Source organism: Bos grunniens, chromosome 25, assembly GCF_055505025.1.
Source record: "Bos grunniens cultivar Pamir isolate PY7600 chromosome 25, Bosgru_T2T1.0, whole genome shotgun sequence".
Taxonomy (NCBI): Eukaryota; Metazoa; Chordata; class Mammalia; order Artiodactyla; family Bovidae; genus Bos; species Bos grunniens.
This window is the reverse complement of record NC_141189.1, coordinates 40955157-41196316: the sequence shown is the minus strand read 5'-3', so window position 1 is coordinate 41196316 and position 241160 is coordinate 40955157. Positions and strand designations below refer to the sequence as shown.

Sequence of the window (241160 nt, the reverse complement as noted above, 5' to 3'; positions counted from 1 at the left end):
CTTTATGGTTACCAATTTCTGGGCACCTGCTGCGTCAGGCACTGAGCTGGTCACTTCATAGGTGAACCTGGACTTACTGTACCCTTTTCACAGATAAAGATTTAAGTGAGGCTCAGAAAAGCCAAGTGACTCACCTGAGGTCCCAGAGTCTCCAGTTCATGAGTCTGAGATCTGAACCCACAGCCCCCTCTGCATTTGTCCTAGTTCTCCCTCTTACCAGATTTGCTTTTCCAGTCACTTTGTCCTTCTGTGTCTTGATCCCTGCTCCGTAAAATAGGGAGTGATACCTCCTTGTAGATTATTTGAGGATTAACTGTGGTGCTACCTATAAAGCACTTTGCTGTAGAACGTAATAACTGCTCAGCAAATCGCTTCTGTGGGTATTGTGATATTCCCCATCTAGGTAGCAATTGCATTTTATTCATCTTCAGAGCTTAACAGTGTGCCTAGCACACAGGAAACATTACCAAAAAAGTTAGTTAGCGCCCTTACCACTATTTTTATGTTTTGGCTGGCTGAGACAAACCATGAACTGTGGTGTCGGAGAAGGCTCTTGAGAGTTCCTTGGACAGCAAGGAGATCAAACCAGTCAATCCTAAAGGAAATCAAACCCAAATATTCACTGGAAGGACTGATGCTGAAGCTGAAGCTTCAACACATTGGCCACCTGATGCGAAGAGCCGACTCATTGGAAAAGATGCTGGGAAAGATTGAAGACAAAAGAGAGTGACAAAGGATGAGATGGTTAGATGGCACATCAACTCTATGAACGTGAGTTGAGTTTGAGCAAACTCCGGGAGATGGTGAAGCGTAGGGAAACCTGGTGTACTGCAGTTCATGGGGTTGCAGAGTCTGTTCAGACTGAGTGACTGAACAACAAGAAAGCAAATCACTCTGGCCTGAGCCTAAGATTTTCAGGGCTTGGGGCAGGAGTACGAACAGAGGCCCACACACCAAATGTCTAAGAATTTAAACATTATAAGTTGTGCTAATATTAAATAGAATATGTTCTATCATCCTACCTTGACAAATACACCTTCATCATACCTGAAAGGCCAAGTCCTAGTTTAGAATGATCACATAGCTCTGGAAAATGAACTGGCCCTGCCTCTAGCTGCCTCACCTCCATTCTCTGCCCACCTCCACTCTAGACAGCTAACAGGTAGCTGATAGACCTGGGGGTGGGCAACTTGCTATGTGGCGCATCATCCTTTCAGGACAGAGCTGGGAAGAGAGCTGACAGATTCTGCTTGATTCGTCCTGGTAGGTGAGGCTAATGCCCTAGGAGGAATCAGGCATTCTAGATCCGCTACCAACCAGCCCAGAGAACCTGGGACAAGCTCCCTATGCTCAGCTGGCCCATCTGTAAAATGGGCCAGCAGTTCCGCCCACAGTCCACGGCTGATGGACGGGTCCACCTGGAAACAGAGATGTGAACCTTCCTGGGGTCCCCCCATCCCAGGGATGGGGGCGACAGAAGGGGCCATCTGCTTTGGCCAGGGATATGAGGATGCAGAGGCGTGGGACCTGGGCAGCCCTCCAGGAAGTCGGGGCTGGGAGGACGATCCCAGGAGGAGGGGCCGCTGAACCAGCAGATTTGCTGAGGCTCAGCCTGGAGTAGAGCGGCTGCCTCACCGCAGCCTGGGCTGGCCCCCTGCCCAGCTGCACAGCAACCTCTCCCCTCCCCTGGCTGCAGCGAAAGCCCTGCTCCTGCCCACCAGCTGTGTGCCCTTCCAGGGGCTCCCTGGTGCCCCCCAGCCCCCCAGGGCCCTGGGGTCCAGCCCCTTATGTAAAAAATGGTGATGATGAACGTCCCCTCCCGGTGGACTGCTGGGAGCATGAAGTCTGAGAGCTGCCACGGTTTCTATCATTCTCAAAGATGCCGCCTCTGTACAGTGATCAGCTGATGCTTAGTATATGGAAGGGATCCGCAACCATGGGTCGAGTCTCCCTTTTCTGCCCAGCAGGGATGCTGGAGCTATTCAGGCTGGACAGGGAGCCTGGCCTGGTCTCTCAGTTACCCCCTAGGCATGGGACATATGCAGCCCTCCCCCCAGTGCCAAGTCACTTCAGTCGTGTCCAGCTCTGTGCGACCCCGTGGACTGCAGCCTGCCAGGCTCCTCTGCCCATGGGATTCTCCAGGCAAGAAGACTGGAGTGGGTTGCCATGTCCTCCTCCAGGGGATCTTCCTGACCCAGGGATTGAATCCGCGTCTGTTATGTCTCCTGCATTGGCAAGGGGCTTCTTTACCCCTAGAGTCACCCACCGAGAAGCCCCCCACCGAGTCCTCACAAAAATTCGGACTGCTCAGGCCCACGCCCCAGCCACAGGCCCACAGACACCTGGCTGTGTCCCCGAGCCCTCTCCTGGCCCCGTCTCTCTCCCATACTCAGGCTCTCAGGCTTTATGCTGCTCTGGACATTCTTCAGGTATTCTCAAGCCCGCATATCCATCTGCCACTCCCCGGAGCTGCCCTGGGGAGCACCTGTACTTCAAGAGGAAGATGAGCATGTTTGTGGGGCGGGGGTGCCCGCATGCAATCGCCCAGCCAGAAGGGACAAGGTCAGGGCGTAGCTGAGCCCAATTGGGTGGGTTCTGCCGCGTTCTAACCACGTGCCCTGGGGTGTGTGACTCTACATCTCTGAGCCTCGGGGGGTTCTTAATTTAATTTTATTTATTTTTGGGTGTGTTGGGTCTTCATCACTGTGCAGGCTTTCTCTAGTTGCAGCAAGTGGGGGCTACTCTCTAGTTACAGTGCCGGGCTTCTCATTGCGGTGGCTTCTTTTGTTGAAGAGCATGGGCTCTAGGGTATGTGGGCTCAGTAGTTTTGTTGCTCCGTGGCATGTAGGATTGGGATTGAACTCATGTCTCCTGCGTTGGCAGGCAGATTACCACTGAGCTACCAGGGAAGCCCCAAGCCTCAGTTTTCTCACCTACAAAATGGGGGTGGTTCCTCCTTGGCAGGGTTATTGTGAAGACCCAACGCAGAATGTGGGTAAAAGGCTCAGCACAGTTTGGCAGTTCCTCAAAAACTGAAACGTGGAATTACAAGATGCAGCAGCCCCACTGCTACTATATACTCAAGAAAAATCAAAATGGGTACTCAGAAGTACTTGTACAGAAAAGTTCATTGCAAGCATTATTTGTACTAGCTAAAACATGGAAACCATCTCATCAAGTGTCCATCAATGAATGGAAAAACGGATAAATGAAATATGGTCCATCCATACAATGAAATGTTGTTCAGCCATAAAAAGGAATGAAGTACTAATACAGGCTTCCCTTGTGACTCAGCTGGTAAAGAACCACCTACAATGCAAGAGATGTAGGTTCAATCCCTGGGTTGGGAAGATCCCCTGGAGAAGGGAAAGGCTACCCATTCCAGTATTCTGGCCTGGAGAATGCCATGGACTGTATAGTCCATGGGGTTGCAAAGAGTCGGTCACAACTGAGTGATTTTCACTTTTATTGACACAGGATACAACCTGGATGAACCTAGAAAATGTTATGCCCAGTGAAAGAAACCAAACACAAAAGGCCACATATCGTATGACTTCATTTCTATGAACTGTCCAGAAGAGGTAAATCCATGGAGTCAGGAATCAGATCACTGGCTGCTAGGGGCTAGGGGGAGGTGGGGGGGGGGATGGGGAGTGAGTGCCTAACGGGTGGTGGGGGAGGTGGGGTTCTTTTAGAATGATGGGAATGTTCTGGAACTAGACAGAAGTGGTGGTTGCACAACATTAAGCGCCACTGAATTGTTCACTTAAAAATGGCAACGTTCATGTAATGTGAATTTCACCTCAATTCAAACAAAACATTCGGTATAGGCCCTTCATACAGAATAAGCTCTCAAAGCTATGAAAGGTGCTAAAAAAATCAGAGTTCAGCAGGTAAAGAGGCAGAGATGACACATTCTAGGTGTGGGCAAGGGTTCAAAGAGAGGGTGCCGTGAATTCTGAGACTGCCGTTCACTCGTGGCTTGTGTAGTGGAGAGGAGAAAGCTGCAGGGATGGCAGGGGCTGGCCCCAGGAGTCTGAAGGGTGATGGGTGACACTTGCAGGATTCTTACAAGGTTCAGGCTTAGGACTTTTTTTTAATTAAAAAATATTTATTTATGTTTGGTTGCATCAGGCCTTAGTTGTGGCATGTAAGCTCACCAGCTGTAAGCTTAGTACCTGCAATGCGTGGGCTTAGTTGCCCTGCGGCATGTGGGATCTTGGCTCCCCGACCAGGGATTGAACCCACATCCCCTGCATTAGGGAGAAGGCAATGGCAACCCACTCCAGTACTCTTGCCTGGAAAATCCCATGGATGGAGGAGCCTGGTAGGCTGCAGTCCATGGGGTCGCTAGAGTCGGACACAACTGAGTGACTTCATTTTCACTTTTTGCTTTCATGCATTGGAGAAGGAAATGGCAACCCACTCCAGTGTTCTTGCCTGGAGAATCCCAGGGACGGTGGAGCCTGGTGGGCTGCCATCTATGGGGTCGCACAGAGTTGTACACGACTGAAGCGACTTAGCAGCAGCAGCAGCCCCTGCATTAGATGATAGATTCTTGACCACTGGATCACCAGGGAAGTTCTCAGGCTTAGGTATTCAGAAGACCACTCTGTAATGTGAAGGAGAGCCTAGACGAGGCAGGAGAAGAGTGATGGGGAGGCTGCTCCTGAGAGGGGGTGGTGGTCCACGGGATCCCGTCTGGCTGTCACATATGGGTGGGCACCACCCACAGAAGAGAAAGCCTTTGGGGGCAGGTCCATCATGAACTGTCTTGGCTGTGGGAAGCGGAGGGGTCTGTGCGGCCTTTGATGGACAATGTCAAACAGGGAGCTGGCTGTGAGCTGGAGACAGGGAAGGAAGGACCCAGAGCAAGGAAGGTACTGAAAGCCCTGGAGAGTAGGCAGGAGCTCTAGGGACACAGGATCTCTGGAGGCTGCCAGCCTTGAGGGGAAGGCAGAGAAAGAGACTGAACGTGGGGGGCAAGAAGCTAGCAACAGTCACAGGAGCTTTCTAGCAGTGCTGTCAGCCACTGTGTAGACAGACGTGGCAAGATGCATGAGGAAAGTATGCACTGCGTTTGGCAGTGTGAGATGGCCAGTGACCTTGTGAAACTCTCACTGGAGAGCTGGGAGTAAAACATGACAGCTGACAGCGAGTCAAGCTGCTAGTGAGAAGTGAGGCTGGATTTCTGAAAGGGTGCCGTCTGGAAGGATGGTGTGGAAACGCTGAGGGAGGGACTTCCCTGGCAGTCCAGGGGTTCAGGCTTGTGGTTCCACTGCAGGGGACACAGGTTCAATCCCTGGTCGGGGAACTAAGATTCCGCATTACACATGGTGCGCAGACAAAAAATTAAACAAAGGAAGAAAAGAAAAAGAAATGCTGACAGGAAGGAAAGAGGGAAGATTCAGGGAGGAAGGGTGCCAGGACCAGGGCCTGGGATAGGCAGGGGACTTGGCCTTGGTCAAGGGGCCAAAGGAAGGAAAAGGGGTGCAGCTGCAATTTGGAAGCCTGGTGGGAAGATGCCCTGGGAGAGGCTGTCTCAAGATCCTTTTTTTTCCCCTCTGAGGCCACGTGTGTAGAATGTGGGAAGGCTGGATGGAAGAGGAGGCACAAGGGACCCCAGTAATGGAGGGGTCACTAGGATTAGTGAAGCGACCTGAGGGTCCGAGGGGTCCGCACAGGCCTGACAGGGCCCAGACTAGGGGTTGCCTGATGTAGCAAAGAAAACTACAGGACACCTAACCACACTTGAATTTCACGCAAGCAACGTAGAACTTTTCAGTATAAGTATATCCCATTTAGGCTGTACTCAACAAAACACGTTGCTTATCTGAAATCAAATGCAACTGGATGTCCTGTAATTTACCTGGGAATCCTAGTGGGCACCAGACGGATGGGGTGGGGGGTGGATGCTACCACCCGGCCTAGGGAACCGCTCTCGGGAGGGTGGGGTCCCAGAGAGGGGAAAAGGCTGGGGTCGCTGCTTTCGTCCCGGGGCCTGTACCTCTTCTTCCCAGGAGATAGGGGCCTTCTACCCCAGAGCTTTAGTCTCGTCCCCGCCACCCCCGTCCCTCGTGCCCCTTGGTGTCGCCCTACTACCCCATCGATAACTCGATGCTCTGCCTTATCGACCTGCTCCGGCTCCGCTAGCCGTCCTGGGCCGCGGCGGAGCGCGGAGCCGCCTGAAAGGTACGGGGGCCGCGGGACGAGGGCTGGAAGGCGACGTCCAGGGGCCAGGAGAGCGCGCCCCGGGGGCGCTGGCTTCGCGGGACAGAGTCAGGACGGTCGGCGGAGCGCCGGGGAGCTCGAGGGTCCAGACAGGGAGCTCCCCCGCGCCGCTCCACAGGGCCCGCCGCCGGCCCACTACGCACGCGCGGCCGCTGCGCTCAGGCTTCGCTCGCGGGCCGGTGCTCAGCCCTGCGCATGCGCGGCCCGCCCCTGCGGCACCGCGGCGCCCGCGGCGCGACTGCCCCCTGCAGGCCGCCGGTGGGAGGGCGTTTCGGCGGCGGCTCTCGGGGCTGGGGACGGAGCCCGCGGCTCGGAGCGCCGAGCTGTCCCTTGCCGGTTGTCACGCGTCTCCCTGAACCTCTCCGCGCCTCGGTTTTCCCCGTGTCTAAAATGGGGATGATTTCATTATTCCCCAGCACCGAGTAATCTGCTGTAACGTACTTAGGACGTAGGGTATTCTCTAAACATTGCATTCCCTATCTCTGCTCTAGATGCTCTGATCTTTGGCCCCTGTGGGTCAGACCTAGTGCCCTGTATCGAACCGAGTCCTTCCGGCAGCCACACCATGAATACGTCTCCAGGCACAGTGGGCAGTGACCCCGTCATCTTGGCCACTGCAGGCTATGACCACACGGTGCGGTTCTGGCAGGCCCACAGCGGGATCTGTACGCGAACTGTGCAGCACCAGGACTCCGTATCCTCCGCTGGGGCGATGGGGCGGGTGGTGCCGGACAGGATGCGCGGTGGAAAGGACGCGGCACTGAACCCGCCGGGGTAGAGGCCTCGGAGGCCCCTGTTTGTCACCCTCCTTAACAGACCCAGCAGGTGAACGCGCTGGAGATCACACCCGACCGCACCATGATTGCAGCTGCAGGTACCCTGCCCTCCATCCCAACCCCTGATTTCTCCTAGGTCCGTCGGCACAGCCTCACTTGTTTGGCCTCTGCTCCTAGGTTACCAGCACATTCGCATGTATGACCTCAACTCCAATAACCCCAACCCCATCATCAGCTACGACGGGGTCAACAAGAACGTCGCGTCGGTGGGCTTCCACGAGGACGGGCGCTGGATGTACACGGGCGGGGAGGACTGCACCGCCCGGATCTGGGACCTCAGGTGTGGGCGCTGGGCGGGAGCAGCTTGCTGCCCGGGTGGGTAGGGCAAGGGCCAGCCCGGGAGACTGTCTATGCAGGTGACTTCTTGAAGGCAGGTGAGGAAAGCAGGTAGGGCAGGGAGGCAGGCCCACAAAGACCCCCCCAGCAGATCCTCAGCCTGATCCCACAGGGGGCTCTGGAATGAGCTGCACCAAAGAGCAAGTCCCGACTCGAGGCAAGGGCCCACGCTTTATGCCCTTTCTGAGTCAGTCATTGGCTTCAGGCTGCCCTGGGGAGGTCCGAGCCCCCCCCACCCCCGCCCAAGTCTTTCCTGTGAGACAGCTCCCATCACAGACAGAGGATAAGTGGCAAGGAAAGGGTATCTTGGGGAGGAGGGGGGCACCGATGGCCATGCAGCACAGACAGGGTGTGTCCCCTCGTCTCGAAGGTCCCGGAACCTGCAGTGTCAGCGAATCTTCCAGGTGAATGCACCCATTAACTGCGTGTGCCTGCACCCCAACCAGGTGAGGGGGCCGCCCGGGGCTGGGCACCCTGGGGCTCTGGAGGGCAGGGGTGCTGCCCGGCCTCACCTCCCCGGCGCCTCCTCAGGCGGAGCTCATCGTGGGTGACCAGAGCGGCGCCATCCACATCTGGGACTTGAAAACTGACCACAATGAGCAGCTGATCCCGGAGCCGGAAGTCTCCATCACATCCGCCCACATCGACCCAGATGCCAGCTACATGGCTGCCGTCAATAGTACTGTGAGTCCAGGGGAGGGAGTGCGGTTTGGTGCCCTGCTCTTTAGAACCCTATTCCCTGCAGGTGGGCTTTCTCCTCTCCCCCTGAGTCCTGCTTCCCCGTCCTGGGCTCCAGCTCTGACCCAGCCCCCAGAGCCAGAACCCTGGGGGTCATGCCCGATGCAGCCTCTCACCGCCGGCCATGGCCCACGCAGCAGTCCGGGCCTCTCCATCTCCAGTCTTTCCAGTTGTCCACTTCCCTCTCTCCTCCTGGTCCCAGTTTCCCTCCTCTCTCCTGACAGTGGCTGCAGCCTCTCTGACTTCCTTCCCCCTGTGACATCTTCCTGTCCCAATGCGGAGCATCCTTCAGCAGGAGCAGCCTGACTGCTCCTTACCAGGGCCTCCGGACCCTGCCATTTGACCCCTGGACTCCCATCCAGCCTCCTTTTCTTCCTTTAACGTCCATTTGATCTCAGCGAATCAGTTATCCCTCAACATCCCCAAGCTGTCTACTCCCAAGCCTTTGCCCTACAGTTCCCTGTGTCTGGGTGCCCTCGTCCCGTCTTATTCTGCACATTTCTGTTGGCCAGGCGCATCCTTCAGGAAGGCCAGGCATGGCCTCCTGCCCTCAGCCCATCAGGTGTGGCCCTTGCTCGGGGCCGGGTCTCCCAGGTGCTCCCTGTCGCATGTCCCTGGCCCCCAGGTTCTTGTGCATAGCCGCAGTGCTGAATGGCAGCCCCTGGATCTAAGTCTTGCTGCTGGGTATCCTCCCCCACCTGTCAGACCGGAGGCCCCGGCCTCCTGTGACTTCCCTCCTTCCTGGCAGGGGAACTGCTATGTCTGGAACCTGACTGGAGGCATTGGCGACGAGGTGACACAGCTCATCCCCAAGACCAAGATCCCGGCGCACACCCGCTATGCCCTGCAGTGCCGCTTCAGCCCCGACTCCACGTGTGTGCAGGGTCAGGGGGCAGGAGGCGGTGTGCCTGGGGCTGGGGGCCTGATGCGTTGGGTCTGCTTGGAGGACAGCACAGGAGTGCGGGATGGGAGCGGCTGTTGATGGCACCCCTGCCGTGCTCATCCCCGCCCCCAGGCTCCTCGCCACCTGCTCGGCCGACCAGACGTGCAAGATCTGGAGGACGTCCAACTTCTCCCTGATGACAGAGCTGAGCATCAAGAGCAGTAATCCTGGAGAGTCATCTCGGGGCTGGATGTGGGGCTGCGCCTTCTCAGGAGACTCGCAATACATCGTCACCGGTGGGCCCCGCCGCCCTGCCCCCCGCCCCACTGGCCCAGCCCGGGGCTGCTCCCTGAACCCCATCTGTGCTCTTCCTCCCTCCCTGCAGCTTCCTCTGACAACCTGGCCCGGCTCTGGTGTGTGGAGACAGGCGAGATCAAGAGAGAGTATGGCGGCCACCAGAAAGCTGTTGTGTGCTTGGCCTTCAACGACAGCGTGCTGGGCTAGCCTCGTTCCTGGGCACTGCAGGCAGCCGTCCAGGTGGCACCAGCCGGGTGTGTCTGTCCAGCTGCCCAGGTCAGCGTGACACCCATGGGCTGGCTGCTTCATCCGAGGCTCGTCGGACTGGACTGAGTGACCCTGGCCCCCTGGCCAGGCCAGTCCAATCTGGGACTTTCTCAGCCCTGGCTGCTTATGTGGACGCAGCAGGGCTTATTCCTTCAGAAACTCTGGACCCACAGGACCTAGAGCCACCAAGGGCGTCTGAGGCTGGCGCTTACCCCCAGCCAGGGCCTCCCGGGCTCCGCCCCGCCCTGTTTTGCATCCCCAAGGCCACAGAGAACACCATCAAGGCCGGGTGGAATGGTTTATTATCCCTGTCCGCCCTCCGTGGACTGGTGATAGGGTCGGCCAGGTGGCCGGCCTGTGGGACCAGGCTGGGGGCTCAGTCCGGGAGATAATAAAAACAGACGGACACACAGATGTTGCTTGGGAAGCAGATGTCGATACATAGGTAGATCAGCCGCTGCCTCTGGGGCCCTGGAGGAGGGGGCTCTGTGAACCCCAAAGGACCCTTCCCCCTCTGTCCCCAGACTGTCCTAAGGAAGCCCAGGCTCCTCTGCACAGTCTGCCCCGACTTACCCTCTGCACGTCGGGCCCAGTAAATGGGGGTCTTGGCACAGAGGTGCTGCACGGGAGCCCCGACCTGGGCAGGGTCCACCTCTTGGCTCCCAAGCACTGCCAGCAGCTCCTGGGTGTAGTGGGTGTCCTGGCTGGGGCTTTGCATCGCCTGGAGCTGCAGAGAAGGACCCTCGCGCTGCTTCCGGCTGGGTGGGGCCCATGCATCCCGGGACATGCTGGTGGTGTGCCAGTCCTGCCCCGGCTCGTCAGCACCCTCGTCCACAGGAAGACAGAGCTTCTGTTCCCCTGAAACTGGAGCCCCAGCCCGCCCTGGGCCCAGGCTGCACACAGGACCCTTTGTTTGGCCCATGGCTGGAGGCTCCTCACCTGAGAGGTGTTCACCAGCAGCTGCAGAGTCTCACGGTCTTGGGGTTCCATCAGGCGCAGGAAGCAGGCCCGGTGCTCCGAGGGCCGGTAACAGACGCAGCCCTGGGCAGGCAGGCAGGTGAGGCAGGGCCACCTGAACCACCCCCCCGCCCTGCCCCGCCCCGCCAGGCCACTCACGCTCTGCCCGTCGAATAGCACTGCCCAGCTGCGGTTGCTCTGGGCTGGAGTCACCCAGATGGTTGCCACGTTCTGGGCCACATCCACCTGCTCGGTTTGGTTGGACCGGGGCACGCCCGGGCTCGGGAGGCTCAGGCGGAGCGTCTGCAGAGGGGGCTGGGTGGGAGGCGGGAGATCGCTGGCCAGGCTGGGGCTGCCCCAACACGCCCCCATCCCAGCTGCAGGGCTCTGACCCACCACTCTTCTAGGTTTCTGATGTCTGCTCCCTGCCCTGGCCCCACAGGAGGGCTGGGCAGGGCTGGTCTCTCCTCCCCCTCCTGACTGTCTGAGCCTCTGCCTGGGTCCTGAGAAGGGGCTCACCTGGGGAGGGCTGTGGCTGAAACCAAGGAGCCCTCCAGCCACAGCAGCGGCGGTGGCCAGTGCCAGCATCAGCAGCAGCAGGCCAGGAGCTCTCCAGTGCCGGTGGCAGGGCTTGGTCTCCACCTGGAGGCACATCGGAGTCAGTGGGGCCCGGAGTGGAGGCCAGGCAACGGGCTGGTTCAGGGGAGGTAGAGGCTGAAGAAGTTCAGGAGACAGATGCTCCTCCTGCCCTGCCGGGCTGCCCTCGGCCTCTGTCTCCAAGAGGGCGTAGGTGGGGGGAGCGCTCACCCTCGCAGGCATGGGGCGCTTGGCCCAGCAGCTCCCCTGCCCCATGCTGCAGCCAGGGGACAATGCGAGATTGTCTGCTGCTCCTGAGTCGGCTGGGAAACCTCAGGACACCTCTGATCAACCAGTCCTTCTGGCCCCCTCCCCGCCTGACCCCCCTGCTTCCTCCCCAGCCCAGCCACCTGATATCCGGGTCAGAGACGGGACACCTGGAGGGGCTGCTCATTGCTGCCTGGCTCTTCTGATGCCTGGTCTGCGCAGACCAGAGCGCACGTGGGCCTGGGAGCGCAGGCGCCCTTGTGGAAGTGGAGACCCGGTGGCTGGCGCAGAGGGCAGCCCAGGTTGCCCAGGACTTTACAATACAAAGTCTGGTTGGGGGCTGATATCATTTTCCTGTAGACGTCTGTTCCCAGTCTCTCAGGGTACCTCTACACTCTGGGCACGGGGCCTGGCATACAGCAGGCCATCAGCAAATGGCTGTTTCATGGGACTCTGCCACTTCCTTTTCCTCTCATGCACCCCAGCTGCTTCCCAGTCCCCAATGCAGGGCAGCTCGCGGGTGCATGCCCAAGACGAGGGCAGCTTCTAGGAGGCTCCACTGCTGCAGGGGCAGCCTCCTAGGATTGCCTGCATACTGCAGGATGGTGAGGCCAGCCTTGTGCCCACAGACCCCTGCCCGGCCCAGCATGGCTGTCCCTGACTGACCGGTGCCATGCGTTTCCAGCCACTTGGGGCTATGGACCCCAACACGCAGTAGCTCCCAGCACTGGCAGTTTTCGGGAGTGCGTGTCCTTCACCAGCTTTACCCCACGATCTCTTCCTTCTCTGGTTATTTTTCGTATGCCTGGTTTTTCCTGATTCTTTAGAACCTGCATTTCTGCAGTGGGCCTCAAACGGGCCGGAGTTTCTGTGCTGAGTCCCAAATCGAATTGGAGTCCCAGAATGGCCTTGTCCTGAGGGTACCCCCTCCCGCTCCCTGGCCACCCAGCTGTGGCGAGACAGCTGCACCCTCCACACAGAGACTGCTGTCCAGGCGAGAGCAAGGAACACCAGAGTCAGCTGTGGTCGAGAGTTTAATACACCTTTGGGTTCACACAGTGCAACAGGGGTGAGGGACAGGATGCACAGGCTCCTGGGCTGCTGCCCAGGCAAAGAGGGAAGTATCGCCGGCTACCGCACCTGCTGCGTGCTCCTGGTGTGGGTGACAACGCCCTGACAGGCCTGCTCAACATCCAGACCCACCTTGAGCCGACCTCACAGAGCCAACGTCAGCACCACCAACCTCACAGGCGCTGCTGCCCTCGCGTTGCCCCCGGCAGAGTCTGAACCCCAGACGCTCAGCCCTGGAAGGAGCCAAGGCTCAGGACATGCTTTATTGCTCTGAGAACTCTTAGAGGGTGGGTGAAGGTGATCTTGAGGCTAGGAGAGAACTGTGGGCTCTGAGCAGAAGCTGCTGGGTGTGGGGCGAGGCACCAGGAAGTAGTCAGCCAAAAGGAACAGCTTCCCAGGCACTCCCCTACAAGTGCAGCCAGTGGCCCATTCTCAAAGGTCAGCAACTCAGGGCGCAGGCAGAAAAGGCCACGGCCCCCTGCCAAGAACCCTTGGCTGGCCAGTGGACCCAGCCAGTCCTCCAGCTGGCAAGTGACAAGGGACCTCAGGGTCAAAACCGATGGCCTCATGGACCACTGGGATATGACATCTATCCAACCAAGTGTCTGGGAAGACAGGAAAAGATTCAATTCCTGTTTTGGGGACACCTCTTTCCTCCCCTACCCAGAGGGAGCCTTGGGTGACAAGCATTCTTTGGCCAGCACGTGCCTTTGGCCCAACTGCTGGCTGTGGGGCACGCAGACGTCTTCAGTGGGATTTCCGCTATAAGACAGAGCACAGCTATTAGTCATACGCTTACGCTTCAAATCCACCACCTGACAAAATTGTTAGAAAGCGAAAAAACAAAAACTTTTGGTATCAATGCTGCTCTGAGCTCCCTAAACGGCAGCCCTGAGTTCAACGATGGCATTCATGCCCTCCTGGCTGCTCGCCAAGCAACAGGCTCAGTCCAGACCACCTGGGTTTACATGCACGTTTGGAAAGGACGAGGCTCAGCCGGGCTGAGTTTACAGAAATGCACAACTCCATGAGGGTAGCAGCCCTGGTCTCTAAAACGAACACTCAGTTGTGACATTGGAGTGGTTTTGAAGGAAGTGTGGGGTGGTGAGGGCAGCACCCCAGACCCTATGGACAGGGAGGCTCCGCCCGAGAGCAGCCCCTTCCTTCGCTCCCACCCTGCAGGTGAGGACCTGAGGCGGCAGCAGGTTCCTCTGAGGACCACACTGATGGGGCCCTGGCTTGGTTTGCACAAGTTGCTCACAACAGTGGAAATGAGTAGCGCCTCCTCCCCACTGATTCCTGAAACTTTCAATAAATACATGACACCCCTAGACCCACCTCAGTCCCACCAGTAGGCCCTGAGGTTACCTGAATCCTGGACATACACTGAACCCAACAGCAAGGCCCACTGGCACCTAAGGCCCAGGATCCCCACAATGCCCTCCAAGCTTAAAAGTGCATCTTAAAATATAAGTATCTGTAAACAAAGTCGCCCCCCAAACGTTTACTTACAAGGTTAACAACTAGCGCCTCTGCTTAACTCCAAGTAAGCAAACTTGAAGCCACCTAGCTGAGCGATGCTGAAGCCCCACCTATTAATTTGGGTGAGTGGTTTCAATTTTTTTTTTATTCTGGAGATTAAAGACACTAAATCTTTAACCTTGAAGGGCAGGCAAAAGGTCGGCTATGCTGTCAACATAGAAGTCAGGGACCATTTTCTTCTTAGCCATGCAGTCACTTTCCTGATTACTTTTCACGTCTCGCAGACTGGAGACACCCGTGAGGGTCAGGATGGTCTTCAGACCACAGGTCACGCCCAGGAGGATGTCTGTGTCCAGGCGGTCGCCCACCATGACGGTACGCTCTGGGTGGATGCCGTACTCCTGGGACACGCAATCGAAGATGAAGCGGCTGGGCTTCCCTATGATGTCGGCTTGGCGCTGGGCGGCCATCTCCACGGCTCGGACCAGACAGCCGGTACCTGCGGGGGCGGAGAGGGAGGGGAGGCGTGCCGGGGGTCAGAGACCGGGAGGGGCTCGCTGCCCGCCCTCCAGCCTCCCTCCACCCGGGGCGCACGGACCCGCGATGAAGCGGCCGTTCTCCAGGGGGAGTCGGTTGTCCATGTTGGTGCCCACAAGCAGGCAGTCGGGCTGTTGCAGGTAGCGCACGGCCTTGGTGAGCTTCATGTAGCTGAAGTGCGGATCGAAGCCCACCACGACGGCGCGCACATCGGGCTCCAGGGGCGCTTCCAGCCAGGCGCCGGGGCCATCGCCCAGCAGCGGCTCGGGCCCCACGCCCACGCAGGAGACGCCCACGGCCTCCAGCTCGGCGGCCAGGGCCACGCTGCCCAGCACGTAGGCCTTGGGGGCCGGCGGGCCAGTCAGGCGCTGGCGCAGGTAGAGCGCGGTGCAGTAGGCCGTGCCGAAGACCTCGCGACCGGCGTCGGGCCCCGCCGGGGCGCCGAAGCCCAGGCACCTCAGCTTTTCGGCGTAAGCCTCGCGGGTCTTGCTGCTGTTGTTGGTGATGAAGGCGAGGCGCTTGCCGCGGGCCCTCAGCGCCGTCAGGGTCTCGGGCGCGCCGGGCACCGCCGTCTCGCCGCGCCACAGCACGCCGTCGCAGTCGAACAGCAGCGTGTCCACGTCGGCCAGCAGCGCCTGGGCCCGCTCGGCGTTCAGCCGCACGCAGCGGCCGTCGTCGCCGCCAGCCTCCGCCTCCGCCATGGCCGCCCGCCGACGCCGCCGCCACCGGCCGCCGCCGCCGCCGCCGCCACCGGCCGGCCGCTCTTCCTCGCAGCCGCCTGCTGCCGGGCCCGCCCCGCCCCCGGCGCGCTCATAGGCCCCGCGCCTCGCGCGTGTGGCCCATTGGGCCCCGCCTGCGCCAATCCGCCCCCGCCTCCCGCGGGCTGCGGGAGCGCCGGGCCAACCGTCGCGGTCCGCCGCGGACAGGCGGGCGGCCATTGGCTGGAGCGCCCTAGGCGCCGCGGTGATTGGCTGGCTGGAAGCCAACCGGCATTCTGCGTGGAGCGCTCACTGCGGAAATTCGGCCGAGGAGCCGGAGCGCCGGCGCAGGACGTAAGACTGCTGTTCATTGGCTGCTGCAGGACAGCTCGCCCATTGGAGGCGCTTGGTCAGCCTAGGTGACGGAGGCCCTTAATCAAGTGACCCCCGCGCCGGGCCGGCTGTGATTGGCTGGCTTGTCTCCTATCTTGCAGGCTGGGCGCTCCGCGGGATCGCGGCGGGAGGGGTCTGCTGTCTCCTTGCGGCAGGAGTCACGTCCGCACCTTTGCCGGGTCGGCGCTGGGCGGTGTTCTGCGCCGTGGACGCAGTGTCTGCGCGTTGGCCGATTATGGCCTTTCCTGAGAGGCAGGCCCAGGCTCCTTCCTAACAAGACTTGCGTTCTGGAAGACGTTTCCAGGCCTTTGCAAAATCGCTTTTCCTGTGCTTGGTGGTCATGTGGACGAATAATTTACAGGGCAGTGGGATCAGGGTCTAAGAGAAGGACGTTAGTGCCTAGAACACAGCACTCAGTAACTGGTCGCTCTCATCATTAATACGTATTACTAACTTTTGTGGAGATCAATCCTGAATATTCATTGGAAGGACTGTTGCTGAAGCTGATGCTCCAAAACTGGCCACCTGATGAGAAGAGCTGATTCATTGGAAAAGACTCTGGTGCTGGGAAAGATTGAAGGCAGGACGAGAAGGGGACGAGAAAAGATGAGATGGTTAGATGGCATTACCGATTCAACGGATGTGAATTTGATCAAACTCCGGGACATAGTGAAGGACAGGGAAACCTGGCGTGCTGCAGTCCATGGGGTTGCAAAGAGTCGGACACACACAAAACATTAAGTGCATAAATCTTAAGTGTGCAGCCTGATAGGATTTTAAAGAGTTGGACACAACTGGGCAACTGAACAACAGGCCTGTGTAAACACAGCCGAGATCAAGGTACAGAATATTTCTATCACTCCAGAAACTTCCCTCAAGTCACTATGTGTCCCTAGAGGTTACCCCTCCAACTGCTTTTCTGACTTCTGTCACCAGAGTGAGTCACAGCCTCCTTTGCCTGTCCTGGACTATCTTGCAGGAGCTTGCCCTGTGTACTCCTGGTTATTCCTTCTTTTGGATCAACATAGTATCAATGAAATCCATTCTTCTCAGTGTTGTTGTTGTTTTTTTAATTACCACATGGGTCATTGTAAGAATTTACTCCCCTGTTCCTCACTTGATGGGCATTTGGGTGGCTTCCAGTTTGGGGCCATTGTAAGTAATGCCCCTATGAAGGTTCTTCCTACACGTTCATTTCCCTCATTCCTAGAGGGAAATAGACATAGACCCTCGTTCCTCTTGGGTGGATACTTAGAAGTGGAGTTGCCAGTTCACACAGTAGGTGTGGTTTTCTCAGTACTTTCACTAAGGCCAGGGGGAAGACTAGCAGGTCCCAGCTTCCCAAGCACTTACCCTGTGCCAGGCAATCCAGACCTCCAACTCCCAGTGTGGCAAATCTCTGCTCCTCTCTCGGGTCCCAAGTCTCCATAAAGTCTACTCTGGGGCCCGCCTCACCCTCAAACCCATGAAGTAAAACCAGTAACCTCAGTACCTTAAGGCCCTGCTTGTTCCCCTATGGCCTGTTGTTTGGTCTTGGCTGGTCTGGGAACCGCTGGAGGACAGGGACATGGTATACAGTGTTCCTGCCTGGCGTACCCACTAGCTAGGAGTATCTTGTACCCACTAGCTCCTTCTTTCTGTGTCTTCCCATTCAGTTTAATTGGTGGATCTGACCATGGGAAGAATTGATTTGACAGGAGGTCACAAATCCTGCTTTACCACTCAGAGGCAGTGTGTGTGGTTCACTGGCAGGAGTGGGCTAGAATGCTCTGTCTAGCCAGGGCTGGCTGGCGCAGTACTTGCCTGGCTGCCTTGGTTTACTGGCAGTAAGTGTCTAGGCACTGAGTGCTGCACTACCTTGTCAGAATCACAGGACAACTCCCAGAGGCGGGGATGATTAATGTCCCCATTTATAGATGGGGGACATGAGCCACAGACAGTCACCAACTGGGCAATGCAAAGTTGGGATTAAACTCAGTTGACCCCAAAGCTGAGCTCTGTTTTGTTTAACATCCCCTATAGGGTGTAGGGTCTGAGTTGGCATGGCAGGAGAGGTGGAATGGCCAGTATCAAGAGAGGGGATGGTTATGGACAAGGTCCTGAAGGAGGCTGGAAGGGATGGCACCCTTTACTGGGGAGGACTGTCCCTGGAAGAGGTGCGATGCGTCTGGATGGAAGAGGTGCACAGCATGACGGCTTTGTGTCCCTGACACACAGTAGGTGCTCAGTGTATACCTGCCAATGGACAGTGCCAGGGCCCTCCCAAGTGAGGAAGCTGGACCACAAGCGGAGTGGGGCATGGACTTAGATGGTTCAAGGACATACACTAATCTTCATGGCATTCCATGCATTTAAATTATATTAGAGAACTTCCCTGATGGCCCAGTAGTTAGGAATCCGCCTGCCAATGCAGGAAACACAGGTTTGATCCCTGGTCCAGGAAGATTCCACAAGCTGCGGGGCAACTAAGCCCACATGCCACAACTACTGAGCCCATGTTCCAGAGGCTGAGAGCCGCAACTATGGAAGCCTGTGCACCCTGGAGCCCGTGCTCTGCAACAAGAGAAGCCACCACAAAGAGACGCCTGCACACTGCTGCTAGAGAGTAATCCCTGCTCTTTGCAACTAGAGAAAGTCTGCATGCAGAAATGAAGACCCAGCACAGCCAAAAATAAATAAATGATCTAAATTATATTTGAAACTACCAATAGCCATTAAATCTGTGTTTTCACAGATGTTCTCCTTTCTAATGAGCTAAGCAAAAAAAAGGACTGAAGGGAATTCCCTGGCAGTCCAGCAGTTAGAACTACAAGACTTCGTTGCCAAGGGTGTGGGTTTAATCCCTTGTTGGGGAGTAAAGATCCCACAGTATGCATCTGCGGCCAAAACAAAACAAACAAAAATTCTTTAAAACAAAGAAAAAGGACTGAAGTGGCAAAAAAAAAAAAAAAGGGGGGGGGTGGATGGGGGGAAAGAATGCAACTTAAATACTTCTCAATGTGGGATTGGTTGAGTAAATATAAGTACATCCGAGGACTGGAGATTAGCCGCCATCACAGAGGGTGATGGGTTTCCCTGGTGGCTCTCGGCAAAAGATGTCTGCCAATATAGGAGATGCAGGATTGATCCCTAGGTCAGGAAGATCCCCTGGAGAAGGAAATGGCAACCCACTCAAGTATTCTTGCCTGGAGAATTCCATGGACAGAGGAGCCTGGTAGGCTACAGTACATGGGGTTGCAAAGAGTCAGACAGGACTTAGCAACGAACACTTTCACTTTGGAGGGTGATGGAGTTTTTGTCTGGCTCTGGCCATAGAGAGGCTGGTGTCAACTGTCAAACACACAGTGTGCAGCTGGAGCCCATGTGAGGGCAGGGTGGGAGAGGAGGACACCTGGGGGAAGGGAGACTTTGGGGAAGGGAGAAGCCCTTCCCTGGCCACTCTGCCTTCCAGGGACTTCAGGCCCATCAACTCCTGTGTCTGCTGTCTGCCTAGGCTTCAGCTGAAGCGGGGCTCAGAGCTTACCAGATCGGGATTCCCTTTTCTGACCTCCAGGGAGTAACTAGGTAGGAGCCCTGGCCTCTTGCTGAGAACTGTCACACAGGTTCTGGAGCACGGAGCAGGGCAGGCTGTCGGTCTCCTCTGGGCCAACTCCTCCTCATGTCCACCCACACGCAGGCTGTGCTCTGTCTTTGAAGTCTGCCCCCATTCCATTCCTCTGGGGGTCTCCCTCTACCTCTCTGCTGCTGGCTCTCCCATCACTCCCCAGAACATCCTCGAGAGGTGTCCTGGTCCTTTCTTCCCAGGTGCTTCCCAGATGCCTCCTGCAGCAGAAGCACCCACCTGCTCCTCCTCCTGTTTGTCCCTCTCAGAGACTGTCTTTCTTCCTTGCCCAGCAGTCAGAAGGATCCTTCTGAAACACTGTCACTCCCTCTGCTTAAACCCCTGCAATGGTGAGCAAGCCCCTTGCAGACAGCAGCCCCACTGTTACCCTGGCCTGACCTCTCGGGATCTAACCTGTGTCTCACACATCCCAGCTCCTGCCAGGTGCAGAAGGGTCCTGGGTTCCTGAGCTGGGCAGCCTCAGAATGGAGATGTCTCTGCTGGTGCCCTTCCTGGGACAGAGCTGCCCACTCTCTGCCCAGGCCCTTGTGTCCCTGCTTGGCTTTCCCCAGAGACTGGCATTCCTGGAGGGAGTGGGGCCTGACTCACCTGAGTCTCCAGCACTGAGCTGAGCCACGGAGAGTAACTAAACTGAGACAGCACACCCTCTGGGTTTCTAGCCCACAACTCTGGACAGACCTCTGGCCAGCAGTTAGACCTCTGGCCAGCACTTGGGCAAGTGTTCCGTCAGTTCTGTGCCTTAGTTTCTTCATCTTCAAAATGGGGATGATTGGTATCTTCAATGAGAAAATCCTGTCAAACACTTAGCTTCAAAAAACTACTTAAATACTACCTTAAAAAGTTTTAAAAACTTGTATGCTCATGTTCATAGCACCACCATTTACAATCATAGAAAAGGTGGAAACAACCCAAATAGGCAAAATGAAAATTGGTCTATTCATATAATGGAATATTATTCACCCATCAAAAGAAACGAAGTACTGCTGCATGCTACAACCTGAATGAACCTCAAAAACATCATGCTAAGTAAAGGACACAGGATGCAAAAGATTCTGTTCAGTTCAGTTCAGTCGCTCAGTCGTGTCCGACTCTTTGCGACCCCATGAATCGCAGCACGCCAGGCTTCCCTGTCCATCACCAACTCCCGGAGTTCACTCAAACTCACGTCCATCGAGTTGGTGATGCCATCCAGCCATCTCATCCTCTGTCATCCCCTTTTTCTCCTGCTCCCAATCCCTCCCAGCATCAGAGTCTTTTCCAATGAGTCAACCCTTCGCATGAGGTGGCCAAAGTACTGGAGTTTCAGCTTTAGCATCATTCCTTCCAAGGAACACCCAGGCCTGATCTCCTTTAGAATGGACTGGTTGGATCTCCTTGCAGACCAAGGGACTCTCAAGAGTCTTCTCCAACACCATAGTTCAAAAGCATCAATTCTTTGGCGCTCAGCTTTCTTCACAGTCCAACTCTCACATCCATACATGACCACTGGAAAAACCATAGCCTTGACTAGACTACCATATGTAAAATTCCGATTATACGAAATGTCCAGAAAATGCAAATCCACAGAGAAAGAGGTTTGCTAGGGGCTGAGGGAGGGGACAATGGGGGAGGGGGGTGACTGCCAGTGGGTACAGATTTTATTTTGAAATAAAGACAACGTTCTGGAACTACATGTTGGTGATAGTTGCATAGCGTTGTGAAGGCACTGTCACGCACGGTAAATTTTATGTGTATTTATCACAACTTGAAAACTATGCAAAAGAATGAAAGAGTTAGTGAAGCGATCCCCAATTCGGGTTTTGTTCTTGGACTGAGTCAACCAGTAAGGGAGGCTCTGACATCCGAGGGGGTCAGAGGCGGGCAGCGAGCACCACTCTACCGGTCCGATCTGGGGCAGTGTCCCGGCAGCGGCCCTCTAGAGCTCGAACCCCGGCAGCGGAACGCGCTCAGGGCCAAGCAGGAGGCGCCCCCAAGAGACCTGGCGGTCTCCTCAGGCTCGAGCGCCTAAACGCCGCTCGCGCACCGCAGCCCCAGCATGTCAATTCTCAGGCGTGGCCCCGCCCCTCCCGTCTTTTGGATCCGCCCCTCCGCCTGTCAGTCCTCTGCACCGTAATCACACCTCTCCCGGCAGTTCCGCCGGATGTTCTGTCTCAGCGCTTGGTCCCGCCTCTGAGCCTCCAGGCCACACCCTCGCACGGCGCCCCTCCGCCTGCCCGTCAAACCCGCCCTGGCCCCGCCCCGTCGTCCTCCTCTCGTCTTCTCGCTCTCTCGCCTTGGCGCGGCCCGTTGTTATGACGACACGGTCGTAAATCCGCCATCTTCCTGCGGCGCGTTGCGACATGGAGGGCGCGATGGCAGTGCGGGTGACGGCCGCGCATACGGCAGAAGCCCGGGCCGAAGCCGGGCGGGAAGCGGGCGAGGGCGGGGTCGCGGCGGCGGCGGCGGCCTTGGCCCCTGGTGGCTTTCTCGGCCTCCCGGCGCCCTTCAGCGAGGAAGGTAACTGGGCCGCACGGGGCCGGGCGCGGCCGGGGTGGGGGCGGCTCAGCCTGGCTGGTGGAGGCCCTGACGGCCTGAGCTGCGGGCGCGACACACCCTCCCGGGCCAGCTTCCTTGCAGACCTCGTGGGTCTCCGCGGGACGCCTCAGAGATTTCCACGAGCCCTCTGGTTTCCTCAGGCCCTGGAGGGGCCTCACCCTGCGGTGCGCCGATCACCACCGCCGTGGGCTCCGGCGCCCACCGTGGATACTCACTGGTGTCCGAGTCACACGGGCTGTCAGTGGAGACTTTAGCAATAGGCTCCACCGCCTGCCGGCCCCGCTGTCTCCGCGTCTAGACAGGGCCCGGCCCTCCTCTGCGTCCCCTCCCACCTCACCTGACAGGCCACCAGGGCCCTGGCCGGGGTGTGGCTGAGGCTCCGGGAGGGCGGGGCCTCCAGTCTCTCCCGCACCCACAGGGAGGTGGCAGAGCCCAGTGCTGCAAAGGTGCAGGCCGCCCAGCCCCAGACCTGCCACGTTCTAGCTGTTTGATCCTGCGCAGGTGACCACATACCTCTCTGAGCCTCCATTTCCGCTTACAGAATGGAGACACCGGTGTTGACGATAATGTATGGAGCACTCATCCTGCCTCAGCCTTTTTCATTCTCAAGCCAGCCCTAGAGGCCATTATTGTTATTCCCATTTCGTGGATGAGGAAAATTGAGGTTTAAAGATGTGAAAGTGACCAGGTCACCCAGTTATTTAATACCACGTATTATTTGGATGCCAGGATTGTGTGACCCCTCAACACACTCCCTTAACTTCTGGGGCTCTGTCTTCTGGTAGGATGGTCATGAGACTCAAAGGAGAGCATGCATGTGCATCTCTGAGAGCAGTTCTGGGGACCCATGAGGGCTACATTCACAGGGGCGCTGAGCCAGAATTCTGATCTCTGCCCTCTGAGCCTGTCCCAGGAGACTCTAGACTGGGCCAGGCAGGCAGGGGTTGGCTGGTGATACTGGGATGGTGGTCTTTGTTCCCACGGGGTTTGTATTCTCGGTACATCTTTCCTTGCTCCTTCTTATTCCAGCTTGCGTAGGGGCAGTACCAACCACCGTGGGGTCTCTTTGGAGGTTGCTGTGCCCTGCTGGGCTTGCCCAGGGCTTCCTCTCAGGGTTACAGGGCTGGGAGTGTTCCCCTCTGCGGTGGGGATTCCTTTAATGTCAACACGCTGGTGCCGAGTCAGACTCGGTGAGTGGGCTGGGAGGATTCGGAGGGTGGAGGCACCTGAGTGCTTGGCGGGTGACTGTGGGCCATCTGGGGGTTACCGCCCTTGCCAGGCGGCCTTCTGTGGGCGAGTCTCGGCTGTGGTTTGGCCCTTTGTTCATTAATCCAGCAGGCATCAGCTGGGCTCCTTAGGTGCTCCAGCCTGGGTTTGACCTTGAAGTGGGATTGCACATGAGGTGGTGGGAATGGACAGACTCTTACAAAAGCAGAAGGAACATCTCCCATCCCGGGTGCAAACAGCTGGGTATCTGGGGTAGACCATCAAGTTTAGGTTCTGGCCCTAACACTCACCAGCAGAGTAGCCTTGATCTCAGGTTGTTTTTCCGGAGTGGGCATAGTCATTTCCATTTCTTCAGGGTGCTGGTCGGATTGGGTGATATCCCCAGGGAGGTGCCTGGCACACTGTAGGGAACTCAGGAAGCCAGAAGTCCTCCTGCAGGGACTGGCTGGTCAGCCTCGATGGTGAGGGGCTCAGGGGCAATGGCCCCTGGCCCTGGAATGTGGAGCCCCTCTGGGAAGTACCCCCCAGGCGTCTTCACCAGGGTAGGGAGGTGTTGCCCTCTTGGAACCAGTGAAGCGTCAGGTCAGAGTGAGAAAAGAGCGGGCATGGGTCAGGGCGCCTCACCTCTCCAGTGTTTGCCGGGTGCTGGCCTCTCAGCTGGAGCTGCACACAAACCAAGTCGGCACATTTTACAGATGACGAAACAGACCCAGACACGGCTGCTGAGGTGCCCGAGGGCACATGTGAACCCCGGATCCTCCCCCGTTCCCAAACCAGCATGGCTGAATCCCCCTGCTTCCCAGCTGCCTCTCTGCCCTCCTCTCTGAAGTAGGGGCTTTGGATCCTGTGCCCAAGTGGATGGTCAGGGCTGCCTCCTCCCATATGTGGCTCTCTCTGGGGCAGGCCCCTGGTTCTAATGCCACCCCTGGGTGGGTGTGCCTAGGACCGGAGCCCCCCCCAGTCCCCCTGACTGTGGGCTCCTTGCAGATGAGGACGACGTGCACAGATGCGGCCGCTGCCAGGCAGAGTTCACTGCCCTGGAGGACTTCGTTCAGCACAAGCTCCAGAAGGCCTGCCAGCGGGCGCCTCAGGAGGCCCTGCCCGCCACCCCGGCGGCTGCGCTGCTGGGTCGGGAGGTGAGCACCACCCCCCCCGCCCCCCACCATCGCACACAGGTGTGCATACACATTCCCACCCCTCATCTGAGAGCAGGAGGAGGAGGTGGTGGCGTGGCAGGACACACCTATGCAGCTGGGTCCCTATGACAAGGGGAGGGCAGAGGGTGGCATCTGGTCCTGGGTGGGGGGTGCTCTGGGCTCCCCTGGTCGGGCCGGGATGCTGGCCTGCTCAGCAGCCTCTGTGTGGAGCCTGCACTTTGGGGCCTGGGGTCTCTCCTTCCTTGAGGCCCATCCTGACTCAGGGACGTCACGATGGCTTTTGTCCTTCTGTCTGCCCTCCTGGCCTATACATGTGGTTTCTGGGGATCCCACAAATGAAGCGTGGCTCTGTTGTAAAAACGGCCACCTTTGTTGCACGCCGTGTGTACCGGAGCTGTGCACACAGTCTTACGAGGCCCATGGCACCCTCGTGGGCTGGGCACTCTTGACATCCTAAGCCTACAGGAGTGGGCGAGGATGCTCCGAGAGAAGTCGGTGCCTCCAGTCACCCCAGGGGGGCCCGAGGATGGGGCCCAGAGTTGTTTTGCTCTGCCCTGTGGTCTTTCCTGCCCCTCCCAGGGGTGTCGTCTTCTTTGGGAGGGTCCCCAGCTCCTTTCCCCTGGGGGCCCTTTCTCCTGACCCCCTGGCTGGGCTGGTGGGTGGAGGTCCTCCCTTCCTCTCTGTAGAGGCTCTGCTGGAGCTTCTGGTCACTTCATCCTGGAGTGCTCCCCGGGCTGCTCAGGGCTTCGTGTGGGGCCCTCGTTGGCCAGAGGCATTGGAGTGATGGGGCTGACCTCTGAGCCCGGGGTGAGGGGTTCAGGCTGGGAGCAGACTGGGAGCAGTGCTCTGCAGGGGAGATGTGAGCCCCCGGGTGAACCCACACCTGATCCCTAGAGCCCTGAAGATGGGTCTCCTCCATCCCCCCGCCCCATAGCAGGTGGCACCAGGAGCAGCCGGCTCAGAGGAGCCCATCACTGTGGCCCACATCGTGGTGGAGGCGGCTGCGCTTGCAGGAGACATTAACCACTCGCCTGACATAGTTGGTAAGCCGGTCTGGCCCCACTGTGGCTGTCCATGCGCAGCTTTCTCAGCACTGACCCAATAGTCGTCCGTGGGCAGGGCTGGGACCTCTGCTGCCCATGCCCGTCTGCTGTCCCGGGAGCGGGGCCTGGCTGAGGAGGAGCTGGGGCCCTGTGCGCGCCTTCCCAGGGCAGGGCCTGCCGGAGGAGCGAGCATTGGGCACCAGGCCCCGCCCTGCCCGGAAAGGGGAGCCAGAGCCTGGCAGCCCTGGGGGACTGCTGGGCCTTGGGGCAGCTTCGCTTTGTGCACAGACCACGAGCTGGCTGCTCTCCCCTGCTGTGTCCCCAGACTCTCTGCCCTGGTCCTTCCAGAATCTTCCCCACTTTTCTGCCAGCCCCCACCCCGGCCCCAGTGCCTGCTCCCCACCCACCGTCAGCTCTGGAGGGTCAGGCTGGGGTGCGTGTGGGCGCCCCAGCTCAGCCCCAGCCTGCTGCCTGACCCTGGCTGTCACCTCCCTAGCGCTTCCTCCCTCCAGCAATTCCCACCCTGATTCCCACACGGCTTTGGCTTTTAAGAGCGTGCAATGCCAAGTAAGGCTCTTTGATGGCTTTTTTAAAGCCGAAGTATCTCATTGATGTGCAGGAGGGGAGGGGGCATTGGGAGGTCTGGATAGGGTCACATGCTCCTTTACAGGGGACAGGGAGCGTGCTGCTGGGCCATTCAAAGGGCAGCCTGAGGGGCCCGGTGGCTGGGTGTGAGCGTGGCAGCAGAGAGGCTGGGTTGGCCTGATGCCACTGGAGGTGGGGAAGGGAATGGGCAGGGGCTGTGGCAGTACGCGAGTCGATAGCTGGACAGGAAGGTTTGGGTGACAGGGAGAACTTGGCCTTGGGAAGCCCTGGGGACCAGCTGGGGCAGGAAGAGGGGTGGAGGTGGCCTGGGGGACGGGGACCTCGGAGCAGGCAGCCTCCCTCTCCCCGGGGAGGCCGTGGGACCTGTGCCTGTCTCCATGCTGCGTTTCCCCCAACATTCCTGTGGATGAGGACAGTTGCCTGCCACTCCTCCAGGACAGGAGTGTGGACATGTGGGGCAGGGCTGGGCTCTAGCCCTGATGTGGCATTTGGTTTCTGGGTGGGAGGGTATCATGTGGGGAAACGCGTGCCCTAGATTCAGGTAGCACCTCCAGGCTGGCACCCTGGAGGCCCTGCTTGCCACCCAGCCTCCAGCTGGCCCACCCTATGCTCCAGGGGCTCCTCTCTGGGCACCCCCTGCCTCTCTTGCCCCCAGGAGTTTCCCTTCTGCAGACGTCCTGGGTGGCCCAGATGTCCCCCTGGCTCAGTGATCTGGAGCCCAGGCCAGAGTCCTGAGCCACCAGCTGCTGGCATCATCCCAGGATGGTTCCCAGCCCTCGCGGGGCTGGCGGGTTCACGGGGACCACACAGCTTCCAGATACCCACTCCAGGCCCCCTGCCTCTTCCCTGGGACCAAACTTGCTTTTCATCTCTGGCTCCAGGGCAACCACGATCCCCTTTCTCCAGCCCTTCCGTCTGCTGTGTGACACTCAGACTCAGGTCTGAGCCCGGCTTCTGGGGTGGAGGGAGGCTGTCAGCCCCGCAGGAGTGCCAGATGCCCTAATTGTTTCTGAGTCACGGAGCTTCTGTTCTGTTTTGGAAGAATGGCTTGTCAAAACACGACGCCGGCCTGAGTGAGATGGTTTCTAAGAAGCGGCTTCATAGCCGTTTTCCACACGTCATCTTCCTGAGCAGAAATGGTGAAGTGTGTTTACAGCTTAGTTTTGCACATTGTCACATTTCTTCAACACCCACGGAGCTGCAAAAGCCCAGCTTCCTCGCCCTGACTGTCCCAGGCGTGTCCAGAGCGATCGCTCTCCAGGCGGGTCCCTGGCCTGCCTGCCTTGAAACCCATGCTGGTGGGCAGTCTCAGGGGTGTTTCCTCTTCATGTTAGCAGGAGCCAGGGAGGCAGGCTGGCCTGTCCACTGCCTCTGCGCTGGCGCTCGGCCACCCTTGGGGACAGCAGGGAACCTGTGCATGTCTTGTCCTGCGTGCCTCTTGGCTGGGGGCAGGGCATCTGTGTTCACATCCTGGTTAACTGTGTTCCAGAGGCCTGGAGTTCCTCTGGGCTACCCCGTGGATTCGGAGCATCCCTTCCCGCCATCCCTTCTGGCCGAGCAGGTGACGCGTGCTGGGCTGGGGTCAGTCGAGATGATCCCCCTGACCCCAGCAGGGTCCTCAGGCTCCATCTGAGGGCGGCAGGGCCGGTGGATCCCGGGGCTCAGGCCACTCTCCCTCTCCTCAGGAGGCGGACACATCAAAGAGGTCATCGTGGCCTCAGAGGCAGAGCCGGGGGACAGCGAGATGGCCGAGGGCCCAGGCAGCTCCAGTGAGCGGGGGCCCAGGCTCGCTGCGGAGGGCGAGCAGGCCCAGGTCAAACTGCTGGTGAACAAGGACGGCCGCTACGTGTGCATGCTCTGCCACAAGACCTTCAAGACGGTGAGGCCCCGGGGCCGTGGGTGCTGGTGGGGAGCCGGGCCTCCGGCTCGTCCCTCGCTGGGCGGTGCCTGAGCCTCGCCGCCCCTCCTGCACAGGGCAGCATCCTCAAGGCCCACATGGTCACGCACAGCAGCCGCAAGGACCACGAGTGCAAACTGTGTGGGGCCTCTTTCCGGACCAAAGGCTCACTCATCCGGCACCACCGGAGGCACACAGGTGAGCCGGCCTCAGCTCGCTGCCGCTGGCCCCGGGGGCTCGGCTCCTGGGCTTTGTCGCCCCTGACTCCTGGAGGTGTGAGGCCGGGGCTGACACCGCTCTCTCCGCAGACGAGCGCCCCTATAAGTGTGCCAAGTGTGGGAAGAGCTTCCGGGAGTCGGGGGCACTGACCCGGCACCTGAAGTCTCTCACCCCGTGTACAGAGAAAATCCGCTTCAGCATGAGCAAAGACGTGGTCGTCGGCAAAGAGGACGTGCCTGCAGGTCAGCCAGGGGGCTCCGCGGCTAGCCCTGGTTGCTCGGTACCACCCTGCTCCATGTGTCCTCACAGGCTCTCTTGGTTCTGCCTTAAAGGGTCCGGTGCCTCCACTGTGGGGCCTGTCACCCCGTCGTCGGCAGGTGAGCCCATGGAGACGTCGCCGGTGATTCACCTGGTGACAGATGCCAAGGGCACCGTCATCCATGAAGTCCACGTCCAGATGCAGGAGCTTCCCCTGGGCATGAAGGCCCTCGCCCCGGAGGTGGGGGCAGGTCAGGGGTGGCCCTTGTCTGCTCAGTCTGGGCCCTGTTCTAGGCACCGGCTCCGCTGGGAATGGGACTGACCTGGGCCTGCCTTCCTGGCACTCAGTCTGGTTGCAGGGGAAGGGAGATGAGAGACCAAGGTCGTGGCAGGGAGGGGTGAGGGGGAGTGGGCTGGGGGCCAGGGCAGGTGCGGGGAGCCTTCCCAAGTGAAGGCGCCAGGTGTGCACGGGGCTCTGGGGTGGCCCGCCGTGGAGCTGGCAGGCGGTGCCGAGTGCTGGACCGCCTGGCCAGCCCCCTCCTTCTGCCTCCCCTGCAGCCCACCAGCCCCCAGGAGCTTCCCTGCTCCAGCGAGGGTGGCCGTGAGAACCTTTTGCACCAAGCCATGCAGAACTCTGGCATTGTCCTCGAGCGGGCCCCCGGGGAGGAGGGGGCCCTGGGGCCAGCCACCCCCACCGTGTCCAGTCCCCAGTCGCCAGGAGACGCTGCCCCGGAACTGCCGCTGCTGGAGGTGGAGCAGGCGGAGACGGTAGGTCCCTGCCCCACCGTGGGCTCCTTCTAGCGGGGCTGGACCTGGGGTGCCAAGTCACACGCTAGCCCGGCTGCTGCTGGGTCCCTGGCCGTCCCTGGCAGTGGGAAGCTCCTCACCGTGTGCAGCGACTCGTCCCCTGAACTGCCTACCGCCTCCCAGGGTGGGGGTGCCTCAGTGTGGCCCCGGCCCTACTGATGGGGTGCAGCCATGGGTGCTGGAGGGGTGCTGTGGTCCCCCAGCAGGTGGCCGGTGAGGCCTCGTCTGTGCCCAGGACCCACCCGTGCCCTCAGTGCAGTGAGACCTTCCCAACGGCGGCCACCCTGGAGGCCCACAAAAGAGGCCATGCAGGTGGGTGGCGGGGTGACTGTCCTGGACAGCTGCGGGCGGCAGGCAGGCCGGGTGGCCAGTGGCTAGGGTGGGGCCCTCGGGTGGTGGTCCCAGCCTGACGTGGAGCATGGCCGCAGGGCCGAGGCCCTTCACGTGCCCGCAGTGTGGCAAGGCCTTCCCCAAGGCCTACCTGCTCAAGAAGCACCAGGAGGTGCACGTGCACGAGCGCCGCTTCCGCTGCGGCGACTGCGGGAAGCTCTACAAGACCATCGCCCACGTCCGCGGCCACCGGCGCGTCCACTCGGACGAGCGGCCCTACCCCTGTCCTGAGTGCGGCAAGTGCTACAAGACCAAGGTGGGCCCTGGACCCCTCCCGTGGCTGCCTGCTCCCTGAGCCCGCTCTGTCCCCGGTTCCCTGCCCCCTCGCCCTGGCCTGGGCCTGAGCCGAGGACAGGCCGGCCCTGATGGGGGCCGGTCTCTGCAGAACGCCCAGCAGGTGCACTTCCGGACGCACCTAGAGGAGAAGCCGCATGTGTGCCCGTTCTGCAGCCGCGGCTTCCGGGAGAAGGGCTCGCTGGTGCGGCACGTGCGGCACCACACGGGCGAGAAGCCCTTCAAGTGCTACAAGTGTGGCCGCGGCTTCGCCGAGCACGGCACACTCAACCGGCACCTGCGGACCAAAGGTAGGGTGGGGAGCTGGCAGGCAGGGTGCAGGGGGTGCCCACAACCAGCACTGACTGAGCTCCCCGCCACAGGGGGCTGCCTGTTGGAGGTGGAGGAGCTGCTGGTGTCTGAAGAGAGCCCCACTGCGGCTGCCGCCGTCCTGACCGAGGACCCACACACCGTGTTGGTTGAGTTCTCGTCCGTGGTAGCCGACACGCAGGAGTACATCATAGAGGTGGGCAGGGGCCTGCCGGGCTGGGATGAGGCCTGGGGTGGGCAGGGCTGACCTCTGACCCCCATCCAGGCCACTGCAGATGATGCAGAGACCAGCGAAGCCACGGAGATCATCGAGGGCACCCAGACGGAGGTGAGGGACTGGGGGACGGGCAGAGGGGCGGCCTGGCATGCTCATTGGACTCGGGCTGAGCTGTGGGCCGCCCACAGGTGGACAGTCACATCATGAAGGTGGTGCAGCAGATAGTGCACCAGGCCAGTGCTGGGCACCAGATCATCGTGCAGAACGTGACCATGGACCAGGAGGCGCGGCTGGGCCCAGAGGCGGCTGCAGCCGACACCATCACCATCGCCACCCCCGAGAGCCTGACGGAGCAGGTGGCCATGACGCTGGCCTCGGCCATCAGCGAGGGCACTGTGCTTACGGCCCGCTCGGGCACCAGTGGCGCTGAGCAGGCCACTGTGACCATGGTTTCGTCGGAGGACATTGAGATCCTGGAGCATGCTGGCGAGCTAGTTATCGCCTCCCCGGAGGGCCAGCTTGAGGTGCAGACGGTCATCGTCTAAGCACGGGCACCTGCAGGGGCTGGCAGGCCGGTCTGGGGCAGGAGCTGAGGACCTTGGGTTCCCTGCCTGTACTTGCCTGGCTGAGTACAGGCAAGAGGGGCTTAGAACTCAGACTTTGAGAGGCGATGCAGGAGTGTAAATAGAGTTTTTGGTTGCTTTACAATAAAATGTGAAAATCCACCGCTTGTGATGTTGTGGCATTAGCAGCCTCAGGGGCTGGTGTCTGGCAGTTCCCCCCTGGGGAAGTCCCCGCCTGCCCAGGCCACCCTTGAGGCTCTGGTGACTGGCCAGTCCACCCAGGGCTCCCATGGGGCTGGCAGCACCTTGGCGATGTGTAGGTGTCATTGGCATGTGGACAGGCAGCCTCTGCCTCTACCCTGCTCAGCTGGAGCTGTGACCCCGCTTCCTGTGGCCCGTCGAAGTGGGTGGGTGGGGATGCTGCTTGCCAGCTTCCGACCCTGGTGCTGGGGAATGAGGCCGGGAGAGCCAGGAGTCTCGGCTTTGTCCCTGAAGTGATGATGTGGAGAAGCAGCAGAAGATGCTGGGCTGTAAACAGGGCTGGTCTTTCCTGATTGGGTGCCCTTAGATTCCCTGCGGGGATGCAGCTTGAGGGAGATTCTGAGTGACCTAGTTTCTCGGGGGTGGGGACAAGAACAAGCCCTGGACTGTGGGCATGGCTGGCCCTCTTTTCCAGTCCTGATGCAGCTCTTGGGCTGGCAGAGCCATCTAAACCCCTGTTCTGATAGGTGTGGGGGCCCCAGATCAGTCTCAGGGTGGGCGTCCTGCCTCCCTGTCCCACCTCCCCCTGTGTGTGGGGGGCGGTCCTCTGTAGGAGAGGTGAGAACCGGGAGTACAGCCACCAGCTTCATGGAGGGGGCGGGATGCAGTGCAGTCTGGCCCCTCCCTGGGCCAGGGCTACAAATACCCCTGGAGCCAGGGCACCAGCGCTGCTGTTGTACCAGCCCTTGCAGTCTGTCTCATGCCACAGACACACCCCCAGCCTGGACCTCAGACCTCTACTGGGACACAGATCCTGAGCCTATCCACACCCCTCAGGTGAGTGCAATGTGGGAGTGCTGAGCGGGGGCTGGATGGGAATGGACTCTCAATATTTGGGCCTCAGTTTCCCCATGGAAGAGGAGAGTGGAGAAGGCTGTGAGCCCAGCAGCACCCTGGGGAGACCTGGGAAGCAGCAGGGGGCGGACGGTGGGCAGCAGAGCCTGCCTGGCCCGGCTCCCTAGGGCCAAGATGAAGAGTGGGCTGGTGTGTCCCACTCCAGGTCCGCGCTCACACCCGGCCGTGTCTGTCCCTCTAAGACAGCCCATGGGCGGGCCCCTGACCTTACTGGCCATGCTGTGGGCGCTGGGGGCTTCCAGAGCCCAGGCGCTGCGCATCGGAGCTTTCAACATCCAGAGCTTCGGAGACAGCAAAGTGTCGGACCCAGGCTGCGGCGGCGTCATTGCGCAAGTGAGGCTGGGGGCCCGGGGCGGGGTCGCGGCTGGGCTCCTCGGGCTGATCTGCGGCTCGCCTGACCCTGCACCTGCTGGCTCCTCCCCCAGATCCTGGCTGGTTATGATGTCATGCTCGTGCAGGAGGTGCGAGATCCCGACCTGAGCGCCGTGTCCGCGCTCATGGAGCAGATCAACAGGTGCGGCGGGCAGGGCCCAGCGTGGGAAGTCCCGGCCCGGACCCCAGGTCTCGGAGCGATGCCTTGACCCCAGGCCCGGCCCGTATCTCCGCAGCGTGTCCAGGCACGAGTACAACTTCGTGAGCAGTGAGCCCCTGGGTCGGGACCAGTATAAGGAAATGTACCTGTTCGTCTACAGGTGAGGGGAGGGGCCATGGGGCGCACGGAGCAGGGATCCTGCTCACGTCGCCCACCCGTCCTTTACCCCCTGCCCCCAGGAAGGACACGGTGTCGGTCGTGGACACGTATCAGTACCCGGACGCTGAGGACGCCTTCAGCCGGGAGCCGTTTGTGGTCAAGTTCTCGGCACCCGGCTCCGGTGAGGCCCCGCCCCCGCCGCCGGCACCGCCCCGCCCCGCCGCCGGCTCCTGACACCCAGTCTCTCCTGCAGCCGCCACGGAGTTGGTGTTGATTCCGCTGCACGCGGCGCCGCACCACGCTGTGGCCGAGATCGATGCGCTCTACGACGTGTACCTGGACGTGATCGACAAGTGGGGCACCGACGTAAGCGCCCCGCGTCCGCAAGGCCCCGCCCCGCCCCCACGACCCCACCCGGGAGGGAGTCGTGCTCCTGGGTTGGCCACAGAGCCTCAGACCTGCCCGCCGTGCCCCGCAGGACATCCTGTTTCTGGGCGACTTCAACGCCGACTGCAAATACGTGCGGGAGCAGGACTGGCCGGCCATCCGCCTGCGCAGCAGCGAGGTCTTCAAGTGGCTCATTCCGGACAGCGCTGACACAACGGTGGGCAACTCGGACTGCGCCTACGACCGCATCGTGGTCTGTGGCTCCCGCCTGCGCAAGAGCCTGAAGCATCAGTCAGCCACCGTGCACGACTTCCAGGAGGAATTCGGCCTGGACCAGACTCAGGCAAGTGCTGGACCGGGATCCCAACCTCAGGGCACCAGGCACTTGCCTTGCACTAGCGTTTCTAGAAAAGGCCCTTAGAGGTTCAGGTCTGGCCGAATGGAACAAACCTGCGGTGGCAGTGCAGGAAGCTCTTTCGTCCCTGGAGTGGGGTCCTGAGACTGTGCTCCCAGCCCACCCACAGGCCACAGCTGGCGTAGATGCCAACACCTCCCCCCAGATGCAGCGGTTTGTTTGGACACCCAGTGGGCCCCTTCCTGGGTGGGGGGCAGTTTTCCAGGGTGGTGCTTGTGGGACTGGCTGCTCAGTAGGGTCTCAGGCTTGGCCCCTTCTCCCTCCAGGCCCTGGCCATCAGTGACCATTTTCCTGTGGAGGTGACCCTCAAGTCCCACTGACAGCCCTGGGGCCTGGCTGGGGCAGACTGCCTGCAGACTCTGGCCACAAGGAGCAAGCCCCACAGACTCCTCCAGCGTGGCCAGCCAACCCCCAGCGAGGCTGCAGGGCAGGGGCAGCTGGACCTGGACAAGTGATGGGACCACTCGGAGCCCATTTCCCCATCTATGAAATGGGCTGCCACCACCTACCTCATAAGGTTATGAGAAACATCTTCCAGCATGCTGGGCACGCAGCTGAGCTCGATAAACAGCACACACTCAGCCAGGGCTCCACACACGTGTGCGCTCTGACTCCTCCAGGTCCCTTCTTAGGGCTCAGCCCTTCTGGGACACAGACCTTGGTCCTGCCACCCAGTGGATCCCTCCTCCCAGCCCACCTAGGGGACAAGGACAGCCTGGCCTGCCCACGCATTTTTCTGCTGGGAACCGACCACTTCCAGACGTGGCTGGCTCCGGAAGACAGTGCCTGTGCCCACTACCAGAAGCTTCTTGCTCTTTGTGTGAACTAAGTGCTTCCAAGCACCTGAACTGAGCGCACATGGGTAAGTGCTCTCACACACACGTCGTGTGGATGTGCACGGTCAGCCTCCCGATCCTCAGTGACCCTCCTCCAGCCTCGGTTCCCAGGTCTGCAGGCCTCTAGCAGCGCTCGTGGGTACGAGGGTCCTGGCCCACCCAGCACTGCAGCTGGCGGGGGGCTCAGGAAGGCTGTCCCCCTGCCCCCAGCCGGTTGGCGGCCCTGGGACTTGGGGAGACCCCCCTCACTGGTGAGCAGGCAGGCTGGGTTAGGGTCCCGCCCACAGAACCCCAACAACTCACTGTGGTACAGCCCCTTCAAAAGTGCCTTCCTGGTAGCTTCCTCCTCAGGAGCCTTGCACGGGGCAGAGGCTCGCCAGGGAAGCCTGCACTTGGGGTAAGCCCATCCCAAGGGTGGGGGACAAGCAGAACTGGGGTAAATTGACAGGGACCCGATGAGGTTGCTGGTTTTTGAAGCATCTCACCTTTGGCAAGATTTAATTGGCCTGAATTATACTGGAGAGTAAAACCTTTGTTTCCAAAGAGTTTGGACAACCTTTTCTTGCTAGATCTTTCTGAAATAACATTTAGGACACTTGCAATGTAAAGTGCCTCCCTTCTTTCTCTCCAAGTTACCCAGTTTCTCGGAAATTTGTGCAGGTTTTCCATCCAAACACGGTGGCCCAAGGTCTTTTCCCATTCCCTTCTCTTGTGGGGCTCATCAGAACCCACCAACTCCCTGGCCTTATGCCTCTAGCAATCGGGCGTCCCACCAGCCAGGAACGAGAAACTCGAGGGCTTTATTCTGCTCTGGGAAAAGACAGCACGCATGCTCAATGGTGACGTTGCCAAGGTCCAGGAGGGGCCCACCTTCCAGTTTCTTATCCCAAGTCTAGACACTGCTTGCCAGCTGTGCCCCTGCCCACCCACCAGGCACAAAGGGCACTTGGGAGTGGCAGCAGGTCTTGGGACTATGGCTGTGAGGATCAGGGCCTTCTAGGGAGATGGGCAAAACAAAGAGCTGGAAGTAATTTTAAATGGGCAAAGACCGGACTTGAGTCCTCTAGAGCCACGGTGCCCACAAGGATGGGTTTGGCCAAAACCCTGGCGGGCAGCGCTGCCCTCAGCCTTTCCTCTGTCGGAGCTTCTCCAAGTACGCCTGCAGCGACTTCTGGATGGAGTCTCTGCAGACGAAGCTGACAAAGTTCTGGGTGTCGGCGTCGCGCTGCCTCAGCAGGCGGTCGGCGGTGGCCTTTCGCATCATGTTCTTGGTCAGCTGGCGCGCGTGATCTGAAGAAGATGGGGCCCACCTGTGAGGACCCGGGCTCTGTGCCGGGGAGCGGTATTGCTGAGCTGCCCCAGACGGTTCCAGCCGAAACTCCGGCGGAAAACTCAAGTGAGCAAAGGGAAGAAAAGGAAAACCACCCGTCCCCTGCTGTCTGCCAACTGCTTTTAAAAACGCACAGGATGATACTGTGAAAACTGCCTTGTCAGCCCGTTATTTTCCCTCAGCTATATCATCAGGAATATCATCTATGTCGCTAACTATTCTTTACCACGTCTTTAATGGCTGGCTGTGCAGTATTTGGGCATCAGCAAACCTGGTCCCCCACAGCTTAAGAGCTAAGAATGGTGGTTGCATTTTTACATACGGTGGGAAAAACATTTTAAAGGCTAGTATTTTGTGACATGTAAAAATCACCTGAAATTCAGAATTCAGTGGCTTGTTGCTCCAGTAACACTAGATATACTTCCTAGTTCACACACCCGCAGCCCTCACTCCGGTGCTGTGGTTATGGCAGTGACCGTGTGACCAGCAAAGCCGGACATCTCCCTGGCCATTTACAGACAGTCTGCTGACCCCTGGTTTCTACTGTCGTTGACATAAGCACTCCTATTGCCAGATGTAGAACCTAAGAGCTGTTTCCAGTTGTCTGTGTAGTAGGTTGAATAGTGGACCCCGGAAAGGTATGTTTAAGTAGCCTGATTAGGAAAAAGATTTTTGCAGAGGTAACTAAGATGAGATCATCTTGGATTTAGGATGGGCCCTAAATCCAGGGAGGGCTTCCCTGGTGGCTCAGTTGGTAAAGAATCTGCCCACAATGCAGGACACCGCCTGCCATGTAGGAGATCCAGGTTTGATCCCTAGGAGACCTAGGAAGATCCCCTAGAGAAGGAAATGGCAACCCACTCCAGTATTCTTGACTGGGAAATCCCGTGGACAGAGGAGCTGGGTGGGCTATGGTCTGTGGAGTTGCAGAGAGTTGGGCACGACTTAGTGACTAAACCCCAATAACCATTGCCTAAATCCAGGGACGGGTGTCCTTAGAAGGAACGGGAGGTCTGAGATATAGAAACATGTAGAGAAGGTGTGTGAAGACACAGACAGGGGCTGGAGTGATGCAGCCTCAGCCCAGGAGTCTCTGGAGCCCCTGAAGATGAAAGAGGCAGGAAGGTGCCTCCCCAGGGCCTCTGCAGGGAGCAAGGCCCTGCTCACACCCTGATTTTAGACTCTGGCCTCCAGACTGTGCGAGAACGCATTTCCCTTGTTTTAAGCACCTAAGCACCCTCACCCCTCAATTCTCCGTCTTGTCACTTGTTACACCAGCCTCAGGACATGAAGTCAGTCTGCTACTGTGAGCGGCTCATCTGTGTATGGCTTGAGAACTCCTGGTCTTACGAGGAGCCTCAGGCTGAGAGGGGAGGGGGCTCTGCTGGCCCACTGGCATCCCCACCCACCCCTCACCTGGAACGGCCAGCCACCGGGCCATCTCCGAGAGCGCCGTGCTCTGCACCTGGTCCTCTGGCACCACCTGGTCCACCAGGCCCACCTGGAGGGCCTCTGCCGGGGGGAAGAGCGACCCCAGCTGCAGGGCCTGCTCCGAGGCGCGGTGCCCGATGGTGTTCACGTATGTGTCTTTGAGCCTGGAAACAGACACCAACTCGGAGTTGGGGCTTGGGGCTCATGGCCAGGGGGTGGGGGCGGTGGGCCTGGCCCCCAGCCTTACCAGAAGGGGGCGATGATGCCCAGCAGGGTCTCGTTCAACCCTATGCGGTACTTGGGGTTGTCAGCCAGGACCCGGCAGTCACAGGAGAGGGCGATGATACAGCCCCCCGCGGGGCAGGCTCCCTGCAGGGAAAGCCAGACCGCTGGGCTCCGGAGAGCTGGCCTCGCGCACGCACCCGGGTGCCTCCAGCCCCCTCCCCGTGCTGCACCAACCCCATCTGGGGGTGTGCGCAGTGGGACTTGCTCGCCCATCAGCCCGCACACCCCTCTTCCCTCAGGCTCATGTCGGGGCTGCGAGTGGCTTCTCCTCTCTGCTCTTGTCTGGTCCCTCAGACGCCAACGCGCAAGGAGCCTAGGCTGTCACCTCACTCCTGCTCCAGATGGCCCGGGGCCACCACTGTCCTCACCTCTCGCACCCATTGTCCACACGGAGGTGGCCGGCCGCCCAGCCCCACGAGTCTTCCCAAGCCTGGCCCTCCTCCTCTCCAGCCGGCTCAGGCCCCTGGCCTCTGCCCCACCCTTGCCTTAGGTTAGGCCAAAGCGATGCTCCCCAGAGGTGACCATGGGCCCTGGCTCCCGTCCCCACACTCACCCCCAGCATGTGGCCCCCTCTTCTCACCTAGTCTGTAACGGCAAGCTGACGACCTCTGCAGACCTCCCTGACTGCCCCCTTCCTCCCTGAGGGCTTTCTAATGGAGGGCCACGTTCACCTACCCCAAGGGCTGGCCCATAGTCAGCAACCCAGGTGGCCCCCAGGAGGAACACGCACGTTGATGGCGGCAACCAGCACCAGGCTGGACAGGTACATCCGCAGCCACAGCTCCTGCATGGCCTTCCAGTACTCAGCGCAGTGGGCCGGGTTTCTCCCACATATCTCCGTCAGGTCCAGGCCGGCGCAGAAGACCCTGGGGCAGTCCTGGGGGGGCGGGGGTGCCGTCAGAGTCCGCCCCGGGGGTGCACAGGCACTCGAGGGCCAGAGGAGCTGAAGTCACGCTCACCAGCAGGATGCCTCGCCCAAGCCCCCTGAGCTGGGGGCTCCTGGAACTCAGCTGGGACCCCCTGGCCTGTCCCCTCTGCATCCTGCCATATTCTTCCCCTTCCAGCTTCAAACGGGATGGGCAGGCAGCAGGGCCAGGCGCTCCCCAGGGACATAAAATGCGGGCCCTGTGTACCTGTGCACATGGCCCAGGCAAAGGAGTCAAGAGGCCGGGGAGGCTCCTGACATCAGAGAGGACACGTGTTCTTGGCTAACCCCAAAGGGCCAGCAAACCACAGACCCGCAGAGGAGGAGGGAGCGGCAAGCGGTCAAGAAGACACCCCTCCCCTCCGCCATAGGCCATCACTCATGAGACCGAAGGCTGGGGTGGGGGTGCAGACCAAGACAGAAGGGGACCAGTGCTCCCAGTGTGGACACCAGGTTCTGGGCACTCAGAGAAGAATGCAGGCCGGGGCAGGAGGGGACCCCCGGCTGTCACACGGGGAACCTGTGCCTGGGTTTCCCGCAAGCCCTCGCTGGAGCATGTCCGGCATCCGAGGCTGCTGTGAGGTTGCTGATCGCAGTCGCCACTGCAGATGACAGCCACCCCCGCCCCCCAGTGTCCGTGAGGAGGGGCGGCCACACTCAACATCCCCTACATCCTCATACAAAGTGACTGAAGCCAAACGCAGGGCACGCGTAAACGCGCCCTGAGCTTCTCATACACACGGTGCCCGTGTGTACACAGCACCTGCAGGCTGGCCTTGTGTGGAACGCGTACCACTCTTGCCTCTAAAAAGCACCCCTGGGGATGGGAAGCTGGGCCATCGGTATGGGTGTCCTACTGTCTCACCGGCCGGAATCTTGGGGGTGGTGAGCCGCCCTGCTCCAACGATGTGGCAGGACGGCCGTCCAGCTTTCCAGCCTTCCTTCTTAACCTCCTCCCACCGCAAGCCCCTGGCTCCTCCTCCCCACCATCCCCCAAATTCAACACACTTTCTCAGCACCGAAGTGGACGGGCCGACGGTGCGGCCCACAGTCCTGGCACTGGAGGAAAGCAAAGGCAAAGAATTTTATTCTGGATGCGAGCAAAGCAACTGCATCGATGCCAGCCGGGGCAACTTCTGCCAGACAGAAGGCATGGGGGCTGGCCTGTTTCTGCGACTTCTGAGCTCAGTGATTCTTTTGCAGGGGGTTGAGGTCAGGAGCGAGCGAGCAAGGGAAACTGCTGTCTGTTCTCGCTCCCTCCCCTGACCCCGCTGTAGCAGGGGCCCCAATAAAGCCTTGCCTGAATTTCTTGTCGGGCCTCTAGTCAATTTCTATTGGATGAGCAAGGCCAAGAACCCTGGTCGGTATCAGATTTATGGCCCCCAGTGTGTGGCTCATCCCCTTCTGCGGAGGGGCTCTGGGCACCTCTGGGACCCTGAACGCAGCTTCCCAGTGGGCAGCAAGTGGCCACCTGAAGCCTGCCTTCCTGACCCCGGGGGCTCAGGTCCCTCATCTAGGCAACACTGTCCCCGCCTCCTTGTCCTTTCCCCGCTCCTGCCATTTCTCTGCTTCTCCTCTCTGTCCTCTCCTTTCGAGAGTGCACACCAGGCAGCCACAGCCTCACTCCTCTTGGCTGGTGAGACCTCTCGCCGCCCATGGTGCACCTCGACCTGCGGCCAGCAGAGGCCAGAGAGGCCAGCCTCACCCATGCAGACCCTGGCCTCGTGGGCCATCCCTGCCAGGAGAGTCACAAGTGAGAGGTTCAGTCCGCATGTCGGGTAGCGCCTGGAAGGCCCACTGATTTTTCCTGTTCTTTCTCTTTTTCAGTCTTTTCTGCCCCTCCCGTTTTACCTCTCCCTTGATCCTCACACCTGCACTCCCATCCTTTTTTATCTGGAAAACTTGCCGTATCCACGAGCTTTTGTCATTGGTATCTTCGTCTTACGTCGTTCTGTCTGTCCAGCTGCCCTGCTTATGTGGGCGCGGTGGAGGACTTAGGCCTTGAAATACAAAGGCAGCCCTTGTACTGTATGTCTTGAACACTGCTTAAGACTCCAACCCTGGGTTACTTGGTGGGATTTTAAAGAACAGAAAAGAAAGGAGCTTTCGTTTCTCCCTTCTCTGCCTCTGCAATGGAACTGCGCTGACTGCGCGCTCAGGAACTACCTGATTCATCTGTAGTCCCTCAGAATGAAGGGAAAAAGCGTCGGGGGAGGGCATTTTAAATTCAAGCGGGAAAACTACGAGGCCTCTGGCTCTGTCTTTATGTAAAAATTAACTTGTAAATGGGCTGTCTTCAATTAGCTTAAAGGCAATTGAGCCCTTATATATTCTCAGAAGCATAGAAGAGGCTCATCAGAATACATTTTGGGCTCCTGTGATCTGGGAAAATAGTCAATATTTAATTAACTTCTGGTATTAGTGCTGGCTTAGGCCTGTGGGTTTAAGTAACACAGACCTGTACTTTAGAGTCACACACGTTAAGTACAATACTTTCACTGTACCTAGGGTTACTGAAAGGAAGTGCATACTGTTCCTGTTGTAAAATTTGTCACCAGGGAAGCAACCCAACATGATTAAATTTTTAAGTAAGCGTAAATGGGATTAGAGCTTTTTGGTAAAACTCTAGAGGAATAGTTTTGTGTTGAAAACATCCATCTCAAGCAGTCCCTCCCAATGTTGGTACCTTAAAAACTAAAACGAAGTAAAATGAAAGGAATTCACTGGGTTCAAGGACCATTTCAAATAAGATGAAACAATCAGAACACGGATGGCTAAACAGGTGTAAGCTGACCTTACTTCTGTCTTAGAAAAGAAGCTGTTTGGTGCTACTTTGAGATGGCCTCTGCCAACCTACAGAATGCCAGTGCAGAAGGCCCTTCATGGCAGCTTAAGGAAAGCTGGGTGTGTGTTTTCATAAGGGTGTATGAGGAGCATAAATACGTTTTGTTTGTTAAAGGAAAAAGAATGATTCTGTCCTAAAGCTGGTTATTTCTCAATGGAAAGGGCAAGGGACAAAGTATGGCTAATGAAAGTTGCAGAAGGTCTGCTGAAGAGAAACACGGAGAAGAGAGTTTTTATGTGGTCAGGACTTTCCAAGGTTGAAATCAATTTAACTGGGTAAGTGGGTTTTATTCAGAGCAGGCTGATGCAAGGCGTGATTTGATTTCTGTCTCTCATAAGAGAACAAATTTTCGTGGAATGCCGCTTTTGACATCAGGTTGTGTGAGCTTCTGTGCCTTTATGTGATCTGTAATGACCTTTGCAATCTTTTTGTTTTCCACCTTAGATCAAGAAATAATTGTTTCACAGTGACCTCGATTCTATCAACCTACGATTCTATCTATCTATTCTAAAACATTGTGAGATTTTGGGTGAACTTTCCAAATATCAAATTGAAATTATAGTTCTTTTGACGTCCAGCTAACTTCGAAACTGACGTCCCCAGAGAGATCCAAAGCTAACTGGGTTCATTGGCTGTGTTAAATTCCATGGGAAACACTGTCCAAACTCACTGTTGCCTATCTCAGATGGGACCATCAGGCTGTCCCCAGTTTTATCGCGATCACCAAACAGATGGGGAGGGGGCTTGGGGTGCTTCCGCTGTCCAGTCTCTCCCCTTACTCTACGTCCAAAAACCCCGTGGGAACACTCCCAGCTCGAGGCCCTCAGGTCCTGGCCCCGTGACATTTCCCACTGCGCCCAGTTCCAGTTCCTCCAGGATCTCCTTCCCTCCAGGCCCCAGCAGCCCAGACACTGTGACTACCTACTGGGCTGGGCACTTCCAAGCAGCCCACTTCCTAGGCTTTCAGTTCAGTTTAGTCGCTCAGTCGTGTCCGACTCTTGGCGACCCCATGAACTGCAGCACGCCAGGCCTCCCCGTCCATCACCAACTCCCGGAGTTCACTCAGACTCATGTCCATCGAGTCAGTGATGCCATCCAGCAATCTCATCCTCTGTCATCCCGTTCTCCTCCTGCCCCCAATCCCTCCCAGCATCTGAATCTTTTCCAGTGAGTCAACTCTTCACTTGAGGTGGCCAAAGAACTGGACTTTCAGCTTTAGCATCAGTCCTTCCAATGAACACCCAGGACTGATCTCCTTCAGAATGGATTGGTTGGATCTCCTTGCAGTCCAAGGGACTCTCAAGAGTCTTCTCCAACACCACAGTTCAAAAGCATCAATTCTTCGGCGTTCAGCTTTCTTCACAGTCCAACTCTCACATCCATGCATGACCACTGGAAAAACCATAGCCTTGACTAGATGGACCTTTGTTGGCAAAGTAATTTCTCTGCTTTTGAATATGCTATCTAGGTTGGTCATAACTTTCCTTCCAAGGAGTAAGCGTCTTTTAATTTCATGGCTGCAGTCACCATCTGCAGTGATTTTGGAGCCCCCAAAAATAAAGTCTGACACTTTCCACTGTTTCCCCATCTATTTCCCATGAAGTGATGGGATGAGATGCCATGATCTTCGTTTTCTGAATGTTGAGCTTTAAGCCAACTTTTTCACTCTCCACTTTCACTTTCATCAAGAGGCTTTTTAGTTCCTCTTCACTTTCTGCCATAAGGGTGGTGTCATCTGCATATCTGAGGTTATTGATATTTCTCCCGGCAATCTTGATTCCAGCTTGTGCTTCTTCCAGTCCAGCATTTCTCATGATGTACTCTGCGTATAAGTTAAATAAGCAGGGTGACAATATACAGCCTTGACGTACTCCTTTTCCTATTTGGAACTGGTCTGTTGTTCCATGTCCAGTTCTAACTGTTGCTTCCTGACCTGCATATAGGTTTCTCAAGAGGCAGGTCAGGTGGTCTGGTATACCCATCTCTTTCAGAATTTTCCACAGTTTATTGTGAGGCACACAGTCAAAGGCTTTGGCATAGTCAATAAAGCAGAAATAGATGTTTTTCTGGAACTCTCTTGCTTTTTCCATGATCCAGTGGATGTTGGCAATTTGATCTCTGGTTCTTCTTCCTTTTCAGATGCACAATCTCACATCACCCCCACATCAGGGACACTGTTACATACATCATAAGACGTGAGCATCAGAGACAGCAGATCCCCCTCCGGAGAGCCCTGGCGGCACACTGGCACTGGCTGGGAGGGCTCCTCCAGGGAACCCCTCGCGTGAGGGACCAGAGATGGCTGGCTAGGAATCGACGGGAGAGCAGAGGACTCTCACTCCAGAAGGTGAGAAGGGCATTTGGAGGACCCTTGAGCCCCTCCTGACAAAAGCCTCCTGGTGAAATGCCTCTGGGACCCGAGATTTCATTTCTAGGAGTGCTCTCGGCCGAAGGTTTCTCAACATGGGAGGATCCTCTTCTAAGCCAAAAGAAACACCTCGGGACCGTATCCTTAAAAACTGGAAATCTAAAAAAGCAGATGGGCTGAAAAGGGAAAAACTTAAACTGTACTCTAACACTCCTTGGCCTTTATATAAGTTGGGGGGATGGAAAAAAACTGTGAGGGAAGAATTATAAACATATGTACAAACTCAAAATATGCCTTCCTTGTTTTACATGCCCATGCAGCTATCTGGAGAGAAAGGAGACTTTTATCGTACTTTTTTAGAAAGAGGACTTGGGGCTGAGATTTTACATCTCATAGAAGCAAAACTCTAAATGAGGCTAGATTCCCTGGTCAAGATTATACCTGATAAGGACTAGATGGACTTTTGTTGTCAAAGTGATGTCTCTGCTTTTTAATATGCTGTCTAGGTTGGTCATAGCTTTTCTTCCAAGGAGCAAGTGTCTTTTAATTTCATGGCTGCAGTCACCATCTGCAGTGATTTTGGAGTCCCCCAAAATAAAGTTTCTCACTGTTACCATTTTTTCCCCATCTATTTGCCATGAGTGATGGGACCGGATGCCACGATCTTAGTTTTCTGAATGTTAAGCAGAAAAGGAGTGGTTTGTGCAATTGCCAATACTTTTTGTCACATAGGAAGTTAACACCTCCTTCCAGGTAGAAACCAACACCAAGACCCAGAGGAATGCTATGGGGAGGGAGGAGGGAGGAGAGTTCAGGATGGGGAACATATGTATACCTGTGGATTCATTTCGATATATGGCAAAACCAATACAATATTGTAAAGTTAAAAAACAGAATAAAATTAAAAAAAAAAAAAGAAACCAACACCAAGAAAATCTGTCAACAAGCCATTTGACTTCCACAGATAATTATCTACTAATCCTTGCCATTCACTGTGGGCAAGGAAATGAAAACTGGCTCTCCAGCTTGTTCTCTTCGATCCTACAAGGCATAAAGTCTTCTGCCAGGAGGTTTTCACTTTCTCATAGTCCTTGTCAGTCATATGATTTATGCTGCATTTTGTCTGGTGCGGTGTTGTCTGCCTACTGTTGTAAACCTGCAACTAAGACTTTTCGGTCCAAGGAGAATTCAGAAGGAAAAAGCCTGCCCTCTGAGACCTCAGCTCTAGGACCTGCCTGGAGAGGGATGGGGAGCATTGCTCTTGGAACAAGCACAGTCTCGGGGGCCAGCCTGGGCGCCAGGAAGCTGCTGAAAACCAAGTCCGCACAGGGTCCAGACTTCGTGAAGTCGCGTGGTTTCAAGGTCACCCCTGCCCAAAGGAACCCGCTCTCACCTACATCCAGGCCCGGGTATGGAGCACCGAGGCCTGCCCCAGGGCTTGGCCCCACATCTGCGTGGGCCTGGGAGGCGGCCGGGGACAGAGGCATCAGCCGCCTGCGGGCGAACCGGCTGCCCCCAGCCCAGGTCCCTCGAGTCACACCCAGGACTATGACCCCTGAAGGCCTGCAATCGCACCCGCACTTGGGCTGCCTGGGTTTTCTCCAGCCTGTGATGTGTGTGGAGGGCTTTCTGAGCTCGGGGCCTTGGGGGAAGCTAAGGAGCACTCACGGAAGTCAGGATGATGCCACGGAAGGTCTTGTCATTCTCCAGCTTCTCCAGGCTGATGACCAGCTCCGTCAGCAGCTCCAGGCTGAGGGCATTTACGGGGGGATTCCTCAACTTCATCACGGCTACCCCTAGTTTGAAAACAAAGAGGACAAAGCTTGTTGCCAGCACAAGATGGGTGCCCCCAGTCACCTATGCGAAGGCCATGGGAAGACACACAGCCGTTGGGTTTTTTAAATTGAGGTGAGATTCACGTATCTTATAATAAAGGGAACCCTGTACACATTGGCAGTTACCATTCCTCCCATCCCAGCCCCTGTGTGTGTACTAAGTCACTTCAGGCAAGTCGGACTCTTTGAGACCCTACGGACCAAAGTCCACCAGGCTCCTTTGTCCATAGAATTCTCCAGGCAAGAATACTGGAATGGGTTGCCATGCCCTCCTCCACGGATCTTCCTGACCCAGGGATCACTAATCCCTGATCTCCTTCTTGTTCCTATGGACTTGCCAACTGTGGACATTTTATGGAAGCGGAATCATAGAAAATATGTGACCTTTTGTGTCTGTCTGCTTTCACTGAATGTTTTCAAGGTTCATCCACAAAGTAGCAGGTGTCAGTGGTTCATTCCTTCTCAAGGTCAAATAACTTTCCATGACCTGTGTACAGCAGGTTCTGCTTATCCATTCACCGGCCAGTGGACACTTGAGTTAGTTCCACCTTTTGGCTATTGAGAGTCATGCTGCTGGGAGCACTCACATACACATTTTTGTTGATCTTTTTTGGGGGGGTTAAATGCATTTTACTTTTAGACAACCTACATGACACGTTTTTTTTCCCTCACAAACAAGGCCTCCACTCCAAATAAATCAATGTTCAAAACAAATGAAGAGCTCACGATGATATCAGTCCAATTTTCTCCCAGATACCAAGTCTGACATCCTCATGGGAGCAGACGGCCTTATTGTAAGTGAGCAACTCTAAGAACTAGATGTGTGAGGAGGAACTCCAGTGGGCGCTTCTGGTTCACACTTGTTTAAGGATCAAGGGTAAGAATATCAGGGGCCGGATGTTCTTAAAACTCTCCATTTAAACATACATTCTGCCAACAGCAGGAAAAGCGGGAGTGAAGGGCCTGCCCCTGTGGACAGCGCGGCTGCTGGCCCGGCTGAGGCCGTCTGTACCCAGCGCCTGGCCCAAGGGCAGACCCTAGGGGCTTCAGAAATGTCATCCTACGCAGAAGAATCAATCCGAATTTTCAGAAGTGAGCTCCCCAAACGTGGTTCGTAGGTAAGTTTCTGAAGCTGACTCTGGATCTTTGCTGTTTAGTGAGACAGTATCTAAGAGCTTGGGGGAAAGGTAGAGGCCAAAGGGGAACAGATGGACTTCGATATCACCAGTTAAATAATCACACCCCTGGCATGGGGTGGGTACAAAATAAATGTTTCTTGAATGTTGAACAGAATCCAAAATCAACTTTTTAAAAAAATATTATTTTTAATGGGGGGATAATTGCTTTACAATATTGTGTTGGTTTCTGCCATACATCAACATGATAGCACTTTGGCACTTAAATGAAAACATTTTATAAAGCACTTTTACTCCATTAATTCCTCCAAGTCTCAAGATGCCTGAAGGCCACCTGGGTGGCAATGAGAACCATGAGAATGAGAACCATGCCTGGCTTTCAGTCAAACTCAACCTCCTACCAGGATAAGCCGGCATTGTTTATTTAGGAGGCTCGGAGGTGGGAGGCCACTAGACAGCTTGTCTTAAAATCTATCTGTCTCTGCCCCCAGGCCCGCTCAGGACCTAGCTCTGAAGGGCTCTCTGGTGGAGAAAGCACAGCTTTTTCTTTCAAAAGTGCTCTTTCTACCTCTTTTTTTACCCACCTTGGAGACTTTTAAGAGGTGTTCTGATGGGGGTGGGTAGGAGTGATTTTACTTGTGGATCCTGGCTGTAATTAAAAAATATCTGCTGGGTTCTGTGCCACCTGGGAGTATTAACAAAAAGTTAAAAATGTTATTCCAAGATGCTTCCAATTATTTTCACTTCCCAAGTTAATAGCACATACCCCAAACTTTAACAACAGAAACATGTTTATCTTCATAATGAACTGGGGCGGGGGGCTCGTGGTGGCGGTAGCGGTCGTGGTGAAACAACTCGACTGGTGATGACCCTTAGCTTTGAACTCAACAGAAACATACTTCAAAATCAGGTTTTATCTCGGTCCGGATTCTAGGTCTGGGTCCGGAGCCGGGGGCCCCGCGGAGCCCGCTCTGCTGCCGGCTGCGCCCCGTTCCCCACCGCGGGGATGCCGGGCGCTCGGGGGCGCTTACCTGAGGCCGCGTCCGGCTCCACCAGCACCCGCTGGCTTCCGAAGCGCCGCGCGCCATCCCCGCCGCCGCCGGCCGCCGGCTCCGTGCGCCCAAGTGTCGTGCCCCGGAGCAGCGCCCCTGCGGAGGTAGGCGAGAGATTGTTTATCCCGCGCGCCCGGAGCCCCCACTACCCCGCGGCCCCGCGCCCCGCGCCGGTCACGCACACGGACGGAGCAGGGCGCGCGGGGCAAAGCGCACTCCCGACGCCAGCGCCATCTTGGCCGAGAATGGGCAGGTCGCGGCGCCGGGGTGTGATCTTGCAGTCCGCCCCGCCCCCGGGGCCCGGGCCGCTCCTCCAGGGCGGAGCCTCGGGCTCCGGGGAACAGGACGTCTGGGCAGATTGGACTGCACGTAAGTCACGGAGCCAGGGGTTTGCGCTCTGCGGGGTGCACCCCGCAGAGCGTGGGCACTGGAGCGCCACTTCCTGCTGGCGACCGGACTTGCAGCTGCTAGCTTAGCCTGGGGCAGAACAGCCCGGTGACAGAGAACTCAACTTTCACCTTCTCAAGATGCAGCTCATTTCACCGGGGCTCCTCCTGGGGGAGGGGGAGGCGACCGCTTCCCTTTGCCCTCAATCCTGCTGAACACACACTGTGCTGGCATTCGGTTTGAAAACGCTGGCACAGTAAGGGGCAAGGGATTATAATGTCTTAAGCGTTCTTCCTTCTGGAACAAACTCGTTTTTGAGGTGGGGAAATTTTTCCATGGCCATCGAACACAGCAGTGAATGAGATCCATCTTTTTGGTCGGGCAGAATTCAAGGCTCCTGGAACACAGTTGCTAACTCCCCTGGTGGTCCAGTGGTTAAGACTGTGCTCCCAAGGCAGGAGGTAGGATCCTGGCCAGGGAACTAAGATAAAACACTTTCAAAGTTTTCCTGGTTAACGTGTTTTGCAGCTATGACTTTGGAAATGAAACCAAACATTTATTTTAGGCAATTGTGTTTAATTCCCTCACGACTGACGCGGCCTTGGGGGGCAAGGGGCAGGAAGGAGGCAGTGAACCCGGCAGACATTGCACTCTAATCCTAGGTTTATTCAACACAGTTCTTTTAATCTACACAACAAAGTACAAACACAACATCATCTAAAATGCTACAAAGTTACAAAACTCAAAATTTATAGTACTGACTGTACAATAAAAGCTGAAAAAGCAATGTACATGTTGCCAAGGTAACCAGCAAGACCACCAAGAATACCAACACAGTGGAGTTGGGGTGGGGGTGGGGTTCTGTGATGACCTGGCAGAGCTGGCTCTCAACAATTTCAGAAAGAGGGGTCTGTGTGTGTGTTCTTGCACACGGCTACGTGTGTAAAGAACCATTCTGGGCAGATGATGGGGGTGGGGGTGGTATTTGACCCTAGAGGTTAGAAGAGGACTCAGGCTGGGCCAGGCTAACAGGAATAGCAGTTGCCTAAAAGCATGCCTTTCCTGTGGGACCCCGAGGCCGGCCCCAGGTCACCTGTGGAATGGGAAAATGGCCTCCCCGGCTGGGGCTATCCCCCCACCTGGAGTCCCCTGCTCACCCCTGCTGGCTCTGCCACTAAACTGACTCTCAGGAACTAGAAACGTGGAATTGCTCTAGCTAGAAAACTGGAGAGCATCTTTACAAGCACGACCCCAGACCCACAACACTCCTGCCGCTGGAACCCCGCCGCTCGGGAGATGTCTGATCGCTGCCTCCACCCTGAAGCCTGCCCCGAGGGAGGGATTTCTTCCCTGTGACCCCTCTGGAAACCAACTAGAGCGGTGGGAGGGAGTCGCAGGAGCGGAGCTCCGGGCCCTGCCTATCGGGAGGAGTTGGAGCTGGAGCGGCTGCGGTGGCGGCGGCGCCCAGGCGAACGGGACCGACGGCGCGCGGGCGAGCGACGGCGTGGGGAGCGCGACCTGTGAGGAGAGGAGGACACAGTGTCAGACCAGAAACCCACGCCCATGACCACAGGGGTGCAGCCGCCTTCACACAGAGCGGCATGGCTCTAACTTGCCAGTCACACAGCTAGATCCCTCTGGGTGGTGCCAACAGAAGGCCTGGGGCAGACGGAAACGTTCCGGAGACTAAGGGTTCTATCTCGGAGGGCCGTGAGGTGCAGCTGGCCAGCGCTAGCAGAGAAGGGACGGCTCAACCCCGGCCTCTGCCAAGGCTGTTCCCTACTCCTCTGACCCTTCAGGTCTTCTCACAGAGGGTGGGGAGAGGCCGCGCCTCTGCGGATCCCTCAGTCGAGCAGCTCTTCCTTCCCGGGCTGGAAGGAACTCGAGGACCTCCAAGGCCTCCTGTGCCCATGCTGCTTCCCACCCCCATCAGGGGGCAGGCAGGGCTGGACAAGGCCCCGAAGTCACTGCCCCCTCACTTTGTCAATAAAGGGAAACTGGTCCTAATCAGTCCCCTATGAAACCCCAGAGCGACCCACCTTCTCCTCATCCGTGGGGGTGACCTGCGCCACATAGGAAGAGGTGGCAGCATCCTCCTGGGAGGGCTGAATCTCCGGGGGGGTGGCCGGGGCCAGGGGGCCAGCACAGCGGTGGCAGTGATCTCCTGGCCATCGATTTGTCCTATTGAAAAAAGGGTAAAGTCACAAAATACCTATCTAACAAGCACCTACCCTGGTGGGCAAGAAAGAAAGGAGCCTGGGGGAACAAGGACAACCCACTCTGGTCACAGCGAAAAAGCTCATAATCGCTATCACTGGAGGTTTCCTCAGGAGACCCACTGGGGGCAGAACCCTAACCCAGGACTCCATCTTGGTGTGCTGGATAGCCTTCTGGGGAAGCCCGTTCAGGTCGGCACCTAAAGAACAGGGAGGAGCCTGCTAAGCGAGGGGAGGGCTGTGCCCCCACCCTGAGCTGGAAGCTGGTGCTGCACCTGGACGTCCTCCTTGCAAGCAAGGGGAACAGAGCAGAAGACAGGAGCGAGGAGCGGGCTTCAGCAGGACAGAGATGGGGTGAAATATAAGTACTCAAGGGATGACGGGGAGGGACAATCCCGGGAGCCTGCTAATGGGTCAGGTGAAGGATGATCGGCACCAGGTGTCTGGATGAGGTGTGATTTGGGGGTGGAGGGGAGGGGGGAAGGGTTGTATTAGACAAAGAAGGAACTATTTCTGGGGTAGGGAACAAAGGACAGGATATTCAGGAGACTTCAAGTCTGTCTAAAGAAAGTATGCAAAAAGTGCCTGGGGGGTGGGGGGAGTCTGTGTACAGCCAGTACTAAGCCACACAAGTGAATGAAACCGCACAACTGCATGGGGGGGCCGCTCAGAATGGGGCATGATGAACCTGCAGGGTCTCAGGGAGAGAAAGAATGAAGGAAACTGAGGCAGAGACCCAACAATCCCAGGGGACCAAGCACAGCTAGTGTGTTCCCAAAGGGTGGGTGGCAGGCTCTTCTACCTTCTCAGCTTCTGCTTTCAAGAGAACTTCTGAGGTACTGACTCACGTCAGTACAAATCCAAGCTGTGCACCTATGTTCGGAACATACTTGAAAGGCCACTAAGGTGGCCCTGGCCCATGAAAGTGAAAGTGAAGTCGCTCACTCACATCCGACTCTGCAACCCCACAGACGGTAGCCTACCAGGCTCCACCGTCCATGGGATTTTCCAGGCAAGAATACTGGAGTGGGCTGCCATTTCCTTCTCCAGGGGATCTTCCCAAGCCAGGGATCGAACCCGGGTCTCCTGCATTGCAGACAGATGCTGTACTGTCTGAGCCACCAGGGAAGCCCAGGCCAAAAGCTATTCCTGGTTAGGTATTACATGGGTACTGACTGTGTAACAACAAAGAAAAAAAAAAAAAAACAAAGAGAAAAAAAGGAGAAAAGTCATCCTCTAGCTGCTGCTGCTAAATTGCTTCAGTCGTGTCCGACTCTGTGCGATCCCACAGACAGCAGCCCACCAGGCTCCTCCGTCCATGGGATTTTCCAGGCGAGAGTACTGGAGTGGGGTTCCATTGCCTTCTCTTATCCTCTAGCTACCTGCCAGTAAAAACCAAGCCCTTCCATTTCTTTCTGGAGACTGAGTGGTTCCATTCAGCACAATACAAGAAGACAGGGAAAAAGTCCTACCAGAATCTTAAGACAAGGTGGAATATTTATCATCACACACATCCTGAATGTGTCTAAGCCTCCTAAATTTTTAGCAAGTGCTCAGACTCCGTCAAACACAAGACTGACAGTCTCTAAAACAAAGGCATGACTCACAAAGTTAAGAGCTGATGCCTGCAGAGTGACGGCTCCCAGTTTATGCTGAACTCCTAAAAACACTCCAGGGGGATTTAAGGAGATGGAAAGACTTAGAAGTACCAAGGAAAATTTTGTACTATACAAACTCTACCAGGGTTCAAGGGCAATTATCTTTCAAACATATAAGGGCCTCCAAGGATGCCAAGGTTCTCAGGGGTTCAGACTCTTCTCCCTACTCGGCCTGGCAGCCCATGTGGGGCTCGGGCAGTCCTGGCTCAGCTCAGCTGCCTGAAGGACAGAAGCAGCAAGGGCCCAGGGAAACCCACATTCCTTAAAATGCTGCCTATTCGAGTTGCAAAACGACTGACAGATGTTCACAGTCCTTCAAAGGTTGTCAAAGCCAATACAAAGTGGCTGTAAACGTCATCAACAGTTAAGATGCATTTTAGGAAAGAGGTAAAATTTGTGGATTTAGAAAGTTATCTTAAAAATGCTAAGTTTTAGCAATACAGAAAGTAACTCAAGATTAAAGAAAACATTCCCATATAAAAATGTTTCATTGTAGTCAAATACTTTGTGAAGAAAAAAAAAACTTCATTTGATCCTTAAGTTTTAACAGATTGAAATATTATTAAAATGTTAATATATTCATATTTGGTGAATACTTTTTCAAGAATAAGGCTCTGTAAAACATGTTTTTGGTAAACACACACCCACTGAGTAAGAATTGGAATCTTGACAGAGCTCCAAGGAAATTCTCACATGCAGCCAGACTGGAAATCAGTTCTCATCACACCAGGTATGGTGGACAGCTGGTCTGGGACAGGTCAGAGCAGGGCTGGACTTACCTCCGTCCATGTGCTTCAGCGCCTTCTCAGCCTCGTCTGGATTCTCAAACTCCACATAGGCGTAGCCTTTAGACAAATGGGGGTGCATCCTTTCTACAGGCATGTCAATCATTTTAATTTTCCCATAGGTGGAGAATATCTCCATGATGTGATCCTAGGGAGGAAGAAGAGTCACTTAGGCTCACCCTCCCATCACTTGTGTAGAAGTCAGAGAACTTGCCACACAATGACCACACCCTCAGCACCCTAAGCACACACAAAATATATTCCGTTAAAAGAAGTAACCAGTGCTCTACTTGGTCACATGCCACCAACTCAGCCCTCAGAAATCCTGCATTCTACGTTTACCTTCTGGCAGAGGCGGGCTTCTCATTTTCCATTTTAAACATCTGCAAGAATTACCCCAATGTCCACTGAACAGAAGCAGGATTCCTCACCTTGGTCACATTCCTGGTGAGCCGCCCAATGTGTACTTTGGTGGGTTTAGGGGAAGGGCTCCGCCTTTTCCTTTCCTTTTCATCTCTTTTGGGTGGTTTGGACCTAATTGAAAAATACAGAATCCTATTAAGACAGTGAAACTCCTTTTTTGGTCTACTTTGGTAATAACTAATGGTAACCTTACAGCCCCAGTCTGTAAATTTAGGTCCCAGATAATTCATGAGTTTTGGAGGCAATCCCTTGAACTGACCAGTCCCCCGTGGAGAAGAGGGGCTGGAAGGGGGCTCACTTGGAGCGGGAACGCCGCCTGTTGTCGTGTCTGCGCCGAGAAGGGCTCGGGGAGCCCGAGGAGCTGCTGGAGCTGGAGCTGCGAGACGTGCTGGAACTTCCCGAGCGGCTCGAAGCTGAAGACGAGCTGGAGCCGCTGCTGGAGCCCGTGCTGGTGCTGGAGCCTGAGCTGGAGGTAGAGCTGGACCGGGACCTGAGGGGCGAGAGGAAGGGGTCACCAGTGGGAGCAGTGCTGCCTCACCGCAGACAAGTCAAGAGGAACCACTGGGCTCGTATTCTCAAGCCTCAAGGCTTTCCCCAGTACCCACGGACACCCTCCAGCCCCATCCTAACAAAGCCCTCGCAGGGACAGAAACAGTATATGTACCGTGCAGTGACAGGACTGCTTCCTACCTACACAGAAGCCTTGCCTACTGGGAGGAAAAGGAGCAGTCTGGCAAGTCAGAGCCCCCGGCTCAGCTTGGAAGGCAGCTACCGACTGACACAGGCTGGTTTTCAACACAAGGAAAAGGAAAGAGCCAGGCTAGGATGATCCAACCACAACTCCAAATCAAAAGCACTCGAGAGAAAAGCGTAACTCAAGACATTGCATTCCTAATGCCTCCAAAAAAGAAAAAAAAACCCATACCAACACCGTCCTCTGTATGACCAGAGCAAAGCCCAGACCAGTCTGCCATAAATTAGTAATCTGAGTGCTTTGTTTATCAATAAAAAGAAAGAACACTCTGCAGGCTCTTTGGGAAAGAAGAGGGCCATGGCCTTGGAAGTAAGGCCCTGACCTGCCAGCCCCACCTGGTGCTGCTGCTCCCGCTGGAAGCGCTGCGCCTCTTCCGAGTCTTATCCCTGCCGCGATCCTTCTCGCTCGACTCCTTAGTGGCCCCTTTATCTTTAGAGCGGTCCTTGGACTTCTCATCAGAGCGGTCTTTGCGTTTGGTGGGAGAAGGCGCCCTGGACAGTGAGGGAGAGTGTGAGATGACATGCCCCTTGGGCTGAACCCTGAAACCACAGCACAACCCAAAAGGGGATGCAAAGGGCTACAGAAACCCCAGACCACCACAGAGCAAAATGGTTTGTGGCTTAGGACACTTTCACTGTAAAATTCAAGATATTTCCAATGTCCCCCTTTCTGAGGGTCCCTAGCAACGAGCACCCCCAAAGTAGCACTAGAAAAATCTGACAGAAGGATTACCTAGTGCTGGACTTTTTATTATTTTCTTTGACTCCTAGCAAGCTCTTCTTTTTCACTCCTGATAAATCCATTCTCCCCTTCTGAGGTGTTCAAAGCAGCAATGGCGGCCTCACTTATCTGAACTCTCACGTCTAACTTGAGTCTGAGAAACGATCCCTAATCGATTGCAATTTACGCCAAAGTGCAGCCTAATAACAAGATAAAAGGATTCACAGAGTAAATTGGCAAGGCAACAAATCTACTTTGCAGTCAAAAGCTGAGCATAGGAGCAGGCAACAAGGAACACAGTCAGCAGTGTGCATCTACCAAGCCAGGAACACCTGGGCCGGGTCCATTTCCTCAGGGGATCCTGCCCCCACAGGAGGCAGGTGAAGAACCGTCAGCTCAGCTTGTCTTTTTCTTAAGCAATGGTGTGGGTGGTGGGGTCCTGTTCTTTGATAGGTAGTACAATGCCCATTTCTCACCAGTTTTACAGTGAGCCCTCTACAGTCCTTTAGAGACACTACAGGAGCACATTTGCAGGCAGAGCAGAGAAAACCCTAAGTGACAGGATTCGACCTCGCTTCACTGCTGGAATCTTTGCAGGATACATTGGATAGATATTATGACTGGAAGCAAAAACCATTTCAAGTGACTGGTACCAGTATCAAAACATTTAATAACCAAACAAATGAAACATCCCCCATGAACATTTAAAAAGTAGTAAAGTGAGACAAAACATAACAGAAATGTAACCTGTAGAATCTAGGTGGTGGTTCTGTGACTATTTGGTGCACTGAATTTTTTCAGCTTTTCTGTGTGCTCACATTTTTGGAAATAGATGCATTCACCACATGTAAGGGTTTAGCTAAGTTCCAGGGCTGCAGCACGAACTCAGTAAAAGGTCATCAGTAAATACTACTCAAGAACAAACTATTAATTCATTATGTGCTCTGTTTCCTGGGGCTGTTGGCTTTAAGTATTTCCAGTGAGGTTTTGCGCAATTTGTTTGAGTTGTGGAAGCAAAGATCTCAGAATGTTAGCCTCAACTACTCCTATCTCACCTTCCTGTAAGTAACCTGGACACAGCCCACCAATCGGGATCCTGTTTCCATGTGCGCAGTGCTGCCAAAATGCTGGATAAACATTCTGACTCAAGAAAGAGTGCCCAGCTGTGGACAAACAAATGAGAGTGCAAAAGAGAGTATTACCTGTGCTGTTCTTTTCCAGGGCTATAAAGTCTTTTTAGACATTATGTCTTAAAATGAGAGGGCATATACAAAAAAAGAAGCCAAAATTAAAAAAAAAAAAAAAAAAAAAGGCACTACAGACACTCAGTAACCTGTCTGTAACACTCAGCCACATTGTAACGGTTAGCATGCTTGCTTGGACAATCACTGAATATAATTCAGTGCTTAAGAGTCTGAAGTCCCCCTGCTTGGGGTCTGATTCAAGGCTTTGTTGTGTCTTTGTATCAATCCCTTAATCATTCTGAGCCTCAATTTCTCATCAGCATTAAGGAGAGACAGACAGTTCCTACACTTCATAGGTGTCAACAATATAAACCAAATTAACGGATAAAAGAGTCTTGAGGATCTAGTTAAGGCTCAACAGATGTTAGCTAATATTAGGAGAAAGGCTTTGGAGGCTTTTCTCTGAGGCAAACTCTTGGCTCTGAAGTCACACAACCTCTGAATGATCAGCAGGGGTCCCTGGACTGCCCCCATTATGATCACCAAGAGTAGCACTGTCCAATAGAGAGAGAGCCAGCTACAAGAGTACTCTAAAATTTTCTTGGAGCCACGTTGCAAAAAAGCATTAGTTAACAGATGAAGTTAACTGTGAGTAATGTATTTATCTGACACACTACACCCCGAACAGTCTTTTCACCAATCAGCATACAAAATGATTAATAAAATATCCATGCTTCCCCATGCTAAGCTTTTTAAACACATCAATTTGAACTAGGTACATTTCAAGTACTCAGTAGCCACGTGTGGTCAGAGGCTACCTTATTACACAGCTGACCTAGAATACATATTCCAGGGCCCCACCCCAGTCCTAAAGATGTGCTCTTTGTAGTTTGTGAAAACAAGCACCACCGTTTATTCTTAAAACTCAATTAAGATCACAGAGTAAGGGAAGGCTTTTCTGGGTGTGGCCAGAGGGCTAGAAAGCAAAGGTTGATTCTATTTACACAAGTTCAGGTCACAGGACCGTGGTTACCTCCCCCATCCTCTGGAAAGGTGCGCGTCCAACAGCCAAAAATAGGAGAGAACAATTAGTTATATCTCGAGTACATGGCATTTCAGCTCACATCTTCGGAGCACCTTCTCTATTTAAAAGTAAATTTCAGGTACAATTTATGAGAGACTGGAAAAGGCCACGCCTCTGCTCCGTCGATTTAACCTTTCCGTATCCTCTCTTTTGGGGTTACCCGTCAAACTGGGCTCCAAGACATTAGGGGCCGTATCCCCAAGGGCTAGCACTGGGAACGGCACACAGGAACCCCGCAGACGTTCGTGGAGTCGATGTTTGAAATTAATGGCTTCAAAGGGAGGGTCAGTCGGTCACCCAGGGCACCCCAAAAAGCATCTCGTACCCACCGGCCCCGGCCCCGCACGCGACCTCGGCGCCCCGCGTCCGCGTTCACTCACAACTCCCCAGTCCAGGAGCCGGGCCGCGGGCGCTTCCAGGGCAGGGCCCGGCGTTGCGGGCCTGGGTCTCCAGCCCGGTGAGAGGGCCCGGACGGCGGAGGCCGAGTTCCCGGCCGCTCCGAATCCCGCGGGCCTCACTGATCCCACTGCAGAGCCGAGGAAACGAGGGCGCCCTTCCGCCCGCCGCGGCCCCGACCACTTCCGGGCCGCAGCTTCGGCGCCTCCCACTCAGCCCGCCCCGGGCCACACTCTTTCTTCTCAAACCAGGAGCGAGGCCACAGGCCCCGCCGTCACCACCGCGTGGCCAGGGAGCGGGCCGGCTCCACGATGCGCCCCGCCGAACCTGGCGGGCGGGCCCCCAAGCTCGGATGGGGTTGGATTCCCGCTACTTACATCTTCCCGCCGCCGCGACCTCCTCCCGCTCTTCTCAGCCTCAGAGGGCGGCGCGGCTCTGGCGTCAGGATTAGGGAGCGGGAAGGCGCGGTCGTCCGGCGCGCAGCGATGACGTCGAGCCCCTCGGCCAATGGGCGCGAGCGAGAATGTTAAAGGGCCAAGGCCTGTTTGGGAAGAGACGCGTCGGGGCGCTTACTCCGGAGGGTCGGCCAGGGCTGCCCCGGGCGGGCTGTACGCCTCGTGGGGCCATCAAGCTGGCAGCTCTCTGCGGCTGGGAGGGCTGGTTCGTGCGGGCAGTTCGCTGGCTGGCGCGGAGAGGGTTAAGGCGGCCGCGGGCCCGCCCCTCTCCGTGAGCGTGCGCACCGGCCTTGCTGCGGGCCTGGCGGCGTCCCGGGTCGCTGGGCCCCGGACCCCGCTGCTTCGTGGAGGGTCCCGGGCGGCCCGGCGGCGGGGTTGGAGGAAGAGTGCGCAGGCGCTGCACGCTCTGGCGGCTTGCCGTGGGCACTCGTAGGGCGGAGGCGGCTTCGCGAGCAGGGCAGTTGCGGGGATGGGTTCGTGCAATTACCGCTCATGGCGTGAGGGGTGACCCTGTATGCGCAGATTCTGTGCCAGCGGAATTGTACCGGGAGGACAAGGCAGGGGGTAGTGTAGCCGGAACGAGCGGGCTGCAGAAGGCAGGGTGGAAGACAGTGTGCAGAAGGGAACGCGCCTCCGAGGAGCTGACCCTGCCGCTGAGGCCTGCAGTAGAACAAGGCCTGAGGCCGCTGAGGCCTACCTTCATGCTCGGCAGAAGGAACAAATGGTGCGAAGGCTTCTTGGAAGAAACCGGGACTAGGAAGGTGGAGTTTAGCGTTTGGAGGAACAGAGAACCTGTGCAACATACGCGCCAAGGCTTCATCCTGCACTGTCAGGGCCTTCTGGCAAAGGCAGGAAGCTGAGGGTTAGAGGCCCAGGACCAAGCAGGAGGCTGTCGGAGTAAAACCTGGCGCTGAGCGGGCCAGGGCTTGCGGGTTTGTTTACCTCTGTGTCCCTCCCCTCTCCGAGCTGCGCCTGGCAGGCAGTCAACGTTTCGTGACTGTTAGTGGGGGGAGAAGAAGGTGCGCTCCCACTCTAGACGGGCGTGTGAAATGGTAGGTGCCGCAAGGAAGAGAAGGGAACAGATTCAAGGCCCTCTTGTGGGGGAAGGAACCAGTGTAGCTTGGAGATGGATCAAATATCAGGGGAAAGGACAGGACAGACCAGCATGGGGCTTGGTGGCTCCGGATGGATGGGTTGATTTGTGATTGAAGTCTTCGAGTCATTGCTTTCTTCTCCATATAGTTTTCTCAGCCAGTGGATGGTGGCCCCTTCCATTCATCCAGTTCCTCTGGCCCTGTCCAAGGTGTCAAGTGTGCCCGTAAAACTAGCCTGGGCTGAGGGGCATCTGAGGAGTTGGGGATGGAAGACAGTTCTGGGGGCGGAGGGTGGGGGTGGGCAGCCTGCCTTTTGTGTCCTCTGCCTTGGCACCAGCATACTTGGGAGGTGGGAGTTGGCAGTCAGTCTGGGTCCCTGTTCCCCTCTGCATTTAGATTTGGGGAGGGGGGTACTTATTTCTGCATCACTGTCACAGCTGCCATGGCCACTGAGGGAGGCTTATGTGGGACAGAAGTGTGGCTCAGGCCCTGCACCAGTGAAGAGGCCCAGAGGGTCAGTGTTGTGGGGGGGTGGGGGTGGCCTTGGTGGATCAGGCCTGCAGCACCCGAAGTGTATAAGGAAGCCACAGCAGCATGTCAGAGCCCCATATTCAGTGCCACGTCAATGTGTGCCGGGAAGATTTGGAATCCAGAGCCTTTGCCCAGGGACACAGTGACACCCAAAGTGGGGATAGGGCAAGCCTGTGATCACCACCATGGCAGAAGGAGGGTGGAGGCACAGCCATCTGGAATCTGGGTTTTTTGTTGTTGTTGTTGTTAATGCTCTAGAGTAATAGAATTTGGCATGCAAGTAAATTTTTTTTTAACACATTTTATATTAAATGTAAAAGCATGATTTATTCACTTACGAATTTAATCCAATTTGTTTCTAAATATTGTTGATTTCATTATCAAGTGTGTTATCAGCTGTTGAGCTTTAAAATTTTGAGCATCTTGGCTTTTGCCATTTTGAGACTCAGCACGATGTGTTTGGAAGGAACATGAGAAAATAAAACTCTGGAGGTCCCCCAACTCCAGCCTTCCAGGAGTCCTGGGTTCCTTTCCACCCAGCCCCCAGTGCCAGCTTGCTGAGGCCACGGAGATTGAAGGCCCGGGAGCTGTGGCCTTTGGGGACCTTAGGAGGTGGTTGGTGTAGGTTTGATGGATGGGGTGGGCAGGGCTTCCCTGGTCAGGGCCCTGGGCAGCTAGCCCCAGGCCTGGAGCTCCAGACCGTAGGCATCCTGTGGCCATGGCCAGTGTCCTGAGCCCCTCTTCCTTAACCCCCGGGGTCGAGGCCCACCTGCTGATAATGTAGGGCTCCACTCACTTTGAGGAGCATGCCCCCATCAAGGCATACTGTCCCCCTGCCTTTATCTGCTATGGGCCTGGCGGCCTCTGCAGTGCCTGCCCTTGCAGGTTGGTACCCTGCACACTGAAAGGGCCAGGGAGTGCCTCGGTTGTGTTGGAGGTCATGAGGGCCACACAGGAGCTTTGAGCAGGCATTTGCATCCACTTGTAAAGCATGTCAAGGAAGCATGTCTGCCCACTGCTGACAGACTCTGCCAAGGGCAGGCATGGTCCAGCCAAGCAGAAGAAAGGGGTTTGGGTGGGGTCAGGGCAGTTGTAATGTATCGGTGACCCTGGGAGAGGCATTAGAGGAGGGGGTGGGTCAAAGGGGACTGACTCCTGTCTGCAGGGGTGAATGCCTGCAACCCCCAAAGGAGCCTTGGAGGAGGAGGTGCCCAGGGGGAGGTGCTGGCCTGTCCGTCTCGGGAGCCAGGCTGGATCTGAAAGAGCCAGCCAGCTGTGAGGTCTGTAGTTGTGGGGAGGCCTCCCTGGCTCTGTGTTTCCGCGGTGTGGGGGCTTCAGGTCCTGAGCACCCCCTGACCCTGAGAGACACAGACTGCCCAAAGGAGGGGCTGCAGGCCCCGGGGGCCACTGAGTGATGGGCTTGGGGGCTCGTGCTGGTTTTCATGCTTGGAACCCCATGTCCATTTCTGCCCCAGGGAGGTCAGGCGCACCAGGTATCACTATATCTGAGCTGCCCACCCTGGGGCAGGGCACAGGGAGGGCGTGGCCAAGGAAGGGGGCAGGTGTGCCCCATCACGGGGTGAGCCACTGTGGCCCCAGGCCTGCTCTGGCCATCTGCAGCCAGTGGACTTGGGGCTTCTCCGACCTTGGAGGCCTCTCATGCTGGCACCCGTGGGGTGTGGGCTGGGCCCCAGGAGTGGGGCCTGGGCAACCCTGTGTGTTGAGGAAGGAAGGCTGGGCCCCCGCTCCGCGGGCCTGACCCCAGCTTCAGTGCCACCAGCGTGGAGCCCAGGCCACGTGTGCCCGTCAGGCACGATGGGACTCGGCGCGGTGCTGTGCTGCCTCCTGGCTGTCTCTCCTGTGGGACCTGTGGGGATCTGCCATCCTGATGCCCCTCCTCGGGCAGCCTCCTGGCCCACCTTTACCCTGAACCCTGCTTAGGGTGCCCTGCCCTCTCCTGGGGAAGGGAGAGGGACTTCAGGAGCTTGGGGTCAGGCCTGAGCTAGGGTTCAGGGAATGGGGCCTTGTGTCTGGAGAGTGGACACTGTATACTTGGCCTGCTGGCTTCAGCTGAGGAGTCAGGTGAATAACCTAACCCTGACCTTGGTGTTGGGGGTACCTCGTGGCACCCCTGTGGGTCTTCTCCTTGATGCAGAAAGGGGTGGAGTTTAGCCTCTCTCAAGCCAGGATGGGCTGTCTGCAGGTGTAGCTCGGACCCCTAGCACAGACAGCGGGGTGTCGATGAGGGTGGGTGGCACTCACCTTCACACTGACCAATCTGTGTGGTGGGTGTGCGGGTTCCAAGGGGGCCTTGCTAGCTCATGCCACGAGCATTGCACTGGTCCCCAGAGGTGAACTGAACAGCAGCTGGTGTGGGGTGTCCCTCAGATGGAGCCGCAGGAGTTGACTGTCCGAGCTGGCAGTCTAGCCGTGGGCTAGACTTTTGGAACCCTCCACCCCCACCCCCACCCCGGTCCCCTGCTGTTGTTCCCAGGCTCTGGCCCCACAATGGTCAAGTCTGAGTGCCCTGGGGCCTTAGGACGCCACCTGTGTTTGAGGACCGGACTGAGTTCAGCGGAGCTGGGGTTGAGTCCAGCCCAGGCAGGCGGGGCTGGCCCCTCCTCCACCTGCCTGTGTGGTCATTCCCGGTCTTTGAGTGCCTGGGACCTGCCTTCCAGCCTTCCCCTGGAGGTGCTGACCTTGGCTCCCTCCCCCATTTTGCTGGGCTGTCTCTGCCTCAGTCTTTCTGCTGCTTTGTGAGTCTGGGCCCAGGGGTCCCCCAAGGTCACCTGACTGGGGTGACCTTGGCTTCCTCTCAAGTGCTGGGCTAAAGATTTGGGGTTGGAATTTGCCCAGAAACTGTCCAGTTTTGCTTTTCTGAGTCCTTGCAGGCCCAGGGCTAGGGCCCTCTGGCGGGGGTGGGGTGGGGAAGTGGACCCTGGGGTTTGGCTACAGAGCAGCAGAGTGGCCACACCCGGGTCTTCCTGGCTGAGGCGGGGTCTCATCAGCCCAGGTGTACAATGAAGGCATGGGGGGGGGCGGTTACTTCCTCTATGAGGCAGCCTGCCCAGCACTGTCACTGCGGATACTGCGGTTGTCTCCTGGTATCGGGGGTTCTTTTGGCGGGGGGTGCCTGGCTAAATAAGACTGTGTGTCCCAGCTTCCTGCATCTGGTGCAGACATGAACCTGCGTTCTGGATGATGACAGGGACACAGAGCATGTAACAGTCAGGAGCTCTGCCCTTTTGCTCGGCCCCCTGCTTCCTGGTCACTCATCCCAGATTTTGGTGGCAACTTGGACCCTGGAAAGTGACCTTGAGGAGAGAGGCTTATACCTCGATGGAGCAGGCAGGGGAGTCTGGCTCCCTGAGACCTTGACCACCGGTGCGGAACTTCTGCCTTCTCTGGACTTTGTACTCAGCAGAGAAATAAACTCTTGTCCTTTGTAAACCCCTGCAGTGTGGTTTTCTGGTGTGTGCAGGCAGCAGGCCCAGTGCAGTCTCATTCCACAGGGGCTGCTCCGGTGACCATCTACCTGGCAGCCCTTCCCCATGGTGAAGGCAGAGGAGGGGCTCAACCTCAGGCCCACTCGCTGACCCAGGGCATGATCGCCCTCCCCTTCCTTCCTGAGGGCCCTCGGTTCTGGGTGCAGCCGTCAGGCTGAAGGATGGCCCCTGTGTCCACCGACGGTCTCAGCTGAGCCACACTGCGGGCAGGACTCTTCCACAGCCCTGGCTGTCAGCCCTGTCGTGATCTCTAGCCCTCGGGAGCTGAGACCAGGCTGTGCAGGCAAGGAAGGCATGACCTCAGCCCTGGCGGATGTGGCAGCCATTTGGGGCCAGTATCTCTAGGGACTGTCTGGACTGGGAGGTCTGAGTAGAGTGGACAATGCTGGGGGTGAGGGTGGGGGGAACAGGCTGACCCTCCTGTTGGGGAGCCTGTGGGTCCTGCCCCCAACCCTGGGCTTGGAGCTGCCACAGCTCAAAGCAAACCACCAAGGCTGCGGTGGAGGCTTCTGAGGCCCTAATTCTGGTTCTTTGAGGACACGTGGCTCCAATGCTGGGTTCCCAGCAGCCTCACAGATGACCTGGGGGTGCCACATGGACCCTAACGGCTCTTGGGGTGTCTCCTAAGCGACACCAGTGTGCCAGAGGGGAGGCACATGGCAGCGTGGTTCATCTCCCACCTGCCATGTGCCTCCCCTCTGGTCCCCGCTGCTGTAGCTAGGCTGTGCCTACACCCTCCTTTCCACGCCTGCTGACAGGGTTTCGGATCACCAGAGCCCCGCTTTCGTCCTGCCAGTCTCCCGCGCGTCTCCACCTCATCTCCCATCAGCAAGCCCACCTCTTCCCAGGCCTGTGCCGTCTGATCTCAGTGTGTGTGCCTCACACACGCTGTCCTTCAGTCCTGAGCACCTTTCCTCACACCATGTTTTGTGGCATCAAAGGGAAAAATGATGAATTTCTAAATTTTTAGTGTAGGGGTTAAGGTTAAAAACAAGGCCAGGATGCCCTGCAAGAGGGCTGCTGGGGGACACGCAGCCCGGCCCTGCTGGCCTCTTTCCTCCACTCGAAACCGGCAAACCCAACCCGGCCGCAGCAGCCACGCACCTGCAGACAAGCTGCAGCCCACCTCTCGGATGTTTGCTGCCGGGCAATGTTCAGGGCTGCAACCACCCCTGTGTGTATTTTTTTTATAACACGTAACTAAATGAGAATGTTTTGAAGATCCTTAAGGAGAGTGACAGCTACTGGAAATTATTTTCAGCATTCATAAACTTCGAGAGACTAATAAAAATGCAAAGTTGAAACTGTACCAGATGAACCAAAACCAAATCTTTTCTAAGCCCATGAATTCTAATGGACTGTAAAAGGCTCAGAGATTCAAATCACAGGGATTTATAAAGCTGTAAGAAATAAGGATGCACCCACCAAAAGGGAGCTGATGTCGAAGAAGACACTTCTGGAAAATGGTGTTGAGCCTACGAGCAGCCCTGGAGCCAGAGGCCCCTGGCTCACCCAGATCCACACCCTCCTCCACCAACCCTGCCTTCCTCTTTCCTCACCCTGGATGGAGGGTCTGTCGAGTGGCCATTTAGCCAACCTGCTTTTGTACTTGTAGTTTAGGCTTCTTCCACAGCAGTGAGTTCTGTAAATTTACTGCAAATTGAGAAAAACGAGCTCTTGCTTTCGTGTTTTTTTTTTTTTTGGCCATGCCTTGCAGCATGTGGGATCTTTGTTCCCCGACCAGGGATCAAACCTGAGCCCCCCTGCATTGGGAGTGTGGAGTCTTAACCGCCGGACCACCAGGAAATCCCCCTGCTCTCATCTAGAACTTGATACAGGAGGCTTGTCTGGGGCTGGGTGGGTGCCAGGGCCGCGGGCCCATCTCGTGACTCACAGACCACGGTTGCCTTCTCTCCCAGCCTTTATTTTCCAGACAATCACTGCGCATTAGGTGTGCCCTCCACGGACAGCCACTTGGCCCCAGGTGGTCCCCGACTGGCTTCCCAGCCCGTGGCGTCCCCCTTGAAGATGCCGGTGGGATGACGCCGGGTTCAGGGCTGGCTCTGTCCGGTGCAGCGTCCATGCTCTCTGGAGAGGAGCTCCCAGGACACGCAGCCGTGCTGGGAGCCAAGACCTCAGAGCCTAATCCAGCCACATGGCCCCTGGGGATGGTGACGGGCACCCCACTGTCCATACCCAGGCAGCCCATGAGCCGGCTGCCCCGGCCTGCTGGCCTCCCGCTTCACCAGGTGCGAACGTGGGGGTGTGGCTGTGCCCTTGGCCCAGACCCGCGGCCTGCCCGCACAGATGATTGTGATTCTGGACAGCGGGCTCGGGACCACCTGAGACGCAGGCCCGCCTGGGCTGCTTCTCGGCTCAAGGGCAGCGACACACCGGTCCATGCTGTGCCTTGATTCTCATCTCCATCGTAGAGAACAGCGATCAGAAAAGAGGTGCAGGGCGGGGTGGGCGCAGAGGGAGAGGACGCCCACCGAGCGCTCGGCTTCTCACGGACCCGCGTCCTCGGTGGGTGGCTGCAGGTGGGCGAAGCTCAGGAAGACCTGCTCCAGTGAGGTCTGGCTCACGGAGTAGTCATCCACCCCGTACTTCTCCGTGGCCTTCTCCAGAACGCCAAACACCTAGGGAAGTGGAGAAGCCGCTGTCAGCCAGGCAAGGCCTGGTACCTCAGTGGGTCTGGGGGTCCTCTGGCCATAGTGGATGGGAAGGGCACCAGAAATCCCACCCCTGTGTGGGGTGAGCAGGCCTGGGTGCCACACCCCACCCTGACTCTTCCCAGCTGTAGTCCCTCTGCAAGTTCCCTTTTTCATCCAATTTTTTTCCCCCATCTCAGATATTTTGGCTATAAACACCCCAAACCTAGTAAGTATTGGGGTGAGTGTTAGAGCAGAAACTGAAAGTGATTGTTCCTTGGAAAAAGCTGACTGGAGAAGGAGTGACTGCTGGGGGCCTGCTGGGGCCCAAGCTCACCTTCGCCCAGCTGAGGTCATCGCCGGGCAGGTGGTAATGGACCATCCCTTGGTGCTCATCCTCCAGGACGCTGCCTGCACAAAGGAGAGACCATGTCCCCGAGGGCCAGGCTGGAGGCCAGGGGAGGGTGGCGTTGGCCCGGGAATCGTGAGTTCCGTCCCAGTGCTCAGGGATGCACAGACGCACGGCGCCCTCTGCAGCACATACCTGGGAAGGTCAGGCCCACGAACGCCTTGAACTCCTCCAGGGCCTCCTGCTGCCCGTCACTCCGGATCTTGGCCCGCAGGGAGTAGCCGCTGCCAAACTTGCTCTTGAGGTGCTGTGGGCTGCCCAGGCACTTGAACTGACCCTGCACCATGATGGCCAGCCGGGTGCACAAGGCTTCACACTCCTCCATGCTGGGAAGAGGGGGCGGAGCCTGATATATCAGCGGGGAATGCTGATGCCTGCCCTCCACGCCAAAACCGTGCACCTAGGAAAGTGCTGACGCCCAGATCAAGCTGTTCCTGATTCCACGCTCAGGGTGTGGCCCACTTGCCTCACAGACTCTTCACCAGAGGCTGACAGATCTTCTGTCCACCCAGCCCCTTCTGGCCCACCCGGCCCACAGCCCCCATCCTGGCTGTACCTGTGGGAGGTGATGACGATGGCCTTGCCAGACTCTCGGGCCCGTGCCACAGTGTCCCAGAGCAGACGCCGGGCCACAGGGTCCATGCCAGTGGATGGCTCATCCAGGAAGATGACTGCGGGCTCTCCCAGCAGAGCAATGCCAGTGCTGAGCTTGCGCTTGTTGCCACCGCTGAGGCCAAGGGGGCGTGGGGAAAGGTGAGGCTGACAGTGTGGGGTCCCAGGTCCCAGCAGAGGACGGAGCCCAGGGATGGCAGAGCCCCCGGGAAGAACAAGGTGAATGTGCCTGGAAGGCCCACCTCACAAAGCAGGAGGCCCTCAAGAGCTGTGCCCATGGGGTCATCCTGCAACCCCCAGAGAGCGGTACCACTGTCTGTCTGCACCCAAGGGGGCCTGACTGGGGGCCTGGCCGTGCCTCCAGTGGGGAGCACCTGCAGGGTAGCCTTTCTCATCTAGCACTGCCTGGGCCTTGCTGCCATATCCCTGTGGGTCATGGAACAACGGGTGGGAGTCCCTGACCCGTGTGCCCCCTGCTCTATGGTAAGGGATACCCCAACCCCACCCTGGGAAGGTCTGGGGTCACCGGGACTGAGGCACACCTGTACATCCTGACCAGCTTGTTGGCGTGCGGCTCCAGGAGCAGACCCCGCAGCGTGTTCTCCACGCATGTGCCAATGTGGCGCTCGGGGATGCCCCGGAGCCGGGCGAACATGACCAGGGTCTCCCGGCCTGTCATGTGGTCCAGCAGGGCATCGAACTGGGGACAGTAGCCGATTCGCTGCCGCACCTGGGGTTGGAGCACAGCAGGGAGTTGGTAGGTCAGAAGCCTTCTCTCAGGAGATCTCCCCAAGGTGGTCCCTCGCTGGTGCACTGGCCCTGGCAGCTACCCTCCGCCAAAACTTGCCAAATGGCACTTCGGTGGGGACACTAGAGAGGCTTGCCTGGCTCAGTGAGGGCTGGGAGCACTGGGACCCAGACTGCCCCCAAACCAGGGGTCAGAGACTGGCCAAAGCCTGGTCTACCCTGGGCAGCAGGGGGGTGGACGGCTACAGGAACGCATTGATTATACAAAGTGACCATGTCTACACAATGCTTTACAGCTGAGAGATATCCACTCTGTAGTTCATCGGATGTTTAACAAACACCTAACGTGTGCTGGGACCTTCCCTTTCTCCCTTTATTAAGAGATGTTTGTTGGTGACACCTTTGGGGCAGGGTGTAGCCTAAGAAGACGGCATGGCAGCTGGTCTCGGGTGAGTGGCCACATTCGGCAAAGCCAGAACGCCGCATGGCTGGCCTCCAGCTCCAGCCACGTTCGGCAGCTGGTGGGCACAAGCATGCCTGGGTTCTGTGGATTCCAGAGATGGGATTTCTTTTTCTTTAACCTCCTCTGGGTTCTCAGGCTTCCAGGATCTGGTCTTAACTGGTTTGGAGACCTTCTTGGCTGTGACCATGGCAGTTACTATCTCTTCCCTATTCTCTCCCTTCCAACTGAAGCACAGAATAAATGTGTCTCAGGCTCCTCACCCTGGCCTGCGTTTCCTGGACCACATTTATAGATCCCTCTCCCTTGCATGCCTTTTCAATCTTGTTTATTTCTCTGAACAAAGGAAACACGGTTGTTTTATAATCTGGGTCTGCTAACTGCAAATCCAAAGTGGTGGGCTTGACCCCCTACAGAGCCCTGGTGTCTGTAGGCTCCAGCCACAGCCTGGGGTCTCCTCTATCTGCTTTTCTTGTGTGCTGTTCAGGCCTTGAAATACTACGTGAGGGGTTCTCGGAGGTCCAGGATGAAAGCCTTCCTGCAGAGAGGGTGCTCTGCGTGCTGTGGTCGTGGCATGGCTGACTGGGAGCCCCTGATGCCGGTTCAGTAGATGCTGTCACTCCCAGGCACAGGCCCTTCTCTGCTCCTTCCGCTGCCATGCTCAGCACACGTGGAACTGTTCACACAGTCCCCGGGAGCAGGATGGCCTGCTTCATGCTAACTCAGAGGGGTGGCTCTTCGTTTCTGCCCCCTACACACAATAAGGTCCTTAACCCACGCCCAAGTCTCAGGGGCCAGACTGGCCTCTGTGCAGGGGTGGCTCCTGCTTGCAGACTCCAGCTGGGGGTCGTCACTAAGCCTCTCGCTCTTCCATGATCTCAACCATGAGGTTTAAGGTTAACCTTTCATCCAGCTTTTGGTTCTTGGTTTGAATGGCCCAGGGCACCATTGCCATCACTGTGCACACAGACTAGAGTCCTTTTGAGAGGACAGAATTCTATGGGTGCCGCTCTGTGCCCAGGTCCAGAGATGTCACTAGTCCGGGGTTGGGGGGGACCCAGTCTCAGCCTTCCTGCCTGCCGCGCCTGGTACCTTCCAGCCCCGGGTGCTCTGATACAGCCTCACTCCTCTCTCCACCACTTGCTTAGCTCTGGCCGCGGCCACTGCCTCGTCCTGCTGTCCCTGAGCCTCGAGCCAGAGGCCAGCCTCATCCCTGCCTCTCTGGCCGCACCCACCTTCCCGATGTCAGAGCTGATGCTGTAGCCCCCAACAAAGGCGTCCCCAGAGGTGATGGTCTCCTCCCCGGTCAGCATCTTGAAAGTCGTGGTTTTCCCGGCTCCGTTGAAGCCCAGTAAGCCGAAGCACTCCCCTTTCTGCACCGCGAGGGACACCTTGTCCACAGCGAGGAGCGGCGCCCGCTGCTCATACACCTGCGCGTGCGCGGAGAACACAGCCATGCGGAGGTGGGGGCAGGAGGCCGAGGGCAGGGCCAGCCGGGGTGGGGCGGAGCAGAGCAGTCTGGGCGGGGCCAGCCGGGGCGGGGCCAGCCGGGGCGGGCCACCTCACCTTGGAGAGCTCTTTGATGATCAGAGGTGTGTCCAGCAGGGAGTCCAGGCTGGGGGACAGGATGCGGTTCCTTTCGTCCATCACGTCCTGGTCTTCAGGGAGCGCCGCCGTCCGGGTGTACACTTCTGTCTAGTTGTTTGGAAAACAGCCGCCGGGGTGAGCTCCCCCGAGGGGTCCGTTCCCGTGGGAGGAAGAGCTAACTAACTAAGGTCTCCCAGGCCGCTCACCCCATTTCAGCCCCACGCGGGCCAACTCAGGTCTCCCAACTCTCTCCCAGGAGAGCTGAGCGGCCATCAGGGCTGACACTGGCCCCGAGGAAACACACACTCCTTTCCTTAGAAAAGCCTAGTGTCTTTGCCCCATTAGCCCTGGGGCCACCTGTCCTGCAAGTGATGTCTTGGCAGGTTTTGTTTGTTTGGGGAAGAAATGTATGTGACAAACACGAGGGCGCCGGGGCCCCCAGGTCTCCGGGGAGACTGAGATCCCCGAGGCCCCAGGCTCCCTCGACCCATGGCTTCAGAGAGCCCCAGGGGACGCTGTGAGCACTGCCGGTGGACTCCCTGCGCAGTGGCCCCAAGGAAGGCCGACCTCGGTGGCAGGGTGCCCCCCAGCAGAGCGGCTGGAGGCCCAACGGGCCACTCACCAGTGCCCGCCTCCTCTGGAAGGCACACAGGCAGGTCTTCAGCCTCCATAGCAGGTCGGCCTCCACGAGGAAGAGCAGGGTGAGGTAGGCAAACCCTGAGGCGGCCATGGAGGTCACGAACCTGCCGACCCCCGGGGTGCTCCACGCGTAGAAGTTCTCTTGGTACTGGATGTCTGTGAAACACGGGACAGGGTGCTGCACCCGTGGCTTGGAGCGCCCCTCCCCTCTGGGGGGTCCCAGCCCCCCCAGTCCTCTCTCACGACCCCGAAGTGCCTGTGCCCAACCCCTGGGTGAAGGCTGCACCGGTGGGGCCCACTGGGCCTCTAAGGGTGTGTCACAGCCACATGGGGACCCAAGCACTGCCCGCATTTTGGCGGCTTCACCTTCGAGGTGGCCCTTGTGCCTGCGAGGGGTTCAGCTGTCCGGAGTAAGGCCTGGACACTCACTGTATTTCCGGCAGTAGTGGGCCGCCACGTCGGAGGAGGTGCAGTACCGTCTGGTTTCGTAGTTCTCGTAGAAGTTGCTCACTGCCATCCCCAAGCAGTGGTTGGGAAGCACCAGGAACACGCGGTCCAGGGTTCTGGAAAGTTCTTCTAACTTGACCGCTGTGGGGAGGAAGCACAGGCCAGTCAGCACGGGAGGACACACTGCACCTGTATGTGAGGTGCAGGAAGAGCTGGTGTCTGGAGTTCCCCACGCAGCTCAGCCGTGCCTGCCCCAGGGATCCAGCACCGGCCCTGCTCTCCTGCTGGTGTGGGTGCACGGGTGCCGTGGGGCAGGGCCGCCTGGGCACAACGGCTGCAGCACGCCTGGCCAGGGTGCCGGCTGGTTGAGCGGCTCTGCGGGTCACGGAGTGGGTGAAGGGGTTGGCTCCTGGCGCCCACCTGGGATGCGCATGATGGTGACAACGAGGAAGGTGGCGATGCCCGACAGGATGTTGAATATGGTCAGCCGCGTGTAGGCGGTGGCCGCCCCAGAGAAAAAGAAGCTCATCAGGTACATGAGGGGGATGATGGCCCAGCCGTAGAGCGTGAGCAGCAGCAGGGCGTCGGCCACGTGCCCGTCCCGCGTGAAGGCGTGCACGTCGAAGGCCTTGAACACCACCTGCAGCGGCACAGACAGGGTGCGTGAGTCCCTGCCCAGCAGCCCCCAGGCCCCACCTCCCAAAGGAGGAGAGGTCGGGGGGCGGGGCGTGAAGAGTGGAGGGGTGGGGCGCGAAGACGGGAGGTGGGGCGCAAAGAAGGGAGGAGGTGGGGCGTGAAGGTGGGCAGGGTCAGTCAGGGTGGTGAAGACAGGAGGGGCACGGCCTGAAGACAGGCAGGGGCGTGAAGATGGGTGGGGCTGCCAGGGCCTTCCCACCCTCCTCCCGCAGCAGGGGTGGAGCCGCCAGCACCTGCTGGGAGCCCAGGGTGATTCTGCGGGCTTCCCCCAACCCCAGACGCGGGGAAAGGCCCCAGCGCCACGCAGCTCACCAGCAGCAGCAGACTGGGGATGAGGAAGGACAGGAGGTCCCACAGCAGAGCCGAGAGCCAGAAAATAGCCACGTGGACACCACTCACGAACTGCACATGCTTGGCTTGGATGGCCCTCTCGCTGACTGCTAGGATGGAGAATGTGCTCGCCAGGAATGCCATGGCGAACAGCAAGTTGAGGGCGATGTCGAATCCTTTCCGGCCCCTGTGGCGGGAGGCAGGGAGGGCACAAGACAGGTCAGGAATAGAGCACAGCACGTCCTGGCAGCTGGGCCATCCAGTGCTGGCTCACTATTGTCCAAAGCGGGTGATGCAGTGACTCAGCCACTAAAGAGGGTTAAGGAAGAATCCAGAGCCTCAGGGGACTCCATACCAGGAAAACTGCATCCCCCTACCCCACCCAGGAACAGCTCCCCTTCTGGGCATCCGGTCCACAGTGATGACACTGCCGCCCTCCCAGTGGCCTTCCGTTCCCTGTGCACCCACTCCCCACACACACTCAGGTGTGGATCCGACACTTCCGCCCCGCTCTGTGGCAGCCCAGGTCAGACCCGCCATTGGGCATGGCATCAGGGTAGTGGCAGTCTCCCCACTCTCATTCTTGAGTGGGCAGGACCTTCAGGTGCCAGCAACACCTATCAGAGACCAGGGCCAACAGCACCATTCTGTAGCTTAAACTGCCCCCTCCCCACCCCCTGAACGTTTCAACACGCCGTGCTGGGGTGGGGAATGCTCTGAACTGATGAAGTGCTGGCACATGTAGATGAGACTCGAGAGTGAAAGCCAGTCACTCAAGGCCACACGGTGTCTGATTCCACCTACGGGAAATGTCCAGGACAGGCAAACCACGGGGACAGAGAGTGGACTCCCGGCTGCTTAGAGGTAGAGGGAAGAGGAACGGGGAGTGACTGCCACGGAGCCACGGTTCCTTGAAGATAATGAAAACATTCGATAAAACTATATTGTGGTGATGGCTCCATCACTCAATGTACTAGAAACCATTCGATTGTGCATCGTGAACCACAGAACCATATGGCAGGTGGGTCATATCTCTTAGAGCTGTTTCAGCAAAAAAAAAACTCCTGTTCTCATCCACTTTCACCATGCTAAGCCCGACTCCCCAGCCTGACCCCTGGTGCAGCGAGAACAGAGGACTGCCACCCAGTCTCTGCTTTCACAGTGGGGTCGAGAGGGGGCGGAGGGGGAGGAGGACACCGAAGGGCCAGGAGGCAGTCTAAAGTGGGAGGTGGCGATGAAAGCCCCATCAATGAACTGCCCTGAGGTGGGGTGACAGTTCTGCAATAAACAGACTTTTCTGGTTTCATCTGGACAGTCCCCAGAGGTCTAGGGGCTCTGCAATCGGGAAGAGGAGAGTCTTACACCATGAAGGTGACAAGGCCAAGGACAGAGATGCCTGAGATGGTCCCAGACTTGAGGCCACTGAGGGGCAGCGACACACACGCATGCCGGGCACTGAAGGCCGTACCCCCAGGACATAGATCGGCAAGCGCTGGGTGCAGATTTGGGAAGAGGGTGCAGCACCCTCCAGATCCACAGGAGTCGCCGGTGGGGCCTAAGTGTGTGTGGGCTGGGGTCTCCCCAAAGTCTCAGCTGTCCCAGGAAAGGTTTTATGTGGAAGGCTGGGGAGGCTGTGGGGTTGGGGTCCCCGTGGGAGGAGCCCAGCAGTGCCTCCGGTGTGGAGGCGGTCAGTCCTGGTGCTAGGAGCAGGTCCTGAGCACTTGGGGATGGGGTCCTGAGGGGGTGGGACAGGGCACATACTCATTGAACTGATCCTTGGCAGCCTGTAGGGCGCTCCGGGGCTGGGGGAAGTTGGACACCATGATGGAGGCCCGGGGGCCACACAGCAGCTTGAACAGGAGGTTGTCCACGACGGCCAGCGCAGTGGCTGGGGAGTGGTACGCTTGGTTGTTGAACAGGGCGGTGATGACCGTGCGCTCGCCCGTGTCTCTGAAGGACGCTGCCACCAGGCACCGCTCGTTGAAGCCGCCCCCCTCCACTGAGGCCCTGAAAATCAGGAACTCCTCCAGGTCACCTGTGTGGTGGCGGCAGGGGCAACGGCAGGGTCAGTGGCGTGGATGACTGGCTCAAGGCCGGCAGCCCGCCAAGGCCCCGCTCTGAGTGCCTGTCCTGAAGGGCCGCAGGAACCATAGAAAGGACACATCACCTTCCACCCACACGCTGTCCGGGGCTGTGGGGCCACGGGGTGGGAGCCACAGGACCCAAGGCTGCAGGCCTGGGGGGCACCCCCATAGCCACAAGCTCTTCCTTCTGCACCTCCACATGGGTGAGAAGGGGCCTCTGCCAGCACAAGCCACGCCCCCGAGCCCCCCAGGACACCCCCCTGAGATGCCCCTTACCCAGCACCTCTCGAGGCTCCTGGCCCTCGGCCTGCAGCATGTCTTTCAGATGCTCCGACAGCTGCTGATCCAGCCGAGAGGTCCCGGGGACCGAGAAGGGCATGACGGTGTGGCCGTACTCGCCCAGGGTCAGCTTCAGGAGGGGGTCGTCGAAGATCTCGGAGGAGTAGTTGATGGCCAGGAGGGCCAGGGTGAGGCACGTCACGGGTACCAGGACCTGGGCCGCCGCCACCTTCCACTCGCGCCAGCTGTAGGTGGCCTTCTTCAGGAACATGGCCCAGAACTGCTGGCAGTGGAGGGCCAGCTGCAACAGAGGGGGACGGGGTGACGTGGCCGCCAGCCTGAGCCAGCCCTGCCCCTGCCCCCGGGGCCTCCGGCTGACAGTGGCGCGCTGGGTCCTGGGCCTCCCCCCAGGGCTCGGGCCCTGACATGGACGACCCATGAGAGCACCTCCTTGTAGGTGCCCCTGGGCCTTGGGGCCTCACACCAGCTGTGGCGGCAGGGCAGGCGCTATTCCATCATCCAAGGATGTTAGGGGACCCTGTGCTACCCCAGAGAGGAGCCAAGTCCTCGGCCTTCCGTCCCTGCTGGTTGGAAGACTCCAGCCGCGCTCACAGCAGAGCAGGTGCACAAACCTCCCGCTGCCTGTATTCCCCACGCTCAGTCCTTCACTGTGCAGGTCAGGCTGGCAGGGACCAGAGCCCAGCTCCGCTGTGAGCTGCCCAGGCGACCTCGGCCCAGGCCTCAGCTTCCTGTCTGTAAAACGGGCCCACGGCTGCCTCTGTCTCGCTGGGTACAGGGCACATGTACATGGGGCGGTCAGCCTTATGAACGGCATTTGCCCTTGTTCGTGAGTGGCCAAGTTAGAACAACGAGAAGTGGCGGGTGTTCAGTTAAAATGCTCCGGGTTTTCCTTCTCTGGGCCAGTCTTCAGGAGCATGAACTGCGATCTGCCCTCTTCCTGGGGGCCTGGACCCTCTGGATGCCCGCGTTTGCCCTCACGGCCTCTGATACTCTCACGCTCTCACCCCGGTGTTGAGCCTAACGGCAGTGCACTCCTCCTCAATCAGCGCACCGACACCGTCGGTCGGGTCCATGGTCCCACACAGGTGGCCATCTACGGCCCAGTCGCTGGCCCGCCTCTCGTGCTGGTACTGCAGGGCAGGGAGCTGGATGGCCTGGATATCCATGCTGGTGTCCACCAGCTTGCCAACCCTGGCCGAGACACGGAGGCCGGGTCAGAAAAGGCTCCTCGGGGAGGGAGGGGGCAGCAGAGGAGGAAAGCCAGTGACTGTCAGGGGAACTAAGGCAGATGGCCATCTGTTCTGCCAGCTGGGCCTTCATGTGCCCATTCACACACTCATCCCTGCCTATCTCCAGGACGCCAGCTGCGGAGACCAGGCAAAGCCCAGGAGAGAGAGAGAAAACCAGGCAGGCCCTGATCCTGAGGGCCCTGGTCTCCTGGAGAGACTGACCACGGTCAGCATTTATGCCCCAGACGGTCCAGGGGACAGGATGGGGCACAGGGCACAACGGCAGTGTGGGGAGGGCTTGTCACAGTGTGGAGACCTGAGGGTCGGGGGTCACTGCATGCCGAGACGAGGAGGCAGAAGAATGTATCTTGGGAGGGGCCACCTCGGGGCGGGCATGATGGTGCATGCGGGGGAGCCATCCCATGGACTGTAGCCTGCCAGGCTCCTCTGTCCATGGAATTCTCCAGGCAAGAGTACTGGAGTGGGTTGCCATTTCCTTCTCCAGTGTACTTCCCAACCCAGGGATTGAACCCAGGTCTCCTGCATTGCAGGCAGATTCTTTACCAACTGAGCTACTCAGAAGTACATGTAGGGGGTGGGTGGGGGCAAAGCTGGCAGGTCCTCAGGTGGCAGAGATCGGAGTCATGGCCTTGGGCTGCGTGGGGGGCTGCACTGAGGCTGGGAGCCAGCCAACCTGTGCACCTGTGTATTTATATTCACTGATGGTGTTGCCTCCTCTAGGCTGTGAGCCCCAAGGAAAAAAATCTGCATAACATTTATTTTTGTATTTCTTGTTCCTAGCACTGTATCTGCTGAATAAAGCATTCAAGAAATGCTTGACTAATGTGTTAATTGTTTGGAGCCCATGCCCCAGTTCTGAGAGGTGAAGGCTAAATTTCACATCTTCACTACAGAAGGAGACATGCCTGGGGATGATCACCTGAACTCTAGAAGAGCTCCCTGGAGGGGCCCAGGGGAGGGGCCGACACACACAGTGGGAGTGGAGCATCCGGGCATCAGAGTTCCACTGCTCTGCGGTCTGAGTCACCCGAGTGTCGGGAACCTGGCCGAGTCTGTGCCGGTGTTACTAACAGGGCCCTGCAGATGTGAGCTCAGGCCCTGAGGGCTGGCCTGCTGCCCTCCTGCCACCCCGGGCTTCGGGTCAAGCTCGGACGGGCGTTCCAGATGACAGTCAAGGGCACTGCTGTATCATCACCCTTTAGAAAAGCCACCCGCAGGGCTGAGACCCCGGCAGATGCAGATGCACGGGTACTGACCGGAGGAAGACCTCCTCCATGGTGGTGACGGAGGCCCCGAAGCTGGCAATGCCCAGCTCCTTCTGCTTCTTCTCCAGTTTAGCAAAAAGACTTTCAAACCTGAAAAAAAAAAAAAAGAGACCAGGGTGGTAAGTCGCTTCTCAGTGACTTTCTAGACGGTGTGTTCCTAAACAATCACCTCAGTGCAGTGTGGGGGAGGGGCAAAGGAAGGTGAGCCCCTGGAGATGGTGTCTCAGTAACAAAGCTCAGCTTTGTCACCCCCTGTCCCCCTTCCTCCTCCAACATAGCACTTTTTTAAATAATCTTTTTTTTTTTGGCCAGCCATGCTGTGTGGCTTGTGGAATCTCAGTTCCCTGACCAGGGATTGAACCCGGCAGTGAAAGTGCCGAATCCCAACCGTCAAATTGCCAGGGAAGTCCCCACACAACCTCTTTTGGGTACTTGGGCCTATAAGGCACTCTTTGATGGCACACACGTACATGAAGTCACAGACCAAACCAAAAGAAATTGGGGAATATTCATGGACTTGTAGGACACAGAAGTCCTTTCTAAGGAGAAATCACAAAGGAAAAGATAGAACCCATTTGATGTAAAATATCTGCGAGGGAAAAACCTCTCACAAAATTAGAAGGCAGCAATGAATTAGGTCTTCCTGGTGGCTCAGACGGTAAAGCGTCTGCCTGCAATGCAGGAGATCCGGGTTCGATTCCTCGGTTGGGAAAATACCCTGGAGAAGGAAATGGCACCCCACTCCAGTACTCTTGCCTGGAAAATTCCATGGACCGAGGAGCCTGGTAGGCCACAGTCCATGGGGTCGCAAAGAGTCGGACACGACTGAGCGACTTCACTTCACTTCACTTCAATGAATGGGAAAAAAGGTACAACAGAAGTGGCCGATGTTAATACTGAATACACAGGACTGGGGCGTGCAACGGCCAGAAGAAGCGACGCTTAGCATCCAGTAAGCACCGGAAGTGCTCAGTCTGCCAGCAGGAGTGGAAAAACACAAATGATAAGTACGCAGTGTGGGCCATTCCCACCCATGAGATACACAAGTAATGAAGAGAAGTCTGATTCAAAGCTGGCGTCAATAAAATGGACCCTCCCCGTCCTGCTGCTGGGGAAGTCAAACTCAAAACCTGTCCGGGGAGAGTCTGGTAACAGGTACCCCACTGCTGGGGATCCATCCCAAGGGGCCACTGGAGACCTCAACAGAGTTTTCTAGAAAGATGTGCATTAGCATATTTGCATGTGTGTGTCTGTAAAACATGAATATGTGATGACAGAGTAGGTGTTAAATTATAGTACATCTAAGTCAGGGAACGCTGCCGTGATTAAAACCACATTGCTCAGTCAGGCTGGTAGCAAGATTAATTGCACCTGTAAGTTTTCTATTCCAAAGTTTCTGCATGTGAATCAGAAGTTCGTTTTTACCTGCCCACATGGGGAGACTGCTCTGTTTACGAGGCATGTGTCCACAGCTCAGACTACGAGACCAAGAAGATATGTGAGTTCACAGCTGCACACTAACCCTGAATGGTTGCAGTGTGAGGAGCAAGCTACGCATGGAGAGCGCCAGTGCACCCAACACCCTGTGATGACCACCCTTCCCCTCGGGTACAGCTCTGACGCACAGGGAGGCCTGGCACCCCAGGCCCAGCAAGTAGACTCACCAGGTACCAACCATCACCAGCCCAGGAGCTGAGAGGGACCCTGGCCAAGCCCACAGGTGCAGGGTGCATGTCTCACACACAGGCCCCTTAAGTCCCACTGAGCCCCCTTCTCAGATCTCCACCTGTGTGTGTTCTGGGACATGTATGTACCTCTGTGTGCTCTCTCTAGGATGTGTGCCTAAGCATGCTCCAGGACACATATGTACCTGTGCATGCCCTGGGACACACACGTGCTCATGTGTGCTCTGTGACACGTATATACCTTTGCATGCTCTGGGACACATATGTACTTGTGGGCGCTCTGGGACACACACATGCCCATGCATGCTCTGGGACACGTATGTTCCTGTGCACAGTCTGGGACACGTATGTACCTGTGCACGTTCTGGGACACAGATGTACCTGTGCATACTCTGGGACAAACATGTGCCTGTGCGTGCTCTGGGACACATATGTACTTGTGCATGCTCTGGGACACACACGTGTCCGTGTATGCTCTGGGACACGTATATACCTGTGCATGTTCTGGGACACAGACATGCCCATGTGTGCTCTGGGACACATATGTACCTGTGCATGCTCTGGGACACATATGTACCCATGTGTGCTCTGGGACACAGACGTGCCCGTGCATGCTCTGGGACACGTATGTATCTGTGTGTGTTCTGGGGTACATGTATGTACCTGTGCATGCTCTGGGACACACACATGCCACACGTATGTACCTGTGCGTGCTCTCCTTGGGAAGAATGAACGACAGCTCTGCCCCGGCGCTGCTCTCCAGGGTGGCGTTGGGGACGTGGTGCTGGACCAGCCGGGAGATGCCCTCGGGGTTGCAGTGGGGCTCCTTCACCAGCGTCATGTGGTAGCCTGCGCCTGAACACCCCAGAGTGTTCGGTGCTCACCCAGTGAGCCCAGTGGGGTTCACCCAGGGCCCCGGGCTCCCTGGGGAGGAGGCAGGCTCCTGGGGAAGGGGCTGCAGAATGGGGGCAAGTGAAATGGAATCGATGCCCCTCAGGGTGCCTCAGGGCTGTCATGAGGGGCTCAGCTCCCCTCCCCTCACCCTCGCTGGGGAGAGATGCTGGAGGACCCGCAGTGCTGAGCACAAGGAGGTGAGAGCAGAGCTAGACTTCAGACTGCAAGTGGCAGAGGCTGGGTCCAAACTGTCCCCAAGACCTCTTCTCCCTGCTTCCTTGGTAACAGAGCCTCAGGACAAAGGCCGTCCTCTCCAGCCTCCCCCCAGCCTGATGGTGAGCACTTGGGGTCACCTGCCACTTGCGGGGCTGTGTGTTGGCCAGGGGAAGCTGTGGGGGTTCAGAGTGCACCTCCTGGGGTGTCTGGGGGAGGGGCGCTGCTCCTCTGCCTTTGCTTCCTCTGCGGGTGGGACATGAGCAGACCTGGCCTGCCAGGACCATGCCGGATGGCGAGCAGTCCTCCAGAAGGGAAGCTGCACTCACATAGCAAAGAGGGGGCTGACTGCACCCACTGCCCACCCACCCTGGGCAGTGCCGCGGGCCCCCCGCCTGTTCGGGAGCTGTGATGCTGGCAAGCAGACTTGGCTCCTCCAACGGCACCCCCGCTCTTGGCAGGGCCGGCATTGACTGTTAGTCCACCAGTCAAGGCCAAACAATGCTCCAGATTAAGACTTTCTGTTCTCCTTGTCATTCTCACAGCCCCTCTGCCTGGGCCTCGGGTCTCCACCCACAGGGAGCAGACAGGCCGTCTAGAGAAGGCCGCTCCCCACCTGACTTCAGGGGCCCTCGGGGAACATGACCAGTGGGCACTTTCTCCCGCACCTGGACCAGCCACGCGACCCCGTGTGGAATGGACTTTCGGCTGCCCGCCGGCCCCGCTCACCGTATTTCTCCTTGAGGAACAGCGACGACCCGCAGCACTGCAGCTCCCCCTTGGCCATGATGGCGATGCGGTCCCCCAGCAGGTCAGCCTCGTCCATGAAGTGGGTGGTCAGCAGGATGGTGCGGTCGCTCTTGTGCTGCTGCAGAAGGTCCCAGATGGCCCTCCTGGAGATGGCGTCCACGCCCGAGGTGGGCTCGTCCAGCATCAGCACCTGGAGGGCGGAGGGGCAGCCCCGTGAGGACGGCAGAGCCCCGGCCTGGGCTTCAGGCTGCGCCGCAGGCCCCCCGGGCCTACCTTGGAGCCCGCGATGAGGGCGATGCCGATGGAGAGCTTGCGCCGCATCCCGCCGCTCAGAAACCTGCTCCGGGAATCCCGCTTCTCCTCCAGCCCGAGCACGTGCAGCATGCGTTTGACCTCCTCAGGGCACTTCTGACGTGGCAAGCCTTTCAGCTGAAACGGCAGGGATGGAGATCTGGCCCGTCCAGGCGGCACCAGCCTTGGTGCTGTCCCTGTCCCTCCCCATGCTGGACCTCATGCCCTGATGACCCCGCACCCCACAGTCTGCTGACGGCTCCCTGGGGCAGGTTTGGTTTTCTGGGAGGCTAAGGGCTCCGAGGCTGCCTCGCGGATGATGGGACCACCGCGGCAGCCCGCGCACCCTGTCCCCTGCCGGCTCACCTGAGCGTAGAAATACAGGTGCTCGGCAACGGTCAGGTCGTCAAATAAGACGTCATGCTGTGGGCACAGGCCCAGGCTTTTCCGGATCTGATCCATGTCCTGGGAGACTTCGTACCCGCTGATGTATGCTCGTCCACTGGTCGGGGGGAAGAGACCTAGGGCCGAGCAGAAGACCCCGGGGCCTGAGGTCAATGCAAACACCCTCCAGGAGCAGAAGGAGGGCTGAGCCTCCCTGGTTCGCGTGGTGAGCGCCCCGCCCCACCGAGTGGGCCTCCAGAGGCAGAGGAGGGTCATCAGCCCTGGGTGCTGATGCGGCCCTGAGTCCTCAGGCAGAGATGGGGTGGCTGGTACCTGGGGGAGCGGGTCAGAGGGCAGTCCCAGGAACCCAGGAGAAGCAAAGCCCGGAGGATGGTTACTGCCCCATGACCTCCTGACCCTGTGGCCTGGTCCCCACAGGATCTTGATCCCGGGCACCTCGGCTTATTAGGGATGAGTGGCATGTCCCCCACACCCTTGGACCCCAGGTCCCAACTTGAGCCTGCGCTCAGGGAGGACAGGGCGACTGGCAGAGCTGGGCCGGCGTGTCCAGGATGGCTTTTAGGAGAGTGGGCGCGGGACCCCCGTCAGTGCGGGTGGAGCCCTTCCCTGTGGCCTAAGGGGCTCCCGCCCTGTCCCAGGGCCCCCACGGCTCCGCAGCTCTCAGCGTGGACAGGACAGCCACCTAAGGGCAAGTGGCCGGTGGTCAGGGGTGAGGAGGGGGCGTGGAGGCCGGGTCCTCACCCGTGAGCATGGAGAGGGTGGTGGTCTTCCCCGCGCCGTTGTGGCCCAGCAGGACGGTGATCTGGCCCTCGTACAGGTTCAGGTTCAGGTCTCTGACAGCCGCCTTGCCCTTGTTCCCCACTCTGAACACCTGCAGGAGAGGCAGGGGCGACCCTGGGCATCAGGAGCCCCCTGGGCCCTCACCGCAGAGGCCCTCTATCTTACTCCCCCGGGAATCCCCGTCCACCCGAGGGTGTTGGGTGGAGATCATGCCCAGCGCACCACAAGGCCAGAGTACTGATGGAAGACCCCTTCCTTCCTGCGGCTCCCGACCTGCCCCTCCCCAGGCCCCCAGCACCCAGCGTCTCGGCAGGACTAGAAGGTCTGGAAGACCAGGCATTGCATACAGCGAGCCCAGAGAGCGTCCACTGCCAAGCTGGTCAGAGGTTAAGGGGGGCAACAGCAGGTCCTGACTCGATCCTGAGCCTCCACACTGGGCCCTGGGGCACAGCCTGGGTAGCCGGTGCCCAGGTGCCAGTCAGAGGGCAGCCCCAGGAACCCAGGAAAAGCGAGGCCCAGAGGATGGTTCCTGCCCTGTGATGCCTCGGTCTAGTCCCCACAGGTGTGGTACCTTGGACACGTGCTTGATCTTGATCCCGGCCACCAGGTCCTCAGGCTCAGCTTCAAAGTACTCGGTCCTGAGCACCTTCTCAGGGTCGTCGTCCTCCTCCTCCTTCCCGAGCGCCGTCCTTGGGCGTCCGCACCAGTACGAGGGCTAGAACAGAAATCTCGATTGGCCCAGTCACGTCAGCTCATTTTTTCTTTGCCACACACAGAGCAACCACTGACTGACACGCTGGAGCTGCGAGCCTACCAGCCCCGGCCTCCCCCATGAGGTGCTGCTGCAGAGAACGCACTGCCAAGAGTCCTGGGGTCGGACGGAGACCCCGCGCAGCTCCGCGCCCACTGCCTGGGAAGTGTTGAGTCTGTTCCCTGTTCTGCCACAAGGCTCACTGTGCACAGAGCTCAGAGGTGATAGGAGGGAAAGTAAACCAAGAAACTGAACACAAAGCCAGGTCACAAAGCGGTCCTGCCCAGGGCGATGTGGGGAGGCCCGGCTCCTCTCAGGTGCTCGTGAAACAAACCAGACGCCCGCGGGCCGGCCTCCCTCCCATGGTCTGGCTCCCGCAGCGCAGGGGTCACTCGAGGGTGGCACATGGTTGGCACAGTGGTGTGGGCGGGGTCACAGGAGAGGTGAGCACAGGGCCCTGGAAGAAGCCCCCCAGGGGAAGCCCTGCTGAGGGAGAATATGTCACCCACAGCTCCAGCCCCACTCCCCGTGTGCCCCACAGCCAATGGGGCGGTTCCAACGTGTCACATTCCATTGGTTTGGGGGGACACCTGTCTCTCATTGTAAGAGACTTTGAAATCAGAATGTGTCTTACAGATTACAGAAACCACCACAGAGAACAATGGCCAGTATTTTTCTTTCTTGGTGTCAAAGTGATGGTGCCTCTAAGAATCAGGACCATCTTAGATTTGATGAAATAATGAGTGGAGCCTGATCCTGGGAAAGACTGAAGGCAAAAGGAGAAGAGGGCGGCAGAGGATAGATGGTTGGATGGCAGCACTGATTCAATGGACATGAACTTGGACAAACTCTAGGAGATAGTGAAGGACAGGGAAGCCTGGCGTGCTGCAGTCCATGGGGTCACAAAGAGCCGGACACGACTTAGCGACTGAACAACAATGACAAAGTGAATGGACACTTGATAAAGATTAGTTGAACCAAAGATAAACAATAAAGTGGCTCCTGGCTAAGCTAGCTAATCAACAGGGAATTTGTTAACAATTAGGTGGTGCACGCATGAATACTATATAGTTGTTAAAAAGTGAAGCTGGTTGAGAAAAATGCATGTTTGAATAGAAATATATTTACAAATACATTAAAAAATTATAAATATGCACAGATAAAATCTAAAAGTGTATTTGTAAATAGACCCATATGTATATGTACTTAAAATACCTAAGATGTACACTGGGCTTCCCTGGTGGCTCAGATGGTAAAGAATCCACCTGTAATGCAGGAGACCTGGGTTTGATCCCTGAGTTGGGAAGCTCCCCTGGAGAAGGGAATGGCTGCCCACTCCAGTATTTGGGCCTGGAGAATCCCATGGACAGAGGAGCCTGGGGAGCTAATGTCCATGGGATCACAAAGAGTTGGACACGACTGAGCGACTAAGACTTTATAAAACGTACCTAGAAAAAAAGAGCAAGTCTCAAGCATTTTTACATCATCCCCTTTTCTAAGAACAAACGTATAGATGTCAGATGACATACATGCGTGCCGCACACGCACAGGAAACCATCTGAAGAACTACACCTAGAGTGTCAGTGGTGTTCCTCTCTGGGTGGTGGGCTTGTGCTGTTCACTCCAGCAACATGATCAGTTTTGCAAGAAGCTCTGTTACTTTGTGTGCAGAAAACCCAACCAGATATTTTTTGAGGAAGGCGGCTTGGGTGGGGCTGCATACAGGCCCTGTGGCCAGCCGGTCAGTGCCAGCTCCTCCTCTCGGACCTGGGCACTGTAGGTCAGGGGATGGAAGGGCTTGGGGCACGCAGGTAGCCATCAGAACTCACCAGGATGAAGAAGTACCAGGGCTGGGGCACGCCGAACTGGCCCGGGAGGACGGCCTCCACGTACCAGGCCACAAGCCCGTAGAGGACAGAGTCCAGCAGCAGCATGCCCAGCACCTGCCCGAAGGTGAAGTCGTCGTCCACATTGACGGGACTCAGGAGGTCTCGCCACTGGATGCCTGTGCCTGGAAGACATGCCAGGAGACGGGCCTGACGCGGACCCGCAGGGCAGAGTCAGCATGGCGGCCCCCCGCTCCCAGCAAACCCGACAGCTCTCCCCTGGCCTTTCAGACCAGAGTAGGTCACCAGATCGGTGTTACAGAACCAGCAAAGCTCATGAACTGACGAGAGGGCCTCATGTTTGATTTGCGACATATACGTGTGCAGACGTGTCCATCTACACAACACACCTATACACAGACACACGGACACATGTACACATTCACGTATGAGGTGCATTTAACACAGGTCTTTTCAGAGAAGGGAAACATGTCAGTGCACACAAAGCTCTGTATAGCGGTGCTCATGGTGTCCTGTCTTCTCACTGGTTTGTAGCATCACTGTCCAAAGGATGCCTGGGGGTTTCCGTGTGGCTGACTCCAGGGCCCCTGGTGGAAATGGCTGGTCTTCAGCCTTGTGCTCTGTTAACTTCCAAACTACAAATTTGTCTGTTTTAGGAAAATTCAGTATAGAATTTTGAAAACAGTGTCATCTAGTTTGACTTCTCTTTGCAAATGTCTATTTTAAAGAGCATCTGAGCCCTGGAAGGTACTGTGCATTAAAAAAAAAAAAAATCCACAGTTTATCGTACACTGCTGAACACAGAGAGACACATATATTTAAAAGTCCCGTGTCAGCTGAAGAAAAACATTCTAATGAAGGATAAAGCCACACTGAAGGTTCTGGTGGACATCCAAGCCCTCCCTCCTTAGACCACAGCCAGAAAGCCATGAGAAGTAGGAATTGAGGCCTGGAAGAAACGCAGGCTTTGAGCCTGAAAGAGGATGTCTGTGTGGGGTGGGGCTGAGAAGCAGGGTTGTGTTTCCCCTCCTGCGAGCAGAGCAATGCCAGGTCTCCCAGGACGGATGCCAGCACAACACGGGCCATGCGGAAACCCATCGTGTCCCTCCTGCCTCTGCTTAGAGCTGAGGAAGCACGTCTGGGTCCACGCGCCTCTTCAAGCCCTTCCATGAGAGGGTCTGAGTGATGGGAACGATCAGGGCCTTCTCCTGAGAGGTGAGTGCTCTGCCACTGGAGATCTCCCAGCAGGTGTGGGGTGAAGGGTAAGACCAGGTGCACTTTCAGCCTTCAGAGGAGCCTTGACTCCACGTCAAGTGAAATCTGAGCAAAAACGGGAGCCCCCAGGCCAGCATCAGCCCAGCAGCATTTATCTGGCTGCCAAGACACTTTACGCCTAAGCCTAGTGGGGCAGAGTGTAAAGAATCCGCCTGCAGTGCAGGAGGCCAGGGTTCGATCCCTGGGTCAGGAAGGTCCCCTGGAGAAGGAAATGGCAACCTGCTCCAGTATTCTTGCCTAGAGAATTCCATGGATAGAGGAGCCTGGCAGGCTACAGTCCATGGGGTCGCAGAGTCAGACGCGACTGAGCGACTAACACATGACATTTTACAGGTTAGGAAATGTCACAAAACCCGAGAAAGCCATGTCCCGGTGTGTCCCTTGTTCCTCTCTCAGGTTCCCTGTCTTCACTGCCAATCCCTGCAGAAGGTATCAGGGAAACAGGGGGAGGGGAGACGCTAATTCCAACGCTTTACCGAGAGCTGGGAGCTATTGAACTCACAGACTGAGACCCCAGGCCTAGGAACCCTAAACCCACGAGGCAGGCGGAGACTCAAAGGTGACCAGCTTGAGCCCCACGACCGGCAAATGCAGACTCTCATGTCCAGTGTCTTCCAGCAGTGACAGTTGGTCCCAGGCAGGGCTTCGTGGGGAGCTCAGAGAAGGGATGGGGGTGGCTGATGTCGCGGTGGACACCCTGACTCTCTGTCCAGTCTGCCACGTGTCTTTGATCTGCCTCCCTTGTGGCTCCAGCCCCTTCTCCCCGTTGTGAGGACTTGCCTTTCAGGTGCTCGGCTCGTGGAGCTGCGCTGAAGTGGCTGGAGCGAGCATCTCGGGGCTGGAGGGCCCTCTGCTCAGACCCTCTTGGGGCAACTGAACCAGCAAGAGCAGCTATGAAAAGGGAGACTACTCACCTTTAGCTTCAAATTTCCCTATGAGCTGGGCTCCCATCGCCATGGCGACATTGGACAGGAGGCAGGAGAAGAGCTTCTGGCTCAGCGTCATCCAGTTGTACCGAGGAGCGACGAAGAAGTAGGGGATGTAGGAGAAGAAGTAGAGGAAGCCGCCAATGGCTGCTGCCATGTTGGCTGTGGATGGAGAGAGGGCAAGACCGGCGTGTGCACCCCCAGCACCCCCTGGGGCACCAAGGACCCGTCCCTCGTGCGAGCCGCCCGACCCCAGCCTGACATTGGCTGGGGACCGAAGTTCAGTGCTGGGGGGCCCCCACTCAGTCCACAGCCTCTTCCCTTGTTGGGATGCCTAAGCTGCAGGGAACACCACTCCACCTGCGGCGGCACGTGTCTGCCCCATCCCAGGGACCCCAACGTGACTGCTCCACCCTCTCCCACAGACCTGCCTCCAGCTGCCTTTACCTGATGTGACCAACACTGAGCCCTGACTGCCCACTGCGCACCCCCAGCCCTGCCCTGTCTCGTTCACTCATTTGGCCCACAGAGACTCGTCGGACCTGCTCAGTGCCAGGCCCTGGTCCAGGCACCAGGGAGGCAAAGCCCTCCACTTGGGGAGCTTAGGACCAGTGCGTACATAGCTGGTGGAACTGGGGGAGCTTAGGACCGGCGCGTACATAGATGGTGGAACTGGGAGAGTTTAGGACCGGCGCGTACATGGCTGGTGGACAAGAAAGCCAGCAAGGCAGGGATGCTGGGTGGGCATAGCCTGCGAGGGGCAGCAAACCGCTGACCCAGGACAAGATGCACCCTGGGCTGGGGGCTGTGACTGTAACCAGGTGGCCAAGGGAGGCCTGGATGGGCAGGTGACACGTGGGAAAGACCTGAAAGAGGCCAAGTGTCCACAGGTGCTGGGTGGGGAGACAGGGGGCTTTAGTCCACGCAGTGACCCCCACAGACTCCAGCATTAAGAGTTCTTTATGCCCAAAGATCTGTTGAGGACATCAGGGGCTTCCCTGGTGGTCCAGTGGTTAGGAATCTGCCTGCCAATGCAGGGGACGCAGGTTCGATCCCTGGCTCAGGAAGACCCCACATGCCTCGAGATAACTAACCCCGTCCACCACAGCGACTGAGCCTGAGCTCTGGAGCCCGTGAGTCACAGCAAGAGAAGCCGCCACAAGGAGAAGCCTGCTCACAATTAGAGAAAGCCTCCGTGGAGCAGCGAAAAACCCAGTGCCACCAAAAACAACCAAATAAACAAAATTGGTTAAGGCGGTAAATTTATATGTATTTTACCACAATAATAAAAAAAAAAGAAGTTAGTTACAAGACATGAAGGGCAGCCTGAGAGGCTCCGAGTCAGGTTTAATAGGAGAGATGGGGGAATAACAGGGCACAGTCGGACAGATGATGAACTGAAATGAAGGTCTGAGATCCTCAGATCCAAACATCCACACAGAAAAACCAGACCTAGACCATTAGCAGCCTTCTTCCCAGCAATAAGGGAAGCCCCGTGGCCACAAGCTAATGTTATCAAAGTGCCAAGGAGATGCTTACACTCCAGCTAAACAGCCTTCGGAAGTGAGGGCAAAACAAGCTCTCTTGGGACACAGAAAGTCAAGGAGAATTAATCCCTTGCCGAGCTTCACTGAAAGAACTGTTCAAGGATGTATGCCAATACTTAGAAAGCTGAATGTGGAGGAGGCGCAGAGTAAAGAACACGTCGGCCCCTGGGTCATTTCTGTTCAGATGCCCTCGGACCCCTGAGCCTCACTCATCCCAAGAGAAACACCGCCGTCTTCTGAGCTGGGGATCCCCTAAGACAGGACAACTCACCTTTGCTGAAGAAGGTGCTGACCATGAAGCTGAAGGAGATGGAGGAGACGGCAAAGCAGGCCAGGAAGACCAGCACCAGCGTGGGGTCGCTGTGCGCCAGCACCGCCACGTCCTTCTTCACCTGCGCGGCAGGGGCAGCTGGTGGCGGGGGACAGGGACACAGGGCCACCTCCGTGCCCTCTGTGGGGGCAGTCTCCACCATCGGAGCTGGGACGGGCAGGAGGAGGTGCCACACGGTGCTCCCTCCCACCAGGGCGGAGTCTTGGGGGTCTCCCTGGGGGTGCCACGGATGTCTCTGCCCACCAGCCCCCACCCTGGACGCCTTGCTTTTCATGTCAGACTCCCTTCTGGGGCCGCGCTCACCTTGACACAGAAGAGCAGGGTCATGAAGGAGACGGCGACGAGGAGGAGGAGGAAGAAAAGGAGGAACCATGCCGTCCAGAGCAGCCAGCTGCTGAGCCCCATCATACGCATGTACTCCTGGGGGTGCACAGGATCTGCTGCACTTGATCCACGCTGCCTCCCCGGGCCCCAGTGCGCCCCCACCACGCCACGCCACGCCAGCCCTGGCCCATACAGCCATGCCCGCGGCCACACGGGGCTGATTTGGCTGAAACTAAGATTAAAAATCCTGCTCCTCAGCCCTGCCTGCTGCAGGTGCCCAGTGGGCCCACAGAGGGGGCGGACCCAGGCCCGTCTATCTGTATGGACCGCGCTGCTCTCGGGGATGTGGGACCAGGGCCACCTCTCCTGGTGAAGTGTCTCTCCTGGGCCGGCAACCAAGCAAGGCTGATTTCCCAGCTTTCTACTCACAGTTTCAAAAGGCGTGAAAAATGGGATGATTGGAACAGTGGCCACCCACACCCCCACCGCTTGGGCTCAGTGACCATTCAGCGTCTGGTCATGCTGGGTCCATCTATGTTATCTGGGGGCGTGTACACATGCAAACACCTTCTCCTGAACTGTGTCCTCGTCCACAGCTGACTGCTTCAACACTGCACCATTATCTTAAAGTTATTTAGGCGCCAAGAGAACAGGACCCACTTCATGAGTTCCCTGAGCCCCTCGTTTGCAGCAGTTTAAAAGCTCCAATAATCACAGAGTTGGCACTGCTGAGAATACTCTAAATGCCCTTCCACTGGCACTGCAGACATTGCTAAAGGGAGTGCTATGCTGTGCTTAGTCGCTCAGTCGTGTCTGACTCTTTGCAACCCCATGGACTGTAGCCCGCCAGGATCCTCTGTCCATGGGGATTCTCCAGGCCAGGATACTAGAGTGGGTAGCCATGCCTTCCTCCAGGGGATCTTCCCGACCCAGGGACTGAACCCAGGTCTCCTGTATTGCAGGCAGATTCTTTACCTTCTGAGCCACCAGGGAAGCCCAACAACACTGGAGTGGGTAGCCTATCCTTTTCCAGGGGATCTTCTCAACCCAAGAATCGAACCGGGGTCTCCTACATTGCAGGTGGATTCTTTACCAGCTGAGCTAACAGGGAAGCCCCGCTAGAGGGAGAACCTCACGTAAATTCTGATGACTGGTAGAATTAGTGCTGGGAGCTCGCAGGGGACGCAGCTGTGTCCAGGTGTCTGCAGCTACGTCACATCAGTGAGGTGCACTTCATACACCTCCCAGGCCCCCACAAGTCTGCCCAGCAGCTGGACACTCCGGCCGCCCTTGATTACCCCCAGAGTTAGCTTTCTGCTCGCCACATAGGGGAACGTTGACCTACAATGTTGGGGAACGTTGACCTAGATTCTCAACAGAAAGAGGATGCAAGCCACACACATAATTCGGAATTTCAGCAGCTGCATCAAAAAAGTTTAAAGGGAGGGTTTCCTGGCAGCCCAGTGGCTCAGACTCTGTGCTCTCACTGTTGAGGGACTGAGTTCAATCCCTGGTCAGGAAACTAAGATCCTGCAAGCCGCATGGCATGGCCAAAAAAAAAAAAAAAAGTTTAAAGCAACAAGTAAGATCAGTTTCAGTGATGTGTTTTACTTAACCTGATGTATTCAGAACACTGGCTTTTCAATGTTCAGTCTTTAACATGAAAAGTAAAAAACTGTTAGTTGTTCAGTCATGTCTGACTTTGCAACCCCATAGACGATAGCCCACCAGACTCCTCTGTCGATGGGATTCTCCAGGCAAGAATACTGGAGTGGGTAGCCATTCCCTTCCCCAGGGGATCTTCCCGACCCAGGGATCGAACCCAGGTCTCCTACATTGCAGGCAGATTCTTTCTTGTCTGAGCCATCAGATTAAGTCTTTAGTGTACAGTATATGAACTACGGTGCTTTATCAGGGTGGTAAAAATCTGGATGGACCAGGCTTGATTTCAGAGAAGCCCAAGATGGGCTGAACCTTGTGGGCATCAGCCCCATGCCCAGCTGCCCCGGTGACCTCAATGCCCAGCAACTGCCCAGGCCGGACAGCAGGACTAAGGACAGGACCGCCTGTGGCTGCACAGAACCAAAACTCAGGGTCCCTCCAGGCAGACACAGAAGGGTTACCTTCAGCTTCTTCTCCTTCTCCTGCACGATGGCCCGGATGATGCTGAGGGAGGTGTAGGTGAAGCTCAGCATGAGCAGCAGTGGAAGCTGGTACTGGATGGCGACCAGGAAGGGGTCGGAGATGAAAGGTGGGTAAGGGAACCGCTTAGCGATCACCGTGAGCTTCTCGAACAGCTGGTGCGCGGAGGCGTTGGCGTGGTAATGCATGATGGCCCTGTCCACCGCGTGCTGCACGGCCAGGAAGCCCTCACGGATGTAACCTGCGTGCAGGGGCAGAGGGTGTTCTGGCTTGTGGGGGCGACACGCATGGGGGACGTCACATCCCAGTGCAGGTGCTCGGAGTGCTGTGGGCACCGAGCTGGTGACGGGCTGAGGTCTCCTGCAGGCCTGCCGTTCGCAGGGGCCGCTCACTCCTCTCTGGCTCCTGAGCCCTCCCTCGACCTTCCCAGCCATCCAGGCAGCATCTCTCTGACCGGCCTCCATGTCATCACATCTTTCTCTGTCTCTCTTCTGCCTCCCTTGCCTGCTTTTAAGGACCTACTGAGATAATATTTATCGACAATAGTCTTGCTTCCTTGAGACCAGCTGATCAGCAACATTCATTCCCATCTCACAGGGAGGCAGGATCCACAGACCAGAGGCCAGCGCTACACAGCTCTGTGCACTCAGTGATCCCTCTCTGCTGGCCCTGTCTGACTCCTCACAGGAGTCCATGATAAAACTTTTACAATGAAAAAGAGAGGGACGATACATATTCCAGTCCAGAGCAAGGCCTGCTAGGGGCTGAGCCTACGGAAGTGCGGACACAGCCTCAGAAGGGCGGCCTGGGTCCCTGAGGTCTGAGCCCCGGGGGATGTGGGGTGCAGGCCTGGGTGGCGTGGGCACCCTTGTCCCTAAAATAGTGAGTGATATTTGGAACACCTAATGTCCTCTGACACCAAACTGTCAGCTGCCTCTAGAAAACAGAAAAGCAATTCTATGCCCACCCCCTGCATAAGGCCATCACGTCTGCCATTTCCCTTGAGAGTAAGTGGTTTCATGGCTGTGGTAACAGCAGGCGCCCAGTGAACAGTACCCCTTGCTGTGCGGGGTGGCGGTTTAGTTCTTGTCTTCACGAAGACCCTGCAGAATAGGCAACACTGTCCTCATGGGACACACAGGGCCACCGAGGCCCAGGTGTGGAGCCCCCGCACAGCAGGAGGGGCCGCAGCCAAGATGGACCCTGGTCTCCTGGCTTGAAAGCCAGCGTCCCCCAGGAAACACCCTGCCTGCCTCCTGCTCACATGTGGTTCCCCCACGAGGCCACGTATGCTGCTGCAGGGTCTTCACCACCACAACCTCTGTGGTTGCTCAACACCGACGAGCAGCTACCCTCTGTGATCAATCATGGCCCCACAGCTGAAATTTTAATGATCGTAAATAATGCTGTGGGAAACATCTTTGTGTATCTGGATTTTCTCCTTTCAGGCTATTTCAGGGGCTGTGTCTTTATCAGGGATCAGGGGTCTAAGGTATGGACACTTGGGGGTGGGCTTGGGGACAACCCTGGCCTAACTCATGGCAGGGGGTGCGGTGCTGTGTGGCAGCTTCACGTCCTTTCCACGCCTCTCGGGATCTTCGTGGGTTTTTTAAGCTGATTTGGACTAAGGAGTCCTTTATGATGCAGGAAACATTCACCCTTCATCATTTGCTGCAATGTTTTCCCAGTCTCTTGTTTTAAAATCATTGTTCTATCTTTTCCTTTTATTTTTTTTTTTAAGCAGATTTCAAGTTTGTACATAGTGAAATCTGTCATGCTTTTCCTTGGGGAACTGCTTCCTCTATTGCTTCCAAGCTTAGGAAATTGTCCCCACAAACAGGAGGGACAGCGCTGCCCTGGGTCACCGTGGCCAGGGTTTCCTGCCGCTGGCCATAGGCAGTGGGTGTGGCAGCTGACGTGGCTTCTCCTGCCCACTCGGGGACCTGCCCGGGGCTCCACTGTGGGGCCTTATACACTTCACCCTGACTTGCTTGTCCCAGCTCCACTTTCTGATTTAAACCTTTTCCCTGGAACTTTAGCCTGGTGACAGGGCCCTGGCCTCTGAAATGCATTTCCAGAGGCTGGCCGCCTCCTGCAGTCCCAGCTCTGTCTAGGGACATTCCTGGGGTCTTTTCATCAGACTCTCTAACAAGTTCTGCCTCTTGCAGACCTAGGAATTCTACATTCTTTGAAACACCCAGGATGCTGCCTGAAGGTCTTAGCTTGAGGGCAAAGCCTAGTCCTGGAGCCCAGAAACTCAGTTTTAAGATGGGACCATGGTCAGAGGAGACAAACAAGCCAACTACACATCAGAGTTCCACTGGATAGACCAGTGCACGCCGTGATGGGACAACAAGCCGAGATCTGACTTCTGCAAACACTCCACTGATGCAATGAAATCGTGGACACTTACACAAGGACCACAGAGCTTACAAAACCTATAAAACTGTACACAGAGAAGGGCAGGAGAGAAGGGAAATGCGGAACCTACCCCTAAAGACCCTGTGCAAATCGAAGCTCCTTAAAAACAGAAATATGAAAGCCCACGTCTCCTGGAAACAGACAGCCTTAGATGTTTTTAAAGATTATTTTGGTCTCTCAGAATCCAGGCTTACTGGATGTCTTCCTTCTACTGCGTGCGTGCAAAGTCACTTCAGTCTTGTCTGACTCTTTGTGACTCCATGGACTGTAGCCCGCCAGGCTCCTCTGTCCATGGGATTCTCCAGGCAAGAACACTGGAGTGGGTTGCCGTGCCCTCCTCCTGGGGATCTTCCCCACCCAGGGATGGAACCCTAGTCTCTTACGTTCCTGCATTGGCAGGTGGGTTCTTTACCACTAGTGCCACCTGGGAAGCTCCCGTTCTTCTGCAAAGAAGATCTAATACTCATAAAAAAATCTTCCTCCAGGGCTTCCCTGGTGGCTCAGTGGTAAAGAATCCACCTGCCAATGCAGGAGACACAGGTTCGATCCCTGATCTGGGAAGACCTCATATGCCATGGAGCTACTAAGCCCAGGTACCACAACCACTGAGCCTGTGCTCTAGAGCCCAGAAGACACAAGTACTGAAGCCCGTGAGCCTAGAGCCTATGCTCTGCAATAAGAGAAGCCACCGCAACGAGAAGCCTGGGTACCGCAAGGAAGAGTAGCCCCTGATCGCCGCAACTAGAGGAAGGACCACATGTCAATGAAGACCCAGCACAGCCATAAACAAATAAATAAGATTATTAAAAAAACCTTCTTCCAAAGAAATGCAGAGTGGGTTCCCCCACATGACTATCACCAGCCAGCACCCGGGGAGGGAAGAAGGCCCCTTGAAAGTGCTCCTCACCAGGTTCTCCGCCATCAGGGGACGTGGGCTCCCTGGGTCCTGGGTTTGGGAAGAGTGGAAAAAGGGAAGTGGTGTGCCATCCCTCTGTCTCTTTCAGGAAAAAGGAGCCTGTCTGAGTCCACATGTAGTTTCTTCGTGTGTAACTGAAGCGTAAGTGGTATTTTACCTGCAGAAGTAAAGAGAAAACCAAGCGTTGTCAGGGGTCTGGCCAGAGGAGCAAACGTCCACGTCCAGTGTCAGGGGGCTGGGGGACCTTTGTTCCTGTGACCTCAGCACTACCCCCCCAACAAGGTCTGGGTCTCAGGAGGTGGGAGGGAGTGGTCCTGCTGGGGCACAGGGAGCCCGGGGGCATCTCTGCACCACCCATCACCACCCTCCTCTGCGTCACCAATGGGAACTCCACCTGTGACGCACCACCGCTGACCAGCAGGCCTCCAGCGTAAGGCTGGGGATCCGATGGCTTCCTAGCCTTAATGCCGGCAGGGGAACCAGAAAACCTTTCTTTCTGTTTGTTTAAACGTGTGACTGAAGTTTTAATGCTATGTGGCACCAAGTTCCAAGTATCTGTGGCTTTCCTACTTGTCCTATTTGATTCTGTCCAGGGAGATCAGTAATGCCTTTTACAGAACAACGGGACAGTGGGGCCACAGCGACAGTCCACAGCCACTGTCCTCAGGCGAGGCCTCTAAAACTTCTGGATGCAGGGGACAGTCACATTTGTTCCCAGGCAGGCAGAGCGTCTGTGGGTGGGGAGGGGGCCATGACCACCAGCAGCCTGGCTCCTGGAGAAGCAGCTGGTCTCTTTGGGGCTGGGGTCCTCACCGCCAGTGGCAGGGGGTCCCGGCTGTGGTTGAAGGTGTGCTCAAACACCAGAGCGGCCAGCACATTGGTGGAGCGGTTGTCGTATCTGATGTAGTCCTCGAAGTCCTTCTCGGAGGTGAAGCCGCGAGCTATGGGGAGAAGGGGCGCCTGGAGTTGCCCAATCGCCTGCTCTGCTTGAAAAAACTGCACCTTCAGATCAAGGACTAAAACTCCCAAGTTTCTCTAGCACTTTATAAACCTCTCCTAAGACTCCAGGAGGCTTTTGTTTCTGGCAGAGACGGGCCGCAGTGAAGACTGGCAGAACCTCACCATCCACGCAGGTCCTGGGCTTCGGGAAGCTGAGAACTGGAGCTGGGCCGGCAGCAGCGCTGAGTGGTGACCGGCCCCTCTCTGGGGGTGGCTGCCCTGCCCTGGATTCTGCAGCCCACCTCAGTCTCTCTCTCAGAACCGTAACGGTGGGCTTTAAAAACCCAAGGGGGTGTGAACGTATAGTCTGTTCAGGGATCTCTCTCATCCAGACCGCGTTCCACGTGAAGGATTTGACTCTTAATCCCCCAGGGAGGAAGCAGAAACCTTGCTCTAAGTGCTGGCTGCACTGGACTGTACAGATCAAGGGAGAGCGGTGCCCAAACCAAGGGCAAGAGAAAAGGGGAGATACTCTCGGTTCTGAGAGCACAGACCTAATGAGGGCGGCTGCACGTTTCCTGGGGATGTCCCTTAGTGGGCTTCCTGCTGACCTTTGTCAGAGCCGCCCTCACCAAACCACATCCCAGGAGAGGTCCCTGGCACTGGGCACTGGAAACACGCCTCACCCTCGTGACAAAGAACTTCTCTGGGGTACGTGGATGCCATCCCCACTAGAACAGCTGGGGGCTGCAAACCCTCACGGCCCTGGTTCCTGCTACACCGAGACTCCACACGGCCGAGGGATTCGGGCAGTGTGGCCACGATGGGGGCGGCAGGGTCCACTCAGCTGCTGCCCGGCTCCTGCACCACCAGCCCTGCCCTGAGGCCCAAGCCTAGCAGTGCTCCGGACCCCGCCCCCCGCGCCCCAGACACCGCACCTCGCAGGTTGATCACCAGCGCCCTCTGCACGTTCTCCACCACTGTGCGCACCGCCTCACTTTGGGATGGGATGTAGGCCAGCTCCCAGGTGGCCCCCGGCGGGGGGAAGCTGAAGAAGAGGGGCAGCTCTCGGATGGACTGGCTGGGGTAGAGGGTGGCATTGGGCACGTTCTCTGACTGTATCTTCAGGCGGAGCCAGATCAGGATCCCAGAGAACAGCAGGGGCAGAAAGAGCTCCAAGAGGGTCACCAGCACCTTCCGCTTCTGGGGAGAGACGGGACTTTGGGGTGAGGGAGAGCACCAGAGCCCCTCCCACCGATGCCCCTCCACCAGGCCCCTCACCACCCCCTCAGCTGGAGGTGGAGGGCCCCGCAGCCCCTCCCACCGATGCCCCTGCACCAGGCCCCTTGCCCCCAGCAGCCACAGAGCTGGGCCCACCTGCAGAGTATAGTTCTTCCAGAGCAGCAGCGCCAGCTGCCTGAGCACCGCCATCCTCTCTGGAGGGGCCGCTAGTCGTAGATCAAAGACAGGGTCAGGGTGTTGGTGAGACGAGAATGGTGTTGGCGGAAGGTGGGAGGTGGGGGGACAGCTGGTCCTGAGACACAGATCCTCAGCACCTGTGTCCCAGTCTGACTCAGACCAGCTCCGGGAGGAGGGGGAGCCAGGTCTGTTCTGTCCTGTTCTGTGAGTTCCAGGAACACACGCCCTGTTAGGAAGCTGACTTAGTTTCTTTTGGAACCAGCTGCACCGTGACCACCAGAGTGGCAATCGTGATGAATGCTATTCACACGTTCTCTGCAGTTGATATGAATGTGCTGTCTCTCTCTCTTTTTTTTTTTTTTCATTTATGTGGATATGCCGGGTCTTAGTTGTGGCATATGGGATCTAGTTTCCTGACCAGGGATCGAACCTGGGCCCCCTGCATTGGGAACGCAGAGTCTTAGCCACTGGACCACCAAGGAAGTCCCTGAATGTGCAGTTTCTTGGCTGAAACTCAGACTGATGGAATCCCAGCCCTGACACTTTACTCTCCACCATCCTAGGACAGTAAAAGCAAAGTCAGCTCAGAGTCCTGGCTGTGGGCTGATGTCTGAGAGCTGGAGAGGGCTGTGGGGGAGCAGTGAGGGCCCTGACCCGGGAGCCGACACCACACCACAGGACACAAAAGTGGCCGGAGGGCGCGTGCTCTCCCGCCTGGAGCCCTAAGGACCAGTTTTTCCTGCTTTAACTGTGAGCAGTGGCCTGCGGGCCTCCACCTGACAACACTGATCACTTTCCTCTAGAGAGAATCTACCTAAGTCACTTGTGAAAGTTGATATTTTTTCAACTGGAGGATAACTGCCTTACAATGTCATGGTGCTTTCTGCTGAACAAAAACGTCAATCGGCCGTAAGTATACCTATGTCCCCTCCCTCTTGAACCTCCTCCCACCCTGAATGTTCTAATTTAAATCCAGCACACAGAGCTGGGAGAATCTGATGCGAGATGGATCACCAAACACAGAGACAGCAGAAACAAGAACAGAGGCTTATCAAGCTCTCCCTAGATTGAGGGAAATCCGCCTTCTGAGACTGCAGTGTGAGAAGCAGAGACACGGAGCCACACCAACCTCTAGAGAAGGAGGGGGTCGGAGGAGCTCAGGAAGGCCCCAGGGCGCCTGCGGCTAGAAGCACGTGGTTCCAGAAGCCGCAGGCATGAAGGCCGAGGCTGGAGCTAAGGTGGGCGGTGAGGCCAGCAGAGGAGGGCGGCCCGAGAGCTCCTGGTCACCGTCCACGCCAAGGACGCAGCTGGAGCGCAGAGGGGCCCTTCACAGCTCCAGGTCCTGCCTGTGGGGAGAAGCGCCCATGACTCACAGGAAGAGTCCTGGGTGTGACCAGCCGGCCCCACACTCACACGGACCCAACACCGCCCATCAGGAGGGTCAGGACGTGAGGGAGACTCAGACAAATGGCTGGAAAATCCTTCCCTAGTTAACCTACTCCAACACTACAGCCCAGAGAACCCACCTCCAGACCCAGTGCTCACAGAGCGAGAGCTCATTTGTTTTCTGAAACAGCCAGTTTTACTTCTGTCTCTAGTTAGTTGAAAATCATTTTCAGGAAAGCTCATTTTTAAATTAAACTCTTGCTTTAAAAAAAAATGTGGCTGTCCATATCTGTCTAATGGTAGTTCCTCAAAATGTATGCTTTAAAGGGCACTCAATAAATATTAATAGAAAACACAACTGCGAGAAGTTATTTACAAATTAACTTAAAATATGGCTTTTCATTAACCGCACAGTTAAAATACGAAGCGATTAAAGCGAAGATAGTATGAAGTGCTATTAAGCAGCAACTTAGTAAGTCATCCGAATTCTTTTAGAATTAACAAGCTGGAAAACCTGTCTTAAGAGAAATCGTAGACCATTAATAAAAGAGTAGTTGTGTAGCGTTACCCACGAAGGCCTGTGGTCTGCGAACAGTTTCAAGAACTGGTTCAGGCTAAGCTGGGGAAGGGGTGCCTCCAGAGGGGCTGGTCATCCGCACGGTTGGCTGACGGGCGCCTGGTGAGGCCAAGACGATTGCTCCTTGACCAAGAGCGGAGGGTGAAAAGGTCACAGTTCAAAGACGTCTTCTGGACAGAGGAGTCAATGACTTCCTTTTCTGGAAAGGTCTGGCCAAGAAAGGACATGTCCCCAGGCTTAATCCCACCTCTCCAGGAGCAGGGGGGCTGGGAAGGCAGAGAGACAGCCCGTCCAGCTTCCCATGAGCAGAACCCCGGACAGCGGCGCCGGGGAACTGACCTGAGTCCCGGCAGTGGCTCCTGGCTGAGGCCTTCCTCTGGGGCTACAGGAGGTCTGGCTGGGAGGAGGTGGCCCCGCGAGAACGGCTCTGGGGTGGGGCTGGCAGGCTTCTGGAGTGCAGGGGGCTGACCTTGGAGCTCGGGAGCACGGACGCCTCATGGGACATCGGGAGGGGCCCGGGGCTCGCTGGCATGACGCTCCGGCACCTTTGGGCAAATGGGGGAGGGGGTGGGCGTCAGGGCATAATTCAAAAAATAAAAAAATAATCGTAAAACACCTCTCACTGAGTTAGAAAATCAAAGTGCAAAAGAGATAGCAAGCAGGTTTACTTCAGCAGAACCAAATACTATCAAAGAAACTTGGATTCCCGGAAACCAAGAACTCTGGAGAGGCACTGTGTTCTCTCTTCTAGTGCCACAAACCATGAGAGACTTTCCTTTCCTATTCTTTATATTTCAGAACTTCCTAACCCAGCCCTGGCTCTGGTACCCTCCTCCTTTCTCAGATGAGGAGGAAGCGACTGTCCCAGGATCCCACCCTCCCGGTCTGTTTTTACCACGGAACCCCTACAGTCTTATGTACCCTAAAAGCAGCAAACACCACTATAAAATCTGTACATATTTCCCCCAGAACCTAACACTAGAAATCCAAAAGAAAGCATATCCCTGGAGCCTCACTACCATACATAGTATGTAATTTCTTTTTTTAATTAATATATTTGGCTGTACTGGGTCTTAGCTGCAGCACGTGGGATCTAGCTCCCTGACCAGGTACCGAACCTGGTCCCCCTGCACTGGGAGCGCAGAGTCCTAGCCACTAGACCACCAGGGGAGTCCCATTGTATGTATTTCTGTCTCCCCACATGGCTCTGCGCCAGCTGGCTCTATCTGAAGTCTTCCTGAATGCCATACCAGTGGTCTGCTCTGTCTGAGTGCAAAAGGAATTTAAAGCAGGAGATTCCCAGAATTACAAAATCTGGGAAGCTTTCTGGTTATGAAAGCAAATGTACACGAGGAAAGGAAGTTCAAGTTCCTCAAAACACTTGAGGCCGCGGCACTCAGAGTCTCCCAGAAGTGGCGGCGGGGTGCAGGGTGGGGGATGGTGCTGGGATCCAGAACCAGCCCAGGTGGGTCCACTCCAGGCTCTGCCCGCAGAGCCCCTCAAGAACATCTGAGGACTTCTCACTGGGCTCACTTCACACCTCCCGGGACGGAGCCAGCAAAGGAAGGGAAAGCTCTTTCTACCACGGAAAGGCTTGTTTGCTTACTGTTAAAACATTAAACATTACACAAATCATTGACTATTTCAGTGTTTGCTTTTCAGGTGAGCAATTGAGCTGGTTCAGAGTGAGTGCAGCCGTGGGCTGCTCACTCCTGAGCATGCTCTCGAGGGTGCACCAGGTCCCTCTGAAAACCATGCTCCCAGTTTGGGAGCACCGTGTCGGGTGCGCGCCAGCACGTGCTGAGTCCTGATACCTTCCTTCCTGATTTGGGGACTTTTTCACTATGGGCTTGAATATGTCCTCCAGTTTCTATGCACCCAAGCAAAAGAAGCTTTTATCTCTGCATACACAGAACAGAATGGTGGGAAGTATTCTTGCCTGGGAAATCCCACGGATGGAGGAGCCTGGCGGGCTACAGTCAATGGAGTCATGAAGAGTCAGACACAACTTAGCCACTAAACAACAACAAAACACTTCTAGAAAAGGTCACTGCCAAGCGGGCCTCAAGGCCAGCAAGAACTGGACAGGCCCCTGGGGTCCGGCACATAGCGTTCCATCATATGTTCTGATATGTCCCAAGCTTGGCACCTGTCCTTCCACAGAAGCCAAGTCTGCACAGGCGTGGAGGGAGGCATGGCTGGGTGGGAGGGGTCTCAGCAAGGCCAAGGTGTGAGATCCCCTCATCATGGAGAGCAGACAATCACAGCTCTGCCCTCTTGAACACAGATGCAGAACAGAGAGAGATGGCTTTGTTGGTGACGTTGGCTGGGTCTTGGCGCTTTTCCTGAGGACCAAGGTGGGCAAGGGCCCATCTCAGCTGGGAAAGCATTTCCTGATGGACACAGGGAGCCCACAACAGTCAGCGGTTTTAAGCCTATGTGTGTACCCACTGAAGAAGGCACGAGAGTACTTGTGTGCTGGCGGAGCCTGAGGCCTTGCAAAAAAGCATTTACTCATCCAGCAAACACTTGCTAAGTGCTTATGTGTGGTGGGCACTTACATCAGGTACTAAGGATTTGGAAATGAAATTCAGTGTTCTTAATCCAAGGAGTTCACAGTCTGCAAATGCTCGCATGGACTGTAATCGCTACGTGCTGAGTTGCTTCAGACTGTGTTCTGAAAAGTTGTGTTCAACTCTTTTGCAAACCCATGGAGTATATATAGCCCGCCAGGTCCCTCTGTCCGTGGAATTTTCCAGGCAAGAATATTGAAGTGAGTTTCCATGCCTTCCTCCAGGGGATCTTCCCAACCCAGGGATAGAACCCATGTCTCTTGCGTCTCCTGCATTGGCAAGCAGGTTTTTTACCATTAGTGCCACCTGTGATCGCTACAGCTGAAGCCAAATGAAGCATCACACGATTATGGAGGAGCTCCGGATTTTGTGTGTGTGTGTGTGTGTGTGTGTGTGTGTGTGTGTGTGAGTGTGTGGCTCTGGGAAGGCTTGCAGGAGGTAACAGAGAAGACCAGCATCGGGTTTCTTTTTCCTTGGGGTGGGGAGGGCATCCCGGATTTTGTGTGTGCGTGTGTGTGTGTGAGTGTGCATGCGTGAGTGTGTGGCTCTGGGAAGGCTCGCAGGAGGTTACACAGGAGACCAGTTTCCTTGGGGTGGGGAGGGCATTATAGGATTCTGGAGAAATTAAAGAGTGTGTGTGGGGAATAGACAGAGAAGGCAATGGCACCCCACTCCAGTACTCTTGCCTGGAAAATCCCATGGACGGGGGAACCTGGTAGGCTGCAGTCCATGGGGTCACTAGGAGTCGGACACGACGGAGCAATTTCCCTTTCACTTTCCACTTTCATGCACTGGAGAAGGAAATGGCAACCCACTCCAGTGTTCTTGCCTGGAGAATCCCAGGGATGGAGGAGCCTGGTGGGCTGCTGTCTATGGGGTTGCACAGAGTCAGACACAACTGAGGCAATTTAGCAGCAGCAGCAGCAGCAGTGGGGAACAGAAAGTAACTCTGAGTGGCGGGGGAGGAGCGGCAGGGACTGAATCAGGAAGGGGAGTCAACCAGGGCCTTGGGACTCTCTGCCAGGAAGGGAACTGGGGTGGAACCTGGGTGGGGGCGGAGAGTGGGTAGAGGGGTATCCAGAAGTGCTGTAATTCTGCTCGAGGGTGTTCTGTTTTGCTTAATCTTTTACCTAGTACATGATCTCTTAAATTGTGAAAATATCTGATTCAATGGATTCCACAGGTGAATGTCCCAATACCCCCAAGCAACATAAAAAAATCAGACTGAAAACAGTAGGCATATGTATAGAGGATGGTTCCCAGTGAGCCCCACTGCTGGTCTTCAAGCATGATGGGAAAGACAATCTGGAGTAAAGGAATGGTGAGAAATTCTATTTTAGAAATGAGGGAAAATTTGGTTTTACTAATATTTAATACAGGGACGCACCCTGGCACTCTTGCTGGCCTGTGTGTCAGTGGCTGCGGCTCCCTGATGGAAGAGGGGCTCTGTCATCACTCTGTGACACGTGGGTGATAATGGGCCCTCGCCTGCTGGTTTACTTGACATCTCTCAGGTGTGTTGGAGTTTACACACTTTGGGATATTGTGGCTTTAAGCAGACCCTTAAAGAGCCAAAGCTTTATGATACTTTGCAGTGATTTGGTGAGCGTCTCTCGTGAGCACTTAGAACTTAAGAAGGAAATATACATTTTCTTTCACGAGAAGTTTCAAACCTGGAAATCTTTTTCTTTTTTCTCTAGTGACAAAGGAGTGCAGCAGACTGTCAGTTAGCTTACTGGTTTTAAGCCAATGCACTCAAATCTATCCCTTCAAGGAAAAGGTGAAAATGCGTGAGTTACAGCTTTTCAAAATAACCTGTGCTGAGAACACAGCATTTATGAACACAGAGTCTGGGGATGTTTACACCAGCGCGTGATAGTATTGCCACAGATGCGGCAAGAGCACCATTACGTGAACACTTGCACCTGAACAGCAAAAGCTTTAGGAGCCAGAACGTCTACCCCACACCTGAGAGCCCCTGAACGCTCAGCAGCCCAGATTCATCAAGAGCTCTGGCACAATTGGTGGCTGGGATTGACAAATAAGTATCAGGCGCACAGCACAGTCTGCATGCCTTCCTGAAGTTCACTGTGGACCGCTAGAAAACCAGGAACTGACAGACAGAGAACTCAGAACCAGACTTGCAGATGCTGGGCTCAGGCCTCACCAAGAGTTCATAAATGGGATGTAGACTTGATCACCTGGCTCTCTTTTAAGAACAGCACACATTTGTGCAATAGATTTCACGCTATTGAAAAAATTAATCATGTTCACTTTGCCTCTGTGGTTCTATGGACATGGTTCTATGTCCATGATATTAAGGACAGTAGCATATGGCTATCTTTAAAAATTTTACTTATTTACCTATTTTTTGGCTCTGCTACTGCACAGCATGTGAGATCTCAGACAAGGGATCGAACTCATGACCCTGTGGAGTCTTAACCAGTGAATCACTGGGGAAGTGCCCACATGGCTATCTTTTCTAATAAATGTATTAGAAACGTTTTATTTTCTAATAAATACATGGTAGTGCATGATCCAGTTCTTTTACATATAGCAGTGCCCCGGAAAAGAGCTTCTGGACAACTTATTCACACAACTGGCCCTTCTGTGGATAAGGTAGGAACAAATCTACAAGACGTGGTCACGGCCCCAGGGCCCTGTAAGGCCAGGTTCAAGGCCATGCTTCAGGGACATGGTCATCTGGAGGCCCAGATGGAGACCTAGTTGGTGAGTCTCACACTCAGTGCCATGATCTGTGGTGGCGGGCTCCTCAGAACCACATGGCTCTGAGTTTGCACTGAAGCTCCCAGCAACAGGTGATGGGGTATATTTTTAAACCAAAGGTGTGGCCCAGAGGAGGCTACAAGGAGAGAGTTCCACAAAGTCTATGCCACCTTGGCTGCAGCCTCGGTCTGCTTTGCCGTCCCACTAGCCTTCTGCCTCTCGAGGTGCAGGAAACGAGGTAACAAGGCAATTGAGCATCCCCAGAGAGAGGTAACCATGGATCTTCTGTAACAAGCAAGGCAGCAAGCTCATTAGCTCCTGCAACAGTGCCTCTCTGCCCATTGACTCCAGATCTCTCCAAATGTAGGGGACGACTCAGCAAGGCAGGGGGACAAGTACTGCCCAAGTCTCCCAGGACAGGGACGGACATCGCCTAACACTTTCCTGGGGGTAGGGCATAGGCCTGCTGTGATTTTGTCGGCTTGGAGTATCATCCACTATTCCAGCCTCTGCTTTCCGAAATCCTTCCTATTATTTCCCAGTCTAGTCCTCGCCCCTTCATGCAGCCACCACTGACAACCCTGACTGGTTTGGGGGTTCATCTTGGCTGCATGATGGAATTTTCTGGAGTGCTTTAAGATAGAAACTGATACCTGAGGCCCACCCCTGGAGATTCTGGGCTGTGGTGTGGGCCTGGGACTCTTTCCTGGGAGATTCTAACCTGCAGCCAGGGTTGAGACCTTCTGTTCTTGTCAAAAGCCACCCCTCCACTTCTGCACACTTGCAGCAGCTTTTCTGGATATCCTGTGTGGCACTTATTTCATTCTGTTTGAGGTCAGTTACTTGGGAATAAATAATTTCTTTAGCTCTATCCCAAGGTCCCCAGTCGTGCACAGAGTCTTGCCTATCACTCTCCCCAGAGTTCTAGACTGCTCTGCTCCCCCCCACATCCCTAAAAGCCTCAAGAGCAGAGGAGTCTACTGTTATTTCAGGAAGTAGGGCTGGAGAAGAAACTGCCAATTAGGGAGTCTTACCTGGGCCTTCCCAGTTGAGACTAACTGAAAACAGGTTCCCATGAGACTTCCTGGCATATACACTGTGGAAAGCTAGTGACTTAAAAAAATAAAACAACGTGAACTCCCTGTCTTGTTCCAAAATGCTGTTTCATCAGAAAGGTGATCGATAACCTTAGAGAAGGGATGATGTCATCCTGTTTGTTGAACATAATAAGCAACTGTTCAATTAAAAAAAAACAACACCCTGAGAAGTTAAAAAAGGTAGAGGGGATTCCCATGGCATCAGTTTTTACCTGTTTTCCCTTTCTTTTACTTTTCCAACGACCTTAACTTTTTAAAGGAAAACATCCTTAATCTTAAAAAAAGCAGCACCAAAGTGTTTTGAATCAAATGATGCATGTGCTCAGGAGAAAAAGAGCCTAACTCTTCCACCTGCACCTCCCCTGCCTGGGTCTCCACACTGCTCTGAGGTCTCATCCGCTCTTTCAACAAGCATTCCGGGAGTGCCTGACATGTGCCCAAGTGCTGGCTATGTGCCCCAACAAGAGCCATTCCGTGCCTTCAGGGAGCTCACAGCTCAGGAGGCAGAGGGGCAAACAGAAATAACCCTAGCAGGTAACTGTCTTTAATCAGGTGAAGTCCCAGGAAGTGGGGAGGGGCATTCATTCGAGGGACAAATATGCACCAGGATGCAACCCAAGCCTTCTTTTAGGAGACGGCCCCCGCCCTCATGAAGCTTACAGTCTACTTCAGGAAAGAGAGGATACCTAGGTAAACACAAATTCATACCAAATACAGACTGATCATGGGCACCAAGGCTGTTGCAGGCCCTTCCACCTAGACCAGGAGGTCCTCTTCCTTCGGTTCCCCACACAACTCCCACCACTAACAGTGGGCCACTGGACCCCCACCCTGAGGCTCATGAGAAGGAGGGTTTGAGAGCAGGGCGGACTCCGATACGAAAATGCATTCCCACCCACACTGGGAATCTCTGCACCGAGAGATGAGCCAGCAGCATCCTTGGCGGCCCTGCCTCGGCTCCCCCGCCAGGGATGCTGCATGGCTTTAGCAGCAAGTGCTCAAACTGTCTGCCGGGTGAAGGCCCGCGGCTCTTAAGGTAGGAAATGTCTGTCCACCCTCCTCGGCTCGGCACAATGGATTCCGCAGAGGTTCTAGTTCCGGGAAGGTTAAGTTTCTCCAAGGGGAGCGGCTTTGGGCAGCTGCCTGCGGGGATGAGGACACGCCCAGAGCTCTCGCCGAGGGGCAGCCTGAGTCAGGGCGGCCTGGCATTGCGGGGAGATGCACCTGCTGGGCCGGCGCCGGAGGCCGGAGGCAGGGCGGGGGCGCGGCGGGCTCGCGGGAGCGGCCGGGTGCCCGGCCCGGGAGGGGGACGGCCGGCGGAACGGAGGGCGTCCCGGGCGGGGAAGTGGCCCCCAAGCCAAGAGCCCTGCGAGCCAGCGCGCGCGAGATGCGGGTCCTGGCTGCACTCACCGACCCTCTGCGCCCGGGCGACGGCGGCCGGCGCTGCCCTCTCGCGGGGTCCCTGCCCTCGGCTCCCGGCTCCGCTCTTGCCTCGCGGCGGCGATCGCTGCTGACAGCTGCTGGGCCGCCGCGGAGGGGAGGGGGCACCTGCGACCGGCGTCGGGCTGAGGACCTCGCCGCTTCGGGTCCTGCAGGGGGCGCGCCGGCCGGCTCGCGCATGCGCAGCAGGCCGCCCCTGCGGGTGTCGGACCCGCCCCGGGGAAGCCCCGCCCCGGCCTGGCCCGGTCCGGCCCGCCCCGGCCCGGCTCAGTTCGCGCCTGCGCAGTGCTCCGCGCCTCCGCGACACGGTCGGCAGGGGGCGCGCGACGCGGGAGCCTGGGTGTGGCGTCCACTCGTGAGGAGAATCGCGTGGTCCACATGCATTTCCAGGCAGCTGAAGTAGTCGTTGCCCGACTTCTGGCTTTCCTGGCCATCTTCCATTTCTTCTCCAGCACGGTCTTTCGTTGAGTTCTGGGCCTCTTCTCCCGACGGTAGAAGGGTGCTTTGCCACCATGGGCCTGGCGAGGACACGGCTAGGCAGACGAGGCCCTGGGGAAGATGGAGGGCTTGGAAATTTCTAGAAAACGGCCGTGGGGTGGGCAGGACGGCCCAGACTCCCCGGGTGTGGCGTCAGTGCCAGGGGCAGTTCAGGGGGTAGCGAGGCCTCGAGGGTCACCTCAGGCAGGAGGGTCGAGAGTCAGAGCCAGGGTCACCTCAGGAGGGTCACAGGTCAGGTTGGAGTCCCCTGAAGCCGAGAGAGTCGTGAGGCTAGGTTAAGGGTCACCTTGGACCGGAGGGTCCCGAGGCCTGGCCGGGGTCACTGGGAGCGTAGGGGCTCGAGGAGGGGACGGCGCGAGGTCAACAGTCGCTGAGGGCTGGCCACTCGGCTCCTGACTGCCCGGGTCGTGAGCGCGGCCAGCGGCGCGTCGATTCCGAGGATCCTCCCGCGGCCCGACGTCCGCCTGCCGCCGGCTGCCTGGCTGCCCTTGGCCGGGCCTCGGGCGGCTCCTGGCAGAGGGCGCTGGGCCGGGACGCCGCTTGCTGACCGGCCCGGCTCCTGCCTACTCCGAGTGCTCCCCTGGGATGAGGACACGACCCTCTGAACCGTAAAGTAATGACCCGTGGCGGGAGCTTACTTCTGCCCCCAGACTCCTAATGGATTAGCGATGGAGTATCGCAGAGCCCTGAGTCTTTACTTTGGAACTTATTTCACTCTCTGAAGTGGTGTTATTTACTTGTTTGCTGTTCTTCTGTCTCTCTCACCAGAAGATGGGCTCCAAGAGGGACGTTGTTTAGTTCACAGCGACATCCTAGGGTTCGGGCACAGAGGAGGCGTTTGATAAATATTGAATGAAAAAGCCCCAAAGACCTGGCTTCAGATCTTGCCCGGATTCCCTAACTAGTGCAGGCCTGGCACTTAAAGTTCGTGAACCTCAACTTCCTATTCCTGCAATTAAAATGATAATACCAACTCAAAGGTATTTAGTATTTCAAAATGAAATGGGAAAAACCATAAGTGCTGATTGCAATGCCCTGGCACCTACAAGCAGAATATAACTAGGGATTTAATCTAGACTGGTCTGTGTAATGAGTATTCCAAAAAAAAATTGAAGGCAATTACTGAATAAGTGGATTATTAATATCACAAACATCTTAAAAATTGTCTCTCCCATCTTGTATACTAGGCCCCTTCCCTCACAATGAAAGTATTGGGAAAAACTCTGTGAACCTGGATGACTGGTCCTTCTCTTCACCCTGCTTCTCTTCATTAATCTTTTTTTATTTCAAGAACCAATCCTTCCCATTTCTAACTTAAGTTGGTTACACCATGAGTTTTTTCAAACCCTTTCTAAACCTGATCACAGTTTTGCCTAACCAAGTCCAGAAACAGAACTGGCTGACTCAGAATTTCCCTTTTATGCTTGGGGCTACAAGAAGAAGAATGATCTTGCGGATCAAGGCAGACAACTGCAGAGTTCTATATCTTTGTTCTTAATCATGTTAGAGTGCCTGCTATTGTAATTATTATCAATTTTCATAGTCATGAACTGGGACGGTGTGAAGGTCACTGGCAAAGGCATATTGTCACATGTAAAGGTTCCAGGCTCTGGACTCCCAGTTTGCAAGCAGCTGCCAACAGTGAACTGGACTCTCTTGACTCACTTCAACTATCACTGAGGGCTTCCCAGGTGGCGCTAGAGGTAAAGAATCCATTTGCTAATGCGGGAGACGCAGACCAGGACTCAATTCCTGGGCTGGGAAGATCCCCCAGAGGAGGAAATATTGGCAACCACTCCGGTATTCTTGCCTGGAAAATTCCAGGTACAGTGGAGCCTGGAGGGCTACAGTCCATGGGGTCACAGAGTTGGACACAACTGAGCCTGCATGTGCATGTGCACATACACACACATCCCCCAGTCACTGAAAAATCCACCAGCCTTCTGCAGAAGGCCCACTACTTAAAAGCAAGGCAAACCTAAATGCGCCATCTAGTCTTCGTCCGTTGGGAGATCCATATAATGGTCATCAAAGTACACAATAGAGCTGAGACCAGAACCCAGGTGTTCAGGTTCTTGAGCTCTTTAATACACTCTGGTATGTGAATTAGTCTCATTCATATACCATGGATATATGCCTAAAAGTTATATGATAAACTTCTTTGGGTTCGCATGGCTCAGACATTTATCAAGATTGATGGAAAATCCTAAAGTGGATAGTGACACTCATAATCAAATCTTGTGGCTTTACAAGCATCAGTAAGCCTAGTCATCATAATAGTTGGCTGACAAATGGTGGGGCTTCCCAGGTGGCTCAGTGGAAAATAATTTGCCTGCAAGTGTAGGAGACAGAGATGCAAATTTGATCCCTGAGTTGGGAAGATCCCTGGAGGAAGAAATGGCAACCCACTCCAGTATTCTTGCCTGGAAAATCCCGTGGACAGAGGAGCCTGGCAGGCTATAGTTCATAGAGTTGCAAAGAGTTGGACAGGACTGAGTGAGCATGCACGCAGGACATATATAGTAACGTGTATATATACTGTATACATTTTTAAAATGAAAGCAGTATTGTAGCTCTATTTCTTTTGAGGGGCACAAATAGTATCTATATATCTGCATATGTTTACATATATGTCTTTTTATACAGTAGTTCAGTTCAATTTAGTTCAGGCCTCCCTGTCCATCACCAACTCCCCAAATCCACCCAAACCAATGTCCGTTGAGTTGGTGATGCCATCCAACCATCTCATCCTCTGTTGTCCCCTTCTCCTCCTGCCCTCAATCTTTCCCAGCATCAGGGTCTTCAAATGAGTCAGCTCTTTGCATCAGGTGGCCAAAGTATTGGAGTTTCAGCTTCAACATCAGTCCTTCCAATGAACATCCAGGACTGATCTCCTTTAGGATAGACTGGTTGGATCTCCTTGCAGACCAAGGGACTCTCAAGAGTCTTCTCCAACACCACAGTTCAAAAGCATCAATTCTTCAGCCCTCAGCTTGCTTTATAGTCCAACTCTCACATCCATACATGACCACTGGAAAAACCATAGTCTTGACTAGATGGACCTTTGTTGACAAAGTAATGTCCTTGTTTTTTAATATGCTGTCTAGGTTGGTCATAACTTTCCTTCCAAGGAGTAAGCGTCTTTTAATTTCATGGCTGCAATCACCATCTGCAATGATCTTGGAGCCCAGAAATATAAAGTCTGACACTGTTTCCACTGATTCCCTATTTGCCATGAAGTGATGGAACCAGATGCCATGATCTTAGTTTTCTGAATGTTGAGCTTTAAGCCAACTTTTTCACTCTCCACTTTCACTTTCATCAAGAGGCTTTTTAGTTCTTCTTCACTTTTTACCATAAGGGTGGTGTCATCTGCATATCTGAGGTTATTGATATTTCTCCTAGCAATCTTGACTCCAGCTTGTGCTTCCTCCAGCCCAGCGTTTCTCCATAGAAGTTAAATAAGCAGGGTTACAATATACAGCCTTGACGTACTTCTTTTCCTATTTGGAACCAGTCTGTTGTTCCATGTCCAGTTCTAACTGTTACTTCCTGACCTGCATATAGGTTTCTCAAGAGGCAGGTCAGGTGGTCTGGTATTCCCGTCTCTTTCAGAATTTTCCAGTTTATTGTGATGCACACAGAGGCTTTGGCATAGTCAATAAAGCAGAAATAGATGTTTTTCTGGAACTCTCTTGCTTTTTCGATGATCCAGTGGATGTTGGCAATTTGATCTCTAGTTCCTCTGCGTTTTCTAAAACCAGCTTGAACATCTGGAAGTTCAAGGTTCACGTATTGCTGAAGCCTGGCTTGGAGAATTTTGAACGTTACTTTACTAGCATATACAGTAGTTACTGATATTCAATGCGGAATTTTAGAATAGGGCTTCTCCAGTTGTTTCCAGAGGACTATGTTATAATTGGGGGATGCCTTCTAGACCAAGGGCTGTACACATAGTCCTTCATTCAGTGATTGAGAGGCATTCATTTGTAGTGGTTAAAACCGGTTATGGGCTCTGGCCACACAGTGTTGAACTGAAGCCCAGATCTTAATGTCTTAACTCTTCTCTGCCTTGATTTCCATGTATAAAATGAGGATGATATAGTACCCACTTCAAAGGATTGTTAGGAGTATTCAATGTATCAAAACATATAAAATACTTTAAAAAGTGCTTTATAGCTCAGTTTCCAATTTTGGGGAGATTATGAGGAAAGCCTTTTATAATCATTTGTGACAGGTTCTTGTGTAAAAAGAAAATTTTTACATTTGAAAATAAATATTTTCATTTTTGGGGGTAAAAACTTAAGAACGGGATTATTGGATTGCATGGAAGTGTGTGTTTAGCTTTATAAAAAAAACCACCAAAGTATTTTCCCAAGTGGCTCTACCAATTTGCGTTGACACTGGCTCTGTGTAAGAGTTCAGTTGTTCTGTGACTTTGCCAGCTCTTAAAATTTTTTAGCCATTTTAGTAGCTTTGTAGTAGTATTTTATTATGGTTTAAATTTGCATTTCCCTCATGACTGATGATGTTGGCGTCTTTTCATGGGCTTGTTTGCCATGCATGCATGCATGCTAAGTTGCTTCAGTCGTGTCCGACTCTGTGCGACCCTATGGACAGCAGCCCACCAGGTTCCTCTGACCGTGGGATTCTCTAGGTAAGAATACTGGAGTGGGTTGCCATTTCCTTCTCCATTGTTTGCCATACATGTATCTTTTCTGGGGTGAAGCATCTTCAGTGTTTTTGCTCATTTTAAAAAATTGGGTTGTTTGTTTTCTTATTATTGAGTTTTGAGAGTTTTATGTATTCTGGATACAGCTCCTTTGTCAGTAAGCAATTTACACACATTCTCTCCCCAGTCTGTGATTTGTCTTTTTATTCTGTTTACAGTCTTTTGCAGAGAAAAAGTTTTTAATTTTGGTGAAGTCCAGTTTATTAGTTTTTCTTTTATGACTTTGGTGTCGTAGCTAAGACTGTTTTCCTTAATCCAAGGTCACAAAGATGTTCTGTTTTTTTCTATTAGGTTTTTTTTTTTTTTTACAAGAATATTTTCCTTTAATAAAGATTTTCTCATCATGTTTAATGGGAAACAATGAAATATCATGGAAACGGTCCAGTAGAGAAACCTTTCCTATTAGGTTTTGAGTTTAGGTTTGTGTTCTATTTGAAATTAATTTCATTTAATGGATTGAAGTATAGATCAAAGTGGGTTTATTTTTTCCTGTATGGATTCCACTTGCTCCACCACTTGTTAAAAAGATTACTCTTTTTTCATTGAACTGGTCCGTTGTAAAAAAAATTGACCTTTTTGTGTAGGTCTATTTCTGGACTCTTCTGTTCCGTTGATCTGTGTGTATATGATATTTTAGCCCAGAATTTGGAAAATTTTCTGTGAAGGGTGAGATAGCAAATTTTTTTGACTTTCCATGCCAAGAGGCAGAGTTGAAAATGTCATATGGCTGCTTGTTACATGAGACAAAGCAAATTTCCATAAAGTTTTTATTAGTGGGATTCAGTATAATAATTGAATGTGGTTTTTTTCAAAACATATATCTACTAGGGGGAAGAATGGAATTCTTTTTTATGGGATAGCATACTGTGTAGCTGTGTTCAAAGACAGTGTCCCCTACCATCAAAATTGACTGTAAATGTTAATCTGTAATGAGATTTGCATATTTCATCATGAACATATGATTTAGAGTGCGTTCATGACTTTGAAAGGCATTGATCAAATTCTATTAAATTCTGTCCTTTTAGCTTGTTCTTACATTCCAGATTAATCACATTCAGTAGAAAGTTAGGTGCAAGCTCCCCTATTGCACAGTTAAATGGATTTTGAAATATGAAGATTTCCTTTGCATTTTTGTTAAGGTCTGAAAAAATGCTTCTGAAATGTAGTTTGACCTTGGAAAATCTACCTGCTGCAAATTTGTCTGGGGATGGAGATTGCACTTCTTGTGTTCTGACAGCATTGAAAGTGCTTAGATCACCTTGCGGTTACTTGTGACAACCAAACAACATTGGTTGTTATCAAAATGGCTGTACCACAGTATAAGTTTCACATAAAAGTACTGTAAAAGCTAATCTTCAAAAGCTAGTGTTCAATAATAGTAGTTGAGGGCAGCTTTTCTAACCATTAAAAGGTGTCAAAACCATTCTTAGTTTACAGGCTGTAGAAAAATGGGTAGTGGGCTGGATTTGGTCCACGGGCCATAGTTTGCCTGCTTGTGCTTCAGCTAATACCGTATTGCCTTTTTAAAAAATAGTTTTTTTTATTCATTCATTTACTTATTTATTTTTGGCTGCACTGGGTCTTCATTGCTGGGTGAGGGCTCTCTAGCTGCACAGAGCGAGGGCTACTCTAGTTGCGGTGCGTGGGGTTCTCACTGCGGTGGCTGCTCCTGTTTGGAGCACAGGCTCTAGGGTATGCAGGCTCAGTAGTTGAGGCACACAGGCTTAGTTGCCCACGGCATGTGGGATCTTCCTCAACCAGGAGTGGAATCCATGTCCCCTGCATTGGCAGGCAGATTCGTAACCACTGGACCACTAGGGAAGGCCCGGCCATTCTAATAGGTGTGTGGTGCTATCTCATTGCTTTTATTTGCAGTTCCCTATGATCAATAATGTTGAGCTTCTTCATGTACTTATTTGTTATCTCATTAATTTTTTTCCTCATTTTTAAGTCTGGTTTTTCATCTTCTTACTGTTTAGTTATATGAGTTCTTTGTATATTTTAGATAACAGTGCTTTATCACATATGTTTTTTGGTAAATGTTTTCTGCCAGCCTGTGGCCTGTAGCCTCTCATTTTCTTGGTCTATATAGTATTTTGTGGTTTAGGAGAGAGTTTGTAATTTTCAAAGATTTGTGGGGCTTTTTGTTTATTTTTCCTGTTCTTAGTGTTTTTATCTTATTAATATTTACTTTCAATGCATTCTGATCTAGAAATATGTTCAATATTATTCAGCATTTTAGAATTCTGACTTTTTTATGGTTATACAACTGTGTTTTCATAAATAGTCCATGGAGGTGTATGAACTCTTTTGACTCACTTATGTTGACCCTGTTTTCATGTGGTGGACATTTTGATCCCAAGGATGATTTGCGTGCACACTTTTAAGGTAGAATTATACCAACAATGATGAATTTTCGTCTTGAATGTATTTGCAACAAGAACTCCACTAAACTAATTTCAGGGAAGGGAACCACATCAATATCTCAGTCCTTTCAGAGTCAGGGGCTATGACTTCTAAAAGTAAACCGAGAACCTGAGAGACCTTATCTGTGGAAAGAGACAGAACTCCATGGCTGCCATCCAGACTCAAGCCCTGTGCTTGAGCAGAGTATCTGGTTTTAATTCCTAGCTTAGGGAGCCAACATAATGTAAATTGACTGGCAAAGACTGATATTTTGATGGACTTTTATTTTTGGAAGTGGGGGAAATGTTTAATAAATAAAACTCTGTAATCTCTCAAACCCTAAGGTAATCTCTAGGCCCTTCTCAAAATCACATCAATAGGAAGTGAGCTACTAAGGTTCTGTGACTGCTCAGAAGGGAAATTGCCTCCTATTTCCTACTTGTGAAGGGCCATGAAGGATCGCAGATTCAACCAGTTTACCCCTTTTCAATATCTGTTAAGTGACTTGGGTGATCATATTCTCATCTTTTAGCACAAATTGCTATGCCCTGGGGAGTCACATGCACACCGGGACCAGAGGAATGCTCGTTGCCCGACAGCCTAACCTTGATCCTGGATGCAGAAACTGCACAAAACCTGGCAGACCTTCTTTTTGGAGAGGGAGCGAGTGTGTTTTATGTTGTATGTAGATGGTTTTTTATATCAGGCAGAGAAGTTTAGAAATTTTGTATGCAGGATGAATTTCTGTTTTCTGGAGAAAACAGAAATTGCCCCTGCCCCCCCGCCCTCCCGATTTCTGCTGATAACAGAAAGCTTCTTTGTCTGTGTATAAGTAGGTGTGTAAGGGGATAAGTGTTCCATATGGTTCAGGAGATGCTGACCGCTTCTCTGCCACTTTTCCCTACCCTCCGTCCATCTGCCACCCTGCTGGGACTCAAGCTAACCCATTAAGAGTCCTCTTGGAAACGACCAGGACAGACTCTCTTCTTTCTGGGGTTTTGATATAAGCCTAGAGCTCCTGGGGGCCATCTCCCTGTAGCCCCATGTATTTAGAGCCCACCTGACAAGAAGAAAGGCAATGCCAAAGAAAGCTCAAACTACCGCACAATTGCACTCATCTCACACGCCAGTAAAGTAATGCTCAAAATTCTCCAAGCGAGGCTTCAGCAATACGTGAACCTTGAACTTCCAGATGTTCAAGCTGATTTTAGAAAACGCAGAGGAACTAGAGATCAAATTGCCAACATCCGCTGATCATGGAAAAAGCAAGAGAGTTCCCGAAAAACATCTATTTCTGCTTTCTTGACTATGCCAAAGCCTTTGACTGTGTGCATCACAATAAACTGTGGAAAATTCTGAAAGAGATGGGAATACCAGACCACCTGACCTGCCTCTTGAGAAACCTGTATGCAGGTCAGGAAGCAACAGTTAGAACTGGACATGGAACAACAGACCAGTTCCAAATAGGAAAAGGAGTACGTCAAGATTGTATATTGTCACCCTGCTTTTTTAACTTATATGCAGAGTACATCATGAGAAACACTGGACTGGAAGAAGCACAAGCTGGAATCAAGATTGCCGGGAGAAATATCAATAACCTCAGATATGCAGATGACACCACCCTTATGGCAGAAAGTGAAGAAGAACTAAAAAGCCTCTTGATGAAAGTGAAAGAGGAGAGTGAAAAAATTGGCTTAAACTTCAACATTCAGAAAACTAAGATCATGGCATCTGGTCCCATCACTTCATGGGAAATAGATGGGGAAACAGTGAAAACAGTGTCAGACTTTACTTTTTGGGGCTCCAAAATCACTGCAGATGGTGATTGCAGCCATAAAATTAAAAGACCCTTACTCCTTGAAAGAAAAGTTACGACCAACCTAGATAGCATATTCAAAAGCAGAGACATTACTTTGACAACAAAGGTCCGTCAAGGCTATGGTTTTCCCAGTGGTCATGTATGGATGTGAGAGCTGGACTGTGAAGAAAGCTGAATACCAAAGAATTGATGCTTTTGAACTGTGGTTTTGGAGAATACTGTTGAGAGTCCCTTGGACTGCAAGGGGATCCAACCAGTCCATCCTAAAGGAGATCAGTCCTGGGTGTTCATTGGAAGGACTGATGCTGAAGCTGAAACTCCCAATACTTTGGCCACCTCATGTGAAGAGTTGACTCATTTGAAAAGACCCTGATGCTGGGAGGGATTGGGGGCAGGAGGAGAAAGGGACGACAGAGGATGAGATGGCTGGATGGCATCACTGACTCGATGGACATGAGTTTGGGTGGACTCCGGGAGTTGGTGATGGACAGGGAGGCCTGGTGTGCTGTGATTCATGGGGTCGCAAAGAGTCAGACACGACTGAGCGACTGAACTGAACTGACAAGAAGACACGAGGAAAGTAGAATGGAGAGAGAAAAAAACTCTGATTATGTTATTTGACTGTTTGGATTCAGCTGTGTTCTCTGGCTTATTCCACTTTGGACTTCCAGTTATGTGAGTAATGAATTCTTTTGGGGGGGGAGTACTTAAGTGAGGTTGAATTGGACTTCTGGTACTTATAAATGAAAAACACAAAGAAAGAAGTGGACGATACTGAGATATTTTTCAGAGACAGAATCATTAGGACTTACTGATGGATTTGATATGAGAGGTGAGAAAAAGAGATTAAGGTTCAAACCTAGATTTTGGCTTAAGCATCTCGTATAAACTTACCGTTTACTGAGCTGGATAGTAGACAAGGCAGAGAGAATAAAATCAAGAGTACCTTTGTGGACACTTCAAGTTTGAGACGCCCTTTAGATTCACTGCCCAGTAAAAGTACTTTTCTTGTGAAAGTTGACCCATTTCTGAGTTATTTGGAATTATTTGAGCACTGATTGCATTTCATCCTCAATTTTTTCCCCAGGGTATTTATGGGTCCGTTGATGTTTGCGTGCTTAAAAATATCTGCCTGTTAACCCAGCTGATTATAAGGTCTTAGAATTGTGCCCTTTGCCTCCATCCTCTAAGGAGACTCCTGCACTGTTTGCTGACAGTCTCTGGGGAGAGGACTGAGGGAGGCTGGATGATTTTCTCCCTTCTGGTCAGTGATGTGAGTTGGTATTTTTGTTTTTTTTTGCCTGGATGCTTGTAGGAATCTTTATCCATAATGTTCAGTGATTCACCAGGATGGTCTCTATTTTTATAGTTCTATCTAGGTTTTTACTGGAACGTGAAGATCTTAAAAAAAATTTTTTTTTTCAAATTCAGCTCTTCCGTCCTTTAAAGCATGTTTTCTCCTAATACAAACGTGTATCTATATATCTATGTATATTTTTGTTCTTTTTTAAAAAATACAGTCTTTTTTATATTCTTTTCCATTATGGTTTATCACAGGATATGGAATATACTTCCTTATGCTATACATTAGGACTTTGCTGTTTATTCATGCTAAATATGATTATTTGCATCTACCAACCACAAACTCCCAGTCCATGCTTTTCCCTCTCCCCTCCTCCTTGGCAGCAAGTCTGTTCTCTATGTCTATGAGTCTGTTTCTCTTTTGTTATGTTTTCTGTTCTAATTATGCCATGGGCTACGAATTGAATTGTGTTCCCCTAAAATTCATGTGTTGAAGCACTCACCCCCAGTGACTCACCTGGAGACAGAGTTTTCAGATAATGGAGGTTAAATGAGGCTGTAGGAGTAGCACCCTACTCTGACAGACTGGTCCTGTGAGAAGAGGGAAGGAGAGGGAGGTCTCTCTCCGTCGTATGAGGGTGCAGCGAGAAGGTGGCCATCTGCGAGCCAAGACCTAAGCCCTCACTGGGGGAATCTGACTGTGCTGGCACCCTGATCTCAGACCGCTAGCCCCCAGAACTGTATGAAAATAAATTTCTGTTGTTCAAGCCATGGAGTCTGTACTGTTTGTTATGGCACCCAAGAACACCAGCACATGATTCTGTGCTCAGGGACATTAATTATCTGCATCTTTCTTACCTTTTATGTCTATAATCTTGTCTCTTTCTTTTGTCTCTCTTCTTTTTCTCATATATTTTCTCACATTTATTATAAATAAGGAAATATATTTTCTCATATGTATCTTGCAGATCCCAGATTTCTGCTAGTACATAGAACTCTCCCTCACCCTTTTAAAGATTGCATATCATTTCATTGTTTAGGTAAACACCGGTTTATGTAACTGTTTATATCCCCTACTGGTGGGCTGTTTACAGTTCTTTGCTGTTATGAACACTGCTGCAGTGAATAACCTGGTACATATGTCATTTCATGTTTGTGCAGGTTGTGTCTGTAGAATAGATTCCTAGAAGTGGGATTGGTGGGTCAAAGGACTAGCAATGTGTTCGTGTAGAAATTCTGAATAGTTGTGTTGCTTATTTTCAGCCCTTTTTTCTTTGTCTCAGCCATCTGTTTCCCCAAATATAGCATAAACGGAGTTTCCTTAATCCCTTCCCTGCTTTGCTGGGACCTCTTTGAATCCTAGAGTCCTCATAATCGGGCATGAGGCTGATAATTCACATTTTGTGTTCTGTTGTGATGCTGTGAGCCTACGGAAGTGACTGAGGCCTTCATCCTGACTCCACTGAGGCCTCGCTTCTCTCTGCTCAGGCCTGCTTCCTTTACTCTCCAAAGCACTGATTTCGAGAGTGCTTTTCAATAAACTTCTTGTGCAAAGATCCCCATCTCAGTGTCAGCTGTGTGGTTTTAAAATGCACTTCCTTGATGACCAGATAGGTTGAACACTTTTACATGCTCACTGGCCATTTGGTATCTCATTTGGAAATCATCTGTTCAGATTTCTTGCCTGTTTTTCTGTTGGGATGTCTGTCTTTTTCTTAGTGACTTGTAGGAACTCTTTAAATATTCTGTATACCAGTCGTTTTGAAAAGATTGAAGGTGGGAAGAGGAGGGGACATCAAAGGATGAGATGGTTGGATGGCATCACCGACTCAATGGACGTGAGTTTGAACAAACTCCGGGAGATGGTGAAGGACAGGGAAGCCTGGCGTGCTGCAGCCCATGGGGTCGCAAAGAGTCGGACATGACTGAGCGGCTGAACAACAACAGCAACAGCAACAACAACAACAACAAGTGCATTATAGATAACATCTTTTGTAGAATAGAAATTCTTAATTTTGATATAATTCCATTTATCATTTTTCTTTGTATTTAGTGGTTTGGAGTCATATTTAAGAAATACTTGCCTACTGTAGGGTCATGACTATGTTCTGCTTTCCCCTAAAAGCTTCATTGTTTTATCTTTCACGTTTTGATCTGTATGTCATCTGAAGTTGCTATTGTGTATATGCTGGAGGCCCAGTTGACTGAGCAGTTTTTTGAACCCTGTGTCCTGTCGTGTCAGCTTTGTTATAAACAAGGGCCTGTATACCTGTGAGGTCTTTCTAGGCTTGTGTTCTGTTTCATTGGTCAGCTTGTTTACCCTTAAGTGCATCTCTGTTGATTCTCACTTTCTACTTGTGCTGTAATGTTTTCCTTCGTACATATTATTTTTCTTCACTAGGCTTTTTTTCTTCACTGGGCTCCATGAAGATGAGCTCCACTACTGATCAGTCTTTTTATGGTATCATTTTGCCCAGAGACAGTGCCTTAAACACATGATTGCTGGTTGTTGTACATGCCCTCCTGCGTGCTCACTCAGTCGTGTCCAACTCTTTGTGACCCTTTTGGACTGTAGCCCACCAGGCTTCTGTGTCCATTGGATTTCTCAGGCAGGAATACTAGAGTGGGTAGCCGTTCCTCCTCCAGGGGATCTTCCCGATCCAGGGTTCGAACCCGTATCTCCTGGGACTCCTGCATTGCAGGCAGATTCTTTACCACTGAGACATGAGGGAATTCCTGTTGTATATTACAAGCATCTAAATAAAAGCTCTTTTATTTTTATAAAATTTTGGCTGTTTCTGGCAGCATACGAAACTTACCAGTCAAGGAATTGAACCTGTGCTGCCTGTATTGGGAGCTTGGAGTCTTAACCACTGGACCATCAGGGAAGTCCAGATGTTCTTTTAAAAGAATATCTGTATTATCACAAATTTTAAAAGATATGAAAACCTCCATCTGCTCTTACTATTTTGCTGTTCCATTCCATTGAACTGGAACTGTGATCAGAGAAAACCATGTATTCTCATTGTCTCTGGCTGTTACTTTTTGTGTTGGGCCAGTAATGAGCCAAAATATGTCCTTTTTTCAGTGGTGAGGGTTTAGGTTGGCAAATTCTAATGGAATTTTTAAAGAATTAAATGCAGAATGTTTGGTAGATGGATATTGTTCCCAGCTCTTCACTCTTTCCTTGAATGAGATTTCACATGCATGCCCTTCACCATGTGATGCTGCAGTGCTCTCACCAGAGGAGTTCGTTTCTTCCCCTGTTGTGCTGACACTGGGCTTGGGATGGGGTTTGCTTTGGCTGGTAGGATGCTTAGCAAGTGTTGTGTGAGCACAGGCTTTCCATGTACCTGTGTGGTTTGTCTTGGCCTCTTGCTACCAGAACAACATGCTACAGTGGGTGACTGGTTGAGGAGACACAGAACAGGCCGGTATTATTTCAGGATGCCGTAACAAAATACCATAGACAGGGGGACTTAAAGAACACAAATTTATTTTCTCACAGTTCTGGGGGCTGGGAGTCTGAGACCAAGGTGTCAGCAGATTTAGTTTCCTCTGAGACCTTTCTCTTCGACTTGCACACGGCTGTCTTCTGGCTGTGTCCTCGCGTGGTCTTTCCTCTGTGCTCTGCATCCCTGACGCCTCGTTGTGTATCCAGACTTCATCCTCTTCTAAGAACACTAGTCGGATTGGATTAGGGCCCACGCTAACAACCTCATTGTAATTGACTCACCTCTTTATTTTTTTATTATTATTATTTTTTGACTCACCTCTTTAAAGGTCCAAACTCCCAAGGCAGTCACATTCTGGGATACTGTGGTTAGGACCTCAACATATGAGTTTGAGGGGACACCATACAGCCCATGACAGACCTGTAGACAGGTCCAGCCAGTCCCAAGAGGCCAGGACAGCCACAAATCTCCAGCAGACCCATAGGCAGGAAGTAAATGATGCCTGTTGCTCTTGGTCACTGAGTTCTGGTGTGGAGTTTGTCATGTAAGGTTATGGCAGCAGTAGCTGACTAAGTAAATGCATCACTTCATTCACTATTATTTTTCATCAAGGGGAGATTCACATAGCACATAATTAGCCATTAAAAATTGTAAAATTCAGTGATACTTCATGTACTAGTCATAATGCTCTTTCTTTAATTTCTTTTTCTTTTTTTGGCCATGTGGTGAGGAAGTGTGGGATCTTAGTTCTCTGATCAGGGACTGAACCCATGCCCCCTGCATTGGGAGCAGAGTCATAACCACTGGACCACTAGGGGAGTCCCCAGTTTCTTTAACTTCTAATGTGCAACATCAGAGGTACTTTAACTGAAGGAAAAATATGCATTTTCTTTCCTCAATGGAAAAATATTTTTCTGAAAAAGAAAACCTCATTGTGGTAGTATCTAAAAGTTAAAGCATATGTTACACTTGGGAAACACAGACTGAAAAGAGAAGGAACTTGGTGCTATCCAGCATTTTAGTCTCCTCACAATTATGTCTGTTCCAACCACATTCCTACAAAAATTGCCAGCCCTTTAATTTATTTATTTATTCATTCAGTATTTGCTGACTGACTACCGCATGCTGGCCCTACTCTTGTGTCTGGGGATTCAGTGGTAAAAAAAAAAAGACAAAAAATTGTTGCCTTCTTGAAGCATGTGAATTCTAGTAGGGAAATCATATTAAATCAGATAAATATCAAGTTAAATAGTTTAAAGGTGCTAAGAAGCAAAATTGACAGGGAAGATTGATACAAAATGTTCAGTGTTTTGAAATTTTATATAGGATGATCAAGAAAGGCTGAGAAAGTGACTTTTAAATAAAGATCTGAAAAAAGTAGAAGAGCTGGCCATGTCAACATGAGAGGGAAGTGTGTGCTGGGCAGAGAAGACAGTAGGGGCAAAGGTGTGGGGTGGACACCTGGCTCCTCTGCTCAAGCCTGTGACGGGAGTGCAGATGGAGGGGCGGTAGAGTAGGGGACGGGTGAGCAATGAGCGAGCTAACAGGCTGCATCCCATGGGATGCTCATTGTCATTAGCAAGGCCAGGCTCTTCCCTGCGGTGAAACAGGAGCCACGGGAGAGTTTTGAGTGAAGGAGTGGATGTGGCCCGACAGGATCGCTCCTGCTGCTGCAGGGAGGATGGGCTGCAGGTTGGCAGGAACAGTGATACCACTGAAGAGGCCCTTGCAGGCATTCAGGCGAGAGATGAGGTGATGTTGGACCAGGGTGCCAAGAGAAGCGGTGGTGAAAAAAGATTGAATTCTGCTCTATTTCAGAAGTAGAGTCAGTAACCCTGTGTAACTGGAAGAATGAACTGACATTGTCTGAGGAGAGGAAGACTGTAAGAATGATCTGTTTTAGGAGAAATATATGAGCAGACTTGTTTGGGCAGGTTGAGTGGAGATGACAAGCAGGCAGTTGAACATTTGGGTCTAGAAGCAACTCAAGGCTGGAAATGTAAATTTAAAAAGTCATCATGTAGATGGATTTAAACCCAAAATAGTGAGTGAGAGCACCTACAGAGTGGTGCTGCTCTGAGTCCACAGGTGGGGCCTGGAACACTTTAATACTCAGAGGGCAGGGAGGGGAGGGGTCAGCACCGCTGGACCGGAAGGAGGAAAAGTGGTCCAGGCGGGGCTCCGAAAGCCTGGGAGCAGAGAGCGTTCCCAGGCCCAAAGAGCCACTCAGGATTTTAATGTTAGTAACATCTCCCCATTTGTCTCCCAGCTAGCGGCGATCACTCCTCTTCAGCTAGAAAAATGGCGATGTTCAGGAACTTAAAACTTCTTCTCTGGAAGAATTTCATTTTAAAGGTGGGTATGGATATCTGTAGGGAGAATGTGAGTCTCCTTCGGAGGAACTGAATGATTTAGTTAAATTGGTTTCTAATCATGGAGTAAAGAAAAAATTAAGAACTTGTAAAGCAGCCCTTTTCTGTAAATGAGCCACATTTCTGTGGTAATTCCGTTAGTTCTAATTACTGAAGATAACCATCATTGCTACTGATTTCTAGCCATTGGTGTTACAGAAAAGATAAAAGCAGATGTTTCTAGCTAATTCTCATTGTTTTTTTTCTTTCCTTTTTCATATGTTGTACAGGGTGGCTGGAAGAAATATAAGCATTCTTTTATATATATATATACACCCACACATACATACACACACACACACATATATAAGTGAAGCATAGTTGATTAAAAGTGTTTTTAATGGAAGAACATTTGCCATGTAGTGACTCAATGCTTGTGTTCTATTTTGGATTAGCATATTTATTAGTGAAGTGTAGTTGATTGAAAGTGTTCTTAATGGAAGAACACATGTAGTGTCTTAATGCTTGTGTTCTATTTTGGATTAACATATGGCTTTTGTTTTTGTTTTAGAAACGAAAGACTCTGGTAACAGTCCTTGAAATCTTGATGCCGTTACTGTTTTGTGCAGTTATAATATATCTTCGTTTTGGTAGTTTGCCAAGAAAGAGACCTCCTGTAGACTACAAAGTAATTGACATCACTTCTCTGCCAGAATTCTTCAATCAATTTCCTCTGAAAAATAAATTTCAATTAGTTTATATCCCTTCCAAAAGTGAAACTTTGAAGAATATCACTGAAATGGTGAAAGACTTCTTTACTGTTGAGTTTGAAGGTTAGCTATAAAGATGGGGGCAGGACAGAGGGGGCATTTTTATAAAGTCTAATCTGAAGTTTTTTCCTGTGAGGTCTTACAGTAGTGGTTCCACATCTGGGCTCTCCAAATTCTAAAGAGTCTGCATGTATCTTTATTATTTTACACAACACACACAAGAGACTTGTATATTTATGTCGCAAGGCTTCAAGGCTAATTAAAATGAGAAGTGTTTGTTCTAACTCACCAAAGTGACACTGGTCATCTCATATATTTAATCAGAAGTTCTGGTTTGCAGTTATAATATGTCTCTGTCTAATAAACAGAAAACACTCAGAGATTCTGAGTTAGCCTTTTACGCGATCTGTTTTCTCCTCTTCTTGTCCCGTTCTCATCCAGTCTCTATGTGGAGCCAAAAAGGTCTTTAAAAGATGGGTGGGATCTGGCCAGTGCCAAGCCTGCGCCCTGCCCTCAGTGGCTCCCGCCGCGCTGAGCCGGGTCGGGCCTTCCCCAGTCTTGCGTGCTTGCCCTCCTCGTGCCCCCTTTCATATCCTGGGCTCTGGGAGCCTTTCCTCCCTCTGACAGAACCCTTTGCCTCCAGCTTTTCCTTCTTATCATTCTGGTTTCAGCTAAAATGGCACTTAGGAATGCAGGTTTTAGGTTTCCCAATTCTGCCTTCTTTTCTCTCACAGAATCCTGTTGATGTGCTCATAGCATCTTGATAGCTGTGTAGTTAAAGCGTTGCCACTCACTGCGCTCCTGTGCATGCCTGCCTTTCCCTGCAGCACTTTGCCTCCGCCACAGGGCAGAGGCATGTGTGTTCCATGCACACACTGTGCCGGGTGCACAGTAGGTGTTCAGGACATACTTACTGAGTGAATGAATGCAGTTAGGTAGATACAATTTTTCAAAATGTGGAATAATTTTTCAAAGTTACTATAATTATATGTTTTTATAAAGTATTCTAATAATACATAAGGCAGAAAGTGAAAAGAAAGGGTTCTACTCCCCCACCTCTTGAGTGCCACTCAATGTGGCAGTTCTTTTAAAGGTCCTCAGTTGTCGAATGTGGGGAAACTATTTCGAAAGTTGTGCTTTATACTTTCTTAGTATTCTAAAATACTATTCTAATTCAGCTACCTTTTATAAATACAAGATTACAAAATTAAAAAAAAAAAAAGAAATCCTCCCTGATGAGGTGATAAGTGTGGTAAAACACAATGATCCACCCATAGGAAATGGGAGGGTGGTGGCTTTCAGGGGCTATCCAGGAGGGGGACAGCGAGCAGCCAGTCCCTGGGGTGACTGAGGATCTGGAAGTCAGCAGGTGAAGCTGACATGGTTGAGTTAGGTGAGGTCGGGCACGTCTGTAGGAGCCACAGCGTGCAGAGCTTCGCTGGCCTTGTCAGAGCATCGGGCTTTCTTCTGCACGCAGAAGGGGTCCATTGCAGGGCTTTGGAGAAGACAGGTTAGACTGCAGTGTCATTTGTTGTACAAAGATTTCTCTGGCTGTCCTCTGGAGTGGTGATTGGAAGGGGCTGGTACTCGCAGACATTCACGAGGGAAAGATGGCTTGCTGACTGCTAGACCCAGAGCTTCCTCGCCTTTGCCCTCAGCGTGCAGGGCTGCACTCATGCGTTTCCTGCCTGGGATTCTCTGCTGCTTGAGTGCTGTGACACTGCAGTCTTCACCTGTTCCCACCTCCCTGCCGTTTCCATGGCTCACTCCTGTCCTCAGACAGCTCTCGCCTTATTACAGAACCATATGTGACACAGAACAGAGTTCAGAGTTAAAGTCCCTTCCCTAATCCCACTCCCCAGAATTCTTTGTTAACTGTTTGGGATGTATTTTTCTGGAATTAAAAAAAAAATTTTTAAGGAACTTAAAATTTACAATAAATACAAAAATTCCTTGCATTGAAAATTGCAAACAATATTAAAGAGATAGGGAATAAAAGTTAAACTCCCCTGTTTATGCCATGGGTTTCCTTAGTGGTTCAGTGGTAAAGAATCTGGCTGTAATGCAGGAGATGTGGGTTCAACCCCTGGGTTGGGAAGATCTCCTGGAGGAGGAAATGGCAACCTACTCCAGTATTCTTGTCTGAGAAATCTCATGAACAGAGGAGCCTGGCAGGCTGCGTTCTGTGGGGTTGCAAAGAGTCGAACACAACTGAGTGACTGAACAACAACTAATACCTTCAGGCCATTCCCCTAAACAAATCCTCCAGCCTAGAAGTAAGGACAAGCAATAGCTTGATGATCTCTTCCAAACCACGATAGACATCTGGGTTTTTCTTCCCTTTCTATCCACCCTTTTGATATACACACAGAGCCTGTTCCTCCCTGGAGGCCTGATTTCTCTCCCACTCTGAGCCCATGATGGCTCCACCCTGGGTGCAGGATGAGTTGTAATCTCTCTCTACTAGTTGGCAGTCCCCTCACTGTAGGAGTTTGTCCAGGGAAGACACATAACTCGGTAAGACTCAAGGAAACAGCAAGATTTTTTCCTGGGGATCTCTGGGAAAGAGATTATTGCTGTTCTGCTTCTGGAAATATGGCACACTAGGTTATATGGACCAACCCAACTATCAAGACAAATAAAATAGGGTAAAAATATATTGATCCAGGGATTAATTACTTAGATGTTAATTTCATAATTGTTCATTAAGAACGTTTGTGTTTTGTATGCCTTCCTGTAAGTATACTATTTTGTACAATTTAACAAAATATGTGTGTATGTATATGTGTGTGTTTAAAAAGGCAATCTAAATAAGGCTAAGGAAACAAAAGAACAACAGCAAATCTTTGTATAGGATAAAAGGCAAATGTACTCATAATCCTATCACCCAGATATAAGTGCTATTTAAAACCTTGTATGGGCTTTCCTGGTGGCTCAGCTGGTAAAGAATCCACCTGCAGTGTGGGAGACCTGGGTTCGATCCCTTGGTTGGTAAGATCCCCTGGAGAAGGGAATGGCTACCAACTCCAGTATTCTGGCCTAGAGAATTCCATGGACTGTATAGTCCATGGGGTCTCAAAGAGTTGGACACGACTGAGTGACTTTCACTTTGATTTTTCAAAGCCTAGTATACACCCTTCTTTCCTTTTTTCTAACAAAATTGGATCGTCTTGTATGAACTCTTAACCTACTTTTTATTTATTGTATTGTTAAAATATTTCCGTACTCTTGGATATTTTTCTAAAAAAAAAAATCCAGGTGAAGGAAAGAACACAGAGAGAGGTCAATGGAATCCCCAAACTGCTTCTTGTGAAACCTGCATCATACAAGAGGGAACTGAGCTCATTCAGGTGGAATGTCTCATAGGAGACCATCTCCCATGGAGCCAGGACCCCAAATGCCTGGACTCCCACTGTAAGCCTGAGCCAGAAGAGAACAAGCCTCTTTCCCACCCTGGAGGGGCTTCGAGAAAACAGCACAGCAGCAGAAGCGCCTGCCCCCAGGGTTTGGAGCCCAGATTCACATCCCCTGGTTGTCAAAAGAAAAGAAGAGAGAACCCCTCAAAGTACAAAGTGAGATGTCGATGGCCAGATGCAAATGTCACCTCCTCTGAAAGAACACGTCATGATTCTGTATCTCAAAGAAGGGCAGCCACAAATGTGTCACAGTCAGTGAGCACATATCAGAAAACGAGAGCAAGGGTGAAGATCAGTGTGAACGACAGACGGCAGAAACAGAACCAGAGATACTTCAGATAATGGAATTATTAGCCTCACATTATGAAATCACTATGTTTACTAGATTTAAAAATATAAAAGACAACCTGAAAATATTTGTAGCTAGTATTCCACTATAAGAGTCGCCTAGCCGATGTGAGGGGGGAGAAGAGCCAAACAGAACTTCTAGAAGTAAAAAAATAATCAGAATATGATACAAAACTCAGTTGAAGGTAAAACTGGTGAACTGGAAGACAGCTGAAGGAGACTTTCAGAATACAACACAGAGAGAAATGAAATGACAAAATATAGAAGAAAAGTTAAGAGACAGGGCCCTCACTATTCCATTTAGAACTTCAGCTGGGAGGTCTTAGTCCCAGAAACTGCTAGCATCAAAAAAATAATCAAAAAAGTAATACAGAGGAAGAGAAAGAAAGTGTTTGTTTTTTTTTTAAATTTTTTATTGGAAGTTCCATGGGATCCCAAAGGAGTTGAGCATGACTGAGTGACTAAACAACAACAACAACGACAGCAACAGCATCGTGTTAGCTTCAGGCACACAGCAAAGTGAATCAGTGACACACACACACATCTCCACTCTTCTAGGTTCTTTTCCCGGGTAGGCCATTACAGAGTATAGTAATATGTGCTATACAGTGGGTACTTATTACCCATTCTGTATATAGTGGTGTGTATATGTCAGTCACAGTCTTCCAATTTGTCCCTCAGCTTCACTGTCACACTGAGTGAAGTCAGAGAAAGACAGATACCATATGATATCACTTATATGTGTAATCTAAGAAAAAGGTTCAAATGAACTTATCTACAAAACAGAGAAGTCTTGAGACTGGATACAGTTTGAGAACTGGATCAAGTCTCAGCTTTTGTGGATCAAGTGGTTGTCTAAAGAGTGGGTTTTGTTCTGGTAAAAAGGTAAAGTTCAGTTTCACCAAAAAGTCTTTTCAGGAGTTGTTTTAACCTTTTTTGTGTGTTGGGCAAGGTGTGGAACAGCTTTTACCTTAGAGTTAATTTATTCCATTACTAAGGTGTGACTCTTGTGAACACCTCAAGTGATCACCAGGAACTATCCCCACTGGCTGGTCAGAACTCAAGTGCCTCCTGATCTCAGTGGGCTCTGGGCACCACTGAGCCCGTCCTGTCCTGCTCACCCGGGCAGGGCACATCATAGGAGTCATTAAAGTGTCCTCTGAGCAGGTTTCTGGGGCCATTTCCCAGCGCAGCCTTCTTCTCCTGGGAACTCTGGCCTGCAACTTAAAGCCACTTCAGACTCTTCCAACTCAAACCTCTGTCAATGCAGCCACATAGCTGTCTGTGTTCCACTTGGGTCCCCCCTCCCTGCTCTGTGGTCTGAAATGTGCCTTCAGACAGAAAACCAGAGCGCTCTTAGTGGTCATCTTATTTGTTTCTCTTTTCCCAGGAATCATAATGCTGTGCTACGTATTGGCCGTTGTCTGAAAAACTTGATTCTTTTCTTTCCTATCCAGTTTTTTGGTTATTTGTGGTAGGAGGATAAATTCAATCTCTGTTACTCCATCATGGCCAAAAACATAAGTCATGGATTTTTTTTTTAATATACAAAAGAAATTGGCTTACAGAGATTGTGTCATGATAAAGGAATCAGGAGCCAATGGTAGCTGAAGGACTCCACTGTTTAACCTTTAGGATCACTCAGAATTCTACCAGGTGCATGCCCTGTTTTTGTTTTTTTTAAATCTAGTTAATAAAAAATTCTCATTAGTATTTCCAGAGACATTTGAGAAAATATTACCACTCCAAAGTGAAACCAGACCCCCATAAAAAAAGGAAACAGTGGAAGAAACAGAGGACTTGGAAATTAAAAATGATTATCAAAATAACATTCATGGAAATAATAGGATGGACATGTGTGAAGTTCTGTTGGTGATGGGGAAGGTAAAGTCAAGAGAAGCCTCTAAGACTGTAAAGCCAAGAGACCAAGAAATGGATGAAGGAATATGGATGAAGGATGAAGGAGGGGATAGACATGAAGGGTATGTCTGGATGTCTCAGCTTGTCTGTTCACATTTCTGGAAGAAAGGTGACAAATGACAGGAGGAAAACAGCAATAGAGAAAAGCTTTCTGAACACTGGCATCTCCAGCTCGGGCAGATGCGCTCATCACAAGCAAGGGAACAAGAAAGAGCAAAAAGGTGGGCCTGTGTTATGACATTTCTGAACCCAGGGATCAAGGAACAGAAGTCTCACAGGTTTCTGGTCACCTCCGAGGAATCAGACATTACCCTTGGCAGCGCGGTGTGCTCAGTGGTGTGGTGACACCTTCAGCCTTCTGAGAAAGAATTATTCTCAAGGAGGATCCTGAATCGCCAGTCAGATGTGAGGACAGGTGACTTTTAAAACTTAATTCTCTCATCAGAGCAGCTATACTTCTTGATGATTTTGTTTCCACTTTTGGTTTTTATAACCATGAAGAGAAGCTGGAAATGCAGTGATAATTTTCTCATTAACGTGAACAAGAATTGTGTTCTATCTACTTCAGTCCCAAGTGCAGCTTTGTTGTTGTTCAGTCACTAAGTTGTGTCCGACTCTTTGTGACCCCATGGACTGCAGCATACCAGGCCTCCCTGTCCTTCACCATCTCCTGGAGTTTGCTCAAACTCATGTCCATCAAGTTGGTGACACTATCCAACCGTCTCATTCTCTGTTGCCCCTTCTTTTGCCCTCAATCTTTCCCAGCATCAGTGTCTTTCCCAATGAGTCAGCCTAGAAGAACTCAAATATGCAAGAGCTTTGAGACCCTGCAGAGGTTTAGCTGTTATCATCAACTATGCATTCCCACTGCCCAGGATGGTTCTGGGTGTCTTATATAGGATGTGCACATTCGTTTGCAGGATGAAGGAGTGAGTGAGTGACATTTGCCAGCTGAGGAGATGGAAGTCCGTATCTTTTGGGGTAGAAGAGGGTAGTTGGGCAGCATTTAACACCCCTATCCTCACTCCCCTGCCAACTACTCACTAACTGGATTTTTCTCTTTGTAGTTCTAGGCTACCCTTCAGTACCTGTGTTTGAAAAGTACATAATTCAAGATCCCAAAGCTTTTTATGTATTGACTGGGATTGTTTTTGATCATAACTTCAATGACAACACGGAACCCTTGCCACTTGAGGTAAGAGCATCTCTTCCGTCACAGTCTTCTCATGATGCCCGCCATCAACATGAGTTCAGTAAGCAATCCTGTTACCGAGCTGTGCCTCATAAGCTTTGTCGGCTGGTGGCTGTCTTATATCCAGAGGAGATTAGACAATACTCCTGATTTCATATCTTAAATCCTGTTTTCTTATTCTTCAAAAGAGAAGGCATTTTGGAGCGAGCTTGTGTCCTGAGGGTACAGGATGGCATATTTTCAGCCACTGGGCTACAGAAGGGAGCCTCAGTGCCCAACCCCATAGACTGGAGTCCCAGTTCTGTACTTCCTCCTGTGTAACCTTGGGATAGTCACTGTCATTCTTGGGCCTTAGTTTCTCTATCAGTGTAATGGAACTAATAGTAGTTCCTAACTCTTAGAACCAGTGTGAGGATTAAATGAGTTTTATGCCTATAAAGTGCTTAGAATGGGGCCTGGAGCAGAGGCATTTTCCAGAAGGAATAGTAATTGTCATTATTACTAATCCCATGGACTTCAGATATGGTGGATCTGTTCATTTAAGGAAAAGGCAGTGTTTTAAATATCAGAATATTTGATTTCTGCTTTAGGATGGAAAAACCACTGATGTATAGCTTTTGTGCTCTGCTGTGGCAAATAGATGGGGAAACAGTGGAAACAGTGGCTGACTTTATTTTTCTGGGCTCCAAAATCACTGCAGATGGTGATTGCAGCCATGAAATTAAAAAATGCTTACTCCTTAGAAAGAAAGCTATGACCAACCTAGACAGCATATTGAAAAGCAGAGACATTACTTTGTCAACAAAGGTCCATCTAGTCAAGGCTATGGTTTTTCCAGTGGTCATGTATGGATGTGAGAGTTGGACTATAAAGAAAGCTGAGTGCTAAAGAATTGATGCTATTGAACTATGGTGTTGGAGAAGACTCTTGAGAGTCCCTTGGACTGCAAGGAGATCCAACCAGTCCATTCTAAAGGAGATCAGTCCTGGGTGTTCTTTGGAAGGACTAATGCTAAAGCTGAAACTCCGATACTTTGGCCACCTCATGCGAAGAGCTGACTCATTTGAAAAGACCCTGATGCTGGGAGGGATTGAGGGCAGGAGGAAAAGGGGACGACAGAGAATGAGATGGTTGGATGGCATCACCGACTCAATGGACATGGGTTTGAGTGAACTTCGGGAGTTGATGATCGACAGGGAGGCCTGGCGTGCTGCACTTCATGGGGTCGCAAAGAGTCAGACATGATTGAGCAACTGAACTGGAACTGTTGCAGTCTATCTAACAATCAGCTGTTAGAACTAGTGCAGGATGTTGGACACTTACAAATGCCAGGCCCATCCCAGGGACCATCTTATTTGATCCCACAGCACCTTGGAGGTAGGTACTGTTAACGTCATTCCTGTTTTACTGATGAGGAAGCCTAGGCAAGGTGAGGTAACTTGCCCAGATTGCTGTGGCTGCTCATTAGGAGACGGGGGTTTGGATCCCGGTGGTCTGGCTCCAGAGCCTGCACTCAGAGCCTTTTCACTGCTTTCCTGACGGGAGTCGTGACCCCTCTTGTTTCTTAGGCTGGTCACAGAAGGATGCAGGGAAGACACGTCCGCGTGTGCCCCCAGAGGATGTCTGCCCACGCGGGTGCCCTTCCTCCTGTCACAGCTAACGTCAGGCACACCCTTGCTGTGTCCTGTTCCGTTTCTGAGTTCCTCGATCTCATGACTGCATTTGTTTTCTCTCTGTTCTTCATAGGTTAAGTACTACTTGCGCTTCAGTTTCTTTCAGAGGAATTATTTATCCTTGAGGTTAATCCTCCAACAAGATGACATGCAAGGCTGGCTCACATCCTTTCTTTATCCTCCTAACCTAAGCCAAGAGCCCCGAGACTATGGAGTTTCTGAAGGGGGAGCTCCAGGTGAGGAAGCCTCTGTGCATCGTCGTGAGCTGGTTTCATCCAGTCTTAATGACGCCATTTGTGTTGTTTTTGTGTCTGAACACTCGCTAAACTAACATTTCAGAAGAGGTTGAAGCAGTGCATTTAGAAATGTGGCATTCAGGGAACTACCCTGGTGGTCCAGTGGCTAAGACTCTGTGTTCCTAATGTGGGGGGCCTGGGTTCGATCCCTGCTCAGGGAGCTAGATCCCACATGCCACAGCTAAAAGATCCTATGTGCCAAGATTAAGACCCAGTGCAGCCAAATAAATTAACATTAAAAAAAAAGAATGTGGCATTTAGTAAAATGCTTACATTCTAGAGTAAGTTAGTCCAGCAGTTTAGCCGCTAATTGTTTTGTAATGATACTGAATTGTTCAAGAGAAGAATGGAAGCATTTTACAAGAATGAGTGCTTTCTCTATGTTCCCGCTTATAACAGTGTGTACTTGCCGTTAGCTCCCTGCACTGAGGGAAGGCAGTGGGGCGGCGCGGAGACTCGCGCATCCTGCTTCCTCCACGGTAAGCAGTGGCCTCCTGACTGGAGGCGCATGAACCAGGCCTCTCTGGGACTTGTGCCCTCCAAACCCCTGTCGTGTTTTGGTCTCGGTCTTCATGAGGGGTTTAGGGTGACTGTCCTCTCTGGGCCCTCGAGGATGAACTGCTCTTAGAAAACTAAGTCGCCAGTCTGCAGCACCTTGTAGAGTGACCACGCTATCGACCTGAAGCTTTGGGCTTGCAAGCCCCCCAAGTGGGAATCCAAGTCCCAGGGTTTATAGTGTCATGTAATTCTAGAAAGGGTGTCAGCAGTTCTGTGGCAGTTCTCCTGCTTGCAATCACGGATATGTAACAGTTCCCAGACTTTTATGGTTAACAATTTGTTCCTGCCTTTTTCATCCTGACACATCTGGAGGCCTCCCTAGGTCTCGGCCACCAGAAGACCTCAGTCCTCTCTACCCTAATGCTGGCATACCCCACTCAGCTCTGCCAGTATGGAGGGCTGGCGACCCTCGCTTGGACGTAGACCATTATTTCTTAGAAAACTCCAGGACCAGGGATCTTTGCCTTTCGATCTATTTATTGTTCCCAAAAGGTGACCTTGGCACACCAGCTATGCTGTATTGAAACAAGGGTTGCTTATGGTGAAGACTGGTTTTGAGGTCTGGCAGCAAAATTCAGTGACCATAACCCTTGGACTACAGCAGGGACAGTTCAGGGAAAGGTCACAGCAGTTGAGAGGGGCTATGTCTTCCAAGTTCTTTGAATTTGACTCTTCCTGTGTGGTGCAGAGCACAACTGCAGAGTGTTCACCCTCCCCAGAGCCTGAGGACTCGGGAGGAGAAGCCCCCCTGCCCCAAGGATGGTTGTATTGGGTATCCCTCATCTGTCTGCCCAGAACTCCCGTTTACCCTATTTCTGATAAAAGACACCATCCCTCAGCCACACGAGTCCCACTGTGACTTTTTCTTCTATATCGTAGCACCGTGGCTATAGCAGTGCCTTTTCTATTCCTGACTGTATGAATGGCTAGCCATCACCCATCTGAATTATCAGTTGTTTTGCATCTTTGTCCTTAATCTCTTGTGTTTGTATCCACTGCTTTTTCGTGTAGGATACTACCAAGAAGGCTTCCTGGCCATACAGCATGCGACAGATAGAGCCATCATGTGGCACCACGCTCCCACGGAGACGACCGGGCTGTTTCAGAGCCTCAGTGTGCTTCTGAAGAGATTCCCACATGGTGCATATGTGCGGGACATCTTCTTCCTGGTCCTTCAGAATGAGTTCCCTGTTTTCCTTATGCTCAGCTTCATCTGCATTGAGCTCATCACCATCAATTCCATTGTACTGGAGAAGGAGAGAAAGCTGAAGGTAATCCTGTCGTAACAGACAGGTGGCCAGGAATGTGTGGGAACTGCTAATAAACGATGGCCAGGGTAGGAGGGCGGCCAGGGCAGGTGAGAGGTGGCTGTAGGTGTGAGAGCAGCCTTTGAGGTGAGCTGGAACTTGGATGTTCTTTCACCATTTTAACCGGCTTTCAGCTTAGTTCATGTCATTAGGTGAACTCTTACTTTCAGAAGAGGAGTGTTTGTCCTAGGTTCCTGACTTGCCAGCACACTGCCTCACACACGACAGGTGTGCGAAAATGTTTGTGAACTGACTAACTGACAAATGAGAGGAATAATCATCCAAAATTAACTCAGTCTAATTTTGTGGCAAGGTAGACAGGGAGCGTTCTCTAGAAGCCACAACTTAAGATAGGGTAGATCTTTCTGCCCTCCTCTGTTCCTTACGTAACCTCTCTTGTTACTTCTCTCCTCACTTTTTGCTCTTTAAGAAAATCTTCTCAGTCTCTCCGCTTTCTTCTCTTTTTGTTGATTCTTATGTACTAAGATAGGTGGCCAGTGGCTCTGTGAGCCACGCGTGGCCTCACCAGTGATGTCTGGTTTGCTCTGCCTTCTCATGTGATCAGTCTGCCGTGGGAGGCCGTGGGCAAGGGGGCGTTTCCTGCTTAATCAGATGTGGTGGAAGGTAGGGATCTTAACCCACTGCGACGGGTGCTGCTGAGACAGGGCCTGATGGCAGGCCTCTCCACTTGGCTCTGCATGGAGTGAACAGCTCCACGGAAGCCAGAAGCTTCTGGTGTGCCGTTGGAAACCCTTTTTCATTGCCAGCTCAGGGAGGGAGTTTTCTCTTTACTATTTGTTAAGTCATTTCGTCAACAGATTGGTGGAGGGAAGAGGGCGGGTATCAAATATTTTCACCCAGATCATTGACTTGGTTGTGTGTTTCCTATTTCACACTTGAGTTTGCTTTCTAGACAAGAATAAAGAACACTTTTGAAAAGCTTAAAAGTAAACACCAAATAGTATTGAAAAGTAGGACATTTAATTCTTAAAACCCTGGAGAAAATAAAAAGAAAGAAAATATAGTCCATATACCAAAAGATAGAAAACAAAGGAAATCACATATACACACACACAAAAACACATACAACAGAAGATGTAATATTAAATAAGAAATCGGAAGGCCTTCTTTGGCGTCTCAGCGTTACAAAATCCACCTGCCAATGCAGGAGACACAGGTTCCATCCCTGGGCCTGGAAGATCCCACGTGCTGTGGAGCAGCTAAGCCTGTGGGCCACAACCACTGAACGCACGTGCTCTGGGCCCGCGAGCTGCCGTTACTGAGCCTGTGTGTCGCAGCTAGTGAAGCCTGTGGTCCCTGGAGCCCATGCTCCACAGCAAGAGAAGCCACCGCAATGAGAAGCCTGTGGACCACAGTGAGGAGTAGCCCTAGCTCGCCACAGCTAGCGAAAAGCCTGCACCCCAGTGAAGACCCCGCACAATCACGTGAGCTCAAAAGCACACACTTCAGAAGAAGAGTTCGTGTTCTGACATCGCAGTACTGGCACACATTACCCGTTTATGTGCTTTAAGTGAAGGTCAGGTTTTAAATCATGTGTATGTCATTTTTGTGATTCCCTGCTTTAACCAACTCGTTTTTGATTCATTGACCTACTACCACTTCTGATCTTTATAAAAGATAAAAACTCTATTTCTGTACTTAGGGCATGGAGTATACAGGGTTGTTACCACATATTTATCTCCAGTACAAGACTGTGAACTTTTGGAATGCAGTCGCTCTGCCTGTGGTATTTTTTCTGCCTGGTACCCAGCATAGAGCTTTGCTTTTATTCACTTACCAGACATTTTTTTCACCTGTGTTTGCTAGACATATGCATGTGAGTTACAGATACAAATGACACCATCCTTTTCCTTGGGTGATTCATGGTAGTAAGGTCACATGTTACAAAGGAGCCCCCAGTGCTTGGGTAATGGGATGTGTGGATGTGATGGCTGTATGGGGCAAGGGCGGAGCTGAGCAGAGAAGGCTTCACAGAGCAGGTAACACTTGAACTAGGTTTTGAAAATCAAGCAAGATTTCAATAGGTAAAGAGAGAATGAGAGAAGAAAGAGTCAGAGCAACATGTGTGAGCGGCAAAGCAAACAAAAAAGACAAAGAGGTTGAGATGTGTTTAGTGAATTATAGGAAGATTTTCTGTGACCAGACCACAGGATGCCGAGGAGTTTAGATTCTATCCTCAGGGCCATAGGAGCCATTCACGGATAGTCAGTGTTCAATAAATGAATGAGCCAGCAGTTTACTAACCATAACAAAAGAAGAATAATTTTAACCCAAGATCTGTCTCTCCCAGAGAAACTCCACTGTCTGGTTTGTTGATCTCTTTGCAACTCAGTCCCCATCACATTCACGATCTGCCTCTTCCCGGGACACACGTGGGACCCTTTATCCCAGACTGCTCGGGTTTCAGTAACAGACAGCTAAACCAGACCAGTTCAGACTGAGCCTGAAGACCCTGTAACGTCTGGTTCTTTCGCTTTTTCTAGGAGTATATGTGCATGATGGGGCTGCACAGCTGGCAACACTGGGTGGCTTGGTTCATCGTGTTCTTCATTTCTGCCTCCATTGTTGTTTCTTTCATGACCGTTCTCTTCTGCATAGAGGTACATGTCTCTTGTCTTTCAGGATGTGCTAAGCTCTGAAGATAATGGGGGGAAAGTATGGTGTGGTGTGGCTGGTGGTGGTGAGATTCAAGACATGGTGAAAACACAGTAATTGATGAACATTTTAAAAACCTCAGATTGACATGTGGTGGTATTTGCTCAGCCTTTGGCAGAGGAAGCATTGAAATTTATGATCTGGGAGAACTTTGCCCTCCCTCCACTTCTCCAGTCTTCAAGTAGTGGGCCTGAGTGTGATTAGTTCATTAGGAAAGTTGAGTTATAAACTTTAAAACATTGCAAATTTTGTGCTCTGTAAATAATTGGAAAAGCTATTGTAAAAGTTAAGAACATTCTTTTTATGCCCAGGTATCTTGTTAATTTTTCCTTTTATGCTGTCAATGGAACTTTGTGTTCCAATTCACTAACTTGTGTTTAATAACTAAATTATAATATGGATACATGAAAATTTGCCTGCTAAATTACCAAAATTGGGGCATTTTGAATGTAGAAAGGCAGGAAAACTCAGACTATATAGCAAAATATATAAACAAAGAAAATTGCCTGAAAACAATAAAAAGAGGAGATATAAGATATCAAAAGGAATACTAAAATTATTTGTAGTAGTTATAATGGTAAATAGGATAAACTCTCTTATTAAAGCAAAAAGAACATTGACATTGGGCCAGAAATTGAATTCAAGCTTATGCTTTCCTTAAAAAAGGCATAAACACAGAGCGTGATTTGTAAATGGTAATGGAGGCTAGATTAAAGGTCTGCCTTAAAAACCTATGTATATATTGTTTTATTTAAGATAATCCTGTTTTTTTTTTTAATGTACACATTGTTTTAAGGGTCTTTTACGCCTTTTCTTCATTCTTCCCATGTAAGAATTACGTACACCTGTGATTGTTTTGTAGTTTGACGAGTCAGCAGTGTTCGGAAACAGTGACCCTATTTTGATATTTGTGTTTCTAATGTGTTTCGCAATTGCCACAATTTTCTTTGCATTCATGATCAGCACTTTCTTCCAAAAAGGTGAGTCCTGATACAATTTTCTGTCAGGGAGTGTGTTTATAACTTCTTTTCTTGGTAGCATTGCTGTTTCCATTACCTATGGCATTAATTATTATTCCTTCAGAATCAATTTTTCACTTGTATGATTACTTTAACAATGGAATAATTCCATTCACCATTAAAGACATGTGAAATTATCTCCGTATATGTACGCTTTTATGCTTCTCTGGGCTTCTAAATGTTACTTCAAAATAGATGGAAATGATAAGTCACAGTTTGGAAGGAAAGAAGGGGTAAGACATCCAGGGCAGATAATTTTCCAGGTCCTGATTGTGAAGTTGTGGCATAACAATAGTAAGACGCCATAATAAAAGAGGAACTCCTGGCAATTTGGTTCTGTCAGGAGGGGTGTTACCTCTAAAATGATAGGTAGAATAGATGAATCATGAAAGGCAAAAATAAGAACTGATGCCAAAGAGTGCAGGAGAATTGAGTTATGGGTCAACCTAGAGAGGTGCAGATAGAAACACTAAAGGAGCACAGGCCTGGCAGCTGGCGACACAAAAAAAGAGGTTTTAAGAGACCTTGGGGAATTCCCTGGTGGCGCAGTGGATAAAAATCCTCCTGCCAATGCAGGGGACATGGGTTTGATCTCTGGTTCAGATCTTCCTGGACTTTCCAGTTTCCCAGGAAGATCCACCATGCCATGGGACAGCCGAGCCTGTGCACCACAGCTACTGAAGCTCACCTTAGAGCCCATACTCTGCAACTAGAGAAGCCCCCACAACAAGAAGTCTGTGTGCCGCAGCTAGAGAGTAGCCCTGGCTCCCCACAACTAGAGAAACGCCTGCTCACTGCAGTGAAGACCCAGTGCAGCCAAAAATAAATAAAAGTTTTTAAAAAATTACCATATGATCCAGCAGTCTCACTCCTGGTCATATATCTGTAAAAGAGAAAAACTGTAATTCAAAAAGATACTTGCCCCCCAATGTTCATAGCAACATTATTTGCAATGGTCAAGACATGAAAGCAACATTAGTGTCTGACAGCAGATGAGTGAATAAATAAGATGTGGTGTATAGAGAATGGAATATTAGCCATAAAAAAGGATGAAATAATGCCATTTGTAGCAACATGAATAGACCTAGAGATTATCATACTAAGTGAAGTAAGTCAGACAGAGCAAGGCAAATATCATATGATATTACTTACATGTGGAATCTGGAAAAAATACCAATGAACTTACTTAAAAAACAGAAACAGACTCACAGACATAGAAAACAAACTTGTTAGCAAAGGGAAAAGGGAGAGAATAAATTAGGAGTATGGGACTAACAGATGCACACTACTATATATCAAGTAGATCAACAACTAGATTTACTTGTTACATATCAGAAGCTCTTGTTCTGGCCTCAGAGCACTGCATTTGCATCTCAGTGTTTATCCTGACTTTGAGCAGATCCAAAGATTCCATATCCATTTCTCTGGAAAATGATAGCACTTATAACATATTAGCAATTATTATCAGCCTTTACAAAAGAAGCAAATTCAGAGAAGCTAGAGGAGACCCAGAGTTAGCCATCATTCATGTGGTCGGGTTCAGTGAAGGGCTGCCTGATGCCTTAATGGTGGTTCTTTATGTTATGTATGCAATCCTTACATTTTCGATCCTTGTTCTCTTAATTTCCTGGAATGCAAATGTTTGCCTTTATTTTATATTCCTTTCCCAGACTTCCATTTGATAGGTTTATCTCCAAATCTGAAACCACTGTGCTTCAGTTCAGTTCAGTTCACTCGCTCAGTCGTGTCTGACTCTTTGCAGCCCCATGAATTGCAGCATGCCAGGCCTCCCTGTCCATCACCAACTCCTGGAGTTCACCCAAACTCATGTCCATCGAGTTGGTGATGCCATCCAGCCATCTCATCCTCTGTCGTCCCCTTCTCCTCCTGCTCCCAATCCCTCCCAGCATCAGAGTCTTTTCCAATGAGTCAACTCTTCACATCAGGTGGCCAAAGTACTGGAGTTTCAGCTTCAGCATCATTCCCTCCAAAGAAATCCCAGGGCTGATCTCCTTCAGAATGGACTGGTTGGATCTCCTTGCAGTCCAAGGGACTCTCAAGAGTCTTCTCCAACACCACAGTTCAATAGCATCAATTCTTCGGTGCTCAGCTTTCTTCACAGTCCAACTCTCACATCCATACATGACCACAGGAAAAACCATAGCCTACGGACCTTTGTTGGCAAAGTAATGTCTCTGCTTTTGAATATGCTATCTAGGTTGGTCATAACTTTCCTTCCAAGAAGTAAGCGTCTTTTAATTTCATGGCTGCAGTCACCATCTGCAGTGATTTTGGAGCCCAAAAAAGTAAAGTCTGACACTGTTTCCACTGTTTCCCCATCTATTTCCCATGAAGTGATGGGACCGGATGCCATGATCTTCGTTTTCTGAATGTTGAGCTTTAAGCCAACTTTTTCATTCTCCACTTTCACTTTCATCAAGAGGCTTTTTAGTTCCTCTTTACTTTCTGCCATAAGGGTGGTGTCATCTGCATATCTGAGGTTATTGATATTTCTCCCAGCAATCTTGATTCCAGCTTGTGTTTCTTCCAGTCCAGCGTTTCTCATGATGTACTCTGCATAGAAGTTAAATAAGCAGGGTGACAATATACAGCCTTGATATACTTCTTTTCCTATTTGGAACCAGTCTGTTGTTCCATGTCCAGTTCCAGCTGTTGCTTCCTGACCTGCATACAGATTTCTCAAGGGGCAGGTCAGGTAGTCTGGTATTCCCATCTCTTTCAGAATTTTCCACAGTTTATTGTGATCCACACAGTCAAAGGCTTTGGCATAGTCACTAAAGCAGAAATAGATGTTTCTCTGGAACTCTCTTGCTTTTTCGATGATCCAGCGGATGTTGGCAATTTGATCTCTGGTTCTTCTGCCTTTGCTAAAACCAGCTTGAACATCTGGAAGTTCAAGGTTCACGTATTGCTGAAGCCTGACTTGGAGAATTTAGAGCATTACTTTACCAGCATGTGAGATGAGTGCAATTGTGCGGTAGTTTGAGCATTCTTTGGCATTGCCTTTCTTTGGGATTGGAATGAAAACTGACCTTTTCCAGTCCTGTGGCCACTGCTGAGTTTTCCAAATTTGCTGGCATATTGAGTGCAGCACTTTCACAGCATCATCTTTCAGGATTTGAAATAGCTCAACTGGAATTCCATCACCTCCACTAGCTTTGTTCATAGTGATGCTTTCTAAGGCCCACTTGACTTCACATTCCAGAATGTCTGGCTCTAGATGAGTGATCACACCATCGTGATTATCTGGGTCATGAGGATCTTTTTTGTACAGTTCTTCTGTGTATTCTTGCCACCTCTTCTTAATATCTTCTGCTTCTATTAGGTCCATACCATTTCTGTCCTTTATCGAGCGCATCTTTGCATGAAACGTTCCCTTGGTATCTCTTAATTTTCTTGAAGAGATCTGTAGTCTTTCCCATTCTGTTGTTTTCTTCTGTTTCTTTGCATTGATCGCTGAAGAAGGCTTTCTTATCTCTTCTTGCTATTCTTTGGAACTCTGCATTCAGATGCTTATATCTTTCCTTTTCTCCTTTGCTTTTCGCTTCTCTTCTTTTCACAGCTATTTGTAAGGCCTCCCCAGACAGCCATTTTGCTTTTTTGCATTTCTTTTCCATGGGGATGGTCTTGATCCCTGTCTCCTGTACACTGTCACGAACCTCATTCCATAGTTCATCAGGCACTCTATCAGATCTAGTCCCTTAAATCTATTTCTCACTTCCACTGTATAATCATAAGGGATTTGATTTAGGTCATACTTGAATGGTCTAGTGGTTTTCCATACTTTCTTCAATTTAAGTCTGAATTTGGTAATAGGGAGTTCATGATCTGAGCCACAGTCTGATCCTGGTTTTGTTTTTGTTGACGGTATAGAGCTTCTCCATCTTTGGCTGCAAAGAATATAATCAGTCTGATTTCGGTGTTGACCATCTGGTGATGTCCACGTATAGAGTCCTCTCTTGTGTTGTTGGAAGAGGATGTTTGCTATGACCACTGCATTTTCTTGGCAAAACTCTATTAGTCTTTGCCCTGCTTCATTCCGTATTCCAAGGCCAAATTTGCCTGTTACTCCAGGTGTTTCTTGACTTCCTACTTTTACATTCCAGTCCCCTATAATGAAAAGGACATCTTTTTTGGGTGTTAGTCCTAAAAGTTCTTGTAGGTCTTCATAGAACCATTCAACTTCAGCTTCTTCAGCGTTACTGGTTGGGGCATAGACTTGGATTACTGTGATATTGAATGGTTTGCCTTGGAAACAAACAGAGATCTTTCTGTCATTTTTGAGATTGCATCCAAGTACTGCATTTCGGACTCTTTTGTTGACCATGATGGCTACTCCATTTCTTCTGAGGGATTCCTGCCCGCAGTGGTAGATATAATTGGTCATCTAAGTTAAATTCACCCATTCCAGTCCATTTTAGTTCGCTGATTCCTAGAATGTCGACGTTCACTCTTGCCATCTCTTGTTTGACCACTTCCAATTTGCCTTGATTCATGGATCTGACATTCCAGGTTCCTATGCAATATTGCTCTTTACAGCATCGGACCTTGCTTCTATCACCAGTCACATCCACAGCTGGGTATTGTTTTTGCTTTGGCTCCATCCCTTCATTTTTTCTGGAGTTATTTCTCCACTGATCTCCAGTAGCATATTGGGCACCTACTGACCTGGGGAGTTCCTCTTTCAATATCCTATCATTTTGCCTTTTCATACTGTTCATGGGGTTCTCAAGGCAAGAATACTGAAGTGGTTTGCCGTTCCCTTATCCAGTGGACCACATTCTGTCAGATGTCTCCACCATGACCCGCCCATCTTGGGTGGCCCTACGGGCATGGCTTAGTTTCATTGAGTTAGACAAGGCTGTGGTCCTAGTGTGATTAGATTGACTAGTTTTCTGTGAGTATGGTTTCAGTGTGTCTGCTCTCTGATGCCCTCTTGCAACACCTACCATCTTACTTGGGTTGCTCTTACCTTGGGCGTGGGGTATCTCTTCACAGCTGCTCCAGCAAAGCGCAGCCGCTGCTCCTTACCTTGGATGAGGGGTATCTCCTCACCACCGCCCTTCCTGACCTTCAACGTGGGATAGCTCCTCTAGGCCCTCCTGCACCCACGCAGCCACTGCTTCTTAGACGTGGGGTTGGTCCTCTCGGCCGCCGCCCCTGGCCTCGGGCGTGGGGTAGCTCCTCCCGGCCGCCGCCCCTGGCCTTGTTCGCGGGGTATCTCCTCTCGATGCTGTTTAATCTACCACTCATCTTTGGGCTTCCCTGATAGCTCAGTTGGTAAAGAATCTGCCTACAACGCAGGAGACCCCAGTTTGATTCCCAGGCCAGGAAGATCCCCTGGAGAAGTGATAGGCTACGCATTCCAATATTCTTGGGCTTCCCTTGTGGCTCAGCTGGTAAAGAATCCACCTGCAATGCGGGAGACCTGGGTTCTATCCCTGGGTTGGGAAGATCCCCTGGAAAAGGGAAGGGCTACCCACTCCAGTGTTCTGGCCTGGAGATGCACATACATAGTTCATGGGGTTGCAGAGAGTAGGGTATGACTGAGTGACTTTCACTTTCATCTTTGAAGAAGACGGTTTTTACTGTTGGAGATGTTATTAATGCACTATTAGAGGAAGTTCTAGGCAGTTAAATGCTTGTGCATTTTCATAAGATGTATTCATTTTTTTAAAGTGCAACAAATCCTCTTCGTCTTTTGATAGTGAAAGTGCAAGTATAAAAGGTTTCTATCAAAATTTCTGAAAAGACTGCGTGTGCATTATTGATGAAACTCTTTTCATTTCTGCCTTCTGAATCTGCAGCTCATGTTGCCACTGCCTCAGGAGGCATCATCTTCTTCTTCACCTACCTCCCTTATCTCTACGTCGCGTTCACATACAGCCAAAGGAGCTCCTTCCAAAAGATTGCCTTTTGCCTCCTCTCCAACGTTGCCATGGCACTGGGAGTCCGATTAATCTCCACATTTGAAGCAAGAGGTGAGCCATACCTTTCTCAAGGTAAACTGCCTTAATATCTTGCCATTTCCTGACAGGCAAAGTTGACCTTTATTTCCAAGTAAACATGACTGGTTCATTTTATTCAGTGTTCAGAGCATTTATAGTATACTTATATCGATGATAGGCACTGTAAGGAATACTTAGGAAATATGGAATAAAGCTTAGACTGTGCAGATTGCAATGTAGTTTTGGGGAAAAACTAAAGCATGCTGATGATTTAGGGAATTATATGCCTATATAATTGTATGGATCTAAAATGCATAGAGTTATGATTAGAAGTTCAAATAACCCCTCAGAACTTCACAGATGATGTCGTGCTGTTGCAGATACCATATTATATCCTCTTGGGCTCCAGGTGGGTCTTCTTTCACAACAAGCTAGTCTAAGGGACCTTCATCAGATGTGTCCTAGCTCCCTTACAGCTTACATACTTTGGGGTGGAAAGCACAATGCCAAGTTTTCATTTGTCTCATGTTTCTGAAGTTTGAAGAGTTTCCACAACACCTACAGTCATTGCAGAAGATTGCAGCCAACATATCAATCTAAATGTAGGATGCTGCGCCCTGTGGGGTCTCAGTACTTACTGAGTGAAACTGTTTCACATTTCAGTGGTGCTAGGATGATCCACTCTGAGCACTCCAGCAAGTTGCTTCATTGCTCAGTGTTAGTTTTTATCACCAGAGTCCACATCCCAAGTGACACAGTTGGTTTTGCAGCAGATAGCAGGGATAGGAGTTGAAGTTGGGTCTAGTTTGCAGGTCTCTTTACTGCCCCTGGGATAGTCTCCAATGGCCAGGTTAGAGGCATCACCTACCAATGGATTTCTTTGTTAAGCTGGATGGTCTAAATGGGTTGCTGCTGCTGCTGCTGCTAAGTCGCTTCAGTCGTGTCTGACTCTGTGCGACCCCATAGACGGCAGCCCACCAGGTTCCCCCGTCCCTGGGATTCTCCAGGCAAGAACACTGGAATGGGTTGCCATTTCCTTCTCCAATGCATGAAAGCGAAAAGTGAAAGTGAAGTTGTTCAGTTGTGTTGGACTCTTCGCGACCCCAGGGACTGCAGCCTACCAGGCTCCTCCGTCCATGGGATTTTCCAGGCAAGAGTACTGGAGTGGGTTGCCATTGCCTTCTCTGCTAAATGGATTAAGGGTACTTAAAATTTAATAAAAGATGTTAAGTTGACCATAATTTATTGAAGGTGAGTGATTTTCTTTAACAAAGCAATGTTGATCCCATAAATCACAAATACTTACAGGGGAAAGAGTAGATTTTAAATGGTGTATCTGATTCCTTCCACATTACTGAATGACTGTAGATGCTTAATGAGGTCTATTTGTTAAAGCTGAGGGAATCAGAGTGAGTGGTTGGGCCTATGCTAAATTCGTTCCTGTGCTAAGACTGTCTTGATTATTTATGATCAGTGTTCTTTCCTGAAAGGCATGGGATAGCCCACAAGTGCTGTCTTGCATTACAGGTGAAGGAAATGCAAATGCATATATAATCCACAAACAGGATTCTCTAAGAATGTAATTGATGAAATGTTAAAAATCCAAGGATAATATTTCTTAGAGTCCTCATGCTTTCACTGGATTAGGTTTTCCTGGTCATCTGACCTATCTGTTCAAATCAGACGGCAGACCTGATATTGAGTGAATAAATGGAATTCCTCTACATTTTCTCAGTAAGTCTAGTGCAGGGCTTTCAGTTCTAACCTGAAGCAGGAACCACTGTATATTCAGTTCAGTTCAGTCGCTCAGTCGTGTCCAACTCTTTGCGACCCCATGAATTGCAGCACCCCAGGCCTCCCTGTCTATCACCAACTCTCGGAGTTCACTCAAACTCACGTCCATCGAGTCAGTGATGCCATCCAGCTATCTCATCCTCTGTTGTCCCCTTCTCCTCCTGCCCCCAATCCCTCCCAGCATCAGAGTCTTTTCCAATGAGTTAAGTCTTCGCATAAGGTGGCCAAAGTACTGGAGTTTCAGCTTTAGCATCATTCCTTCCAAAGAACACCCAGGACTGATCTCCTCTACAGTGGACTGGCTGGATCTCCTTGCAGTCCAAGGGACTGTCAAGAGTCTTCTCCAACACCACAGTTCAAAAGCATCAATTCTTCGGCGCTCAGCTTTCTTCACAGTCCAACTCTCACATCCATGCATGACCACAGGAAAAACAATAGCCTTCACTAGATGGACCTTTGTTGGCAAAGTAATGTCTCTGCTTTTGAATATGCTATCTAGGTTTGTCATAAATTTCCTTCCACAGAGCAAACGTCTTTTAATTTCATGGCTGCAATCACCATCTGCAGTGATTTTGGAGCCCCAAAAAATAAAGTCTGACACTGTTTCCCCATCTATTTCCCATGAAGTGAAGTGACCAGATGCCATGATCTTAGTTTTCTGAATGTTGAGCTTTAAGCCAACTTTTTCACTCTCCTCTTTCACTTTCATCAGGAGGCTCTTTAGTTCTTCTTCACTTTCTGCCATAAGGGTGGTGTCATCTGCATATCTGAGGTTATTGATATTTCTCCCAGCAATCTTGATTCCAGCTTGTGTTTCTTCCAGTCCAGCGTTTCTCATGATGTACTCTGCATAGAAGTTAAATAAGCAGGGTGACAATATACAGCCTTGATATACTTCTTTTCCTATTTGGAACCAGTCTGTTGTTCCATGTCCAGTTCCAGCTGTTGCTTCCTGACCTGCATATAGGTTTCTCAAGAGGCAGGTCAGGTGGTCTGGTAGAAGTACCGCACAATTGCACTCCTCTCACACGCTAGTAAAGTAATCCTCAATATTCTCCAAGCCAGGCTTCAGCAATACATGAACTGTGAACTTCCACATGTTCAAGCTGGTTTTAGAAAAGGCAGAGGAACCAGAGACCAAATTGCCAACATCTGCTGGATCATCGAAAAAGCAAGAGAGTTCCAGAAAACGTCTATTTCTGCTATATTGACTATGCCAAAGCCTTTGACTGTGTGGATCACAATAAACTGTGGAAAATTCTGAAAGAGATGGGAATACCAGACCACCTGATCTGCCTCTTGAGAAACCTATATGCAGGTCAGGAAGCAACAGTTAGAACTGGACATGGAACAACTGTATATTAATACAACATAAATCAGACCTGTGGTTGTATGGCAGAAACATTTTGGCCTCTTTTTTTTTTTTCAGTTCAGTTTAGTTCAGTCGCTCAGTTGTGTCTGACTCTTTGCGACCCCATGAACTGCAGCACGCCAGGCCTCCCTGTCCATCACCAACTCCCGGAATCTACCCAAACCCATATCCATGGAGTCAGTGATGCCATCCAATCATGTCATCATCTGTCATCCCCTTCTCCTCCTGCCTTCAATCTTTCCCAGCATCAGGGTCTTTTCCAATGAGTCAGTTCTTTGCATCAGGTGGCCAAAGTATTGGAGCTTCAGCTTCACCATCAGTCCTTCCAATGAATATTCAGGACTGATTTCCTTTAGGATGGACTGGTTTAATCTCCTTGCAGTCCAAGGGACTCTCAAGAGTCTTCTCCAACACCACAGTTCAAAAACATCAATTCTTCAGCTGTCAGCTTTCTTTATAGTTCAACGCTCACATCCATGCATGACTACTAGAAAAACCATAGTTTTGTATTAGTAAACTAATTTACTAGATTCGTTTTAATTTTTAAGAGGCCCAGTAAATAATGCCTTTCCCTCCTCCTTAATTTCTGAACCAATTGAGAAACAAAACAAAGATGTCATTGTATTAATGCATTACCTCTTAAAAATTTTTTTTGGATATGCAGAGTCTAGTTGAGGCATGTGGGATCTAGTTCCCTGACTGGGGATGGAACCCATGCCCCTGCCTGCATTGGGACATGGAGTCCTAACCACTGGACCACCAGGGAAATCCCTGTATATCATATAAAATAATAATGATGATAATGTCTTTATGGTTTTTTTTTTAAGAAATGGAATTAGAATACATAAAAGGATTTTTGAAGAGATAAAGTCAGAAGTCAATGAGGATAAATACTTTCTGGAAGGAGAGTAAAGATGTTGATTAACTTTAGACTTTGCAGCAGAGTAGATCTGGTAATTCATTACTGAGCCCACCAGCAAAGGGCTAGAAACAGTGTAAAACTTTCAAACTTAATAGAAAATAGAATAATCAAAAGCTTGGTTAAGTCAAGAGGAAGTGGTGTGGGGAGAGGAATTGTGTCACATGGCCTCTTCTACTGCAAAGGAGACTGAGAAGTCAGGGAAGGACAGTCAGGACAAAGAGATGTAGGGGCAGGGGAATTTGCCAAACTCCTTTCAGCAGCACCTCACTCTCAAACATAATTGTATGAATTGTGCGAACAAGTAACATCTTACTCCTACCCAGTCCAAACTCCAGCAGTTTGTTTTTTAATAGAACTCAGTGAGCTGATTCTCAGATTTACATGGGAGTATAAACAACCAAGAAGAGCCAAGAACTCTTGAGGAAGAACAAGAAAGAAAAACGTGCTTTCCCAGATTTTGTGATTTATCATAAAGCAATAGTAATTAAAATTATAGTTGACAAATAGACTAACAGAAAAGAAGAGACAGACAAATGCACTATTAGGTATCAGAGACAATGCTTCAGAACAGTAGGGTTTAATGAACAGTCCTGGAGCAACTGAAGAACATTATGGAAAAAGTTGAACTTGGACTTTGAATTCACACCATACACAGAAATCATTTCTAATGACAAAAAACTATAGTTTTTTGGATATAATATAAGAGAGTATGTTCATGTTCTTAAAGTAGGAAAGATTTCTTAAACAAGACACAAAAATAGCTGTCAGGAAAAGACTGATAAATAATGACTTGAAACTGAGGAACACCATAAGGAAAATGAAAAGAGAAGCTACAGAGTAGGAGAAGATACTTGAAACACGTTTAACCTGCAAAATGCTTGTTTTTAAAGCATATTTAAAGAATTCATGAAATCAATTAAAAATTGTACTTTGTAGTATAAAAAAGCAAATAGGCAAAAATAGGTGCTTCACAAAAAGAGCATATTCAAATAGCCAATAGACACAAACACGCTAGAAGGAAATAAAGTGACATGTTTAAGGTGCTGAAGAAAACTCCTGTCAACCCAGAATTCTATATCCAGGAGAAAGTCAGGGATGACTTGCAAATAAACAAAAGTGGCAGAATTGATTGCTAGGAGACATTCCAAGAAATGTTGAGTTCCTTGAGCAAAAACAGTATTCAGACAGGAGCTTGCTGCTGCTGCTAAGTTGCTTCAGTTGTATCTGACCCTGTGCGACCCCATAGACGGCAGCCCACCAGGCTCCCCCGTCCCTGGGATTCTCAAGGCAAGAACACTGGAGTGGGTTCCATTTCCCTCTCCAATGCATGAAAGTGAAGAGTGAAAGTGAAGTCTCTCAGTCGTCTCAGACTCCCAGCGACCCCATGGACTGCGGCCCACCAGGCTCCTCCGTCCATGGGATTCGCCAGGCAAGAGTACTGGAGTGGGGTGCCATTGCCTTGGATCTACACAAAAAAATAAAGAACACTAAAAATGGAAAATAGAATTTATTTTGTCTTTTATGGAGTTTTTTTGGCTCGAAAAGAGAAGTGACTGTCTAAAGCAAAAATGGGAGCAGTGTAATTGCTAATAACTTGTGTGACAGTAAAACATATGACAACAGTAGCAAAGGGTGGGAGGGAAGTGCTGGAAACTGGAAACTTTTTGTAAGTTCCTCACGCTGCACATGAAGTATCTTCAAATAATATTGAATATAGACTCTAAAGATAATTTTACACCCTGTGTGTGTTGTTAGTCACTCAGTTATGTCCTACTCTTTGTGACCCCATGGACTGTATTTAGCCTTCCAGGCTTCTCTGTCCATGGAATTCTCTAGCAAGAATACTGGAGTGAGTAGCTATTCCCTTCTCCAAGGGAATCTTCCCAACTCAGGGATTGAACCTGGGTTTCCTGCATTGCGGGTGGATTCCTTACATCTGAGCCATCAGGGAAGTCCCTTTACACCCTGGAACAAAACTGAAAAACAAAATTTAGAGGTATAAATAATAATAGTGGAACTAAAATAGAATCATAAAAATTCCTATTAATGCAAGAAAAAGAGGAAAAAAGAAACAAAAATTTGGACCAAATAAAAAAGAGCTGGCAAAGTGGTAGATTTTAATCCAGACAGTCAATAATCACAGTAAATATGAAAACCAAGTGAAAAGAGACTGTTTAGATAAAAATGCAAAACCCAACTAGATGCTGCCTACAAACAAAGATGGCGGTGAAGTTGTAACGGGGGTGTGTATATCTGGGGTTTTGGGGTTGGATTGAGTTAGGTGGTAGCTGCACAAGGGTAGTTCCTTTGTAATTGCTTGTTAAACTCCATTTTTTGTACTTGAAATGTATATTCCTGATAAATAAAGTGGTAATCAAATGTGTGCTGAGGTGCGGAAGGAGCCTCAACTCTTCCTTTCCTTGGGACACTGGACTTGCACTGAACAAGGATGCACCTGCCCTTCATGAACTGAGTGCACTGACTGTTTATGGCAGCTGAGGGTTGCGAGACCTGTCTGTAAGCCACAGTTAGAGGCACAGCTCTTGATTGGCACAGAGGCAGACACAAGTCAGGGAATGTCATCTCAGGAAGGGCCTCAGAGGTCTCCTGATACTGGTCCTCACAGCGTGGCCTGTGTACCAGCAGCATCAGAGCCCTGGGAGAACTTGTCAGAAACACAGACTCCAAGACCCACCCAGACATACAATCAGAACAACATCCCCAGGTGACTAGTCAGCACCATTCTAGCCGTCCGTCTGCTCACCAGTCCTTGATTTACCTGCTCTGGTGGTGTTAGTTACCACCTCCTCAGTCCTGCTGTATGGCAGCAGGTGCAGGTATCTTGGGTGCTTTACGTGAGAGGCACAGTCAAGTTCCGTTCTGATGAGACCGTTGGCATCACAAAGGATACCTGCCCTTATTCACACCCAGGAATCGGTCCCAGGGCCTTTCTCAGCACCTTCCTTTCTTCATGGAGCATATGTGTACCAAGCACCTGCTGCATGTGAGGCCCTGGGCCAGAGACTGGAGAAACTGAGGTAATCTGACAGTCCCTGGCCCCAAGCTGGGGTGGCAGTAGGTGAGCAGATTTCCAGTGCAGAGTAGAGCCTGCAGTGCTCACAGCTTGCACAGGGGACCCAGATGCACATGGGTTAGGCAGGTAATCCCAGAGGGAGAGGGTGTGTGCTTGCTGGGGAAGGAGATACCTGTGCTGACCTACATAGTAAGAATTAACCCAAGTGGAGCAGGTCAGGAGGAGTAGGAAGGGACCATTCTGGCAATAAGAAAAATGTTGTATTGGGAATTCTCTGGTGGCCTAGTGGATAGGACTCCACACTTTCTCTGCTGAGCCCTAGTTCAATCCCTAGTTAGGCGACTAAGATCCTGCAAGCTGTGTGGTGTGGCCAAAAGGAAAAAAAAAAAAAAAGAGTTTTATCTCAGAAGAGAAACTAACAGTTAGCTTTTCCTTTCCTGTGCCTTGTTTTTGTCTCTTAATACTCCGGAGACAAATAGTCCAGTCTTCTCATTGGCCTGGTCTCCACTGTTTGATTGGAAAACTCCGGTAACTTTTCTCTGTCTCTGCTGTGGTGACTGTTCTCCCTTTTGACAGGCACAGGCGTCCAGTGGAGGAACATGGGCCATATAGGAGGAGAGTTTAACTTCACTCAGGTGCTGCTGATGCTGCTGCTGGACTCTGTCTTATACGGCTTGGTGGCCTGGTATGTGGAGGCCATCTTCCCAGGAGAGTATGGTATACCCAAGCCCTGGTACTTCTTTCTCACGGTGAGTACTGATGCTGCTGTTTTATAGGTTGACACCAGGATTTTTATAGCTTGTCATCAATGTTCCTATCCCTCTTGGTGATATTGGTTTCACCTTCAAACTCCAAGAAATCTAAGTTGGGGTTCTCCAATCTGGATTCACCCCAAACCTGTCAACTTATGGTTGCCAAAGGAGCATGATTAATGAGTCTCAGTCTCTCTGACTCTTGCCCCACTGCTGATTCCCTGTGCAGACGCCCCTTAAGAGTGTGGCGGCTGTCTCATGGGCCCCCTTGAGTGGCAGGCCCTACATTCCCCCACAGAATACCACCCCAACGAGCTAGAGCCCTCAGGACTCCTTGGCCTCTTTTCTCTGGGACTGGTGGCAAGGCCCTGGCGCTCTTTGAGACCTCTGTGACCCGAGGGCACAGCTTTTGTTGATGACCCCATGAAGTTCTCAGAATCTCTTCTCTTCTACAATGACTGCATTTTTCTTACAAAGTTGAACGCTTTATGCCTGATTCGGTCCTCTTGCAGATTCAGTCTGATCCCATCTGAATTGCACAGGTCCTCACTTCAGGCCTTGGCAAAGGCCACTGTGCTTGCCCTTCTTGGTCTGTGGAGAAGTGCGTGGATTGTTAGCACCAGCGTTTCTCCAGACCTTTGCCCACAGGGAGGCTGCTGGCCGTCCCAACAGCTTCCCCTGTGCACCAGGAGTGTGCACGTGAGGCATCTTCTGTAGCTCCATCCCCCGGACCATGGGTTGTAGGTTGAAATGCAGTTTATTAGTAGTGAGTCTGTGAGCAAATTCTTGACTCCTTCAGGCATCATCAAATGTTCGATACCAGGAAATCTGGCAGGTGAGGCTGAGGATGGGGGTGGGAGGAGGGAAGTGTGAGAATTTAATTTACCAAAATATTTTTCTTCCAGAAGAAGAAGCTAGTTCACCTAAACATATTAATGAGTTTACTTCCTCTCTAGCCCTCCTACTGGTGGAGAGAACCTACATCCCTTAGGAATCCTGTGGAAGACTTAGAGGATCCTCAGCAAGCTCTGGGAAACAAGTTCATTCAGGATGAGCCTACCAATTTGATAAAAGGAATTGAAATCCAGCATCTATACAAGGTATCAGCTCTCAGATCTTCTGAGAACTTGAGAAATAGTGTATAGAGGTTTCTGTTTCATTCTGACAGTTACAAGATATATTTTGTGATAGATTTCTTTTTTTTTTTTTTTACATCTCAAACAAGCAGAACTTTATTAAACAGGCAGTGAGGGCAGGCTGACCCCAAAGGAGTGGTCTTGTGATAGATTTTTAATTCCCTCTGTCACATTATCCCCCAAATTAGAAGTATTACGTAAAATGTCCTGTTTCCTGTCATAAAGTTAAATGACTGGATGGAGGATCTAGATGATCTCTCTTGAAACAGTCTCACAAATGCGAGGCACCTCTTGTTGGGGACGCCCTAGAACTCAGTCATTTGATGGTCAGCTTTGATCCACCAGTGTTCTTATGCAACCAAATCAAGTGGTAAACCAGATGTCACTGCTGGCTTCCAAATGTGGAAGGGTTCATCCTCTGTCCAGCGTCTGCTGAGTCCTGAGTTGACCAAGGGCTCCCCTGACAGGATGCCTGGGGGTAAGCTCTATACCTTCTGTGTCCTCCAGAGGAGTCGTCCATTCCTCAGACGTGATGGGCCTGCAGAGAGATGGTGCCTTCCATGTGGCTGATACACGGTCAGAGGCAAGGCACTAGCTCAGCACTTTGTGTCACCTTCCTGACCTATGAGATCAAGTGGATCACGTCCTAGTCCAGGGGATCCATGGCACGGGGGATCATCCCAGCTCCTCCACACCCTGTGGGAGAAGCTGGAAATACTCCATCTTCACTGGATTTACTGTGGCTTCAGTACGCAGGGATTTCTCTTTTTCTTTTCTCATAACAGGCAGCCTGCAGGCACATGGTTCTGCCATGATGTCGGCTGCTCAGTAAAGCCGTCCCAGAGCGCTTTGCTCTTTCTACTCACTGACTTTCGTTTATTTTCCCGGGACCAGTGGAAGCATGTAGCTCCCTGCTGTGTGCTTGTCATTCCCTGGTTGCAAGACGGCTGCTGTAGCTCATCTACAGGGAAAGATAAGAGCAAGGGGCTTTCTTTTGGGAAAAATTTTTCCTTCCTCCCTCCCTCCCTTCTTTTCTGCCCTTCAGTAGATCACCCCTTCTTCTTCTTGCCTAGAATTCTGCCAAGTGTCCACCTCGACTTCAGAAAGGAGAGTGAAAAGTCAGGGAAGAGGCCTGTCACACTTGATTCATAATAATCACACCAAATGGTGTTGGGGGCAAGGAAGTGTGCCAGCTTCCTTTCCTCAGCACCCTGCTCCCAAACACAGTAGATAAATTGTGGGGAGGAGTGACACCCAAGTCTCACCCAAATATAGTGTCAGCACTCCAGACCCCACATCCAGCCCTGATGCAGTTTGACAGGGCAGAAATTGTCTAAGGCATAGACTGAAATGTGATGTTATCTTTGCAAATGGCATTGTGGGTGATTTCATTTTATTCTTTATGCTCTTATAAATGGATTACTTGTATAATAAGAAAAAAATAAATGGTGTTTAAAATACTGAAAACATCTGATCTAGAAAACAGGCCAGTCTGTCTGGGGTTCTCTCCCTAGGACAACACCACCCACAGAAGAGGCAGGGTGCCTTTTATCAGGGGTTTGGCCAGGCATTGAGGAGCAAGGTAGGTTCGAGATGCAGGGAGATGATCTCATTCCAGCTCCGGGCCCTTCGTCCTTGAGCTCTGGCCTCCGTGGTCCTGCTGCTTTCCCACCGGGTTCCCGAGGCCAGGGAAAGCCCCCTAGCCTTGCTGGTCGTCAGTAGCTCCAGGCAGCTAAACTGTGAAGGAAGGGGCTCCCTTTGTGGATTTCCACTTGGTGTCCCACTGTTGAACTTTCAGGGGAAGTTGGTGTGGGTGCTCGGCCTGTCATGGGCTCTTCAGAAACGCCACAGCGTGTATGTGTTACGCTATCAGTCACACTTGGCTCTTCAACAGGTGTTCTACAAGGGAAGGGATGAGCATGTGGCAGTCAAAGACCTGACGGTGAACCTATACCAGGGCCAGATCACGGTTCTGCTAGGCCACAACGGAGCGGGCAAGACCACCACCTGCAACATCCTCACAGGTGCGTGTGGACCAGCTCGCCCAAGGACGCACTGGAGAGACCCTTGGTCCAGATCAAGATTGTCTGGCTCCATTTCCCGTCATCAGATTTCCCTGACATTTTTGTTTGTTGTTTGTTTTTTACCATTTAGTGATTCACATTACCCTGTGTCAGGAGGAGGGAATATCTGACTTTTTCAGTCAGTCTGAGGTACTTAGTTTCAAACACTTCCAGGAAACTGTGAACACTGCTGGGCATGTTTCCTTCCAAGCAGAACCTTCCAGTACAGTGAGGCACCACTGATCCCTCAACCAAACATTTCATCCAAACAAATCATACTTTTGATTGCTAGGGGTACTTTTAGAGTGATACCTGGTGAATTATGCTGAAAGTTGTCTGTTTCAGAATAATTTTTATGCCTAAATAGTTCTTCCCATCAACTAAAATAATATCTGCGATATTTGAAAACTCATTCATTCAAGAAAAATGTATTTATTTAAGGGTGAACCCATGTAAGGCTCTGTATAAAACCAGCAAGATACATTTCCAAATCTCAAGGAGCTCTGAAAGCTGACCAGTTCCTCCACTGGTTTTGGATACAGAACACCAGATGTCTGGAGAGCTGTGAGCTCCTCAGAGTCCAGCTGCCACAACCCTCCTCACAGACTGCTGACATACCTTCCACTGAAAACATTGAAGAGCAGCAATATTGTGAAGCTTGGTCTGAGGTGCCTTTGGTATTGGGACACACACACATATATATTCTTTTTTCAGATTCTTTTCCATAATAGTTCATTACAGGATATTAATGAATATAGTTCCCTGTGCTAAAATATAGTTTATCTATCTATAGTAATGTATATATGTTAATCCCAAACTTCTAATTTATCCCCCCGCTTTCCACTTGGGTATCCATAAGTTTGTTTTCTATGTCTGTGAGTCTGTTTCTGTTTTGTAAATAAGTTTGTTTGTATTCATTTTTTTTGGATTCCATATATAAGTGATATCATGACATTTGTCTTGCACTGTCTGCCTTACTCCACTTAGTATGGTATCTTTAGGTCCATCCATGTTGCTATGAACGGTATTATTTCATTCTTTTTTCATGTCTGAGTAAAGCCTTCTTTATCCATTCTTTTGTTGACGGACATTTACGTTGCTTCCATGTCTTGACTATTGTGAACAGTGCTGTTTTGAACATGGGGTACATGTATCTTTTTGAATTAGAGTTTTTGTCTTTTCCAGGTATACGCTCAGGAATGAGATTGTTGGATCATACAGTAATCCTGTTTTTAGTTTTTAGGAGCCTCCAGATTGTTTCTCATAGTGGCTCCTCTAATTTACATTCTCACCAACAGTGTAGAAGGATTCCCTTTTCTCCGTACCCTCACTAGCATTTACTAATTTGTAAATTTTTTGAAGTTAAGATGGCCATTTTGACTTGTGTAAGGTAATACTTTGTTGTGGTTTTGCTTTGTATTTCTCTAATAATTAGCGATATTGAGCATCTTCTCATATGCCTGTTGGCCATCTATACGTCTTCTTTGGAGAAATGTTTATTTAGATTTTCTGCCCATTTCTTGATTGAATTGTTTTTTTATATTAATCAGTATAAGTTATCTATATATTTTGGAAATATAAATCTCTCATCGATACATCATTTGCAAATATTTTCTTCCATTCTGTAGGTTGTTTTTTTGTTTTGTTTATGGTTTTCTTTGCTGTGCAAAAGCTTTTGGATCCCATTTGTCTATTTTTGTCTATGCTTTTCTTGCCTTAGAAGACAGATCCAAAAAAGTATTGTTATGATTTATGTTAAAGAATTTTCTGTTTTCTTTTAGGAGTTTGAGAGTAGCCAGTCTTACATTTAGTTTTATTTTGAGTTTATTTTTCTATATGGTGTGAGAAAATGTTCCAGTTTTATTCTTTTACATGTAAATGTCCCATGGAAAAGAGACTGTCTTTTCTGCATTGTATATTCTTGCCCCCTTCATAGATTAATTGACCATAAGTGCATGGATTTGTTTCTGGCTTTCTATCCTGTTCCATTGATGTATGTGTCTGTTTTCATGCCAGTATCATACTGTTTTGATTATTGTAGTTTTGTAGTATAGTGTGAAGTCAGGAAGCATGATTCCTCCTATTCTATTCTTCTTTATCAAGATTGTTTTGGAGATCCAGGTTCTTTTGTGTTTTCATACAAATTAAAATCATCTTTTTGTTCCAGTTCTGTGGAAAAAAAAATGCCATTGGTAATTTGATACACATTGTGTTGAATCTGTGGGTAGCCTTGGTAGTTTGATCATTTTAATAATAATAATTCTTCCAATCCAAGAGCACAGTAAATCTTTACATCTACTGGTGTTGTCTTCAATCTCTTTCATCAGTATCTTACAGTTTTCCAGATTCAGATTTTTTTTATTATCTCCTTCAGTTCAATTCAGTCACTCAGTCGTGTCTGACTCTTTGCGACCCCATGAATTGCAGCACGCCAGGCCTCCCTGTCCATCACCAACTCCCGGAGTTCACTCAAACTCATGTCCATCAAGTTGGTGATGCCATCCAGCCATCTCATCCTCTGTCGTCCCCTTCTCCTCCTGCCCCCAATCCCTTCCAGCATCAGGGTCTTTTCCAATGAGTCAACTCTTCGCATGAGGTGGCCAAAGTACTGGAGTTTCAGCTTTAGCATCATTCCTTCCAAAGAACACCCAGGACTGATCTCCTCTACAGTGGACTGGCTGGATCTCCTTGCAGTCCAAGGGACTCTCAAGAGTCTTCTCCAACACCACAGTTCAGAAGCATCAATTCTTCGGTGCTCAGCTTTCTTCACAGTTCAGCTCTCACATCCATACATGTCTACTGGAAAAACAGTAGCCTTGACTAGACGGACCTTTGTTGGCAAAGTAATGTCTCTGCTTTTGAATATGCTATCTGGGTTGGTCATAACTTTCCTTCCAAGGAGTAAGCATCTTTTAATTTCATGGCTGTAGTCACCATCTGCAGTGATTTTGGAGCCCCAAAAAATAAAGTCTGACACTTGTTTTCCCATCTATTTCCCATGAAGTGATGGGACCAGATGCCATGATCTTAATTTTCTGAATGTTGAGGTTTAAGCCAACTTTTTCACTCTCCTCTTTTACTTTCATCAAGAGGCTTTTTAGTTCTTCTTCACTTTCTGCCATAAGGGTGGTGTCATCTGCACATCTGAGGTTATAGATATTTCTCCCGGCAATCTTGATTCCACTTGTGCTTCTTACAGCCCAGCGTTTCTCATGATGTACTCTGCATATAAGTTAAATAAGCAGGTGACAATATACAGCCTGTTGTTCCATGTCCAGTTCTAACTGTTGCTTCCTGACCTACATACAGGTTTCTCAAGAGGCAGGTCAGGTGGTCTGGTATTCCCATCTCTTTCAGAATTTTCCATAGTTTATTGTGATCCACACAGTCAAAGGCTTTGGCATAGTCAATAAAGCAGAAATAGATGTTTTTCGGGAACTCTCTTGCTTTTTTGATGATCCAGCAGATGTTGGCAATTTGATCTCTGGTTCCTCTGCCTTTTCTAAAACCAGCTTGAACATCAGGAATTTCACGGTTCACGTATTGCTGAAGCCTGGCTTGGAGAATTTAGAGCATTACTTTAGTAGCGTGTGAGATGAGTGCAATTGTGCGGTAGTTTGAGCACTCTTTGGCATTGCCTTTCTTTGAGATTGGAATGAAAACTGACCTTTTCCCGTCCTGTGGCCACTGCTGAGTTTTCCAAATTTGCTGGCATATTGAGTCCAGCACTTTCACAGCATCATCTTTCAGGATTTGAAATAGCCCAACTGGAATTCCATCACCTCCACTGGCATTGTTCATAGTGATGCTTTCTAAGGCCTACTTGACTTTGCATTCCAGGATGTCTGGCTCTAGGTGAGTGATCACACCATCGTGATTATCTTGGTCGTGAAGATTTTTTTTGTACAGTTCTTCTGTGTATTCTTGCCACCTCTTCTTAGTATCTTCTGCTTGTGTTAGGTCCATACCATTTCTGTCCTTTATTGAGCCCATCTTTGCATGAACTGTTCCCTTGGTATCTCTAATTTTCTTGAAGAGATCTCTAGTCTTTCCCATTCTGTTGTTTTCCTCTATTTCTTTGCATCTGTTTCTACTACCCCTAAATGTCCTTGTACACGGTCATGGAACATATACTCCTTGGCTGCTGCTGACTGTGACATGAAACAGGATAGTATGTATAAGAGCAGCAGACAAAGCAGAGGGCATCAGTAAGCCTTTGTACTGTTGTGGCTCTGAATGACAATGACTTTAGGATATTATGTCTTCCACTTGCTTCTAGGACTTATTACACCTTCAAGAGGACAGGTATTTATCAATGGATATGAAATTTCTAAAGACATGCTTCAAATCCGGAAGAGCATGGGCTGGTGCCCCCAGCATGATATCTTGTATGATAACTTGACTGTAGCGGAACATCTTTATTTCTATGCTCAGGTGAGTCGGTGGGTGATAGACTTGGTTTCCTCTGTATCCATTTTTAAGGATGGTAAGATAACTTGCAACTTTCTGACTCAACCTCAGAGAAACTTGAAACCTTGTACGGACACTATTCCCTAAACATTCAGGAAAAGGCAGGGGTGTGGCATTTAAGATCTTTGAATTAAAGAGTTTCTAGAAAGTATTGTTTTAGTCTAATTATTTACTTTATTGATGAAATTCACATATCATAAAATTCACCATTTTGCTTATTTGCAATATAAAATTCAGTAGTTTTAAAAACTACATTCACAGCACTCTCTAACTACAGAACATTTTCATCTCCCTGAAAACAAACCTGGATCCATCAATGGTCACTCCCCATTCTTCCTTCCCCCCAGCCCCTGGAAATCACTAATCTGCTGTCTGTCACTGTAGATTTGACTATTCTGAGTAGTTCATATGAGTGGAATCACACAAAATGTGACCGTCTGTGTCTGGTTTCTTTCACTTAATGTGTTCAAGAATTATCCATATTTCAGCATGTATCAATACTTCACTCCTTTCAATGGCTGAATAATGTTACCTTGTTTGGAATTGTATGCCATATCTTGGTTATCCATTCATCAGTTGATGGACTCCTGGGTTGTACCTTTCGGCCACGTGAATAATACCATGAATTCTAATGTTCAAGTTTTTGTTTAAGTTTTAGTTCTTTGAAGTTTCAGTTTCACCTAGTTTCAGTTCTTTGAAGTATATACCTAGTAGTGAAATTCAAGGGTCATAAGCTCTACCTCTGTGTTTAACTTTTTAAAAAACTTTCTGAGGTACTTCCATTCTAGGTGCCATAAATTGGTATCTCATGGTGGGTTTGATTTGCATTTCCCCAATGACTGTAATGATATTAAGCATCTTTTCATTTGCTTATTGGCCATTTATTTATTTATTTGGAGAAATGTCTACTAAAGCCTTTGCCCATTTTTCAGTTGGGTTGCTTATCTCTTTGTAGTTTTGTGTATTCTAGATGGTAGATCCTTATCAAGTATATGATTTGCAAAAAACTTTCTCCCAGTTCTGTGCATTCTCTTTCCCCTTTGTTGATAATGTCCTTTGATGCACAAAAGTTTTGAATTCTGATGAAATTCAGTGTCTCTGTATTTTCTTTAGTTGTTATGTTCTTGATGTCATATTTTAAAAAGCATTGCCTGGGATTTACACCTGTTTCCTTCTGAGAGTTTCGTACATTAGTTCTTACATAATTATACATTAGGTCTTTGATACATTTTGAGCTAATTTTTAGATGGTGTGAGATAGAGGTCAGATTCATTCTTTTGCATGTGAATATTCAATTGTCCAGCACCATTTGTTGAAATGACCATTATTTCCCCATTGAATAGTCTTGGCACCTTTGTCAGAAATCAACTGACCGTAGATACATGGGATTATTCCTAGACTCTCACTTCTATTTCATTGGTCTATGCATCTATCCTTATGCCAATACCACAATGTCTTAGTTAGTATAGCTTTGTAGGAAGTTTAAAAGAATATTTATTTATTTATTTGGCTGTGCCAGTTCTTAGTTGAGGCATTGGGATCTAGTCCCCTGATCAAGCCTGGGCCCCTGCATTGGGAGCATGGGGCTTTCTGCCACTAGACCACCAGGGAAGTCCCTGTAGTAAGTTTGGAAATCAAAGAATGTGAGCCCTCCAACTCTTTTTTGTTTGTTTTCAAGATTGTTTTGCCTGTTCCAGGTCACTTTCATTTCCCTGTAAACTCTAGGGTCAGCTTGCCCCTTGGACTCTTTATTCTTCTAATATGCTGCATCAATGCAGTGCAGTTTGACACTAAGGATGGAGCCAGTGCACGCTTCACACGCTACAGGCACAGTGCCCCACAGACTGCGGTCGTGTCAGAAAACAGCCGCGAGCCTGGGCTCCCAACAGAGCACTGCCCACAACCTGCCTACAAAGTTAGGAGTTCCCACTGACTCCTCAGCTTCATTAATTCGCTAGAAGGACTCACAGAACTCAGGATTATAGTATATATTATATGTATATATTATAAAGGATACATAAATCAGTACCAGTAAAAGAAGAGACATGCAGGGTGATGTCTGGGAGGGTCCCAAATGAAAAGCTTCCATGTCTTAAGAATGTGTCCCCTCTTGGCGCATCACTGTATAGAGGGTAGCTCACCTAAGTTTCACCTAAGTGTCTAGTTTTTTTTTTTTTTAACTTTACAATATTGTATTGGTTTTGCCATATATCAACATGAATCCGCCACAGGTATACACGTGTTCCCCATCCTGAACCCTCCACCCTTCTCCCTCCCCGTACCATCCCTCTGGGTTGTCCCAGTGCACCAGCCCCAAGCATCCAGTATTGTGCATCGAACCTGGACTGGCAACTCGTTTCACATATGATGTTATACATGTTTCAGTGCCATTCTCCCAAATCATCCCCCACTCCCTGTCCCACAGAGTCCAAAAGACTGTTCTATACATCAGTGTCTCTTTTGCTGTCTTGTATACAGGGTTATCGTTACCATCTTTCTAAATTCCATATATGTGTGTTAGTATACTGTATTGGCAGAGAAGGCAATGTCACCCCACTCCGGTACTCTTGCCTGGAAAATCCATGGACGGAGGAGCCTGGTAGGCTGTAGTCCATGGGGTCGCTAAGAGTCAGACACGACTGAGCGACTTCACTTTCACTTTTCACTTTCATGCATTGGAGAAGGAAATGGCAACCCACTCCAGTGTTCTTGCCTGGAGAATCCCAGGGACAGGGGAGCCTGGTGGGCTGCCGTCTATGAAGTCGCACAGAGTCGAACACGACTGAGGTGACTTAGCAGTAGCAGCAGCATACTGTATTGGTGTTTTTCTTTCTGGCTTACTTCACTCTGTATAATCGGCTCCAGTTTCATCCACCTCATTAGAACTGATTCAAATGTATTCTTTTTAATGGCTGAGTAATACTCCATGGTGTATATGTACCACAGCTTTCTTATCCATTCATCTGCTGATGGACATCTAGGTTGCTTCCATGTCCTGGCTATTATAAACAGTGCTGCTATGAACAGTGGGGTACACGTGTCTCTTTCAATTCTGGTTTCCTCAGTGTGTATGCCCAGAAGTGGGATTGCTGGGTCATATGGCAGTTCTATTTCCAGTTTTTTAAGGAATCTCCACACTGTTCTCCATAGTGGCTGTACTAGTTTGCATTCCCACCAACAGTGTAAGAGGGTTCCCTTTTCTCCACACCCTCTCCAGCATTTTTTGCCTGTAGACTTTTGGATCGCAGCCATTCTGACTGGCGTGAAATGGTACCTCATAGTGGTTTTGATTTGCATTTCTCTGATAATGAGTGATGTTGAGCATCTTTTCATGTGTTTGTTAGCCATCTGTATGTCTTCTTTGGAGAAATGTCTGTTTAGTTCTTTGGCCCATTTTTTGATTGGATCATTTATTTTTCTGGAATTGAGCTGTAGGAGTTGCTTGTATATTTTTGAGATTAGTTGTTTGTCAGTTGCTTCATTTGTTGTTATTTTCTCCCATTCTGAAGGCTGTCTTTTCACCTTGCTTATAGTTTCCTTTGTTGTGCAGAAGCTTTTAAATTTAATTAGGTCCCGTTTGTTTATTTTGGTTTTATTTCCAATATTCTGGGAGGTGGGTCATACAGGATCCTGCTTTGATGTATGTCAGAGAGTGTTTTGCCCATGTTCTCCTCAAGGAGTTTTATAGTTTCTGGTCTTACGTTTAGATCTTTAATCCATTTTGAGTTTATTTTTGTGAATGTTGTTAGAAAGTATTCTAGCTTCATTCTTTTACAAGTGGTTGACCAGTTTTCCCAGCACCACTTGTTAAAGAGATTGTCTTTTCTCCATTGTATATTCTTGCCTCCTTTGTCAAAGATAAGGTGTCCATAGGTGCGTGGATTTATCTCTGGGCTTTCTATTTTGTTCCATTTAAGTGTCTAGTTTTTATTGGATTTTCATTACATAGGTTCATGAGTGAATCATGAACCTCATGACTAAACTTAATCTGCAGTCTCTCCCTCCTGGCAGATCGGGAGATCAGATTGATAACCTGGCTCAAAGCCCCAACTCTCAAACTACATGGTTGATCTTTCTGATATGACCAGCCAGGATCTTGAACACTTCAGTAGCAGGTGTACTCAGTACCTGAGGTAGTACTCAGGTACTACCAGGAGTAACAAAGACATACCATCCCTCCAAGGATTTAGAGGCTCCTCCCAGTAACTGGGGACAGACACCAGGCAGATTCTTTATTATTTAATACATACAATGATTCTTAATATATTGAACCTTTCTTGCATTCCTGGAATAAATCCCACTTGGTCATGGTGTATAACCCTTTTAATATGCTGTAGTAGCTGGGCTGGAAGAAGCACAAGCTGGAATCAAGACTGCCGGGAGAAATATCAATAACCTCAGATATGTAGATGACACCACCCTTATGGCATAAAGTGAAGAAGAACTAAAAAGCCTCTTGATGAAAGTAAAAGAGGAGAGTGGAAAAAGTTGGCTTAAAGCTCAACATTCAGAAAACTAAGATCATGGCATCTGGTCCCATCACTTCATGGGAAATAGATGGGGAAACAGTGGAAACAGTGTCAGACTTAATTTTTTGGGCTCCAAAATCACTACAGATGGTGATTGCAGCCATGAAATTAAAAGACGCTTACTCCTTGGAAGGAAAGTTATGACCAACCTAGATAGCATATTGAAAAGCAGAAACATTACTTTGCCAACAAAAGTCCGTCTAGTCAAGGCTATGGTTTTTCCTGTGGTCATGTATGGATATGAGAGTTGGACTGTGAAGAAAGCTGAGCACCGAAGAACTGATGCTTTTGAATTGTGGTGTTGGAGAAGACTCTTGAGAGTTCCTTGGACTGCAAGGGGATCCAACCAGTCCATTCTAAAGGAAATCAGCCCTGGGTGTTCTTTGGAAGGACTGATGCTAAAGCTGAAACTACAATACTTTGGCCACCTCATGAGAAGGGTTGACTCATTGGAAAAGACTCTGATCTTGGGAGGGATTGGGGGCAGGAGGAGAAGGGGACGACAGAGGATGAGATGGCTGGATGGCATCACTGACTCGATGGACGTGAGTCTGAGTGAACTCCGGGAGTTTGTGATGGACAGGGAGGCCTGGCGTGCTGCGATTCATGGGGTTGCAAAGAGTCGGGCACGACTGAGCGACTGAACTGAACTGAACTGAACTTAGTATTAATAAGTCATTTTTTTAGATGGTTCAAGATGAAAAAGCCAGGTCTTCCCTGGCAGTCAAGTGGTTAAGACTCTGCCCTTTCACTACCGAGTGCCCAGGTTCAATCCCTGGTCAGGGAACTAAGATCCCACACGCCTCACAGCTTGTGGAAAAAAAAGATGCAAAAGCCTTGTATCCCTTTCCCTGAAGGTAGTAAGTTTACTGTGTATCTTTCTCATGTGTAGTTTATGTATATATAATACCCCCCTTATTTGTGGGGGATTTGCTCCAAGACCACCAGTGGATGCCTGAAATCTCAGATAGTTCCAAAGTCTATATGTCCTCTGTTTTTTTCCTGTACATGCAACCTATGACAAAGTTTAATTTATAAATTAAGCACAGCAAGACATTAACAACAATCAATAAAATAGAACAATTATAACAATATACTATAATAAAGGAGCTTCCCTGATGGCTCAGATGGTAGAGAATCTGCCTGCAATGCAGGAGACCCAGGTTCAATCCCTATGTCAAGAAGATTCCCTGGAGAAGCAGATGGCCACCAACTGCAGTATTCTTGCCTGGAGGATTCCATGGACAGAGGAGCCTGACGGGCTGTAATAAAAGTTACGTGAATGTGATCTCTCCCTCTCACAATATTTTATTGTACTGTACTTAAAGATGGCACTGTGGTAAAGAATCCACCTGCCAATGCAGGAGATACAAGAGACATGGGTCTGATCCCTGTGTCAGGAAGAACCCCTGGAGGAGGACATGGCAACCCACTCCAGTATTCTTGCCTGGAGAATCCCATGGACAGAGGAGCCTGGTGGCTACAGTCCGTGTAGTTGCAAAGTTGGACACGACTGAAGCTACTTAGCACGCACGCACCGTTCTTGTGATTTCAGATGGTAAGATGCCCATGTGATGAGATGAAGTGAGGTGAAGGATTTCAGGCATTGTGACACAGCTTTAGGCTGTTGACCTTCTGATGATTCATCAAAAGTAGGATCCAGGCTCCAGGTGATCCTGGATCATCAGGTCATGAAAGTGTTGATGGTTGGATGTCAAAAGCAGACGATGTCAATGGGTAGGGATCCTGAGCAGGACAGAGCAGCGTGGCACATGATTTCAGAGTTCAAGACACTCAGAATGGTGTGCACAATTTAAAACTTAGAAGTTTATTTCTGTTAATTTTTTATTTAATGTTTTCAGACCATGGTTCACTGTGGGTAGTGGGTAACTAAAACTGTGGAAAGAAAAATCTCAGATAAGGGAGATAAGGGGTTACTGCTCTACAAGCAAAATGCTTGTTGGGCGCTCCCTGGCCCCGTTGGAAGCCCTGGCCGGATCTCCATCCCTGCCGTTTCAGCTGAAAGGCTTGCCGCGTCAGAAGTGCCCTGAGGAGGTCAAACGCATGCTGCACGTGCTCGGGCTGGAGGAGAAGCGGGATTCCCGGAGCAGGTTTCTGAGCGGCGGGATGCGGCGCAAGCTCTCCATCGGCATTGCCCTCATCGCGGGCTCCAAGGTAGGCCCGGGGGGCCTGCGGCGCAGCCTGAAGCCCAGGCCGGGGCTCTGCCGTCCTCACGGGGCTGCCCCTCCGCCCTCCAGGTGCTGATGCTGGACGAGCCCACCTCGGGCGTGGACGCCATCTCCAGGAGGGCCATCTGGGACCTTCTGCAGCAGCACAAGAGCGACCGCACCATCCTGCTGACTACCCACTTCATGGACGAGGCTGACTTGCTGGGGGACCGCATCGCCATCATGGCCAAGGGGGAGCTGCAGTGCTGCGGGTCGTCGCTGTTCCTCAAGGAGAAATACGGTGAGCGGGGCCGGCGGGCAGCCGAAAGTCCATTCCACATGGGGTCGCGTGGCTGGTCCAGGTGCGGGAGAAAGTGCCCACTGGTCATGTTCCCCGAGGGCCCCTGAGGTCAGGTGGGGAGCGGCCTTCTCTAGATGGCCTGTCTGCTCCCTGTGGGTGGAGACCCGAGGCCCAGGCAGAGGGGCTGTGAGAATGACAAGGAGAGTGGAAAGAATCTCTGAGACTTGGAGTCAGAAGACCTGTGCCTGAGCTCCATGCTGGTAGTTTACTCCTTCTTCATCCTTGTTACAAAGTTAGTTCATCGTTTTGTAGCCTTAGTTTCAGTTCAGTTCAGTTGCTCAGTTGTGTCCTACTCTTTGCGACCCAATGGACCACAGCACGCCAGGCTTCTCTGTCCATCACTATCTCCTGGAGGTTACTCAAACTCACATCCATCGAGTCAGTGATGCCATCCAACCATCTCATCCTCTGTCATCCCCTTCTCCCACCTTCAATCTTTCCCAGCATCAGGGTCTTTTCAAATGAGTCAGCTCTTTGCATCAGGTGGCCAAAGTATTGGAGCTTCAGTTTCAGCATCAGTCCTTCCAATGAATATTCAGGACTGATTTCCCTTAGGATGGACTGGTTGGATCTCCTTGAAGTCCAAGGGACTCTCAAGAGTCTTCTCCAACACCACAGTTCAAAAGCAGCAATTCTTCAGCTCTCAGATTTCTTTATAGTCCAACTCTCACATCCATACATGACCACAGGAAAACTATAGTTTTGACTAGACAGACCTTTGTTGGAAAAGTAATGTCTCTGCTTTTAATATGCTGTGTAAGTTGGTCATAGCTTTTCTTCTAAGGAGCAAGCATCTTTTAATTTCATGGCTGTGGTCACCATCTGCAGTGATTTTGGAGCCCAAGAAAATAAAGTCTCTCACTGTTTGCATTGTTTCCCCATCTGTTTGCCATTAAGTGATGGGACCAGATGCCATGATCTTAGTTTTCTGAATGTTGAGTTTTAAGCCAGCTTTTTCACTCTCCTCTTTCACTTTTATCAAGAGGCTCTTTAGGTCGTCTTCACTTTCTGCCATAAGGGTGTCATCATCTACTTATCTGAGGTTATTGATATTTCTTCTGGCAATCATGATTCCAGCTTGTGCTTCACCCAGCCCAGCATTTCGCATGATGTACTCTGAATATAAGTTAAGTAAACAGAGCGACCATATACAGCCTTGATGTACTCCTTTTCCAATTTGGAACCAGTCTCTTTTTCCATGTCCAGTTCTAACTGTTGCTTCTTGACCTGCATACAGATTTCGCAGGGGGCATGTCAGGTGGTCTGGTATTCCCCCCTCTTGAAGAATTTTCCACAGTTTGTTGAGATCTACACAGTCGAAGACTTTGGCATAATCAATAAAGCAGAAGTAGATGTTTTTCTGGAACTCTCTTGCTTTTTCAATGATCCAATGGATGTTGGCAATTTGATCTCTGGTTCCTCTGCCTTTTCTAAATCCAGCTTGAACATCTGGAAGTTCATGGTTCACGTACTGTTGAAGCCTCACTTGGATAATTTTGAGCATTACTTTGCAGTGTGTGAGATGAGTGCAATTGTGCAGTAGTTTGAGCATTCTTTGGCATTGCCTTTCTTTGGGATTGGAATGAAAACTGACCTTTTCCAGTCCTGTGGCCACTGCTGAGTTTTCCAAACTTCTTGGCATATTAAGTGCAGCACTTCCACAACATCATCTTTTAGGCATTGAAATAGCTCAGCTGTAATTCCATCACCTCCACTAGCTTTATTCCTTGTGATGCTTCCTAAGTCCCACTTGACTTCACATTCCAGGGTATCTGGCTCTGGGTAAGTGATCACACCATTGTGGTTATCTGGGCCTTGAAGATCTTTTTTGTACAGTTCTTTTGTGTATTCTTGACACCTCTTCTCAATATCTTCTGCTTTTGTTAGGTCTGTACCGTTTCTGTCCTTTATTGTGTCAATCTTTGGATGAGATATTCCGTTGATATCTCTAATTTTCTTGAAGAGATCTCTAGTCTTTCCCATTCTATTATTTTCTTTTATTAAAATGAAGATTAAGAGACCTTGTTCCTCAAAGAGGGAGCTAATGCCTGCATAGGGCGAGTTGTTCTCTCCACAGCGGGGCGCACTCCTGCTGGACATCCCGTCACAGACATCCCCCTCTTTTCCTGGCCCCCAGCCGTCTGGGTTTCCCTCTAGTGTCTCTGACTGCTCCTGTGCATCACTTCTCCTTCTAGGCTTGGAAGTGCCCAGGTCGCGTCACTATTTTTTCCCCTGCTCACTGACTTGGTGGTCTCATTCAGTGTCCTGACTTATACGTATCTGTGCTGAAAAATGTCTCTGCAGGACCTCTCAGCTGAACTCCAGACTTGTGTGTCTAACTGCTTACTCTGCACACCCCTAGACAGTGAACGTATCTGTTCGACTGTCCACGGCTGATGGCACAGCTGAACTCCAGCTCTTGACCAGCACACCAGCTCACCCACAGTAAAGGCAGCGCCATCCTTTTAGCAGCGTGGCCAGAATCTCGGGGCTCCCTGATCCTCTATGTCTCTCATAGCCCGTATCTGATCCATCTGCCAATCCCCGTGGCCCTGCCTTCCTCACACCCTGGCCCAGCGTACTGTCTCCCTACCTGGATCATTGAAGTTGCTTCCAGCCCACAGCTGGCCTCTGGCCCGCTTGTCAGAAGGAGTGTGCCACTCTGCTGCTCAGTCCACCGATGACTCCCCATCCCACTTTGTGAAAGGAGAAGGCAGGGTCCTGGGAGCTGCTCAAACACCTTGCTTAGCCTGGTCCTGCTTCCCCAGCCATTTCTCCTGATATTCTTCTGCTCCCGCCTCAGGGCCCCCTTTCTGATCCAGGACATGGGCCTCCTCCTGCATCCCAGCCCACATATCACCATGCCGCCTCCTCTTCCTCAGGTCTTTAGTCCTTTCAGAGATGTCACATTCTCAGTAAGGCCTTCCCCAGCTTCAAAGTCATGATCCCCAATACTCTGTATCCCCTTCCTGTTCATCTTTTGCCTTAGCACTTATCACTAATACGGTCTTGATTTACTTATTTACCTTATCATATGTCTCACGTTCCTGTAATGAAAGCTCCTTGAGTGATGATAGGGATTTTTGACTGTTTGATCTGCTGCTATATGCTCAGTATCTAGAAAAGTACCTGTCAGGTCACAAGAGCTCAGTGAATGTTTGTTGAGTGACCACAGTGCCAGCAATGTAGTAACAAGTGTTACTAGTAGCTTCTGAAAGAATATTTAGAATACCATAGGGTATGTATTCTCAAAACATAATTTAATTATGAAAGAGATACTTTTGTTCTTAACCTTAATGTTCAAGGTCTCTCTCTGCTCAATTTTCACTTCTCCACATTAGTTATCCCTTAAGCAGAGTGTTGCCTTTAATGCAGCCCTCCTTTTATTTTTCCTAGTATCGCTAAATGCTGTTATCACCTCCCAACTATGGAGTCAAAGGAGAGACTCAAGAATAGTGTTATAGACCTTCCAAGGCAAATTCACCACAGCTCTCCAGCTTGTCTAGCCTATGGAGCTGTCATGTTCTAGGCTATAGAACACTAAGGGTAACTAAAAAGAGAAAAACCATTTCATGATCTTTTAAATGTTTCAGGTGCAGGATATTATATAACTCTGGTAAGAAAACCACATTGTGACACAGAGAAGATTTCTCTTCTGGTTTACCAGCACATACCAAATGCAGTTTTCCAGTCTAGCATTGGAGAAGAGCTAACATTTATCCTTCCTAAAGAGAGCGCACACAGGTATGGACCTGAGAGGGCTGGAGTCATTTTTTGCATGTGCTCAGTGTTCAGTCATCTCTCCTGTCCCTGTCCTCACCAAGGGCTCTCAATTCTGTAATGGTTTGGATTTCTAGGCCTTTGATAGAAGGCAATGGCAACCCACTCCAGTGTTCTTGCCTGGAGAATCCCAGGGACGGGGAAGCCTGGTAGGCTGCCGTCTATGGGGTCACACAGAATCGGACACGACTGAAGCAACTTAGCAGCAGCAGCAGCAGCAGAAAGACACCACACTCCAGCCAGAGTGCACTTGAAAATATAGGACTCTGTTGTTGTTTAGTCACTAAGTCACATCTGACTCTTTTGCAGCCCCATGGACTGTAGCCCGCCAGGCTCCTCTGTCCATGGGATTTCCCAGGGAAGAATACTGGAGTGGTTTGCCATTTCCTTCTGCAGGGGATCTTCCTGACCCAGGGATCGAACCTGCATCTCCTTCATTGGCAGGAGGGTTCTTTACCATCTGAGCCACCAGGGAAGCCTTGTGATCATGTTCCCTCCCTCCTTAAAAACCCCTGATGGCTCCCAGCTGCTTTCAGATTAAAATAAAATTATGATGGCATCAGAGGGGCCCTTGACTGTGTGAACTCTAATTACAGGCACCCAAGTAACTGGGCTCAGATGAAAACTGTACTTGATTTTCCTTTATATTACAGTTGACCCTTGAACGACACAGGTTTGAACTATGTGAGTCCACTTATACCTGGATTTTTCAATAAATAGGTTACTATGGTACTGCACTACCCCTCGTTTGGTTAAGTCTGTAGATGCAGAACATTTGGACTGAAACTCCAGTACTGTGGCCACCTCATGTGAAGAGTTGACTCATTGGAAAAGACTCTGATGCTGGGAGGGATTGGGGGCAGGAGGAGAAGGGGACAACAGAGGATGAGATGGCTGGATGGCATCACTGACTCGATGGACGTGAGTCTGAGTGAACTCTGGGAGTTTGTGATGGACAGGGAGGCCTGGCGTGCTGTGATTCATGGGGTATCAAAGAGTCGGACACAACTGAGCAACTGAACTGAACTGAACTGAACTATAAAGTTATAAGTGGATTTTCGATGTGGGGTGGGAGCCAGGGTCAGCCTTGTAATTATTTCAGACCTCAGACTCATTCCCAACATGTCCCTCTCTCCCTCTCCTCAGTCCTCATGTTTCTTTTGGATAGGAATCTTAGTTATACTTCATTGAGAAAGTAAACACCATCTAACAAGTACTCTATTTATCCCTTTTAACAGACCTACAAACTTGCTTTTTTCAACACCAGCTCAAGTACTCAGCCACTTGGTCTTAGGAGTTTGCTGGTTTGGTTATTTCCTCTTTCATCTACATCATCTACTTCTCTTCTTTGGCTCATGTCCATGAACATATTAGTGTGCTCTGGAGATACACTGTCTTGAGCCTGCCTCTCTTTCCAGCCACCACTCCATGTCCTGTAACCCTGCGCAGGTGAAGCTCTCTAAAAATAGGTTAATCATGTTGCCTGCTTTATCTCATTGCCCATGAATTACTCAGTCTACTTCACAGTGACTTTCACACCCTTCCATGCAAGCTGGAAAAATGCCTATTCAGGTCTTCTGCCCGTTTTAAAATTAGGTTGTTTGTCTTTTTGATATTGAGTTCAGTGAGCCATTTATATGTTTTTGGATATTAACCCCTTATCAGTTCAGTTCAGTTCAGTTCAGTCGCTCAGTCATGTCCGACTTTTTGCGACCCCATGAATCGCAGCACACCAGGCCTCCCTGTCCATCACCAGCTCCCGGAGTTCACTCAGACTCATGTCACATACTATTTGCAAATATTTTTTCCCATTTCAGTAGTTAATCTTTTTTTTTGTCAATAGTTTCCTTTGCTGGTGCAAAAGCTTTTAAGTTTAATTAAGTCCCATTTGTTTTTGCTTTTGTTTTCTTTGCCTTAGGATATAGATCCAAAAAAATATTGTTATGGTTCGTGTGAAACTGTGTTCTGCCTTTGTTTTCTTCTAGGAGTTTTATGATTTCTGGTCTTCCATTTAGGTCTTAGTCCATTTTGAGTTTATTTTTGTATATGGTGTGAGAAAATGTTCTAATTTCATTCTTTTACATGTAGCTGTCCAGTTTATTTCTCAGCACAGCTTAACAAAGAGACTGGGTTTCCCCATTGCCTGTTCTTGTCTCCTTTGTTGTAAACTGATTGGCTGTAGCTGTGTGGGCTCATTCTGGGTTCTCTGTTCTGTTCCATTGATCCACTTGTCTGTTTCTGTGCCAATACCATACTGTTTTGATTACTATCGCTTTATGTGATACTTCCAACTCTAGTCCTTTTTTTTTCTCAAGATGGCTTTGGCTATTCAGGCCCTCTTATGTTTCCATACAGATTTTAGAATTATTTGTTCTAGTTCTGTCAAAAATGTCATTGGTATCTTGATAGAGATCACATTGAATCTGTAGATTGCCTTGGATTGTATGGTCAGTTTAACAATAATAATTCTTCCAATCTAAGAACAAGTGTATCTTTCTACCTGTTTGTATTGTCTTCAGTTTCTTTCATCAGTGCCTTATGGCTTTCCAAGTACTGGTCTTTTATCTATAATGTTTTTATCTATATATGCTATAATGTTCTTTATGTGATGGTAAATGAAATTGTTTCCTTCATTCTCCTTTCTGATAATTTTTTGTAAGTGTACAGAGCTCTGTGTACAGAACAGAACAATATAGAACAATAGAGTTCTGTATATTAACTTTGTATCCTTTAAATTTTACAAATTCATTGATGAGTTCTAGTAGCTTTTTTATGGCATCTTGAGGATTTTCTACATATAGTATCATGTCACCTGATAATGGAGACAGCTTTACTTCTTCCTTTCCAATATGGATTTCTTCTATTTCTTTTCTTGTCCAATTGTTGTGGCCAGGACTTCCAAAACTATGTTGAATGAAAGTGGTAAGAGTGAGCATCTTTGTCTTGTTCCTGATCTTAGAGGAAATACTTGCAGTTTTTCACATCAAATGTGATGTTAGCTGTGGGCTTATATGTGGCCTTTATTATGTTGAGGAACGTTCCTTCTATTCCCACTCTGTGGAGAGTTTTTACCATAAATGGATGTTGAATTTGCCCAGAAAATTTTCCTTCATCTGTTGAGACAATCATGTGAGTTTTATTCTCTAGTTTGTTAATGTGGTGTATCACATTGATTGATTTGCAGATACTGAACCAACACTTGCATCCCTGAAATAAATCCCACTTGATCACAGTATGTGAACCTTTTAATATGTTGTTGAATTCAGTTTGCCACTATTTTGTTCAGAATTTTTGCATCTATGCTCATCAGTGATATTGGCATGTAATTTTCTTTTTCTGTGTGATATCTTTGTCTGGTTTTGGTATCAGGGCCTTATAGAATGAGTTTGGAAGCATTATGTCCTCTGCAATTTTTTGGAATAGCTTGAGAAGGATTTTTCTTCTCTAAATGTTTGGTAGAATTCACCTGTGAAACCAGCTGGTCCTGGACTTTTGTTTGTTGGGAGTTTTTAAAAATTATTTCTGATTCAGTTTCATTACTGATAGTTGATCTCTTCATATTTTCTATTTCTTCCTGGCTCAGTCTTGAATTTCTGTGAATTTGCCCATTTCTTCTTTATTGTCCATGTTATTGGTGTATGACTGTTCATATAAAGTTCTTATATTCCTTTGTGTTTTCGTGGTGTCCATTGTAGCTTCCCCTTTTTCATTTCTGATTCTATTGATTTTGGCCCACTCTCTGTTTTTCTTAATGAGTCTAGCTAAAGGTTCATCAGTTTATTTATCTTTTCAAAGAAACTCCTCTTAGTTTCATTGCTTTTTTCTATTGTTTTTGGTCTTTATTCATTTCTTCTCTAATATTTATGATTTATTTCCTTCTGCTAACTTTGGGTTTTGTTTTTTCTTGTTCCTCTAGGTTCAGTTTAGGTCATTTTAAAATTTTCTTGTTTCCTGAGGTTGGCTTGTATCACTATAAACTTCCATCTTAGAGCTTCTTTCTTTTGCCACATCATGTAGATTTTGTATTATCGTGGCTTCATTTTCATTTGTCTCTAGGTATTTTTAAATTTCTTCTTTGATTTCTTCAGTGACTCATCAGTTGTTTAGTAGCATGTTGTTTAGCCTCCATGCATTTGTGGTTTTGCAGGGTTTTTTTTCATGTAGTTGATTTCTAGTCTTATAGTGTTTTAGTCAGAAAAGATGCTTGATATGATTTCAGAGATGAATTAATATTTACTTTGCACCTGCAGTGTGCTAGGTGTATATTTGATTTATCCTTACAGAAAGTTTTGAAGTAAATGGTATTATTTATGCTCATTGTTCAAGTTCAGAGTCATGAAGCTCAAGAGGGACAGAATGGAGACTTGAACAAATATCTTCTTAACTCCATAGTCCGTGCTTTTTCCTTTGTAGAAAGCCAAGGGTAATAAGGAGGGATTCAACTTCCACCTTTGATGAATAAAACTGCTCTTCCCTTCCAGCTTTGAAGCTCTGTTTACGGACTTGGAACTGAGGCAGGAAGAGCTGGGCATTGCCAGCTTTGGGGCCTCTGTCACCACTATGGAAGAAATCTTCATTCGGTAAGTGAATACAAAACCATAGATTCCAGGAATCTTAGGGTTGGAAGGGTACTTAAACGTTGCCCAGTGTTTAAATCCTTTCTGTAACATCCTCACTGAATAGTCTTCCAGCCTCTGATATTCATTAGTGTAGAAAATACTGAATATAATATCATCCAACAAACATAATTTTAACATAAATTCCTAGGAATGAAAAGCAAAAAGTGGCATTGTATCAGTTGGGATGCTTTTGACTCTAAGTAACAGATAAACCGAACTCGACTGGTTTAGACAATTAGGAAGGTTTATCATCTCATTTAAAATAGCACTGAAACATGTATATTATCATATGTGAAATAGATTGCCAGTCCAGGTTCGATGCATGAGACAGGGTGCTCAGGGCTGGTGCACTGGGATGACCCTGAGGGATGGGATAGGGAATGAGGTGGGAGAGGGGTTCAAGATGGGGAACACATGTACACCCATGGCTGATTCATGTGCTGCTGCTGCTGCTGCTAAGTCACTTTAGTCATGTCTGACTCTGTGCGACCCCATAGATGGCAGCCCACAAGGCTCCCCCATCCCTGGGATTCTCCAGGCAAGAACAGTGGAGTGGGTTGCCATTGCCTTCTCTAATGCAGGAAAGTGAAAAGTGAAAGTGAAGTTGCTGAGTCTTGTCCGACTCTTAGCAACCCCATGGACTGCAGCCCACCAGGCTCCTCCATCCATGGGATTTTCCAGGCAAGAGTACTGGAGTGTGGTGCCATTGCCTTCATGTGAATATATGGCAAAAACCACGACCATATTGTAAAGTAATTAGCCTCCAATTAAAAGAAAAAAAAAAGATTTCCCAAGGTAGGGCAGCTCTGGCATTGGCTGATTCATCCACCAAGCTATTTGAATGAAGCAGGAATGCTGGCTCAGTGCTAGGAAGGCTTTGAGGGGGCCTCCCTGGTAAACTTCCCAGGCAGCCACACTGGGCCATAAAGTGGCAAGGAGACCAGGTCAGTATTATTTTACCCAGTCTGGTAATGTTTGTCTTTGAAATAAAATATGCAGGCTATTTATGAGTATTATTTATGATATATTAAAATTTATATCTATCATTTTTTAAAATATCAAAGAGGACACTAATAGATGCAGAAATATACCATGTTCATGGATCGGAAGAATCAATATAGTGAAAATGAGTATACTACCCAAAGCAATCTATAGATTCAATGCAATACCTATCAAGCTACCAATGGTATTTTTCACAGAGCTAGAACAAATAATTTCACAATTTGTATGGAAATACAAAAAACCTCGAATAGCCAAAGCAATCTTGAGAAAGAAGAATGGAACTGGAGGAATCAACCTGCCTGACTTCAGGCTCTACTACAAAGCCACAGTCATCAAGACTGTATGGTACTGGCACAAAGACAGAAATATAGATCAATGCAACAAAATAGAAAGCCCAGAGATAAACCTACACACCTATGGACACCTTATCTTTGACAAAGGAGGCAAGAATATACAATGGAGAAAAGACAATCTCTTTAACAAGTGGTGCTGGGAAAACTGGTCAACCACTTGTAAAAGAATGAAACTAGAACACTTTCTAGCACCATACACAAAAATAAACTCAAAATGGATTAAAGATCTAAACATAAGATGAGAAACTATAAAACTCCTAGAGGAGAAAATAGGCAAAACACTCTCTGACATACATCACAGCAGGATCCTCTATGACCCACCTCCCAGAATATTGGAAATAAAAGCAAAAATAAAAACAAATGGGTTCTAATTAAAATTAAAAGCTTCTGCACAACAAAAGAAACTATAAGCAAGGTGAAAAGACAGCCTTCAGAATGGGAGAAAATAATAGCAAATGAAGCAACTGACATCTAATCTCAAAAATACACAAGCAACTCCTACAGCTCAATTCCAGAAAAATAAACGACCCAATCAAAAAATGGGCCAAAGAACTAAATAGACATTTCTCCAAAGAAGACATACAGATGGCTAACAAACACATGAAAAGATGCTCAACATCACTCATTATCAGAAAAATGCAAATCAAAACCACAATGAGGTACCATTTCACGCCAGTCAGAATGGCTGCAATCTAAAAGTCTACAAGCAATAAATGCTTGAGAGTGTGTAGAGAAAAGGGAACCCTCGTACACTGTTGGTGGGAATACAAACTAGTTCAGCCACTATGGAGAACAGTATGGAGATTCCTTAAAAAACTGGAAATAGAACTGCCATATGACCCAGCAATCCCAGTGCTGGGCATACACACCAAGGAAACCAGAATTGAAAGAGACACGTGTACCCCAATGTTCATTGCAGCACTGTTTATAATAGCCAGGACATGGAAGCAACCTAGATGTCCATCAGCAGATGAATGGATGAGGAAGCTGTGGTACATATACACAATGGAATATTACTCAGCCATTAAAAAGAATACATTTGAATCAGTTCTGTTGAGGTGGGTGAAACTGGAGCCTATTATACAGAGTGAAGTAAGCCAGAAAGAAAAACACCAATACAGTATACTAACACATATATATGGAATTTAGAAAGATGGTAATGACAACCCTGTATGCGAGACAGCAAAAGAGACACAGATGTATAGAACAGTCTTTTGGACTCTGTGGGAGAGGGGGCAGGGTTGATTTGGGAGAATGGCATTAAAACATGTATAATATCATATAAGAAACGAATCGCCAGTCCAGGTTTGATGCAGGATACAGGAAGCCTGGGGCTGGTGCACTGGCATGACCCAGAGGGATGGTATGGGGAGGGAGGTGGGAGGGGGGTTCAGGATGGGGAACACATGTACACCTATGGCGGATGCGTGTTGATGTATGGCAAAACCAATACAATATTGTAAAGTAAAAAAAAATAATAAAATTAAAAAAAAATTTTTTAATATATAAATTTATTTATTTTAATTGGAGGCTAATTACTGTACAATACAATATGTCTATCATTTTACCTTATATTTTCTACTGTTGAGTCTGTATGACATTCTCTCCCTTTTATGAATTATTTTTTTCTCATTCTGTAGTTTCCTCCCTACCCTACACTAGTTGGAAACTGTGTATTCTTATTTTATTTTTTTAATGGTAAGCCTAGATATTGAGATGCACATAAGTAATTCATCAAAGTCTCAGGGGAAGTAATATCTTTACTCTGCTCCTGGAAAATATCAAGGCTTTGAAACAGTTTAATTTTATTCACACACATCCTACCATTACCGACTTATACATTATACTATCATTATATATTTTAATTCTCTTTTTTAACTCCCCAGAACATTATTGTTTTATCAAAGACAGTGGTCGTTTAAATTCATATACATGTTCAGCTTTTTCTGTGTTTTTTTTCCCTTGTGCTTCTTAGACTTTCCTTCTGCCTGAAGTACATTCTGTCCCATGTCCTTTACTATTTTTATGCTGGTGCCAAACGCTCTCAGTTATTTTGGTCTGGAAATGATTTTGTTTCTCATTTTTGAAGGATATTCTCCTTATCCATTCTTTGGCATTCATTCATACCATAGCCACATATTTTAGATGTGTTTCTTATAAATGGAATATAGCTGGAGTTTAAAAAGCATTAATTTGTATATCTTTATCATTTAAGTAGTTCTTTGTTGTTGTTGTTCAGTTGCTAATTCATGTCCAGCTCTTTGCGACCCCGTGTTCTGCAGCACGCCAGCCTCCTCTGTCCTCCACTATCTCTTGGAGGAGTTTGCTCAGATTCATGTCCATTGAGTCCGTGATGCTATCTGACCATCTCATTTTCTGCTGCCCCCTTCTTTTGCCTTCAATCTTTCCCATCATCAGGGTCTTTTCTAGTGGGTAATAAACTTCTAATCTATTTAGTTTTAAATCTATCATATTACTCAGTGTCTTCTATTTATCCCATCAATTCCATATTCTCTTATTTCCTTTCTAGTCTTTGGAATTGATTTAGTGGGTTTTTTTTTTTTTTTTTTGCTTTATATTTTCTCCTCCGTTAGTTTAGAATTTGTACATTATCTTGCTCTTCTCTTCTTGGTTACCCTAAGATTTCAATGTGCATTTTTAGCTTATTAAAGTGTACAATAAACTAGCACATTTACTTGCATTCCAGACAATGCAATGTGTAGCACTCTTAAATTCCATTTGTTCCACTTTTGCTATGTGGTATTTATTCAACTATTTCAATTCTGTGTATATTTGGAAGTCTGTAGCACATTATTGTGCTTTTGTGCAATCAGCATTCCTTTAAATTTAGCACATATTTACCCTTGGCATTGTTCTTACACTCTTAAGCATCATTCACCCTTAAGCTTCCATCTCGGGCTGTTTTCTTTCTGCCCAAACAATATCTATTTCCTTTAGTGCAGATTTTCTGATCTGATGAAGTCTCAGAGTTTTTGTTTGCCTGAAAATATATTTTTGGCCTCCATTTCTTAGAGAATTTTCCCTTGATACAGAATTTTACATTGTCAGGGGTTGTTTTTAATACTTCTACAATGTAATTCTAATTTCTTCTTCTTAAAACAGATTTGTTGGGGTATAATTTACATACTGTAGCATTAACCAGTAATTCACACCATATAGTTTGATAGCTTTTAGTAAATTTATGGTGGGACCATAAGCCAACATTAGAACATTTTCATCACTCTGGAAAGATCTTCCATGTTCATTTGCAAATATTCCAAATATTCCTTGTTCCCATTTCTAGTCCAAGGAAACCACTAGTCTACTTTCTGTCTTTATATATTTACCTATTATGGACATTTCATAAGAATGGAATCATTTGGATTCATATGTAGAAAATCATACAGTATGTATTTTATGTCTGGCTTCTTTCACATAGAATAATTTTTGGAGGCTCATTCATGTTGTAGCATGTATAATAAATACTTTGGTTTTTTTATTGCTGAATAGTTCTCCATTATATGAATAGACCATTTTTGCTTATTTCTTCCATTCTATTGTCTTCTGACTTCCATATGTCTACTGAGATGTCAGCTGCTAGTATTATTATTATTCTTTTAATGCAGTCTGTCCTTTATCTCTGGCTGCTTTTAATATAATTTTTTCTTTGCCTTAGGTTTTCAACATTTTTACGGTGCTGTGCATTTGTGTGGTTTTCTTTGTGTTCTGCTTAGGATTTTTACCGCTCTTCACATTGTATTTTGCTGGTATTGGTCAGTTTTGGAAAATTCTCACCTAATCTCTCTTCTGATCCATCCTCTCCACTCTTACTGAGACAGCTACTTACACACAACTTTTCCCTTTCAGGTGTCTCATGTCTGTTATACTCCTTTTTGGGCTTGTATTGATTATCTGTTGCTGCTAGCAAATTACTCTGAAACTTAGCAGCCTTGAAACAACAAACATTTGTTACCTCACAGTTTCTGTGGGTCAGGAGCCCAGGAGCAAGTAGGTAGGAGATTCTGGCTCAGATCTATTTTGAGGTGGTTGGAAATGGCAACCCACTCCAATATACTTGCCTGGAAAATCCCATGGACAGAAGAACCTGGTGGGCTACAGTTCATGAGGTCTCAAAGAGTCAGACACAACTGAGCGTCTGAGCATGAGCATGTAGTCGAGTCTCCAGCCGGGGCTGCAGTCTATAAGGGCTCACTTGGGGAAGGATCCACTTTCACGTTCACTCCTGCTGTTGCTGGCTGGCCTCAGCTGCTCATGATGTGGGCCTCCCCTTCAGCGTGCTGGAATGACCTTGTGATATGGCAGTTGGTATCCCCCACAGCAAGTGATTGGAGAAAGATGACCAGATGGAAACCATGTTCACTTTGTCACCTAATCTTGGAAGTGTCATTTTATCACGTTTGCTATATTCTGTTTACTAGAAGTTGGTCACTAGGTCCAGCTCAAAGTAAAGGGGAGAATGTTAGCACAAGTAACGAAGGGAAAAATAAACAAGTAGAACTACCTCAAAATAAAGCTTCTGCACAGCAAAAGAAATGATCAACAAAATGCAAAGGCAACCTACTGAATGGGAGAAAGTATTTGCAGACACATATATGATAAGGGGTTAGTATCTAAAATATATAAAGAATTCATACAATTCAATAGCAAAAAAAATCCAATTTTTAAATAGGCAGAGGGCCTGAATAGACTTTTTTCCAAAGGAAATATTCAGACAGCCAACAGGTACATGAAAAGGTGTTCAGCATCACTAATCATTAGGGAAATGCAAATCAGAACCACAGTGAGCTATCACTTCACACCCACTGGAATGGCAGAGAGACAGGAGATGACAAGTGTTGGCAAGGATATGGAGAAAAGAGAACCCTTGTATTCTGTTGGTGAGAATGTAAATTGATATACAACCACTATAAAAAGCAATATTGAAATTTCCTCAGAAAAATTAAAAATAGAACTATCATATGATCTGGTTCCACTTTATGGTTATATATCTAAAGGAAGTGGACTGACTACCTCAAACATGTACTGCCATGTTTATTTTAGCATTATTTACATGGCCAAGTTGTGGAAACAACCTAAGTGTCCATCAGCATATGAATGGATAAAGAAGACGTGATTGATACACACACACACACACACACACACACACTGTTTGGCCATAAAAATTTTTTTTAAAAGAGGAATCATGCCATTTGCAACAACATGGATGGGCCTTGAGGGCATTACGCTCAATGAAATGTCAGGCACAGAAATACAAGCACTATGTGATCTCACTTATATGTGGAATATAAAAAGAATTCACAGAAACAACAGATTTGTGGTTGCCAGAGGCTGGAGGCAGGCTTCCCTGATAGTTCAGTTGGTAAAGAATCTGCCTGCGATGCAGGAGACCCCAGTTTGATTCCTGGGTTGGGAAGATCTGCTGGAGAAGGGATAGACTACCCACTCCAGTATTCTTGGGCTTCCCTGGTGGCTCCACTGGTAAAGAATCCACCTGCAATGTGGGAGACCTGTGTTCGATCCCTGGGTTGGGAAGGTTACCTGGAGAAGAGAAAGGCTACCCACTCCAGTATTCTGGCCTGGAGAATTCCATGGACTATATAGTCTATGGGGTCTCAAAGAGTGAATACAACTGAGCAACTTTCACTTCCACTTTCTTCAGAGGTTGGAGGCAGGAGTGTGGTAATTGGGTGAAGGTGATCAAAAGTTGTAACCTGCCAATCACATGGTTTTGGTTCCCCTGGCAACCAGACCCCATCTTGTGGTGCTTTCCCAAGTCCACATGACAAAGGACACTCTTACGGCTCTCTTCACTTAGAAATTTGCAAGAGTTTTAGGAGCTCTGTTCTGGAACCAGGACAAAGAACAAATCTATATTTCTTATAAATAACAATAATCACAGAGGGAAATAATAAAAACTATTTCCTCATGATTTGGTTACATTTTACTATTATCAGTGCTCTTGAGGTTATTTTTATGTCTACTTACACTGTGTGATGTGCCGGGGTCCAGCCCCGGCTGATCCAGGGTATTCGAAGCAGGGACAGCGTCGGCAAGGATCAGGATACAATAGCTTCAATTAGATATTAATTAGAGATGTAAAGACTAATAGAATGAGAATAGCTCAGTAGGAAAATTCAGTGGAGAAAAGAGGCTGAGTAGCTTGGTTTACGCGGGAGACCAATAAAACTTCAAGACAAGAAGCTTGCACCACTTACGTAGGCCACAGGCGTCCTTCCGTTCTCCCGAAGGAGAGGAGACACTGAGGCCTCCCCGGTCGGATCTTAGAAGCCCAGGCAAAATTAGTAAGCTTGGTGGGTTCCACGCTCCAGATGGAGACTCAGCCAGAGTGAGAGAGAGAGTGACATGGGGAGACCAGTATTTCGAGAAACTGATCCCAATTCTTTATTTTCCATGGTCTACTTTTATACACTGAGATGTTATGCAAAAGTCACACGGGGTCAGCAGTCCTGACTTTTATCAAAGTCAGGTGTTTCATACAAATGTATACAGAGGTCTTAGAGGTGTTACATCATCTTCTGGCCAGGGGGCCTGCTGACAATTTATGACCTTCTCCTTGTGACAGCGGTCAGTCAACCAGAACACTTATTTCTCCAGGGGTGATTATTCTTAAAACAGATGCCACCCAAATAAAGTTGCATTCCTATATAGGGTGAGGGTGTAGTGGGTTTTAATTAAGGAAAGAATTTACTTAGCCTAAGGTCTAACGTGATTTATATCAAAGGTTAATACTTATTTCTTCTATATATTCATTAATGTGTGTAAGGGCAGGGGATGTGGAGACTTAGCAACAAACATTGGCTCAACAAATGAAAAACCCTTCACCAATACAATTTCTAATCAGCCCATTATACTTATACTAATAGTTTTCTAACTTTTCTAAGGAACCTGTTTTTAGAAGGTTTAAAGTATCTCGTGCCTCTCGCTGTTGGGAAGCTGTGAGCAATCACATGCGGCTGGACAAGCCTGTCAGGCAGGCCAAAGAACCTTCAGAGGAGTTTGTAGGTTAAAACACTCTTGTCACGCCCAGGAGTTTTTATTAACTGGAGCTCTAAGTTAACTCCTTCTCCGAAAGAGGTGGTGGGGGACAGCCCCCCGTAAAGTCAGAGGTGTAGGTGAGAGCACAAAGTAGTAAAGTAGGCAGGCTCTGGTTATGGGGGTAGATGCTCGAGGATTTCCAGGGGGACTCCTGAGGCTCGATCCTGCCTTTGCGTATGTCGAGCCTCCTTCCTCATGACCTTTGCCACGGGCCAAGTGCCTCACTCTGGCCCCCAACAGTGATGGAAGCATTATGTTGACAATTTGAAATCAATACTGGTGAGAGTGTTTACAACATGAAAATTGGTAAACACTATAAATTGGAGTTTATTTCTTTGTTGACTGTCTAGATTTAGAAAGTAATGACTGAGAAAATGTTAATAGTGTGAAGTAAGCTTCAAAGTATGTCCTATCTGAAGCAATTTCATTAATAGAATTTGAGGAAATACTCTTTGAGTTTTTTAAATGTGTTATTTAGTCCAATAAAAATGTTACTCACCTCGTGGATGAATGAATGAAGTTTTGATATAACATCTTTGTTGTTTCAGTTTTGTCTTAATCATTAATGTTAATTAAAACATCAACCAGTGTTCTTGTCCAAACTACACTTAGAGAACCACACACCACTGCCTCCTTTCCGCTGCCACATAAGGGCACTATCCTGTGAGTGGACCGGACCCTCCAGCCCCAGTCCAGCCTTCAGGCAACTGTAGCCTGGCCGAGAGCTGGACTGCATCTGCAGGAGAGACCTTGAGGGAGAACCACTCAGCTGAGCCACCCCCAGATTCCCAACCCACTGGAACTGTGTGAGATTGTAAATGCTTACTGTTGTTTCAAGATGCTAAGTTTTGGGATAATCTGTGTCACAGCAATAAATAACAGTTAATTTACTGTCCTTTGCAGAACTGTACTGGAGGGAAAATGAACCAGTTTATTGAATTATATTCTTGTGACAAATTCCCATCAATGGAATAACTAGCTCAAAGACTATGAGTAAAAGTATGTTTTTTGACCTCATACTTTGCTGAATTTTACCCTGAGCAGGGGTTCGGCAAACTTTTTTCTAAAGGGTCAGAGAGTATATACTTTAGGCTGTGTAGGCTTGGTCGCATAATCAAGGGTATTGTGTTGTTGTTATTCAGTTACTGAGTCATGTGTGACTCTTTGCAACCCCATGGACTGCAGCACGCCAGGCTTCCCTGTCCTTCATATCTCCTGGAGTTTGCTCAAACTCATGTCCATTGAGTTGGTGATGCTATCCAGCCATTTCATCCTCTGCTGCCCCCTTCTCCTTTTGCCTTCAGTCTTTCCCACCATCAGGGTCTTTTCTAATGAGTCAGCTCTTTGCGTCAGGTGGCCAAAGTATTACAGCTTTGGTAAATACTTTAGGCTGTGTAGGAATGGTCACGTAACAAGAGTATTATGTAAGCACTTAATTAACCATGTAACAGCAATTTACAAATGTGAAATCCTTTCTGAGCTTGTCCCATACCAAAACAAACCTTGGGCTGGATTTGGGCCACTGGCCATAGTTTACAAACCCCAGACCTGGAGTGTCAGAAACGCCACATTTTATAATTTATAGTTTTGCTCATAAAATACATATTAAGTGATATTATATTTTTGTTTTAATTTGTGTGTGGTATCTTTTAAGGAAAATAATGAAATCTATTCAAGCTAGTGTTGCCTCAGTTATTTGGAGAAGCCATTGGTCCGTTAATTCAGTTGTTAGTTCCTTTTTAAGCCCTTTCTAGCCAGTATACACTTGCCAACAGTATGTAATCTCAGTGTGGCTTTTTTTCTCCTCATTGTTTGCGTCCTAACTTATTTTTTTCATATCTTACATGACTTTCATCCTTTAAATCTGAACAAAATGGAATGTGTTGTGATGTTGAGAATTCTCATTTCTTTGTGTTTTTGGTTTGGTTTAGGGTTAATAAGCTGATGGATTCCGACATAGACCTGCAGATCATCAAGCTTCCCTCCTTCCATTCTCATCCACTGGTGAGCAGAGTTCCTGTCAACAGGATTAGACGTCTTCATTCAAGGATTTTCTCAATACCATCCGGCCTACCCATCCATCCTAACACCGGGGTGAGCAGATACATCAATGCAAGAAGCAGGTTTCTGTTTCATTCCTGGAATCATGATATTATTCTGTCAAGACATGAATGTCAACCTTTAATAGGGGCTTAAGAAAAACTGCAGATTTTAGACATAAAAGATTGGCTCTGCTGGATTTCAGGAATACCGTGCTCTTTGCTCCAGTTGAAAATCAGAATGCTGGTGTTTTCTGACCAGGATCAACCCAATGAAAGGAAGTATCAGAAAAGCTCATAGAAAGGGTGTGGCCATTTCTTTCACCAGAAAAAAGCAAAAGTAAAGCACTAAATCGAGCTTGTCTGGTGGCTCCTTGTTGAAGAGCCCTTCTGCCAGCACGGGAGAACAGGTTCAATCCCTGACCCGGGAAGATCCCCACATGCTGCGGAGAGACTAAGTCTGAGCGCCCCAACTGCTGAGCCTGCACTCTAGAGCTTGGAGGCCACAACTACTGAAGCTCAAGTGCCCTAGAGCCCAGGCTTGGCAACAAGAGAGGCCACCGCAGTGGGAAACCCATGTGCCACACCTGGAGAAGGGCCCCAGCTCTCCTCAACTGGAGAAAGGCCCACACAGCAGCAAAGACTCAGCACAGCCAAAAACAAATAGATAAGCATTAAAAAAAAAAAAAAAAGAAATTATGAGACTAAGCTTCTAAAAGAAGCATTAAATCTGCTGTCCAAAAAGCATATTTAACCTTTCTTTTTAGTCTTTCACTATGAAACAAATCATACATGGTACCACCTGAAATTAAAAATTTTTAAGATTTTTTTTGATGTGGACCATTTTTTAAATTCTTTACTGAATTTGTTTCTGTTTTCTATTTTGGTTTTTTGGACACAAGGCATGTGGGATCTTAGCTCCCTCACCAGGGTTTGAACCCGCACTCCTTGCATTGGAAGGTGAAGTTTTCATCACTGGACCACCAGGGAAATCCTTAATTTAAAAAAAAAATTCTTATGAAATACATGGGCAACCTGTATTTCATACAGGTTTTAATGCTTAAAAAAGAATGTTGATATATGTTTTATATAGTTGTCTTGATTTAGCTATCTATAAGGTATACTACAAAATAATGAAATTGGTTTTCGTGGATTGCATGCATGCATGCATGCTCAATCACTTAGTCGTGCCTGACTCTTTTGTGACCTCGTGGACTGGAGCCCACCAGGCTTCTCTGTCCGTGGAATTTCCCAGGCAAGAATACTGAAGTGGGTTGCCATTTCCTCCTCCAGGGGATCTTCCTGACCCAGAGATCAAACCTGTGTCTCCTGCGTCTCCTGCATTAGCAGGCAGGTTCTTTTCCACTGAGCCACCAGGGAGCCCTTTCATGGGTTAGTGAAGAGGACTCACTGTTTCATAGTCTTAAATCACCTGTTCAAGGGGAAGCTGCCATCCATGGAGCCCCCAGTTGGAAGGGGTCTTGGGGGTTATCTAGACCAGTGCCTGTCCTACACAGGAGGCTCTTCTCCAACCCCAGGAAGGATCTATCCAGACTCTACTTGGCCAAGCTTTGCTTTTGAAAACAACTCCAGAACCTTCCCAGGAAGTATTTCTCAGAGCGCCACCTCCAGCAGGGTGAGAGCAATGCCTTTTGGTGAATGGTTGAGAGGAAGGAGCCTCAAATCCAAATGTGGGAGACATAGTGGGTGCTTGGGAAAGGCTTTCTGGGGTGTTTTGGTATTTGGGAAACCTGAGGCTTGAAGGCTCCAGTCTGCCCAGCTAGCGCAGCGCCAGTGAAAGAGAAGCTGATGTGAGCCTGTGGCTCTGGGCCCAAGGCTGGATCTTGGGATCTCAGTGCACATGACTGCACACTTTGATATTCAGTGTCGAAGCCCAGGGACCTCTCTATGCATGGCCTGCATCCTTCCACAGGTGCATCTGTGGGCGCATTACTAGAAGTGGAATCTCTTCTCTTTGACTGGGTGGATGTCAAATTAAATTTATTCATTCAGCTCATTTGTTTTCTAAAAAAGTAATATCCAATTAAAATGCCAGCAAGCAATGGCATTTCCCTCCGCCTGTATCCTCATCAACATAAAATTTTTGCCAATCTGACAGGTGAAAAACAATGTATCATGTTTACATTTGGTGTCTGCTTAGATTTCTCTTTCAAACTCTTTCCAATCTGTGCCTTCTTTTTCTGCCATTAAATGTTAATCTAATAATTAAGTCAAAGAATTTTAATTTGAAGCAATTTTTGACACAATCAAAATGTTAGACATAATATGAGAGAATACAGTTGAACATGAGCCACTTCACTGCCTGCCAGCTCCTACCTGTGACCATGTTAATGGTATGTCCTTCTTTTTTTAAATTGTAGTTCAGCCTTCTCTGCCAACAGTTCTATGCTATGTTCTTGAAAAGGGCTACCTATTCTTGGCGCAACTGGATCATGATGCTGTCAATACAGATCCTGGTGCCTCTGGTCATTCTTAGCATCAGCCTCTCATTCCTCAACTTCGATATAAGCATGGACAACAGCCCATTGGAGCTGACCCTAAAATCATATGGTCAAACTATTGTTCCATTCTACATTTCTCCGAACTCCAGGCTGGGTCCGCAGTTTCTAGACCATCTGACAGATGTGCTTATGGCTGAGGACCAGAAACCTCTGGAGCTGCAAAGTAAGTACCAGGCCCAGTAAAATGGGGCAGGAAGCAGGCCCATTGCTCCCTGCAGTAAAGCCATGTGCTTCCAGGCTACATGATGCTCTCTGAAGTCAGAGTGTGTGGCTAGAAGCCTCAGAAAAAATCTTTCAAAAGTAACAGGAAAGGGAAAGTTCCTAGAAATGGGACCAAGTTGTGTCTTTCTAGGGACTAAAGCATGTCCAAAAACGAAACAAATGTTCCGTTATGTTTGAACGTGTTGAGAAGAGATTTACACTTCTGCCAAGGGAGTTTGTGGGTGATTTGGTGATAGATGGGATAAAAACTAAGCAGATGAGAAAAGGAGAATAGTATTTCCTTCAGAGGGGCACAGGTGTACAGAAGAAAGAAACATGTCATGGTGTGCTACTTGGTTCAGCTGTGAATAATTTCTACTTTTTCATAATGAATGTCAAACTGACTACTGGTTAAACTGAATTTATGATATAACTCTGGGGCAGGTGGGGAGAGGTGGGGAAGGCCCTAGGAGGTGGGGATAGTCCTCTAAGAGAGCCAAGTACTTGCTTCCGAGATAGACTGTCAGTGGAGAAATGGACTATTTAGCGATCCTGAGAAGCACAGACTGAAAGAATTCAACATAGTTGCCCTGGTGAGCAGGAGCCAGGGACAGTGACGCGGAAGGCCATGGCACTGTCATCTCTCATTGTAAGTTTTGTATAATTATTTGATTTTTAAAATTATATTGATGTGTTATTTTAATTTAAAATGAAAATTTTAAGGATTTATTTCTAGTAAAGTACAAGAGATCAGCTGCAGAAATGGTTGGGATTGTAGTGTCTTGCCTCTCCCAACCTTGGTTTCCTCACACTGTCACCAGAGGGTCCCCAGGGGAGTGCCCATCAAAGGTGCTTTGCACTGCAACACTGGCACTCAGTAACCCTCAGCCACCAGTACAGTGATCATTCCAGCATAAAAATTCCAGGGTTCTTGGTCAGTCAGCCTGTGTGCTAGAAGCGTGGTGATGAACAGCTCTCAGAGAGCTCCTAGCCCAGAGGTCTTGTGGATAAGCAGTAATCCAGAGGCACAGTCGGTGATGCTCACATAGACATAGCTCAGCCTCAGAGGGTCAGCGGGCGTGCCTGAGTTCAGAGCCTCTGGTGTGAATGGGGGCTGCACAGCAGGGAAGCCTGAAAGATGCCTGGACAAGACTTCACTGCTGTTCCAGTCAATGAAAAGAAAACTTTCTTGAGGCCTCAGGCCTGAGAGGTTCAGGCAGGAGGCAGCCCTGCAGGCCAAGTGGATGACTGGAAGTCGGGGCATGGCCACGACAGGAGGACCCCACTGGGGATGTGTGTGGGGCTTGGTGAGGAGAGAGATGTTCAGGAGGAGCCGCGGTCCTCCCTGCCTCGCGGGGCCTGGTGCGACCCGCTCAGTGGTCTATTTTCTTCCAGGCCCAGTGGAAGCGTTCCTCCTGAAAAAGTTAGAGGAGGAGCCCGAGGTCTTTGACCAGAACTACCTGGTGGCCATTTCTTTTGACGACATGGAGAACCACACCGTCGTGACAGCGCTGTTCAACAACCAGGCGTACCATTCCACGGCCCAGGCGCTGGCGTTGGTGGATAACGTCCTGTTCAAGTTGCTCTCTGGGCCCAGGGCGTCCATAACGGTTCTGAACCACCCTCAGCCTGAGTCGAGCATGGAGACCGCAGAGGACATCCTGTATGAGTATGTGCGGCTTTCCTTTCTCCTCGCTGAGCTTCTCCCTTTACCGCCAGCTTCCTTCCGTTTTGTCTCTTTGTTTTAATTACAAATTGTTATTTTGGAATATGGTTGCTTTGACTGGTTCTACTTAAATGACTGCCTCTCTTTTTATATCCTGCCTTTGACAGGGGCCCTAAAGGACATTATCTTGTCATCAACTTGCTTTTTGGAATGGCTTTCCTTTCGAGTTCCTTTTCCATCTTGACAGTCAAGGAGAGAGGCCTCAAGGCCAAGCAGGTCCAGTTCATCAGCGGCGTCCACGTGGCTACGTTCTGGCTCTCGTCTCTGCTATGGGACCTCCTGTCCTTCCTTGTCCCCAGCCTGCTGCTGCTGGTGAGCTGCATTGTGAGGGGCCCCTCCCCCCAACCCCCTGTGTCCAGGGGACTGGCCTTGGGGCCCCTGCAAAGAACCGGGACCCAACCAGAAGTCTAGGCTGGCAGCTCTGCCCCTGATGGGCCACGTGGCTGTTAACGCAGCTTCCTCAGTGACCCTCAGTAAGAGGTGATTCCCGTCCCAGCGTCATTAGGAGCAGGGGGCCTGCTCTGGGGTCTCTAGGTGGTGACTTCCCCAGAGCTGCTGCCTCAGGATGGTAAGACAGTGCCCTGGGGACAGGTGTAGCCCACCAGGGCACGAGCGGTGCAGCCTGGAGCATGTCCTCCCTGGTTCTGCCTCTGTGCTCCTCATCTCACTGCACTGGTGTCCTCTGCATGGCCAGAGGAGTGAGGGAAGGGCGGTGCTGCTGCAGTCCTGCCAACACCTTGTTTACCTTATTAAGAATAACTTGAGATTATCGTATCCTTTCTCTCGTGCTTAGGGCTGACTCTTAGTGACTTTTCCAAATTCTGCCCCACTTTCCCCAGGTGGTATTTCTATACTACGATGAGGAGGCTTTTACACACAAGGAGAATGTCCGAGCTGTCTTCTTGATGCTGATGCTCTATGCCTGGGCCATCATCCCCTTCATCTACCTGACCAGCTTCTGCTTTGAGAATGCGGGGAACGCCTGTGTCAAACTCATCATCATGCTGACCTTTCTGAGCATTGGCCCCTTTGTTCTTGTCTCGGTCACAAGTGAAAAAGGTGAGGCCTATCAGGTCTACACATCACACAGCTTTAACCCTCCCTTTGGCAGCCACACAAGTCGTGCCTGTGAGAGCACGTGTCTGCAGGGGCCTGCGTGAGGCTCTTCTCGGCAGTGGTCGTTGGAAGAGCCCCAAACCATCAGCGTTGCAGACATGCACCTCCCGGGGGGCGTACACTCAGCACGGGCTGCGGTGCGCACAGACGGCATAACCGGGTGCTGCCTGGACGAGGCAGCCCTGAGCTCGGAGCTGGGGGTCCACTGAACAGAGACCAGAGGGGACCTGGAGCAATGGGGACAGCCGTATCATGACTGAGATGTTGATTACATGGGCAAAAATACTTGTCAGAATCACCGAACTGTCCGCTGGTGATCACGCACTTCACTGAAACAGACTGCCCCTCAGTTTGAGAGAAGGTAATGAGAGACTTCTGTAGAATTCCATGAAGAAGAAAAACTGGGAACAAGAAAGATCTGATTGCCAAAATAAGAATTTAGCAGAGGGGTTGGAAAATAAAGGCAATGAATTTTCCAGAAAGTAGAACAAAAAGTTAAGAGAAACAGAGAAGTTGAGAGAAAAGGCAGGTAATGTGACAGTAAATGCAGGAGATGCTATTTGTATTCAATCAATGAGCCTTCCAGAAAGAGAAAACAGGAAATCAGGTTGAGGAAACGACCCAAGAAACAAAAGAAAATTTCCCAGAGTTGAAAAAACCAGACTTCAAGATTGAAAGGGTTTATCAAATGTCCAACACTGAATGAAGAGAGACCCAAACACTTCCTGAAAGACAAGGGTTTCTGAACTGAGTTCTGTCGTCAGGCAGATGGGGGGACAGAGCAGAGACAACTTCAGGTGGGCAACAACAATTGAACCCATACCCCACTTTCTTGGAGAGCTAGTCAAGGATCTCAGCCAACAAAGTGCAGAAGTAAAGCGAAGGAGGAAGAAAGCACAAGAGCCAGAAGAGGATGAATCCCACCTCGGAGTGTGGCAGAGGAGATTCCGCAGTCGGATGACTAGGTAGGGGTGGTTTGTGGCCTCTCCTCCGTCCTCAGCCAGTGCTGGAGTAGGACCCGCAGAGAAGGAAGGAAGGAAGGCGAATAAGCAGGAGCTGTGAATACCTGTCCCTGTGATCACATGTGGGATTGTCAAGCACTCCTCTCCTGGGTGTCGGAAGATGGTCACTGACCCGGGAGGGTCTGGGAGCCGCTGTGGCTGGCTGTTCACCCCAGGCAGGGCTGTCAAGACTGCCTTGTGGTTAAGTCTGTCTCTATCCCACCCAGGAGCCACAGAGCTGAGTTCGGGCAGTTTCCCCGCTCCCCTCTACTTCAGTCTCCAGGGTAGATTTCCACATTTAGACTTCTACAGAGACAGCGTTAAGAGGACACGAGCCACTGTGCCTCTTCCCCAGGGCCATACCTGCCCCCTCTGCAACTACCCACCGGGGCCTGGTCTCCGCAGGTGCAACTGTCTGATCACCAGAGCCATGACCCTGATGCCTCAGCCACAATGTGGAGCCACGACTTCTGAGCTGTGCCCCCAAACGGTGCTTCCGTCCCCACAGGTGGACCCTGGCTCTGCTGCTCTGAGTCCTGGCCCAGGAAATGTTGGTCTGGAGACCTCACATCCAAGTTCAACTCCTTGTACGTCGCAGTGGCCTCCACTGACAGGAATTTCATAAATTGATCCCCCAAAGCTGTACTACTCTAAATCCAAGCCCTGAGAGTAGAGTCTGTTTTCATATGAGGAGTCTGTTCAGCCTCTCTTCAGGGAGTCTGAGGAAAGTCACATGTCCCCGGGCTGTCTTCCTTGCAGGCCCCCCTGATTTGGAGCGGGTGGTGTATCAAGTCATGAAGCCTGAAATGAAAGCTCTAATCCCACCTCCTTGTTGGTGGAGATGGGTTGTGGTTTGTGCAGGGTGGCAGCTGGTGGCACATGGAGTGGCCTGGGGTTAGCACCAAACAGCCTGTGGGGTGGGAGAGGGCTGTAAGCGCAGCCCCATTGCAGGTCCGTTCCCACGCAGCACACCGAGCTCATCTTCTTACAGATTAATTTGCTTATGAGTAGCATAGTTATTTCGCAGAGCAGTTGTGTTTATTTGTTGTAAATATTTAAAGTATTTTAAATATACCAAAGGTTATATATAACCTTGTTTGTTATTTCTTCACTTTCCAATATAACATAAAAAATAGGCTTCTGTAAACTCTTAAGAGTCCCCAGTTTCTGTATTTGTTTTAGGACCAGACAACTTACTGACCTCTCCTTTATTTCTTTTTTCTAATTGAAGTATAGTTGTTTTACAATGTTGTGTTAAGTTTTGCTGTACAGCAAAGTGACTTAATGATTTACACATATATGCATTCTTTGCCATCATGGTTTCTCAGGGGATATCGGCTGCAGGGCCCTGTTGTGTGCAGCAGGGCCTTGGTGCTCATGCGTCCTGTGCATAATAGTGCGCGTCTGCCGAGCCCGGCTTGCTGCCCCGCCCCACCCCTGTGGGACCTTGAGTCTGTTTTCTTTTCTTGTTTCTTTTTGCCACAAAGCTTGTGGGATCTTAGTTCCCAACCAGGGATGGAACCCATGCCCCTTGCATTGGAAGCACAGAGTTCTAACCACAGGACCACTTTGGTTGATTCTTGTGGCTTTTCTAGGTATGTGATAATGTACAGCATCTGCAAATAATGGTGGTTTTGACTCCACAAACTCTCCACACAGCAACTGTGTTCTCCTTATCTACTTGTAAAATGACACTCTAATAAATCCAAAGCTGGTGCCCCAGGCTTTCCTGTCTGGCCCTAACTCATTTGTAAGCCTCCAGCCTTCAAAGCCACGACTTCCACAAGTGCATCCCCTACTGCAGCCATGCCATGCTGGTTTTCTCAAACACACCAAGCTCTTTCTGACTTGTCCGCATAAACAGTTGGAATAGAAGTAAAATGACTTCAGGAAGTACTGCAAAAGAAAAATAGTTACAGCTTAGAGGCTGGGTGACTGCCTCAGAAGAGGGAACACTGGGAGTCAGGGAGAACCTGATTTCTGGTCTTGGGCCTGGGAGTGTGATGAGCAGAGACAGATACAGCCACAGGTAGAAAGAACAAGCCCTTTATAGAGGAGAAGAGGCCCAGTGGGCCTAGAGAGTCGCTGGGGGATGTACCCACTTCTTCCTGAAAGAAGGGTTAATATTTTCTGTTCCCCTCACAGACCTTGGCTACACAGAGATCTCAGAGTCCCTGGATAACACGTTCCTACTGCTTCCAGGCCATTGCCTAGGGATGGCTTTAGCCAACCTGTACTACAACTTTGAACTGCAGAAGTTTTGCAAGGTCAAGAGCTTGGACCAGATTGAGTGCAGTAAAGTTTGTGAGTATGACAAACAGATTTTTGTTAATTACATTGTTTTTTAATTTTTAAGTTTTACAATGTTGTGTTGGTTTCTGTGCTAATTACATTTTTATTAAGATATAATTCATATAAAATTCACCCTTTTATAAAGTATACAATTCATCGGTTTTTGGTATATTCACAAGGTTGTGCAACCATCACCACCATTTAATTCCAGAACATTCTCGTCACCTGGAATAAAGAAATGTTCCATCCATTAACGGTCACTTCCCATTCCCTTTTCCCCCAAGCATCTGACAACCAATAATCTACTTTCTGTCTCTATGGATTGGCCTGTTCTGGGCATTTCTTGTAAATGGAATCACTGTGTGACCTTTTGTATCTGGCTGCTTTCACTTGCAACAGTATTTGTAAGGTTCATCCAGGTTGTGGGGTGCATCTCTACTTTGTTCCCTGTTATGGCTGGATAATATTCCATTGTATGGATGGACTACTGTTTGTGTATCCGTTCATCAGCTGATGGACATTTGGATTGTTTCTACATTTTGGCTGTTATGAATAATGCTGCCGTGGACATTCACATACACATTTTTGTGTGAGCCTGTTTTCAGTTCTCTTGAGTGTATACTTAGGAGTGGGTTTGCTGAGTCTTATGACTTTATGTTTAGCTTTTTCAGGAAGCACCAAACTATTTTCCACAGTGGCTGCACCATTTTACATTTCACCAGCAACATATGAGGCTTCTAATTTGTCCACGTCCTTTCCAACACCTTTTAAAATTAGTTATTTTCTTTAAATGTGGAAGAACATGTGAAGTTTACCATTTTAACCATTTTTAAGTGTGCAGTTCTGTAGCATTAAATACATCCACATTGTTGTGCCATCACCACCATCCTCTCCAGAACTTTCTCCAACTTGCAGAACTGAAATTCTGAACCCACGAAACACTAACGGCCCCACCCCAGCCTCTAGTGACTACCATTCCACTCTCTCTGAGTTGGGCTACTCTAGTTGCCTCACATGAAACATTTAATTCGTTTCTCATTTCCTCTTGGGTATATTCAATAGCTATTTTCTTTGTGGTTACCATGGGAATTGCATTTTAACATCCTTAAATTAACACTCTAATTTGAATTTGTATCAGCTTAACTTCAACAATATAGAAAAACTGCTCTTATGCAGCCCTTTCCCCAATCCCTTTTAATTATTGATGTCACAAGACCTCTTTATCCATTATGTGCCCAGAACCATAGACTCATTGTTGTTTTTTATGCATCAGTTTCTTAAGTTACACAGTAAACAAAAAGTGGAGTTACAAACCAAAGTTACTACAATACTAGCCATTATAACGTCCATGTATCTACTTTCGCCAGAGATCTGTATTAGTTTGATCTATATGTCCTCATATGGCTGATGTCTGTTGTATATGCGTAAACAAAACAACCTCCTTCCATAGTTCTTCAGGCACTCTGTCTATCAGATCTAATCCCTTGAATTTATTTTTTGTCACGTTCACTGTATAATCGTAAAGGATTTGATTTAGGTCTTACATGAATGGTCTAATCAAAATTGTAAGGAATTTGATTTAGGTAGGTCCCTACTTTCTTCAGTTTAAGTCTGAATTTGGCAATAAGGAGTTCTTGCCAATGAGGCAAAGGAGAAAAGGAAAGATACACCCATTTGAATGCAGAGTTCCAAAAGAATAGCAAGGAGAAATAAGAAAGCGTTCCTCAGTGAGCAATGCAAAGAAATAGAGGAAAACAATAGAATGGGAAATACTAGAGATCTCTTCAAGAAAATTAGAGATACCGAGGGAACATTTCATTCAAAGATGGGCACAATAAAGGATAGAAATGGTATGGACCTAATAGAAGCAGAAGATATTAAGAAGAGGTGGCAAAAATACACAGAAGAACTATACAAAAAAGATCTTCATGACCCAGATAACCATGATAGTGTGATCACTCACCTAGAAGAGCCAGACGTCCTGGAGTCTGAAGTCAAGTGGGCCTTAGGAAGCATCACTACAAACAAAGCTAGCGGAGGTGATGGAATTCCAGCTGAGCTATTTCAAGTCCTAATAGATGGTACTCTGAAAGTGCTGCACTCAACATGTCAGGAAATTTGGAAAACTCAGCAGTGGCCACAGCACTGGAAAAGGTTGGTTTTCATTCTATTCCCAAAGAAAGGCAATGCCAAAGAATGTTCAGACTACCCCACAATTGCATTCATCTCACACGCTAGCAAAGTAACGCTCAAATTTATCCAAGTAAGGCTTCAACAGTACGTGAACCGTGAACTTTCACATGTTCAAGCTGGATTTAGAAAAGGCAGAGGAACCAGAGATCAAATTGCCAACATCCATCGGATCATTGAGAAAGCAAGAGAGTTCCAGAAAAACATCTACTTCTTCTTTATTGACTACGCCAAAGCCTTTGACTGTGTGGATCACAACAAACTGTGGAAAATTCTTCAAGAGATGGGAATACCAGACCACCTGACCTGCCCCCTGAGAAATCTGTATGCAGGTCAGGAAGCAACAGTTAGAACTGGACATGGAACAACAGACTGGTTCCAAATAGGAAAAGGAGTACGTCAATGCTGTATATTGTCACCCTGCTTATTTAAGTTATATGCAGAGTACATCATGCGAAATGCCAGGCTGGATGAAGCACAAACTGAAATCAAGATTGCTGGGAGAAATATCAATAACTGCAGATATGCAGATAACACAACCCTAATGGCAGAAAGTGAAGAGGACCTAAAGAGCCTCTTGATGAAAGTGAAAGAGGAGAGTGAAAAAGCTGGCTTAAAACTCAACGTTCAAAAAACCTAAGATCATGGGATCTTGTCCCATCACTTCATGGCAAAGAGGTGTGGAAGCAATGGATACAGTGAGAGACTTTATTTTCTTGGGCTGAAAAATCACTGCAGATGGTAACAGCAGCCATGAAATTAAAAGATGCTTACTCCTTGGAAGGAAAATTATGACCAACCTAGATAGCATATTGAAAAGCAGAGACATTACTTTGCCGACAAAGGACCGTTTAATCAAAGCTATGGTTTTTCCAATAGTCATGTATGGATGTGAGCGTTGAACTATAAAGAAAGCTGAGTGCCAAAAATTTGACGCTTTTGAACTGTGGTGTTGGAGAAGGCGCTTGAGAGTCCCTTGGACTGCAAGGATGTCCAACCAATCCATCCTAAAGGAAATCAGTTCTGAGTATTCACTGGAAGGATTGGTGCTGAAACTGAAACTCCAATATTTTGGCCACCTGATGCAAAGAACTGACTCATTGGAAAAGACCCTGATGCTGGGAAAGATGGAAGGAGGGAGGAGAAGGGGATGACAGACAATGAGATGGTTGGATGGTATCACTGACTCGCTGAACGTGAGTCTGAGTAAGCTCCAGGAGTTGGTGATGGACAGGGAAGCCTGGTGTGCAGCAGTCCATGGGGTCACAAAGAGTCAGAAACAACTGAGCGACTGAACTGAACTGAACTGAAACAAATGAATTGGAGAAGATAATGCATAGTATCAGTCTACTTGTATTTTAAAAGATTATATCCAGAGAGTATAGAAGTAGTACATTATATATATGTATATTATATATTATATATATATGTATATATAGTATATTATATATTACGTATATATGTATGTATATATACACACACATAAAACCGCTGTAGGGAGAGGAGAAGTACCTTGACTCCATCTCAGACGTGTCTCTTTTTTCCAATGAGTGTGTATTGTATAATTTAAAAATACATGTGTTTAAAAGAAAATTTGAAGGCAAATCAGATTAAAATAGGAGACTTGAGGCTGCTAAGTGTTTCTGCATGAGTGGTCAGTTGAAGTTACAGGGTGATTAATAATTGATAAAAGAATCAAACATATAAATAGTTTGCATTTCAAGTAACTGTTATATGGATAGGGAGAAGTCTTTTACTTTACTGAATAATTTTTGCTAAACATTGGTTCCAGCAAAAAAAGCAGAATACTGTATATGTTTCCCATCTGCTGGGGTGAAATGACGACAGTGATGACAATAATGCTCCTTTTAAATGACATTTGTTACCGTAGGAATCTAGCTGCTCTGTGTAATCTGATCGTGTCCGTTTGTCCCATTGTAGCAGAGGGCTATGTGGTCCAGGAGGACATCTATGCCTGGGAGTCTCTCGGGATGGGGAAGTACCTGATAGCCCTTGCCATCTCAGGGCTCGTGTACCTCATCCTGCTTTTCCTCATTGAAACCAATGTCTTATGGGAACTGAAAGCCAGGTTTTCTGGCCTCTACTGGAAGCAAAAATTGGTGAGTGGGTCCAAGTGTAAGTCTGTAAGGATAGATAAGGGGCTGGCTTCACGGCTTAATTCCTGCAGTCTGCAGTAACCTTGATTCTCAGAGTCAGAGGGCCTGGAGATCGTGTAACCTGCCTTCAGAAGCAGAGGGGTTACTGAGGTCCCCAGGACCCCAGGCCCTGAGGGGAGAAGGGGGAAGAGCATTGGCCTGGGCCCTGTGACCCTGGCCAGCCGTGGATTCCCTAAAACTAGTCAGCTTGTAACACCTCTCCCCTCAGTCATTCAGGAGCCAGATAGGAGAATGGCCTGTTGTGTCCGTTCTTGATGTGAATATCTTCCAGTGGCAAAGCACCTCCCCCACCCCCATGATTATGGAAATCCTGTACAAAATGGGATTGTTGTATCTTGACACCTCTGGGCTTCAAGTCTTTTTTGTTTTCTTTAAGAACCAATGCTTTCCTGTCCAGCATATCACGGTCGTGTCAACATGCACTACCTGTGGCTGTCCCTGAGAATGGGTGGTGGAGTGCAAATGGGAACTGGCATGGCCGGGCACCTTCACAACGTTACGGGGAAGGACCTTGATGTCTTCCTCCTGTCCTTGCAAAAGCACTTACACCTGCCATCCTTATCTCGGGAAAAACAGGTTGTTTTGCAGAATGCAGAGTCTGTGCCTGGAGACCAAGATGTGGAAGAGGAAGCAAAAATGATCAAGAACTCTTGGGAAGATCTGTGTAAGAAAAACCCACTGGTCCTTAAAGAACTGTCTAAGGTAAAGTCTGATGTAGCTTGAAAAGCATTACTTCACTTTTCATCCCCATTACTCTTGGGGATCCTTGTGTAGGGAAGCAGCCATCATGGCTCCAGGACCCTGCCCACTGACTTGGAGTACAGTGTAGTGCCCATTTATCAGCAGCTTTGCTTTCTGAGGTTTCAGCTACCTGCAGTCAACCATGGTCCAAAAATATTAAATGGAAAATTCCAGAAATATCAGTTCATAAGTTTTAAGCTGTGTGCTGTTCTGGGTAGCATGGTTAACTCAAGCTGTCCCACTCCACCCCTTTGTCCAGCTTGTCTGCTGTTTCATCCCTTAGTTACCGGCTCAGTTATCTGATCCAGTTTCGCAGTATCGAGTGCTTGCGCTCAAGGACTTCTCATTTTACTTACCCCAAAGCCCAAGGGTAGTGATGTTGTCAATTCGGATATTCCCTTACTGTGCCTAATTTATAAGTTACACTTTGTCAGAGGCATGTATGTATAGGAGAAACATAGTAAGTAGAGGGTCCTGTGATATCCATGGTTTCATGCTCCGACTGGGGTTCTTGGACCATATCCCCGGGGATAAGGGGACTACTGCACTGGCAGAGGATTCAGATGAGTTTTTATGGGAAAGACTCAGAGAGAGGTTTCCTCTGTGAACAGATGGCATCTGAGCTCATTTGTGCACCCAGAGACAGCAGGTAGTGCCTCAGCACCCCATTGTCTTCTAGGGGCCCCTGAGGACAAGGAGGCCTGGGATAGGAGGGGCACCGGAGCCATGGATCCCAGAAGCCCTGAAGGGTGGACATGGTTGAGTCTCTCCTGGATCTAGAAAGCAGTCTGTGGAGGAGCCAAGGAGGGGATGTGGGCTCTGAAAGCCCACAGCAAGCCTGCTAATCTCCCTAAGAGCCCGTGGGGACTGTGCTGAGAGATTCTTCAGACAGCCAGGAATGTACACACACTCATGCACACGCACACACACATGTACGCAGAGAGGGGGAGGGAGACAGAGACAGACAGAGTTGTTTCCCTATAGTTACTAGCTGTTAAAAAGCCCCCAGAATCAATCTGCCTGACTTCAGGCTCTACTACAAAGCCACAGTCATCAAGACAGTAAGATACTGGCACAAAGACAGAAATATAGATCAATGCAACAAAATAGAAAGCCCAGAGATGAATCCACACACCTATGGACACCTTATCTTTGACAAAGGAGGCAAGAATATACAATGGAGAAAAGACAATTCTTTAACAAGTGGTGCTGGGAAAACTGGTCAACCACTTGTAAAAGAATGAAACTAGAACACTTTCTAGCACCATACACAAAAATAAACTCAAAATGGATTAAAGATCTAAAAGACCAGAAACTATAAAACTCCTAGAGGAGAACATAGGCAAAACACTCTCCGACATAAATCACAGCAGGATCCTCTATGACCCACCTCCCAGAATATTGGGAAAAAAAGCAAAAATAAACAAATGGGACCTAATTAAAATTAAAAGCTTCTGCACAACAAAGGAAACTATAAGCAAGGTGAAAAGACAGCCTTCAGAATGGGAGAAAATAATAGCAAATGAAGCAACTGACAAACAACTAATCTCAAAAATATACAAGCAACTCCTACAGCTCAATTCCAGAAAAATAAATGACCCAATCAAAAAATGGGCCAAAGAACTAAACAGACATTTCTCCAAAGAAGACATACAGATGGCTAACAAATACATGAAAAGATGCTCAACATCACTCATTATCAGAGAAATGCAAATCAAAATCACAATGAGGTACCATCTCACGCCAGTCAGAATGGCTGCTATCCAAAAGTCTACAAGCAATAAATGCTTGAGAGGGTGTGGAGAAAAGGGAAACCTCTTACACTGTTGGTGGGGATGCAAACTAGTATAGCCACGATGGAGAATAGTGTGGAGATTCCTTAAAAAACTGGAAATAGAACTGCCATATGACCCAGCAATCCCACTTCTGGGCATACACACTGAGGAAACCAGAATTGAAAGAGACACATGTACCCCAATGTTCATCTCAGCACTGTTTACAATAGCCAGGACATGGAAGCAACCTAGATATCCATCAGCAGATGAATGGATAAGAAAGCCATGGTACATATACACAATGGAATATTCAGTTCAGTTCAGTTCAGTCGCTCAGTCGTGTCCGACTCTTTGCAACCCCCATGAATCGCAGCACGCCAGGCCTCCCTGTCCATAACCAACTCCCGGAGTTCACCCAAACCCACGTCCATCGAGTCGGTGGTGCCATCCAGCCATCTCATCCTCTGTCGTCCCCTTCTCCTCCTGCCCCCAATCCCTCCCAGCATCAGAGTCTTTTCCGATGGTCAACTCTTTGCATGAGGTGGCCAAAGTACTGGAGTTTCAGCTTTAGCATCATTCCTTCCAAAGAACACCCAGGACTGATTTCCTTTAGAATGGACTGGTTGGATCTCCTTGCAGTCCAAGGGACTCTCAAGAGTCTTCTCCAACACCACAGTTCAAAAGCATCAATTCTTCAGTGCTCAGCCTTCTTCACAGTCCAACTCTCACATCCATACATGACCACTGGAAAAACCATAGCCTTGACTAGACATTACTCAGCCATTAAAAAGAATATATTTGAATCAGTTCTAATGAGGTGGATGAAACTGGAGCCTATTATACAAAGTGAAGTAAGCCAGAAAGAAAAACACCAATACAGTATAACACATATATTTGGAATTTAGAAAGATGGTAACAATAACCCTGTATGCGAGACAGCAAAAGAGACACAGATGCATAGAACAGTCTTTTGGAGTCTGTGGGAGAAGGCGAGGGTGGGATGGTTTGGGAGAATGGCATTGAAACATGTATATTATCATATGTGAAACGAATTGCCAGTCCAGGTTCGATGCATGATACAGGGTGCTCGGGGCTGGTGCACTGGGATGACCCAGAGGGATGGGATGGGGAGGGAGGTGGGGGGTGGTTCAGGATGGGGGACACGTGTACACCCGTGGCAGATTCATGTCAATGTATGGCAAAACCAATACAGTATTGAAAAGTAATTAGCCTCCATAAAATAAATAAATTTATATTAAAAAAAAAGCCCCCAGAAACCAGCTCAGGCAACATCAAAGTGGTTTTCTTTGCTTTGAGGAAAGCAGGGAAGAGGCTTATCTTAGAGAACTATGTTCTCAGTGTGCAGGGGCAGGAAGAGAGAAGACCTCCTGAGCCCACTGGGAGCAGCAGCTGGGATGAGAAGGCAGATCCCAGCCTGGGTACCTCGGAGTCCGGGAGCCCTGGGGGCAGAACTGGAGTGCAACTGAAAACTCCGGGCTGCTGGCTCCAGGCCTCCTCACTGGGTGTCTTGTCTTCTGTCTTGGCTATCTCAGGTCTATTCCAGGAAGGTGCCTCCACTGGCTGTGAACAAGGTTTCCTTCACTGTTCAAGCAGAGGAGTGCTTTGGTCTTCTTGGCCTCAATGGAGCTGGGAAAACTACCATTTTCAAGATATTGACTGGAGAAGAGTCTATCACCTCTGGGGACGCCTTTGTCAACAGCATCAGCATCAGCTCTGACTTGAGGAAGGTAGGCGGTGACCTGGGACGAGGGGGCATGAGCCTAGGGGTGGTGTGGGTGTATCAGGAAGAGGGTCCCCTGAAATACACCTGTGAGTGTTACAGAGGGTTGGGGACAGGGAGCTGGAATGAAGCCCACCTTTGAAAATTCCAGGTGTCGAATTTATCTCTGACTCCCAAAACCATAGCTCCTTCCTAGACCTCTTCTCTGAGCTCCAGATTGTATGTCAAGCTGCTTACTCAACATTGCCTTGAAAATGTCCCTGAAACCCAAGGCCTCTCAAGACCAGTGGACCCCCAAAGCCATGAGCTGTCCCCACAAGCCCCCGTCTCTTCCCCCACTCCCCATGTGCTCCCTGGAGGACTGAGTGGCACCATCTACCGCCATCCCAGGCACCACTCAGGACACCCAGCTGGCAGTCATGGTCCATGGATGCTCCCTCCCAGTGAGCCCTGGAATCTGTCCTCCCTGACCCTGTGCCCACTGCACTTCCCGAGCCAAGGCCATGCCTAACTTTCAGCCTCAGCTTCCTTGCCTTCTCTGAAGCATTTCTTAACGCAGGCCTTTCCCTCCTTCACACTCTAGCTTTCCTTTTTGTTCGCTCCTATAGCTTCTCCTTTCTTCTGGCTCTTCTCTCACTGGCACTTCTTCCTTAGACTCCTGTGGTGGATCTTCTTCCTCTAGCCCATTAGACTGCACTGCTCCCCAGGGCCGCAGCATCAGCCCACTGTCTTTGTCCTTCCACACACACTGTCCCCACCCCCCCCAATCTCATTCCTTATGCTGACTCCCATTATCTTCTGTCTGCTGATGGCTCCCAAGTAGTCACACCCTCAGCCCAGTCCCAGTCCTGTGTTTCAGACCTGCATATACATCCCTTCTAAACAGCTTGACAAAGACATAGTCAAATTTAGTATATGCCTTACACCTGACCCCCTTCTTGGGGTCTACTTCCATCATTGGCACCAATTCAGTGAAACAACTTTTGAACGCCTAGTGTATGCCAACAGTTGTGTAAGCCCAGTGACTCTCACTTGCAAGGAGCTTATGATCATGAGAACCAGCCGTTGCCATGCAGTGACTTAAGTGTAATGATGGTGGGGGAGTGGGGTCAGTATACAGTGGATTCAATGACAGGCGTACAAGGACACCAAACTACAGGGGTCTAGTCGAAGCTGTACCATTCACAGCATGCACTGTACTAGCTTTACTGTCCATGACCAACATAAAGTTTAGAGAGAAGGTGGAAGAATCAACATGGGCTAGTTCCAGAATCCATGCTCGTAATTATTACTCTCTGTCACCTTTTAGCAGACACTGCTTGGCCGAACAACCATACCCAGTATAAGCATCTCATGGCTAGGAGCCATTTACTATTAATTTTAATTTTTATTATTTTAAAAATTATGGACAAGTCTTTTGGTAATGGCAAATCAGGTAACTCTAATCCCTTTCCTGGTGGTCATTAATAACTAGAAAAATAGGACCAAATTTTGGAAACATGTCTTTGAAGGATTCAGAGAACTAAAAAGATAGTGAAGACTTATGAGCCAAGAGGTAGGAGAGGACGGGGACCCAAGGAGGTGGCCCATTCAAGGCTGGGTTGCTGAGCTCTGAATATTTTTTGCCCTTAGTTTTGAATTGGCCCACACTGGAGTTCAGGATGACCCTTCTGGGGCATAGGGAGGCCTGATGCAAGCATCCTTTCCTTGAGTCAGGACCCTGGAGGGCTGCATCCCAGGTGTAGGGATGAACTGTACTTGGACAAGTTCATGCAAGAATTGCAGAACAACCTGGACTCTTATCAGTCCCTGAAATGGAATTGATGTGACTCAACCACCACTGCTCCCAGGTGCCTGGCAGGAGCAAATGTCAGGAGCTGGCAGAAGAGGCTCACATCCTAGGCCTCAAATGATTTCAGCAAACAACTTGAAATGCAGTGTTTGGTGCACATTAAAAAAATAATAATAATAACCATGCACGTGTACCTAAACAACAACTCCTCCCCACAAAAAAATAATTTAGAATGAAGCATGGAGAATCAAAGTGTAGAAAACAAATATACAGAAGAAGATAAGAAACATTGTGGTATACCTTCAAGACAGCCCCCTAGTAACCCTCCTGAGATTTACACCCTTAAGAAGATCACCCCAGATGGTACCAGGGTTGGTCTGTGTGACTGACAGAATACTGTGGAAGAAGTGGTATGCCACTGTTGAGACTGGGTCATGAGGGACACAGCAGCTTCTCTTTTGGGTATACTCGCCTTCACAGCACTCACTCTGGGGAACACTAACGGCCATGTCATGAAGACTCTCAGGCAGCCCTGTGGATCATAGAAAATAATCAGTGCAATAGGAGACAAAGTGAGAGAGAAAAAGGAATATAGAACATACGGGACAAGTAGATAGCCCTAAGATGGTAGATTCAAATCCAATTACATTAGTACTTACATTACATACAAATGGATGAAAGACTTCAATTGGAAGATTGAGATTATTAGAGAAGATACTCAAAGGTTAAAACAGAGTTACCATATGACCCAGCAGTTTCACTCGTAGGTATATATATCCAAGAGAACTAAAAAACCGTTAATACATTCACACAAAAATTTGTACATGAATGTTCATAGCAGCATTTTTCACAGTAGCCAAAAGGTAGAATCAACCCTAATGTCCACTAACAAACAGATGAAGGATAAACAAAATGTGATGTATCCATGCGCAAGGATATCATTCAACCATAAAAAAGGAATGAAGCACCGACATACGCTATACTACGCATGGACCTTAAATACGGGATGCAGAGCAAAAGAAGCAGAGCACAAAAGGGCACAGATTGTGTGATTCTGTTTATATGAAACACCCAGAACAGGCAAATCCATGGTGACAAGCAGATCGATGGTTGCCAGGGCTTGGGCGTTCTGGGGAAAATGAGTAGTAACTTTTCATGGATTTGAGGTTTCTCTGGGGAGGAGCGATGTCATGTTATAAAATTGATTGTGATCATGGAGGAGAAAGCAATGGCACCCCACTCCAGTACTCTTGCCTGGAAAATCCCATGGACGGAGGGAGCCTGGTGGGCTTCAGTCCATGGGGTCGCTAAGAGTCAGGCACGACTGAACGACTTCACTTTCACTTTTCACTTTCATGCATTGGAGAAGGAAATGGCAAGCCACTCTGGTGTTCTTGCCTGGAGAATCCCAGGGACGGGGGAGCCTGGTGGGCTGCCGTCTATGGGGTCGCACAGAGTTGGACATGACTGACGCGACTTAGCAGCAGCAGTGATCGTGGCCCACCAGTGTGAATACACTAAAAGCCACTGAATTGAACACATTTGATGGGTGAATTGTATGATATGTGAATTATATATCAATAAGCTGTTACTGAAAGAAGGAAGAAGGAATGAACAAGCAAAGGAATAAAAGACACGACAAGACAGGATGAGGGCAGGTGGTCATGACAGCCCCACCGGCTAGCCTTGTCACCACCAGTCATCCATCCAACTCATTGAAGCTCACTGAGAGGCAAGTACAAACCTGCTCTGTAAACTCAGATGAAAAGGAATGTTACATTTCTTTGTATTATTTAAAATCAAGCGGCATCTGCCTACAAGACCCTCCTCTTGTCTGACTGGCAAGAAACTGGATTTCAGTCTTCCTGGAATCTGTCTGCACATCACCTCCTGGAAGTTTGTGAAAATTCATGGTAGGAAATATAGTTCAACATGCTCCTCACTTCACTTTCTCCTAGAAATCCCACATGGATTAATCTCATTAGCAAACTCAAATCTACATCCTTGCTCTCTTCCTTTGTGAGCTTTCTGCTTACCACCCTTTACATGTGCAAATATTTTTAAACATTCTTTCACATTTCCTAAAATATATTCTTATCACATGTGAAGAGCCGACTCATTAGAAAAGATCCTGATGCTGGGAAAGATTGAGAGCAGGAGAAGGGGGCAACAGAGGATGAGGTGGTTGAATGGCATCACAGACTCAGTGGACATGAATTTGAACAAATTCTGGGAGATAGTGAAGGACAGGGAAGCCTGGCGTGCTGCAGTCCATGGAGTTGCAAAGAGTTGGACATCATTTGGCAACTGAACAACAATTCTTTTCAGAATCTGCTGGTACGCCAAAAGTCAGCAGAGACTTTTGAATGTCCACATGCATTTCTATCAAAGTCATTCACTGTCTCAGAATCGTTCGGCTCCACTGTGGGACTTTCCCTGGTCCATGGGGCCTCGTGCTCTGAGCAGGGCTCTGTGGCCATCCTATGGCAGTAGGCTTACTCCAGACTCAGGTGTGTAAGAAATAGCACATTCCTTCATTTTCTTTGCATCAAATTATAACATTTTCAAGCCTTCTATCCAAAAATTTGTTCATAAATTTGAAGGCCTATATAGACCAACACTGGAGGTAAATTTCAAATAATGATTGAAGATCTCCCCTTTCTTAAGAGTCCAGGCTAAAAGGGATTGATGGGCAAGTCTACCAGCCACCACCAAGCAGTTATTTCCTTCTTGTATACCTCTTCCAAATCACAGGAGAGAAGACGGGGTGCTACCCAATCTGAAGTGAAAATCAAACAAACAGTGTCCAACATGAGCCATAGGCCAACTTCATATAGGAACATAAAGCCTTAAGTAAGATATTTAGATAGCTGAGAAAAGAAGAGAAAGGCAAAGGAGAAAAGGAAAGATATACCCGTTTGAATGCAGAGTTCCAAATGCAAGGAGAGTAAGAAAGCCTTCCTCAGTGAGCAAAGCAAAGAAATAGAGGAAAACAATAGAATAGGAAAGACTAGAGATCTCTTCAAGAAAATTAGAGATACCGAGGGAACATTTCATCCAAAGATGGGCACAATAAAGGACAGAAACGGTATGGACCTAACAGAAGCAGAAGATATTAAGAAGAGATGGCAAGAATACACGAAGAACTATACAAAAAAGATCTTCATGACCCAGATAACCATGATAGAGTGATCACTCACCTAGAAGAGCCAGATGTCCTGGAGTCTGAAGTCAAGTGGGCCTTAGGAAGCATCACTACGAACAAAGCTAGCGGAGGTGATGGAATTCCAGCTGAGCTATTTCAAGTCCTAATAGATGGTGCTGTGAAAGTGCTGCACTCAACATGCCAGCAAATTTGGAAAACTCAGTGACTTTTGAATGTCCACATGCATTTGGACAGGACTGGAAAAGGTTGGTTTTCATTCTAATCCCAAAGAAAGGCAATGCCAAAGAATGTTCAGACTACCCCACAATTGCATTCATCTCACATGCTAGCAAAGTAACGCTCAAATTTATCCAAGTGAGGCCTCAACAGTACATGAACCATGAACTTCCACATGTTCAAGCTGGATTTAGAAAAGGCAGAGGAACCAGAGATCAAATTGCCAACATCCGTTGGATCATTGAGAAAGCAAGAGAGTTCCAGAAAAACATCTACTTCTGCTTTATTGACTACGCCAAAGCCTTTGACTGTGTGGATCACAACAAACTGTGGAAAATTCTTCAAGAGATGGGAATACCAGACCACCTGACCTACCCCCTGAGAAATCTGTATGCAGGTCAAGAAGCAACAGTTAGAACCAGACATGGAACAGCAGACTGGTTCCAAATTGGTAAAGGAGTATGTCAACGCTGTATATTGTCACCCTGCTTATTTAACTTATATGCAGAGTACATCATGCGAAATGCCAGGCTGGATGAAGGACAAGCTGGAATCAAGATTGCTGGGAGAAATATCAATAACCTCAAATATGCAGATGACACCACCCTAATGGCAGAAAGTGAAGAGGACCTAAAGAGCCTCTTGATGAAAGTGAAAGAGGAGAGTGAAAAAGCTGGCTTAAAACTCAACATTCAAAAAACTAAGATCATGGCATCTGGTCCCATCACTTCATGGTAAATAGATGGGGAAACAATGCAAACAGTGAGAGACTTTATTTTCTTGGGCTGAAAAATCACTGCAGATGGTGACCACAGCCATGAAATTAAAAGACGCTTGCTCCTTGGAAGAAAAGCTATGACCAACCTAGACAGTGTATTAAAAAGCAGAGACATTACTTGGCTGACAAAGGTCCGTCTAATCAAAGCTATTGGTTTTCCAATAGTCATGTATGGATGTGAGAGCTGGAGTATAAAGAAAGCTGAGCACTTTTGAACTGTGGTGTTGGAGAAGACTCTTGAGAGTCCTCTGGACTGCAAGGAGATCCAACCAGTCCATCCTAAAGGAAATCAGTTCTGAATATTCATTGGAAGGACTGATGCTGAATCTGGATCTCTGATACTTTGGCCAACTGATGTGAAGAACTGACCCATTGGGAAAGACCCTGATGCTGGGAAAGATTGAAGGCACGAGAAGAGGGCAACAGAGGATGAGACGGTTGGATGGCATCACCAACTCGATGGACATGAGTTTGAGCAAGCTCTGGGAGTTGGTGATGGACAGGGAAGCCTGGCGTGCTGCAGTCCATGGTGTCACAGCGTCAGACACGACTGAGCCACTGAACGGAACTGAACTGAAGATATTGACAATAGAAATTCAGCAGGATATTGAAAGAGTAAAAATTACAATTGTCAGGCTTATTCCAGAAATGAGATTTAACAGTAGGAAATCTACCAGTATAAAGCACTACCTTCATAGATGAAAGGAGAAAAATATTTATCAATAGAAGCGGAAGAAGCATTGGATGAAAATTCAGTACCCACTCATGGTTTTTAAAAAAATGTTAGCAAACTGTCTTGAGATAAAAGAACTAGAGGTATCATGCTCCCTGACTTCAGACTATACTACAAAGCTCCAGTAATCAAAACTATATGGTACTGGCATAAAAACAGACACATAGAACAATGGAACAGAATAGAGAGCTCAGAAATAAACCCATGCGTTTATGGTCAACTCCCCTGGAAGAGGGCATGCCACCCACTCCAGTATTCTTGCCTGGAGAATCCCATGGACAGAGGAGCCTGGTTTGCTGCAAGTTCATAACAGCAAAAACTCGGAAATATCACACATGTGCCTGAATCTTTTATAAACAGCCAACCCAAATCTTCATGGCAGATAGATGGGGAAACAGTGGAAACAGTGGCTGACTTTATTTTTCTGGGCTCGAAAATCACTGCAGATGGCGATTGCAGCAATGAAATTAAAAGACGCTTACTCCTTGGAAGGAAAGTTATGACCAACCTAGACAGCATATTAAAAAGCAGAGACATTACTTTGCCAACAAAGGTCCGTCTAGTCAAGGCTATGGTTTTTCCAGTGGTCATGTATGGATGTGCGAGTTGGACTGTGAAGAAAGCTGAGTGCTGAAGAATTGATACTTTTGAACTGTGGTGTTGGAGAAGACTCTGGAGAGTCCCTTGGACTGCAAGGAGATCCAACCAGTCCATTCCAAAGGAGATCAGTCATGGGTGTTCATTGGAAGGACTGATGTTGAGGCTGAAACTCCAATACTTTGGCCACCTCATGCGAAGAGTTGACTCATTGGAAAAGACCCTGATGCTGGGAAAGATTGAGGGCAGGAGGAGAAGGGGACAACAAAGGATGAGATGGCTGGATGGCATCACTGACTCGATGGACGTGAGTTTTCGTAAACTCCAGGAGTTGGTGATGGACAGGGAGGCTTGGCGTGCTGCGGTTCATGGGATCGCAAAGTCCAACACGACTGAGCGACTGAACTGAACTGAACCTAAATCTTAATGATTAAGTCACAATCAAACTGAGTTGGAATAGGCTTATGTGCTCAGTTGCTCAGTAGTGTCCAACTCTCTGCAGCCCCACGATCAGGCTCCTCTGTCAATGGGATTTCCCAGGCAAGAATACTGGAGTGGCTTGCCATTTCCTTCTCCAGGGGATCTTCCCAACTCAGGGATTGAAACTGTCTCTTGTGCCTCCTCCTTTGGCAGATAGATTCTCTACCATTGTGCTACCTGGGAAGCCCAAGTTGAAGTAGGTTTGTATTAATATTTACTGACCACGGCTGATCCTTAATACATAACATTGAATTAAAATGATAGAATGGTAAAATGGTAAGTGTGGAATGGTAAATAAGGGTGACCCAGTTGTTTTATGCAGCCATGCAGAAGTCTGGAAGTGCACCGATGTGACTGCACCACCTGGGGCAGGCCCCGGACAAGAGATTCCAGCACCCTCACAAAGAAAATGTATTTGTGGGTTACTTGTCTAATAGAAAATATGCTTAAACGGGAAAAAATAAAGTGTCTTCTGCCGACCATACTCTTGGAAAGTGGCAAGAGATAGGGCAACTGTGGACACTGAGGTTTCCTGCTGGGCAGGCAGGATTGTAAGTGCTCCAGATCCACATGCGCCCTCTGGGGTTGGGGTTCACGCCAGCAGCCAGTGCTGCATCCAGGCTCCCCAGTGTCCCTGGTGGCCCCTGGCACATGTCTGTTCACCTGGCACTTGTGGGTGTGCATGAGGCAGAGGCCAGGCCCCTGCCCAGTGGGGAGCTTTCCTTCTGACCCGCCTTCCCCTTGGGCTGTGCTCCAATTCCAGGTGCGACAGTGGATCGGCTACTGTCCCCAGGTCGATGCCCTGCTGGACCACATGACGGGCAAGGAGACGCTGGTCATGTTCTCCCGGCTCCGGGGCATCCCTGAGCGTCACATCAGCTCCTGTGTGGACCAAATTCTTGATGACTTGCTCATGTACACGTACGCCGACAAATTGGTGAAGACCTACAGGTGAGACTCGGGGCCCCCTCAGCCCTCCCGTCCCAAAATAAGATGTGCTGTGGTTCTGTTCAGTGCTGGGGGGTAGGGCAAGGCCTCCTGGCTCTGTGCCTGGGGGAACTGTGTGGTCCTCACCACTGCGCAGGTTTCCAGGGAGGTGGCCTTTCTGCTCTGTGAGAATGGGTCAGCGGCCTGGGCTGTCCCATGGCCCTGTTTCCTCTGGTTACCTGGCTGAGGATGGGCTGACGCACCACAGCTGTTACTCTTCCTGCCACTTCACCAGGGCTTCTGACCTGCAGCAGATTTGCACTGCACGCCCACACTCCCGCACCCTGCTCTGTGTGAGCCATCTGAGCAGCTGATGTTCTACTGAAGAGCGTGGGGTCTTCCTGGGTCTTTCGTCACCAGTGATCCTAACCCAATTCCCGTTAGCTTAAACAAAGCAAGGCTACTCGGTCCCAAGTCCCAGGCCGCCCCTTGAGCTGTGCACAGTGCCCCTGCAGACTGTTAGCAGAACTGGATCAGGGCGCCCAGGAGTTAGAGGACGGTGCCCTCTTTCTTCTGTTAACTTCTGTTTCAATCATGTTTTCATGTTTCCCTGCATCTTTTGATGATTAAATAAATTAACATTTGGGAAGTAGGCAATGGCACCCCACTCCAGTACTTTTGTCTAGAAAATCCCATGGATGGAGGAGCCTGGTAGGCTGCAGTCCATGGGGTTGTTAGAGTTGGACACGACTGAGCGACTTCACTTTCACTTTTCACTTTCATGCATTGGAGAAGGAAATGCAACCCACTCCAGTGTTCTTGCCTGGAGAATCCCAGGGACAGGGAAGCCTGGTGGGCTGCAGTCCATGGGGTTGCTAGAGTCGGACACGACTGAGCGACTTCACTTTCACTTTTACTTCACTTTACTTTACATCATAAATGCTATGTGTTCTTCTTAAAAGAAGTTAGCTAAAATGGTTCTATGCCCTTACCCTGCGACACCCATAGAGGCCCTCAGAGGAGATCCACGGACCATGTGCTCAGCCTGGACTGACCCCTATGCCCAGGAGAACGGTTTAGATGCTGAGTGGACAGCTGAGTTACAGTGTACCCCTGGGGGCGGGTAGTGGGTCATGTTACTAAAGGCCCCACCAGGGCACATGAGCACTTTCTTAGCAAAGGAAAAAGCAGGGAAGATTGCACTGGAAACTTAGGGTTGCCAGTCACCCAATTTCTCCCCCTCGGCCCCAGTGGCGGCAACAGGCGGAAGCTGAGTGCTGGCATTGCCCTGCTAGGAGAGCCTGTGGTCATCTTCCTGGACGAGCCATCCACTGGCATGGATCCTGTGGCCCGGCGTCTGCTCTGGGGCACTGTGGCACGGGCCCGAAAGTCCGGCAAGGCCATCATCATCACCTCCCACAGGTTCAGCCAGGATGGGGGCTGTGGGCCGGGTGGGCCAGGAGGGGCTGGGTGGACAGAAGATCTGTCAGCCTCTAGTGAAGAGTCTGTGAGGCGAGTGGGCCACACCCTGAGCGTGGAATCAGGAACAGCTTGATCTGGGCGTCAGCACTTTCCTAGGTGCACGGTTTTGGCGTGGAGGGCAGGCATCAGCATTCCCCGCTGATATATCAGGCTCCGCCCCCTCTTCCCAGCATGGAGGAGTGTGAAGCCTTGTGCACCCGGCTGGCCATCATGGTGCAGGGTCAGTTCAAGTGCCTGGGCAGCCCACAGCACCTCAAGAGCAAGTTTGGCAGCGGCTACTCCCTGCGGGCCAAGATCCGGAGTGACGGGCAGCAGGAGGCCCTGGAGGAGTTCAAGGCGTTCGTGGGCCTGACCTTCCCAGGTATGTGCTGCAGAGGGCGCCGTGCGTCTGTGCATCCCTGAGCACTGGAACGGGAGTCACGATTCCGGGGCGAATGCCACCCTCCCCTGGCCGTCCAGCCTGGCCCTCAGGGACATGGTCTCTCCTTTGTGCAGGCAGCGTCCTGGAGGATGAGCACCAAGGGATGGTCCATTACCACCTGCCCGGCGATGACCTCAGCTGGGCGAAGGTGAGCACATACCTGGACACCAGGGAGCACACCTCTGATGTCGTGCACTTTCAGAGTTCTCTGTTTCCGGTGGAAGTCCAATTCAGTCCTGCTGCAACATTCATGTGAATTTCATAGAAAATTTTGATAAGTATATTTGAACTGGAAGGGACCTCAGAGATCAGCTCCTTCTGCCCCCTCATCTCACAGAGAGGGGAGCTGGTTCAAAGAGGGCATGCCACATGCCCAGTGCACACAGCAAGCCAGGACCCAGCGGGACCTCTGCTTCTGGCACCACTCCCAGCCAGGTCCCTTTCCCTCAGATCCCAGACAGCTGAATTCCGTAGGACTGACTGCCTGAGAGGTGGTCTGGGAGCAGCTGAGAGAGGAATGGGCCTCTGGGGGCTCTGTAACAATCTCAGAGACCTTTCCTCTTCCCACCCCTTGCTGCGTCCGCCCCCGCTCCCCTGTGCCTGCCGTCCACAGTGGCCCCCTCTCTTCCCACAGGTGTTTGGCATTATGGAGCAAGCCAAGACGATGTACATGTTGGAGGACTACTCAGTCAACCAAATCTCCCTGGAGGACATCTTCCTGAGCTTCAGCTGCCCTGTGCCCCCTGCGCAAGGGAGTAACAGACAAGGGAGGGCCAAGCCCGCAGACCCCGCGTTTCCCTGTCCACCTGTCTCTCCCTCTTCCTCCCAGCTACCCTCTCCACCTCCCACTCCACCCCCCACTCCATCTTCCTCCCAGCGTTTCTCCCAGCCTCTCTCCTGGTCTCCCATTCCAATTCCCTTCAGGCCTTCCTCCTGGTCTTCATCCCAGCCACCCTCTCTGCCTCGCTCTCCACCTGCCTCCCAGCCTCCCTCGCCACATCCCTCAAAGACTGCCTTGCTGTAATAAAGAGTTCCCTGTGCTAGGCTAGCCCGGGTGCACACAGCCTGCCATGGGCTGCAAGGTGTACAGAGGCAACCTGAAGACCCAGTAAGCTCAGCTTGGGGGTGGAGGAGTGGGCTGGCTCTCTGCCAGATTGAGGGCACCAGCCTTAGAGGCCTGGTGGAGAATCCAGGTCCATTTCTGTGGAAAGGGATCCCCTTGGATCACACGTGAGTGGCCTGCAGGCTCACTGAGACCTGGCTGTGGGATCAGAGGGACATCTGTCACATCCCATCAGCAGCATGAAGGCCTGGGGGTGACCATGGCTGTAACAGGGCCGTGCTCCTGAGCAGAGTATAAGAGGGCCCTGCCTCTGACTACAGTGTAACAGGGCCGCCGTGCTCCTGACTATAGTATAACAGGGCCGGGCTTCTGACTACAGTGTAACAGGGCCGTGCTCCTGACTACAGAATAACAGGGCTGTGCTCCTGACCTAGGTCTAAGAGGGCTGTGCTCCTGACTAGAGTGTAACAGGGCTGTGTTTCTGACTACAGTATAACAGGGCCGTGCTCCTGACCACAGTGTACCAGGGCCGCACCCCTGACCACGGTATAAGAGGGCTGCGCCCCTGACCACGGTGTACCAGGGCCGTGCCCAACTACAGTATAACAGGATCGTGCTCCTGACCATGGTCTAAGAGGGCCATGCCCCTGACTACGGTAAAACAGGGCCATGACCCTGATTACAGTACAACAGGGCCGTGCCCCTGACCACAGTCTAAGAGGGACGTGCCCCTGATTACAGTATAACAGGGCTGTGCCCCTGACCACAGTCTAAGAGGGCCATGCCCCTGACCACAGTGTACCAGGGCCGTGCCCCTGACTACAGTGTACCAGGGCCATAGTACTGAAGGTAGGACAAGTTTGCAAACCTAAGTCACCATTTTCCAATATTTCAATATTTTGATTTGTGTGGCTCCATCTGTTCTTTGCCCTGGCTGTAACACTAACCCTAACCTGTATGTGGCCCTCCATCAACCTGTGATGTAGTCATAATCATTATCCCCATTGCCTGGAAGAGTAAGCTGAGACCTAGAGACATCCAGCAACTTTCCATGGTCAGCTGATGGCAGAGCCAGGATTCACCTCAGGCAGAAGTTCTCAAGTGGGGTTCCTGGCTGGAAGCATCCACCTCTTCAGAAACTTGTTAGAAATGTGGGTTCTTGCGCTCCACCCCAGCATCGCTGAATCAGAAATTTGAGGGGTGAGGTCCAGCAATCTGCGTTCTGATGCAACTCAGGCATGAGCGGCGGTGAGCGAAGGCTGTGAGCTGGGACCATCAAGCCTGAGTGTGCATGGGTGTGGCCCTGCACCTTTATCACGAGGGCCCTTCTCCAAGAAGCACATAGCTTCTTTCTCCAGCGTGGTCACGCCAGCCCCTCTCACAAGCCCCGCTGGGCTCCTTTGCAGGTAGCCCTCTCTCTCCCTTCTAAGCCAAGTTCCAGGAAGGAGTGTGGTGTCTGCTGTCCCTGGCCCCACTTTCCACCCCCACGTCCGGCTGCACACCCACCGCTCTTTCCTGTGACTGCTCAGAGTGTGGGCCTCTGCCTGGAGGAGTCCAGCGACAAAGTAACAGTACAGGGGGAGGACAAAAAGTACCAAACAGGAAACTGTAGCCAGTGGGAACACAGGTCTGTGAGGAAGGCTGAAAGCCTTCAGGCCTGGAGGACTCGCCCCTCCTCCGGTGTGGAGCAGGCCCCAGGCTTGCTTTGCTCTACCCACTCCTCTTCTGCACACACCACCCCCACCTCCTCACCCGTGCTTCCAGGGCCTCATAGCCGCGCTGTGATCATCTGTTCACTTGTCTCCTACTCCAGACTGGCTTGGAGTCTTGGCATCTTGGCTCCTGTGTGTGTTCAGCTGCTGAGCACAGAACCAGTACCCTGATGGAGTTCAGAGAGCAGCGTGAGGGGTGGGGGGACAGAGCACAGTTTTGAGGCCTTGGGAAGAGGGTAAGAAGACAGCCTTGACCCAGATTCCCTGGCGTCTCTGGGGAAAACCACTGTGTCCTTGGCCATCAAGCACTTCTCCCAGAAGTTGCATTTCTTTCCTTGTCAGAATGTCTCACAGAGGAGGTGGGATGTGAGCTGGTTCCTGAAAGACAAGGCTGAGTGGGCACTGCCTAATACCTGGGTGAACAGAATGTTGAAGCCACTGAAGCAAGCAGGCGTGCTCTTCTGTTTTAGTGGGCTCCCAATTGACCGCGAGGAGATACTGAGGACTGACAAGGTCCGGGTGACACGCTGAGGGCTTGCCCTGGGAGGGATGGAGGAGGGGTCCAGGGTGAGCCACGTTTCAAGGGAAGGAGTCAGACATGCTGGATGAGTTAGTCACCCAGGTGTGTTTCTGCCCTGCGATCTATGCCAACAGCGACGCGGCACAGAACCAAGGGTCTCCTCGCCTGAAGCAAGGACGGGAAGCAGGGCCTGCGGCCTCAGGGTGCGGGCCACTAAGGTCAGGGGGCAGCCTCGGTGAGGTGCCTCCCGCGGGCGCCCACTCGCCTGCCTCCACGCAGGGCGAAGACCGCGTCGGGGTCCGCGCTCAAAGACCCCGGGCTCGGAGGCGCGGCCGGTCCGCTCAGACTTTCACTGACAACCCACTGTGCGCCATGGGGCCGGTCGCCGGGACCTCTGCCGCCGACTCAGGGGCAAGGCCAAATCCCAGAATAGGGTAGGTAAACGCGGGCCGGAGCAGACCCAGGAATTCCACTGCCTGCTGCCCGGGAGCCGCGCTCCTTCAGACCCCAGCCCGTGCCTGGGAGGCGGGGCGGCCGCGCAGGCTCCACCAATCAACAGTCGGCGTTCGAATTCGCATCCTGGCGCAGCCAGTCGCGGGCGCCCGATGCCGAGGGGGCGTGGCTCTGGGCGGAGCCCGGAGGGGTAGTGGCGCGCGCCCCCGGTGGTGGGCCAATGGGAAAGCCGGGCGCATTTGAAAACTCAGGCGGGAGGCGGGCGGGTCTGCGCCTGCGTCGGGAGGCGCGCTCTGGGCCCGCGGGCGGGTCTGGCGGCTACAGCGGCGGCGGCGGCCACGGCAGCGGCGACGGCTATGGGGAGCGGAGGCGGTGAGCGCGGGGCGCGGGGCGCGGGGCGCGGTGGAGTGGCCTCCAGACTGAGTGGGGCCAGCTTGAGCCTTTCGGCCCGGGGTTCGGATCGTCCCGACGGCGCCTACCCGGCGCGCGGTTTAAATACCCAGCGGCGCCCGGCTCCGCGAGAAAGCGGCGCGAGGGGACCACCACCTGTGCAGGGCCGTGAGCACCACCGAGGTTTCCGTGGTTATACCGTGGCTGGCCTAGGGCAAGGGAGTAAGGAAAATGGGGCAAAAGGCGAGGATCGGTCGAGCTGCGTATGCGCTCGGTTTTCGCATTAGGTTAATTACTGATGGGAAGCCCGGGTGAGAAACGAGGGGAGAGGGCAGGAAGACGCCCCGAGCAGGGAGCTTGCCGGTGGTGGAGCAGCCATCTCCCGTGGGGACTGGAGGAAGGAGCGGATGAAGAACCGGGTGAAGCGTCAGGGATGGCTCCTTCTGCCACAAGCTCCTCTGCTTGGAGGGAGGAAAGAGTTGCTGGAGTTGAAGTTGGAAGGACCCCCTGTCAGGGTCTCAGAGGACCCTGAAACTGGCCGGACAGCTCTGACATCCACAGAGCTGGGACTGGCCTGCCCTCCAAGTCCATCCTTGGCTTCTCTGTAGGGCGGACCCTCCGAATTTGAACTCGAAAACCTGATTGTTCAAATCCTTATTAACATTTCATGTTTTAGTGATGTGTGCAAATAGAAGCAAAGAAATCAGCTAGGGTCCAGGCGTCTCCCTGGCTAATCATCATCAACACCGTCGGCTCTTCCTTTCTTCCTTGTTATCTGGGCTCTGGGTCAGCCGGTTTCCCAATGGCCAGCTTACGTGATTACTACTCACCATAAACGTTTATCGAATAATTTGAATGAATGAACATGTCTCTTATACCACTACCACTTCTTTATTTAATCTTTGGGACTGTAACTATGGCTGGGGCAGAGGACCAGTAACTGTTAAAACATGTTCAGATGTAACTTTTCATATCAGCACAATTCATTTCCAACACATCACTTAAACCATTCCGATTTTTTTTCTTAAGTGATCCACTGTAGGTGTGCCAAGTGTTTCTGTTATCCTTCAAAGCGGAGAATAAGAAGGAGACCTCGAAACCTCACAATCTTGAATCTCCCTGAAGATGCGCTCTTTCATATCCTGAAATGGCTTTCTGTTGGAGACATCCTTGCTGTCCGAGCTGTAAGTTGTCAGATGAGCACAGTGTCAGCCCTGGCATTGTTGGTTTTACCACGAAGGCTTCATGTCTCAAATGTCAGAACAAAAACTCTGGCTACCGATGAGGGTCGATGATCCACAATGGTGATGTTGGTAATAGACATTTGAGGTTGTTCTGATGACAGGAAAACGAAAACAGAGGACACCTGTTGAGTCTGCTCTTTGCAGTGTTTATTTTAACAGAGAAAGTACCTTTTCCTGGCAGTGAAATTTGAATCCCTCAAGATATGGGACAGTATTAAGAAGGAAAAGAGATGTTCTTGAGGATGGCGTGAAGTAGAAGTGTTAGTTGTTCAGTTGTGTTCAACTCTGTGATCCCATGGACTGTAGCCCACCAGGCTCCTCTGTCCATGGGATTCTCCAGGCAAGAATACTAGAGTGGGTAGCCATTTCCTTCTCCAGGGGATCGTCCTGACCCAGGGATTGAACCCTGACCTCCTGCATTGCAGGCAGATTCTTTACCATCTGAGTCACCAGGGAAGCCCTTATGAGGACAAATCCCAAATAATATCCAGTGCTGAAAGGGACTCTGGGCCTTATTGTGCAGATATCAGAACTGCAGCCTCACCCTGAGCCACTTAACCAAGGGCATCCAGCAAATTAGTGGGGGAACACCCACGAGAACCCATCTGTCTGACTCCCAAACCTGCCTCCATTGTGTTCATAACATCTGCAGGTGCCATTTCCAATGGCAGTGGGAGCTTTTGCACTTAAAATGCTTGCCTGCGCTCAGGGCCCCTGGACACTGCCTGCCTCACCCAGGGTAGAGGTCCCGCCTGAGGCTGCTGTCATGTATTTCAGTTTTTTCTGAGTGCCCCCGTTGACAGCCCAGGTTCCAGCTGTGCTCCCACTAACAAAACTCTAAGTAGAGGAGCTCAGAACAGATTTCTGACCTACCCGTTAGCCTCAGAGTTGGTTTTCCTGGTCATTGCAGGTATATAGCATTATATCCCATTTCTCAGCCTGTGCTTACCCCCACTTCCAGGACCTGTCCCCACCTTTAGAACCACAGAGAAAGTTGTGTCTGATTTCTTTTCTCTGTTCAAAGCAACTGCTAGTTAGTTTGATACACAGAGCCCAGGAGGCCTTACTGGTAGGGTTGGAGGGAGACAGGAGACCCTACGCCTGTCTACCCCTGTCTTCAAGAGCTCCAGAAGCGGGGCTTCCCTGTAGCCCCTTGATAACCCTCCACACCACTCCCGTTGTTCCTCAGGTGCATTCCCACCTGAAGTACCTGGTGGACAACCATGCCAGCGTGTGGGCATGCGCCAGCTTCCAGGAGCTGTGGCCTTCTCCAGGGAACCTGAAGCTCTTTGAAAGGTATCTGCACCCGAGAGCAGCCGGGCTTCCTCTCACTCCTGGCCTTCTCCACCATGCCAGTCTGTCTCAGGGCTGGACCTGGCCGCAATTCTCCTTGTGCTCGTAGTCCCCTTCCAACACCATATTCCCCAGGGAGTGACTGAGCGTGTAGACCTCACCCACTGAGTCACATGACTTCCAGCATGGTCCTGGGTCATCTGCACCCCCAGCTCAGACCTGCCACTCATTAGTCACAGTGGTGCTTCCGGAAGGTCTGCTTCAGCTGTGACCCATCCTGTGTGGCTCAGACGCAGGTCACCTGCACATGGAAACTTCTTATTTCTCTTACTTTGGTCAGGACCATGTGGTTTGAATCCTAGTGCATTACATTCCCTGGCTGATCCCACCCCCTCCGACAGACCTGGAGGAAGAGCCAGAGGGGCCAGGAGCCGCACAGTGTGCCCGTGGTCACAGGCAGGCTGCCTGAGACATAGTCCACGAACCATACAGCCCACCCACTTAGAGTGTACTGATCAAGTGGTTTTTAATATATTCAAAGCATTGTGCAGTCATCCACACTGTCTGACTTTAGGACCGTCTCATGACCCCTGGATGAAGCCGCATAACCGTTGGCAGTCTCTCCCTATCTTCCCAATAGTAATCCAGACCCTAGACAACCTCGCACCTACTGCCTGTCTCGATGTATTTGCCTGTCCCGGGCATCTCATACGAGTGGGGTCATACACCGTTGTGACTGTCTTCTTTCACGTAAGCATGTTTTTAAGGCTCATCCGTGTTGTAGCGTGTCATGGATAATAGATGTTTAGTCACATTACCAGAAAACAGTTTCTGTTCAGAAAGTAAGTACTGTAGTTTCAGGTGCTGTGGTAGAACATAACCTTAATAGAATAAAATCATGCAGTGTTCCATGTTCCTGTTGTTCCAGGGCTGCTGAGAAAGGGAACTTTGAAGCTGCCGTGAAGCTGGGCATTGCCTACCTGTACAACGAAGGCTGTAAGTGCTGCCGGGTCTGGGGCTGGCCTTGCCCGGCTTGGTGCTGACACCTTAGAACAAGCGCTAGGGACTCCCTGGTGGTCCAGGGTTAAGACTCCGAGCTTCCACTACAGGGGGCATAGGTTCAATCCCTGGTTGAGGAACTAAGATCCCACATACCATACACTGCAGTCAGAAAAAAAAAGAAAAATAGAACTCACATAAGCCCTTGCCCGTGTTCGCAGTTCAGTCGCTGCTCTCGCCGGGTCCGGCTGTGCACCATTGTATCTTGGGAGCTGTGTCAGAGAGGTGTCCTGCTCAGGGACCCATTGATGAGCTTTGATTCTATAGGTCAGGGGGGTTACCTCTTACTTCACGAGCCTTTAATTTCGATTGACAACGAGTGGCTCTGAGCAGAGACTCAGAATGGGAGCTTCTCAGGCGAGCCAGGTCTCCTGGCTCCCTAGTTAACAGCGTAGCCCACGAGTAGACCCCAGCTCCTCTCCTTGGCCACAGCTCGTCTGAGGGACTTGGGGGTGGCTGTCACAGCATGCCTGATGCCTGGTGTCAGTAACACAGGGAGGGAGCCAAGGCCCTCGGCGGGAGGCAAGTTCAAGCAGGCCAAAGCCAACCTGGTACCTAGATTCCTTCACCCCCAGGGGCAGGTGCTCCTCAAAAGAGCCTGATATGACCCTCTATCCCGACTCCTGCCGGTCTGCTGGGCTCACTAAGGAACGAGCCTGCACCTCGTCCTGTCCCAGCTCCCAAACGCATAAAGTCTTGAGTACCTCCGCCATTTATCTGCTTCTAAAAGACCTGGCATCTTGCTGAGAGGTCGCCCCAGTCATGGTTGACTGGACTGTTGATGTGGAGACAATGAGCCGTCCTGTGCCCACCCTCCCGTCATCTGATCATCCCATCATCCGGCATTGCCCAGAGAATTCCCACCGTTCAGCTCACCTATCCAGGTGTACAGCCCAGTCGGTGTCTTCACAGAGCTGTGCGACCAACACCACTCGTTTTGAAATGTTCTTGTCACCCCAGAAAGAAATCCCCGTTAACCGGGGACTGGGCGGCAGTTGCCCACAGGAGGGTGATCCCTCCATGGGGTGGGGGATGGGGGGCACCTTCCTGGATTTTCAGACTCCAGGCTGTGGGAGGAGCCACAGGGCACTTGGTTCACGGGACACAGGAAGAAAAGCATGGAGCCCCCATCCCCACTCTTCTGCCCTAAAACACCAGCAACCTCGCATGGCAGCAGCCTAAGGCCCTAGACTTTCTGTAAGGACTCGGGGAAACTGCTGTGCCCGCCCCCTAAGACATCCCGGCTCGCTCTGTCTGTCTCTGCAGTGTCGGTGTCTGACGAGGCCCGGGCGGAAGTGAACGGCCTGAGGGCCTCTCGCTACTTCAGCCTGGCTGAGCGGCTGAACGTGGGCGCCGCGCCCTTCATCTGGCTCTTCATCCGCCCGCCTTGGTCGGTGTCCGGGAGCTGCTGCAAGGCCGTGGTTCATGAGAGCCTCAGGGCGGAGTGCCAGCTGCAGAAAGTGAGTCCCAGCCCGGGGTGTGGGTGGGGCACCCCACAGGGTCCCAGGAGATGAGACAGCCCTGAGGGGAGATGCTGTGGACCGTGTGAAGTCAGGGACTTGGGGGAGCGGAGGCTTCGAAAACAGTGCAAATATGGGAGCATCTGCAAACAACCAGCAGGCGGGGAGACATCAGAGCCAGGGTTGGGGGCCTGGGAGTGGGGCAGGGCTGCAGACGGGGCGCCCACGGAGAAGGATGGCCAGAGGCTCCGTGACACGGTTGGTGGAGTCCTGGAGTCGAGGCAGGCGGGGGAGGACCTGCACAGGGGGTGCGGCGGGGATCGAGGGGGGCCCCAGGAAGTTCCCCACCGACAGTCACCCTTCCTTCTCTAGACCCACAGGGCGTCCATACTGCACTGCCTGGGGAGGGTGCTGAGTCTCTTCGAGGTGAGTCCCCTCACCCGCCCCCGTGCTGCTCGGCATCCTGGCCCGGGTGGGCACTGGGCACAATGGGTCTGCAGCTCTGTGCTGCTCGCCTCTCCGGCAGCTGCAAGCAGCGAGGACTGGGACACTCAAGAGAGGCCGCGGGAGGAGGCCCCCAGGTCTCCCAGCCGAGAGGAGCCCTGTCTGTGTGGCCGGTGGAGCCAAAGGGTCTGATGGGCAGGATGGGCCTGCGTGCTTCCCAGCCCGCTCCGGCGGCTCCCTCCGCCTCCTCACAGGAGGTCTCCACTTAGCGTGAAAAGCCCCCCAGGGCAGTTCGGGGAGGGCGGTGGCCTCTGGCGACAGGCGCTCTGACCACTCTGACCACAGCAGGGAGAGACCCGGGGTGTGAGCGAGGAGCTGGAGGGCCTTGGGGATTTCCACCACCCCCCACCTCCGTCACCCTGTGGCCCCGGCAGGAGGAGGCAGGGCCCAAGGGCTACCTCGGTTCTCACATCGCGTATCTTCAGGGAAGTTGTTTCTCCGCTAATTTAGTTAACCCGTTTTATTAAAGTTGAGCGCTGCATTTGTGGCTACTTATTCTAGGATGAAGAGAAACAGAAGCAGGCCCGGAACCTGTTTGAAGAGTCCGCTAACCAGGGGTGTCTGACCAGCTCATACCTCCTCTGGGAGAGTGACAGGCGGATGGACGTGAGTGGGCCCAGGTCTGGGAGAGTGTGGGTGACACTGGCCAGAGGCACGGTCTCAGCAGCCCAGGACAAGGGTCTGCCAGCGCAGGGGGTCCTCCTGGGGCCCCCAGGGCTGCCCTCAGCTCTACCCTGGGAACGACCACCACCACTCAGGGGAGGAAGGGACAGAAGGAAGGCCCAGCCGGGGCCCCTCTGGGGGTCTTGGAGGAACACTGAAGAACCCCAGGGGTTGGTTATGAGTTCCCCAGAGACACGCCCATGTAAGGGCATCTCACACTGACAGATGCTGGACCCCGGACGGTGCCTCCACAGCTTCCGGAAGCTCAGGGACTTTGCTGCCAAAGGCTGCTGGGAAGCGCAGGTGAGCTGGGAGCCAGCTTCGTCTCAATGCCTCCTCTCTGGGACCCCAGGGTGGGGCTGCCAGGCTTCTGTGGGGGGCGGGGGTGGGGGTCATGGTGGGGCAACTGTGAGGGCGATCAGCTCTGAGGTGTGCAGGGAGGGCAGCCTAGGAACGCTTTGCCCATGGCACCAAAGACAGCCAGCCTCGTCATTCCTATGTGCTGTGGACTAACCACAGCTTCTGTCAGAGTGTGGACAGCTCCCTAAAGCTGGCCTGCGGGGACACCATCTTGGCAGCGGGACCTGAGGCTCCTTAGAACAGATTGGCATGAGGAACGCTATCCTCTTTCCAGTATCTGACCCTTCACCAGGTTGTCCAGCGTTGGAACTGGACGTTGGAGGCTTGTAGTTGGCGTTCACCAGACACTGTCCCTGTGCAGCTGTAAGGAAGTCACTATTTCCAGACAAATCAGAGGAAGTCCCCCTTGGCCAAGCTGGTGCCTGTGACCCCACCAAGTTGGGGCTTCAGTCACTGGCCCTTAAAAACTCGTGACAAAATCCCCAGCAGGGATGCCCACCTGACACATCACAGGCCACTATGACATTTGTGTCCAGAAAGGCACGCAGCACGTTTACAAGAAATGTAACAATCAACAGTGTGTTTCTAAGGTCAGCCTAATCAGTAAGAACAGTGAGGCCCATGGAAGTACATGGGGGGCCTCAGTATGCTCAGAAACAAGGAAGTAAATACAAGCCGTCAAAACATGGGGCAGGTTTGACCTCACTGCTCATCGGAAAGGCGCCCATTTAGAGAGGTCATGGCTGATCCCACGAGCAGATCACACACACGTATTCTTTGCTTCTGAGTGTCTAGCTAGTAACTTCTGAAAATAAACATTCTCAAGGAGAGCAGTTTGTGCCAGCCAAGATGTGATAAGATAGCCTTCGGTGTTCTGTGAGGGGGGTGGCAATCCAAGCAGGCCTTCCAGAAAGTGTCAGGGCACAGGCAGCGCCTGGGGGTCGGCCACAGGAGCAGAAGGCACACAAGCCTGCGCAGCAGCGGCCCCCCAGGCAACAAAGCCTACAGAAACCCCTTCAGAAGAAGGACAGGGCAAGAAGCCTGTACAGCGGCGGCCCCCCAGGGGACAAAGCCTACAGAAAGCCCCTCAGAGGAAGGACAGGGCAAGAAGGGGCTGACCTGTTCCGTACCTTTTGTCCCTTTTAAACGTTCTGCTGTGACTTATTAGTTACCTCCAAAAGCATAAGTAAAATCTTGACCCTCCTGCTCCAGCAGGCTTAGAGGGTGTAAGTAGCCCAGGGTGTTGACAGACAGGAAGGGCCTGGCCCCTGCTCACCCCACGACTCTTCTGCCCACAGCTGTCTCTAGCCAAAGCCTGTGCACACGGACACCAGCTCGGATTGGAAGCAAAAGCCTCCAGCGAGATAGTCTGCCAGTTGTTCCAGGCCTCCCACGCTGTCAATAAGCAGAGGGTCTTCTCTGTCCAGAAGGGGCTCAATGACACAATGAGGTAAGGGGCCCGAACTGCCCACGGTGACGAGGTCCTGTGACAGGCCCGCTGTGTCGTCAGCCCCACTGGGATCCCCGTGTGTGTGAGTGTGTGTGTGTGTTTTCTAAAACCAGTAATGCCCGAGTTATCTAGGGCTTTGGGGAAAAAAAAAATTCCCATAGGAGTGTCTGTTCTCTCCAGTTTCCCTTTTTAGGCCTCAGAAAGTGTTAAACCACTTTAAACATCTTTCTAAAATGATGCCAGAAAAACCAAGCTTTTCTTTCCAACCCATACTCACGAGCATCAGCGTCAGCGGGGGACATGGGGGCCTGCAGCCTCAGAACCCCGTGACCTGCTTCTTCCCACAAGTCCCTTCTCCTCTGAAGTTTGGAGATGACACACTGTTACAATCACAGATCATGTTAGAAAGCAAAGTGGAAAATGTGAATAATTGTTTAAGCTCATGCTAGGGATTTCAAGTGCGTTTTAGATGTATGACGGGCAGGCCCTGGCTGTGCTGCTAGGTCTCCGCTCACAGCCGGGCTGCAGTGTCCCCTGCTCCCACGTTAAATGTCACCAAGCTGCTGTGCCTTTTTTTTCTTTTTAATTAATTTATCTGGCTGCACCAGGTCTTAGTTGCAGCACGCAGGATCTCTTAGTTGCAGCATGTGGGATCTAGTTCCCCGACCAGGGATCGAACCCAGGCCCCCTGCACTGGGAGGTTGGGAGCTCGGAGTCTCAGCCACTGGGCCACCAGGGGAGTCCCAAGCCGCTGTGCTCCTGAGTCCTGGACCGGCATTGGCGGTGCCCCCCCCACCTTGTACCCTCCCAGTCTGCCCTTTTTTTGGTGGGGGGACACTTGCTATTCTTTTTGTGTGTTGGGAGTGAGGGTTAACATAAATTTTAACCTTTTATGTTTTTCAAGAGCTAAAGTAGGTTTATTGAAATAATATTATTTCAGCCCCAAGTTGAGCATCTGACTGTTTTCATCCATGTCAGACAACAGCCGACTTTTTCCTTTTCTTTAGTTGAGTTATAATTGATTTCCAACATTAGTTTCAGGTTTAACCACTTTAAAGTATATGGTTCGGTTGGTCGGTTTTTGTCAGATCATTGTGTTTACCTAGGGTAAACGGGCAGGGAGCATTGTCCTCTGCTCCCAGTCGTGGCTGGTGTGACCCTCACACCCCTGGGCGCTCCTCCTGGCTTCCCCCTCCGCTCCCCTGCTCACTCTGCCCTCACCACCGTGCATCTTCCCTCTGCCTGAGAAACACACTCCTGTCTGGCTGCACAGAGCCCCTAACCATCACGGCTCATCTCTCTGGCTTCCTTTCTCCTGTCTCCTCTCCTTTGTCCACCCCGTCCGGGCATCCTTGCCGCTGCGTGCAGTGTCCCCTGTGACGTCAGTGTCCCGGCTTGGCCTTGGCGCCATTGAGGAGGAGGGACCCTGTGTCTGCTAGCTCTGCAGCCCGAGCCCTCTGTTGTGGTTGCCTGGTGGCTGAGAGCTCGAGCGCCTGGGCTCAGTGCATCCTGCTTGGGCTACGTTCCTGGCTCTTTGCTCAACCGCAGTGGGTTGTGACAAATGACCCCACGGTGAGAGTTCCTCAGGGAGGAGACAGGTTTCCAGGACAGTAACCTTTGACCTGTGACCCGTCCCCAGTCTCCAGAGCAGACCTGCTCTGCCCACTTATAAGTTATGGTCCAGGCTCATCCAGTGCCAGGGGGCCCCAGGGTGGGGGTGGGCAGGGTCCACATGTGTGTGCCCACCTGCCTCCCAGGAACGAAGTCAGGAGTGGTGGGGCCCCCAGCCCCTCGGACAGCTGCCGGCATAAGCCCATGACGCCTGAAGTGACCGCTCACCCCTTGGGATGGATGGCCGGGTGGGACTGGGAGACAGGACCCCGTGAGGTTCGGGGCCCCACAGAGGCTCTGCCTGGTGTTCAGGGGCAGCACTCTTCCCACAGGTACATCCTCATCGACTGGCTGGTGGAGGTCGCAACCATGAAGGACTTCTCGAGCCTGTGTCTCCACCTGACTGTGGAGTGCGTGGACCGGTACCTGCGGAGGCGGCTGGTGCCCCGGTACCGGCTGCAGCTGCTGGGCATCGCCTGCATGGTCATCTGCACCCGGTGAGAAACCCCCGGCCGGCCCTGCCCAGGTCACAGGCTGGCTTCTCAGTGGGACGAACAGGCCTTTGGCGCCCCACCTCATGATAACGGGGTTCTAATTTCAGGGGTGCCCAGAGTGGGTGGTCCTCCCCACACGGGGGCAGCAGGGCTGACCCTCCGTGCGCGGGCAGCTGCTGCTCATCCCATGTGGTGGCTTCGCTTGGGCAGGAACCCTGTTCCCCTGGCCCCTGAGGGCAACACGGAGATGAGGGAGGCCACAGTCGGCTGCCCTTCTGAGTCAGGCTGTCAGCCCCGTGTCCAGAGACCCACATCCAGCCAGGTTCACACCCCCTCCTACCCGTGGACAGGATGCGAGCTCCTCAGAGGTGGCTGTTCTGACTCTTCCTGTCAGCCGTCTTAAGTTTCACGGAAGTCCATCTTCCTAAAACCAGCACCTCTCCACCCAGTTTTGCCTTTGGACACAGCGTGGGTGGCACGTCCCACCATACATGTTGCATTTTTTTGTGTTTTAAACCAGCTTTCTCCTATGTGGTCTGCCGTCGCCCGGGCAGTATCTGTCTGTAAGGCTTAGGGGGTGAGGGGCAGGCTCGCTGCACACAGTGGTGTCAGCTGTGGAGGACTGGTCGATCTTTGGCACAGTGACCCAGAGGCGCGTGTCACTGGGGTGTAGTGTATCTGCTTCATGAGCTCATGCAGGCGCCCGAGGCCCTGACTTACTCTCTGCTGCTTGCCATGGCCCCTGAGGCAAGCAGGTCCACGCCTGCGGCGAGCTCTGTCCTGTGGCCCTGATGGGAACTGGACGCTGTGGTTTCCTGGGGGCCAGGGAGCAGGGTGCCCACAGACGGAGGGAGCGGGGCTCAGGCCCGGTGAGCACAGGCCACATGCGCTCTGGCACCTCTCACATGTGCCTCAGAACCTGGAGCTCTGGGTCTTGTCACCAGAGAGGGCTGACCGATGGGTCCCCAGCCTCCCCAGATCTAAATGGCATGGTTACAGGGACCGGGGGACCGGCCATGAGATAATCGCTTTAAAAGATTTTTAGGGGCTGAGACATCCCTCTGTCCACTCTGAAAGCAGCACCTGCCCGAGCACAGGCTCGTGTCCCCCACCTCGACGTCACACCCTACCCCGCGACTACGGTCCCCACCGCCCTGCCCTCTCAGCCAAGCCACCGCGGGAGCTGCAGAGTGACCGAGGGGCTGTGGGCTCGGCCCCCATCACCCTGGTGGAGGGAGGGGCCCTCAGAGACTGTCGGACCAGTGTGTACCCTGCTAGCTGGCGCTGGGAGAGGGGAGAGAACAGGGTGACCACCTGCCTAGGGACTGCCTGAGTCCCTCGGCCCAACCCCGGGCCAGGTCCAGAGCTCCAGACAGACTCTGGCTCTGGTTCTGCTGGCTCGCCTGCCTTCTGGGTTAAAGCTGTTCATGCTCGCTTCGGAGCGGCTGGCACAGGGCAGGGCAACCCCTCATCTGTCGGGAGGTTAAGAGAATTGGCCGCTCACACCCTTCGTGGCTGGATTTTGCAGAAACACCTGTGTGCCCAGCAGCCCAGCCGGTCTACTGCTGTGGGCCTGTGGCGCTCGTACCCCTGCCTCTCAGCCTCTCCGACAGGCTCAAGTGACCTTTCCAGTTAACCTCACCCGCCGAGGGCAGCCAGGTCAACTCGCTGGACTTCCCACCCCATCACTGAAGCCTAAAGCCCACTGAGGGGCGCGAGCTCAGATCCCTTGTTGGCACTCCAGGTTCATCAGCAAGGAGATCCTGACGATCCGGGAGGCCGTGTGGCTCACAGACAACACGTACAAGTACGAGGACCTGGTGAGGATGATGGGCGAGGTCGTCTCGGCCCTGGACGGGAAGATCCGGGTAAGCGGCCGCTTGCCTTTCCTCCTGAATCGAAGCCGAGTCGCGCCAGAGGGTGGGAGGAGCAGAGGGCACGTGCGTGGCTCTGGGCTTCTCTGCTCAGGGAAGCTCTCCGGGACCAGGAGGGCGTGAGGCCACAGCCGCTCGGCGTGCCTGGCGCCGTGCTGACCACTAGGAGGGCAGCATGTCTGCATTCTAGCCTCCCCACGAGCAGGCAGAGGGTCCTCTGCATGCTGTGACCCCATGTCCGCCACCCCGTCCCCCCAGGTCCCCACCGTGGTCGATTACAAGGATGTCCTCCTGACGCTGGTCCCCATGGCACCAAGAACCCAGCACCTGTGCAGCTTCCTCTGCGAGCTCTCCCTGCTGCACACCAGCCTGGCTGCCTACGCCCCAGCCCACCTGGCTGCGGCCGCCCTGCTGCTGGCGAGGCTGACGCATGGGCAGAGTAAGCGGCCAGTCCTTCCCTCCCGCCTCTCAGAGCTGGGCTGAGCCAGTGGGCGAGGATCTCCGGGAGTCAGGAGCTGGTGCTCGGGTCCGGGGGAGGGAGGGAGACAAAACGGCGTGCTCTTCTCTCCCAAGGAGGAGGCAGCAGGATGGACTAAGAGCCCTTGTCTGGGGGTGGCTTGGTATTCCCCCCGTGGGGTGCAGCGGGTATGCATGCCCTGGGCACAGGGCCTTTTCAGCGCTGAGCCCTAGGAAGCTCTATTCCAGAGCCACCGGGGCTGTGGGCGTCAAGGCGGCCCCACGACCCCCACTTCCCTCCCCAGCGCAGCCCTGGACCACCCAGTTGTGGGACCTCACTGGCTTCTCCTGTGAAGACCTCATCCCCTGTGTCTTAAGTCTTCATCAGAAGTGGTAAGTGTGTAAGGAAGCGAGCCCCACACACAGGGTATGTCCTCCACACTGTGGGTCCAGAGGGGTTCACATCACAGGAGGGCTGTTGGGCCATGAGCTGCGGGTCTCAGGGTTGGCGTTTAGAAATCCCAGGGCCATGTTGCTTAGCACACACGTTTTTAATGTTTGCTGTGTGGGCAGCAGCTCCTCCCCACCCAAACCTAACTCACAGACAGTAGAGCATAAGGAAAAACGGCCTCTCCACGACAGCAGTAACTCACTGCAGGAGGCTGGCGTTGGCAGACTGCAGCCGGAGCACAGGCCAGCCCTGCCTGCCTCAGGCCCTCGGCCTTTCACCTCTCCTCTCACCCCGGCTGGCAGCCTTGCTCTTCCCACTCAGTCCCACCCGCACTGCGTGCGCTGAAGCCCCCAGGACCCCCTCCTTTCTCAGGCCAAGCTGCCTCGGAGTCCCCTTCCCCCACCCAAGGGGCTGGGTGATTCTGCCTCCCTGCTACCTTCCCCTGGTTTTTTTGTTTTTTCAATCCAGATAAACTGGAAATATTTATTTACAAATGAAACTTTTTTTTAAGTGTGCAATTTGATAGGCTTTTGGTATAGAGTTGTGCAGGCATCACCACCATCAATCAGAGAACATCTTCTCCCTCAGAAGAACCCTGCCCTGCCTCCCTAATACCTCCAGGTGTCCCCTCCCCACCACCCCTCACCGAGCAACACTCCTCTCCTTCCTATTCTGGACGCTTCATCACGGGCTTGCACACCGTGAGGGCTGTAGGTGTGAGCGGCTTCCCACCTACACGGTGTCTCCACTGTGCAGGCAGCCCCTGGGCGGAGAGACCCCGTCTTATTTCTCCATCTGTGCACTGATGTACGTTTGGGGGTTTTCTGCCTCCCCGCTGCTGTGGACGACTGTGTCCAGGTCTCCGTGGGGACCTCTGCCCCCCTTCCTCTCGGGGACACACCTGGGAGCGGGCGCCAGGTCATAGCTGCCTCTCGGGTTAACCGAGGGACTGCCAGGCGTCTGCACGGTGGTGCTGGGCCCGCTTCGAGGACGTCTGGTCCTCTCCCGTCTGAGCGGGGGCTGCAGGTGGAGCCTCCTGGGGGCAGTGCCAGCACTCCCCTCCCCCCCGCGGTCCCTCACGTGTCCCTCTGTCGGTAGCTTCCACGATGACGCCCCCAAGGACTACAGGCAGGTGTCTCTCACTGCCGTCAAGCAGCGATTCGAGGACAAGCGCTACGAGGAGATCAGCCTGGAAGAGGTACCGAGGGGTGCTGGTGGCGGGCCCGCCCGCCCGGGGCCTCGCCCGCCCTCTGACCCTGGCTGCCCTGCAGGTGCTGAGCTACGGCCAGCTGTGTGCTGCCCTGGGCGTGAAACAGGAGAGCCTGGAACCTGCACCCTTCCTCAGCGCAGGCGATATTCACGCCTTCCTCAGCTCGCCCTCCGGGAGGAGGACCAAGCGGTGAGTGAGCCCGCAGGCCCAGCTGGGTTCCCGTGTGACCCCTGCAGCCTTCGGGGATCCCCCGGAAATGGAAGCTGGGCCGGCGGCCTGCAGCCCTGCCTTCTTCCCTGCGTGGCTCCAGCCCAGCTCCCTGTGGGTTTGGTGGTCCTGAGCACAGGTGGAGCCCCACCGGGGCCACACTGGCCCTCCACGTGTTGCCCCAGCGCTCCAGCCATGCCCTGATGAGAGGCTGGGGCACTTGGTCCCCGTCATCCGCTACGTATCCCCTTCACCCCGTCTCTTCCATCTCAGTGCCCTGGCTGTGGTGCCTGGAATAAGCTCTCCTCTCCCCCTCCAAAGAGCTCCTATGCATCCTACAAAGTCCAGATGAGCAGGGACCTCACTGTGCTGCTGGCCCGACCTCTGCGAATCTGTTGCGAGCCTCCGAGGGCATTCCTGGGTGCTCACAGCACACGGGGCGGGGCGGGGCGGGCACGTGCCAGAGACCAGGCTGGGCCCCCTGACACTGCCACCTGTGACTGTATTCCCACCTGCCCCCTGCCTCAGGAAGCGGGAGAACAGCCTCCAGGAGGACAGGGGCAGCTTCGTCACCACACCCACCGCCGAGCTGTCCAGCCAGGAGGAGACGCTGCTGGGCAGCTTCCTGGACTGGAGCCTGGACTACTGCTCGGGCTACGAGGGCGACCAGGAGAGCGAGGGCGAGAAGGAGGGCGACGGTGAGTGCCAGGCCGCGGCGGGCAGTGGGCGGGGCAAGCTGGGGCTTCGAGGGCTCCTGTCCAAGGAGCCCGGGAGAGCAGAGCACCCAGCGCTGCAGCCCACAGGGAGAACAGGCTGTGGCCCGGCCAGACCTGTGCTGCCGGGAGGACTGCACGGGCCAGGGACAGAACAGACCCACCTGCGTTCACAAGATCTTTCTAGAACATCCTGTGCCATGTGTCCCCCGCTCCCCTGCTGGGTTCTGTGCCTCGGGCATCCCTCCAGGACAGGCCGCACAAGGCTCTGTCCCCATGTCTGGTCAGCAATCTGCAGACAGGGAAGGGAACTGGAGGGCCCAGTTTGAGGCCATGTCTATGGATTTTCTAATTGTGTGTTTCGGTGTCCACTCAGGATTAAGTATTAGATGGCCATGATTTGTTGTCCTTTCTTCCTGTTCCCCATGTCACACGGGTGTCACCCCAAGCTTGGAGGACACACCTCACCCTCGACTTCTTAAGCAAAGGGAAGGGGACTGACCGGCGAGCTTGAGGAGCTGTGGCTGAGACGGGACTCTGGGCTGCCCTGGGTCCTGGCTGGGCTGAAGCTCACCCTGACGTCTCCCCGTCCCCCACAGTGACGGCTCCCAGCGGTGTCCTCGACGTCACCGTGGTCTACCTGAGTCCGGAGGAGCACTGCTGCCAGGAGTCCAGCGACGAGGAGGCCTGCCCGGAGGAGGCGTGTGGGGCCCAGGACACACAGGCGCTGGTGCCAGGCCACCAGGCGCTGCGGACCCCAGGGCCGGAGCCCCCCCTGTGCAGCAGGTGGGGGCTGGGCAAGGATGTCACGACGTCGGGGTACTCCTCTGTCAATAGCGCGAGTCCCACAGACTCTGGGCGCACCTCAGGGGGGCCCCCCCGGTCTACCTCAGAGCTGCCCACTGGCAGCAGTTTGAACACACAGCCCTGCCACCACCACGCCCGGAAGTCGTGTTTACAGTGTCGCCCCCCCAGCCCCCCGGAGAGCTGTGCTCCCCAACAGCAGGTGAAGAGGAAGAACCTGTCAGCCCACAGCGAGGAGGAGGAGGAAGACATGAACTTGGGCTTCTTGAAGCTGTGAGTGTGTTGGAGCGTGTGCTGCAGTGGACATCTGCTGAGGGGGGGGCTGCTTGCTGTGCTAGTGTGGGGCAGGGGACGAGACGGATCCCTGCGGATCCCCGCTGGCCTCGCATGGGGACCCAAGAGGAGATCCGGGGGCAGGGACTCTCTCTCCAGGGGAGCCCATCACGAGCCTTCAGAATCTCTAAAGCACAACGAAAACTCAGCTCCTCCTCTTTGGGAAGTTTAGCCTCGAAGCAGTCACGCCATGCCATGTCAGTCCTGTGTCTCTGTCCCTCCTGTGTCTTGTCTTGCTTCCTCTGGGAAACTCAGCCCACGTCCTGGGCGAACGTCCCCCCTGCCCGCACCCCAGGAACTGAGCTTTCATAGCTGAGAACACATGTGGCCCGAGTGTCCAGACACAGCTCCCCATCCCCCCATCTGTTTGGTCTGGGGTCCCGGGAGAGCTGACAGCCCTAAGCACATCACCATCCCTGCGCCCATCGGGCATGCGTTCCTTTCCTCATGGGCTGGTGCCTCCTGCAATGGGGGAACTCTGCCCCAGGCACCGTGGTGGACTGCGCGTGAACACCGGGCTCAAGGGCCTTGATTCTCGGTCACAGGCTCGCTCCCTCCCATATTCTCAGCTCCTGTTAAAAATCTGTCCCTTCTCCTGCAATGGTCCATCTGTGTCCCCACCAGATGGTATCTGCATGACCCACTCTCTGCACTGAATTTCTAGGCCATTTCTTTCCCTGTCTTTATTTCCATCCTTCATCCCTCTAGGATAAAAACAAAAGAAAAATTAAAAATAGAAGGTATTATATTTTTAAAAATTCTCAACATTATTTAGGCTCAACTGAAAAATGAAAATTTGATTCAAACTCCTCAGTGCTCTCCTGACACTGTATGCGAAACCAGTTTTCCCAGAGAGGTTAGCCAGGAAAAAATTAAATGTCATTTGTAACATCTGAGGTGACCAAGACACGGAAAAGCATGGACCAGAGGCCTGGCTTGCTGGGTGAGGCTGGACCTGCTGTGAGTTCCTGCGAATCATGACCCTGACCGCTCTCCCCTGCTGGGCTGACCCAACACACTCACCTGCTGTCGCTTTGGCTTCCTCTTGAAACATCAGAAAGAACCACTTAGCCAGGAATGTCCCCCAAATGCTCTTGAACCAAAACTACAGGGACCAGGAGACGCTGGCCCGGAGAGGCTTTTCAGGGCTCTTGACTCCCTGTGGGAACTATCTTTTTTGCTGCTGTAGGCAAATCTGACCACCCTGGGAAGGCCGTGGTTGAGTAAGGGAATCCCAGCATCGGGACTGCATACCTCCCTGTCGACTGTGTGCCCCTAGGCATGTGTGAGCCTCAGTTTCCTCATCTGTATGATGGGGTGACAGTACCTACCTCACAGGGGTGTTGTGAGGATTAAATGTGATGAGGATAATAGTAGCTGAGTGATATGCATGTCTGAACTGCCTTGTCCCCTTGGCCCCTTACCAAAACCCAAAAGTCCTCTGCTTTCTCCCGGCCGGCCTGCATCCGCAGAAGGAGCACGCTCTGGTGGGGACCTAATACCGCCTGACTTGGGGGTGGGGTCTCCCTGTGTCTGCTCCCTTCCCCCCCTTTCTCACTGAGAATCTCATTTCAGGCTCCCCATACTGGGCAAGAAAACAGGCTGCTGCTGATGGATGCTCCCACCCTAACAGCAGTCCCAGGGCTGCTTGGGTCCTGCTCAGCCCTTCCCCCTTTTGCCCCAGCACCCTCAGTTCCCCTCCTTTGAGTCTGTTCTCTGCTGTGGCACCTTCCTATTAGCAACAATGAAATGGACACCCCTCTGTCTTTAAACAAACCCCCTCCCAGGTCTGTCCTCCATCCTGCTCTCCCCTGAGATTTCTTGGCCCCTGTGGGGTTGGCACTCATCCTTTTTTCTTGTTAGATGCAATTACAATGGACCCTGCTGCCAGCATCACTCCTCTCAGCCAGCATTTGTCCCCACCACCCCCATGCCCACGTGTCCCCCGAGGACACTCCCTCCTGGGACAGGCTCCTGTGACACCAGGCTCTGCTGTCCCTCCACTGCTCTGCGCTCCAGCTCCCCCTCAGCTGGTCCCATCCAGGCACGCCTGCCCCGCCAGGGACCAGCCTGCTCAGCCCCACTGGTCCTCGTGCCCATGTCTGGCTCCTGGGCCTCCTCCCCCTCTGCCGAGGTGCCCACTCCCGGATGTCATCACCTCGTCAGCGTGTCCACAAGTGCACACTCCTGCCTTGCCCCTGCTCCCGACAAACACGTCAGCCTCACCTCCAGCCACAGCAGTAAATACCTATGGGTCCCTCCGCGTGCCCGGCCCTGTGCTAGGTGCCCCGGGGTCAGCAAGGTCCCAGGGTCCTGCTTTAGAGGGCCCTTGATGCAAAGACGAAGCCGACCGTTAAGGGACCACAGGAGCCTCCATCTACCGCGTTATCCAAACCACAACTGCGCGTCCTCCCCCAGCTCGCTCCGCTGCCCCCGGGCGGGGATCGGAGCTAGTGTCTGCTCGGACCTCCGGCCAAGGGGCGGGGCTAGAGGCGGGGTCGTCATCGGGGAAGGCGGGGCCTGACGCTGGGCCCGGGATTGGGCAGCCCGGCCGGAAGGGGCGGTCTTCTAGCCCGGAAGCGGCGGGGTCTCCCGGCGGCGGCAGGTCGCGAAGACTTAGACCGCTTGTATGCTGCCTGCGGAGTGCTCGCGCCGGTGGGTCCCGCGCCGCTGGAGTTGCGGGGGCGGGGGCCGCCGCGGCCCGAGGCCGGCCGGGCGCTGAACCTCCGGTGCTTCCTTCCCAGGCTGGTGGCCGAGCTGCGGGACGCCCTGGACTCCTGCGCCGAGCGACAACGGCAGCTGGAGCAGAGCCTGCGAGTCTCCCGGCGGCTGCTGCGGGTCTGGTACGCGACCCCGGGACCACCCGGCTAGGCAGCCTTCGGGCCGTCAGAACCTTGCTTGGAGCCCCGGGCCGGGAGGCTGGGCTCAGCGCTCCCTTCCGAGTTGCGGGCTGCCAGTACCCCTCGCTTTTCCTGAGGGCCTGAGAACCGGGCGCCCGCTCCTAGGCCAGGCGATCATGGGGATCTGTTGGGCTCTGGCCTTGCCACGGCTGTCCTGTGTCCTTGCAGGGAACCAGCCGAGACCCCAGCTCCGGAGCCAACCCCAGGGTCAGAAATTAATAAAGAGGGCCCATCTTCAGGTAAACCTCAGCCCCCCACCTTCTGCAGGTGCTGTCCCCTGCCTGTCTTCTGGCTGGCAGTGATCAGGGGCCTCTACCTGACTCTCCGCTTTCACAGCATGCCCACCCAGCCCCCAAGACCTCAAGGAGCTGGAGCTTCTGACCCAGGCACTGGAGAAGGCAGTACGAGTGCGAAAAGGCCTCTCTAAGGCTGGAGAAGGAGTCAAGGCCCGCAGCCTGAAGTCTGGGTCTGCTTCCACTGCCACCAAAGCCTCTGCCCCACCCAGCACCTCACGTTGCACTGGCAGCCGTGCACCTGAGACAAAACCCCCCAGGGGTGTCCACCACCCCTGGGTGCCCGCAAAGGACCTCCCTGGGCGCAGGCTTCTGTTGGTGGGAGATGGCGCCCATATGGGGCAGGGGGCCGGAGCCAACAAGCCTGAAGCAGGCCTCAGGGACCAGCAGATTGTCCCCCAGGCTGCTTCTCAGGTTCCAGAAGCTTTTACGCTCAAGGATAAGGGGTGAGTTCCCCAGCAGACATTCCCTAGAGGAGCTACTGTCTGCCTGATCAGATCCTGGGCAGCTGTAGAAGGCTAGATTTGGGATGACAGGGAGGGCCCAGCACTGAGTGGGTATGGGCCTGGGGAGCCCCAGGATGTCACCCCATGAATCCCCAGCCTGGAAGTTGGTAGGTGGAACTGTTGGCGGTGACGGTGCCATGTTTGATGTACTGGGGCCTGTCCCTCTCTGCTCCCTGGCTGTTCCTGTGCCCTGTGCACTTATCTACCCAGCCCGGGGGCTCCAGATGCTCTGGAGATGGCCTGGGCTCTGCCCTCCTCTCTGCCAGGTGGACCCCAGCTGGGCTGGCTCCCGTGGTCACTCTGGAAGCCCTCTCTGAGGGCTGGGAGAGCCTCACCCCTCATTGGGCTCTGAGTGGGGAGCGGGGCCTGCAGCCTCCGGAGTGGGACAGAGCTGCCCTGAGCGCCAGCTTCCCAACAGGGCCTTACTGCGGCTGCCAGAGGCCTTCAGGAAGGCGGCTTCCCGGAATGCTAGGTGAGGCTGGTGGGGGTCCGGGACCCCGGGAGGGGAAGGGGAGCCAGGGGAGTGGCGGTGGGGGGCGTGGGGGTGCGGGGTGGGAGAGCAGGGAGGCGGAGGCTTGGCCCGCGGGCCCCTCTGCTTCCTTTCCTGGGAGGTGACACTCTCACATCCAGAGAGTCTGCTGCCCTAGGACTGCTCTCACGGACCCAGCTCAGCCTCTCCACTGTGAGGCCTTGAGCAGGGCGCCAGGTGCCCCCAGGCCCCAGGCTGTGGAAGTGCCGTAGGGGTTAAGCCAGGTGGTGCCAGGTGGTGTTTTCAGGTGTACCCGCTGTGCTGGGTATGGAACCAGCGCCCAGAGCTCTGGGTTCCAGTCAGTGCTGGCTTCTCTCCCCTTTTCCTTGGTCAGCTCTGTCCCCTTTCCATGAGCAGTGTCCCCTCAGTTCCCTGGGCCCCTCCCCTTGGCTTCGCCTACTTCCCAGGGCCCCAGCCCGCTGGCTGGCATCATCACATGTTGCTCTCTGGTTTGCGGGCTGCCCATGTGTGCATCCAGCCTGTGGGCCCAGCTCAGCTCGATGCAGACCAGGGATTCTGTGGATGCTGCTGCTGCCACCGCCAAAACCCAGTTCCTCCAGAAAATGCAGACAGCTGTATCCTTGCGGGGGTGGGATCCTCGCAGAGGTTCTGGCTCTGAACCTGGTTTAGAGTGTGAGGAGGAGCCACTCCAGGAAGGGCCAGAGCCACACTGGGACCCAGCCCTGGGGGAGAGCGGAGGGGCCCGGCCATGGGGGAGTTTCCCTGACCCACTTGCAGGCAGGCCTGCCCAGCTCCATGCTCAGCGCAGCAGAGGTGGGGCGCCTACAGAAGGCCTGCTCCATGCTGAGGCTTCGAATGAGGGAGGAGCTCACGGCAGGTTAGTGGCCCCGAGTCGGGTCTCCGGCGGGACAGGGAGGGCTTCAGGACCCTCATGAACCTGGCCTGTGACCACCTCTGGCTCTCGTGTAGACCCCAAGGACTGGACGCAGGAGTACCGCAGCCTGCTCACCCTGGAGGGGCTGCAGGCCCTGGCAGGGCAGTGTCTGCACAGGCTGCAAGAGCTGCAGGAGCTGCGCTCCGGTGAGGCCTGCCCGCACCACCCCCCCCACCCCAACCCGAGCCGAACTGTGTGCGTGTGTGCCTGCTAAGTTGGGACCTTATGGACTGACTGTAGCCCGCCAGGCTCCTCTGTCCATGGGGTTCTCCAGGCAGGAATACTGGAGTGGGATGGCATTTCCTTCTCCAGGGGTCTTCCCAACCCAGGGATCTTAACGAAGTCTCCGGTGTCTCCTGCATTGCAGGAGGGTTCTTTACCTCTGATCCACTGGGAAAACCTGGTCAGTGTCAAAGTCCTCTAGCGACAGGGCGGTGTGGGGACTTGAACAGCACCCCCAGGGGAGTGGAGGCAGGCAGGCAGGCCCTTCCCATGTCCCCTTGGGGATCCTGAGTGTCCCGTAGTTATGCTGTGGAGCTGCCGGTGCAGCACCCCCGCTCCAGCCCCCTTGCCCACACACAGACCCCAGCAGTCTAAGTAGCTTGCGCATTTATCCACTTAGTGGGAAAGTTTCTTGTGAGAATCAGAGATCCTGGCACACGCTTGGTGTTGCAAGAGAGTTGTTCGTGGACAGCAGGGCTTTACCCAGGAGGCAAGGGGGGACTTTGCACCCCTAGCGGGAGCCTGGAAAAGACAGCCCTGGCCGCTGCCCATGGGGTGGTGTCCCCTGCTCTTGCAGCGGTGGTGGAACAGCCGCAGGGGCCATGGCCTGAGGGGCCCCCCAGGGCCGCCTTGCCCTGTGGAGGAGGCGCAGACCCAGCGTGGAGCCCCCAGCTGCTTCTCTACTCCAGCACCCAGGAGCTGCAGACCCTGGCAGCCCTCAGGCTACGGGTGGCCATGCTGGACCAGCAGGTCCATCTGGAAAAGGTACTTCCAGACTCCGGGGCATGGGTCACTGCGTGTTCAGGAGCACTGGGCCATGGGGAGGACTTGGTTCAGCCTCCAAGATCCACCAGGGAAGGAGGTGGGGAGGGCACGTGTGAGCGTGCTGGAACTTTGAGAGGCGGAGTGGGGACGAGTGTGGCGCCTTGACTCCCGCCCTAGATTGGGTCCCCCCAAATGTTCCAGGCCCCCCTGAGCCTTTGGCCCTCACCAACCTCCAGGTCCTAATGGCTGAGCTGCTCCCCCTGCTGAGCGAGCAGGAGCCCCTGGGGCGCCCCTGGCTGGCGCTGTGCCGGGCTGCACACTGCCTGCTCTGCGAGGGGGGCCAGCGCTTCCTCACCGTCCTGCAAGATGAGCCTGCTGACCGACTGAGCCCTCCCTGAGGCCCAGCCCACCCCAGCCCCCGAGCCCCGCAACAAGGCAGGCTGGCTCTGCCCCCAGCCCGACTGTTGTCAAGACACCCCCACTCAGTAATTAAACGAATTGGCATCAAGGGCATTTTCACTGGTGCAGTGAGTGGGGGGCCCAGAGGGGCCTGTGCCCCCTTGGGAAGCCAGGTTTCCACCCGGCGGGGACTGCCCCTGGCTCTTCCTGGGGAACTTAGGGCCTTCCTCCCATTTGCTGGTCAGGGTTTGGCTTTACTTGGCCTTCCATAGGCTTGGGCAAACAGAGGCTGTGGGGACTTTGCTTAGCTACCTCTGTTTCTTCTTGCTGTACACTTATAAGCCACTTGTGTGACATTAAAACTGCTTTAGAAAGTATGTATTTTTAAATCATACCAAGGTGGGACTTTGTGTTTTTTACTTACCAAGCACATATCAAGTATATTTACCAAGAATGGGCATACCCATTTTGTACTGAAGGAAGGGGGCCGGGCCCCTCGAGGTGGGCTGCCCCGGGGCCTCACTGCTTGCTCTAGCCCTTGTACACCTGAAACCTCTCCCCACAAGTGCCTGGATGCGTCCTGGGTTCACCCAAAGAGCAGAGAGCCAGTGTCCGCGCGGGCGGCCGCTGTCTGCCCACAGCCATCTCTCCTGGCACCCATGTCCACCCCCGCCCCCTCTGCTGTCGCTCTGGCTGCTGTGGGCGCCCCAGACTGAGTCCCCTTCAGGGAACAGGCCCGTCACCCTCCCCTGCTGAAGGAACCACCATTCCTTCCACTTCCACTTTCCACCTTCCACTTTGCTGGAAGGCAGGAAAGTGTAGAGGTCCAGGTCACCACCTCTGGGTTTCCATCGGGACTTGTTTGCTGCTGTGGGCCTTCAGCATGATCCTTGAAGACTCTGTGTCGTCCCCAGCGCCTTTCTGGGCAGTGGTTATCACCACTGGGGTGAAGATGAGTAGGATGGTGTTACAGGCTTCACAGCCCTGGGCCCTGAGGAGGGCTGCCAGGCGGTGGTGTCCCTGTCGTGAGCCTTTAGTGAGCACCTGTGTGAACCAAGCACAAGTCTCAGGGCTGGGCAGTGGCCCCCTGTGTGGACAGCGATGGGCGAGAATAGTAACACTGCTTCTGCCTCAGGAGGCCGGCAACTCCTGGAGAAGGCCAGGTCTCCTGCGAGCCTGCTGAAGCACTGCAGGTGTGGGGCGTGAACTGGGTGATGCTGAAGCAGCCTCCGGGTGGCCCCACCCTGCAGGAGACTATTTGTAAAGGGCCCCACTGTTCAACAGGCCAGAAACCTTGGACATGGAGTCCCAGGCCTTTGGAGCTGCTGGGGACCAGGTAACAGACCAAAGTAGGAAGGGAAAAATCGGAGGCCCTCACTGCACT

At 51.1% G+C, this 241160-nt stretch overlaps 11 protein-coding genes across 45 annotated transcripts; 6 read left to right on the top strand and 5 right to left on the bottom strand.

Moving 5' to 3' along the window:
- The first annotated feature begins 6155 nt into the window (after window positions 1-6155).
- MLST8 (MTOR associated protein MLST8) lies at window positions 6156-10000 on the top strand. Of its 2 annotated transcripts, none has more exons than XM_086376350.1 (9): window positions 6156-6192; window positions 6723-6925; window positions 7057-7105; window positions 7185-7347; window positions 7774-7849; window positions 7935-8087; window positions 8890-9014; window positions 9157-9320; window positions 9410-10000. In XM_086376350.1, the coding sequence occupies exons 2-9, from the start codon at window positions 6797-6799 to the stop codon at window positions 9526-9528; spliced, it is 978 nt and encodes a 325-aa protein (XP_086232476.1). In that variant the 5' UTR covers window positions 6156-6192; window positions 6723-6796; the 3' UTR covers window positions 9529-10000. The 2 variants fall into 2 exon arrangements, with proteins under 2 accessions (XP_086232476.1, XP_086232475.1); XM_086376349.1 differs by having other exon boundaries at window positions 7054-7105.
- BRICD5 (BRICHOS domain containing 5) lies at window positions 9873-11519 on the bottom strand. Of its 10 annotated transcripts, none has more exons than XM_086376308.1 (5): window positions 11065-11519; window positions 10705-10860; window positions 10528-10629; window positions 10162-10315; window positions 9873-10059 (listed from the first exon to the last, which is right to left on the bottom strand). In XM_086376308.1, the coding sequence occupies exons 1-5, from the start codon at window positions 11395-11397 to the stop codon at window positions 9965-9967; spliced, it is 840 nt and encodes a 279-aa protein (XP_086232434.1). In that variant the 5' UTR covers window positions 11398-11519; the 3' UTR covers window positions 9873-9964. The 10 variants fall into 10 exon arrangements, with proteins under 10 accessions (XP_086232434.1, XP_086232436.1, XP_086232432.1 ...); XM_086376310.1 differs by having other exon boundaries at window positions 10705-10848; XM_086376306.1 differs by having other exon boundaries at window positions 10705-11519.
- An 890-nt stretch (window positions 11520-12409) lies between these two features.
- PGP (phosphoglycolate phosphatase) lies at window positions 12410-15264 on the bottom strand. Its single transcript, XM_086376353.1, has 2 exons — window positions 14540-15264; window positions 12410-14440 (listed from the first exon to the last, which is right to left on the bottom strand). Exons 1-2 carry the CDS (start codon window positions 15177-15179, stop codon window positions 14115-14117), a joined length of 966 nt encoding a protein of 321 aa, XP_086232479.1. The 5' UTR covers window positions 15180-15264; the 3' UTR covers window positions 12410-14114.
- A 6261-nt stretch (window positions 15265-21525) lies between these two features.
- On the top strand, window positions 21526-30875 carry E4F1 (E4F transcription factor 1). 8 transcript variants are annotated; one of them, XM_086376242.1, is made up of 15 exons: window positions 21526-21687; window positions 23941-24089; window positions 25048-25153; window positions 27249-27320; window positions 27445-27638; window positions 27734-27854; window positions 27965-28117; window positions 28208-28374; window positions 28692-28901; window positions 29147-29252; window positions 29369-29586; window positions 29716-29914; window positions 29987-30129; window positions 30199-30261; window positions 30339-30875. In XM_086376242.1, the coding sequence occupies exons 1-15, from the start codon at window positions 21531-21533 to the stop codon at window positions 30693-30695; spliced, it is 2415 nt and encodes an 804-aa protein (XP_086232368.1). In that variant the 5' UTR covers window positions 21526-21530; the 3' UTR covers window positions 30696-30875. The 8 variants fall into 8 exon arrangements, with proteins under 8 accessions (XP_086232368.1, XP_086232366.1, XP_086232365.1 ...); XM_086376240.1 differs by having other exon boundaries at window positions 29144-29252; XM_086376239.1 differs by having other exon boundaries at window positions 25045-25153.
- On the top strand, window positions 30843-34703 carry DNASE1L2 (deoxyribonuclease 1 like 2). 2 transcript variants are annotated; one of them, XM_086376361.1, is made up of 8 exons: window positions 30843-31751; window positions 32012-32162; window positions 32255-32343; window positions 32438-32521; window positions 32601-32701; window positions 32774-32886; window positions 32999-33250; window positions 33589-34703. In XM_086376361.1, exons 1-8 carry the CDS (start codon window positions 31675-31677, stop codon window positions 33640-33642), a joined length of 921 nt encoding a protein of 306 aa, XP_086232487.1. In that variant the 5' UTR covers window positions 30843-31674; the 3' UTR covers window positions 33643-34703. The 2 variants fall into 2 exon arrangements, with proteins under 2 accessions (XP_086232487.1, XP_086232488.1); XM_086376362.1 differs by having other exon boundaries at window positions 31619-31751; window positions 31975-32162.
- A 236-nt stretch (window positions 34704-34939) lies between these two features.
- On the bottom strand, window positions 34940-47612 carry ECI1 (enoyl-CoA delta isomerase 1). 4 transcript variants are annotated; one of them, XR_015154892.1, is made up of 7 exons: window positions 47548-47612; window positions 47345-47461; window positions 45011-45138; window positions 37880-38081; window positions 37167-37288; window positions 36905-37083; window positions 34940-35485 (listed from the first exon to the last, which is right to left on the bottom strand). XR_015154892.1 is itself a non-coding variant. In XM_086376330.1 (7 exons), the coding sequence occupies exons 1-7, from the start codon at window positions 47597-47599 to the stop codon at window positions 35145-35147; spliced, it is 1086 nt and encodes a 361-aa protein (XP_086232456.1). In that variant the 5' UTR covers window positions 47600-47612; the 3' UTR covers window positions 34940-35144. The 4 variants fall into 4 exon arrangements, 2 of the variants coding, with proteins under 2 accessions (XP_086232456.1, XP_086232457.1); XR_015154891.1 differs by having other exon boundaries at window positions 34940-35448; XM_086376330.1 differs by having other exon boundaries at window positions 37935-38081.
- A 785-nt stretch (window positions 47613-48397) lies between these two features.
- RNPS1 (RNA binding protein with serine rich domain 1) lies at window positions 48398-57391 on the bottom strand. Of its 9 annotated transcripts, none has more exons than XM_086376370.1 (9): window positions 56902-57391; window positions 55364-55471; window positions 54321-54508; window positions 53924-54079; window positions 53133-53324; window positions 52843-52945; window positions 52406-52559; window positions 49792-49933; window positions 48398-49270 (listed from the first exon to the last, which is right to left on the bottom strand). In XM_086376370.1, exons 3-9 carry the CDS (start codon window positions 54389-54391, stop codon window positions 49171-49173), a joined length of 918 nt encoding a protein of 305 aa, XP_086232496.1. In that variant the 5' UTR covers window positions 54392-54508; window positions 55364-55471; window positions 56902-57391; the 3' UTR covers window positions 48398-49170. The 9 variants fall into 9 exon arrangements, with proteins under 9 accessions (XP_086232496.1, XP_086232494.1, XP_086232493.1 ...); XM_086376368.1 differs by having other exon boundaries at window positions 56957-57391; XM_086376367.1 differs by having other exon boundaries at window positions 57350-57391.
- Window positions 57392-64461: 7070 nt separating this feature from the next.
- Window positions 64462-105801, bottom strand: ABCA3 (ATP binding cassette subfamily A member 3). Of its 3 annotated transcripts, none has more exons than XM_086376224.1 (34): window positions 105662-105801; window positions 98194-98399; window positions 97846-98063; window positions 97021-97237; window positions 95850-95920; window positions 95411-95675; window positions 94347-94516; window positions 93525-93690; window positions 90178-90437; window positions 88034-88150; window positions 87671-87791; window positions 85841-86014; window positions 83634-83815; window positions 81625-81768; window positions 81015-81144; window positions 80235-80389; window positions 79851-80006; window positions 79557-79767; window positions 78425-78575; window positions 76027-76125; window positions 74525-74711; window positions 73497-73800; window positions 72898-73171; window positions 71119-71323; window positions 70531-70750; window positions 70093-70251; window positions 69647-69819; window positions 69004-69132; window positions 68673-68867; window positions 66773-66960; window positions 66175-66345; window positions 65754-65944; window positions 65547-65620; window positions 64462-65197 (listed from the first exon to the last, which is right to left on the bottom strand). In XM_086376224.1, exons 5-34 carry the CDS (start codon window positions 95901-95903, stop codon window positions 65066-65068), a joined length of 5157 nt encoding a protein of 1718 aa, XP_086232350.1. In that variant the 5' UTR covers window positions 95904-95920; window positions 97021-97237; window positions 97846-98063; window positions 98194-98399; window positions 105662-105801; the 3' UTR covers window positions 64462-65065. The 3 variants fall into 3 exon arrangements, with proteins under 3 accessions (XP_086232350.1, XP_086232351.1, XP_086232352.1); XM_086376225.1 differs by having other exon boundaries at window positions 94347-94474; XM_086376226.1 differs by having other exon boundaries at window positions 94347-94474; window positions 97850-98063.
- A 437-nt stretch (window positions 105802-106238) lies between these two features.
- LOC147345629 (ATP-binding cassette sub-family A member 17-like) lies at window positions 106239-213991 on the top strand. Its single transcript, XM_086376388.1, has 31 exons — window positions 106239-107169; window positions 122173-122258; window positions 122826-123087; window positions 129776-129903; window positions 131647-131809; window positions 133439-133698; window positions 136239-136355; window positions 137273-137390; window positions 143258-143431; window positions 151097-151269; window positions 152229-152372; window positions 154303-154432; window positions 158751-158905; window positions 165490-165645; window positions 165729-165939; window positions 169593-169743; window positions 174261-174359; window positions 184762-184924; window positions 187251-187554; window positions 188988-189261; window positions 189426-189630; window positions 190158-190377; window positions 193581-193739; window positions 197859-198037; window positions 198671-198796; window positions 202164-202358; window positions 210877-211064; window positions 212292-212462; window positions 212693-212883; window positions 213018-213091; window positions 213578-213991. Exons 2-31 carry the CDS (start codon window positions 122205-122207, stop codon window positions 213965-213967), a joined length of 5334 nt encoding a protein of 1777 aa, XP_086232514.1. The 5' UTR covers window positions 106239-107169; window positions 122173-122204; the 3' UTR covers window positions 213968-213991.
- A 2942-nt stretch (window positions 213992-216933) lies between these two features.
- Window positions 216934-234640, top strand: CCNF (cyclin F). Its single transcript, XM_086376247.1, has 17 exons — window positions 216934-217063; window positions 218111-218265; window positions 219515-219621; window positions 220547-220614; window positions 221944-222137; window positions 222510-222563; window positions 223143-223247; window positions 223530-223607; window positions 224963-225114; window positions 227058-227222; window positions 228964-229087; window positions 229352-229532; window positions 229855-229942; window positions 231099-231198; window positions 231272-231399; window positions 231946-232115; window positions 232730-234640. Exons 1-17 carry the CDS (start codon window positions 217048-217050, stop codon window positions 233209-233211), a joined length of 2367 nt encoding a protein of 788 aa, XP_086232373.1. The 5' UTR covers window positions 216934-217047; the 3' UTR covers window positions 233212-234640.
- A 1221-nt stretch (window positions 234641-235861) lies between these two features.
- TEDC2 (tubulin epsilon and delta complex 2) lies at window positions 235862-240170 on the top strand. Of its 4 annotated transcripts, XM_086376312.1 has the most exons (10): window positions 235862-235922; window positions 236012-236110; window positions 236336-236406; window positions 236504-236906; window positions 237385-237438; window positions 237974-238070; window positions 238234-238333; window positions 238426-238536; window positions 239190-239377; window positions 239614-240170. In XM_086376312.1, exons 1-10 carry the CDS (start codon window positions 235897-235899, stop codon window positions 239773-239775), a joined length of 1311 nt encoding a protein of 436 aa, XP_086232438.1. In that variant the 5' UTR covers window positions 235862-235896; the 3' UTR covers window positions 239776-240170. The 4 variants fall into 4 exon arrangements, 3 of the variants coding, with proteins under 3 accessions (XP_086232438.1, XP_086232437.1, XP_086232439.1); XM_086376311.1 differs by lacking the exon at window positions 239614-240170 and having other exon boundaries at window positions 239190-239607; XM_086376313.1 differs by lacking the exons at window positions 236336-236406; window positions 236504-236906.
- The last annotated feature ends 990 nt before the right edge of the window (window positions 240171-241160 follow it).

Bases quoted from the DNA above. Each gene is read 5' to 3' on its own strand.
- E4F1 (XM_086376238.1), top strand. From the start codon at position 21,531: ATGGAGGGCGCGATGGCAGTGCGGGTGACGGCCGCGCATACGGCAGAA. The intron at 24,090-25,044 runs GTGAGCACCACC...CCCGCCCCATAG, and splicing joins CTGCGCTGCTGGGTCGGGAG to CAGGTGGCACCAGGAGCAGC. The intron at 29,915-29,986 runs GTAGGGTGGGGA...TCCCCGCCACAG, and splicing joins CCGGCACCTGCGGACCAAAG to GGGGCTGCCTGTTGGAGGTG.
- TEDC2 (XM_086376311.1), top strand. From the start codon at position 235,897: ATGCTGCCTGCGGAGTGCTCGCGCCG. The intron at 236,111-236,335 runs GTACGCGACCCC...GTGTCCTTGCAG, and splicing joins CGGCGGCTGCTGCGGGTCTG to GGAACCAGCCGAGACCCCAG. The intron at 238,334-238,425 runs GTTAGTGGCCCC...GCTCTCGTGTAG, and splicing joins GAGGGAGGAGCTCACGGCAG to ACCCCAAGGACTGGACGCAG.
- RNPS1 (XM_086376370.1), bottom strand. From the start codon at position 54,391: ATGGATTTATCAGGAGTGAAAAAGAAGAGCTTGCTAGGAGTCAAAGAA. The intron at 52,946-53,132 runs GTGAGCCCCCTT...TTTTTCAATTAG, and splicing joins AGGCGGCGTTCCCGCTCCAA to GTCCAAACCACCCAAAAGAG. The intron at 52,560-52,842 runs GTGAGGAATCCT...CTTCCTCCCTAG, and splicing joins TCACCAGGAATGTGACCAAG to GATCACATCATGGAGATATT.
- BRICD5 (XM_086376300.1), bottom strand. From the start codon at position 11,397: ATGGGGCAGGGGAGCTGCTGGGCCAAGCGCCCCATGCCTGCGAGGGTG. The intron at 10,316-10,527 runs GTGAGGAGCCTC...CCTTCTCTGCAG, and splicing joins TGCTGGTGAACACCTCTCAG to CTCCAGGCGATGCAAAGCCC.
- ABCA3 (XM_086376224.1), bottom strand. From the start codon at position 95,903: ATGGCGGTGCTCAGGCAGCTGGCGCTGCTGCTCTGGAAGAACTATACT. The intron at 95,676-95,849 runs GTGGGCCCAGCT...GTCTCTCCCCAG, and splicing joins GGAAGAACTATACTCTGCAG to AAGCGGAAGGTGCTGGTGAC. The intron at 74,712-76,026 runs GTCAGTACCCGT...TGTCTCGGCCAG, and splicing joins ATGGAGGAGGTCTTCCTCCG to GGTTGGCAAGCTGGTGGACA.
- LOC147345629 (XM_086376388.1), top strand. From the start codon at position 122,205: ATGGCGATGTTCAGGAACTTAAAACTTCTTCTCTGGAAGAATTTCATT. The intron at 189,262-189,425 runs GTATGTGCGGCT...TGCCTTTGACAG, and splicing joins GCAGAGGACATCCTGTATGA to GGGCCCTAAAGGACATTATC. The intron at 213,092-213,577 runs GTGAGCACATAC...CTCTTCCCACAG, and splicing joins ATGACCTCAGCTGGGCGAAG to GTGTTTGGCATTATGGAGCA.
- MLST8 (XM_086376349.1), top strand. From the start codon at position 6,797: ATGAATACGTCTCCAGGCACAGTGGGCAGTGACCCCGTCATCTTGGCC. The intron at 7,850-7,934 runs GTGAGGGGGCCG...GCGCCTCCTCAG, and splicing joins TGTGCCTGCACCCCAACCAG to GCGGAGCTCATCGTGGGTGA. The intron at 8,088-8,889 runs GTGAGTCCAGGG...CCTTCCTGGCAG, and splicing joins TGGCTGCCGTCAATAGTACT to GGGAACTGCTATGTCTGGAA.
- ECI1 (XM_086376330.1), bottom strand. From the start codon at position 47,599: ATGGCGCTGGCGTCGGGAGTGCGCTTTGCCCCGCGCGCCCTGCTCCGT. The intron at 47,462-47,547 runs GTGCGTGACCGG...CTACCTCCGCAG, and splicing joins GCGCGCCCTGCTCCGTCCGT to GGGCGCTGCTCCGGGGCACG. The intron at 37,084-37,166 runs GTAAGGCTGGGG...GTCTGTTTCCAG, and splicing joins GGCATCATCGCCCCCTTCTG to GCTCAAAGACACATACGTGA.
- DNASE1L2 (XM_086376361.1), top strand. From the start codon at position 31,675: ATGCCACAGACACACCCCCAGCCTGGACCTCAGACCTCTACTGGGACA. The intron at 32,163-32,254 runs GTGAGGCTGGGG...CTCCTCCCCCAG, and splicing joins GCGGCGGCGTCATTGCGCAA to ATCCTGGCTGGTTATGATGT. The intron at 32,522-32,600 runs GTGAGGGGAGGG...CCCTGCCCCCAG, and splicing joins ATGTACCTGTTCGTCTACAG to GAAGGACACGGTGTCGGTCG.
- PGP (XM_086376353.1), bottom strand. From the start codon at position 15,179: ATGGCGGAGGCGGAGGCTGGCGGCGACGACGGCCGCTGCGTGCGGCTG. The intron at 14,441-14,539 runs GTCCGTGCGCCC...CCGCCCCCGCAG, and splicing joins GAACGGCCGCTTCATCGCGG to GTACCGGCTGTCTGGTCCGA.
- CCNF (XM_086376247.1), top strand. The intron at 219,622-220,546 runs GTATCTGCACCC...CTGTTGTTCCAG, and splicing joins AACCTGAAGCTCTTTGAAAG to GGCTGCTGAGAAAGGGAACT. The intron at 222,138-222,509 runs GTGAGTCCCAGC...TTCCTTCTCTAG, and splicing joins CGGAGTGCCAGCTGCAGAAA to ACCCACAGGGCGTCCATACT.